We start from the raw sequence: 251,162 nt of genomic DNA on the forward strand, positions 1-251,162 counted from the left end.
ACGCTCCGAGCACCTCTCACCTGGAAAACTAATGATTATTGACTTCCCTCTAGCGAGCGTTGGGGACGTTCGCCTCAGGCCCTCGACCTGCTCCCCCGCGTTCCCTCAACACACAAACACCAATACACACACACACACACACATGCCCACATGCCCACATAAGCTACAGAACTACAGTTGACACCAGACACATGCAGCCTCAGAGGCAGAAGGCATCGGCCATTTAGCGTCGCTCTAACGGAAACCACGCACACACACATTTAACATTGAGAGGCAGGGGTTAGCGAGGAGAGGAGCGGGGGGGTCAAAGAAGAGTTAGAGAGTGGGGAGAGGGGGGGGAGCTTTGTTGTCTGTCTTTTTTTTTTTTACCCCCAGTAGCTGCAGCATTGCCTGGGGGGCTTCAGCCCTGCCACTCCCCGCCAGAGGAGAGAGGCTGTCACTATGCGTCTGTGTCATTGTGTGTGTGTGTGTTTATGTGAATGTGCATATCAGCATTGTACATGTGTCTGTGCTTTTCCATTTGTGTGTGTTTCAGTGTGCAAGTGTGTATTTATGTTTTAGTGTATAAGAGTGTGTGTGTGTGTGTGTGTGTGTGTGTGTGTCACTCCCGCTCTGTGTCAGCTGCTTAAAGCTGCCAGGCCACATTGTGTCCTCTCTCTCTCTCTCTCTCTTTCTCTCTCTCTCTCTCTCTCTCTCTCTCTCTCTCTCTCAGTTTCCCTCTCTCCCTCGCCTGGCTCTGATTGGTCAGTTTGTTGGTTTCCGGTGGTAACCGAGGCGTTAATAAGCCAAGAAGGAGGAGAGAGCAGCAGTGTAGCAGTTAACAGTGTTTTAACAGGAACTTCTTTCAACTGTTTCAAGAATTGTCTAAAGTGGATTTTTTTTTAGATTTCTGCAGATCCTTGAGGCGATTCAAAGACTGGCCCTGCTCAATATGAGCAATAGTAGTAGTAACTATAGTCATAATTTATTGCAGGAATAATTTGGGAAATATATATATTTGCTTTCTAGCTGAGATTTGATGAGACCATTGATACCACTCTCATGTCTGTGCAAGTATGGAGTTGGAGCAGGGAGGCAATTAGCTTAGTTTAGCATAAAGACTAAAGCAGGTGAGAACAGCTAGCCTGGCTCTGTCCAGAGGTAAAAATGTATATAACTAGCACCTCTAAACCTCTGAACAGCTGGGTGTAGTGGCCTCCTGAACTCTTGTTGTTGCACAAACAGACTTCAGCAATGTTGAATCGAAGTGCCGTTGTTGGTCAAGGAAATGTTACACCACTTAACTCCCTCTAAAATCACAAATTGTCATTTTTACATTTCCATTTTGTATGGATTAAACAAACAAATGAATTTGATTTAGAAGTGCTGGTTGGTGTATCTTTTAAATTTTGGACAGAGACAGGCTAGCTTTTCCCTCCTGCTTCCAGTCTTTATGCTAAGCTAAGCTAATTGCCTCACAGCTCTAGCTCTAGACATTATGATATCAATCTTCACATCTGAAGTTCAGCAAGGAAGAGAATAAGCATAATGCCCAAAATGTTGACGCATTCTTTTAATAAAAAAAATGCCAAATATTCCGTGGTTGCAGTTTTTCAAATGTGAAAATTAGCAACTTTTCTCTGTTTTATATCACTGTATATTTCATGTATTTGTGTGTTGAACTGTTGATTTGATAACACAAACAATAAGAGAGGCGAGACTTTGGGCTCCGTGAACTTGCCATGGGCATTTTCACTACTTTCTGTTGTTTTTGTTGAGATTAAAGCAAGTCTGTGTAATTTTCGATGAGCGACTGCAACCATGGCATTTTAGTTACACTAAAACATATTGTAAAGGTGTGTTCATACAGAATGCAAAGCAAATTCTTGCCTCACCTCATTCGCGCTGGACCGTTGGACCATGTTTATTCACCCCAAACAACCAAAATACCAACTGTACATTAGCCATAAGCTAGCTAGCAACAGCTACTCTAGCTGCATATATGGTCAATTCATCAGACCCACTGGAACCAACAAATTGCGCAACCTCGCCTCTGCCACTTTTCGCTCGTCGATATTGACGTGTCGACAGCAGCTGACAAGGACGCAGAGATATTTACATCACAGTGTCAATAAGGAATGGCCACTGCATGTGTTTCCCCATAAATATCCTTCTTCGCCCTCATATAAATAACTTCCAACCCCTGAACTCTAGTTGGTGTCTCTGTTGCTAGCTAGCTTACAGCTATTGTACATTTACATGTCTCAGCAATATCTATCTAGAGTTTTTGTAATAGTAGCTACATTGGTCACCATAAGCTACAGGTCATATCAGACGTAAACCTCTGTGTGTGTTGAATTGTGCCAGGGTGTGTTTTAATGAATTCATGTTGCTTTTCATTTGTAAAAGAAAGAATGTTTTATTTCTATTTAGTCTCACTTTAAATAATTAATCAGTTAATTGGAAAAATAATTAACAGAATTATCAACAATGAAAGTAATCATCGGTTGCAGCCTTAATCGAGTTCTCTTTTTCCAATTAGGGAAGGTGTGAAGATACCACTACTATCTGCACATGTACAGTACAGCCAGTTCTCCAAGTCAATAATAATTCAACACAAATGCACCGATATGCAAACTGAGGCTCTATGTGTTTATTTGGAGATTTGGATTTGGAGACACGAAAACATGAGAGAGCCTCTGCTCGGTTTGGACAGCTTGAATTAAAAATATCAGCAGACTGACAGACACTGGCCTGTTTTTATTGTCAGTAAAAGTATCAGTTGACTGATGTGAGGTTGCGGTTCTGTGTCTGCTGCCGTCTGTCTGGGATGTCTGGCTGGATTCAAAACGTCTGTGCAACGTGAGGAGGTTTCCCACAACTGACAGATGTGTTAAAGCCGAATCGCCCCCCCGAAACCCAGCCGCGTCACCTCCGACACGCCGCTGTCAGCTTCCCCCTGACAAGCTCTGGATGTGAAATGTCTCTCTTGCTTAACTCAAAAGAAAGCAGCAGTTTCTTAAGCATTTAAAAATGTTTTAGTTGCTAAAGTAATTAAGAGTACTGAAATTTCAACAACTCTCATATTTTGTTTCCAGCTGGAAGAATAATATATTTGATATGGTGTGTTATCAAAGAAGAAACGAAAATTGGGTCGAATTAATGAGACTGTTTTACCCAAAACATTCTCATGATACAATTTTAGATCCTTACAGCATTTGACTTGAAACTAGACAAACATTAATGACTCATTGCAACTCCAAACAGCATAATAAAAAACTTTCACACCCTTTAAATACATGTAAACCCAGCATTACACAGTGAATCATGCATACAGTTTTACTATTAAAAACACCTTCAGGTCAGTATATCAAAATATACTGTAGGGCAGTAAGGGACAGATGCTGAGTGAATGTGCATCTCCATCCTCCAAATACTGATTATTTTAATGATGAGAACAGTGATGAAATGATCTGTGAGTGATCGGGTGTATCTTACATTTCAAAGAGGATTCAAGGGCATAGATGTGATGACAAGATGCATCACAGAACTCTAATCATTTTTGCATTGCGGCCCAACAGGGATCCATGATACACTATCTGTCATTGTTCTTCACCTGTGTTGCATTTGCATTCGTTCACAACTTATCTCAGGTCTTGTCTCGGTGTAGATGTCACAGATATTTTCATGTCTGACTGTGAGAGGAGAGACAGCAGTGGGAACAATAGTTTAGAGGACAACAAGGGCAATGTCATAAATATATTGCATGTATTTCGGTTATTTGGGTTTTGAACTGTTGGTTGGACAAAACAAGTAATTATAGAGCTGTGACCTTGAGCTAGGGGTACTTACATGTCCATGTACACATTCAAAATATGAACATGAACACCACTGTTAGGTTTACAACTGTTAACTATTATTACTGTTAACTATTACTGACTACTTAACATAAGCGTATGTTTGTATTTTTCTTGGCTGTCTTTTTAGTGTCAAATGACCTCTTTCTGTTCCAATCCTTGTACTGCAGCTGAATGTCCATCACGACACAAAGAGGGATTTTTTTTTTACTAAAAAGACTTATCAACTATCAACTTTATTTGACTAACTCAGACTGCTGAAGCCTCATATAATCTTCAAGTAAACTTTTATTTTGCTCAGAACAAGGACTGTGGATTTCGTACCCCATCACTTACATCGTAAACCCGTTATGAAGAAATCTCAGAATGTCAGTATGATTACAGCAAGCAAAACCTGTTTCAATGTTCATATGAGCACCTGACTGTTCTAAGACAGGCTTGAAAATTGTGAACCTGTCCTTTAAGTACTACAATGTACTACATTATGTTAAACGCAGTAGGTTTTGACAGATGCTAATGCTGCTAATGTCTAGATTGCCGACAAAATATTAGTCACAGAGCAAAATAATTTCACATCCTATTCATGTCTGCACATCCTGTCAACAAATGTGACATTATCCTTGTCACTGATTTACCAGCCTACCAATGAACAGAGTAGAGAGGTGAGAATAAAGGGACATGTGGAAAGACAGGGCAGACTTTTAACTCTTTTAATTCTGCTGGAGGAAGCTGGTTAACCCTTAAGTGTTTTGCCCTGAGGACATCCATGAAAACTTAATCGACCCCACCTGGGACGGGCACCAATGACTGCACATGTATGTGTGTGTGTGTGCGTGCGTGCATGGAAAGGCTGCGAGCTGTGGTCAGTGAGGTATGCAGGTCTATGTCTTATTGATGAGTGGCTGGCGGTGGATGGGCGGAGTCTGTGGTGAGGTGGCAGCACCACAGAAGAAGAAGAAAAGAGCGAATCAGGAGATGAAGGCATCCGGAGGACCATATGCACCCGTTCAGATCGGTTAGCATGCCCAAAGGCATGAGAGCTTTAATCTGAATATGCCAACTTTGTACTGCATGCAAAACCGCCATAGTAGCTGCAGGTCAATGCGGTCTGTTCTGGTTTTCTGTGTGTCTGTGTGTGTGTGTGTGTGTGTGTGTGTCCCTGCAACAATGAGTGTGCCTGTCTGCAGACATTGATACATTCGGTGTCTGATGGTCTGCTGCTCATCAATAGCATTGATCACATCCTATCTTATCTATTCTGTATGGTAATGTATTGAAGCTAATGAGACACATACACACACACACACACACACACACACACACACACACACACACACACACACATCCAGAGCTCATCCCACCTGAGAGGTAATTTCTTTCTCTTGCTGAGAGGCACCAGAACAAAACATTCATTTATTATTCAGAAATATATTATTCATCTATTCAATTAGCTACTGTTCTCCTCAGCCAACCTAAAGAATCAATGTGGGCAATGGATATGATATGCACAGTCCATCGTCTGACATGCACACACACACGCACACACAGGGAGAGGTCAGTTAGACTGTGATCAGAATTCGTAATGGACTCTCCAACCGAAAACCACAGAAGAAAACTAACAGGCCAACAGCAACACTGATTCTTACACACACACACGCTAACAAACAGATACACATGAAGACGACACAGACAAGACATACAAAGAGGAGGAAAAGGTCAGACTGTGTAACTGATGAACCACAAGGACATTTCAGGAAGGGTTTCAGTATTTTTAATGTCTGTAATCTGTAGGTTATTTTCGCTGTCGACTATTTTCTTGATTAATCATTTTGTCTATAGAATGTCAGCTAATATAAAATGCCATCACTACTTCCCAGAGGCCATAGTGACGTCCGAAACCTAGAGACACTCACATCATAGAAGAACCAAGAAAACCAGAAAATATTGCCATTTGAGAAGCTGTAATGATTGAATTTCTCTGTTTTTTAAAAATGACTGAGACGATGAATCAATCATCAAATTTAGTTTTATATCAACTGACAAGTCAATAAATCATCTCATCTCTTGTCTGGTGCGATTTTAGAGAATTTCTAAACTGCTAAGAATAAAATTCTGTTTTGGTATGATCACGGTAAAATTTAACAAGATATTTGCTATCGACATCTTCAGCCCCGAAAAATACTGAATTCACGATCAGACTTCCACAACACATGTCAGCCAAACATCGGCTACGTTACAAGCTTTCAGAAAGAGAGTGTGGTTTTAGTGTCTTAAAAATAAAAAGATGATACAATGTTTCTCACACTGCCTGCAATTGTAGGAAGACAGAGAAAAAAAAATGAAGTGTATTGATCTGAGCAATTACCCTCTTCAACTCTGTCGTTTGTACATCGTACTCCTACACTGTGCATTGTAAATAACAAGTAGAAAGTCAAGAGGTTGTGATATGTAACACTGTAAACAGAACCACGTCTGGGGACTGAAAACGTGATCGCTCTTATTAGTCTTTGGAGCTTTTTCTTAACAAATAGGAATAAGATATATCAGGCTTTGGATACACACATAATACTTGTGAGTAGATCAATTCACTGTTAGTTCAGCTCTACACATGAGATTTGTTGACAATGAGATAAATACAGAAAATCGCCATGCTCTCTTGTATCACTCCAAAATTTAGAACATGAAAACAGCAGCTCAGAAGACAAAATGTAAGTAATATGAAATTATAGGAACTTCACATATGCTGTAGGTGTAATAATAAGTTGCTGTTTTGAACCAACAGGGACAAGGCCTACTTTCACTGTTTACATAGTGAAATGAAGGCTCAGCGGATGAATATGTAGTCGAAAAGCTGTGCCAAAATTAAACCTATACTGAGCTAATTTCATTTTTATACTGCAGCCAATGATCTATCAGGGACACATGAATGGATTCCTCAGACAACGAACGTAACAGTAGAACGATCTCCTAAAAACTGTATTTATTTGAGTTGATTCATTAACCAACAACTTTTAGAGCACAAACTGTTCATCAAAGACACACGCCCCCCACACTGTGACACTGACCTGTGTGTCAGCGTGTAACAGATGTCAGCCTCCACATCACTTTGGCATAAAGCCTTGACAAAGCAGAGTCGTTTCCGATAGGAATTAGCCAGAGGTTATATCCCCATTCGTCATATTTATCAAAAGAAAAAGAATCATCCATTTAATATCGTGCATTGCTCAGAGCCACCCATCATCAGACTAGATAATGTTGAAGAGATAAAGAAAGAGATGGGGAGTGACAGACAGAAAGAGAGAGATTGGAGATAGAAGAGAATAAAGAGAGAAAAGTGTATGTGTTCTTGTGTGTGAGCGTGCACAGCAGTAAGTACGCCTCTGATAGAGACATTGGGCCATTTTTTGTCCCTCCTCGGAGGGGATAATTATCTTTTGCATATTCATATATGCAAACACAACATGAATAATTTCCCTCTCCACCTTCCTCTCGCTCTCTCTAAAGGTTACCTCATTAATTACAGCCCAACAATTAGCAGGAAATATTTTTATAATTAATTATTTGGTGTTTCTTTGGCGCCAGTGTTCGTGCATAACTTACAGCGGGGTCAGAGCCCAGGACAGCTGTTGAGGGTGTCTGTAGCGAATGGCGTGCCCATGCTAATGCGATATATGTTTGTCGTGTGCAAGTGTGTGTGCCCAGAGAGAGAGAGAGAGAGAGAGAGAGAGTGAGAGTTGGGTGTATTACAAAATAAAAACACATCAGCATACTCGCCATCAAGGCAGAGGCAAACACGCTCACACAAATACAAGCAAATCAACGTGCATGTCAAGACAAAAACATGTGCACACACAGACCAAACACCCTCTCTTTCTCCCTCGTACTCACACACACACACACACACACACGCAAACACACACACATACACACAGCGGTCTGAGTGTTGGTTGTTGCCTGTGGGCCTGTGGTCTTTGAACTGCCTCTCAGACTCCAGTCTGTCCAAATTCACTATGAGAGATCCCGCTCTCTGCCTGCCTAAACTACTGCAACTCAAACACACACAAAGAAAGAAACACATGCACACACATACCCAAAGACAGGCAGAAAGGCAAACACTTGTACTGACACACACGCACGCACACACACACACACGTACACTGATGGAAAATACACTTCAAATCGCTGCACCTTAGCTTCTGCCTGTAGAAGTTCTTAGAAAGTTGGTCTTGGTTTTTACCTGAAGTCTTGTAGAAATAAAACATTCAACATTCTCACCAAAAACACCAGATAAGAAATTATTTAAAAGATCATTCACAAACCAGACATAAACTGGGGATTGCTTATAGCACCATAAAACGTTCAACTATTGTAAACACCTAAAGAAGCAATCACCCCAATATGCTTTTTTTTTCCCCTCAAAAAGGAACATTTTATGGTCATAAACCAGAGCTCCATATGTATCCAAATAACATTTCAGGCACCTGGCCTTCATCAAAATGAGATAATAGACTGAAGTAATATGATGTTTTCTGTTTTTCTACACTGTTTTTATGTTTTTTTTCACTTTCTCATTTTCACTACTTCCTTGGTGAGCGTTATTCCATTATGTGGACTTTGCCTTTGCTTTGTCTAGTTGAAAGAAAAAACTAACTACAGAGAATTTACAGTAATAAAAGAAACACTAAGATTATCTACAAATTTCAAAAACATTATTCAAGGTTTTCTCCATTCTGGCTTTGTAAATGTGACAAAGAGTCACACAACTAGATGTTGTTCACTGCATTAGTTGGAGCCTCTTCTGTGGTGTTGGTCATCGTGGCCGCTCTCCCCAGAAAACTAGAGATGCAAACTGGGAGGTGTAAAAGTAACTTTCATTTCCTGCATAGGCAATGTTATGTAACTGGTAGCTGGAGTACTTTCAATGTTTGGATAGGACAGTCTACAGGTTGAATCATTAATAAAAATAAAAGAAATGTTTAAAAAGCAGTTTTGTCAGAAAATATCTGGTTCTATGAGTAAGAACAAAAGTCAACTAAGACTCCACTCAAGGACCATTCCAATAAAAAAACATCCAATCACAGAGTTTAAAATTCTATTGAAGCTAAGATTACGCTTTGCAATAAACTAATATTATACAGTATTAATTAGATACATTTAAAATACAGTCAAACACAAAGATTGTCTCTGAAAAACCTCGGCTGTGTCCGAAATCACTCCCCTGCTCACTCATTCACTACTCCCTCTATGACACTCTAGTTTACTCAGTAGTGAGCAGCAAGTTGAGATTTAGACACTCAATAATCATCATTTTATTCCATTACTGACAGGTGTAGAGTTGCACAATGCTACTTTTCACATCTATAAATGTGATGCATTGCGATATGGGATTGTTTGGAGAAAGTAGTGCACATGCAATGAGCACTACTTTGCCATGACACTGAAATTGGGACACCCAAATAAAATGGTGGTCAGTAAATATAGTGTAGTGTAGTGTCATAGAGAGGGGTGAGACATGATATTGCTTTAATACATATATTTCCAAAGCTATTCGATCATCAGACAAGCACTTGTATACTGGTATACTGGCCCCCTAACCAGGAATTAAGAAACTCCTTTTTTCACTGAATGTAATTTATTTTCAGGAGGCCTGTAAAACACATAAAATTGCAATGCAACCATACAGACTACATGTTGAGACACTACGGGAAGCTGTTGTTTTTTTCATTATCATCGTTGATATATTGAGTCAACAGGTGTTTAGTGTGATGAAAGCTCCAGTTCTGCTCACAGAATTGAATGCAAAGTGAACAATATGACATGATCGTAACAGATTCCTCAGGTTAATATACAGTACGAAAGGCTATAATACTTTACTGTCACATTTCCCTTCTCTCGTGTGAAGGCCTGGCATCTTCTCACTTTGAGGCTGTTTACACTTGGCTTTAAAATGCGTTTCGGTGATCCGAGACATATCACTGTTCACGCCTGTGTCTATCATGTGTCTCCAAGGTGTCCAGCTGACCACTTGTGTGCAGATTTCCTTGCTGCCTACGTCACTTCCGCTAGAAGGTCAAATGGCTCCGCGCACAGTTATTATGTCAGACAAGCACCAGATTTCTTTAGCACAGGCTAGCTAAGAAAACAGAAATGTTTCAAGAACTGTATACATGTATGGACTATTCCAACTGTTGACACTGGCAGGACAAAGTCATTTGGTATTGGCGCGCTGTCACCGAAACAAACGCCACATCCTGCATTGATGACTTATTTTCCTGTTACGTCCTTGTTGGGGATGCATCAGGATGCATTAGCACTCACACTACAAAAGAAATGTGGTCAAATGCATCCCAGACCACCTCAGCAAGTGGTTTAAGTGATCAGATCACAATGCATCTTGGTGGTTGTTTACACTTGTATTTAGTGCTGTCCACTTGTGATCCGATTGCCCAAGACGCATTTTAAAACCAAGTGTAAACAGGGTCTTTGATCCAGAGTCTCTCCTCCGCTGGTGAGGAAAGAGTCTGGATGTGACTGCACCGCTGTACGCGTGTGTGTAGTTCATCTCCTGCCTTTAAAGAAGCTTGTTTCAGCACCGAGCGATCTGTCCTGTTCGCTTTCTCCTGAAGACTAATTTACTCACATTGCCTCTCATGTCGGCGCCAGTCTTACACCGCAGCAAAGGAGTTGTTGACTTCTACTGATGCAGGAAGGTGTGCATATGTATACTCATCAGTGCTAGTGTGTGTATTTGTGTGTGTGTGTGTGTGTGTGTTTGAAAGAGATAAATGGAGACAGGGATGACACGTGGGCGTTTGAAGAGTGAAAGGAAACATTCTCCCGCTCTCTCCTCCCATTAAATATATTTGTACATTTCATCGCCAATAAAAACAGCAAATCAATCTCATCCAGCACTCTTCAGAGGGCCCTTTGAAGTCTTCTTAGTAAATGACCTCCCACTTTCCCTATCAACTGCAACCCCACACCCCCGAAAAAAAGACTAGTGCAATATTTATCTCACTTCACAAAATTTTTAAGTTTTTTTCTTTCTTTTTTTTTTTAAGGAAAATCCTTGAAATTTTCATCAAAAGCATTCTAATCAGGCACTCCTCAGGTCAGCTAATGAGTTGGCAGGAGTGGGGCCCTCGCCAGGCGGTTCTCTTCAAAGGGCTAGCTCATTAGCGTTAGCGGCTCTGATTATGATACTCTCACATGCTCCCCTCACACACAGATTCATGCACACACACACACACTCGCTCGCTCACTGGCGCTCTCTCCTGCTTTCACACACACACAGACATAGAGAAAGAGAGAGCTGTCATTAGCCCAGTTAGCATGATTAGCATCATTAGCAGCCAAGGTCAGTGTTTGAAGCCAGAGACAGACGTGCGACCTCCATCTTTCTTCAACCAGCCGCTCAAAATGTCTCCTGGCTACTTCAACAGCTATAAAGTTACATCGCTACTGTTAGGCCAGAGGAAAGAGAGAGGAGAGAAATGGAGAAAAGAAAGGATGGAGAAAGAAGAGAGATGAGGACAAAAGAAAACCGAAACAATGTAGCTTGTTGAAAGAAAAAATAACAAATTTACGCTTTGCCCTCTCTGCCCTTTAGCTTTCCAGGATTTTAGAAGCGAGTGTTTCCCACCATTTTTCTTCCCCGGCAACGAGAGAACAGAGTTCACATGTGATTTGCCACAACTCCACTGAGAATTAATTAAAAAAGATGAAAAAAAAGATGTCACCCCTCTGTGGATTATTCAGCCTCCCATTTACCTCTTGATAACATCACGTCTCGGTCTATGTGGTGACTTTTTGGGGGAGTTTTTCATGTTTGCTGACATTCATTGGACCGTCATGGTTAAAGCATGATTAATGTGAATAACTGAGTAACTTTCAACTCATGTATCAAATCTGTAGTGCTGGTTCTCAGGTCTGAGTTACATTTGAGACAATAGTTACATTTCCATTGATTTGTTGCACAATCTTTAATCAAATTTCTGAGATTTCAGTGCATGCTTGTGCATCAAGATTATAATATATTCAAGAGGATGTGACAAGATTAACTGAGCACCAGTAACTCTGATACGTTATAGCATTTTGTTGCTGCCTTCCACCTAAAAAATCATCTGTGTTTCCTCATTTTTTAAATGAATTAATTTCCATGTTCACCTTGTGGTGTTTACATTAGCAGCTATGGTGATAGAAAGGGGAATGACTTGCAATAAGACCCTGTCTGGACTCAAATCAGATTACTAACAGGGCAAACATAACGTAACTGATCAGTCCCAAAAGCCCAGGTTTACTGCATATCAGGTCTACTAAAATGTATTTATTACAAATTTATTAAAAATGTACTATTTGACAATATCAATATGAAAGGTCCTCCATCCTCCATATTGTGGTCCTGGTCTTGAGGAGGGACTTTGTGTCAAAATGTAGTTTAAAACTTTAATTATTTTAGTTTATACAGTGTTCATTTATTTGTAAAGTTGGATTTTATCAAATTGCATAAGAGTACTGTTAGGCTGCAACTGCCTATTATTTTCTTTAATAATCAATCGATTATTTAGTGTATTAAATGTCAAAAAGTGCAGATCATTATTTCCTGAAGCCCAGGTTAAAATATTCACATCATTAGTTTTTTTTCTGACCAACAGTCAAAAACCCAAAGATGTTGAGTTAACTATCGAGGAAAACTGGAAAAACTAGCAAATATTCACTTTTGAAAGGAGCTGATATCAGAGAATTCTTTGCATTTTATGCTTAAAAAAATAAACGATTATTCAATTATAAAAATTACCAATTAATTTTCTGTCAATTGACTAATCAACCAATTATTTCAGCTGTAGTGTACTACCATATTTATTGGGGTGAATAGGGGCCCAACAACAAACTTTTCTTCAGGGACCCACAGGAGGTTAATCCGGCCATGCCACTGACACCTTCATTTATATTATTATTATTTTATTTATTTATTTCACCCTTTCTGCTACTGCTCTAAAGCATAAGCAGGTCCTGCAATGTCAAGGTGGATTAACAAATGTGTTTCCATCAGCCTTGATAGCATCTTCTCTTTTTTGATATGCCCTCTTTTCCATCTCAGCCAATCATATGAATGTTTTTGCACATTTTTTTCTCTTCATTTTCCCCCCAAACTTTTTATGTCACCTTTTGGTAGGTCAGTCCATATATCTGTATCTCAACAAACACTGGATGGAAAGCCATGAAATTTGCTACACTGTTCATGTCCCTCTCAAGATGAATCAGAATTGCTTTGGTGATCCCTCAACTGTTCATCTAGCGCCACCATCAGGTCAAAATTTCAATTTGTCCAATACTTTAATTCATGACCAAATTCCTTCTTATTTAATGGCATTCTCATCAGCCTCAGCTGAGGCTGATGAGCTTTGTGTTTTGTGCTAATAGGCAAATGTTAGCATGCTAACACACTAGACTAAGATGGTGAAAATGTTAAACATTAAACCTGCTTAACCTCGGCATGTTAGCATTGTCACTATGAGCATGTTAGCATGCTAACGTTGCACACTGCAGCACTGTGTCAATGTTCAGCCTCACAGTGAGCCTAACATGGTCTTTTAGTCATGTTAATGAACAAATTGAGAATGGACAAAATCTGGGTAACATACCTGGCAAAACCAGATTAACCAGATATTATTTTTACTCTTTTGTAATGTGTAACTGTTGTCTTATCCTGTTGATAAAACTACGCTGCCCTCTTGGCCAGGTCTCTCTTGAAAACTTTTTACCTGGTTGAATAAAAGAAAAACAGAAATTACACATCTCACCACTGACATTCTGGTAATATTTAGTCCAAAAAGGACGCCCCACTTACTGGTCAAAACATGATGTCATAGTATTCACTTACTGGCCCAGGAGGTGGAGTACATCCCTCATGAAGAATCACATACAGCCTTGATATTTATTAGTTTACATTTAGAAAAGAAAGATTTTTTAAAGATGTTTCTTCTGCAGACTTAAAAAGTAACCGCAGCAGTATAAACCCATCTTAGCTGTTCTAAAGCAAAGTGTCTCCTGGCTTAGTGCTGGATTAATAAATGGATATCAGAATGAAGTGATGGTGTTCGTTTAAAGAACCAAGCTTGAAACTAAAATTACTATTAGCGGAGACTTTTCTTTTTCTCCACCAGCCTCCCTCTCGTTTCTCGTTATCCGTCCGTTCCCCTCCTCCTTCCTCACTTGTTCTCTGTGGTCAGTGTGTGACAGAGGCCCCAGGCTGACTAATGGCTGTGGGCGAGATGTCTGGGAGATGGATGTGCCCCTCTAATTCACTGGTGGTGGACACACTGGATTTAACTCTGACTGACTGTGGATGTGTTTGAAAAACTGTGTAAATGTGTTTGAAAGCTGGAAACAGAGAGAGAGAGAATGAGTGCTACTGTGTGCACGCATGCATGTACATGTGTGTGTGTTCCCAGAGTGAGCCTATTGAAAAGCCTCTCTCCAGTCTATCAGATTAGCTCCATTAGTGGATTAGCCGGATTAGCCGGATTAGCGGGTTAATTGGAGTCTGCTGCTGCGTTGGTGCGCGGAGGCTAATGACGGCTAACGCTAGTTAATCACACACACAGCCGCGTTAGCCAGCTACTGCCACGTCTGGCAACATGGCACACACATCGGGGAAACCAGCACACACCAGCTTCCCATGAGGATTAGGAACAAGACATGTTTGGACCACACATCTCTTGTTAATCTCATGTTAATAATAGCATATTTTTTTGCAGGGTTATCTATTTTTCATTGACTGCTGTTGTGTATGTGTGTCTTTTGACATGTTCAAGACAAACACAAGGCGCTGAAGGCAGGATCACAACAGGACAGGAATCAACGAGCAGTGGGTATTCACATGTGACAGAAGTAAAAGGGTTGCAGGTTTGAAATTAGGAACAGGCTGGAAAATCAAAATGTATCCCTCCCTCCAACAACTATAATATACACTTGTGCAAGACACATGGTTCCTGTGGCTCTCATTGAGCACATTTACACCGGCATGCAGACAAAATAAGTTTCCCAAACACCATAATTCATAAAGAAGTCCATCTTAAAATTCACCTAAATTCTTGACAATAGTGCATGTGACAGTATAATCTCAAATTTAGGGTGTGATTAACTCCTACCCAAACAGGATGAATGATATAATAGAGGACAACACTTTTCCTTTTAATCCATCATTAACACCATATGGCTCCAGACTCCTTTATAATTTCTTCATAGAACAATAAGCTGTTCTCCAATTTTTAGGACAATTTTTTTGGCATTTTGATCCCTGACTGAAATTGAACCAGGGATGTGTAATTATGTTTGTCAAAATTTTTCAAGTCTTTCTTAAAGCAATAGTCAGGTGCTCAAATGAACATTGAAAGAGGTTTTGCTCGCTGTAATCATCCCTTATGTTCACTAAAAGATCACTTCTCAATGCTTTTACAATGTAAGTGATGGGGGATGAAATCCACAGTCCTTGTATAAGTTAATATAAAAGTTGTCTGAAGCTAATAGTGAGGCTTCGGCAGTCTGAATTAGTCAAATAATGTGGATATCTTCCAAAGTTTCTGCCTTTTAAGTATAAAATTCACTTTTTGCGTTTCCCTGCTAAGCTGCGGTGGAAGGATTGTAACAAAAAGAGGGAATTTTCCACTGAAAAGACAAAAAAAGTGAAAGATATTGGCCTGATTGAATAATTTAAACAACTGAAGCTTCATATGAGCTTCACATAAACTTTTAAATCCATTTTTGGATGGAAGGAGGGTTGAGGAGTTTGTTCCCCATCGCTTACATTGAAAACACATTAAGAATGGATCTCTCGATGGCCAGTATGAACAGAAGGAGTGATTACCTTTCAGTGCTCATATGGGCACCTGACTACTGTTTTAAGACTGTAGTCAGTCTGTCCTTTAGTGGTGACCTCTAGGTCACCAGGATGTCCCAATAAGACGGTGTCTGAACTGAAAAACCTCGCAGCACAGTCAACAATATCCATCACCACCAGTGCGCTGCATGAATTCATTTTCAGAGAATATACTACAACATGCTATTGCCATGGGCATGGCTTGAACTCATTTGCTTTACAACACTGTCTGCTTCCATCCTGCCTCAAATGGCCCCCTGCTTATTGTTTATTTTATCATAGACAACAAATCCAAATATAAATATGAATGCATGCATAGTTCAGCAGTGTTTGAAACAGCATGTGGCCACGGAAGAGTGAAACCTTTTGAAACAAATACAAATTAATATTTACATTCATGGGGCAGGCTAAAAATCTGATCTGGTCCAGTCACAGTGGTTCACCTCAAACATGAGAAAATTATATATTTATTGACAGAATATATAATATTGATTGATTCTCAGGCAACACTCTGCACTTTCACACAAATATGCATGTTATTTCATTTTGTTGGAGGGAGTGTTTGTAATAGTTGTACGAGTAATTGCAATATTCTGAGTAACAGTGGAGAGTTTTAGAAGTAAAGCAGTAAAAACTTTGGTATTAAAAGTAAAACAGCAATCATGAATTCTTTCCAGGTGCTGGATAGCAATTACATATTATGATTATAGACCATAGAAGTTAGAAGAAGAAGTTTTATGTGATATTTTTGTATTATTATGTGCTAATATTCAATATGTTACGATGAAAGATGGAAACTTTCTGCACAGTGCTGTTTCATTCCCAATAAGTCTTTTTACTTTATGTGGACATGACTGACATTGTTTCAACAGCTTCAGGTGTTCTTCAGGTGTTGTCAGAATGTCATCAGTAATTGTAAAAATGTGTATATCTGCACGCAATATTGGCTAATCCAAAAATATCAGCATCACATCAAACATCAAAAACACTTTTTAGTCCGTCATCTTAATTCAGACCGTGTCCTGGTGAAATTTTAACAAAGTCATCCACATGTGAAATGCAGTCCAGACCTGAGCTCGACTGGATCAACACCGGGGGGCGGATGTGTAAACAAAACCCAAATCAACCCCAATCACCACCGCTGCAGAAATGAAAAGAAAGAGCTGATCGGTCAAAGCGGCGGTACGTGTTATGTTGCTGGTAGGATGTGGTGTTGGGAGCTGAGTGAGTGCGGTGTTATTGATGCAGTAGCCAATGAGGTCTGACACATGGCTTCAGGACAGGAAACGCCAGGGGTTATGGGTAAAATGGGTGTTAGCGAGAGCGTGCAGAAAACCAGAAGCACACCCACACCTATGCACACCGCTCGCACGCAAAGACATTAGAAGCAGGAATGTGGGCGAGCACGGACACACACACACACACACACACACACACACACACACACACAGACTTTCCATATATTCTGTGGGCACCTCGGCCTCATTAAGGGGAAGTGAAGGGCTCCCTGCTCATCTTTTAAAGATAAAACAAAGTGCTGTGATGTCATAGCTCATCAGCCTTCGCCAAGGAGACGAGAAGCACTTTAGCAGAAAGAGCAGAGTGTGTGATCGCCTGAATGCACAGACCTCCCTCTGACACTCTCTCTCTCTTGCGCTCTTTCTCACACACACACACACACACAAGTATACACACACAATCGTGGCGGCAGTGGATGGTGAATGAGGGATGCATGTTGGTTTGGGGCTAAACATGATATCTCCTTTCCCCAGGGCCAGCCAATCAGAACAGCCTGCCAGGGAAAAACAGCAAAAGCACTCAAGACCGGACCAGAAGAAAACACACACACACAAACACAAACACACACTCATAAACACAGACATACACTAATAGTCACAGAAACCTACAAAACACACACTCCTGTGCTCCCCGCATGCACAAAAACTCCCTCCGAGCAACCATCCAACCAGACAAAGAAATGCTCCGGCAGACACACACTCAAAGTGCTGGTTGAATGCGTTACGACGTTATAGCAGGTCTTCATCATCATCATTATGACGTTCACCAATAGCCCAAATATCAGCGCTACATATGCAGAGCTACAGCAGCTATCAGCAGTACAAGCAAGTACAAAGCCGAGCCTCGTCTTCACCGCCAATGTTCTTAGAGTTGCACCAGTGCCTGCAGGGGGTGGGACCTTAGGGTGGGAGCTAGGGGGTATGGGGCACAGGAAGTAAGTACCTGGGGGGCAGCAGTCAGGGGAAGTGCCTAGAGGTCCAGGGCCCAGGGAAGACAGAGTCACCGCTATCGGCTCTGTTAAAGGGGGGAAGGATCGGGGCTAAGTGTTTCAAGGGGAAGTGTAATAGTAGAGGAAATGTTGTTAGGAGGATGAAACCATGAACACTAAGTTGGCATAAAGAAGAAAAAAAGATGACGGAGAGCCAAAAATAGAAATACAGCTGAGTGTTGGTGATATACTGTATCAGTGTAAGACTTTCAGTTTTTCTCACCAGGCATTTCTTTGTATATATTATATCTGTGTGGACATCGGTCGATACATACTGAAACTAAACTTTAAATGATAGTATACCATACATAAACACACACTAATAATAACTGGGTTAAAATTTTACCCAGTCTGGGTCAATATAGCATCCATACAACACTGGGTTAACTTTAGCAAGCTTTTTTTTGACCCACACGACAAGCTTTAGCTAAAAACTGTAACAAATTTATTGTTTTTTGTACAAAAGGATGTGCATATGACACTCAAAAGACACACAAGTTATAAGAAGCTGTGACATGTACGTTTAAAAAGAGTAGAGTAGATTATAACAAGCTTTAGTTTGGGTTAAGAACCCAACAGTAAAATAAAAAATAACACTAAAACTGGTTCTGTAGTTTTAGTGTTAAGACAAGACAAAACAACCTCTTGTCTTGAGTGATTTTCAGGGTAACATTAACCCAGTATTGTGTTGGTGCTATATTGATCCAAACTGAGTAAAATTTTAACGCAGGGATTTTTAGTGTGCAGCTAAACGCTCAAAGATATTTTCCACCACTTCACACTGCATGTTTAATTGTTTCCTGATCAATACCAGGCAAATTTTCTAGTACATACAGTACCTGAAGGAACTGCCTGGTCCAAGAATCCCAAATCTATAGTGGCCCACAAGGGACAGAAGTAACATTCAACTCATTGTAAATTTTGAACAGATTGAAAATTATATTTTTGTCATCACAATATCAGGATGGTCAGAACAGGTTAAGCAAAAACAATGATACAGTATTCCCTATTGTTTTAAACTCATAGGAGATACATGGGAAACAACAGAGAATGTGTTTGCTGAATGTACTTGTATTCAACTAATTATTTTCATCATCATTTTTCCTATTCTATTTCTTTTTCTATCTCTTTTATTTTCTATTTTATTGATTGGCTGATAAAGTGTTTAGTATATCAAAAAGTAGTGAAAAATGCCCATCACAAGTAAGCAAAACCCAAAGATTTTGAATTTACAGTAGTATAAAGCTAAAAGTTATTATCAAGACTGTCAATTACTTTTTAGTTGATCACATAATCAATTCATCATTTCAGCAGTAAAGACACACTCAGCTTATTTAAAGTTTTATTTATTAATACCATGTATAAAAACTTCACAGAATAGAATATCTGAGACATCAGTGCTGCATGCACAAGTGTAGACACAACATGTACAGCACGACTCCTCTTACATTAAAGGATTGGTCTTAAAGCAACAGTCAGGTGCCCGTATGAACATTGACATAGGTTTTTCTTGTCATAAACATTCCTCCTGTTCATACTGACCATTAGAAGATCTCCTCTAAATCTGCTTCCAATGTAAGTGATGGGGGGCAAAACAGTCCTAGTTTTGAGCAAAAACGTGTTTAGAAGTTTATCTGAAGATGATATGAGGCTTCAGTTGTCTGAGTTTGTCAGATGAAGTGAATATCTACCACAGTTAGTCTTTTTATTTTTTATTAAACTACAAATTCACATTTTTCTGTCGATCAACTACCTGATTAATCATCTAATCACTTCTTTACTATCCATTCTCAATATGTCAAACAAAAGGTGTTTTTTGCTTGTACCTGTGTGTACACCTTGTATTCTCACACACATACCCTCCTATAGAGTGTATACCATCACTGTCAAGCTGTTTATGGTAGAAATCCTGCACAACAAAAAGCGGAATGCAAACAACAGAAAGCAGAGTTTGACAGTAACAAGTCAAACCAAAAGTTGCAGCTTTGCTCTCTGCTGTGTGACTTTTTTTTTGAACCTCCCATATGTGTAAACTCAGAGACACCCTGAAAACTGCCCTGTGATGAAACGTCGCCTGTCACACGCACCAGAGAGAAGACTCGCTCTTTCATGGTCTAGTTATGCAATGAGAGGACCAGAGTTATGGTATGGAGCTCAAGCTACTTGGCCAGACTGGGAAAATGATCAAATTGTAACCACATGAGTCTGGGAAAGTGCAGATATGTGAATCTATGGGCGGCATCCGAGTCAAATCATCAAACCACAGCTCAGGTGTTGCTCGCTGACAGAGGATTAGAGAGAAGAGACTCTCGGGTTTGTCTGAGAAGTCGACTCCGGCGTTCTTCGGTTTGCCTGTGGGTCTCACTTGGTTGTTGACCCCTAGATCTTGACAAGAGTTTTCTCTCACTTTCTATTACATCATGTCAGCATGCGAAGATGCGAAGGAGCAAAAAAACATAAAGTTTCAGAGCATCAACAGAAAAATATCAGATAGATTTTCCTTTTTTTTTCTCCCTGCACAGAATCTTTTTACAACAATTACCGATAATTAGTCCTCACATCAAAAATAAAATGAATAAAACAGCAGTGACCCAAGAGAACATGGGGAACGAGGTGAGGAATGGGGGGTGTGGGGTGGGGGTGGTGGGGTTGAGGTGAGGGTATTTTGGTGATGGCAGGGTCATTATAGGGTGTAGAACAGTGTGGAAGAGGGGGCACCAGGGTAGGGAGGAGGGACGGTGTGGGGGTGATGGTTGAGGGGATTTGCGAGGGTTGATGGCTGGGTGTGATGAAGGGGGGGAGGTGGAGGAGGGTGCAGCTTGGAGGCTGGTGTGCGGTGGGGGTGAGGGTTGGTGGTGGTGGTGGGGGGGTATCAGTGGGGAATGGTGTCAGCTGCAGAGGCAGCAGGGAAAGCCGACATCTTAATAAAACAGCCTCGGGCTAAATCCCATTAAAGGCCTCAGAGCCTGTTACCACTGCTGGCCAGGTAGCACACACACACATAACACACATTACACACTACACACAAACACACACACACACACATCATATATTTGTGCCTGCGCGTACACACACTCTCTCTCACACACACACACACACACAAGAATATATTATATATGGATCCATGTGTCCGTCTCTCTGTCTGTCCATGTGTGGGGGTCTTTCTTTGTGCTCGCTTTGTGTATGTGTGTGTGTGTGTGTGTGTGGTTTCGCCATCTGACCATCATGCAATTATACCCTCCGAATTGCACAATGCTGCACACACGAACCACCAAACGTACCTATTGTTGTTGAAGGTGCAGAGTTCATTCACAAGCCAATACACTCAGTGTGAACCGGTGGCGTCAGCTTCGTTTTGACGCATCGTTTTGCCTCCGTATTCGCTTCCGACACCTCTCCTCTCATATGGCCAAGCTCACCGCTAGAAGAAATGTCGTGGCTGCAGCCATGGTTTCTTGGCTATATCACTATAGACTAAGCAACAAATATGATACAGATGACACAGGCTTAAAAACACAAGAAATGTGTCATTATATGAGTAGCTCATGACACAAGCTGAGATCCTAACATCATGTTAGTCTACCTAAACATTGAATATACGCTGTAAATCACTTCTACAGACTCAGTTGGTGCAGCAGTGCAGCCTAGCAGTATCTGGGAAGTCTCAGTCGATCCCTGCAGCAGCCATGCTCTGTCAAAGTGTCCTTGAACGCCTACCAGTTCACTCATTATAAATGGCTCTGGGAAACAGCATCAGTCAAATGACTAAAATGTAAAAAGTGAGACAGTTGGGAAAAGGGACAGGTAGTTGGATGAAAACTAGGATTTAAAATGTCAGAGGTGTAAAAGGACATCCTTGTGATTCTTTCAAATGTAACGTTTTAATTTCCCTCTGTTGATGGAGAGGTCTGATCAACACCCAGAGGTCATCTTTTAGGTCACACTTTTTCTTTCCCACTTTCTTGTCCTAAACAGGCCGACGGGAGCCTCCACCCTTCACCACCCCGTTCTACAGTTCCCCCTGGTGGATGCAGATCAGACCTGTCTGTCTTCAAGGGACAAGTGAGACATAAAGGCAACTTGAAGAGGAGTTACAAAAGGGTAAGCTCTAGTTGGAGGTATCTTTTGACATCCCTATCCATGTTTAGTACAATATATAGTTAAAATATGGGAGATTCTGTCCTTTACAAAGAGATCTCAAAGCTCAAAAATCTTTTTTTTTTTTGCCCTCTATTTCATCATCATCTCCTCATCATGACTGACACAAGTGTATTTGGCAATATTAATATTGGAGAAATCAGACAAAAGAAAGGAAAGAGGAGGTTCGTACAAGTAATGTGAGTTCATGTTACACACCAGTGTTTTGAGAGATGGAAAAACATATTTCTGCAACACAAAATGTTTTTCCTTCCTGGACTTTTTTGTGATTTTTTTTTCTGTAAAATATTGGATAGTTTCACCTCTTAAGCCTTTAAAATTCTTTAAAATGAAACAATTCCAGAAGGAAGCAAACACTCACAGCTGGTATGCATATGCAACTCGTGACTTTAAAAGGTTCGCTTTTGTACTCTGCACACCTGCATACAGCTGTCTTCAGCTACACTACTGAGTACAACACTGAAATGGGAAGTCATATTTTTAAAGAGGACAGTAGTATCTTTTATGCACGGCAGAGAAATCTTCACCGGTGCAGATTAGCTCTGGAGGAGATTTGTCAATGATGGCAATTTCTCCCTGGAGCACTACAGACGCTTGTATGATGAAGAGTATATAAACTGTCCTCTGAGTTTTTATCTGCACATACACTCTGATTCTGGGCTGGGATCCAAATACACTGGCCCAAATAAAACATGCTCACACACACACACACACATACACACACACAAAGTAGGGGGAGATCAATATGAAAGAGGAATCTATATGTCCCAAAGTTGAAGTTCAGCCTCTGTCTGACAGAACACACAAGTTCCTGTTGTAGTAAACTATTGTTTTGACAGGATGTCACTTCAGTTCTGTGGAGTGTGTGTGAGAGCGCCGAGCGCCGCGCGCCTCCTCTTTATCTCAGGCCTAAGGCTACTGTCACTGAGCCGGGGGGAGAGTGGGAGACCGAGGCAGACAGACAGAGGGAGAGAGAGAGAGAGAGAGGCAGGGAAGGAGAGAGAGCGAGGCAGGGAAATAGGGAGGAAAAAGGGAGAGATAATTCACTTGTCAGCTGCCTGATGAAATGCCATTTTAACTGAAGCTGCTAATAGGAGCATTACGGGGGTTCAGCAAGCCTGAGACAACTTGCTGATAGTGAAGTCTGTGTGTGAGTGCATCTGTATGTGTGTGTGTGTGTGTGTGTGTGTGTAATGCCAATACATCCACACTTTTTTCCTCTCTTTATATAAAATCTCTTGCTGCCAATAGTCAAATATATCATATCTCTGACTCCACGCTGACTGGGTCAATGAAGATTTTTTGTTTTCTTTCTCCACCCAGTCATGCAACCGGCTGCAACCAACCCACTTACTAATTACTCCACAAGACTCTCACTTGTCAATGCTCATGTTAAATCAAAGGGTTAAAGAAAACTTCACAGCTTCATCTAATTGGAGTGTGAGCCTCTCAGCGTGCTGTAGTCAAACTTTTTACTTTTTTTTTACCTTTTAAAAGTTTTAGAGGATAGATTTACGCCAGGTGAACATATTAAATGGTTAAACACTGAGTCATAATTCAAGTTGTGAGAGTCTTTACATAACGGTAAGAAAAACATGCTTAAATTTGAGATTAAGTAGTGTGAGTGGAGGTAGGTCTACCTTCTGATTTAAATGACAAAAAGTTTTTAGAAAATACACAGAATTTAAAAGTTTCTAAGTAAAATACCCACATAAAGACTGGCTTTGCACATTTTTGTGACACATGGTTTGAAAATGATGACACTATGTTTATATAGCAGGTTAAAGATATTCATTGAGGCTGAACTCCTTATAAGTTAAACATCATCAAATATTGCGGTTCATCTGTCTCATGAATACAAAAAACACGACAAAAGTACAACGTTTGTATAAATAATGAAAGAGCAGAAGAATATTTTCTGGGTCAATCTGCGTTTTTTTTAGTTGTATTTTCGGCTAAAACACATTAAAATGTGCTTTCTCTCTCACTAAAACGCACAATTCTGAGTCTAAAGAGGCAGGCTTTACAAACAAAACACCTTGGATAAAGTGTGTTTAAGTGAGCTTGTCCTCCACTACATCCCTTCTTAATTACATCATTTGAGTTTGAAGTAGACTTTATACTGTAGTTCTTAATGTTGTAATATTTTAAACACAATCTCAATTTTCTGCGCAAAAAAAAATGCGTTATCGATATTAACGTGGCATTTCACTAAAATAAGGAATTTCTCGACATAAATCATTTTTGTAAAACAAGTTCTGTATTTGTTGTTCTTCCCTCTGATGCTCATTCTTCATGTGTACTTTGGCTCTTTTCCCAGACAGTCTTGATGGCGCATTAGATTTCATGCAGATACAGTGGGAACCTTATATGCAGCATCATCACAGCAACCAGTTATACTGTCCACCAGCATTACCGTTTTTCAAAGGAACATCTAAGACACACACACACATCCATGCACACGCTCGCTCACACAGAGAAAGGGTTAAGAGAGCCCTGAGGCCAAGTGATTTACGCAAGAATGGGCTGAATAGTTACTGTCTCTTTCTGCATGTGTGCGTGCAAATGTGTGTGTGTGTGTGTGTGTGTGTGTGTGTGTGTGTGGGCACTCAAGTACTTAAATACTTCACCACAATACAGCAATACTCCTTTCCAGCCACATTTAAGAGATAGATTGAAAAGACCTTTTGTCAGACTAAAATAACACACACATACAGACAGATGCATTAACACAGGCCTACTGTGCATACTGGGTTAAACGGATAATGTAATTCACAGACATATGGTGCACACATTAAGAGCTGACCTTCAAGGCATTGTTGCCAAGCTTATAAATAACAAATCAATTATATTTTCAGAAAACAATCAATTTATGCTTTTTCTTTTAAATGAATCTATATCATTTAAATAAATTTGTGATTCCTAGTGTGACTCTCTGTCTTAAAGATACGTCTCAGTAAGTTTCCTCTGGGTTTTCCAACACAATGTATATTTGAATGCAGCATCATGAGCAAAAATCAACCATTTTCTGATAAAAACGATCAATTTTTTTTGCCCGAAGACTTATCCTCATGTAACCAACAAGAGTGTAATACCACTAACTACACAGAACTCATATTGAGCTCCTAAAGATATCGACTTGGTGGTATAAGCTGAGTAAATGGCAACTTCTGACAAATTAAAACACAATATCCAGATGATACAGACAAGCAGAGAGAGTCAGTCAGTTTGCTTTGGTTGGTTTCAGTGTGTAAAGAGCCTGAATGCCATCTAGTGGCTGCAGCAGGAGGCTGTGCTGCTCCCGTGGGTTGACTGCAGCAGCAGCAGCTGCAGGATCATAGATCACAAACAGAGTAACTTCCATGTCAACAGCACCCCCTGCAGGGGGAACCTCACACTCCTTTATCATGCAGAAGATCACTTGTATTGGTTCAGTTTGACTTGTCCATGATTGGAAATGTGTATTTTTTAAAAAAACAGGTTGGTTACATTGTTGTTGCACTCAGCAAACCTTGCAGGTGTGTTTGATGGTTGTGTGGAAAGTTAAATTACTACCTGCTGTAAAATCTAAAAAAAAAAACAACTTCATTATCAATTTATTACTTTCATCAAGTTTTTCTTTTTCTTTTCTATTTTTTTTTTTTGAGTCAGCAGCAGACAAATACTGCATCTGCTGAGCATGAGTCTGATACTCTTTCAACTGTAAATTGTAAATAAACAACAACAATATGCTCATTTTACAGCTGACATATGTAAAAGTGTTTAGCACTCAGCTTGCAACCAAGAAATGAATATATAAAGCTACATGTGTGAGGCAAACCAGCTGGAGGGGCCTGGTTCCTCCATGACACTGACACTGCTAAGCGGTTTCCTGCAAATTATTATTATTAATATTATTTTTGCCTTCGGTTTGGTTTCATTTCTCTTTCCTAAAATTTCGTGTTGATTAAGTGTGACCTTCTGTAGTTGGTATTCATTGTTTGTCAGTTAGATATTGCTGCTCGGGATGAAGCTTCCTGTGGGCACAAGGGAAAAAAAAATATTTATAATTATACCTAAATATGAAAAAGTTACTGTACCAACAGCCTAAGGATGGAGGCTGTCGTGCTGTACGCATTGTGAAGCCCTTTGAGGCTAAGTTGTGATTGGAGATTTTGGGCTAGCTTAATAAAATTGACTTTACTTGACTGTAGATAAAGTGGATACATGTATTGACGTCTACTAAAGAGACAGAAACAAAGTAAACTTTATCTATAAACTGACTTTTATGGCAATCAGGTCTCATCACCTGTCATCTCCTTTCCTTTATCAGTATTTCCAATAGAAATCATAATAGAATGATAGAAAAGAATATAGTAGAAATACAGTTGTGTGGTATCTCCAGCCATATTAATGTCCCAGTGGCCATCAACATTCAGCTGGTGAAGCGAAAACAGGGACATCGGATGGGCCTTCAGTGGCTGACTGAGGAGGAGCAGGGGACCATGGAGACTGACATGTGCACACACACACACACAGTCAAAATTGTGTGAGTTTGTGTGAATGTGCATTCTCTCAAGGTGTGTGTGTGTGTGTGTGTGTGTGGAGCTGTGGATCCCCTAATTTAGCCTCTAGAGAGCTGAGACGTCGGGGTGTCAATCTCACTGCGCCGCTTTTTTCCCCACTTAACTTTTTAACCGAGTTTCCTCCTCTTTGCAATCCTCTGTATTTATAGCTGCCAAGCCTGGAGCAGCCACGTATGTCTATGTGTGTGTGTGTGTGTGTGTGTGTCTGCGGTATTTACCAACATTAAACTCTTTGTGCTCTCTGTTTGTGCGTGTGTGTGTGTGTGTTGTGTGTATAGCTGCACAGCTGTTGATATTGTGGGGTTAGGGGTTTGGTATTTCAGTCAATTTCCACCGAGACGAAGATGAAGCGCAAAGCGAGAGAGACAGAGGAAGTGAGGAAATCGCTGGAGGAAAAAAAAGAGAGAGCAGAGGAAGAAAGAGAAGGAGGTGAAAGGGATGAGGAAGGAGGGATGCTGGTGGTGGTGGTGGTGGTGGTGGTGGAGGGGTTTGAAGGGGGTAGAGGGATGGATGGAGGGATGAGGCAGACTTCTGGCCGGGTGAGCTGCTCTGAGACTAATTAAGGTGAGGGCAGTGGCAGAGACAAGGTAATGATGAAGAAAAGGATTTACTCCCTCCATCCCTCCGTCTAAGACACACACCACCACCTCTCTACCCGTCACTCAGCCCCTCACTTCCCTTCCTTCACACCCCCCCCCCCTTCTTCTCATCCCTCATCCCCTGTCCATCCCCCCCTTTGCATTCCTCCTTGTCCTCCTATACTTCTCTTTCTCGTCTTGAACCAGTTTATATGACAACACACGATTGCATTTAGTGTCACTAAATAGTAGACTACATCAATCTGGCTATGAGCATCAGATGTGATAACATGGAGGAGGACAGGAAGTGTCACTTGTGTGATTTGGATGAGGTTGAGAATGATGGTTGTTTTCTGCAGTCAGTTTGATCTTAGAGTAAAGCTTTTCCTGAAAACGTCTGCTGGACCTCCGGCTCTGGTTGATGTGACAGATTAATGTAGATTACAGAACATGTTTAGTTACGAGGTGTTCTCAGTTTTTGTCGGACGTAGGAGAGCGTTGTATGTTTGACTTGTTAAGTTATATCTGATGAAATGTGTTTGACATACGTGTATACGCTACCGTGTGTCTTTTTCCTCTGTAGGTAATGTAAGTCTTGTAAGCTCATGAGGGCTGGGCACCTTCGGGTGGTTGACACTTGAATAAAATAATCAGAAAAAAGGGAGTTGTGAAATGCCAAAAAAGAAAAAAAGTGAGAGAATTTACAACAAGATATGTTCAATATGTGTACGAGTACAGGCACTAAATGACATGAAGAACACAGGAAAGACTATTCTGGAAAAGTCCTTCCTTCCTTTTTTTCTGAGTATTTCTACTGACCCGTTTGGGAATCCCTTTTCACTGTTTTCCATGGATACTTGAATAAATTATTCATTAATTTGTTCATTATTTGAAAGAATTATCAACTAGTTTGATTAATCAAAAGCAGCACTGAAAGTGTTGCATTTGTTCTGTCAGCCAGTCGAGAGGCTGTCACTCCAAACATCAGACTCGTTGTTTTAGATGGAAATATTCATAATTGTCAGACTAAAAAGAGATGGAAAAACTTCAAAAAGTCTAAATATTTTCATTGTATATCTCTTAATTTAAAGGTGTTTTCATTCTCTCAGTAACCAAATTTCCCAAGAGGTAAAACTTGTGTTCAGTAGTTGTTAAAATAGGCACTTTCTCTTAGAAATGATTTTTTATTACCTGTTAGATTTTTTTTGATTTTGCTAGACATTATGAATTAATCCAGCAATATTCAGCACATGTTGAAACAATGGTTCTTTGTGTTTTCTAGACTATTTTCTCCGTCTTTACAGTCTTATACTGCAGAACTGTTCATCTTTGTTTCCCTCCAATACACTCTACAGTACTACCACTGTCAGCTGAGAAATTCATATCTTACAAATGTCAACTTTTTTGAAGAACCTGAGAGAAAATGGTTTTGACCACCAAGCAGTTTTCTCAGCTTACAGGTTGATTTTTGTAAGAGCTTCATAAAACAAAGGGAGCTATATTTTTCTCAGTCAATAGGTTATTTTCACATCCCAACAAAAACATGTTAAGTATATATTGTCTGTAGTTTACTGCATGTCTTTTAACTTATGTTAAATTAGTGGTTATGAAGACAGTTTTATTTAAAATGAAATATCTGACATTTGGAGACAAAATGACACATGGTTTTAGAAGTTAATTGTAGGCAGTAGAGGGAAAATAATAACACTAAACTACAGGTGTGTTGAATTTAATAAACCGTGTTTTGCAACAGATCCCATCAACCTGTAAGGTTTATTTACTTGCATTGCACTTCGGCACCTTGAGGCCATTTGACCTGAAAAAGCTTTGGGTAATTAAAAAAGAATAGCATACTTTCTTTGCTCTTCACATTTAAACGTTTTAGAAGAAGAATATTCCTGTTCCTCTTTCATTTAGGAACATTATGTATTAAAAATGTACTGTGGCACAATTATTTTTGTCTGTTTGCATTTTTTTTTCTTTTGACATGTTACCTAATCTAATTTAGCACATATTAAATCACCTCAAAACTGGACAGATTCTGTTTATTCTCACTTATCTCTCCACACAATTATCATTATTTTTATTTCTTTGAAAACTATATTTTAGCAAAATTATCTAAATATAATTACTGTTATAGATTTATTTCAAATCTGTTGCAAATAAATATTTAATACAGATATTTCACATACTGTATTTAGTGATTTTACAAAGAGATTTTTTAAGAAACTTTTTTCAGATTGCAGATCCTAATATTTAAGCTGCTCTACTGCATGTGCAGGTTAAATATTCAAACAAAAATTAAAGGCTGAAGAGGAAAATATTAGAAATATACGTATACAGATAAGTTAAAAAAAAAACTTAGAATAAAATAGAAAAATGTAGACTTGCAGTTAAAGAAGCATAAATACAAATAAGTGAGAACTATGTAAACACTGCAACATTTTTTTTTAATTTAAAGATATTTGTTCTGTATGTATGTGCAGTAAGTACGTCTATGTACAGAGGTCAGCACAGTGCACATGCTCAGTGCAGGAATACACAGGTGACTGACAGTCTTCATGGTGGTTGTTTTCCATTTGACGCCCTTTTCCGGTCACAGCAGCTCACTAATCTTGCTGCTGTGTTTGCACATTGCTGTATTTCGCCCACAGATATGGAAGTTTTTTCTTATTAGCCATGTTTTCAAAGTCTTTTTGGGTGGTTGTAATCTGTGGGTAGTATATGTCTCTGATGTCTTGGCACAGTCGGCAGGTGGTTAAAAAGTGCAGCTCAGTTTCCACCTCCCGCTGTGTGCAGTGGCTGCACGGTCTGTCTTCTCTGGGGAGCCAGGTCTGCCTGTGGCGGCCTCTCTCCACAGCGAGGCTGTGCTCACCGAGTACATAGTCAAGGATTTCCTTAGTTTTGGATTGTTCACAGTGGTCAGGTGATCTAACACTGAGTATCCTCTGTTTAGGGCCAAATAGCGTTCCAGTTTGCTCTGGTTTTTGGTTGATTCTTTCCAATGTGTCAAATAGTTTTCTTTTTCTTTTCTTATAATTTGGTTTTAGTCAATTTGGTTTAGTCAGTTTCTTATAATTTGGTTTTAGTTAATGAGGTTTCTGTCTGGGGGCTCTGCTTGTGTTTGTGAACAGAGTCCCAGACCCAGCCAGCTGAGGGAGCTTCTCTCTAGGGTCTCTCTGTAGGTGAAGGTTTTGTTATGGAGCATGTCAGGGTCACTTTCTTTTAGGTGATTATATAATTTAAATGCTCTGTCTTTCATTTTTATAACTAGTGGTATTGTCCTAATTCTACTCTGCGTGTATTATTTGGAGTTTGCTGTTGGATGCAGAGAATGAATTTGCAGAATTCTGCATGCAAAGTCTCAATTTGGTGTTTGTCCCATTTTGTAAAATTTGGGTTGGCAAGTGGACCCCACACCTCACAACCATAAAAGGAAATAGGTTCTATAACGGAGTCCAATATTTTAAGCCAGATTTTAAATTGGGATGTCCAACTTGATGTTCCTTTTGATGGCGTAAAAAAATCCTTCTTACCTTGTCTCTCAGGTCGTTCACAGCTTTGTTGAAGTTACTTGTGGTGCTGTTGTTTAGGCCGAGGTAGATATTGTTTTTTTTCTATGTTCTAGAGCAATGATATCTAGAGAGAATTTATATTTGTGGTTTTGGAGGCTGGGTCTTTTTTGGAATATCATACTTTTTGTCTTGATTAGATTCACTGTCAAGGCCCAGGTCTGGGAGAATTGATGCAGAAGATCAAGGTGCTGTTGTAGCTTCTGTAGTTGGAGACAGGAGCACCACATCATCTGCAAACAGTAGACATTTGACTTCTGTGTCTGCTAGGCTGATGCCAGGTGCTGCAGACTGTTCTAGTGCCTTCACCAGTTCATTGATGTATATATTGAAGAGGGTCAGACTCAAGCTGCATCCTTGTCTGACCCCCTGGCTTTGGGGAAAGAAGTCTGTTTTTTGCCAATCTTGACAGCGCACTTGTTGTTTGTGTACATTGAGCTAATGATGTCATAGGTTTTTCCCCCAACACCACTTTCTAACAGTTTATACAGCAAATCCTCATGCCAAACTGAATCAAAGGCTTTTTTGAAACCAACAAAGCAGGAGAATGATTTGCTTTTGTTTTTGTTTATTTGGTTGTCAATTAGGGTGTTGAGGGTGGAGATATGGTCTGAGGTATGATAATTTGGTAAAAAAGCCAATAACCACCATCCCATGGTGTTTATTGGGGTCAGACTTGTCTCCACTTTTGTGGAGCGGCGTTATCAGTCCTTGGTTCCAAATACTGGTGAAGATCTCACAGCCAAGGAGGATGTTGAAGATATTTAGTAAAGCCAGTTGGTATTTGAGGTCTGTGGATTTTATCATTTCATTTAGGATGCCATCAACACCACAGGCCTTCTTGGTTGGTCAGGTGATTTTATTTAGTCTTTTATCTCTATCTTTGTCTTTTATGGTTGACTTTAAACTTTGTAGTTTATCTTGTATGTGTTTTTGCTGTTTATTCTTCTCTATTGGACCAAAGAGATTAGAGAAGTGATTTACCTATACATCTCTATTTTAGATGGGTGGGTCCTCATGTTTCTGTTTGTTGTGTTGTTGTGTTCCAATTTTCACAGAAATAGTTTTTTTTATGGATTCTTCAATAACATGTAGCTGGTTTCTAACCTGTTGGTCCCTTTTTTTCCTCACTGTATTTTTATACTGTTTTAATGTTTCACAATAGTGAAGAAGTATGTTCTGGTTTTCTGGATCTCTATGTTTTTTGTTTGATAAGTTCCTTAATTGCTTTCTGAGATTTTTACATCCATCGTCAAACCATTTGGCATTTCTATTTGAGGCCTTTAGGTTTTATAAAGAGGCTGAAATGCCAAATATATTATTATATTATTAAGGTTTGCTACTGCCCTGTTTACACCTTTGCTGTTGAATTGAATGGTTTTTTCCAGAAACTGGGAAAGTGATTAGACTTGTTGCTTAAAAGCATTCCGGTAGGTTTTCACACTACCTTCCTTCCAGTTGTAGCTTTCTTTAAGAGTCTGTAGTTTAGTTGGCTTTGATACTTCATGATTGCGTGTTAGTGGGCTGACAGTCTCTGAGAGACACCAGACTGAGGTCAATGATGGAGAAATCAACTGTACTGTTACCCAGAGACACTGTAGGTGTACCTGCTGTAGGAGTCCCCTCGAAGCTTACTGTTGTCTATGTACAGGCCCAGCGAACAACAGAGCTGTGACTCATGTTTGTTGTTACTTACTTCGTAGTTTTGAAGATGGGATGTTTCCACCTCCTAGTAGGTGTTTGTTTCCCTCTGTGCTGATTGTATCAGCTTCTCATCTTTTCCTAGCATTGAGGTCCCCATAGACTACAATGTGGCCATGAGACTGGAAATGGTTAATCTGCTCCTCCAGGATAGAGAACATGTTGTCTTTAAAATATGGGGATTTGATTGGGGGGATGTAGGTAGCACACAGTAGGATGTTTTTCTCGGTCTAGGTAAGTTCCTTATTTATTTCTAACCAGATGTAAAAAGCTCCTGTTTTAATTAGCTTAATGGAGTGGGTTAGTTCTGATTTGTACCATATTAACATGCCTCCCAAGTCTCTTCCCTGTTTGATCCCTGTTAGCTCAGTGGATGGTACTACCAGCTCTCTGTAGTTTACAGGACAGCCAGTGGTACCATCTCTTCTGTACATGTCTCCTGTAGGACAATGATGTCTGTGTTTGCATTGTCCTTGGTGAAGTCAGGGTTTCTGCTCTTAATTCCAAAGGCAGTCGACCTCAGACCTTGTATATTCCAGGATGAAATAGTGAAATATTTGTATTCCATGGTTTATGGGATTATTATTCTAGTGGTTTTAGGCCTGGACCATGATTGCATAGAGCTCGCTTAGCATCTGGTGTATGGTCAGGTCACAACATAGGTCACAGCAGGCTGGGGCTCTGCCAGGTGTAGGGTTGGGGCTTGCTCTGCTCACAGCCTGTGTATATGTGTTGTATGGGGTTGGCAGGAGGGGGATGGTCCTGGACTCTCTCTCTTTCTGTCATGCAGGTGTGTGTTTGCTCGCTCCTACCAGCTGTGCTCCTCCATTGGTTTTTCTCTTCATTATTCTTCCCCTTTTGCTCCTCAGGCATCTTTCTGTGGGCAAACAGGAAACTAAGGCAGCTTGTCATGAGGCCTCCTGTTCCAATCCCGCCAACTGTGTTCCTGTCAACCGACGGCAACGCTTCCCTTTTCCAAACGTTCACTTCCACCCACACGTATCCTACATCTGCTTCTCGCTGTGTTTTGGCGTCTTCTTGTTGCAAATTTGCATACAGTTTGCAGAAACACAGTCTTATCCTTCTGTACATCCTCTCCTGGTGTCTGTGTCTGTCACAGATGAAAGGTGAAATGTCTCCTCTCTTTAGTTTGATTACTTCACATGATCAAATACTCAAAGAAAAAGTTTGACGTCAAACATTTTAAGTTACATTTTTAATTAATTTTGTTTTACCTGCACTAAACTAAAGGTCTTAATGTTAGGTATATAATACTATCTCAACAAAATACATTTTTTGCTAGTAAAAAACACAAAAATAAATCTCTTTGGCATCAGGCCTGATAGCAGCAGAATTGAACTTCCATGAACTTTTTGGTCAGATATCACTTGTCAGCGTACTCTAGTATCCCCATGCAATGCCCCAAGCAAAGCTGCAGAAGTCTCTCTCAGTTCACCTCCTTCCATAGAAGCTGCTACATTCGTTTCTATGTTAAGTCTGAAATCAGTATTATAAGTCTGCTGGTACTCAGTACTGTAATCTTCTGTGAAGTTCAAAGGAAGCAGAATGTGAGAAGAAGGTCAGGGTTTTAAATCTCAAGAAAAAGTGGATGAAAAATTGATCTTATTATTAAATTAATAATTTTAATATTACTTCCCTTGCCTTTGAGCAAGACATTACAAATAGGGACTTGGAGTCTTGGAGGAGATCCTAATTTACTATTCCAAAAAAATAAATTAACAAAATGTGTCCAGACACCAAGACTTTAGATTAACATGGTTGAAGGCTTGAAGGTTTTTTATGTAATCTTTCCAAATTATATCTTCAATCTCATTTTCTTGTTTTGTGTAATGATCCTGTCATTATTATTTCAATTTTGTATTTCTTTTCTATCTTTTATATTTCCTGTTATTTAAGACAAGGCTTTTACTGATCTTTTCTTAATCTTATGATTTTGTGTTGTTGTTGTTTTACTCTCATTTGTTTCTTTATGCGTTTGGATTTATCAAACTGTCTACTGCTTAGAAAAACCCCTCCATAGATACAAGTTTCAAATGAAATAATGAAAACACTCATGCCACTGCCAGTATGTGTTATGGTGACTACAGGCTTGCTTAGACAATCATGTTAACACTCAGCAGAACAGTAGCAAGAACAGAAGAACAAGCTCGTGGGGAGAGAGAGAGAGAGAGAGAGGGAGAGAGAGAGAGAGAGAGAGAGAGAGAGAGAGAGAGAGAGAGAGCAGTACAGTGCTTAATGAACAAACGTCTGAGCAGCACACTTAGTGTTTCATGTTTAATGAAACATGTTGTCATTTTACTATTATAACACTAATACAGGTTCAGGTTTACAGAGTATGTTGATATTTGACATTGAAGCTCTGTCCCTGAAGCACACTAAGCTTAGGACAGCAGAGATTGGGGAGTGACGAGAGTAAACTTCACCCAAAAAATCTCTTAAAATCATCTTATGAAGTGTTCTGTAGTATTGATTAAGCAGCAGATATAGTTGGACATATAGATAGATATAACTATAAAAGCAAAAAACACTGTTTTGGGTGTGTCAAGTTTGAATATGCCACTTATCTGAAAATGGGGCAAGTTCACATACTGTAGTGGATGCTTGTTTAAAGACATTGAGAGCAGTGTCAGATTTTAATGAGGCTGTCAAGTGAACATAGAGAACAATGCAGTTAAAAAACAATCCTGCTCTTTGTTTTTTCTGTATTTGTGCCACTCAGATTGCATATAGTCAGATCCTTTGGGCTGAAACAAAAAAATAATATTTAAGTTGTCTTGTGCAAACATGTAATCAGCTTTTAGGTTACTTTGATGTGAAATTCAACTGGAAATCAGGCTGACTCTGCAGAGTATTCTTTTCAAATTTGATGTAATTGTGTATGTTTCTTGCAAGAAAATCTATACCATCTCAGTACATTTCAATAAGATGTTTGATATTTTCTGCTTCATAGTGCATAGGGCACAGTGTGGAATACTGCATCACTAATAGATAGCTTTTACTTCCTGGGGTTTCAATGAAAATATAAATCCCCCTCGCTTTACAACACTGGATGGTACACTTGCATGCATTCTTTTTCCTCGCTGATTTTCCTGAGGAAGTCAGTGAAATAACTAGACAGGAAAGAACAGCTTCTAAAAAAGTGCATCCTCTGTACTTTCACATATAATGATGGGAGGGAGCAGCATGAAGATGGCATGTTTGATCACTGAACACATCACATAAAGAAGAAAAACACCTCAGGAGAACTTTGGTGTCGGTTGTTCCTACAGACATCCTCTGTACACTCCTATAACCCAGCAAACTGTGTAAAAATGTGCAAGAATGCAGAAAATAACACTTGAGCACTCTTTCAGTTGCAGATGAGCTAAAATAATACATTACACAATGATTCTGAGAGATTGTGATAACAGGTTCTAGCATTGACAAAGTGTAATATATGTTTCTATCACACCAAATGTTACCATTAAATATCAGTAATCCATGATATCTGACTTACAGTAAGCAGGTTGTTTGGCAGCAATTTCAGGTGATTATCAAATAGAAGTTAGAAATTGTCATGTTTAACAATATGAAGATGGATTTGCGGTTGTAGGTGCATTTTGTCTGCATATTTAAACCCTTTACTTTCACTGACCTACCTGGCCAGTCACCACAAAACTCCAGATAAGTGTGGGTGAATTTTGGGGAAATTATTATAAAATTATGCACATCTAAATCTAAAATATTTCCAGTTTATGGATATAAAAACATGGAGTCTCTCTATTGAATATTTCACTCAATATAAACATGTAAAATCAAAGTTATTGGAATTGGATCAAGAATATACAGTATTTGACACTGTCAGAGTGGAGATGATTTTTCCAAACCTAAGGCTACTTAAGGGGGAAAAATGGGGGTAAAAAAGTCAAGACTTTAATTGATGCACCTTTTGACTTGTAGACCTGTAGTCTTAGTCTGATCAAAAACTTTGTTTGTTCAACAAAATGTTCTGATTGTCAGCTTTATACAGTGTGCAGGACCTTCTATATTGTTTTTCCAGCAGTTCTTGCTCTGATGCACCTGTCTCTCAAGACTTATACGCAAGCTTGCAGAAGGACAACTTTTTAAAGAGCTTTTTGCTGAACTTTTTTACACTGTCTTCTCTTCTTATGGACACTGGAAAAATAAACCTTGTTGATTTATGCATCACCTGTCAGAAAATCTGAAACTATTATAAAGGTTTTAAATAGATTTTGATGGGGTTTAATGGTTTATATGGGACTCTATAAGGATTTAAATTGATTCAGGGTGGATTAGATGAGTACGTTTCATGGTTCTATAGATTTTACAGGTGTTCAGTACATGACCAAATTAAATAATGCAAATTGAATCACCAGTGTCACTGACTGCATCAGTAGGTTTGTGCATCGGAGCCATTCTCACTAGTGAGTGAAAGTGCCTTGGTCAGCTCTGCTGTGATGCACAGTATGTTACATACAGGTTAAAAGCCAACTAAAAGACACCAAAAGCAACAGAAACAATTAATAGCTGTAGCAAAAGAAGTTAATAAACCTTTATATAAATAGTGTTTCTGCACAGACTTAGTTTTGTACTGAACTGAACAAAACAGTTTGAACCAGCAAGCATACATAGAATCTAAGACTGAACTAAAGACAGCCAGACCAGCCCCTTAATATCAAATCATTATGAACGGTGATGTAATCACTTAGCTTCAGAAGATAAAGAAATGTTAATCATTTGCATGGTGGCATCTCATTCATCTTGACTCTGAACAGGGACTCTTATGTCACAAGGTATTGCGCATCATTTAATGGCCCGATACAGTATTTTTGTATCATATTCTGTACACAGAACTGCCAAACTCCAGAAAACTTCCTTAAAGGACCTTAATGAGTCATGCACGGTCAGCAATCTGTCACGTCAGCTCCGTAATGCTGTCTGGTTCCGTGGTGACGGACATTTTCAGCGATGCAGGGACTTTCTCCATCATTTTTCAGTTTGTTTCACCTGATGATGGAATTTAAAATCACTGTCTAGGTGGTTGAAGCATGAAGTATGAGAATAGACAGAATACCCCACAAACTGTCTGATGAAGGGAAACACACACGCAAACACCGGAGTTTTCATCTTTATCTCAACTCTAACCTTCTAACTAAAATTTACCAAAAACAGAGACCAGACAAAAAGCTCATTTTGCAAAAATATCCTCATTGCAAGGATCAAAAACCTGAACAGGATAGAAGCACAAGGACACACACATCTAGAAATCAGGCCATGTTTCAGTAACTCCCCAAAATCTGTTGGGAACACCCTCTTCATGAGAGGAGGGGGTAAAAAACAAGCCCTTGACAAATGGAGTTTTTGTCTGCAAAAATGGCGAGACGACAACCTTTGACCCCCGTTTAGATTTCAACTCCTAAGAGGCGGGGCACCGGCACACAGTGGGCGCTCTCATTGGACAAGGTCATTGGACATTTCAGCCCTGTGGGGGGGACGGGGACGTGATTGGAGGGCGAGCCGTATGCAGAGCGCAGGATGCACGGCGAGAACAAGAGACACCGACACAGCATGAGACACATACATACAGAGAGAGAGAAGGAGGCTGAGATGAGAGAGAGATGGATGGATGGAGGGAGGGAGAGACGAGGAGGATGGTGTGTGCGTGTGTGTGTGTGTGTGTGTGCGCGCGTGTGTGTGTGTGCAACAGAAAAGCCCGGATAGCAGTGCGTCAAGAGTGCTGTCAGTCACTCATCCATCCAGCTGGCTAATTGGCTCCTTACCCTCTCCTCTGTCTCTCTTTCTCTCTCCCTCTCTCACTCTCTCTCTCTCTCCCTCCCTCCCTCCATCCCTCCCTCCCTCGCTTGCCCTCTCTCTCTCCCTCCATCAGGCGTTGCTCCTAACTGCGCGCCGGAGGCCAAAATGCAGATGAGCTCTGCCTCGCGTCAGGGGGAGCTTCTGCTCTGCTTAATTATCTGAGTGTGTGTGTGTGCGTGTGTGTATGTGTGTGTGTATGTGTGTGTGTGTGTGTAAGAGAGAGAGAGAGAGTTAGCTTATCAGCTTACCGGCCCACACACACACACACACACACACACATATACACACACACACACACACACACACTGTTCGTGCTGCTGCTGCTGTTGCTGTTGCTGCTATGCTAAACAGCAAGGCATCCTGGGAATTGCAGTGACAGCTCATTTTGGTTTTTTCGCAGTCTATGTATGAAAGCTGCTGAGAGACAACCCCCACCCTCCCTCCTCCCCTTCCCTTACAACACACACACATACACACATTGACATATACACACACACAAAACCCTCTCTCTTTCCCCAGTGCTCATGGGAACAGGTCCGGGGCCTGTCACTAACCCTCCCTCCCCCCCACCCCCCACCACCAGCACTCCACCCTCCCCTCATCGCCGCGGTGACAGGGCTTGTTGACAAACGCCAGCAGTCATCAGGGCACCATGGGAAATCTTCTGCCACCATTTTGTCAGCAGAATGACAGAAGTTGTTAATGTCTCGCCTCTCACCCTGACACGAGACGCCGGGGCTGACAGACTCTGACACGCGCCATACACACACAAACACACACACACACACACACTCAAATACACACTCAAATACACACTCACACATAAACATACTCCTTGACACGCACACACACACACACTGCGGTGCGCAGCTGTACACTGACACAAATGTCACGCTCGATACAGACACAAACACACACATGCTCGCACGTACACACACACACACACACGAACATGCTGCACACACACCATTCATGTCCACATTTTGTGCCCCCCATCCTTCACTCTCCCCCCATCTCACTCAACTAAATCAGTCAGTGTATGTTAGAGTGTGTGTGTGTGTGTGTTGTCTGACAACTAGATGTGTATGGATGTTTAGTGTGTATGACTAGGGAGTGTTAATGAGGATATGTCTATGAGTGTGTACGGCTCCTAATGAGTTGTACTCTAGTGTGTGTGTGTGTATGTGTGTGAGTGTGGGTGTGAGAAAACAGTGTCTCAGCTCTCGTTATGGATGCGGCGTATGCATCTGATACAGTCTATGGTCTGATCAATAACATTTACAATCCCGACAGGAGATCGAGCGTGGCAGACAACCCTAACTGACCGTTATGAGAACATGATGAACTCCGGACAGAGCGCATACACACACACACTCACACAAACACACACACACACACACACACAGATACATATGGCCAGCTTCTCTGGACAGCCAATTACCGTTCCTCATAATCCACTTGCTCCACACACAGCCCCTGCCATCCACCTGTGTACAGTCGGTGTACAACCGACAGACGTCGAGATGTATTTGTGAGTGTGTGTGTGTGTGTGTGCGTGTGTGTGTGTGTGGGTTGCTGAGGATGCCAAAGTTCCATCCAGAATCCACAAAGATTCACCGTCTTAAGCACACAGGCCCCTGATCAGATCAACATGGGTAGTTTACCACATTTCGCTGCACTAGCTGCCCTGTAAGGAACTGAACTATCTATTTAATGTCTCAGGTTTTTATTGAGTCCCACCTGTAGGGACATACGCTGTAGAATTTGTTGAGGATGGAGGAAGGTGTTTATATATTGTGCTTCATATCAGCTCGTGTGGAAAGCAACAGTAGAAACGTAAAAATGTGGCCACTTTCAGTGTATGGACAGAATGGACAATTACAAAATATCAAGAATATTTTCATTTTGGTGCTAAGTTTACACAGGGTTTTCAGTATCAGTTCAACATTAAAATTTTTGTTGGTTAGAAAAGGCAAATGATTTTCCACCCCGTGAACTTTGACTCACTGTGAGCTTTTAAACTTTTGAGTTGAGCCAATTAAATATAACATATACCAGACCAGGTGTACTCAAGAATTCATGTCACAAGCAATGGAATATAAGGAACGTAGTTATATGCACATCACATGTAAATGCAAAGTAACTGACACATACATTTAATGTCACTAATATCAGTCTGATAAGATTTTGTTCTAGCGTTTCTAGTGAGTTTGCTTGTCGTTGATTTGATCTCCAATTCATTGGCTATACTGTAAAACTACAATTGCAATAGTCATTCATGTGTTGCGTGAGTGTAATTACAGTGAATTACAGTAAAGCTCATCTTTCTGAGGACCCCTAGAGAGCCTCTCAACATGAGCACATAGATAAACAAAGACAAAGATAAATGTATCTTTTACTAATTTGGAAAATCTTTTGATACAATATAAATTGTATTGAAAAAAAAACATTACTTTTAATACAAATTAATGTCTAACATAAGCAAATTATAAACACATACACCTAGTATATTTACAGATAAAAAAAAATCATCTCACAACTATTACACTATTAAACCAGAATAAGCAGCTTAACAGCAGGGATGGTGGTTGGGTTGTCTTATTTCTCACACTTACTCTGATCATAGGTGCTTTATTACACATTTCTATGCTCTCCAAAGGTGTGAAAATATCCACATCTCAGACAGCGAGCACTGGACATTGGAACAGTTACCATAACAATTGAATGTGTAATATAAACTAAGGTAGGACACCCCCATAAGTTTAAGGGACTCTGGCTTTTAGTTTATTTGGTGTCGGGCTATTATCAAGGCATCACTAATGTTGTAACCTAGAAATAACAACAAAAAAAAAAGTTTAATCAAAGAAGGCTTTGAGGAAACTTGCATGTCATCTACTAATCAATGCATCTCAACTGCATTTGTAATGTGGTCCACATGAAATAAAATACAGAAATGCACAACTCAGATTTGAGATATTGGATAATAACAATGACTCAATCAAAGATAATCACAAGTCTGATCTGTGTATAATGAGCTGCATCACATCAAACATTTATTATCAGTAGCCTGCAACCACTTTAAAATCATCTGTCATCAAGGTGCATACCACCTTCTACTTCAAAATGTTTTTCGGAGATCAATACATATAAAACATTTAAACTAATGTTGCAGGTATCTCCCTGGGCCAACAAATAGTAAACGAAACTAACTAGTTTTCTCAAAGCTCTTTAGAGCCCTCCAGCCTTACTGTTGAGTTAGTCAACAAAAAGTGAGTCTTTTTTCATTGTGTGAGCTCGTCTGGTTCAAGGCTCCTACGTGATGATCATATGAGCCAGACTATCAATAGACTACAGTTCTGACTAGTGAAATCATATAAGCTTATTTAATACTATACACTCACACACACACACAGGTTGAGCTCTGACACTTCTGCAGTGTATTGAAACTCAAACACACACTCACACTCACATTGGCAGGGCTCTGACACTTGCACCGTAGACACCAAAACTTTTAACAATGCACACACCCACTCACACATATTCTGACACTTGTACAGTAAGATGGTTATATGGAAACCCCACATACACACAGAGAAAGAGATAAGATCTTATCACCAAATTAAGCTCAAATGTAGCCTAGTTATAACCTAAGTGTTTAAGTACATTTTTACACATCACTAACTTAAAACTACCAACCAACTGACTAAACTTACTAACCAAATGTTGCCTTGCTAATATCTGAGCTGTTAAATAGGCTAAGTAAGCCATAAAAGAGGTCACATGGAATATGGTCGACATATCTAACCTGAGACTTTACATTTCACACAAAAACCACAATATACCTCAAATTATGAAACATTATGCCAGTAACGTTGGACTAAATGACCAAATAATGTTGATTAGTTTAGCATTGTATGAATACTACTAAATCTAAAATGCACATATTTCTGCTGGTATGCAGATATAAATAAAACAAAGTCACACTTGCATTCACAAAGGATTGACAATTAAAGGATGGGCCCACAAGATTTCAAACCTGTCTTAAAGGTGCAGTGTGTAGATTTTAGTGGCATCTAGCAGAACAGACTTGGCAGAAATGGAATATAATCTTCAAGTATTTTTTCATGAGTGTTATTAAAGTAATTCTATATAGGCATGCTAGCATTTGATTGGTTGAAAGAGGAAAGGGAGACTATCTGAAGGCTCATGTCACATGCAAACATCAAGCTTACTGCCAGACACTGAGGAGGCGAGAACTGATCAGTGAGCTGACAACAGTAATCAGGGCTGTCAGTCCATACCTCAAGCATGGACAAAAATTTTGTCTTTCTCCCTTAAACTTACCCCCTTTCCTCTATTGCCTGCACTGCACAGCACACATAATGTAATTTTGTCCATGCCAACACATTTTGTACTTTATAGATATCATGCCAGATCGCACCAAAAAAGAGAGCGGATATCAGGACTTTTTCACCACACAAATAATAGGTAGTAAACTAGCCAGTAGCCACCTTGATCTAAAATGAAAACCTGTTAGCTACCAAATGTCACCAGCCTTTCCACTGTGGAACTGATGTTAGTTAACAATGTTAGCCGGCGTTAACTAGCAAGCTAACCCTGGCTTCTGTCATCTGTAAGCTAGCAGTCAGGTTTCTAGCAGGAGTAAACATAAAATGGGTGGATATATCAAAATATGATTTGAATTTCAGTCAAGGAATCCCATGAAAATGTCACCATTAATGAATTATTTTGTATGCAGGAAACGCAGCAGCAGACTAGACACATAGAGCAGGCTGATGAGGAAACAGGTTTATCTTCAGGGTTTTAGGTGAGGTCCTAATTATGAATTATAGTTTGCAATAACAGGGAGGCATCAGCGTTAAAGTTGGTCTTAGGATGTTCAGCAAATATAACCTTCTAAAGTCAACATGTTTGATCATGAGTTTATTTGGTTTCATAAGATCCTATTCACTCAGTATTTAAAAGTGCCCTCAAAGATAAATGGGACCCCAAGTTTAACCGCGTTTGTACGTATCTTATTCATTGATGCATCATTTCATTACACATAGGAAATTCAGAAATCAAGTAAAGATGCTGTAGGGCAGGTTGAGGGAGAAGCAGCTGACTCACTGTGAGCTTTTTAACTTTTGAGTTGAGCCAATTAAACATAACATATAGCAGGTGTACTCAAGAATTCATATCACACACACTAGAATATAAGGAGCGTAATTATATGCAGCTTCAGGGCTTCAGGTGAGGTCTTTTAATGATACTGTGATTAAACATATGCTATTATGGATTAATTGTAAATTACCAATTTACATGTAATGTAACCATAATCTGCCTATTTTGATGTTAACTTAGTTCTAAATTAGTATAGCACAGTTATTGTTGATTTGTTCTCTCTTTAGGCGACAGTCAGTGTGAATTAAGATGATCCTGAAGCAAGTCAGTGCAGCAGTGACATGGACATGAGGCATAAACATTACCAGCCTAATCCAAAATTCATAGAAGTACAGCAACTTCCAAACAAGATGTTGCAGTTTCAGGTGAACTGGTACAGCCAGCATCCATGGCTTCACTATAGTCCAACACTGAAAAACGTTCATTGTTTTGAGTGTGTCAAAGCATACATCATTAAAAAGACCACTTTGGAAAAAAAGAATGACCCTTCCTTCTGCACAAAGGGTTTCAATAATTGGAAGGTAGCTTTAGTTGCCATCGAGCCAGAAAAGCACACCATCATGCAGTTACAATCAATGCACAGGAGCAAACTCCAGTTCACACACAAATATCAAGTGCATGGGCTAAAACACAGGAAGAGGCGAAGCACTGTCTGGAGGAAATAATGGGTGTTGTAAGGCAGGGAGTAGCATTTCGAGGATATGAGGCAAATGAAGGGATTTTGTACCACCTTGTGAATTTACTTGCAAATGATGACCCATGGTTATGTCAGTGCCAAATGAATACGTAACCTGCTCGGTAACACAGTTGTCAGAGGCATTGCAGCAATAATCAGGTTCTCACCAGTGGTTCACTTTTCAGTCATAACGGATGGCACTCAAGGCATACTGGGAAAAGAGGAAATTTCTATGTTTTAGATATATGGACCAAGACCTGGTGCCACAGGAAGTCTTTGTGGGATTGCATGAGGTACCAGGGACAACTGGTGAGCAGATAGCCAAACTAGCTATGATGTGCTCTTGAGATTGAATATTCCAATTTCAGGCTTACGAGGTCAGACATATGATGGCGCTGCTAATATGGCAGGGAAGTGTTCAGGGGCACAGGCAGTGTTTAAAAGAGAACAGCCATTGGCTCCGTATGTGCACTGTGGTGCACATTGTGTAATAATGTGCTTGCAGTGCCTCTCCCCTAGTATGTGATGCATTGCAGTGAGTCCATGAACTTGAACCAATCAAGATAATTCAGGGGGCTATTGGCTGGACAGGCAATATCAGAGGGGCATACCAAAACAGTGAAATCTCTGTGTCCGACTAGGTGGACAGTGTGTGGACAAGCTGTTGATACAGTTCTTAGTCAGTATGAGGCTGTGTTGTCCAGTTTGGAGGAAATGGCCTCAGTTGATTCTGACTCTGGCACAAGAACCACTGTCTCCTAGATCACTTCCAGAAGGGAAAGACGGTTCTTGGACTGCTGGTAGCATCAGAGGTGTTGCAGTACCAAACAACTGAAGGCATGCAGGCTGCTATTGGGTATGTTAGCTCAACTCTTTAAAAAAAAGAGGAATGAGGAAAAGTTTGAAGAAATGTTTGAGGAGGCAGTGTCAATGACAGACTCCCTGGGTATTGAGCCAATTCAAATCCCTCACCAAAGAAATCTCCCCCCAAAAGAGGCACTGGTAGTGCTAGTCAGCATAAGCCAAAAACACCAGAGGAATACTATAGGAAAGAAATACTTGGTTAAGATCTACCATGTCTCAGCACTGCCTTAATAATGTAGTATGTATGCCATGTACATCAAGAGGCCCTTGACCAAGTAGAAGATCTTAAAGATATTTGCCAACAGTATGTATCTGTGAATGACCGACATAAGCATCTGTTTGGATTGTTTAATGTATACAGATCTTATATGTTAATAAACCCTTCGCTTGTTAGCATTAAACAGTCCTCTATTTTTTTTATTTTTTTATTATTTTTTTGCAGTGATCACACATCATTGGTTTTGCATTAGTATACAGCCTGGAGGGGTTGTTTTGTTCCTACCAATGATGAGACCAAACCTAGGAGGGATGATTACAACGAGGAAAACCTCTGTCAGTGTTCATTTAGGACTTTTAGGATTTAGGATATAATTTAAGAGAAGACTTAGTGAAAGATACAAACTTATTGATGGATTTACAGTTATCTGGTCCAGTTAAACATTCTGTTGCTACTAGTAACCGCTCAGTTCCATAGCAGTTTAGCGGACATTGTTCAAAGCAAATATTGACAAGTAATAGCTATAGGCTATTGACTCCCCAAATGCTCTTTTTGGAGCTTTATCTGTCAGTACTTTTTGTCATAATTCTTTTGTAAATGTTGATTTTTATTTAGTTTTTCTTTGTTTGTTTGCTTCTAGCCAAGCTAGCCATGTACAAGCTGTCTAGGTCTGCAACTAACATTTATTTTCATTATCGATTAATCTGTTGATTATTTTCTCAATTAATCGATTAATTGTTTGGTCTATAAAATTTTAGAAAATGGTGAAAAATAATGGTAACCATTCCCAAAGCCCAAGATGACACCCTCAAATGTCTTGTTTTGTCCACAACCCAAAGATATTCAGTTTACTATCATCAAACCAGAAAATATTTGCATTTCAGAAGCTGGAAACAAAGAGCTTCACACATATTGTAAAAACATGACAGTGCTATGTTGGCAATTAAGAAAGCAAATATTTCCCAAAAGTTGAACTATTGCTTTATTTATTTATTTTTACAATGTAGACAGTTAACCTATACTTTTGTAAATCTAATACCTTATGACTGTAATTCATTTTTACAATACCTTTAGTATCTTTATTTTGTGTCTGTGATCACAATAATTGAATTTGTTGTGTTTTATCCAAAGCTGTTTTATAGTTTTACAATTGCTTCCAGTAAAGACTTCAAAGGCCAACTGGTCTTCAACCTTTATTGGAGCTCACTGCATAGCTGTGCACCTACATGCAAGGGAAGGCAGGATGTGAAGTGAAATTCTTGATTGGGCCTTTAACTCATTAGAAGAGAGTCCATATTTTTTTTACTATTTGTGAATATATTCAAAAAATTGGGGAAATTATAAATAAGTGTTACAACTGACCCTGAACTGCCCCAAAAAGCAAATTATTCCATCATTTTGCACATGCCTGTATACACACAGATCTATGAAGAAAAGTAACTAAGTACATTTACTGAAGTACTGTACTTAAGTAAAATTTTGAGGTACTAATTTTCCATTTTATGCTACTTCATACTTCCACTCCACTACATTTCTTTCTACTCCACTACATTTATTTGACAGGTTTAGTTACTTTTCAGATGAAGATTTACTTTTACTTGAGTAAAGGACCTGAATACATCTTCCACCACTGACACATATACACATATACATACAGACATCCGAGGTTTGTACAGTGCACTGAATGAAACTTGTTTCAACACACACACACGCACACACTGTGCGCGCGGAGCAGGTGGAGAAAAGCGCGAGTCAAGTGCAGCTTTCAGCAGGTGCCGCCCCGCGTGAGCCGGCTAGGACGAGATGAAAGAGCCCGCGACACACCGACTCTCTCACCGACTCCCCCCACCACCGCCTCCCCGCGCGCTCGGTGAGGTAGATTTGTAGTGACAGCAGCGGGTGCATTCGCCAGTCATTCCCCATAAAAGGTTCCGTCTGATCAAAGCCCCGCTGAGGCAGGGAGGCGGCCCGCTATGTCGGCGTGTGTCTGCGTGTCTCCGGTGTCTCGCAGTGCTGAGGCGGTTTTGAAGCTTTAAAAACACAAAACCCTCTCTGTCTCTCTCCCTGCTATTTACATTTGAGCTCCGTTTTGCCTTGGCAGTAAAACATTGGTTTTATTCCCTCCGCCTGTAGCCCGTGTGACAGGCTCGGCTGCATTAATCAAGTCTTGCCGCTCAGAGTCAAGGATTTCTTAAACTGGAAGAATTTAATCTTTAAATACATTTTAAACGGAAGTGTCTGACTGAAGTTATGTTAACAAGCCCCCAACCTGAGGTGTGTGTGTGTGTGTGTGTGTGTGTGTGTGTGTGTGTGTGTGTGTGTGTTCCCCGGTGAGTGCTGAGGGGGGATCGTACACACCAAAGCAGAAAAGAGGCAATGTGTTGATATAAATATACCCATCCGCAGTCAATTAGACAAACACTTAACGCGGGTGTAAAAGTTCGGTTTATGAACACCCAGATATCAGGACGACACCGCTGCAACCTCAACTTTTAAGTCACCTGCCAGTCATATTCCCAATTTTCCATATTCATGTTTTAAATCACCAGGAACCCCCCCCTCCCTCCCTCTTCTTCTTCTTTTTTTTTTTTACCTCCTCATTAACATCTGTCGACTCGTCAGAAGCAGACAGCAATTTTCACCATCAATTAAGTGCAGTGGAATCCAAAGTCAGTCTAGATGTGCTGACACACATCTTGGTACAAGGCCTGGATACAAATAAATGCAAAGATAAAATCTGGCGATGCAAATGTTGAAATCTGTTTAGAGTATAGCCTACACCCCCCTCTCCCAAAAATCTGTCCCACAAAGCTTTCTATACATTGATCTTTTTTTTTGATTTCTTACTTCACTCTCCCTGCTGAATAAAACATGACCCAGCATCACTGCTTGAAGTGATCATTTCAAAAAGTGTAGATAAAATGCATTAAACTACTGGCAAAAACAGTCACTGAGCTGCGTATTTTTATATGCAGAGGATGAAAGTAACAAAGTACATTAAACTACTCTACTCAAGTAAAATTATCTGCATGAATAAATGTAAATGTCTTTGAATTGCTTGTTCCATCTATCAGTCCAAAACCCAAAATGTTTTCATTTTAAACTCATAGTTGATTAAGTAAAAGAAGCAAATAATCACATTTGAGAAGCTGGAACCAGTGAATTTCTGACACTTTTTCTTCAAAATGATGATTCAACAGTTATCAAAATTGTGAAAGATTAAATTGCTATTAATCCACTTATCAATTAATTGGCCAATCATTTCAGCTCTACAAAACTCAGTAATCCAGAAATTTTGCAGTATTTACAAAGTGAAGAAACTGGATTGGTGTGTAGGTGAGAGCAGTACAACTATTATAAGAATCCAAGTGAACTCAGGCGCAAAATGGAACAAACAAACACAGAAATACGTTCCAGTGTGGTCGTCATCACACCGTTTAATTTCAACAGTTTGTAAGAAAAAAATATTACAGCGTTTATAAACATCAGCATCACTGTAGCTGGTCTGAGTGCTTAAACTTTGCTATGTTACATTAGACTCAAAACGGCATCATGACGCGCTCCAAAGTCTATAAAATCAAATGCGGCATCCTTCAACATTATTCTGCTATAAATTAACAGCCTCTATGCAAAGTTGAATTTACGCAAAGTTCCTCACACACACACACACACAGTCACATTCTGAATCCGACTCCTGTCTGATCAAGGCAAAGTGGTGCTAGTATGTACACTCTGTTGTCTGGATGTTAGTCACTTGTGTAGCCGTCACGATGAAGCTGAAGATCAGGTTACAAATGATAATGCACATGTTTTAGTGGGGGTAGGCCTCGATCACCATGGCATGACCCTGGAAAACAAAAGATTACAAGCATGTCAGGAAAACTAATCAATAGAATGGAAAGATTCATTCGATCAGGTAAGTCATCTAAATTAATAAAGATGAACGACAGCGTTATTAAACATTCTTTTTAAAATACAAATAAGCTGCAACAGAAAATTGCAATTTGGAAATTTTTTAGTGTCATATGGTCTAGATCACCAACGTGTTATGTGGTGCACACTGTAGAAACATTCTGTATTACATTAAAATCTACATCTCCAGAAGTTTTAAAATGACAGGCAGTAGAACCAAACAATGTAACACTTTAAATTGTGAAGTGTAACTTTAATGAAGGGGGAAAAAAAGTCATAATTCTAAGGTTTCGTGTTTATCGGTCACCTGTCCTCCAGCAGCACAAGCCGCCACCAGTCCATACTGTCCTCCCTCCTTCTTCAGGCGGTGCGCAACTGTGGTTACCAGCCTGCAGCCTGTGGCTCCGAACGGGTGACCCAAAGACAGAGAGCCTCCCCACAGGTTGAACTTCTCCATGGGAGGAGTCCCCACCTAAACACACACACACACACACGGTAAGGACTGAATATTTCTTTGTTGGTTAAATCAGAACTTCTCTTAGACTGAAATGGAATATAAAAATAAAACATTAGCATGAACTCAAGGTGAGATATTAATGGTTTCCTAAAACCATTAACATGAAACTAAGTGCTGCTTTGCTCTTTAATAACTATTAGTTTTTAGATACAGAATATCAACAGCTTCATCCTTTAAACTACACTGTAAGTTTCGTTGTAATATCAACACAAACTAACAAAACAAGGTCTAAATTCTTTCACAACTATCATTTACAGAGATTTTGTATCATCAGACTGTCATATCAACACATATCAACATGATTCCAGCTAGATATGTGCTGATATGAAATTTTTTCATAATTATTGTAGCCATAATTCTCTCTGTACTTTATCTGGGTGCATGATACGGCTAACATTTGAATATGCAGTATGGTATGGATCTCCTCTGACAAAAAGCCAACAGCTGCAGCCGTCTTTACCTTTGATTTCCTGCCCATATACGTCTGGGCGAACCAATCTGAGTCCATAGCCTTCAGATTTGCCATTATCTGGCCCTGGAAGACACAAAAAAATATATATATCCGCATGTTACCATAGATACCAGACTGAAAAGACATTGATTTCTACTGATTCAAAAGTACTAAGTAGTGCAGGATGTGAAGCAAACCAATCAAATCTTACTCCACCTCTCCTCAAACATTGATGTCCATGAATAATGCAGGCCACAATTGGATTAAGGCAGACACAGAAATGGGATCAATAACTCTGGTTCAGTTATTTGAAAAATGCATATCTATCTTTCCCAGATGTGTTGTGATAACTTACTGCGAATGCCTCGTGGAACTCAAAGACGTCAATGTCACTCATGCTCAACCCGGCACGTTCCAGGACTTTGGGTGTACTGTATGTTGGCCTGAGAGAGTCAAATAGAGTAGAAAAATTCATATTGAGTCACCAGAAATAAAATTAAAATAAACTTTTTTCCCCTTCAACTCTTTTGTTGTTTTCAAATGAACAATTCTGCCCAAATATCAGTTAACTACACACAGGGTCAACTATCACGGTTCCATCTCAGCTCTTTCCTTAATAACTAGATGCTTAGGTTCTCTAGATTTGTCTCTGACAGACATATTCTGCTACTTTCTTTATATTTTAATATAAATATAAATGAACAGTAATATATGAACTGATCAACTAATACAGAGATAAGAAACTGAGGGACTCACCCCAAAAGCAGCTGATCTTTGGGGTCCTGAGACACGTAGACAAAGTCTCTGCCAGGATGAAACATAACATGATCAGCACATCAACTGAAATAACATCATCAGGGAAATTGAGGCTGCTCTACCAAACAGAGAGGAGTGCAGTTACCTGAGGTAGGCTTTAGGCTTGTAACCCATAGCCAAGGCTTTCTCTTCAGACATGATGAGCACAGCAGAGGCACCGTCAGTCTGAGAACACACATGAACAAGCAGTTTACAGTCAGGGTAATGCATGAGTGGTGACAGTGTGAGCTAAATCAGTTGTTAATGGAAAAAACACAAGATTGAGGGGAGGATAGTGTGGGAAGGACCATCAATAGTCCCAGAAATTCACCAGACAAATTCATTCTTTAGCAGCCAGAGTGTTAAAGCTAATGAACGAATCAAACCCAAACTAGCTAGCTTAACTGACAAGATCTGCCATCCTCAATCATGATTTAACAGTGTTTGGCTTGGGCCACTGGCTGGCTAGAGTTGAAGTGAGGTTTACACACACACACAAACACACACACTGTTTTAAACCAGTAAAGAGTAATTAAGAGCACTGAAAGTGCTGTAGGGCCTGGTGTGTGTGTGTGTGTGTGTGTTTGTGTTTGTGTGTTTACCAGGAAGGAGGAGTTGGCGGCAGTCACTGTGCCGTGAGGTTTAATGAAGGCTGGTTTCAGTTTGGCCATCTGCTCCATGGAGGACGGGCGGATGCCGTTGTCCTTGGAAACAATATCACGACCTAGGAAAGACAAAAATGAATCAAAAAAATCAAGACAAAATTATGTTTTTTATGAAGAAAAACTTAAACTTCAAAACATGGCAGCAGTAAACATGTCGCAACGGCAATCAATCACCTCAATCCATATATATGAGATTCAAGTCTGTTTTATACAATGTAATAATAATGATTTGTATTGTCTGTAGCCTTTTCTTGCAAAAAAAAAAGTTACAATACTGGCATGCAGTATAATGCCAAATGTTTTCATCTTGAGTCAAAATCCCATCAGTTGTATCTGAGGTGTTATGATTGCTGCATAATCAGGCAAACTGACAGAGCTTATCAGTATCAAAATGTACTTAAATGATGGGTTTGATGAGTAACGTCCTGTATTCTGGTTTCAAGGTGTGTTTACCTGGCACTTTGAAGGAGATGACATCCTCCAGCAGCCCTGCGTCCTGGGCTTTTTTGGCCAGACCGTGTGATCGCAGAGCGAACTCATCCTGCTCCACTCTGGAGACCCCGAATGCAGCTGCTAGACGGTCAGCACTGTGGCCCATTGTTTCAGCTGTAGAGAACTCAGCCACAGCAGGAAGCTACACACACAAAATACAAAGGTTACAATAGGGGATACTATACTGTACTTCAGATAAAACAGAAGAACTTTGATTTGATTTCTGATGTTTCAAGAGGCATTCCCATAAATTTAGAATCAAACCATTCAGGTACATCTGATAACAAAACTGATAGTGGTGCAACTCTCATAGAGCTTATGTGAATATATACCTCTGGGGAGAGGTGCGCCAGCCGGATGCTGCCAATCAAACTGAGCCTCTGGCCAAGGGTCTTTGCCTTGTTGAGGGACAACATGGTCTTCCTCATCTTGCGGCTGTGACGGATAGGAACATCGGACATGAACTCCACTCCCCCTGCCACAACGGCATCACACTGGCCTGCAGCAATCAGACCAACAGCTAGAGAGAAGGAAAGAGGAGAAAAAGACAAAGAAAAGGTCAAACGGGGAGGGAGGCAGCCAAAAAGAAAAGAAAAAAAACCAAAGGGGAGATTGGCTACTGTATTTTTTCTTGTGCATCCTTAAATGTAGGTGTCTGTGTGTAATGACAAAAAGACACATCTGATCATGGTCTCCTGCTGTGATTATTTTACACCAGCAGACATTTCATCCAGAATCAGCACTTCTTTCATTGTCATAAGATATCTGTATTGTCTTTGCTTTTGTTTGTCAGGATTCAAATAGTGCGTTACTTCACTACACAGCAGTAAACAATACATAACAAACAAAAGAACAATACCATCAAACAATGTCACTCTTTTTGCAGCTTCAGTGTGGGACTACATAGGCCTGGTGATAGGTTTGTTAAATCAGAACACAATATGTTTATATCAGGATACGATTCCAATTAAAGCTGCAAGCAGCGTTGGTCGGGACCTCGCACTCTAGCAATCATTTCGCTTTTTAAAAATGAGGGATATTTATTACAAGTGAGGTGTGCTTTTATTTTGAAAGATTGATTGGCAGGATGAGAATTTTCTGCAGGGTGAGACATGTCTGTCTTGCTCACACCTGTGTCATCAAAATCATGCAAGTTTTGGGCCCATTCACTTGAATTTCAATTAGTAAATTGAGAGTGTGAGCGAACCCAAACCTTTTTGAACATTTACTGCTTCCACATAGTTTTAGATACAGACTTCATTTGAACTTTAAATGAGTCACAAGACTTTAACCTACAAATCTTGAATTTACATGTGTTTTCTATCTCTTACTGTTTTTGAGATATTCGAGTGTGAGTTTTAAAGTCTTTTCTTGCTCCTCCTGTGATTTCATAATGAGTGTGTATTGCAGAATGTTTCACAGCACTGAGGGAGTGACATCACTAGGAGCAGTCAGAGAGGAGGATTTTAGAGAACAATTCTTGTGAAATCTCCTCATAAATCCCATGACTTTGGCCAAATCTTACATTAGAAATCATTTTTTTGTTTGAAATTTCGTGGCGAATCCATTGATACAGGTTTGAAAGTGGTCAGACTTATGGTTTAGATGTCAGAAGCCTCTGTTTGACACAAAGTTCATGCCCATATATTGCCTCCCCATTGGTTTACATTGTAAGGTGTGATGTGGCACTGCAACTTTCAGGGCTTATAAAATCCAAACCATTCGAGTTATTGCAAAGTTTTTAACAACTTTTTTTCAGCACAGTGTCATAAGTCATGTCATATCAAAGTTTGTTGAAGTCCCGTAATAATAAATAAATAAATAAAGAAAGAAACAAAGAAACACACACACGAAAAACAATAGAGTCCTCACCCTTAGGCGAAGACTACTGTTTTACAGGACTACTGTTTTACAGTAGTCCTCTGCCTTCTGGGCTTGGTCCCTAATTAAAGTAAATGATTTATAACATTATATAAATAACTATAATCATTGCCCAGCCCAAAATATACAAGTTACAAGGGGGTGAGGCTCGGGTGTGGAGATTTCAAACACCACAAAGTCAAAAGGAAGATGGAAAAGGATCACCTTCACTGACATACCTGAGGTCATAGCTTGGTTGGAGGAGATGCAGGCCATGGTGACGGTGTGAGCTGGGATCTTGTCGGAGAAGCCTGCACCCAGTGCTGCCTGAAATCACAGTCAAACAACACGGAGATACACGACTGAACAGTGGCTCTCTTTACAAATGTACACACAAAAGGTATAAAACATTCTTGCCAGTTTTAGATTCTCTTCCAAAAGTTGAACTGCTGTATGACATTATGATTTTTGCAATATTAGTCAATGAATTGCTTGTTCGATTGAAAGAAAGTAAATCAGCAACTTTGATATTTTCAAGCAAAAATGCCAAAAAATATGCAAAAAAAAAAAAAAAAAAAAAAAAAAAAAGACAGTAAACTGTAAATCCTTGGGTTTTGGAGTGTTGGTCTGAGAAAACAAGACATTTGAATACATTCCCTTGAGCTGTGTGCAGTGCTGGTGTGTAAGATCAAGGCTTAAAGAGAGTATACATATGAAACATATTCAAGGTGTGTGAAGGTCCAGATACTACAAACATTTTTGGGTGTACGTGTGTATGTGTATGTGTGTGTGTGTGTTGATACCTCTCTTGCTACATTGCTTGTCTTGACCTCCTGAATGACTGTTCCATAGATGATGTAGTCTACAGCGTCTTTGGGAAGAGCTGTCTTGTGCAGCAGACCCCTACAGAAATCCAAACAGTTTTTAAGTCACAGCAGCACTAAAAAAAAAAAACTGCCATGCATAAAGTGTCTTGTGAAAAGACTGAAAGGAGGAAGAGAAAAACAACATCCTGAATAGATTTATTATATTTATTACAGAGCAGTAACAGTGAAACTCTTGTTTTCAACAATTACAGAGGATCTTTTATTATGCAAGGTGCTTAATGCCACTGATCCTTGAAGGTTTCACTGGTTGTCTTCATAAAAAGTGTCATAATGGACTTTATAGTGTTATAACAGTTAATGCAACAAACACCACAGGACATAAATACACTTACTGTAGAGCTGCTCTGGCCAAGTCATGGGGCATCAGGTCAGCATACCTGTAAACACACAGCAGTAAAGTTTCACCTTCAAGCCACTGAGATCATCTCTCTCACTAAAAGTCACTGGACTACAGGTTGTAGTTTTGAGCAGCTTTCTTGTCAAAGTATAAGGATCATAAATGTATGCTTCCTTCAGGCTATAGCCAGCAAACTTCTAAGTAAAGAGTAGAGACGTACGTGGTTCCAGACAGAAGGAAAGGGGTTCGGACTCCTTCGACCAGTACTATGTTCTTCAGACCAGGTCGGGCCAGAGTCTTCTTGCTCTTTGTCTGAACTGAAAAAAATAAATAAATAACAGGTTCACAGATTTTGATAGTTGAGAGTTGACCTGAGCAATCCACGTGAGCATACATGATTGAAAGCTGATTTATTTTAGGTGCATGTAAATGAAATCAGTTAGAGTAATGACTTACCCTGAGCCTGCAGCTGTGCTGACGTACTGAGAGAGCGTGCAGCTGAAACACACACACACACACACACACACACACACACACACACACACACACACACACAGAAAGATGTTCCTCATCATCCTCCATTTAAAATCTTTTAAAACACGTCAACCCTTCAAACTTAAGCGGGCACCAACGTCTCACCTGATTAACAGTAATACACATTATATACATTACACTGTCAAGAGCACAAAACAATGTTTTAGCAGCTTAAATTCATAAAGCAGATGTCTGTATCAATTATACAACTTGGTGATTGAACCAAGTTGTGTAACGTGACAGCAGGGGCAGACAAATTATCAGACAAGTGATAGTGGCCATATATCACATCTGTATTATTAATATAAATGTTCATAATGTTGAAGTATATATTGCATTTCTGGCTTCCTGTTTGGGAGAAGATTTTGTATTATTCCTGTGATGTAATTTGAAGCCTTGATAACTGTTGAAGGTGTAGATGACTCACCAAACTGCACTGCCCAGGCAGGGCTGACTGGGCAGCTACGCATCGAGGTCAGCAGCATGGAAGCCATTATGTTCTACAAAGAAAGAAATTGTAATTGTGACTGCAAAGTTATCACCATAGCTCTGAAAACAGCTAATGAAAACATTTCTATATGCTAAAAAATGTGCTTATTTCCACTTTGTCTTCTTTTGCTCAAACAGTCTGATGATTTCCAGAAAAATTACGCTGAATGTGTGACAGCTTTCAAAATCTTCTGAGATCCCTTGACCACTTCAGGTAATTCTAAGCTTTCTTTGTCTGAATTGGCATTGACATTTTTATTCAATAATTCTGCATTGTTTGTGCTGTAATATTCTTTTATTTTCTGTAAAGCACTTTGTATTGCCCTGGGTATGAAATGACCTATATAAATAAAGCTGCCTTGCATAGTTCTATAGGCAAATCGTCAACTGTATCAACCTGAAGGAATGAATCACACTAGACATAAAAACACAGCATGAGTCTGTGTTTCTAATTACCTAACTCTGACCTATGACTATGCAGATTATGTGGTTTAATGTGACAATATGTGTTAGAAAATGTTAGCTTATTTACAGGAAGTTGAACACACCCCAATATTTCCAGCATAGAGAGAACAACAGCTAGTGTAGAGAGAGCTAACTCCATGTACAACTGTGCAAATGAAATGTTAAGTTGCTTATCAGTGCAGTAATTTCATTTTTAAAAATGTGTTGTATTTTAAAAGCTTGTTATATTATCTATTGTGCCAAATCTTCATCTGAAAAGTTACTAAAGCTGTCAAATAAATGTCGTGGAGTAGAAAGTACAATATTTCCCTCTGAAACGTCGTGGAGTGGAAGTATAAAGTAGCGTCAAATGGAAATACTCGAGTAAAGCATAAGTACCTCAAATTATACTTAAATACAGTACTTGAGTAAATGTACTTACTTACTTTCCACCACTGAACCTAAAACACCTTTAACGATGCGTTGAGGTCCTATTCTGTTCCGCATTTGCTCTTATTGAATATAAATTGTGTTGACTTTAACACAGCAGAATGAAAGATAATTTGACCAGCTTTAATAATGTTTCCTCTTATATGTTTTATTATGTGGGATAATATGACATATCATTGACGGGTGACCCAGCCCAACCCCCTATCTATCCCGGCTTTGACCCTTCACCTAGATTCCTCTCCTGGAGAATGACAGAGGCAGAAACCCGTAACCTCCAGACTCAAACAGGGTCACAACTGTCTACAGGTCAATTAAATATTTGACTATATAAAGTTAAGTTCACACCAATTAGTAAAATGCATTTATGACACAATTTTAATAGAAAAACAATGAAGCTGAAGGTTAGCTTCAAGCTAATAGCGCTAACTAACGTTACTTGCATACGTTTCCAGGGCGTTTTTGTATCTAGCCCGCTATTCCCAAGATGAACAAACATATTTGCAGGCTTTTTCCCTTTAACAGACTCATTATCAGGAATGATAACCGAGGTGAATCTTACCTGTATTTGAGTTGTGTGTGTACCGACGCTGCTCCCCAGTCAAACGCTTGGGCAGACTCTCCGTCAGCGCTACTGAACTACAAAACCTAAGGACCCACCAAGATAGTAGCTGACCTAAAATATGCCATAACGGACACATTGACAACCAATAAAAAGCCACATACCTGCTTGTGTTTTAGAGCTCTTTTAATTATAGTTTATTATACCGACATCGCAAAACATCGCTTTTACATCAAATGATATATAATGATTTCAATAATTTAATATTTTAGGCGACGGCGATACAACAGCGTATTGTGGGGTCCTTATTAGAAAACTTTTAGGCCTCCAACCAACAGCCTGAACGTTTTTGTAGGTATGTAGGGTGCAGGTTGGAGATGACAGTTTGACAGGTTTGCAAGCTGCAGATAACCTTCATTGTCAGGTATGTTTTATGAAATTAATAATTTAAGGTCTGTTTTATTGAAGACAGTTCCCACATCTCCAGTAGGTTTGGTTTTTAACTTTGGTAGGGACATTTTTTTAGTTGGGCCAAAATAGTTATAGCTCTCTTTTCTCTTTCATATGTTCCATATGTACACATAAGCATACATAAAGAGCCTGACTGCAAACATGTTCACTTTACTGAATATGTATTTGCTTGTCTGAAACCGGAATTGTAACATGTTGAATTTGTCTGATTGCTACAGTTTGTTTTATTGTTGGAAATCTGAGACCAAAATTAATATTTAAAACTGACATTTCATACAGTATAAAATGTATAATGACCTGCAGGTAGTATTCTACTCTGTTTGAACCAACTATCTGCTGTAAGGTTTTCAAACCTCACCTGAGATCCTGCAGATCTGTGCTTCTTTCAGTTTATTGATTGATATCTTTAAATCATCTCAGAAACTTCTACTTGTATTATTTATCATTCAACTCCCAAACTTATGGTTAAATATTTCACTGTGACATCAGCTCACCTGTGTGTGTGTCTCTCTCTGTGTGTGTGTGTGTGTGTGTGTGTGTGTGTGTGTCTGAAAAAATCAGTTGGACAAGCTGTGGCACATTTACCTTTCTTTAAAATAATGTTCATGTCTTAATGACATGTGCAATAATAACTCTGCTCCTGATCCGCTCATGGAAAAAACAAACAAACAAATAAAACTACCAGATGACCCGAGAGATTATTATTATTATTATTATTATTATTATTATTTGTGTGTGCATGTGTGTGTGTTTGATTTGGTGTTCATTTTAATTGTTGTATTTCTGTATTTTTAAACTTTTCTTTTAAATGATTTTATCATGTCAATCAATTGCTTTCATGCTGATTTTAAGCACCTTGAACTGCCATTGTGAATGAAAAGTACTATACAAATAAAATCGACTTGACTTGATGGAAAAGGAGAGTGGCATTAAATGGTTAATATTTCTCCCATTATTTAAAAAATAGGTTTGATGTTTGGATTGATTCCAGAACAATTTTATTAGCTAAGCTCAGTTGTCACTGACACCTTGTTTCTTCTTTAAAAAAAGCCCTATTTTCGCTTTGGGATTCTCTCCCACAGTAATAGAGTTGTTTAATTAAATGACATGTCTGAGCAAATATCAAAAATTAGCTAATAACACCAATGCCTGAAATTTAAATATAATATCAACTGATATTACTAATGTCCAGTGAAGTCATTTTCAACTCTGTGAGGTTTAAACGAAGAGTACTAACCGCTTCAGATGAACCCACTTTTTGCATAAAACACACAAACCTTTTCAACTCTGAAGATATTTATCTGCGCAGTTTCTTCCATGATACTGTCTGTCTCTCCGTTTCATTGATAAAAACCAAGGTGAACTTTCACCTAGATTGTGGCAACAATACTTAGCAAAGTCACTTGGTGGCAGTATAATCCCCAGACGTTAATGTGCAATGCTGCTTTAACATGAGTAAAGCACTTTTACAAGACTTCTAGGGACATAGAAAAAAACATATTCTACCCTAAAATGCCTGTGTCTCTTGATAGTCAAGGCAGCATTAAATTTCCATACATAAATTAAGTTAATGTTATAGGCTGCCACTCTTTTGATACCAGAATAGTAACTTTTTGTGTGTTTGCTTGCTGTGTGTTACTATTGCTGGTTTCTGATTGGCTGTAAAAACTCAAATTTAGCACATTAGCAGCAGTGGAAGAAGTATTCAGACCCTGTACTTATGTAAAAGTACCAATACAGCAATGTAAAAATACTCCATTACAAATAAAAGTCCTGCATAAAAAATTCTTCTCAAGTAAAAGTAATACTCAAGTAAAGTACAAGTACCTCAAAATTTTACTTAAATACAGTACTTGGCTACTTACAACCACTGCACATTAGACAGAAGATACAATTTTATGATAAAGGTTGTACTACACACAGTGGAAATGTCCTTTTTGCCAAGGTCAGCAACACTTCCATACAATCTGAATTTCTTCTTGTAACACTCACTCACAACACTCTGGTACTAATATGTATGCTGTGTATCTGTATCTATGTATACACTGCCTGGCTGGAGTAGAGCTGTGTTAACACTCTGCCACTCTGTGAGAATCCCAAAAGTAGATCAAGGGTCACACCTGTCTCTGCCTCATGTGATGGCAATCTGGGTCATAGTTAATGTTGCTGTGTTGCTCTGTGTCTTAGGTCATGTGAGCAGGTGTCTCTCAATGTCTTCATCACTGGCAGGTAAATATCAGCTCACTAATGGGGCCAGACTGATGATTTTTGGAAAAATACCAAGGTAATGTGAAATATTTTATTAAAAGTCAGATATTATCAAGTTGATGTGTTCCTTCTCTGATATGAAGGTTTCTCCCAGACCAGGAGGTGAATTACGCTGTCATAAAATGGCCAAAAACAAAAGTTTAATTATTTTGTTTTCCCTCTGTCACATTAAATATGACCATCAAAGCACTGACTTAAAAGGTAAGATTTTAGACTAAATTTTTAACTAAATTTGTGCTAATGTTCTCCAAGGACAGGTGTTAAACTAGCAGACATTTGAATAATACAATACTGGTAGCCCCATATCTGACGGTCTCTCATCTATTTTACTGTTTCCTCCATCAAGCTCAAACACACGTCAGCTACGAGCTCAAGGACGATGTGGCAGTTGTAAGATTCAACGATCCAACATCCCAGGTGCTTGTGTGTGTGTTCTGTGTGGGTGTTTGTTTATGGACGAGAGTATGAGGCAGTACATGCGTGTCAGAGAGAGATTATATTTGTGACAGTCTTGACGACCTGTCTCAGTCTCTCACTGACAGATGTGACATGATTAATCGGAGCATGTGTGTTTGTGTATATGCAGGTGAACGCGCTGTCGGTGCAGATGCAGTCTGAGCTGATGAAGGTGATGGGTGAGATCTGGTCCAACGGCTCTGTGAAAAGTGCCGTTCTCCGTCTCCAGCAAGCCCAGCTGCTTTATCACTGGCGTGGATATCAAGTAGGCTTTTTAAGACTTTAACAAGGATTTCCCTGCACTTGTATATGGTTTGAACTAGAGTGAAAAGGTTCATTTTGTTGCATTTTCACACTTTTCTAACAGCAAGCAATGATGATCTAGTCATGTAAGAGCAGTGACAAGGTAACCCATCTCTCTTTGGAAGGTCAGCAGATGTTCAAGAAGATCGAGAACTCTCCCATTCCCATTGTTGTAGCCATCAATGGCTCTGCCTGGGTGGAAGCGTTGAGGTACAAGGGTGTCTGTGTGTGTGACAGGTGTTAAAAATGCTGCTTGTGTGGACTAAAATGTGACTAATTCTTTGACTTCTCTGTAGTTTGCGATATTCTGCCAGTACTGAGTTACCACCAAAAGCCGAAAAACAATCCTGGGTGCAGCAGAGGTCATGCTAGGACTTGTGCCTGGAGCAGATGGCACTCAGAGACTGCCTAAAATGGTATAAATACACACACTCATATTAATCAGTAATTACTAATGGCTTGAAAGCACCGCCACAGTGTTGTGCTAGTGGCTACTGAGTTACACAAGAGTATTTTAAGGTCAAGTGTCTCACTTAGGAGCACATTAGCTCACAATATCTGCAATCCCCTTGTCCTGTGTGTGTGTGTGTGTGTACGTGTGTGTGTGTGTAGGTGGGTCTCCCCGGAGCATTTGACATGATGCTGACAGGCAGGAACATCAGGGCTGATAAAGCTAAGAAGATAGGTCTAGTGCACCAGCTTGTGGACCCTCTGGGTATGTTCTACGTGTGACATTTGTAGATTGCTTTGCTCACTAAGAAACATAGTATTGTTTTCCTGCTGTGATCTTCTGTGATTTGCTCCTCTAGACAAGGGTGGGAGAGGATTAAACTTTATTAAGAAGCTCAAAATTGTGAATTAACTGATGTAACTGATGCAAATTTTGCTTCTTATGTTCCAAAAAACATACATCCGTTGTTGTGGCAGGGACAAAATGTATACACCGCCGCTATGTTTTCAATGGTTAGTTTGTCCTTTGTGAAGGTTTACTCCAGGTCCTGGTTTTAGGCCTGAGGAGGAGAGGACTGTTGAGGAGGTGGCAGTAGGCGTGGCCAAAGGAATCGCTGACTAGAAGGTCTAGTTACAAAGGAGAAGGGTCTTTATGTCTTGCAGGAAGCTTGACAGCAAGCTTCGGGTTTTCCTGTCAGCTGTGCAATGCTGCTTGATGGTGTTGGCATTAAAATAGTTGCCTATTAATTTTCTGTCGATGGACTAATTGTTGAAGATCTAGTAGTCTGACTGTTGTTTACTGTGTGAGGCCGTCATGTTGTGGCCCATGTAGTTCAGTTCACTTGGAGCCCATATGAACTCATATAAGACTGAGAGAGCTGAATTCTTATTGTGGATTATCCCAATAAACTTTTGGGCAAATAACCCATATTATAAACTATTATTAACAACTAAGCAAATAGAAGGACACAATTAATAAATCTATAAAATGGAGATAATAAATCAGAGGATTTGTTTGTTGTCACTCTTTTTTTCTTAGTTCCGTTTTTTTCTTTTGTTTTCTACTTACTTTGGGATGTTGGGAAAATGAGGTGGAGTGGTATAATGAATAAAGAGTATTAAAAAAATGATCTCACTCTTAAAAAAAAAAAGATCATGTGTGTCTGTTGCAGCTCATCAGACTCTCACATCCAGCACCTGCCGATGTCTTGCTTTACAAATGAGGCAGTTCTATGTCTCCAGGAGTGAGTACTGACAAAGCCAGCAGAGGGAGACACTGGAACAGTGTTCGGACTTGACTTCCTTGCTTGGGCGGTATGTCTCTTAGTTGAACACACACATCCTGAACCATGTTTTAAATGGAAATTTTCCAACACTGATTTTCCCTGCTAAGTGCCAATTTGGTAGATTACAAATGATCATTTCAATCAAAATGTAATCCTTAAATCTTGTGTTATTTCAGCCCTTTGTATCTTGGACCCCCATCCATCAGGTCCATTCAGGTTTGTGGACTTGATCGGGGTGGAGCGTCTCGTCAGCATCACGATGCATTTCGAGAAAGTTTATGGAAACCAGTTCACACCCTGCCAGCAGCTGGTAGACCACACCAAAGACCTCAGTAAGAAGTTTTATACATGATCCAACATCCATTTTCTAAAATGAACCTCAGGGCTGAAACTGAGTAACTCATGTCAGGTCAAGTGTCCACAAGGCTGGTGTGAAAACGGGAATGATGGAAATGTAACCAGAGCCCAGTGGTTCTGGGTACAAGGAACTGCAGCATAATTTATCTAAAACCCAAAGTATATGACATTTGTTAGAGAAATGCACAATTTAGTGGCCTTCAACTTGTGGCCTTTACATTGTTCGAGTGTTTGTTTTTACGGTGCATAATTAATGCTGTTAAACAGTGACTTTGCCTAAGGTATTTTGTTTTTTTACAGGTGAGAGTGGGTTTAGGATAGTTTAATGATCTGAAACACTAACTTTATAGCAGGTCTCCTTTTGGTTATGGTATTACTGGGGGAGCAGGGTATGTACAGAGGCAAGAGGGAAGTCAGCTAATTTGTTGAAAATCTCAGTGTAACTCAGGTGATACAATTTGAAACGTGTTTGAAGTATGACCTTAACACGGTGACATACCTGGTTCTTGTGCTCTTGGTTTCCTCTAACAGAAACCAGCCTCCTCCCCATATAAAGACTCTCCTGTCAAACTGAATGTGGCTTGAATGAAGAGGAGGGAATGCACTGTTTTTTTTTTTCTTTTTTGTATTTACCTGTATACAACTCTTCTTGTACATACCGCTATTTAATGCATGGACAGATTTTGATTATAAAGGATTATTATTAAAGGATAGTCAGGTTCCCAAATGAACACCGACATGTTTTTCTTGCTGTAATCATTCCTCCTGTTCATACTGACCATTAGAATATCCCTTCATAATGCACTTGCAATGTAAGTGATGGGGGCCAAAATCCACAGTCCTCCTTCTGTGCAAAAATGGATTTAAAAGTTTATCTGAAGCTAATATGAAGCTTCAGCGTCCAAATGAGCCAAATAAAGTAGATATCGTTCAACGTTACAGTCTTTTTAGTGCCAAAGTTCCTCTTTATGTTACTAAACTTCCACCACAGCTCAATAGGGAAACACTGTCCGAGGAAACACAAAGAGGGAATTTATACTCCCGTTCTTTGTTCTCTTTCTTATCTATTCATGAATCTACAGTCAGAAGATTGTGATTCACCTTGTAGCCTGTTGGTTCAGTTCCAAGCTTTCAATTGTTCATATCAGTTTTTTAAAATGTTTTTATGAAGGATGATTTACCTCTGAAACCACAACCACTGCAGTTACAGTGGTATGTTTCAATTTTACTTGTAGATAGTTATATATACCTGAAATAAGATTCAAAGTTCATTACCTCTGGGTCTGCCTGTCATATCGTGTCCATGTATACTGACAGCGTTGTCCTTATGACTATTCGTGGCTATATATCAGTTTGTACTGCCCATGTCTCCGGTAACTGACCGAACTAGGATTTTATTTTCATTTTCTTTGAATGCAGTAATAACTGTAGTCCTGCATCTGGCCTGCAATAAACCTGCAATAAATCCTCCCTAATTCCTGCCTCCCTGCATGTCGTCACAATTCCAGCTCCCCACAACCACCAGGGAAAACAAAACAGGATAACTTGATTTTCAGAGGTCATTTAGTGTCTATTTATTGTGTTTTCTCTTATTTATTTCTTCATGGCTCTTCTTACAGTGGTCTTGCAGTTACATGATGACAGCGTACATCAGTGCTATGTGGGTGTGGTAGACCGAGGAGAAGCTGAAATGTCGAGAGGGGTCATGAACTTTCTGAAATGCTTTATCAGAAACTCAACATCAGCCTTTCGTCTGGCTGCTTTTTATCAAATTTGGGGAATATAATGGAATATAAAGACGTATGTCAGACATTATGCAAGAACAGCAGTGTGTATGGCAAAAAGAGAATCACAAAAATTAATAAACCAGTTTACTTTGACATTTACAACATAAATTGTATTTTCACAGTTATCTGGCTAACGTTGACATTCCTGCTTCTTGAAATAACCCTCCTTGTATAACTTTTTGTAACAGAAGTCATATAACATTATATCATCACCACCCGAATGAAGGTATGGTTTGTATTGTATTATATGTAGAATTCATAGAGCAGGCCCTCATTTAACTTGGATAGCAGTATGCAGCTGTATTCAACACTTGAGACACAAGACACATTTCCCCTCGGGGAAATTATTTTCTCGATTGGTCAATTAATAATTTAGTCAATGAAATTTAAGAAAATTGTGACAAATGCCAATCATAATTCCCTAGAGGCCAAGATGACATCTTCAAATTTCTTGCACAGTTGTAAACCAAAAGATATTAAATTTAGTATCATAGAGGACTAAGAAAACTGATTTTCTGGCATTTTTGCTTAAAATTTACATATGAATTGATTATCAAAATTGTTGCCAATTAATTTTCTGTTGATCAACTGTCAACTAATAGTTTCAGTTCTAGAAAAATGCAAACAAGAATAATGGAACAGATAAGAATGGTTAACACATCAGTTACACCGCCACAAATTTAGAGAATTATATAACTCACTTTGGAAATTCCTTTTTGTTATTTAATGACTGGACAATCACAACAGTTGTTTAATATCACATGCAACATTAACAACCCTCCAACAGTTTAGATTGGGCACTATGGACCTCTCATAATATTTTTGACAAATTTTGCTGTTTTTTTTAACTGGACCCAGTACTCCTGTCTCGTGGTGCTCGGTGATGACATGAAAAACGGATTTCTGTGTCAACATACAATTAAGCATAATTTCATTTATTATTACGCATGACTAAATCAAGCATCTCAAACAAGTGATCTGAGGTACATTTTAAGAACTCTATTTTTGAGGCAGCACATCTGTGTGTCTGACTACAGACTGAATGACATCTTGTGTTACAATTAAAGGGGATGTTAATAAAAATGTGTCACTGTCCCAAAACACAAAAAGCTGTAAATGCAGTGATGGTTCAGTGAATCATTAACTCAGGCATTACTTCATTGTATGCTAAGGTTTCTGACTTTCTGCATTGTTCTTTTCTTTTTTTTCTTTTTTCTTTTTATCAATTTGTTGTTTATACCAATTACAGGCCACAAAAGCTCAACAGGACAAATGAAGAAGACTGTGCAAGAGACTTGTGTAGAGGACAGGTTCAGTGATACATTTATGTTGTTACATCTCCTACTGTACTGGCCACCAATGAAGGCTGTGAATTCCTTTATGTCCCTCTTATATTGCAAAAACTCTCCTTAAAGAGTTGAACCATGTCTGTCTAAAGTTGTTGAGTTGAAATTTTTATATTGTCAAAATATATTTACGTCAAATGAAGGCAAGTTTTGTACTCATTTCATGTTTTAAACTGGATTTTTTAGCAATCAAAGGACCACAGCATGGAGGCTGTGTAGTAGTGTAGTAGTGCTGGAAATCTTTCTGTTGTCTTGTAGCATGAGAAGTGTTGTGGTTGACTCACCCCCAGTGACACATTAAAACAGGTCACCTTGTAGCCATTTGTTAGTAAACTAGTCCCAGTCTGTGATTCAGACAGGAAATATTCAGTCAGTCTGTCAGAGACTCCTGGCATGGGAACCAGTTAAGTGTCAGTTCCATAGTTTGGCCACAGGGAGGCGTGGTTTCCCACAGCAAAGTCTCAGCTTCAGTCATTGGGGCTCAGCAGCCAATTGGTCACAGTGGAAGGCACATTCAGTATGGCTCAGTAGCCAACAGGCACATTATCAGGACAGTGTGTGTGTGTGTGCTGTATGTGTGTGTGTGTGTGTGTTTGTTAGATCTTGGGCCTCCATCCCTGTATGAACTGTGTGATCTTGGTGACATGGAGTCGGCTCAGGTGGAAGTCATGTGACAGGATGTCCTCAGTCAGCTGCACCAGGAGGCTGCCGTCAATTCGCTCCCTCTGGAACACGGACACCGCTGCTTCTGATAGGCCGATGAACCGCAGACAGGCCGACACTTCCTCCAATGACAGCGCAGACAGATCAGCAGGAGGCCGCCAGGTGGGGTCAGTGGGTGGGGCCAACCCTTCAGTCACTCCTGTGGATGTCCCGCCCCCCTCTGCACCTCTGGAGGAATCTGTCGTGGGATTGGCAGTGGGCTCAGGTGAGGGGCAAGGCGATTGGCGGTTGAAAGGGTTCAAAGCCCCGAAAGGAGCGAAGCGACTCTGCGGGGGCGGCGGCCTCAGTCGAGGCCCGGAGGTGAAGGAATCCACCCATGGCTCTGCCCAGGTGGCCTGCGCTGGCTGAGGATTGGCTGCGTTGTCTGCAGGGAGGGCAGAGACCGGCTCAGGGCTGGCAGGGTTCGGGGCGGGGCAGTCAGCCCAGGAGCACGGGTAACAATAGAGAGAAGCATCTGGAGAGGGCGAGCAGCTGGGACAGAGTAGGAGAGAGTGACATTAGTGTCCAGCATCGGTCAGCAAGACTCAAAATACCAAAACATGTCATGTGAAAACTTCTAATGATCATACTGGGGAGCATTCTATAGTTTTGTATCATAGTTTAAGAGATCGATCCCCTGAAACCATTTATTCAGTAGTATGCAGGTCAAAAGCCACTAAAGGATGGAGGGCGTTACATACTGAATAGATTCTACAATCCTTTCAGCTTAATTTGCTTAATTTTGTTGTAAGGTGAAAGTTTTATAGTTATAAATAATCATTTCAATCACATCTAAATGATTATAATTCAATATGGAACAGGTCCTAACATGTTAAAACATAGTCATTAAAGTACAGTTGATACAACAGTTATATGTCATATGACTAAGAAATGTTCACTTTCACGCAAACCTCTTTTTAGCACTTTAAAGTCCCCTTCCACTCAAAATGTGTTTTTCTTCTTGTTCCTTCAGTTGGTTGTTTGAGCTTCACTGTACAGAATGATGTATGTACAGAGTTTGACACTAGAAGACTGTTTTCACATTTATCTACTGAAGGGGGAGAGTTACTCTGTGCTCACCTTAATTCTCAGTTTAACATGTGCACAGGTTAGGGTTAGGGTGATTTGTGACATCACAACTAGTTTTGAGCCAATCGTGGTCCAGCATGCAACTTACACAGTGTGTGATTAGGAAAGTAGGATCTTGTGTCCAGCACAAACCTTTAAAATGAAAAATATTTGCATATTCATATATTCTGGAATTTTTAATGAGGTAAAAGGACTAGATGTAATTTTAAGGATTTTAACGAGGTAATTGTCCTTTTTTTGTGGAAAAAACATATTAGACACAAATGATTATTCAAAGTACAGTATTTTTATGGATGTCTGGAGGGGATCTTTAAGGACTTCATTTCCATTTTGGCTTAAAAGCTGAAGTGTTACATTGCTTAGAAATTATGGAAACATCTTCACTTCTGTGACAACTGGGCAAATTCTATCTGCTGAAGAAGATCTCAGCTATTAAAAGAAGATGAAGATGAACTTTGAACCTCCAATTTAGTGTACATGTCTCAACATCTTTTGACCTGCAAATCACCAAATCAGTGCTTACTGGGTTTGGTTACATAACACGGTTTTCAGAATGCTTATTTTTGTCTCTATACTGAAACTTCTAAAACAACGAATAATATTAAAGATAAACATATTCATGCATCATTGTTTGTAATCTGATCAAAACTTGAAGCAAATTAGGTCTTTCTATAGGAAAATAGGTGTGTGTTGATAATTTATACAATTAATCAATTGAACTGTTCCATACTTTAAAAAAGTAGCTGAAATGGAAAATAACTCTCACTTAAAGGTTCTATATATAGCATTTTCCATATTTATTGTGAAATTTATACTGCTATCTTGATCTATGCTGACTTTACAACACATGCTGTATTGTTAGTGCCAACCTAATTATTCTAATTATTCTGTACTGAGTTAGTTGCAGCCTTTCAAATATCAGATTAGAAAACACTGGAAGCTTTAGCTCCATTTGGGGTGCAAGAACATGAAACCTCTCCCTCAATCCTCCCTCAGTAATTTTGCTAATGTCTGAATGATTTGTTAGTTAAAAAGTCTGATGTGTCGCGTGGTTTGAGTCATACTGTACCTGTCCTGCAGTCCGGAGGAGTAGAAGGAGAGGTTGGGTCTGGGGGAGGTGGAGGTTTTGGGGAAGCGAGGTGGGACAGGAGGACTGGGGGCCGGGCTGGAGATGGAGCCTCCTTTAGAACACCGAGGGGGGACCGGAGGGGCGATCAAGTAACGACACTCCTCTCTCACCTACACACACACACACACACACAACACAGAAATGACAGCCATAACAGCAAAAAAAAAAAGTTAACTCCTAAAACTTCTCAGGAGGTTTTATGGGAATATTTGTGTGTAAGTGTGTGCGTGTGCGTGTGCCTGCTTGTCTCTATGTTCTGGTTGGTAAATGTCACACTTGGTGACCTTTACACCTCAAACAAACCCCCCCCCCACCTCCCCACACACACACACACACACACACACATGCACACACAAGCTGACTTGGCAGGCTAAATATCAGGGAATGAAGAACACTGTGTGTGACAGGGTATAATCCAGCAGCATTGCAGACATCAACACCCACACAGCCTCTCTATACCGCTGCTAGCTGCCATCACTTTGAAAAAAAAAAGTTAATTAAAGAAAACAAGCCTGATAATTTCACCCTTACAAACACAGACTCCTTGTACACCATCATATGAACACTGATGTTATGGGGAAACTCTGAAATTTGAATGTTTCAGGAACTATGAAAAGCAGCCTTGTTTTCAGTTTAACACGCCATTTTCTTGCTTGAAAGAATTTGGTTTGAAGATGTTTTGATAAATCCAAGCATTAGACATCCTAAAGGAACATTAGACATAAGAGTCATGGTTTTTCCTTAACAGAAACAATATGCAAAAAGAGAATGAGACTTTACAAGGAGTAAATCAGGTAGAAAGGAAACAGTATAATTTAAACTGAAAAACTAGCCTCAACTATCTTATAATAAACAAATCTTAATACCACAGCATAAAAATACTCCACTACAAGTAAAAGTCCTTCAATCAAAATCCTACTAAAGTAAAAGTTCAGAGGTATTATCAGCAAAATGTACTTTAAGTATTAAAGTAAGTACTTGTAATGCAATAAAACATCCCCTGTGACTGATATATGATTATATGTGACAGTGTTAGATTGTTAATACTGATGCATGAATGTGTAAGCAGCATTTTACTGTTGTAGCTGCTTGAGGTGCAGCAAGTTTGAACTGGTCCCTCCAAAGGTCACAAGATAAGTCTGAGGGGTTGTGAGATGAATCATGGAAGATGAAACAAGTGAAAAACTAAGCTCTGATACACAAATTCATGTTCATTTTTAGACTACTTTTTAACTTCTCTTTGCTTTTTTGTGAAATAATATATTTAGGATTTTACCTTTTTTGAGCCTTAAATGGCTATTTAAATAAAACCATCTGAGAAGGTACAGTGAGTGGACTGCTGACAGCTCACAGACATCTGAAACATGCTGAGGGGAGGTAGACACTGCTTTTTTAAGGGGTCACAAGCCAAAGTGATTGGGAACAATTAGAGCTGCAACTAATGATTATTTTCATTACTAATTAATCTGTTGATTTTTGCTCAATTAATCGATTAGTTGTTTAGTCCATAAAATGTCAGAAAATGGTAAAAAAACAAAAAAGTCAACCACTGTTTCCCAAAGCCCAAGGTGAGGTCCTCAAATGTCTAGTTTTGTCTACAGACACAAAAGATATTCAGTTTACTACCACAGAAGATTAAAGAAACCAGAAAAAATATTTATATTTGAGAAGTTGGAATCAGAGAATTTGGAATTTCTTTTCTTAAAAAATAACTAAAAACGATTAATCAATTATCAAAATAGTGGGCAGTTATTTTAATAGTTGGGGACTAATTGATTAATCAACTAATCGTTGCAGTTATAGGAACAATGCATTGTATTTTATTTTTATTTTAAGCTTATCATATGTTGTGTATGCAAAATCTTAATCTGTAGCTGTAAAATAAATTTACTGGATGTGAAAAGTGTAATATTTCCCATTGAAATGTAGTGGAGTACAAGTTTAAAGTTGCATGAAATGGAAATACTCAAGTATTTACAAATACAAATGCCTTTAAATTTGTACAGTACTTGAGTAAAAGTTTTTCTTTTTACTTTCTCCACTGCAATATTACCCACTAGCAATTAACTTTATCTTGTACATGAAAACTTGTGCTTTGTGGTTCTAAACACAAAAGATTTATCCTAGAGAAAATATGTTATTGTACTGTCAGGAAGTCATGCATTTTATGCTTCCAGTTCATTTTCATACAAAAGAGTATGATGGTTAGCACATTTAGCAAGGGCAGCTGATTTAACAAAAGGGGCAGTGCATTGCTCTAACTAACTAACTCTCATCTAAAATGTAGAAGCTATTTTAAATTGTTTAATACTATTAATTTAAGTAGTCTAGATCAAGAGTAAATTGGTGCAAATTCCTGACCTTAAAGCTAAAGCCCCCCCTCTTTTAAAGAACACCTTCAGCTTATTAAGAAAGAAACCCTGATGAGAAAACTGCAGAACAACCCCCCTTTATGAGAAAGATGATGAATTACAGAAAATAGCAAAACAGAGGCTAGACAGGAGGGGGGCAGGGCTTCAGCTCACTAATAACCATCTCTATTCTAGTTTTGTCATAAAACCCTTACAGCCACTGAAAAAGAGTAGTTTTGCTTGTTTTGTCTGACCAACACTCCTAAAGAGATTTGGTTTACTGTCACATAAGACTAAGGAAAGCTTAGGAATGTTTGGCATTTTTTCTTGAAAATTGACTTTGAGAATTATTCTGAGCAGTTTCCAACTTCTTGAACGTGAGTATGCGCTATTTATCTGTTTTACACAATTATTCGGATAAAGCAAGCTATTTAGCACATTTATGGTTTCTGAGAACTTGCGATAGGCTTTTTTTTCACTTTTTTTCTGATATTTAATCAAAATGTAAAACATATTTAAATTTTAAAAAAAACTGACAAATGAATCAATAATAAAAAAGGAATCATGGCTCTAAACTCCATTAGTTCCTGTAATACATGCAAGGAATAAGTGGCACTGCCCCACCTGGACTAATATGGGATGAGATGACATTAGCAGTTATAGTCATTACGGCTGGTGCTGTGTTCACGTCATTTGGGATTAATAGGAAAGATTTTGAGTTAACAACATGTAAGCATTCATCAAGATGTTTACAGAGTTGGTCGAGTGAGGATAAAAATATTGTGCATTGACAATATAACAAATCAAATTTGGGTTTAATTACATTGAACGACAGTCTTTGGCTGATATGAGGCATCCATATTTGTTTTGCTTTCAGGCACTTGGTACTTTAATTATTAAGTGCCGAGTCTGATATATCAGAGCTTTCAAAAAAATCCAAGTTTCCCAGTCATAATTACGACTTGGATGTTGACGTGAAAGCTGTTTACAAGTGGATACCTCTGATATGACATGAACATCAGTGGACCAAAGAAAGAGTGTCGCTTACAGAAACTGCAGAAATGTTGTCATGTGTTGTGTATATATGGCAGCCTTTCCAGGAAGTTAATGTGCGTGTGTGTGTGTGTATGTGTGTGTGTGGTCAGTGAGGTTTAAAAGCTGTTATGTATGAATAATTGAAGCCTGGCCTCCTCACTTTTAACAACCGGATGCTGCCTTGGACAGAAGAATGAGAGACAGTGATATGAAAAGAAAGACAGGAGGAGGGGAGAGAAACTCACAGCATCAGATTTTGGAGGTACAGGTGGCGGGGTAGACACTCTTGTCACCACGGTACCAAGAGAACCGTCCAATGAGGAGGACGAATGAAAGGAGATGAGGTTTGGCTCCTTTCCTAAGCCCTCTGCGTTCTGATTGGTCCAAAGTTCCTCATAAGGGATCTCCTCACTGGTCCTCATTTCAGCCTCAGTCCACTCAGGAGTCATATACTCCCTCTCCTCACCTGGCCCCTCCCCCATTCGGTCTCCGAGAGAGTCCCTGCAGCGCTGTGATAGGCTGTCCGAAACCCCGCCCCCATACCCGCACATCGACAGCCTCTGCAGCGCCGGCGCCAAAGAGTCCTGACCCGACACACACACACGAGAGCGCCGCGGGCTCACACACTCCTCCGTCATACACTCCAGCTCTGGCCGGGTCTCCCGAACAGCACGAGAGTAGGCGTCCGGGTCAAACGCATGTCGCAGTAGCAGGCTCTCCAGTGCTGCCGTGTGGACGGAGGCCTCAGCCACGTTGAAGCGGGGCATGCAACGTAGCAGCAGGAAGTGGGAGGGGGAGACTTCCTGTCGGCGAAGTACCATGCAGAGCACCACTGTCTTGCTGACGATGTTGAGCAGTTTGTAGCGGTGGCCCTCTCGTACCGCATGGCGGTCGTAGGGGTTTCGCGGTGGCCGTGAAGGCACAGACACGTTGACAGGGAGGCGAACCCTCTCGATGATGCTGCGCACCGTATGCTCTCCTCCCAGCATGCCCTGCTCCAAAGGGGAGCGTGTGCAAAAGCGTCCACGGCAGGCAAAGGGCAGGCTGACGCTCTGATTGGTGCGATGGTTCATACAGACCAGGCAGGGAGTTTTACCTGAGGAGGAAGAGACAGCAAGAGGTCAAAGAGTTACCAGTTATCCTTAAGTTATCATCCCATGCAGTCCTGCCAGCGATGTCACATTTCCTTTTTCTAATTTTTTAATGAATGTCTGGAGGGTTGAAGTCCTAACATCAAAGATGGGCTTGCAGCTTCTATCACTCAGTGCAAACTCTCATGTGGTCCTGGGGTTTAATATCCATATTCTAATAGACTGCAAGTGAGTATTCTTTTTATGAGGAGTTGAACCCTTCCTGATTTTAAAAAGGAGAAAGTTAAACCACTATTAATTGGTTGGCACTCGAAAAATTAGTTTCCTTTTTCTTCTCTTACCTTTATCCCCTTTATTTGCAATGACCTTTATCATCTTTTCCAACTTATTAGATTTCTCTGCTGTTTAAAATAATGTTCAGCCCTCTCTGTCCATTCTAATAGCATGACACTCCACTAGCTTCAGTTTATCAGTCTGGTGACCTTTAATCTGTGACAATCTCGGGCTTGTGGGAAATGGTGTTTGTTAAATGCTGCTGAAAATAGAAATGTTAAATAAACAAGCAAATTGCATTTCCTTCAAAAATGTAAACATCTCTGTATGGAACCAGCATGAAATACTGTTGGGTACGTTTATGTTGTAGCACTTGATTTTTCTAGCAATTTGCATTATTACAAAATTTTGAATTAGGGTTCCTTATTTCTGAAACAGAACTCAGGAAATCCTCTTTCACTCTCTATAGCCACTGAAATAGGACTTCATAAATATCAAAGAGCTCAACACACTGAGTTTGGCCTTATGGCGCAGTGAGACCAAAATTCACTTCCCATTCATGTGTATGTGAAACGGGGCTTCCGATCATGAATTGACCCGCCTCATTCACTCTGGACAGAGTTCAATCAGACTGAACTTTGACCCCCCTTTGAAATGGAGAGGCTCGTTTGAGAGAGGGGGTGGGATTGACCACTCATTCAGGAAAATATTGTTTGTTTATAACTGCACGGCGAAATTTTAAAAAAAAACAAAACAGCTGCTATGGCGGGATGATATTATACACTGTATAATTCACAACTTTGTGGACTGTTGTTGTTGTGCGAGCTCCTGTAGTTTATGTTTATGTAGTTCATGTAGTTTATCACGCTATTTCCTGTCCTACCCACCCAACCCCCGTTGCTTTTGACCACAAACTGTGAGTAAATTTCACCAGGTGGATTTTGGTGTAACAGCAGCTTTACTTACTTCGGGGAGTCTTCCCCAAGCGTCTCAAGAGCGCGCTCAGTCCCGTCTTTTCCTTAGATGGCGTGGCACACAGAAGCTCTGCCTTCCCCATGAGTGACAGCTCATCTCCAGCCTGCAGAGTGAAGCTGTAGGGCTCACTGTCCTCGCTGAACTCCCCTGATACCACCTGCAGCGTACACATGCATGGATTTGAATTGGAATTGGAAACGCGCCATGTGTGCATCTATGCAGAAGTGAAAGAGGGCGAACCTTGACGCTGAAAGTGATCGTCTCCATGACAAAGACCCGGTCAGGGAAGACTCCAGCAACTTCCTCCACACTGGAGAAATACTGGACTGGATCCCTAATGTCCCGGTCTTCATCCAACAGCTTGAACTTTCCTGCAGGGAGGATATAAACAGGACGACAAGAAGGAGGGAGGAAAAGGAAGGGTGGAATTTATTGGCGGTATGAAGGACAGTGAATAAGTTGCAAGAAGACAAATAAAGTGAAGGGAGCACAGAGGGAAGAAGAAGATGAAGGAAAGGGGAGAGAAGGAGGAGAAGGAAGGAGGGAAAGAGGGGTATGATGGGAAGAGTAGATGAAGAGGAGGAAGGGAAGGAAAGGTAAGGAAAAGGAGAAGAGAAAAGTTGCTTTTGTACTTTACGTCTTTCTTTGACTGCCTACAGTCTTACTTCAAACACACATCCGCAGTAGACACTGTTTGGACGAGAAGAATACAAAGACACCTCCGTGACCTATGACCTGGCACCAGCTCTCGGCCAATCAACAGCCGACGGGGTTGGCATGGCAACCAATAAAGGACCCCCATTCTCACGCAGAGCAGAGACACATCACCATGGAGACACTCACACATACACACACAACTCTCTCCCCCTTTCACTCTTTCTTTCCTTTGCTCATCCCCTCTTCCGTCTGTAAATCTTTCACACTCATGCACTCCGGATATAGAAACCAGGCAGTGTTGAAGTCCACTGACTGTGTTTGTGTTCTTGAAACTGTAAGTTTTTTGTTTTGTGCCACTTTTTGATGTTGTAAAGAACCATTTCAATTACATTTTCACTTGTGCACACATTATTCGTTAGTCTTATTTACCAGTTACTCGGCCGGCTCTCTGAGTCATTATGGTTGTATTGAACAACTATAACCCTCGAAGGGTCCTCCTTTTTCTCACAGAGTCAAAGTGTTTGTGTGTGTGTGAGGCAAAGAGAGATGAGAAAGTTTTTTTGTCTGGGAGGCAGAGCAGAATACCAAACTCCACCACCATCCTCCTCCTCGCCAGCGCCTCCCTCCCTCCCTCTCTCTAACCCTTCTTTCCCCTCCAACCCCCCACCTACCAATTCAAACAGAGCCCCCAGGATAAAAAGCTTCCACCCACCGAACAATACCAGCAAGTGCTACTTTTCAACACAACCCACCACCCCTTTCCAGAAAAAAAAAAAAAAGAAAAAAGTGACAGGCTGAACAGGGATTTGAAATGAAACAGGGTTTACCACTATACCAAACAAAACTCCAGCTCCATCCTGGAAACCTTTACAAATAAGAGGATTATTCAGCTAGAAACGAGACCTCAAATGTTACCAAAAGAGCAGAGATTTGACACCATATTAACAAGTTACTATTAAAATGTTGTTCCTATAAATAAAGACAAAATCTCCACTCGTGTAGCTTTTCCTACACACAAGGCTTTGGCTCCACATTACAAGGCTGGCTGTGGCGCCACTTGCTTCCCTGAAATCCATTCATGACAAGGGATCATTCAGCTTTTCTGTCCTCTACACTTCAGTCATCCTTGCCTCTTACTATACAGAGGAGCAGGAGAGAGAGAGAGAGTGAGAGAGAGGAGGGAGCATCCTGTTGTCCATCCCCAGGGGGAAACCTATATTGCTCTCCTCCGAAGCTTATTTAGACTTCCTGTATGAAGTCATCACACAGACATTAGCTCATCATCAGAGATGATGGCCTCTGATTAAACAACAGCTCACCTGTCATACTTGAAGAGATACAAAGGTAGTCCTAAAAATAGTCATACATTTAAATTGGCTTTGCTGGCTGGCTTTTTCTTGTCTACCAGAATGCTTGTTAAAATGGTTCACAATTGAAAAGGATGTCAGGTTGATGTAATGCTACACGGTCCAGCAGCAGAAATACACACAATTCAGGCTTATCCCATATTTTGCCAAATCCCAAACTGAAGGCACTCTGTGGTGAACCTTATAAGGCTTTTGCTCAGACCTATTAGACTCCTAAAAAAGTCCCAGCCATGAACATTATAAATCAGCGAGAAAAAAATACAAACAAACACTGGTAATTGTTTGAAAGAAGGAAAAGAAATGACTGATTGAAGGAAATGTTATATGTAAAAAAATAAATAAATGGAGAAGCAAAAACCAAATAAATCGGAAATACTTTTATTTGTGGCTGGGTATCTTTTAAGATGGCAAACTTGGAATGAGAAAGGCTATCAAAAGTTTTCTTTGTGTTAAGCGCATGTGGCCATATATCACTCATCTATCACTCTGACTGTTGTGACGGGGTTATAAAAAGGTTATTATCTGAGATGATGTCCTAATCTGCCTTATCTTAACAGTTCTTGGGGTGAGGCAGGAAAGGAAAAACAATCATGTTCATATAACTTTTGGAGTTCCTGAACTTTTTATCACTTATAGTCCCCAGACGTTACAGTGATAAAGTGTCTTACAGGTACAATGTGGAGGTTTTCACTACTAGTAGCGCTGTGCACAGTGTATTTGTTATATGGCTAACTGCTTGTAATACTGGCAACACCGGCAGTCAGATGCTTCCCATGTGAAGTGCTGAAATGTCTAAAATGACAATGATCTCAACATACCCCCCTCTGACCCAAATGTTCTTTCATTCTTCTGAAAAGGAGCCTGAGTGGCGGCACTAGTATGAGGTGACATCAGCGCTCCATCAGTGGAGGAAGCAACGGAGAGGAGGCATTAAGATCCAGTTACACAGCGAATAATGTGACTGGTTGGTAGGTTGGAACAATGGGATTGTGGGGATAAGCTCCGGTGAGGTCATACTGACTAGAGTCATTCAGCAGGAAGACGACAACTCAATGGGCAGGAGCCAGGGAAGGTCACATCTACAGCAGCTGGTAGGTTATGTAAAGGTGGGCTGAAGTGAGTGTGTGTGTGGGGTTATGTACATGTCTATATATTGGGGTCTAAAGTTTAGGTCTTATTTTATGAACCAATATTCATTATCTTAAAATTTGACCCTTTCCATGCTGTAAAATAACAATTTGAATTTTAATATAAGAGTTATTCATCCAATTCACACTTCACACACATTTAGTATTTATTCGATTACAGTTAAGTTATTTTATTTACTCCAACATAAAGTTTCCCCTTTTTGTTTCCCCTTAAGTAGCTTCAAAGGAATAGTTTGATGTTTTGGTAAAAGACTTTTTCTCTTTCTTGCTGTGAATTAGATGAGAAAATCGATACCACTCTCGTGTCTGTACGGCAAATATGTAGCTGGACAAAGCAGCCGGTTAGCTTAGCTTAGCATAAAGACTGGAAACAGAGCCTGGATCTGTTAAAGGCTAACAAAATCGGCAAACCAGTACTTCTAAAGCTCACTAATTAACACATTTTACTTGTGTCAAAACAACAATTCACCGTTTTACAGAGGGGTTATGTGCCAGACTTTTTGCTGGCCAAGACCAGTTGCCAGGCAACCATCAAAGACTCCAGGCAGTAACTGGTCAAAGCTGAGAAACAGTCCAACACATAACCCCTGTTAAAGTGGTGAGAGGTTGTATATTTTTACTGAACAGGCGAGCGGTATCAGTCTTCCTATCCACCTCTCACCAAAAAAAACGAAGAACTGTATTTCTTTAAGATTGTTCTTACTACACACCTTCTGACAGTATAGTATATGTATTCTGTAGCAGCTTGTTCGAACTCTTATTTGAAGCCATAGACAGGCTTACAAGGAAATTAAAGTTACTACAAGGAACTTTTAACTGGTTATGAAACAGTCTCATGATGCCTCTGATGCCTCTATATGACCTATATAAGCTAACCAGACCATCAGTGAGAAGATTGGCGATTTCTATATAATTATTTTAAATGTCTGCCACTGGGTCGGATTCCCTGCAAAATCAGACTAAATGATTTATAGACCAGAAGAGCCTACATGCTACATTACATGTAGCACTGTAGCATGAGGGAGTACTTAGACATGACTAGGATGAGGGGGGAGGGGGACATTTGTCTTCATTTGATATTGTTAAAAGTAAATTTAGACTTGTTGTTGGATTCCCAACTCATTTCAAAAAAGATGAGAGAAAAAGAGAGTGAGAGAGAGAGAGAGCAGCGGTGGTTGAGCGAGCTACAGAGTGAATGAAGAGAGTGAGCAGTGGTGTAGTGAGAACAAAGGAGTGAATCTGAGAAATAAAACGTTATTTTCTGATTGTTTCACAGCGGTTACGTTCTAAAGCACAAATAAACACACCCACAACCCCGCACAACCTGGCGCCGCATTGCCGGATTTGGTGTGAATGCAGCCTTACATGTAACCTAGATGTATGAATGGTACTAAATCAGAGTTTACTTTGCTTCACCACCATCATATTACAATTATTAATCTTACATAGCCACAAATACATACATTACCTCATCGCTATGCATCCTGCAAACAGCTGTGTCTATAAAAGAAAAATAGTGTTAAAAATAAGTAGCGTCTTTCTTTCACTCCCTTCCAGAACAAATGCACACACTAGCCAAGATCTTTACGATACGAGGCGATGGTGCTTATGGGAAATGCAGTCTTCAAGCTGGGAATACGCTACTGCTTTTGTCCACAGCGGCCGCTACAATCAACACAACATGAAAGTTCCTTATAGTAACTTTAACATGAAGAGTTGCTTTTGTGCCTTAAACTGCATGAATTTGATATGGTTCTAAGTATTGGATGGTGGTGGACAGTTTTACACTGAAGCTGGTGAGGAAGAAAAAGCCCTTTTGATGTTTATACCGAAATATTAAAATATAAAAATTCCATATGGCAAAATTGCTATCTTTAGAGACCTTGGGATCTTTACTAGATTTTAAAATACACTTAAATGGGTATGAACAATTTCAAGCTACACAGTATGTGTTTTTAATGACTGGCTGTTGTTTGTTCGGGTTTCATCCTTTATTGTCATATGCAGAAATAAACAAGTAATCAATGCAATGAATTCTTAGTTTGCTATGTCTCTACCTGGTGCCATCAATTACTCTATTTAAAATATATTAGACACTAAGTTTTTGTTTTTTTTAAGTATTTGTAGGCAAATAAATACAGACACCCACACACACATTCATATCCACCCACCAGTCATGTACATCATGTACATGATGAATCACCAAATACTATTTAAGACCACTAAACTTCTATTGTGACTCTATTTTATTGCCCTGTACAGTTATTATTTGCTGTTCCAGTTCCCGTAGTCTATCTGAACTGCACTGAGTCAAATTCTTAGCAGCTTGGTTGACATGGGAATTAAGTATTGAACTTGAACTTTACATTTTATTTTTAGTACAGGGTGACCAACCCTACTCGAGAGCAGTGGTAATTCTAAGACTTGTCTTGCCATTAACCAAATAATCAAATAAAATCAAGTTTTACTGAACAAAAAGAAAGAAAACTGCTTAAATGTCATTGCAGGTTTTTGAAGGAAATATCAACACATCAGATAACATTACTTGCCACTATCAGTATATCAGTTTGATGCTAATGAGTCTACTATATGTTTGTTAGCAGCTTTGTTTGCTAACCCCTGATGAGACATGAATTCCCCACCAAAAATAAACGAGTGGAAAATTTTGACCTTGTGATAAAATTGTGTGTTTATTTTCCCTCTAGAGAAAATGGACATTTATGGGGAAATTGATATTTTTAGGTTTAGGATGAAACATTAAGGAATATCTGTAGAAAGCAGTTCCTGTGTGTGTGTGTGTGTGTGTGTGTGTGTGTGAGTGAGTGTGTGTGAGCGAGTGTGCGAGCGCTCACCCTGGTATTGCAGAGGGATGTCTATCTTGGGTCCAATGACGTAGTGTCCTTCCTCTAAGCTGTGGGCCGTCACTGTGGTCCACTGACGACAGGAGTGTAACAGCACCACATCCTCCTCCGACAGACCCTCCACACATTCACCTGGAACACACACACACACACACACACAAATGGATTAGCCACAAACAAATAGTCTACCTGCCTCAGGGCTGATGAAACAACAGGTTTTTATTTCTAAGGTCACACTAAGTAGCTTAGCAATAGAAAAACACTAAAACACCCCACTACACATACACACAAGCATTCAGGATTCAGTGTCCATAATTACCACCATCAGTGACGGTTCACCACCCCTAACCTACTCATCAGGACCCCGCTATGTAGCTGGCAACCCGCTATTACACAGCCCCCATACACACACACACACACACACACACACATAGCTTTCAGTAGAGCCATCAGCACAACAGCATTGATTTCTGCTGATAGCACAGTGGTACAATTCAATCACACACACACACACACACAGCTCCCTCTCACTCTCTCTCACACTCACAGACTCACACACCGATCACATGGATGGCCGTCCTTTTGGCTGGGTTGCTGATGGATAGCTGTTTCTCTCAAACCTTTTAGTCAAACAAGCATGTTGAAGGATGGCTGAATGCAGGACACACAGGACAGATGATGAGGGATCATAATCAGAAATATAAAAGGTTTCAACATATATGGACCTTGCTTCCTTTTTGGGAGTTTGGACACTTAGGATTCACATTATACTCGTGCCGGTGTGTCACAGATCAGTCCAGTTGGCTGCGCATGTTAAAGTTTTTGCTGTATGTTAAAGGCTCAGTTCACCCGAATCACAAAACATATTTTCCCATGTACCCCTAGTGTTTTGAATTTGTATCAAAGTTATATGTTGCAAGACTTCTGCTACCACTGGAGCTACTGTATATCCTGTGAAAAGTACAAAAAAAAAAATCATCCCCACGGAAGTGCATGCAGTAAATAGATTATCTTGATTGACTGAGGCGATCTTACAACAAAAAACCCTCTTGGGGTAATTGTTTTTATGTGATTTGGGTGAACTGACACTGTTTTGCCTAATATGTGAGTGTGTGTTTGTAGTGGTTATTCTGAAAAGAAAGCCCCTAGCACAATCAATTACAGCCCACCCACACACACACACTGCACAACTGAACCACCGTGTTTCCATAAAGATAAAACTGTTCCTCGTCATTGTTAATATGAAATGAAGGGGAAAAAAACTTGAACGAAGTGCTGACATCATGGGCTCTTGTGAATAACTAACCACCATCTGGGTTGGCAGGCTGTGCAAACAAGCAGGCATCTGTGGGGTAACTACAGTGCAGTTAATAAACACCTACGGGTGCTCTCTCTCCGCCTATAATGCACACGCGCGCCGTCACAAGTAAGGTGCGTAATTTTCGGGGATCATGATGACACGGGTCGGGTGCGCGCTTTTGTCCACGACTCAAACTTGGAGATTTTTCCTCCCCGTCGCTGCTCGTTAGTATTCACCACATTCACCGACAGATTACAGCATTTACATATGAAAAGAATTGAGCAGCACTTCAGCAGCACAACAGACACTTTGTGGCTTTTCGGGCAGCTCTGGACTGGAACAACTTTGGCCATGACACCCATCGCCCGTTCCCAAAGTGAAGACCCCAAATCTGGAGGAGCAGAGATTCACTTTGGCAGTAAAAACATAAGATGCATGAATGGAAAAATGGACACAAATGTCGGGCTACATGATGACTCTCTTATGCAAGGCAGTCGATTGGTGTTAACTAGGAAAAGTCGATGTCCGAGTATAAACCGTCGCGTCAAGGTAGCCAGATTTAACCAAAATACTAACGGAAGTACTGGTTTCAGAGTAAGAGCGTCAAACGTGCGGCTGGCATCTCTTCTCTCAATTAACTGTCATTTTAAAAAATGCTACAGTAATGTACAAGTTGATACTAATAGTGATTGGACTTCTCTAATGTTTTGTCAGATCAGATCAATGGTGACTTATATATCACATGTGATGAACAGAAGCATCATTTTCTTCTGGCGGTAATGTAACTGATTTATATGTTAAAATGTGCTGGTGAATATATATTTTCAAAAAAGTAAGGTGCAGCAGGCAGAGCACTGATATGTGATAGAATAGAGTAGTAAACAAGTTACAGTTGTGTGATATCTAGTGTAAGTATTTCTGATTTCTGACAGTAATATGCAGTGTGATGCTATTTTAATTCAAAGCAAATCTGAGCTGTATATCCTTATGAAACTTTGAAAGTGGAGCTATAAGAGCAAGGCACATCCCAGACTGAGATTTTGGTATTGAGATACTACAGGGTTACATGTGAAGGAGCAAAGAACTAATTAATTAACATTTAAAAGTGAAATACAATCTCATAAACAGCATAGAGACTTGCTCTTTTCTTTAGTAGCCTATTCTTTAGTATAAAACATCACAGACTGGCCATGGTAGTAAATAAAAGTGTACTGTATGTGCAGAGTGCGACATCAGAGGACAGGTTCTCAATTTCTCAAGTTTGTGTTAAAACAACAGTCAGGAGCCCAAATGAACACTGAAACATGTTTTTCTTGCTGTAATCATTCCTCCTGTTCATACTGAACATCAGAAGATCTCTTCATAATGCACTCACAATGTGATGGGGGACAAAATCCACAGTCCTTCTGTGCAAAAATGGATTTAAAAGTTTATCTGAAGCTAATATGAAGCTTCAGTCCAAATGAGTCAAATCAAGTAGATATTTTTCAACGTTACGTCTTTTCAGTGCCAAAGTTCCTCTTTTTGTTACTATGCTTCCACCACAGCTCAACAGGGAAACACAAAGAGGGAATTAGATGCTAAAAAGACATGTAAATGTGTCAGATATCCACTTGATATGACTAACTCAGACTGATGAAGCCTCATATAAGCTTCACATCAACTTTTAAATACATTTTTGCACAAAATGACTGTGTGGACACACTGTGAATTTTGGCCTCCATCACTTACACTTAAACAACCTCTTTCACTGTTCATATGGACACCTGACTGTTTTTTGAAAAATTGTGAATCTGTCCTTTAAATTCCAGGATTTGTGGGAGTTTATCAGTCACATGGAACCATTAACATGTGAAGATGTTGCCACGTCAAAGTTGGATAACAACTTGTAGATAGCTGGGCAAACGGACAGCCCTGCACTCATTTATCTTTTTATGCTGTATTAACACTTTACATTCATTACATTTTGTATTTATGCTTTACAAATAAACTTGCCTTTAAACTAGCTATTTATCCCCATTAAAATGTGTCTGCCTACATTATAGGGTGGTTTCTGTTTAACTTTGAGAAACGGTTTTTCTAAGTTTATGTGAGGTTACCCTTTAATAAGCCAGTAAAAATGAAACATTCCCACGGTGAATTGTTTTTTCCTTTTGAATAAAAAAAATGTAATAGTAAGGATTTATTTTTGAACGTGTCGACCGGAAGCTTGATAGATTTCTGGCAACCTGACAGTTGAAATACTCCACTGACTCCTCAGTACATTGCTACACTTGTTCCAACGTACCCGCGTCGTTATTCTCACATAAACCCCACAGAAACACACAGTCATCGATAAATGATTTTTTCTTTTTTTTTCCTGAGCGGACGACCTGATTAATCATTATTTCTCATTAATATTATCCCGGTTATCGTTACTCTGGTGGCGCTCTGAGGCGAAGAAGGAGCGTCAGAGTTAGATAACAGTTGTCAAAAGAAGCAAACAGCCCAGAATTGTTTTTAACGACCGTGCCGGTGGTCTGACTCTTACCGTGGGCCAGGCGGACCAGAGTGGGCAGACGGAACTTGCTGACCACCGCGTCCAATGGCAGCGCCAACGGGCTCCAAGTGATCTCCGACAGGCTCGCCGACAACTTCTCCATCCTCCCGGGTCATCACTGTACCGGAGATAATGGTGATGATGATGATGACAATGATGATGGTGGTGATAACGATGAAGAGGAGGAGGAGGAGGGTGATGGAGGTGGTATAATGGCAAAGAGTTTCGCCATGTTTGAATGTAGGAAAGAAGAGGGAGCGCAGTCACAGTCGGTGCGCACGAGCGGTGGGAGGGAGCGCGAGCCCTCTTTCTCTCTCTCTCTCTCTCTCTCTCTCTCTCTCTCTCTCTCTCTCTCTCTCTCTCTCTCTCTCTTTCTCCGTCACTCAGTGAGGTGGAAAGTAACTAAATACATTTACTCAAGTACTGAGTAACTGTGACCTAAGTACAATTTTGAAGTACTAGTGGCTACTTTACTCGAATATTTCCATTTGATGCTACTTTATACTTCCATTCCGCTACATTTCAGAGGGAAATATTGTACTTTTACTCCACTACATTTATTTGACAGCTTTAGTTACTATTCATACGAAGATTTGACACAATGCATAATAAAACAAGATTTTAAAATACAACACATTGTTAAAGATGAAACCAGTGGTTTCCAAACTTTTTGTCTTTTGACGTCTTACAAAAAGCAGTGTGTAGTCGGGGTCACATTTCAGATGTCTATGAGTTGTTAACAGCTTCACCAAATAGTGATTTTTTCCTCTAAACTTCTCACATGGTTTCATTTCAATAAATGCTCAAAGGATCCAATATTTCACCAAAATCAAAGATTAGAGTAAAAGTCCAAAAACTGAAAATAGATTTGTGTATCAGAACTTTGTTTTTTCTTCTTTTCTCTCCCATTAATCATCTCACAACCCCTCAGATTTAGCCTATCTGTTGGCCCTTTGGAGGGCCCTGACCCCTAGGTTGGAAACCACTGCACTAAACTAGCTAACTGTATATAAAGTAGTTGAAACTAGCTCCACCTCCAGCAGTTACAACAGTAACATGCTGCTCTAACACTGATGCTTCAGTATTAATAATCTAATTATGTCATATATAATAATATATCAGTCAGAGGCACCAAACCACAACTTTTACATAATACAGAGGTTTTCAAAGTGGGGGCTGGGTCTGCCCAGGGGGGCTCCAAACAGTTTTAGGGGAGGCTCAGTGAATGGAGGTGAAAAAATATTACATTAGTTATCAAAATGAGATCATGTAGAATAACCTTGTGTGTGATTTGGTCAAAGAGATAGTTCAGAGATACAGCAGTTTTGGAGAATTTTACTGTTTTTCCCACTTTTCCATAGTCAGAAACTAATTAATACCTTAGGACAGACTTATCATGTATTTGGTGTAGTCTGAAGTTATGTCAAACAGCAATATTAAGCTATCTTGGCTCAATTGTTGAGCTTTATCTGAGGGGAGGCCCACAGTCTCAGACTTTGAAAACCCCTGCTTTAATACGTTTTTCTGCTAATACTTATGTACTTTCACTAAAGTGGGAATTTTTATGCAGGACTTTTACTCGTAATGGAGTATTTTTACATTGCTGTATTAGTACTTTTGGATCTGAATACCTCTTCCACCACTGGTGTTTGTCCTGCCCTCACATACACACACACCAAATAGCAAAGTCAAACAAAAGATTTTGTGGTTTTTATAATTATACTGTAGATGAAAAAGTAGATGTCAAGAACTAGCATTCATTCCTTGTAATTTGTGAGTCTCCATCTTCATATTTAATTCACAACATTTAAGAGGCAAATATGTACTTTTTACTCCAGTACATTCATTTCAAAGTTATGGTTAGCCTCCTTGTCACTTTGCGGATTAAGATTTTATACACAAAATCAATGATGAGTGCTACAACATACAATGCGTTGCTGGTGACAGGTTCACAATTTTTCAAGCCTATCTTAAAGCAACAGTCAGGTGCCCAACAGCGAAAGATCCCCTTCAAATGTGCTTTCAATGTAAGTGATGATGGCCAAAATCTTATATGGGGCTTCAACAGTCTGAGTTAGTCATATCAAGTGGATATCTGTCACATTTACAGTCTTTAGCATCAAATTCCCTCTTTGTATTTCCTCAGACAGTGTTTCCCTGTTGAGCTGTGGTGGAAGTATAGTAACAAAAAGAGGAACTTTGGAACTAAAAAGACTGAAACGTTGAAAGATATCAACTTGCTTTGACTTATTTGGATGCTTCATATGAAGTAGCTAATATGAACATGAAGCTTCATATTAGCTACAGATAAACTTTTAAATACATTTTTGCACAGACGGAGGACTGTGAATTTTGTCCTCCATCACTTACATCGCAAGTGCATTATGAAAGGATCTTCTAATGTTCAGTATGAACAGGAGGAATGATTACAGCAAGAACAGTTTTACATTAGCTCATGCTGGTTACACAATAATGCATCAGTATAAATAATTCAGTAATATGATATATTGTATAACAATATAACACATGGGACATCTTCCTGCATAATGCATAATGAGTTTTGTACTGTTGGTTGAGAGAAAAGAAGACATTTGAGGATTTCACCATGGGCTTTGAAAAAAAGTAATTGACAATTTTCCTTATTTTCTGACATTTTATAGACCAAACAACTAATCAAGGAAATAATTATTAATAAATTAATAAAAGGAAAATAATCGTCAATTGCAGCCTTTAAGTAAATTTTGCTGGTAATACTACTAATGCACTATTTTCAGATTTGTAATCAGAGCTTATACTCCCAAAGGTGTAATTTTACTGTGTTGTATAATTAATTTTACTGAAGTAAAGGAGCTGAATATTACTTACCACTAGGTATACTGTCCTCAAACTTACTTGCAGAAAGTCTCTTTTGACCTAAGGAGCTATGGGGGATTTACTATCTATATTTGGGCATCTGTGACATAAGCTTGGCACCAGAACCAGGAAGCAGCCATGACAGCACCTCCAGACATTTATTTAATGAGGCAGTATTGTGGTTGAAGAAACGCCTACACACCAGACCAGTATCTCAATCCTACCGCAAAAAGAAATCAATTCATCTCAGTGGAGCAACTCTACAAAGAAACTCCTGCATCTGTTGCATCTGTTGCCTGTTGAGGTGGATTTTATGGTTTCAAACTTTAGTCTGCTCTGTTGTTTCTAACTAAACATATAATGTGTTCAAACACGACAACTTGTCCACAAGTTCAGGATATTGAGAGACTTGACTTTGATTTCAAACCCACTGTGCAGGTGTACAGTACTGACACATGTAAATATCAGTTTTATCACCAGCACATGTAGACAGTAGTGATGTTGCTGAAGTGGAATCGGTTTATCCAACTCTTCATCCAGCACTAAACTTCTGCCCCAGGCAGGATTCTGGTCAACTCACTCTCAGTTCAGTGAACCAAACTGTAAACAGAAACTGATTCATTTGATATTGATTCTTGCCAACACAGCAGTTGTGATGCTACAGTGCTTTGTGCCATAATCTAGAGTGACAGTTCAAAAGAATGACATAACTGATGCTAAACTACCATGGTAAATTAACCATTAGGGCCTAACTGTCAATTTTTTTTTAGAGGTACCATGTGGAATTTCTGACCTCTAGTAGCGCTATGGAGCAATTTTTATGAGTGGGTCCCCATTTAATTTATCGTGTGCACGTGCACAAGGGTGAACGTACAAGCAGGTGACGCGATTCATAGTTTCACACTATTCCAATGATCTACAGGTGGCTCTAACAGCCAAGAAATGCAGCAATGGCCCAGGAAAGGCAATGCTGCACTAGCGTTTAGCATTGCACTCCTAAAATATTGTTCAACCAAGATGGCCTTTCTCCATTTTCAAACTTGTAGGTTTTCAGCTCCAACTGACGCTTCCTCAAGTGACATCACATGAGGTAATTTATCGAACTATGCACAGCTCTCTGTTTCTGCTGACCTGCAAACACGCTTTGATGTGAAATCACTGGAGTTCCCCTTTAATAAAATAGGCTTTGCAAATGTTTTGCAGGGAAAGAATTGCATTCACCATGTTAGTTTGACCTCAAGGATACTCACGTGTATCGGTGAGTAAAACTCAAAAGTAAACATAACTTCTGTTTATTTACAAGAAAACTCCACCGGACAACAACACCCACTCAGCACCATATCTGGCAGTGCTGTAGTTTATTCACTTTTCAGTTAGTTAAAATATAAACCCAATCTGTGATTCACTGGCCATAAATAGTTCACTCATTAATTTTACTTCCACAACAGGATACAATAAACACTGAAACACTAGAGTATATAGTTGTCCACAGAACCATATAAACTGGACTGAACCACCCAAAGAGTGTTGATAAAAATGATATCTAGTTTTTGCTCCTCCCCCTAAAGGATGTAGCACTGGGCAAGACACCTAACTGAGATGCAGTAGTTCCTTAAACTCATGTTATTGGTTAATCTTTTCCATATGGGTGTTTGTGGTCAACACATAACTGCAAAATAAAGGAAATCATATATATAGTCAGTAGAGATTTATTAACAGTGTGTGTATAATGTGAACACATTGTCAGTGCTGAATGTAAACCAATACCCGTTGATGGTATAATGTGTTAGAAAGTTGAGAATATGCAGTGAGTCTTAACTGTACAACAGTAAGCATACCTGCAAAGGCAGTACTTTGATACAAAAGATAGTATTTGTCATGTGGAAATACATTATCAATACATATGAGTCAATTTGTTTGGAGACACAAACACAATCTGCTCAGTGTTTTTCAAAAAAGGGCCTGATGTTAATTCTCACACGTTCTTGTGATTCAAACATCTTTTAAAGCTTTTCTCTGTCTGCAGTCACTGCTGCATGAAAAATCTCATGTTGTTTAACTTTATGGGTATTATGATACAAAACTGACTCAACAAAATCCAACAACAACAAAATCTGGTTAACAACTTTATTTGTTCCATATTAACAAAAATTCAAATATGAAGCTGGACTTCTGAACAAGCTCTGGGACATTATTTAACAGCAGGTGGAGGGGATGGTCAGCATGATGGAAAACTCAATGGGCTGGTTCTGCAAAAAGAGAAGAGAAGAAAATGACATGTTTAATGACAATTTGATGTAATACATGCTGCCCAGCCAAGCATGAGCACCAAAAATCAACATTACTCAATCTGGATAAAAGACTAAGCTGTGGTTGATGATAAACAAAATGAAAACATAAAAGTTATCCTGTAAAGCAAGAGTTTATCTCTCAACTGAAAACTGGACAGACACATTTAATCCCTTTATTCTAGCTGTAAAATGTGTCTTAGAAAACTCAGACTGATTTCACAGTGATGACAGGATTAGCTGTTAGTCAGTGACATCTAGAGGAAACACATGTAACTGCACAACATCTAACGGCTCATGTTCACTGCTGCAACTCCTCTCCACTAAACAAATCTGTGACTGAAGAATCACATAAAAGATGAAGATAATGACTGATGGCTTACCTAACCACTCTAACACTTGTGTGTAAAATTTATATACTTATAATATATTTTCACCCTTCGACTAGACTAGATTGTAGACTGTACATAAACTATCTCAAAGTACACAAGAGTGAAGTGCACAAACTTTGGTCTCTTAAACTCATCCAAATCTAGAGTGAATTTTAATCACAAGCATATTGCAGTTTTTTTTTTTTTTTTTAAATGTTTATTACTCAAGTGCAGTTCATGGAATCTCAAAAAAGATCTTAACCTGACACAACTAGGAAAAAAGAAAAAAAAAAAAAAAGATTTCTCTGGTTCGCATAGGACAAGAACGATATGACTACACAGTCAAACATTCATTTTGTCTGTAATCCAGGTAGTAATAATAATAATTTTATTTGTATAGCACCTTTCATACAAGAAATGCAGCTCTAAGGGCTTTACAACAAAAATTACATGACAAGGATATAAAAGAATGTAATAGCATGTAGAAAAAAAAACATTGATGTAGCATAAGATGGAAAATAAAATTAAAAGTAAAATATTACATGTGCAATATTGATAATATTCTCTATCATAGTTTGAGTAATCTTATATTATCTGTATAGTAATAACTACAGTATATATATAATGACATAGTAAGGAATGCTTATTTAGCTAATCCAACAAATTAAATACCTAATAAATTGCCCACAATACACCCAGAGATCAGGGTCATTAAGGAGATACCACCATGGTATATGGAAAAATCTCTGATGTTTGACAAATTAATATAGTCTCACAGTATATATAATCATGATGCCCAACCCTAATTGTATAAAATTGAAATTGGATTACAAAATGTTAGACTACTTACTGTCCTTCACAGCTTTCTTGCCTGGAATGGGAAAAAACATAAATTATATTAATAATAATACATTTAATTTGTACCACATTTTTCAGTGCTACGGTGTTAATAACACAGAACACACCACATAAAGAAATTAATGAAAATTATTAGGCACATTAACCTCTACCATTGAGACACTGTGCATCAAAATATTTTTAAGTGACTCCAGCTGGAGCTGCTTACAGCTTCAGTGTTCAATGATGCAGAGTCATGGCATTTATTCAACGATATGATAGCCATTTTAATTCAAACCTGTATTCAACTTTAGTGTTCTTATATTGTAATATATTGTACAGACACTGACGAGAGATGTTTGCTATATTTATTGGTGATGTTTACAGATTTGTCCAACTCAGCCTGCACAAAGCTCAAAGAGTGATCGCTTTTCAATCTATTCAAATCACTAAAGGTAATGCAACTACAATACAGGATCAAGAAGATGTTATACTGTGCAAAACCAACTTGTAAGACCAACTACATTGCTCCACATTTAGTTTACATGCATATAGATTTTCAACATATTGTACAGATCAGTAAGACTTGAACTCACCTCCATAGGAAACTTTGTAGTACAGGTAGGTCATGATACCAAGACCCACCCACATCTCTTGGTATGCCTTGGTGTAGTAAGGGCCCATCTTGGCCCACCAACCTGCAAACGCACGTCCAGCCATCTGTGGGAGAAGTTGACAACAAAGTCAATCAAGAACTCATGTACTCTCAGTCAGAGCAATGACATAACTTTAGTTATGTCATTGTGCTGACTGTATATTTCAGTACAAACATGACTGAAACATCAGAAGACCTTGTCCAAAGGGCCATGCAAGATTACGCCAAACATCATTCACAAATGTACCAGTTTACTTATTTCTTGCTCCTGACAGAGCTACCTTGAGCTCGAATATTTAAGTAATGACAGTTCATACTTTTGGTGCTATGCATTTAATACGTTAGGATGCACTAATTTAGACTTGAGCTTAACTTAAGAAACGGGTTCTTTCATTCAGACAATTAACCATCAACTATTCAACAAGAACATAGCTTGGGTGCACCCAGAATGCTGCATTGACCCTCAGCTGTGTCAGGCCTAGCTAATGACTTTGGCTAGCGAGGAAATACTGATGAAAAGAGACGGTAACGTTGCTACACTTCTGTTTTTCTGAACTTTAAGTTTTAGTAGCATAAGAGACACTGCTTTTAATTGATGTGTGTTAAATTCGCCGATTTATCTTAAATGAAAATAGCGGCTGATGCTAACGGCTAATGTTGCTGCTAACATTACGAGCTCGAATCTACCTAAGTTAGCGTTAGCATGTCTAAGGGTCGGTTACACAATGGAGGAGAACATTTACAAGCAGTTATATATCTGATATCCACATTTCGTTCATTTAACTTATCTAGTTACTTATCTACTTATCTAGCATATTAGCAACCTCCTCTGCTTTACAAGGGAATGCTAACGTTAGACTAGCCGTAGCAAGAGGCCAGCTGGTGCACAAAACCACAGTAAGTATTAACTTAACTTTAACTACCCGTTGTGAAGAAACAATTACGTTTCTGTTATGATTACAAAGACTTTGCTAAATGAGTGCAAACACTTTAGCTTACCTTTTAGTTTGTCACGCTGCAGGAAGAAGGTCAACCTGGCCGCTGCTGCTAAACGTCAAAGTCGTGCGAGAGAAGCTTCTTCTGCTCTTCACTGTGTAGTTTTACTCTAATGTTGCTGTTCGTAGCGCCACCGAGTGGAGGTACACGGTTAACAAGCTGAATACTTATCTATCTCTATCTACTGGCTCCACCTCGAGGATTCAACTAGAATTACAATATAGTCGACTGTAATCTTTTCTCATCCAAATACATACAAAAATACTCATGTTCAGTAGTGGAACAAGTATTCAGATGCTTTACTCAAATAAAAATGTAAAATATACTTCATTGCAAGTAAAATTCCTGCATTGAAAATCCTACTTAAGTAAAAGTACAAAAGTATATCAGCTTGTTGTAGTTAAAGTATTGCAGTAAAAGTAGTGGTTTGGTGCCTCTGACTGATATATTATTATATATGACATCATTAGATTATTAAAACTGAAGCATCAGTGTTAGAGCAGCATGTTACTGTTGTAGCTGCTGGAGGTGGAGCTGGTTTGAACTACTTTATATACAGTTAGCTAGTTTAGTCCAGTGGTTCCCAACCTAGGGTTCAAGCTCCTCCAAAGGGTCACCAGATAAATCTGAGGGGTTGTGAGATGATTAATGGGAGAAAAAACAAAGTTCTGATACACAAATCTGTTTTCAGTTTTTGGACTTTTACTCTAATCTTTGATTTGTGGTGAAATATTGGATCATTTGAACATTTATTGAAATGAAACCATGTGAGAAGTTTAGAGGGAAAAATCACTATTTGGTGGAGCTGTTAACAACTCATAGACATCTGAAATGTGACCCCGACTACACACTGCTTTTTGTAAGACGTCAAAAGACAAAAAGTTTGGAAACCACTGGTTTCATCTTTAACAATGTGTTGTATTTTAAAAGCTTGTTATATTATTCATTGTGTCAAATCTTCATCTGAAAAGTAACTAAAGCTGTCAAATAAATGTAGTGGAGTAGAAACTGCAATATTTCCCTCTGAAATGTAGTAGAGTGAAAGTATAAAGTAACATCAAATACAATTCTTGAGTAAATGTATTCAGTTACTTTCCATCACTGCTCATTTTGGTTTTACATAAATACTGAAATCTGGGTTATTATGTAATATTGGCATATTAGAGGACTGTGACAGAGTTTGATGACTAACATACAGCACATGCTTGTGCTATCAAACCTGACAACAGTTTCCTTTAATTTGTGACTTTATAATCTGTGTTCTCTGAAATCAGCTGAGAAAATGTGAAACATGAGAACCACCGCCCTAACTCTAGCCTAACCCCCCCACCCCCCTCCCCAAATCACTTTCAATTTGAGTCACACACTGTTGACATGGTGAAATTTGGCTGCTTTTTAAACTTGATGTTACTTTATGTTACACAGTTTTAAACTTTCCAGAGGAACAGATGAACCATCTTTCACAGTATCTTGTTCTGCTTTAAGGTCCCATTGCCATGACGGAGGTGAGAATGTGAGGTGAGGCTGCAGCTGCTATTGTTTGTGGCAGACTGTAGACTGTCCACCAACTCACCATAGTGAATAAACAAATAAAACACTGGCACTGAACTCAAGGGTAAAAATGTCACTGTGTTACATGATCTACTGTTGGTTCACCCACTTTCTCCACATTATGAAACCTACTGAGAAAAATAAAAGCAGAATTACATTTTTATCATGTGCTGTCTATTGCAGAGTCATGAGCTGGGATTACCACAGTAGGAACCTGAAACAGTATCACATGGATGCATCAAACCAAAAGTCTTTCCTAGTTTTTCATGTCTCCCAACTTTATATTACTGCAGTAGTGTAAAAGCCAAACAAAGAAAAGGAAGCCAGACAGTTCCTAGACAGCCCAGTCATAATATTCTGCTCCTGCATACAAAGATATGATTACTTTTAAGCCAAAAGGTACAAAGTTCATATCAGAGCCTGCAGGAGTGATTTCATCCTGTAGCAGGCATGGGCGGGACTTTCCACTCTTATTTGACACTACACTCCAATAGAGAAGAGGCACCTTGTTTCAGTTATGAGGACCCAAAGGCCAAGTCCTATTTGAAGGGACTCGGTGAATCAACACTGCCAATATGAAAGGACACAGCTGAGGAGATTTACTGTACACTTTTAATACTCTATTCTTCATTGTAATATGCACTAAAGTAGCTGTCTTCTGTGACTACAGCTCAGCTACAGGTATGTTAGAGATTTGTGACCAAGCCATCTGTTTTTGCATATGTATCTACATTATGGCAGTGTGTTACCGGCTCTCTCCATACTGCACTGTCTTTGTTTGAGTGTTTGCATGTGCGTACTTGTATCTTTGTGTGTGTGTGTGTGTGTCTGTGTGTCTGTGTATCTGTAGTAATGTTAGGGTGTGGATGGGTATGACTAATCATACAGTGGAGGCAGCTAACATTAATGTTTTGGGAAAAGAAACTTTGACACTACAGAGTTCACTTGTTTTTCTTAATGGTGCTGTAGATTGCTCCTCAGTAGATCATTTACTATTCATGTCTCCTGGATTTTTATGAGGTTGATTTTGAGCTACGCGTGGAGACCATATGGCTTCAGGTGGAGCAGAGGATGACGATGGAGGCATTCCATTGGACATTGACAATGTGCACATGCTCCTTCAAGGTCAGTCTATTCCTGTACTTTTATGGATGTTGTGACATGTGATGTGTTGCAGTGGGGAATCACAGTGGTCGTCAGTCTTTGAATTGTGTTGAGGAGATATTTCAATGTGTCTTGTATCACTCTGATATGACATATAATGTGTAACATTCATTTATGACCTAAAGAAGTGGCTAGAAAATGAAAACGGAAAAACATTACTATTCAGACTTTTAAGAAGTTAAAGGCAGTTCAGACCCCAGAAAGCATACAGTTACATACTCACAAGTCCTCAAATCTAAGTGTTTGGTGAGAGTGGAGGTTGTATATGTTTGTTGGTGAGTCCAGTCTTCCTTACACATAATGCCTCCTCACTTTAACAATTTGTATTCTGCTGTCTGGTTCGTGTGTGCTTCAGTTTCATTGTGCATATAAGACAACTTGTGATAAGACAACAAGCTTGTTAACAGGTATACCCTCAATCACACACACACACACACACACACACACACACACACACACACACACACACACACACACTGTAAGAGGGCATCCTTGACATTGTAGTTCTTCAGATATTTAGATTTAGATAAAAGAGATTTTTGAAACTCTTTTTTATTTTCATTGCTTGTGAATTGTGTTACAATTACACAGTAGTATCATAAAATATTCCTTCAGAAGAGACAAAAATCTATTAATTGCTCCGCTTTATATTCTGAAATGGGAAACTCTTAAATTGTTTGGTCCACACCCCCAAGACTGCATGCAGTTCTGTCAGTTATTGACTGAATAATTTAATTTCCTGGTCAAATGGGGCTTTAATCACATGCATAATTGCAGTTATTGAATTGTTCTTGTTACTTCAGGAAGCATAATTAATGTATACTATATGTAATGATGGCCATAGTCATAAGAATTACCTTGAAATCCAGCATATTAATTGATTGGGCAAATATTTAGTCACTAAACATGCTGGTACTCCTAATTTTATCTCAAATATATCAGCTTTGAAAACTATGCATATCATGTCTTTATGAAAATGTACCTATTAATTTAAGTGTTGCACCTTTTTAAGCAGTGCACATTTTAGCAAGGAAGAAAAACTAATTTCATGTAACATTGTAAGTTGTAAGTAAATTTCATCTGTGATTAATGTCAGTTATGTCCTTACACATTTTTGGAGATAAGGATTGTATTGTGCAACAGGGATTATCCGACATAGGAAGTTTTGATTGTGCACCAAAAGAAACAAAGTGCCTGAACATGAAGGTACATGTAATTCACTTGGTAACCAAAGACTGATGACATTAAGCAAAGCATACAAAAAAAAGATTTTTTTGTGTACAAAACATCATCTCACAACATGAAGTCATGCTGGCATTTTGTTTGTTTGTTTGTTTGTGAACTTCTGAAAAAGCTCCACGCTTGTAAAATGATCTGAGAACTCTATCTCTATATCTATATATTTATCTTAGAATGTGCCTGAGAGCAGAAAGGTATTATTAATGTGATAAAGTCTCTCACTGCTGCACATGTTGGGTGGAGTCGAGTGATTAAAAAGCTCAGGAGTTTCCTGGCTTCGCAGGCTCTCAAACAAACAGCAGAGTCAGAGTCAGACTCACAGCCAAATCTGATATCAAGTGTGAGCTCATGAATCGGAAAGTGACTGGGTGCTTTTCTGACTGCCTCAGACCAACCTCTGAGGTCCTTTATTTATTAAACATTCAATAATAAAATAGTCTCAACACATTTTTTGTAATTATAGTTTTGTTTGGTGGCAGGAACAGACACTTAGATGTGTAATCTTGCAGCACAAACCCAGAATACTTATAGTGTAGAACAGCATTGCACACAGATACAGACAGTAGTGGTTCAGTGTTTATAAAAGCAACTTTTTTGTGTTGGACACTATCATTCATATATATATTATATATTCATATATATATATATATATATATATATATATATATATATATATATATATATATATATATATATATATATATATATATATATATATATATATATATATATATATATATATATATTTATAAACAATTACATTTCAGCCAGAGGACATTTCAGCCACTTATTTTTACAAGTGATAAGTATATACATTTGACGCCAGAATTATTCATGTGTTTCTAGGAAATCACTCTCTTCATTGCTCCATGCAAACACTTTACTGTATAAACTCTTTTACTGGAAACACTCTTTAAGCTAAATCTCAACAATCTGACTACATTTCCAAACTACTTGCACATTTCTATAAGCCTCCTGTCACTTCCATATTGACATGGAAAGTTGTTATAATGTTATATATAGTAAAAGATTCATGTTTTGGCAACAGAAGCTTAAGATCTGGTCCAGTACCTCTGGAGATCCATGTGCACCCCAAACCCGTCAGTGTACATGCGTATGTGTCTGTCTGGGAGTTCATTATGGCTGTGAATGTGTCTCTGTGTATATTTGCTGTGTGTGTGTGTGGGTGTGGGTGCTTCAGTATCTATGTCTGTCACTGTCTTGTAGCCAGATCCCAGCCGATAACCTTACTTTGCTTAAAGAGCAACCCATTCACTCTGAGGTCAGCCAGTGGGAGAGAAGGCACATATATGTTGTTTGAGTTATGTCTTTACTCCTTATACATGGGTTTATTGACTATTGTTTATAACCATGGAGTGTCGAGAACTTCTTCAGGCCTCTAATGTCGGTGAGTAGCTTTTGCTGTAGCTCAAATCTGAGTTCCCACTGCTATAATGACATTTTTGGATTATTATGGAATTAACAGATAAAGTATTCAACACAGAGACAGTCACACAATACACAGGTCACATTTTAGGAATATGCTGCTATATCTGATGAAGTGTTTGTGCATTGGCTCCATTAGTCAGTGGTTTGCAGTCCAGTTTGAAATGAAACCATACAGACTGGCACATTATAAGAAAAATTAAAGTTGTAGGTCAGATTCTTTGTCAATTTCCAAAAGAAAGTGAGTGGAACTTCTGTATAAATTATTCTCTATGTCTGCATCATATAGCATAATGGTGGTAAAAACTGTTTGCAAAACATAACTGCATCCAGGTGACCACACCAACATGAGAAGCAATAAATGGACTTTCACATAAAGAAAAACTGAGATGCAACTCACTAATTCATTACTGCATGTACCTACAGCACATGCTACTGTCAAACTGGGGGTTAGGCCTTTATTATAGGGACAGTGGAGAGATGACAGGAATTGAAGGGAGAGAGTGATGAGGGGTGACATGCAACAAAGGTCCGCAGGTGGATTCAAACTGTGGATGTTGTGGTTATATGGCATGCGTCTTAAGGCCACAGGGGCATGCCATGCTGTCACACTGTTTAACAGGAGCTTCCAAAATCCAAAGGAAATCATCAGTTTTTAATTCTAATTTGTGTTTTTGTGTTACAGCAATCAGTTTGATTGTCTAGTACTTCAATGCTGTATTGATTTCAGAGATCAGAAACCACTAAATTTACACATCTTGTATGTCTATAAATGACAATTCTTTCTGTTTCCCTAACAGTGGAGCAAGAACAGATTCAGAAGAGGACATTCACCAACTGGATAAATGCTCAACTCTCTAAGGTATGCTGGATTATCATATTTCTGTGCGGTGCTTATAGAATAAATGAACATGATCTTTGATGTATTTAGGGATGGAAACAAGAAACTACAGCCACCTCATTTCAAGGACAAACCGCATATAGCTATAAATTTGTAAAGATAAAACAGCTGCTGGAACAGTTGTAAAACTGAAATTTGTATTTCTACAATGGGTAGCATCAAACAAACAATTTAAATAATTAAGGACCTGCTCTGTCAAAGATAAGATAATTTATTGGAGAGTATAGTGGAGAGAAGCAGGAAAGGGACTGATGAGAAAACATGTAACTGTCTCTTGCGTGTATCACATGGCTTTCCTGTCATTTCAAATACTCTGCCTGCTGACCTTTTACTTTCATGTTTGAGGCTGAACATAATCTAAACCCACCTTTAATGCAGCAGATTGCTCAAGCAAAACCTGATCAGAAGTGCCGATTAATGGTTTGGTCAAACGGTTAATATCTCTCCCACTTCCTCTTTCTAGTAATATTTGGAATTAATGAAGATATAAAAAAACATTTTCAAGAACCCAGAGAGAAAAGTGACATGACGCCATGCTGTGATAGGGCTGTAAATGATATCAAACAAGCCGTACAGCGATTTGCTGACTCATTGGTTGGACAGTGAAGTGGAGTGAAACAGCTCACCCTGGATCTCGTTGGAAAGAGACCTTGAGCCGCTTGTGACACGGGCACAAGAATATAAATAGTGCTTCAGTGGCGCAGAACAGCACGTAATCTGAACCCGACCTCCTCTCCGTAACCGCATATCCATATGACTGCACTCCAAAATCACTCGTTCATAACTTGACATCTGTTACACCCAACTGAGCTCACTCACAATCCCCTACAAGAGATTCTTCCTTTATGAGGACAACACTTACCGTTGTGACACAAATACTTCTGAGTGGATCCATTACAGATTCATAGAAGTAGCCAAGAGCGTAGGTTCGGTTTTAACTTTGGTGGGGACATTTTTTGTTAGACGGCCAAAATAATTGTGTATGTGTACTTGCTCTCTATCACTCTTTCACTTTCATGTGCACACACACATATGCACACATAAAGAGCCTGATTCTGCAAAATGTTTACTTTACTGAATATGCATTCGCTGACTTGCCTGAAACTGGCTTTGTATCATGATTTTTCTCTCATTTTTACATTTTACTTTATTGATAGACTACTTAACTATAAATCTGAGACCAAAACATTTAAATATAACATATCATAGACTGTCATGATAAATGTTACATTAAAATAAATGTATAGAAACCTGTAGGTAATGTGCTGCTCTGTAACTCGCTGCTGGAAGGTTTTCAAACCTCACCTGAGATTCTGTCCTGCTTTCAGTTTGTGGACTGAAAGGCACATATATGATGTTTGAATTTGAGTCTCTTTAAATCATCTCAAAAACTTCTATTTGTATTATCTTTCATTCAACTCCTGAACTTATGGCTTTCACTATGACATCAGAGCTCACCTGTCTGTGTCTCTGTGACTCTGTGTGTGTGCTAACAACAGCTAATGCCTGAAATTAAATATAATATCAAATGATCTTAGTTTTGTTGAGTGAAGTTGTTTTCAATTCTTTGATGTTTGGAACATTTAAGCTATAAATACTAACAGCATCAGATTCTCCACCTCCCTGTCTCCACCACTACTGCTGTTGCTGCGGGCTGTTGCTAGTCAATAAGACTAGAGCTTGAAGTTGAGGGTTGCCAGATCATCAGGTTGACTATCCCCCATATCCTGCACTTGCCAACTCTGCCAACTCTGCAGGGATCTTCCTGTTGAAATTATGTGGAGTCAAAGCGACTAGATTGCTTGAGATTGGTAAAAATATTGGTAGGGACAATCCAACAACACCTTGATATTGGTAGGGAAAGTTGCCTACCAACCTCACCCAAATCTACACCCATCACAGTAGGTTTCAGATGTTTGGGTTGTTGCGTCACTTGTAAAAATCCTCTATGTAGAATTTAAAAAATAACTTTGTTTTCACAAGTTGATATACAAAGTTTTTACAGCATGACCCACAATATAGTTCACATGTCCCAGGACTTGTGTTGTTTCCTGTTGCACAGTAGATTGTTTTTCCCCTTTGGTTTACAGGAGGATAAGCATGAAAGAAATGATTTTTCCATCAGCATTTTCCCACTTAATCAAATGACACAACAAAACCTTGAATAACTTCCTGTTTTGTATAAAATGCAGCAAATTTCCTCTTCAAATATGACACTGTGACCCAGGGTTATTTACAGTTATTTATACACAATACTCTAATTTGGTATATGTTTAGTATTTTTTCTAAGGTCTCAAATGAATGTGGTGTGAAGATATATTGATCTAGATGTTTGTTGTTGCATGTAGCACATTTGACAATATGTTTGGACTCTTTCTGTTTCAGTAAGTGTTGCTTTAATGGCAAACATTCTCCAGCAGCTTAGATGCATTTGCAAGCTGCTACTGCTGCTTCTTGTTTTGACGTTTAAATGAAAATAAATGAGAATGTGAACATCTGCCTTCATCTGCTGAGATTCCTCAATTCACTCAGTCATTTTATGTGATGAATTGTGCTGCCAGACAGACTCAATAACACAAATTGACCTTGTTCATTGTTACAGAGAACACCTCCATCATTTGTGTCAGACCTGTTCTCTGACCTCAGAGATGGATCACGACTGCTTGACCTGTTGGAGGTGATGAGTAGCCAACGTTTGGTGAGTTACCATGATGTGCTTCAGACATCAGTGAATTGAACAGATTCCTACAAGTGTATTAAAAGACATGTACTTAACAACTAGAAAAATATTGGTTGAGGCAAAGAGCCAAAATGAGACATGCTAAATTTGCAGATATGTTGTCTTATCTTCACAGAAAAGACAAAGGGGCCGTGGGGTTTTCCAGCAGAGGGCCAACATTGAAACAGCACTGAACTTTCTCAAGAAAAAATCTGTAAGTTTCCACACACACACAAAAATAAAACCCCATCTGAATCTGTGGTGTGTTTTATTATTAACTTTTGTTATGGTTGGTTGGTGCAGGTCAGACTGGTGAACATAAACATCCCAGATATCATAGATGGAAAACCTTCCATCATTCTCGGCCTTGTATGGACCATCATTCTCCACTGTCATGTGAGTGCACATGGTGATAGTAGAATATGAATGGCGGCACATACTAACCAACTACTGCTTCTGCTATGAAGAAGAAACAGAGGCAACTGCAGTTCTGATGTAAATTGTAGAAAATGTAGAAATACAAATTGAACTCAAATGAAATCTTCACATATATGTTTAATATATAGAGTTGTCTGAACAGTTTGATGTCTAAAATCTTGTGTATGATAGTAGATTTAAAAAACATATTGATATGTGCTTTCCACCTTTACGATAGCCATGATATTAAAAAGGTATTTATTAAGAGATTTATCAATTCTAATCTGTTTTGATCAGTTTTAACCTGCACTGATTCTAAATTTTGATCAGATTTCACCCATTTATGAGCAAATTTGACGATACTGATAATTTGATTAATTATACTTCAATTTCTCTATCTCTATTTTAGATTGAGGAGCTGGCCAGCACTCTCTCCTTCAGCTCTCGTCATTCATCCCTCGACTCTCTGGCCAGTTTGGACTCCTGGTCCGGCAGCCCAATCCCAGCGAGTCCAGTTCCTCCAGGCCAGACATCGCCCCTCCACAGACGCTTCCGAATATCCGCCAAGAAAGCCCTGCTCATGTGGGTGAGGGACCAATGCCAAAAGTAAGTTTTTAAGCAAAAATACTGATGCGTTAAACAAAGGCACAACAGATTTGTTTATATTTTATATTTTATAAAAGAGTCCAATGCACTTGTAGTAAAGAGCAGAACAGACAAAGTAAAAAGTTTTATGGTGGCTCGGTGGTAAGAATGGTTCCTCACAGCCTCAGACCTTTGTTTGTGGGGTTTGCATGTTGCACATCTGTGTGCTTAGCTTTCCTCTTAGTGATCCCTTTTCCTCTCAAACAATATAAAACAGGTAGATGAGATAAATTGTTTATTTGTGTGAATATTTGTGTTAAAGCACTTGCTGATATGTTTGCTCTGTGATGGACTTGTTGCCTGTCCATGATATTTCAAAGTATTTAAAAAAAAAAAAATCAAATTCAGGTGTGGATATTCTCCACTCCTCTTTATTAAATCAAGAAGGGGTAAATAACAGTGACTGAAGTTTTGCTGCCTCTAGAGGACTAGCTTAGACCCTCTTTGTTTTGCCTTGTAATAATCACAAAAGTGTCATGAATGCTTTGAATCCCAAGTAAAACTCTCTTTTTTCTTTCTTCTCTCTTTTTTGCATCTGTTTTTGTCTTCTTCTCTCCAGGGTTGGTTGCTTTGTCAGTGTGAAGGACTTCAAGTCAAGTTGGAGAAGTGGAGAGGCCTTCTTGGCCATCTTGTGCTCTCTCAGACCACAGCTGGTCGATCTCTCTCTGGTCCAGTCCAGAAGTAACCTGGAGAACTTGGAAGAAGCGTTTCACCTGGCAGAGAGGAAGCTCCACATCGCCCGCCTACTGGAGCCCCAGGGTAAGGAAGATTAAATCATTCTAAATAGTGTTTTACAGTGATATTGTTAAGTTTCCAAATAATAACAACTGTCTTTTAACTTGAAATTACTGCTCTTAATATGCAATATTCTTGAGAAACAAATCTAATACTGGTTTTATTTAATGTAAATGGAAGTGAGTTGCTTCCACTCTGAACAACAATAAAGTCTTTCTCTGTATTTTCTTTCTCCTAAGATGTTGATGTTGACGACCCAGATGAGAAGTCCATCATGACTTATGTGGCCCAGTTTCTACAGTACTCCAGTGACATGCCAGCGCCTGATGAGCATCTGGAGGTTAGCAGTCAAACCATTCATTTTAATCACTGTGTCACACTGACTTCAAACCCACTAAATACACAGGTCTTATTTCCTGGAGTATTACATTCTTTGTGTGATGTTTCACGTGAAGAAGCCAGTGAATTAAATCCATAAAAATTCAAGATGCAGAGTTACAGAGTAATAGAATCGCTACTTCAGTTGGATGTTTAGTTCTCTTTCGCCCCCTGCTGCTTCTCTTCCCTGTCCTCAGCTGGTTTTCTCATACTCCTGCATGAAACTGATGGGTGTTAACCATCTTCTCTGTCCTCTTCTTCCAACTCTTTCCTTCATGCTTTCTACTGGTGGTGGTATAGCTGTTTCCTCTGGTTCAGCCCCCCTGTTTCTCACCTGTGAACTTGCCCTCTCACTTTACTCCAGCAATTGCTGTCTCACCGTTACGCCAGGTACCGTAACTATACACCAAGCGAAGAAGTCAGTATATGTTTGTCACTCTTTATATGTCTTTCAGTCACACGGTAATTTGCATTGACGGGGGCATATTTTTATTGCCCAACAATGTCCATCAGATGCATGGTTATGCCTGCAAGAGCAAAGTAAGACTGAGTCATATTTTCTGATCTGAAGTTGAAACATTTGTTTTTCTTCTGATGCATCCAGGATTCAAAAATCATTCTTCTCAAAGAGCAAAATGACCGTTTAGTTTAACTATTTGGTTCTGTGTTTCTTCTATTCGTGCACTGATTGTGCAGCTCACCTTGCTTATTCACCCCACTAAACACTTTTATGGTGTCTAAGTGTATTTGTTATCTGTTTCAATTGTGAAAATGTAGGCATCTCCAAGTGAGCGTGCACGAGAGGTGACTTGCTGGCTGCAGCAAGCCTATGACGAACTGTCAGAGACGTGGACGGCTGCAGAGAAATCAAGCTATGCAGAAAAATATCAGGTAAGGCAAAGCACAAGAAGTGAAGATTAATGTTTATTTTTTTTTATTTTTTTGCATCATAGTGGAGTGATTTGGCATTGTCACTGTGTGTGGTTCACCAGGTGTTCCAGAGCCTTGCTAGCTCCTTCACTGAGCAAAGGAGACCAGTGATGACCCTCTTCTCTGCTATAAGACGATGCCCCGAGCTGAGTCAGGAGCAGCATGCTCTCAGGACAGCATGGGATCGTCTGGAGGAGGAGGTGAGGAAATAAGGAGTAGGGTAACACTCTTCCCTCAGAAGAACAAAAAGTCATTCTTGTCTTCCTCTCATATTGCATCTTGTGCTTTAGATGTTATGAAAGTGGAAGGAAAACCTGCTCCTGTGGGTGCTTTTGGTCTAGAAAACAACTTCATATTCCTTATCTTAACTGACTCACCACTATTTTACCAACAGTAGTTTGCAGCAAACATTGTGGGCTGCAGGCTTCCCTCTCCAGATGAAAGTAAAACTTGATGGAAGAGAAATGACCACATTGTATTTTTCCATTGCTCAGGTGACCAGGTTTATACCAGGTTGTATATGTGTGTGTCATACTTCAGCTGCAGAGATGTAAAGCAGACCTGGATGTGAGTCTTCCTCCTCCTCTGGACTCAGTGGCTGTGTGGCTGAAGCGTGCGGAGGCAGCGCTAACAGAAGAGGGGGAAACAGTGAAAGAGCACACAGACGCTGCCAAAGAAGCAAGAGCACAACAAGACACTCTACAGGTTTGATTTAAAAAAAAGAAACTGTATTTTTAATAAAGAGCAAAACCATCTTGGTGATTTATTTGGATTCTAGAGTATGCAATCGATGGCTTTGAAAACTGATGTGATACAGATATTGATTATTTTGCTCAAAAACTGAGCTTCAAAATAAAGATATTTTACATCTGATCTTCCTTGTTCTCAAACATCCAAAACAAACAGATTTTTTTAGTGTTCTGAAACCCTGAAATAACAACAATATTTATACTATGTGACATGACCGGGTCAGATGTGAGTGCTGTATATATACAGTATGAACAGGCAGCATAACAACATCTTGATAAATCTGACTTTAAACTATTATCATTTAGTTTATGTGCTTATTTGTTGATTTAAGACTTTAACTAAGGAGATGAGCCACCACGTGAATATCATCGACACTTTCCACAACATGGATGACTCCAGGAACATAATAGTGCCCCTTGAAAAGTTTGATGAGATAAAAAGACGGTACGTGACTTAATTGTACAATTTCTGTAATCACTGTATTTTCTGGATTCATTACTCCCTTATAAATATTTAAAGCCATGGAATCTTAAACTCACTGGTATTAAAGTGATCTACAGTTGCGTGCCAATAAAATCATTAAATAATGTGTTCCTTTTTTTATTTGAAAAAAAAAAGATTAACCAATGTCAGAGTCACAGCCAAGTATCAAGGGATCAAGTTGGAATACAAGGAATCCCGTCACACCGTACTGGACCTCCTGGGCCGCATCAGTGCAAAGGTTCAGTCCTGGAAAGCTCCCTACAGATCCCAGGAGACAGTTATTCTGCTTCTCCAGGACTGGCATGTGAGTTCATATGAAAGAGGAGGATGTAAAATCTTCAAGTTTCAAAAATGTAGTGACGTGAGCAGCGGTAATGTAAGTTACTGTAACTACTGTCAAATAACACAGTTAATATGATTTAGTCATTTTAATGAACAAACGGTTTAAATGAAGATAACCTGTAGTGCATGCACTGTTTCAGTCCATCAGAATGACTCAGGATCTTATATTAATAAACTAACTTTGCATGGATCCAGGAAAAAACGTATCCTCTTGATTTTAGTTGTTCATGTGATTTTTTTTAAACTCTGGTAAGTAATCAAGTAAGTTATTCCTCTTGAATAACCAGCAACAGTAATGATTTTTATTGGTTGTCTAGGAAACAGTGGAGCGCCAAGGTCTGCTTTTGATTCTGATGGACGCTCTCCAAAAACTGAAGGAGAGGGCTAATGCTTACACTAGCAAAGCAGCACTAGGTATGGGCTTAATGCGTGTCTATGGTCAAATAAAATTATGATTTTTACATCACGAAACCAGACTTAAACTCCTTACTCTCTCCTCTCCCCGCGTCAAGATTCCCAGCTAGTTACTCGACAGGTGAAGGAAGCAGAAAGTGAAGCTGCGCTGGTCACACAGGCTGTGACGACTGTGAGAACAATGATGGAGAGAGTGGTGTCTGCGTGGGAGACGTATGATAAGTGCCTTACCTCTCTGCACACATGGCTGGCACAGAAAACACAATCTGCTGCTGAGGGGACGCAGGTAACCTTTATGACTCACTCTATCCAGTGTTTGCAATTGAGTTGTGTTGTGCAGGTCGAAGAGGAGGCAGAAAGTAAAGATGCCTCTGTCTGTTCGGTTGCGGTAGGATATGAATGAGTGGTCGTCATGTCAGGCTCGGGTGAACGAGGTGGGGAACTTGCTCATTGAAGTGACAGAATCTTCAACCAGCCTTGTTCTGGCCGAGCAACTCAGCAAGCTCAACAAGCAGTGGGCTGAATTCATGAAGAAGACCATGTTTGTAAGTATGCATGTTCTCACTGTGCTTTACCTTGTGGTGAGATTTTACATAAAGGGACAGTTTAGATGAAATTGATACAAAGGATTTTAACTGTTCATAATTTTCACAGAATGAATCTAAATATTTTTTTAGATGGGTTTATTCTACCCTTTTTCGTTGTAGTTTCATCCGGTGAAGGTTATAAGCTTTTCTTCCAGTGTATTTTTTAAATTTCATTTTAAATGTGACATAAAACAGGCATATGGATAACAAAACATACAGATATCAATGAGGGTTACGACTCAAGAAGCATGTCTTTCCTAGGAAGTGTCATCGGAGCCTGTTGTTGGTCCCCTCTGTCTTCAAATGGTGCATTCACTGTCTCATGAGGCCAGCTGGCTACTGAGACAACCGCTAGAGGTGGCATCAGTCCCACTGAAGGCTAACAGACAGAAACTACAGGTTGGCAAAGTTACAAATGAATGCATGGGTGTGAAATCAGCAGCAAAATAAAGATAAGATTTTCTTGTTTGTCTTTCTGTGCCTGAACTACTCTCTCTTTGGTGTTTCTTCATTTTTCTTTCTGTCAGCTACTCTGTAAAAAGTTAGTGGAGGTGGATGTGTCATCCGTCAGTCCATTTCCAGACAAAGACAGCCTCAAAACTCTCCCAGAGGTATTCTGTAAAAACTCACTAACTTACTGTGATGCAGTTCAAGATTGTCACATTATCCTGTCTCTGTGGTGCCGGTTTTATGTGTTATACAAAGTGACAAGCTGAGACAAAGGTTCAGTGCTAACTGCTTGTATATGTATGGTAGATGCTGGTAAAAGCAGAGAGGACCTGTGAGGAGCTGCAGCGGGCTGCATCCAGGCTGGAGGGCTGTTTGGCAGAGCTGGACCATTGGAGCTCAGAGGCTCTGGACTGTTACCAGCTCCTAAAGGAGAAAGAGCACAGAGGACACTCTGCACTGGAATCTGCAGCTAAAGTCAGTAAACTGAAACTGTGTGCACCTTCTAATTCAGCATTTCTTTTCTTGTTATGGATAAGTCAATACAAAAGAGTCTGATTTATAGTAATAATCTTTATGATTCTTGTGTTTTTTTAACTCTGTTTTGCCCCCAGACTTGGTCCTAGGTGCTCCTAGTGGTGTTTCCTAGTGAATACCTGTAATCAAATTGTGTGAGCTCTGTAGTAGAGTGACATCTTTTTTCATGAATTTTCAGTTGATATGTAAAAGTTGGGCTCATGGGACATGGAATCCCTCATGGATAGCAGATGGCTTGGGTGTATGATAAAATATAACCAATGTAACCAAAACTATGTTGGCTCACTCAAATGTGATGACTTTATGGCAAAAACAAACCATGACTGTGTCCTGTAAAGTTTTTAAAAGTATGCTAATGTTTGGTTTGGGTCCTTCTTTTGTTAGGGTTTGATCTCTCGAGGCCTGCAGCTGGAGAACCAAGTTGTGACTGAAGGACAGATGCTGCAGGACCTTGTGGGCCGAGTCCAGAAAACGTCTCCTCTGCAGCACCTCAGTACCTCTGGCATGCAGGACAGGATCTCAGAGACAGTCTCCAACTGCCAGGTGAGTTGAATTAATGTATGATAACTTTTTCAGTTCTTCAACAACTTGACCAACTTATCAGACCATGTGCTTTGTTTATTTTTGTTTTCTTAGGAGATTCTTGGAATGTTTAGCTCCCTTGGGTTTAGGCCACATGTTGGTGAAGCTCCTGAGAAGCAGCCACCTTTGGAAACAGCCCATCAGATGCAAAAACAAGCACAGGCAGGGTTACTTGTTGTGGCCAGAACTAAACATGTAGACCAGGTTGGGAACGTTAAGCTGCAAACCCAGGACCCAAAACAACATTCTTTTCAGATTTCATCGCCGACACCTCAACAGAGAACAAGAGGACTCCATGGTCAACCTAAAAATTACACCCATTCCCAGAGCACAAAACAATCAGTCATTGTCGTACCCCATGTCAAAATCCAAATGCTGCCTCAGTCTGTAAACAAAGTTGAATCAGAGGCCATGATCCGGTCACAATCATTCTTCAAATTCCCCGCCCAAGCTTCAAGTTCAAGTCAAAATGAACAACCTCTGACCCAAACTCCTGTTGGACCAAAGTCTCCGAAAAGTCCACTTCTGTCTAAACCCACACCAAGTACAGTCACAGAGGAAAAGACGGGCTCGTCCCCCTCACAAACTCACAAATTCCAGCCTAAATCCAGAACAAGAGAGCAACCAAACACTTCACAGAGTAGTAAAACGTCTTTACAGCCACCAGTTATGGTCCGCAGTGAAGTTCATTCAAAGGCCCAGTCAATGGCGAAGAGCAGGCTGGAGAAGGCCAGGTTTCGTTTGCAGGGACGCATCCAGCAAGCAATCAAATTATTTGGCGGCAAAGAGATTTCAGAGGCGCAAGCCAAGAAGAAACAGGTACAGTTTTAACATAAAGAGATATAGAATAATACAGACATTACTACATAGTATTTAGTTGTACAGGGAATTTGTTTGAAGTGCAGAAAAAAGTACATATTTTTGTCTTGAAACAAATCTCATAACATTTACACATTGTATCTTTAATTTAATGTTTTAAATATTTGAAATTCTAAAGTCTTCACCTTCAGAATTTTTTTCCACATTTGTCTTTTGCACTTGCTGATAAGTCAGTCATTTATATACTTGTTGCTTATTAAAGGCTTAAAACAGAGCTTGGTCTGGTTTAAGATTTGCTTTTCATGCTGCAACATCCAGACTGTGGAGAAAAAAAAATCAGAATTAAGACCCGTTTTTTAATGGTCTGTGGTGTTTTGCTTTGCATAGCTTCCAGTTTGTTTGTGCATGTTTGTCCAGCTCTATGTCTTTTTGTGCAGAGGGCTTTAAAGATTCTGCAGCCTGCCTTCCTTGAGGAGTTCCTGGTTGCAGTGGAGGGTTATGGGGCCTTCTGCTCGGGGCCACAGCTCCAGGACTTGATACTCCTCTCTGACTCAGTACGAAAGCAGTGGGAGGTATGACAGGGACTTGACATTGAGTCTATAAAAGACTGATGCACTCTCTAGCAGGGGTTGAGTCACTTCTGTCATATAGAAAGGCTTTATTGAGTTTTAAAAACAATCTAAAGGCTTTAACCATATATTAAAGAATTCAGAAACACACAAGCTTACATGTTTCTATTGTTTTCTCATCAATTGTTATCCAGTGCTATTGTGTCTCTCAACAGTTTCTTACAATCTCTAACTTCTTCTAAAATAATTTTTACTTTTTGTGTTGTCCCATTTGTAACACTATAACACATACTCACTTACAGAAAAGCAAACGAATTTAACAGTATTTAAAAGAGCTTTAAACCAGGACAATATGGCATAGTAACTAACATTTTTTTGACAAACTTAAAAATGTTCCCAAAGTAAGTTTCTGCCTGTTTTTGTCACACCCAGGATGTCCACAGAGAAATGGCCGCCTTTCTTCCTATATTATGGTCTAAAATAGGAGAAAAGCCGCCATTTTCTGTTGTCGCATGTGAAATGCATACTAACTACGTTCAGCATGAAACCGCTGACCAGACTGACCATGAGTCTTTGCAGCAGCAACAGGTACTTGTGTACTTCTGTAACATTAACATCTGATTGTGCTTTGTGGCCTGTTTGGCCTGTGGTCTGTTTCTGGAAGAAGTTCAGAAATTCAGAGAGAAAGATATTTGAGTTCATTTTCTCAGAAGTTCACATTCCTTCCAGGCCATCACTGAAGGAGCTCAAACCATTGAGGAACGTGCTGAATCACTCCAGAAGCTGTGTGAAACACTGGCACCGAGAGAATCCTCCTGCCTCGCAACAGACCAACTGAAGGAGTCAGATGAAGCGCTGGAAACAAAACCCAATGACACAGGGCTCCTGGATGACAGGTGAGATGTAGTACAAACATCATGAGGTGTAATGTATTTGACATAACATCAATTAAGGAAATAAAAAGATTATTAGATGTATTTCCACACATGTCTCCTCTGCTCTGAAGTAACATTTATGCTTATTATTCTTGAACAGTCATTTGTGTTTATGAGTGAATTTTAGTAGTAGCCAGGACACTTATAGGTAATGACATTTATTAAGAGTTTGTGAATTTGAGAAAAATACCCCAAAACAAATTGAAGGAGCTTATTTAATAACAATTGTCACTCTGTAATCCTTCAAGTCTGTTAATTCTAATGAGATGTTTGTTGAACTGAGTGGTTTTTAACTGACTGGCCCTCGACCTCCCCCACCAATGAACATTTCTTAACTCAGCAGGAGACGGCAGCTCTGGGAAAACACCCCGCTGAGAGCGACTGGTATGCCGGTCGGCCCACAGCTGAGCAACAACTTCCAACAGAAACCAAGCGTGGGCGGCTCACAGCAAGACCTCTCAGCTGTGGGTTATGCTGTGTCAGGGCAGCTTCACGGTGATATCATCAAACTGCGAGCTCGGGACGTTCCGACAGAGAATGAGCAACACCTGACACGAATTAAAGACCGTGCAAGATCTGGGCAAGAGCCTTCACTTCAAGACAAAGAGCAGCCGCTGAAAGCTCGTCTACTGAACATCACAGAGAGCAGTCAGCAAGTCCAAACTCATGTACAGGTATGAAGAAATCACATCAATGCCTTTCTTTAGATGGTCCTCTTTTTTTTTTTTTTTGCTTTTCTTACTTTTTCTTAGGTATTTTTAGACTTAGTGGACAGCTAGACACAATTGTTTGCACTTTTTTAAGTTTGAAAAATGTTTTTCTTAACCTGGAAATCAGGTAATATGGAGTACTGTCACTGTAATTTAAAGGAAATTTAGATTTCATATTTCAGAGTAAATTGTCACTTCCTGTAAGTGAAGATTTCATAAAGGTTTTGTTAAGATTGTTTTAATTTTCAATGTGAAATCAACTGTAGATCCTAATTTGGGCTTGCGAGGCAGATATGTGGCATCTTATTTATTGAGAATGATACATTATTCTCTGTTGCAACCAAATTAATAACTTATTTATTCATAATGTCTTATTAATAACAAGACACTTGACATGACATGACATGACATGTATTACTTACATCAAAGAAAGGACAGTAAAACTGACTGATATTGATTGATTGATTGATTGATTGATATAGATTGATATTTTGGTACATCCTGTGGAAAAAAGAGAGAAATGGAGTTTGGAGCATGTGGCTTTTCCTTCCTTGTTTAATGTTCACCTGTGAGCCAGAACCTCAGTAGAAAGTTTTATATCTGTTATTTACATTAAAATGTTGCCTGTGCAGCAATTCATTTTTATATCAGAGTTTGCATTGTGTCACCATACACATGTAAATATGATGTGACTTGTCATATATAAAAGTTATAGTGGAGTGTGTATGTTGCATATGTTAATTAGTTTATACGTTGCATTTAAAGTGGTCTTCCCTGAAGTCTTCCCAGTCAGAAATAAACACAGCCGTTTCATCAGCTGACTCTAACAAGCCACAGCACCAGCTGTAGTGCACTAATCCTCCATAATTGGATAGGCTCACTCCGCTCCATCTTTTCTTCACTGCTCTGTTACCATGCGACTCTTCCATCTCTCAGATGGTTGTCAGGGGCGACACTGTGGAGACCAAGCAGGAGGCAGAGTGGACCGTCATCCCAGAGACAGCCGTCCCACTACAGGAGGAGCTCTCCTCTGAACAGGAAGTACTAGAAAGGTATAGTTTAATATCTCATTTAGGATTTAATTCACATTTCTGCTGTTTTACAATCTGACCGCATGTGAAATAAACTTTTAACTAAAACCAGACAGACTAGCACAGTAGAACATGATCCAAAATTGAAATCTATTGGATGTCATTGTCACATGAATCAACAGCATCCTTTAAAAGTGACAGTTTTATACTTTTTTTTTTTACAATTAGTAAGAATTTAGTGTGAATTTACTGTTTGTTACTGCCTGTCTGAACGGTTTTGTTTCATTTAAACAATATAATTACCCCAAAGACACATCAGTCTGTACCTTGTTTTCAGTATAATGAAATGACAATAAAAAAGACACTGGTGAGATTAACTTGATTTTTCACAGATTTTGGAGCAGACTCTGTTCCCATGTAGCCTTTTAGTCTCAGGAACCGGCCCGGCTCCGTGTCAGGTGGTTTTTCACTGCCACGTCGTGCCTTAAAACCATTTAACGCACATCTACTTGTTGATTATCACATACATATATATATGTATGTATATATAAATATTCAAGTCGGGTAAATTTCTCTGCATGTGTATAGTTATGTATTTTGGCATTGTAAAGCACTTTGTAATCTGCTTTTTTAATAACATTTTAAAAAATGTTTATAGTTTATTATTATTATTACCTCAGTGCAGAGCAATGTAATCATAGGATTACTGGTTTTGATCAAAAACCTTATGAAATATATATTAATGTATTATATTACATTATTATGTACAGTATTATTTTTGACAAGGACTGACAATGTAAAATAAATTGAATTTCAAAGTTCATTCTTGTCTTTGGAAACAGCAGTTGACAAAACAATCTCATCTCATTGTTTCATTGTTTCAATCAGATGACATAATCTTCCTTAGCAGATGCTACATTGTAGTACTATACATAATAACAACTTATTCTGACAAGTAAAATCAGTTGCTTTTACTTTGATGTTTGTCTCAGGATGGGATCTCTAGAGAATTTTGCAGACCTCATGGAGTCAGCAGATAATCAGATGACACTGATCACAGAGAGACTGGACCGGATCATCAGAGACCCTGTGGACATCTCCTCCATGACCTTGGCTGATCCTCGACTCGTATCGGACTTAAGGGTACATCTCCAGTTTGTTCAAACAAATAATACTTTATTTCTGAGTAAAATATGTAAACATTAATCTCTGTTGAACTACACAGGAAATGGATGACAAACTGCAGTCTGAAATGAGAAAGCTATCAAAACAAAGTGCTGAAGAGGACAGACCAGGGCTGGAAACCACATCCTCTTCATCCCTCTGCCAGGCTTTCCACAGCAGTGTCCATCATCTCGAGCAGCTCAGACAGCGGCTAAAGAAGGTTCATTCAGCTGTCTGGTCCCTGGATCACTTCCTGGCCACAACAAGTGAAGTCGAGGCTGAGATCCCAACCCTGCGGGCTAACCAGGACCCCAGCAGGCAGCGAAATGAGGCAGACTGGGAACAGGAGAGAGTTTCTTGGCAGGCAGTAATGCAGCAGAGGTTGCAGACTGCTGTGGAACAATCTGATAGTGTTGACAGCATTTTAAAGGCCGTGGGAATGACTCTGACCATGGATGGTGCAACTGTGACGTGCCGAGATGTGGTGACATCATTTTCCCAGAAAGTTGTAGAAAAAGAGCTGATGAGAACCAGGGAGAGGGAGAGCAAAGAAGATAAAGACAACAAACTATTTCTTCAAGGAAAGGAGAAGATGCATGAGGAGGAGGAAAAGAATTCAGCAGAAATGTGTCAGACAGATATTAGGGATGATTCACCACTGCAGGGCCGAGCAGAAAAGCAGGAGCATCCCACTCCAGGTGTGATGGAAGAGGAGTCAGGATTGGAGGCAAAAAGGAGTAGGCTGGAAGGAGAGAATGACACAAAGACACAAGGGGAAGAAGAGCTCAAGGCTCAAACATGGATGTTTGAGGGTGAAGTCGTAAAAACCAAGGACCAGAGGAGGAGAAGAAGAAGCCAGGTGAAGACAGAGAAAGAGGAGAAGGAGAGTTTGGTCCAGAGGAGTATTGTCTTGTTAGGAGCCCTGAACGAGATACAAGGAGCAGCTGAACAGCTGGGGCTACAGGAGCCCACCCTGCCTGCTCTGCAGCAGAGGTATCACACTGATCCGGCTCCAAAAACAAATCATTTGTAGTGTTTGTGAATGGTGATTTTTCTCTTAAATTCTTCCATTACAGCTTTAAACTTAAGAAAGAATTAATTTTATACAGTAAATATCTTAAATGTGAAATATTAAAACCCAATCACCCCAACAACATCAGATGGAAATATTCCAATTATATTATACGTTATTTTACAATGTAAGTATTGCCCAATTGGTATTCCAAGTACGCTAAAACAGACAGTAATTACACTTGACAAATGGTTTGTCATAATAGTAGCCTCCATTCACACCTCTCCCTTGTCCACAGATGACTCTAATGATTGTATTATCCTCTGCAGGACACGTGCCTTGACAAGGCTGGAAAGCCAACTTGCTAGCCACCTCTCTGAGCTGCAGTACATGTGTGGTGCATCTTCACCATCTGACGACAGCCAAACCAGAGAGCTGGAAGATCTCTGGAAGGAGACGACAAAAGCTGTAACTGAACGGTAAAAAGAGTTTCTGATCCTTCATGATTTACTACAATGTCACTCTAGTCATATGTAGTACCTTGCTGAGTTTGGTGCCTGCGTGTGTGTGTTGTGTTTTGGATGAAATACAGGCTGGATCAGTGTTGTGTCCTAACAGAGCTGCTGAAGAGGTTTCAGAGCATTCGTGGTGAGCTGAGTGGGACACTGCAGAGGGCAGAAAACACTATCAGTGAACAAGCCTCTTACATGGGGAAAGACAACCTGCAGAGACGACACACTCAGGTATAAGACACTGTATGATTAAGATGATTAAGGAATACAGCTGTTGTGGAAGTTGAACGACTTGTCAGTAAAGTATAGAAAACAGACACCAAAATCATTTGTGTGTACCTTCATGATGTCACTTTCACAGCTTCACTGAATGTGTTTTTATATTAGTTGTTCATCTTTGTGTGAATGTATGATATTCCAGGTCCAGGAAACCAAAGCCGAGCTGAATGGCCTCGGAGATGGCATAGAGGAGGTACGCTGTATCTGCCGGCAGCTTCACACTCATCTACGTCAGATCCCAGAATGCACCATCATCCCATTTGAGAGTGAAGCCGATGCTCTAATGGACCGCTGGCTAGATGTGAGTTTAGTCACTTTGAACTCTTAACTCACCATTTTCCTTTATTTCCAAAACTTAATGAATCTGCTTTTATTATTTCCTGTGCATATCATATTGTAATGAACCAAAAGAAGAATTTTGTAAGGGTTTTTTAATTTTATTTTTTATTATTTTATTATTTTATTTTTTACAATGATCTAATTCAGTATTTTTATCTATTCTTTTTGTCTCACTTTTCTAAGAACTTGTAGGCTTTATTATGCTAAAATTCTTGTTTGTGGATGTATATCATTTCCCAGTAAGCTATATCTTTTGTTATTTCTTTGTAATATATTGCTAACCTACTGCTATACTTGTTTTGCCACTTCAAAAGTATGTATCATGGGAGAAATATTTTGTCAAACCTCTCATTTAAATTTTCAGAGTAATATTTTTTCATTTCTTTTCCGGTTTGCTTGTAGAGAGCACATTTTACTGCACAAATAGTACTTTTCCTTTTGTTTTATGTAAATAGTGAAATGAATTATCATTCAGGAGGTCATTACAAAATATTACAGTTCTAAGCTGAGTGCTGTAAGATGAGTGCCAGCCTTCATTGTAAGTACAATTCTTGCAGATATCAGAAAGAACAGATTCTCACCTTGAAAACCTACATCTTGGCCTGACTCTGTGGGACGGGGTCCTCCAGCTGGGGGCGGAGGTGGAGAGCTGGACTGCCAATAAACTAGCAGTGTTTGCTCAGTCTCCGTCATTTCAGACAGACGAGGACATCAGAGCCTTGAAGGTAAAACTGTCTTCCTGTTTATCGATTTGAAAATGTCTCTCGACCATCAGACTTAAATACTCTCCAGATTTCTACAGTTGCTTTGAACAATAATCGCCTCCCTTTCACTGTCTCCAGAATGAGATCATGACCCGGGAGGAGAGTATGGAGTGTTTCCACCGACGAGCCACTGAGATTCAAGTGCTGCTTCAAAGTACAGAACCCCCTCTGGAGCTGCAGGTACAACATGAGGCTCTGGTTTAGCTTTCTGTGAATGATGTGGGTGTTTCAGGTGGAAATAGAACTGCTGGAAGGACAGATACAGTAGATATGAAAAATATAGTTTTGGTTTCAGCTTTACAGTTGTATTTTCCTGTTTACTATGACAGTAGACCTTTTGTCTTGCCGGAAACGGTGATCCTTTTATTTTTGCAGGTTTTGGTGTCTTTCTACAGTACATTATAGCTGACTTTGTGAATTCTGAGACTCTTAGTTGGCACTTTGTTGGTCAGTTCACAATCTAAAGTGAAGACGATGCCACTATTTCACACTTTAAACCGCAATTTCTTGAGATTTTGACATATTTTGACATGCGAGCCACAATATTTTGTCAGTGGAGGTCTCTTGCTTGATTTTATTTTGTCTAGGTGGTGGAGACCCAGATGAAAAAGAAGATGGAGCAGCTGAAGGAGCTTGTTTCTGAAGCTGAGGATTTTTACAGGCAGATGGTGGCTACTAAGGTACAAATCACCGCCAGGATGGCCGAATGCTGCAGCTCCCTACAGAGGATTCAAGACTCCCTCCTCAATCTCAGTGGCTCAGATGCTTCAAAAGTCCTCGCAAAACTTAAGGTAAGTGCTCGAATGGGACAGATTTGTAGTTATAAATATACCTAAATCAGTATATGTTGATCAAGTTAAATCATGGGACTGTGCATTAGCTTTATATTTTCATATTTTCGTGTAAGGTAGGAAAACAGGTGGGAAATCTTTTGACAGGAAGTGAAGCCTGACTCACTAATGATGGCTGCTCCACCCACATCACCCACATAAGGGGAATTCATGTGTGCAGTGTTATGACTTCCCTTTTTCCTGATATCTTGGTAGTGAAATCCAACATTAAATACAATTTGGGACAGTGAATGTATGAAAATTGCTCACACATAGCTCTTGGTAACTTTGTACTTTCAGAGCGTTCAATAACTGCAGGAACAGGAAATTTCGATGGTTTGAAGCTAGATTTTAGCGGCAAGAAACTAAGACTAAGAATTTATTTCATAAACATGAAAGATAAAAAAAGTTACAGTAAGTCGCACAGCAGCATATGATCCTCTCGGCAACAGACACAGATAAAACTGTCAGTCTTTTATATCCTGCCATTGGCATTGACCCCACCACAATATAGAGTCTATTCTTATTCTTACCCTCAAACTTTCAAACCAAAAATACTTAAAAACTACATTCCGATTACAACATTACCTAAGAGATGTTGTACACACCAAACAGAAAAATAAGCATTGAAACATCTACTTTAAGTACACATAACAGCCCTCACTATTTGAACACTTGGTTCCTCCTGGAACTTTTAAATTGGTGTTGGACAATCTGGGGACTCTTTTTATGTGAACACCTTGGAGAGGAAAGATGAGAGAAAAAGTGAGTGAATGAACAAAGACATTGTACTCTTGCACACTACAAACAATCAGTCAGTCAAGTCTTTTTTGGTATGTGTTATGGAAAAAATGAAAAGCCCATCAGCTAAACTAATGTGTTTCTCTTAAAGACCAGGCCTTCAGTCAGTGCATGCTGAGAGGCTGCTGCAGTGTGCACAACACCACAAATATAAAATTGAATCAACCACAGCAGTTTGTGCTTTTATTTATTAGTTTTTTGTAAACTGGCATATAGTGCAAGTAAACCTGTGTAATGTCATACAATACAATGAGTTCCTAGTAACAAAATGCATTATGCAAACCTTGATGAGGTCATATAACGGTGGGGAAGAGTGTCAGTTTCTGTGTTCAAAAGACATCAATTAAGTACAATGGAGAGAACCTACGGCATGAGAGTATTTAATTTAATACTTTAATAGCCTAGTGTACTTTAAGCCACTGTGTTTTAGCTATAGTGGTAGTATCAAAACACTGTAGTAGACAGCAGTGCCCACTAGAGATGAATGAGTGGAAAGTAACACACGGACTGTACCAGATTTCACCAGGATTATTTTCTGTTTGTCCAAATTTATTTGAAAAAAGTTAAAATCACATAAAAATCCCAAACACAGGCAGTAAAATTACTGTGTATGTATTTTAAATGTTGTGTTTGAATTAGCCAAATTAGACAAAGTAGACATTAATAGTAGAGACTTTAAAATGCTAATCCCTTACTGTAACTTCTTTTCTTCTACAGGATCTATGTTTGGACCTCCAGAGTCAGGACGAGCAGGCGGAGAGCCTGATAGAGGATCTGCAGGTTATGGCCTCCATAGCTAGTCCAGAGAGCCTGCAGAGTCTGTCTGCAGATGGGATTCAGCTGCAGGAGAAAGTCAGAGCCACCCACCAGATCTTCTCTGAGGTGGAAGAACAGACTCAGAGAAATATCCGGGATCTTGACAGGTAACAAACATCATTCTTAGAGAATTTGAGTGCACATAATGGGAACAGATTGACACATCTGCTATGAACTGTTGATTTATGTTTCTTTCATTCAATGTGACACGCAACATTTACACGTTACAATAAGAGCAATGAGAGCTGCTGATCAGGTATTTCTTGAATCTCATTAGATGCTTCCTGTTTCTTTGTGGAGTAGCTGTTTGATCAGTTGACTGAGTTTCAAAGACTGTCATCAGGGGATCAGCAAAAAGAAACAAAGCAAGCAAGAATATAACCTGACTGAACTCAATTCATGAGTGTTAAGATGAGTGTAAGAAGGACCAGCTGTGTTTAGTAAAGCTTTCAGGATTCATTTTAGATTGCAGATCCTGTTCTCTACAAGAATGAACATATAATGTCAATAATTGTCATTTTATGTTGAAACAATTATAATTTGTCAGTTTAATCAATTTTACTTTAGAGGACATCAGATTTGGGACATCAGACTTTTCTGTATGTAATACACACAAGTTCTGAATCAGTCACTTTCTCACCATAATGTCACTACATTCTGCGATGTATTATGCATACAGTACGTGTGTGTGTGTGTGTGTGTATTTCTGCATGCTCATGCCTGCATTCATACTGTGTGTGTGTTATAGGCTGCAGAGGGAGAGTGAGCATTTGGAAGAATGGTTGCAAGCCACTGAGGAAAAAGCAGCAAAGGAGGAGGATCTTTGTCTCCTGCAAGAGGAAGCACTTCAACAAAGGTGAACTGTTTTCTGACAAAGGTCTATTATCAGGCAGTGTGCAGGGCAATATATTCTGTAGTTTATACTGCAGATGCAAAAGGCCATAGAAAGCACTAAACTTGCATTAATATCTAAAGTAGAGAAACCAAAAACAGTTTGATTAAGCACACTTGAACAACCTGCAGTCGATCGGTGCTGTGATTTTGAATAATGATGACTCAAGTGAAGGTTGTACAGTCTGTATTTGCCTTGAGGTGACTGACTCATGATTAACTACATGACTGTTGTTGTAGTTTTTTCATTTACCCCACTTGTTTTTAAAGTAATATGATATTTTTGAATGGATTACAACTCCTGTAAATCTGAGTAATCACATTGTTTGGAGGAATATGGTCTGGTGCACACCGTTACAGTCAAAGCTTTGAATAAAGTGCAGCACCTTATCACACACAGAACAGCTCCAATTTGTCTTTTGCCGACGCTCTCTCATCTTTAAATACATCATTTTTAATGTTAAACTTTGTTGATTATGTGTAGGTGATTTTTAAATTTTTTTTTTTTTGATTAAGCTGCAGTGTTATGAGATTTTTCCATTTGTACTTATTTACCACATGAGCACATTCTTGGTAACTGTGCCCTGATAAAGACAAAGCTCAGTTTTAGTTCCCTTGCTAACATGTCAATAAGCTGTAACTGAGCATCAACTCCTGGCTTATTTTTCTCCCCTGCAGGGTGAGAGCAGAGGCCCTCAGTGAACTTGTGTCATCCTTACAAAGCAGCACACTTCAGCAGTCTGCGCTTGTAAAGGAAAGCAGCAAACTGTTGGAACGATACTACAGCTTCCAAACCAACGTACTGGGTGGATGTGTGGAGAAGGACAGCTCACTGAGGAGGGACACAGAAGTGTTTCAGGCTTTTTTAAAGTCCAGTCAGTCCAGGGTCGAAGATCTGCGACAGAGTCCTGTAGAGCAGAAACATCACTGTGCTCAAGTAAGAAACACTTTCTCTACATATCTGGTAGATCATGTTCTGTACAAATCCGAATACGACCTCAAACACAACAGAGGTGTTTTCTAGGAGTGAATACTCCTCCACATGGAGTATCTATGTAAAACATTCTGCAGTAAAGCAACATTACTTGTAGTATTTTTAGTAAATATTTTTATTCTGTTTCATGTAGTTCTAAAGTGCGGATGCTTGCAGTAGTGAGTAATGTTATATAAGGGTGTGGTCACACTGATCTGTTATCTGTTTTTTTTTTTCTAGATTTGTTTCTACCTGTTTCTTTCCTAAGGAGTGTCCATTTGTTGTTGTTGAAAACAAAAAGTTCCTTTGTAACTATCCATGCTGCTGCATTCTTAAAAGGTTACACAGAGACAAAAAAGACAGTCAGCAACATACTCTGTCAGTCTGTGCAGTCACAGATTAGTGTGATTGCAGCGTTAAGGGCTAAATAACTAATCTGTAAAAGTATATTTCAGGCTGTGGAAAATGCAACGGTAGAGGGGAAAGCACACCATGAAGAAGTTGGAGTTACTGGAAGTAGTCTGAGCCCCAGACTGTGCGATGGAGACGATCTGAAACAGAAATTTCAGGAAAATGAGTCAGAGCTCTGCTCCTCTTACCTGCTCCGAAGACAGGAGGCCTGCTGCAGAGTGCAGGAGCTGCAGCACCGAACTGCTCAGCTCCCAACTTTATTCCCCTGGCCCGGCACCGCTGAGCGTCGACAAGTCTGCCTTCTAGCCCGTCAACTGCAGGATGAAATTGAATCCCTGCAATTAACTCTCATCAGCCTGGATGAACAGGGGCAAGACCAGACTGGGAAAACCAGTGACGCCATCTGGAAGGATTCCTCCCAGGTTGAGCTGGAGACCTGCCGCTCAACACTGATGGCAGAGCTGAATGTAAAGATTTCCGTGTGAATTTTCATGTATACAGTGATTTAGTGTAATCACTCTAAAAGCTCTCTAACTGTGGCTTGGTGTAACTGTCCACAGGGTGTGTGTTCCCGCCTCGAGGAAAGTGTGTGTAATGAGGAACATTTTGGCCAGTTGCTGCAGGACTGCCGCCACAAACTGACATCCCTGCAGGAAAGGATGTCAGCCTGTCAAGCCCGGAAAGAAGAAAGCTATGCCAGACAGATCACTGATGTAGCAGCTCTGGAGGTAAACTGCATTAGATTAACTGAGAATGTGAACTTATCATAGCTTTTTTTATTTCACGTTCCTTCTGTTTTAAACCCCTGAACACGGCATCTTTATGAAGGGGATGGAATTTTTTTAAATTAATCAACTAATGCCGTCTTTTGCGTATTAAAACACACAACATGCTTATCTGTCACTCTCTCCACCTCTGCAGGCTTTGCTGCAAGAAGTAACAGATGTAGAAAAAGACCTTCTGCAACTTGTAACACTCAAAGACTCCGTCGCAGCCAGTTCCACAGCCGAGGCCCAGGCCAGCCTCTGCCAGGAAGTCAGTAACCTCCAAAACCACAAGAGGGCGCTAGATAGTAGTGTCAGAGAAAATCTAGCACTGCTTGAAGAGAAGAGGAACCAGAGTATGCAAAAAGTGAAGGATGAAGCCTCCTGTGTACAGATAGCACTAAAAGACCTGGCTGAAAACTTAGGAAAACTTTCTGGGAATCATGAAGAGTTGCCTCACATTAGCCAGCTTAAACAACAGTGGTGTATAATACAGGTAATGTTGTAAGATCATATAAATTATTATGTTACTTTATCCCAGATTAAGAGTGTATAATTTATAAAGGAAGAACTGCTTCATGAATTAAAGTAGACAGCTGACGATACCATCGATCACTGAGGCTTTTTTTGGTCTCTCAGGACTGTGACAACAGGTTGACAGTGTTGGCTGCAAGAGTTGATGACCTGCAGAGGACTGGAGAGTCAAGCATCACACAAGAAATGCTTCCTGCAGATGTCATTTTGACTGTGGATGCAGCTGCTAAAGACCTTGACAGGTACTTCATCTCATTGCTGCTTTCAAAACAGGAAAGTTGAATTCCTCAGAATGATTAACCATCACGATGTTTACTCACAATACACAAGCAGGTTTTTGGATATGTTTGATTTAAAGGTACTATATATCAGGGCTGGGTGACAACTAACAATTTAATTTCATTATCATTTAATCCGCCATCAATTTTCTTGATTAATTGATGTATAACATTTCAGAAAACAGTGAAAGCGCCTGTTAATTTCCCAGAGTCAAAGATTAGATCTTTTAATATCTTATTTTGCCCGAATAACAATCTAAAACCCAAAGATATTCAGTTTAATATCATGTATAACAGAGAAAAGCACTAAATAATCACATTTGAGTAGCAAAATCTAGCATATTGTGGCATATTTGCTTAAAATTTCACTAAAATGAATATTTGATTATCAATATAGTTTAATCAACTAATTGTTGAAACTCAATTGGTCATTGGCACATTAGTGTTAGGACCATGGTGTAATTATAGTAAACAAATAACAGCATTGTACACCTAACTTGATATTTCTTTACATTTTAGACTTTTAGACTTTTCTTGAGGCTTTTTTTTATATGGACACGCATCCATTTCATTTGCTGTTTATGAGCTTATGGCAGGAAAGGCTGATAAAGCAGGAATCTCCAATATTTATTCTCTACAGTCAATAAATGAATACAATGAAACCCATTCAAAGTCATGCTCTGTTTGCAACATAAAGTAAAAGAGGTGATGAGATGAGGTGGTGAGAAATGTGGTTCAAAACTTGAAAACACAACTGCAACATGTAGCACTTGAAGTGTTCGAAATAACTTGAAGTCTATAACTGCCTGTTTGTTCACTCTTGTGTTCTCACTTTAGCCTCAGGTCAATTTTTCTGCAAAAGAAGAATGAGTGTGCAGAAAACACTGCCAACAAGGTGAAACAGGCCATCAGCCAGCTGAAGCAGTGGAGCCAAACAGTACAAGCTGAACCATCATCACCCAACCAGGTATACACACCAATGTGTCCATCCATTTTTCTACTAATGCATTAATTACATTCCTGCTAATTAATGTAGTGGCTATAAAATGCTACAGTAATCTCAGACAACAAACCTGTCAACAAATCCCGTAAAAAGACCAAAACCAACAATTTTTTAGTTCATATGTTCAAATGTTTTAGCTCTCAATGCTTTCTGACTTCCGTACCCTGTATGTGGCTCTCAGCCCCAAGCCCATTTGTTCCTACTCAAGACTAAAATTTTAAAACAGGTCACAAATATATGGCCTAATTTTTTTTTAAAAGGACTCAGTAATTTCCTGAAACAGCTGGGCACTGTAGTTTTTAGCAAACGTTCCTCAAACAGGAGTAAATAGTGCATTTGTTAGGGACTATTTTCAGCAGTGGATTAATACATATTTGGCGTGCTAGTGTGAATTCACAGCAGTAGGACGGTGTAGGTGGCATTGAGCCAAAATAAACTACAGCACTCATGTTTGTGGTGATGAAAGAACATGTCACCCACTCCAACACTGTGACTCATTTTATGTGTAATAGTTTTGTACAACAACGGAGGAATAAACTATATCAGGGTTTAGCTGCACAATCATATTTGTTTAAAGGATCAATTAATTGTTGAAATTTCTCTCTCCATGGGATTTGTTGACAATAAGAAAATGTAGAATATAGCCAGCCTTATTGTTTAATATGACATTTTATTATACAAAGTCCACTATAAACCAGTCAGCATATTCATATTCTATAAACACTGTGGGACAAGGGTGTTTCTCAACATTATTATTTTTCTGATGCATGTATAGTGAAATGAGGTAGCTCTGAGGTTCTGCAGGTTGTGATTGCCATTAAGATTCAAACTATTCTGAATAATATCCAAAAAGAAGTAAAGTAAACATTAGGTATTCTCTGATCTCGATACTGTTGCTTGTGGAACATAAGTTCAGGGTACTTCCATGAGCCTTTGTGTTAATACCAGGACCAATAACTTGAGCTTATCTGGCTTGGACATTTTTCTACACAGCAAGGTTTTTATGTCTTTTGCAGAGCTGTTCTCCAAATACCGCAGTTACATCCTCTAGTCTTGAATAATTCTACAAGGGACATACTTTCTCTTCTATGTGGTACATGGTGAATTTAATATAGCCTTCAATTGGGTGGAGGTGGCTAATTTTGTTAAAGGTTTGCTCTTTCCCATTACTAAAGATCATAAACGTGTTGGAACTTATTTTTCTATCAGCCTTACCATCTGCTCCTGCCAAAAATTCTGAAAGCCTAACTGTGACTTTGCTTTTCTTGTTTTGCCAGTCTCCTGAGTGATGGTGTATGTTTGTTTTAGTACAGTAATTATCCGGATGTCTCTGAATTTATGGGATAACTATTTATTCGTGGTAAAATCCAAAATAATGTGCCTTTTTAACCTGTAAAACTAAACATTTTACCAACTACAAATGATTCAGGCTCACTATTGAATCCTTTGAATGCTTTCTGAGTCAACTTGTCAAAAACCTTTTATCAGTTGGAGGTTTGAGTTTGTATATCTTTCTGTTTCTCAGGCAGCTCTGGATGAAGGTTCACAGCTCCAACAAGCCCTTCATGAAGTGTTATCAGAAGGAGATTTTCTTCTAAACTGTTTGGGTAAAAAATTCACAAAGAAACAAAAGAAACATGCTTCAGATGCCCTCAGTGAAAGCACGCATGCCCTTGAAACCTTAACTAAAAGCCTGGTGAGTTTCTCTTCAGTCACCAAATTGTACAATCCGCTGTAATAATGATATAGAATTGATTGTGTTGTTAACACTTTTGTTCAATTTCACAGGTTTCACAGGTCAGTCAGAGTCAAAGAGAAGGGGAATTGGAAGAGACTGTCAGAAGCGGAGGTGATACATTGCACTCAGCTTCACCTGATGAAAAGTTGACCATGTGTCCTCCTCCTTCAGCATCAGACTACAGGAAAAACTCTGATCTGAATGACAACAAAGTTCAAATCAAAGGCTCTTCCTACATTTCAGAAAGACATCATCCCTCAACAGAACCTGCCATGCACACATCAGGAGGATCACATGTGGATGCTAATGGTACAAAATTTGACCAAGCATGTATTTCTATGCAACAAACAGATAGCCTTACGCAAACAGAAGATGCCTTAGCTCCTTATCAAGTCCAATTTGCAGAAATCCCACATATTTCCATATCAAAAACTCAACAACAGTCACAAGAGTTAACATCAACTCCTCCAAAAACAGAGACAGATTTCTTTAAGACTGATCTCAGGCCAAAAGATATCAGCACAATAAATGTAAACGATACAGAGTGTTTAGTGTCAGAATCGCCTCTTATGCTCAACAAGAATTTAATGGCTCAGCAAGACAACACTGAGCCTTTGCAGAAATCCCCAGATATTGGTAATGGGGTAAAGCTAGAGGACATCCCATTACCAACTCATGAAAATCAATCTGGACATGTAGCAGCACAATCAGACACATTTAGGGGAATTAATGCTGCACAAGAACTAGAGAAACACTGTAAGGCCATTAGTGTGACCCCAAAGAGAGTGTTTACAGTTGTGTTGGACATGGAGCCAGATGAACTCTGGTATCATAAGGAAGCAGAGCTGGTTGATGCAAAGTACCAGAATTTCAACAGTTCAAGGCTCCCCAAGAGGAAATCTGGACTGTTTTCAACATCAGTCATTCCTGAATCAGATAAAACAGATTTCAAAAGCCCTTGTTTAGATAATCTTGAATCAAGCCCATCTCAAGTGACAGACTCAATGTCGGAAACCCCCCCTGCTTTAGTAGGTACAGAACTGAATGAGTTAAAATCTACAGGTGCCAAATCTAGATGCTTAGAAAACTTAGAAACCCATGACAAAACACACAATGAAGTGTCGAATTCCTCCATATCACGTGGCTCTGTTGCTGAATTTCATGTCAGTGGTTCAGATCCGGCAGGAACAACATTTCCGCATGTCAAACAAGAGGAGATGACAGATTTGTGCCACCCTGAGGAGCGAACAATGAGCCCAGTCTTGTGCACAGTGAAAGGTTCAGTGCAAACAGGAGAGTCTTTGACGGAAACCCAGATACAGCTGACGGCTGTTGACACCGCACAGAGCAAAGGTACGGGATATGCAGAGATGGCAGAGGGAGAAAAGACTGAAGAGGCAAGTGACCCTGACCGCACAGAGACCAAATATTTAAAAGTGCCAGAAAGATGTGAGTCTACAGTGCCAAATGTGGAAAGTGAGTCAAAGTTACCTGCATCGCTGGAGGCCAAAGAGATGACACAGGAGCAGGTAGGTTTCATATTAATGTTCTACTTTGACTTTCTTACTCACCCCTTCTTTTTCTCATAATTTTGCTTTTCTGATACAAAACTTGATTTGTTAGTGAGGCACGCTGGATGGGAAACACATAACACCTCTTGGTTATGAAACTGAAAAAAGAGACTCAGCTTGACTCTCTGTGCCTGTTGTAAAGGTTTATTTAGTGATTACAACAATCAATTATTTAAATTAAATCAGATATCAGCCGCTCTATGTCATCAACCTCCAATATGATGCAATTTGTTTGATGATATTAACACCTAGGTGATTAGATAATGATAATAGTAAACACACCACCAAATCCTCAGGAAAGAAACATAGAAAAAGCTTTAGTGTGGTCAGTTTTCTGTGGGTTAGCTGTTGCCTGTGTACTCAGAAGAATGATTACAAAAAAGATGAGGTAGAAATAAAGATCCATATGGTCTGCTGTGACATCCAGAAAAACTAAGGAACTACCCACATTCACTGCCAGTGCCTGAAAGAGAGGAAAGATAGACAGCCACACATGCATTATTACTTCACTACTACTACTACTCTTTGGCTTTTTTGCCTCTTTCACATTTTTTTGCCTCCTGTAAATGTGGTAACTGCCAGTATCTGCAGAGAAAGTGCACTCATTTGCCAGCTTATTATAAGCTTTTTTTTGACATTTATATTATCTGGAGACCACTCATCACCAGACCTGTTGCTGGTGAGTTTCTTCCAGTTTCTAGATTCCTTTTGACAGCGTAAGCTGTAGTGCTAAAAAATACTTGACATTTTTGGGGAATTTCTTCCTCAGTCAACCTGTCATTATTCTCAGTAATAACAGCGTGCCTTCTCTCTACAGCTGACATTTGTTTCCCATGATGACTGCTAAGTGTCTTAAAACGTTCCACCAAATACAAGATTTATTAGAGATTTATTTAAGGGTGCTGCAGTGGGGAAGTCAACAAGTTGTGTTTATAAAAGACAGTTTGATCATCAACTGTAAGTCAAACATACATTCTGTTTTTGCTTAAGCTGCACGATTAGAGTGATCATGATTCAGGGGACAGTTCCAATAAAATGAATTAAAAATTACAATATTTCTCTCATTTCTTTTTTAATATTCCAATTTTAGGTGAGTAAACACTTGAGATTTAACCAGAGATATTAAAGCATACACTAATATAGTGTTCAGAAACGTTTGAACAAAAGTGTACAGTTTATCCAAGCTGTGAAAAATACTTATATGACAGGTTTTTATTTTAAAACCCTAGATAAGGAATGCTGCTTTCATACTGTAGTAGAAAGTACACTCAGCTCCTGGAAAGAAATAAAGTTTACTCTCATCAACTGCCACTTAAGTTGGTCATATGCCCCTAACTTTCTGAAAACCTCTTTTTTAAGTCAAAATTGACTTAAAGGTGCAGTGTGTAGAATTTAGTAGCATCTAGCAGAACAGACATGGCAGAAATGGAATATAATATTCATAAGTATGTTTTAATTAGTTTATAATCACCTGAAAATAAGAATTGTTGTGTTTTCGTTACCTTAGAATGAGCCCTTTATATCTACATAGAGAGGCTGCAATCTGCAACCTCACCACCAGATGCCATTAAATCCTACACACTAGTCCCTTAAATAGTAAAAGATATTATTCTTTTTACTTTTTTCCCTACAGCAAGTCGGAAATGTGCCGTGTGTGTTCAAATTCTCTTCCCGCTCATTTATACCTTGCTCCAAGACACACCATAGTCATGCCCAAAATATTTCAAAAGGCACCCCCCCGTTTGCAGTCTAGTAGCTTGACAGTTCATGTCATGTTTTGGTGTTTGCCCTGACTAACCGCATTATAACAGATCAGTTGTTTCTTTAAAGAGGGTAGTAGGCAGTACTTTGTAGAATCCTTCTCCCTCAGGGCAGACTGCTCCCTTCTTAGGCACATTCCTGTTTTAACTGTACTGACTCGCCGGGCCACCGTCAACATAGTAATATTCACTGCTGTGAATCGAGGAAAGAACAGGAAGCTCTGTTATTATCTGTGGACAAACACAGGGAAGAAAGCTCAAATGTGACGCCACCCTTGTCGCCTGTGTTGATAGCCTCAGATCCAGCAGGACATGGAGCCTGAGAGGACGGCGCAGGAGTTGGCAGCTGATCCAGGAGCCGGAGAGGTGACAGGTGGATCACCTGGATCTGAGTCCAGCAAACACACGTCCACCATGCAGGACATTTTTTCCGAAATCCAGACCTTGGTGGAAAGAAGTAACATTATAAATGTAAGTATCAACTGTTTTTCTGTATCAATAGCTGAACTTGTTAATCTACAAAAATATGTTGTTATGAGTTTACTTAACTCTTACTTAACTCTTCTCAGAATTTGTGCACCAAAGGTTAAATACTTATTCAATTCATTCCTTTGATACTTATGATACATTATCTACAAACTGTCGTTGCAAACAGCATAGTAAGTAAATGAAACTCTAAACATTTGAGTTATCTCTATCTAAGGGCAAGAGGTCAATTATAAATGCATGGAACAGTGAGCAGATAAGGCCGGCAATTTTTGATTGATGTTTGTGTGTTTCCATGATGCCACTGAGAGGAATGTCCACAGGAAGCGACCTATGAGATGCAACGACTTCCTGCAGGGTCATTAGCAGAGTCTTATTTCCCTGAGTACACAGTGTGTGACTTGTACTGCCACAATTTGAACACTTTTTATACAAAATGTGATACTGCTTAAGTTTGGAATGATATATCATTTTTGTGCTCTTGTTGCCCACAGTCATTTTAGCCTGCAATGAGGCTACTATTTTTAGGTTTGTAGACAGAAAGAGCAAACTATAATCTGATGAGTTTGTTGGCTTTTCCTTTTTTTGGCTTGTGTTTCTCCTGCTTTTTACACTGTTGTCATTATTATCACTTATAGGGGCTCAGGCTTGTAGATAGTTCTAAAAAACTGTTTTATTTATACATATTTTTCCCACCATTTTTATTTTGTTTGTCATGTCACAGAGGACACCACACATTGATTTAAACTGGTACCTGAAGTCCTCTCCTGGTGAGCCAGAGATTCGATTGGTACGAACAGTCCAGAAGGTTCTGGCATGTCGATATCAACCAGCACAGCTGGATATCACAGCTATGGCCAAACAGCTGGAGGAGGCACAGGCATGTACTTGTATTTACTTATTTTCCTTAGTTAAGACCACTATACTTTGCACTATCTTCTGTTTCATAAGAAATTCATTTTGGTGTAATATTTTTTTAAATGAAATAAAATAAATAGATATTTAATGTAACACATGATCTATTATCAAAAAAGCAATAATGTAGAAAAATGTAAAGTCTGTTGTCTGCTCCGTCGGCTGTAGGACTACAACCGCTGCGTGCTGGAGCAAGTGGCTACAGTGAAAAACACAAGTTCTGCTGGGGTTGGTGACCCAGGCGTGTTGAAAAGCGTTGAAGGACAATGGAGTGCTGCACTGCTGGATGCATCTGCCACAGTGCAGGTCAAAGCTGCACAGCTAGATCAGGTCAAACAGTATCACAAACAAATGAATATCACTAGAGCTTTCCTGGATGTTCTGGCGGCTGAGAATGAAAAAAGGAGCTTGTGAGTAATCTCTTAATTTGAAGCCTATATTGTAGTAAACAGCATCATTTCTTGAGAGTATTTGTTTGTGTACTTGATATACTCATAGTCTTTTGTTGCTGGTTTTGTTAGAAATGCTTTAGGAAGTAGTGCTCTTCAAGCTGAAAAACTCCATGCCCTGCTGCAAACCATGGAACTGAAGAAAGACATGATGGAAGAGCTCCTCCGATTAAGTAGCCAGTTGTCGGTCCACTTGAGCAAGGCTGAAAGCTCAGGTGCTCTTCTTGCCCAGCTTGGAGATGTCCAGGAAGAATGGAGGCTTTTGAAAGGAAGTATCAAGAGAGCTCTGCAGCATGCCTCAAACTCTGCCTCTCAATCCGCTCTTCTCATAAAAGAGGCCGAACATCTTAAAGAAAAGCTTGAAGCTCTTCAGAAATCCAACATTTTCACACAATCTGCTGGGAAAATCCATGATAGCAAAAGCATGTTGGAACTGATTTGTTTGACCGCAGACCTAAAACTGTACAACCAGCTTTATCTGCACCTACAGTCCCAGTCAGACGCTCTTGTCCATTTCTCTCTGGGTCAGAAAGAGAAGATTGAGATCAAACATAATCTTCAGGAATTGTGGTCCTTGCTCAACGTCACCAAGAGCAAGCTGGACACTTCCACATGTAGTGCTGGTTACGTTTCTTCAGCTAAGATCAACAATCAATTACGGGACTTGATCATATGGGCGAAACAGGCAGAAAACCATATCTCAATTGGGAAAAAGTTGTCTCTTTTCCCCGAGGAGGCTCGTATTCAGATTGTTGAGATGAAGAAATGTCAGACTGATATTTTAACCAGACGTTCCAACATGCAGGTAGAAGTTAAAGAAATGAAAGCCTTAGCATCTGACATGGATAATGAGGAATGTGACCAAGTATTGAAGACAGTAGAAGACCTGTACAGAGGCATTGCTGAGAGCTTGAATCATGTTCTTGACACCATGAAGAAAAATCTACAGGAGAGGGAGAAACTATTAGGCCAGCTTGCCAGCATGGATGTCTGGCTAGCGGAAACACATGCTAATAGAGACCCCTGTGCTCACATTGAGAATGTTTCCAAAGCTGATACAGGAAAGCTGGAGAGTGAGCTAAAGATTCACAAGTTAACCACAGTTGAGATAGAGAGGCATCTACATCTGGTGGAGGTAATGGCAGAAAGTTGCAAGGAAGTAGCAGGAGGGCTGAGCCCAGGAGAGAGCCGCTACCTTGTCAATAGGCTTTCAGGCCTTTGGACAGAATTAGATGTATTGCTGGCTCATGAGAAAGCAACCAGCTGGGAATTAGAGGAGCTGATTCATGAGCGGGCCGCTTCAGATGAGGAGCTGTCTACCATCCAGGCTAGTTTAAAGCAAATCTCCACTGATTTAGAGCAGCTTCGGTTCCCCTTAGCACAGGAATCCTTTTCAACAATTGCACTAATGAAGCACATGCTAATGGAACATCAGTGTCAAGTACAAGACATTCAGCACTGCCAGGAGGCCAAGCGTAGCTCCCTGCTGTGCACCATTGGGGAACTGCAAGACAGGTGCAAAGCTCTTAGTATTCATGCCTTTGAGCAAGACAAATATCAGCACCTTAGGGGACAAATGGAGGAATCTAGGGACATTGCCAAAGAGCAAATCCAGCGTGCCAAAGACAAAACAATCAGAGTGGGTGAGAGGTTCAGACTATGCCAGTCACTCTTAGTTGAACTCCCTTTGGTGAAGACACAGTGTCAAGAAGCAGCAGACCAACTGGAGGCCATAGCTCAAGAATTGTATCCATCACAGCTTAATTCAGAGAGGCAGAGGATTCATCACACTGTGGAAACTTTAGTCTCCTGGGAGCATTCTGTCACAGATCATATCAAAAACCTGGAGGCCAAGCTTCTGCTAGGGCTGCGTCTTTCCTCTGAGCTTCCTGCCTTAATGGAGCTTTTCCAAAGTACAAGACTGGAGCGTCAGGAAGCCAAACCAATCAATCCAGATGAAAAAGCAATAGACATTGCACTACAAAGATGTTGGGTTATTTGGAGAAATATGGAGTCTGGAATGCGGGTGTTTGAAGCTTTGGGACAGAAAGAAAAAATTAACTTAAAGAAGAACTACAAGGAACTGTACTCGCTTAGAGATGCTGCAATGAAAGAGTGCCATTTACAAATGGTAAGCTTAAATATTTTCAGTTAATACAGCCTGCTTTTGAGTTTTTACACTGCACAATTCATATTTTTTGTTTCACTAAATTTTGCTTGATCATGTATTCAACAGGAGAGTTTATCCCAGGCTCGAGAATCCTTGAAAGATTATCAGTGGGCTGCTCAGGGAGCAATCGGCTTCCTTCATAATGCTGAAGCCACCTTCTTATCAGCTCCTGGAGGATTTCTGGACTGTACTGAGGAGCAAAGACAGACCCAGCAGGCTCTAGAAGCTCTTGAAGATGGATTTCAGGCTCATATCTGCCACCTTGAGGAACTGGTGCCCCAGCAGCCCTGCATGTTGCGCCCAAAGATTGAGCAGCTCCACATTAATATCCTCAGTCAGTTGTTGGTGGGAAGAGCTATACTGGAGGCCCAGGCCCAGCTCAGGCTGCAGTCCCTGCAGAGGTAATGAATAGCTTTCTAGATGTGTTTCTGCTGTTCTGTTTTGCTTGTTTATGATTTTAAAAAAGAAAGAACCCTTAAAGACAAATTTCTCACAGGTGTGAAAAAAGACAAAAAAGTCACAGGAGCTGTCATGAAGACATACGGCAGCGTCTTTCTGGATTTGGAGCCAAGATTTCAGACTGCGCTGCAGTACAAGTGACTTCATATGACAAATGTGTTGCCCAACATGAAAGAGTTAAGGTAGGTTAGATTAGCAGTAATTTGCTAGTGTCTAGCAACTGTTTCGCTATTCCATTTGAACCTTGCATGTCATTAATTTTGACAATAAACAACTCTTATATGTTTAGAGTCCCACATTTACCTCTAACTCTGAATGCTTTTAAGTGTTTGACCCATATATGGTACATAAAAGGAAATCTGCCTGATATAAATTTTAATTTGAACTTTTTAAAAATCTCTGCATGAAGCTTCTGATGGAGGATCTCCGCAGCCTTGCTGGGAAGATAGAAGATCTGAGAGCTGGATGTCCAATGCAGGGCTGTGGGGTTGGAAAGGGCAGCGAGCTTGGCGCTCTCTGGAGTCGCTGGGTATCATTACGACGTGGAGTCGGCCTCCTGATGGCACACACAGAACAGAGAGGAGAGGAATGGAGGGACATCACTACTACTGTGAGCTTTACTTAGCATAGAGGCTTTGAATGAATCAGACGAATGAATACTAAATTGAAATAACTGTTTTAATATGAAACTTTAAATGTGTGTGAAGTTGCAGAACTGAGGGATTATTGCCAGACAAATGTATTGAGGATTAAATTCTATTTTCTTTAGATGGAGCAGTGTTGCAGCTTTTTGGCCAGTCTTCAGGCTGATGTTCCCGACTCCTCCACTGTGAGCTTCACTCAAGAGGAACCCCAGGAGCTTCTGGCCCAGGCTGAGATGCATCAGGCTGGGCTGGAACAAGAGCAGCAGGCTTTAGCCTCCCTGGAGCATCAACTGGAGCACGCTCTGAGTTTATCCAGTTCCCAAGATCCCATCAGTCCTGGGCCTGTTGGCAAAACACTGGTGAAGATCCAAGAGAATGTCAGGAGGTAGGATTTGTTTGATATTCATGGGACAGTGATTATTCATTTATATCAGAGATGCCAAAATGAGCCTGTTCTCCACAGCTTGAAAGAGAGGAACCTGCTGGTGGTAGCTGCAGCTCAGGCAGAGGAGAAGGAGAGACAACAAGTTCAAGAGGAGATAGGAGAAGTGGAGCAACACATAGTTGCCATTCTTCCTGTGCTGGAAACCTGTTCGAATCTAAGAAAACAACAGGTCAGGCTCCTTTTTATGCTTTATAGTGAAAGTTTGGACATTTGACAATTTGTAGAAAAGCAGACACCGACTATTATGAAAGGAAAAAATATGACATTTTATATGGTTGGTGCCTGTTTATAAGTGAGAAACATAATCTGTGTGCATGTTTTTGTCAGTTGTAGCTACAGACCACGTGGAGCATCACTTATTAGATTTCAGACCTTAAGTGGTCTTTCAATGTGCTAATCAGTCTAAACTGTCTCATCTGTGAATACTTAGCAGTACAATAAATGCTCTATTGCCATCCCTCTGCTTTAAAGATAGATCATGTTAAACTTGTGAGGGGTTGTGAACTTACCTCAAACCTGTAACTGGATAACAAATACATTTAAGAGAAAAAACGAGTTTAGAGCTATGTTTTTACTGCCTTCTTTCAGTTTCTCTCTCTCTTCATTTTACCTGGTCTTCCCTCATTTTCTCTTGCATTTCCACACTTACAGGAGCTCAGAAAAGAATTGTCTTCCCAGAAGGCCAAACTAAAATATATCATGGACGGTGTACAGAGCCATTATGATGAGATTCCAGCTGATCTTGGCAAACGGATACAAGAAGTTCAACTGTCCCTACAGAGAGCTGAGGAGAAGGTAACAGACAACAGCGCTGAATCCATTCTCAATGACATACAGTATGATCTATCTTCCCGCCAAACCCTCTTTAATTACTGTGTGCATGTGTGTGTGTTATTGTTCTACAGGTCTTGGAGAGGAGCAGCCTGGTTCAGAAACTGGCTAGTCAAGTGGTGGAGTTGGTTTCTGGCCTGGAGAAAGTGAAAGCAATACTGGAGCAGAGAAGTACAACATTCAATGAGTCTCAAAATGTGCTCAAGGTGTGTGTGTATCTTTTGGCTTTTGTTTAGTTTGTGTCAGAGTCTGCGTGTTATCATATTTTTGATAATACTGTTTTTATTTATGTTAAAACAAATGAGATTATTAGTGTCTAAATGATCACTTTACAGTAAAAAGGGGGTAACCATGTCTGCTCTCTTCTGACAACTGAATTGAATCAAACAGCTACTATGTCCTAAAAGCAATCCAGGATTACATTGTTGCCTCAAAGCCCCACATATACTGTTGATCCTCTGTTCTGCAGCATGTGTGGGATGAGCTGGATGCATGGCACAGCCGCCTGATGCTCCTAGAGAATGAGGTGCAGGATCTTGCGGAGGAGCAGCCAAATCAAGCCCATCTACTCATGGACCAACTCACACAGCCACTGCAGCTCTACCAAAACGCAGCGCAGATGGCCGAGCAACGCACTGCCTTCCTCAGCAAGGTCAGGCACACTATGTTGTATTTTTTTAAAGCCCACAGTAAGGTAATGAATGCACATCACAGGTCAACATGTCGAGGTGAAAAGAGGCTTCTGAAAGTCTGGTAAAGCAACTTCCAGCTTTGAAATATTTTTTAATACTTTTTCCTCTGTTTCAGATCCCTGCCTGTCTCCAGGAGTTTGAAGATATTCTGTACAGTGCCATCTGCTGGTTGGATGAGGCCCAGTCATGGCTCAACACTCCCTGCTCATTCACAACAGCCAGAAGCCTCCAGAATCATGCAAAAGCCCTGCAGGTCAGAGACACGATGTAACTAGCGAAAAACGCATCAGATCATGTCCTTATTCTTTATTCTTTATTTAGATCCCACTTCCACAGAGCAGTCGCTTATCTTCCTGGGGTCTACAAAACATGAGCCACAATAAAACAAACAAAGATTGCATTCATCATTTAAATGAGAAAAAGCAAAACAAGCCAAATATAAAGATCAGAAAGTACGTGAAGTAACTCTTAAAGGGTAGACAATACAAACTCACCATAAAAACAAAAAGCAAAATTGTTAAGATAAAAACAAATGAAAAAAAACATATATGTAGGATTTATTGAGACATGATTCCGTTTTAGCCACAATATCCACAAGCTTTTTTACAGGTTTCATGTTAAAGATTAATCTAATTCTAAATCCTGAACTGCAGTTGGTCCTGGACGACTCTGTGAGGATCAGGGGCACCCTGCAGGACTTTAGATCAGTGCTGGCTGAGATCTCTGCTGTGTGTGACATCAGCACCCAGGAGGAGAGGCTGGACCAGAATGACCAACAAGTCCACACAATGCAACGCAACGTCCTAGAGCCACTGGAGCAGCTGCTGCAGGCTGTTGTGGTAAGAATTTTAAAAAGAGCACTTCCTGCAGACTGCAGACTTTCAGGTTGTTAGTTACCCCAAATGCTGGTGGCATTGCTGGAATGATTTTGTTGTTTTTTCCCAAATTCTGGTTGTCAGAGAAGATTTACCTTCTTTGACCAGATCTTACCACCTGCCTGAATGTCTGGGAACTTTCTGTGTGACTGGGGTTCTCCTCAGATTTATACAACACACATATACATACAGTATATGGACACTGGAAAGTGGCAGAAAACATGGGCAGAGAGAGATGTCATGCTACAAAATCAGAAATCAACCAGGGAAATTGTTGATATATGGCATACATCCCACATAACGGGGCCAATTTAAGTCCCTGTCAGATATATTTTAACATAATGTAAACTCAAGAGATATGCAATCAATAACATCATGAAATTACATTCCTTTTGATCACGAAGACAGTTTTTTGGGCTGTTACATTCTCCTGCCTTATACAAATACAAATCAAGCCTCTGAAAAAGTAGCTGACAATGTCCTTTTCAGGTGGTGGAGGCCATGGAAGCTGAGCTAAAGACGATGGAGAAGAATGTCCCGAAGATCAGAACGATTTTATCCTCAATGGACAACTCCAGCATCACTCTGACAGAGCATCTCCAAAACCTGCAGGTGAAGCATTACGATAATTATTTATCAGTTTCATGCAAACACAAACAAACATGCAAATTAATTGAAAAGAAAAGAGAACATGCAAGCAGTGGTATAATAGTAAAACAGCTTTTCATATGTTAATCTTCAGTGTAAAATTAGCACAGATGTATGACGTATAACACTTAAAATATCTGCTGCACTCTCAGGTAGAAAGGTAACAATTTGCAGTTTTGTTGAGTTTTGGTCAACTGATTTAGATCCACCAAGCATTAGTGGTTCATTGTAAACTGTACCGTTTACTCACATGTTGTTTGTTTTTTTCAAAATCAATCCAAAGGTGATCCTGGCCAATGTGCAATCGATGCAGAGGACACTGGAGGAGTTGGAGAAATGCAAACCAGAGCTTCACCTCCCACAGGGAGCAATGGAGAACCTGGTGGTCTTCTCCAGAGCTAGACTGCTCCTGCAGCCGCTCGTAGAGCTGGAACAACTCACTCAGCAACAAACCTCGCTGCTGGAGGTATAACAAAGCCTGAATGCCACTGCACGTAGAAAAAACCGTGTTTGATCCATTACTGTAGAGGAGTGAATGATTGGACTGCTTGTAGCTGCAGTCCTTAATTTGTTGCTACAATCATATCATATCACATCACCCTGACCCTAACTGTGAATGAAATAAAGAAAGAAAGTATGTTTTTTGTTAGCAACAGGGAACTAAACCCAAAGTTTGAATCTTTCCATAATGTTTCTTTTTCAATAAAACACTCCTGGTTGTTCTGTATCTCTGGTATTGGAAGTGGCCCTCGGCTTTGTTCCTCACAGCACAGTGGCGCCAATATTTGCAATATACTGCAGTACAACCTGGAATACATGTTTCATCAACTTTTGTCGCCTTTTTTCTGTTTCTCTCTTTCAAAGAACAAGATTAAGGAGGAGGAGGAAACCAGTAAAGATCTTGGCGTCACCACAACCTCCAACCCTCCTGAAGACATTCAGCAGCCAGATGGATCCACACAAAGAAACTTCACCCAGGTAATAATATGATTAGGTAACATTCACCTTTAAACACCGACTAAAAAAAATGCTAGGGTGATTTTTGATTTTAAGGCTTGGCAACTTCTTTGAATTAAACCAATTAAACGCCTTCTTTTATTATTTTGTGCTAACAATTAAGAGCAGTCTGCCACTTTTTAAACAAACTGTTTTGGGAAATAAAAATGATAGTCAACAAGTCCAGGTGTCTCACTGGTCACTGAATTTTGGAAGCTGTATTTTGAAAAGGAAATGTCAAGAAAAATTGATGAATTCTTCAAGGAAGCCCAGCTTGGTGACTATCATTTATTCCCTCTGTTCCCTTAAATAACATAATGTCTGTTCTGCTGTGCCTGTGCGGCAGGCTCAAGCAAATCCTCAAAACTGATCTATTCTACATACTACTGGCAAACTGCATATTGTACGTCTTTGCATGCAGTTGAAAGTAATTTTTAACAATTATCTGGGCCCAGTCTATCTTCATTAGCTCAGTTTTTGGATGTGTGTAGAATCACATTGAGATTACTGAATGCTGCACACAACAATTAAAAAAAAAAAGTTAAGAAGATAAATAATCTTCCTCAAAAAGCAAATACTTGTTCTCTTAATTAATGTGTATACCTCTATTAGACTCTGTTAGTCACCAGGGATGTTCAAGCCTTTTTTTGTACTTAAAATGTACTTGAAATCACATTTGTCAGCTTTCAATTAAAAAAAAAACTTCATTGCTTGAAGAATACATAGAGGAATCATCATATTTTAGTTAATAGAAGAATGAAAAGGGTCATTAGAAAGAAATTTTATTGTTCCATTTTCCTGCACAGTTTTAATCATATCATTCACCCTTATCACTAAAAGCAGGAGGATTTTGAGGTGTCTAATTCAGAGGAAGAAGAGGATGAGGAAGATGAGAGTTGTCACTCATCGTCCTCTGACACACTAACATGCAGTGTTCCAGAGGTAAATCTGATGAATATTCGCAGCTGAGGAGAGCATGTCTCTGGGTGCCTCTTTTCTTTTGGGTGTCACTACATTACTGAAAACCACTGAAGTTATTACTTATTCAAGACCTCACAAATAGTCACACTATCAACTAGTAATTCTATGTGTTTTGGAATGAAACTCAATATTTTATGGGTTCTGTCTTTCATTTCACAGCTTCACTGAAATTTTGCTTCACCTATTAATTTTCAACTGTACTATCGCTTCTCTTTCCTGTGGTGCGGAGGATTTTAGCAGATCTTTGCAAACTGGACAGCATGCTGACATGACACTGTGCGAGGCAGGCAGTCCTTTTCCAATTTAGTGCTGTCAGAAGCAGCTGCTTGAAATATGTTGCTCCTCAGGACCCTGTCCTTTCATACACACACATCGTATGCATGCGTTCGTGCATACTTTTCATTTGCTTTTGTGTATTTATACGACTCGTGTATTAGGACCCAGAGGACACGCTCAATGTTACTGACGTGCAAAGTGAAGATGCATCTGACATTAAGCCACTCGCTGATATTAAGGTAAGATATGTTTTCATTTCGGAGATGATATTTGTTTGATGACCGAACATTTCCTTCTGAAACTTAACCTTGAAATTATTTGGTATGTTTTGGTAAGTTTTTGATATTATTTTTTATTTCTTTATGGTTACTGTACATACTTAACTCCTCAAATTGATAAGTCATTTCTCTTGTGTCTTGTTTTAATATAGAAACGTATACATTTAAAGTAAAGTAATTAAGATTTTAATATGAAGTAAAATCTCTTGTCTTTTAGGCACTGGAGAGTCTGACGGGTCAGTTTTGTTCTGAAGTGGTGACGAGTTCAAGAAGTGCTGAAAGTTCCTCTGTTGAGGCTTGGCTTGATACCAAGTTTGGATCAGAAAATGTTGAAACTGGATTAAAAACAATGGAAAACAGACTAGATCCCAAAGCCGAATCTGGTGAAGTATCAAGACTCAAAACTGTGACAGAAACAACTGAGCCGCTAATCACTGCAGCTGCTTCACTGGACCAACACAGACCTCAAAATCATGAAACTATCGTCACTGAACCTCATGTACAGTCCCATCAGGCAGTGGAAGACACGAGACTCATTCCTGCAAGACCTATAACTCCGTTCACTGCCACAAGAGCATCAGTTGAGTTCGTAGAGGAGGAAGATGGAAATTTGTCTTCGTCCACAGCTCCCCGTCAAGGTCTGGTAAGTGGCTGAGGGAGAAAGGGAAAAGCTCTTTAAGTGAATTTCCCACAGTAAAAAGCAATTTTTAAAAGCTTATTTCTTAAAGTATGATATTAATCAGTAAGTTATGTTCATCTTTTATATATGAATGAATGAATACATTTTTTATTTTTCGTGTCATACCATTAAAGGTATACTATGCAGGATTTTCCTAAAAAACAATGTATAGACTCATACAACAGTAATCCATCTCAATCATCACTTATGACTCACTAGAAGTGTGTGGCGGTGTATTTATCTACAGAGACTCTGCCCTCTGCCTATATTTTCTTATTTTCCTATTATTTTGCTATGTTCACGATGCTTCTGGGCGTCAACGTTTGGACAGTGAGTGTGTAGCCCCCACCCAATAACAGCTCCCCAGGTGTGAGGTCAGGACTTGTAGCCTAGCGACCAGGTTACATCACTGTCTCCTTCTCTCTCCTCTGCTCCGCTCTGCTCTCTGTCTCTGTGTCATGGATGTATAAAGAGCTGCAGGTCTGTGTGTCTGCTTGACTGAGGGCGGGGCTAAGCTATACATACGCAGAGCAGAGAGGCCAGAGCGGACAGGATGTAGCTCTGCATTCACACAAAAGTTTGAATGCTGTTTATTTACAAACAAAAATCAACAAATCCTGCATAGTATACCTTTAAGTGGTCCATTCCACATGTAAATAACAATTTCCAGTGATTCATGTTCCAAAGAAAAACAACTCACTGCAGCAAACCTCATACTCTATGTAGTTTGGGGAAAAATACGTTTTTCACAAAAACAATACAAAAGCAGCCTATACCATTTTGTCACATTACTCACATTAAACATGAATGTTCATTTCACAAAGTGTTTTCATAATTTCAGCATCTTCCATAAGAAAGAATTATCTCTCTCTGTAGTTATCATACAAAATGCATTTCATTTTTTTACTTCATTTAACTCACATAACTGACAAAGCCAATCCTGTTCTTCAATACCAACAGAACGTTCTGTTTCCAAATGTAATGGTAAGATACCACATCCCAGCTGGGCACACAGAGATCTTTTCCTTTTAGTCAGATAAAATTTCAGGTCTAAACTTTTGATTAAACCATGTGTTATTAGTTTTGGACCATTTCAAACCACGTTAGCCCATTTCTCTTTAAATGGATGAAAAACAAAATCAGTAATCAAACCAATGTTAGCTTTTTCTTTTAAATGTACACTTCCTCACAACTTAATTTTTGAAATATAGTGTGCATATACTCTGCCCAAGGACCACATGTCTGTGAATCCCACATGAGGATTTAAGAGGAATGATGCAGTTTGAGTCATGACTTCAGTGTTGGATTAATCGGTCTTCCACTGATTAAAACCCTCAAACTGAATTATATCTAATGTGATGTTTCTGGAGTGACACTCAAATAGTACACAGTAGCAACAGCAAGAAACTCTTATTTAATTTATTTGTTTGCTTTCATTTTACTTTTCAGGATACTCTTAGTGGGCTGACGGAGCAAAGTGAAGTCAGCACCAGTCATTTCAGTTTAGTAGAAGAATCCCAACATGCCCAGGACTCCTCAGAGGTGCCAATCAGGTAAAAGGTCTATTACTGGGAGTGGACGAGGCTTATACCTTGCATGAATATTGTGTGTTGCTGCAAGCATACATCTCCATGTGCTCCCTTGGGTCTCTAGATTGGCCGGACACAAAAAAGATGACGAGGAGCAGCAAAAGTGGAGTCGACTTCATACCCAGATTTCTCAAAAACTGACCACTCTGAAAAAGGTTCAGGAGGAGCATCAAACTTCAATCAGCTCAGAGGATGGAGGCAATGAAAAGGTGACTAAAATGAAAATAGTTTCTGATTAATTGATGATTAAGACAAGCTGATTCTGATTTTTTTTTGTGAGACATAATGTGTGTGTGAATGGTGAGATGGGATCACCACAGTATGTATAGATGCAAAATGATTCCTATGCTACCAACTCCTCCATAACATCTGTTACCAGAGCAACCGTAGATTAAACCTGAATGCAGAAAGCAAAGGAGGAGAAAAAAGATTTTGTCTTCTATATTGACACTGCTGTCACTTTAACAGTTCATAGTTCCACATGATTAGAGGGACCAATATTAAGAACCTTAAAAATGTGTTATACTATTGATTGGAATTTGTATTTATGCTTGCTGGTAAGTGATAAAGCTGCCACTAAAATATTTAGTTTTACAGGACGCAAAATAAAACACCCAGCAAAATGTCTTTGCCCCCAAAGGAAAATGAATGACGACTGCAGTAACTGTAACTCCTTGTATCATGTTCAGTTATTCCTTCAATGCTTTCCTACTTATGTTCTTATATCCATTCTTTTTTCTTTCGCCCACAATGACTTAAACTACGAATATCTATTTCGGTTTAGGTTCCAGAAAGAGAGCTGGTGTCGACAGGATCTGCCTCTGCTGTCCTCCAGCGGGTGCATGAGGCCATCGTCATGCTAAGACAAATAGTAAGTACAGAGCTAACATCCCAGCATACAAGTGTGTTCCTAATCAAAAGGACCCATCCATAAAGTGTTGACTGATTTAAATAATACCATGAGTTTGAGAAACAGTACCACACATTCACAAGACAAATGATCAGCTAATATTGACGTTCCTTGTTTAACAAGTTAATTTAAACAAAATGCTATGATTGTTTGTCTCACTAACTAGAAACAGGAAAATGTGTGGACAGTATGTATTTTATGTGTTTTATTATTGTTGGTGGAAACTGAAAGCTAGACTAGCTAAATCTGGTACAGTACATCAAATGGTAACATTTATGTTTAACACGGTACATGGTCCCAATAAATACATAAATACAAAATTAAATTACTTCAGCAGGAACTTTCTTCATCAATGTAGCAGTGAGAAGCAAATGAATAGCACCTGCTGCCAGATCCTTTCAAACTGTTATTTCATAATGCGTTAAAGTTGCTTTCAAAAAGAGCTGAGATGCTCCTAAATATCAGACTTTTAACCCTGGAAAACACTGCGTAAAGTGAGAGTGATGACTGTGTGTTATTTCACAGGCGAGGTCTGCAGATGGTTCACATCCAGATGTAAAGGAGGAGTTTTATGAGGCTGTACGGAGGGTCCTCCTCTGTCTGGATGCTTTGACTGACCTACTGCTGACTCCTGGAGGAGCTGGTGAAGATGACGCCCAGCTGAGGCTGCTACAGCAGGAGGTGACTGACCATAATGCAGCTCAAGCATGTAACAGCATATTTTGGTGGCTGTGCATAGTGTAAAATTCACTGTAATGTGTTTTAAAAAAGTATTTTCTTTGGATGTACAGCTCATATTAATTTCTAAAAGCAGGGTTTTCTTTTTGCTGTTGTTTAGTGTGTATCAAGTGAGCTGGTGACTCTGGCTGGTCTGCTGAGAAATGTGGAGTCAGACACCAGGCCTGCGCTTTTGGGGGAAGAACCAGACGCTCTCCTCTGTTTGACCTCAGTCCAGCAATGTCTACAAACTGTCCAGCTGGTCTTCACCTCATCCCAGAATCAGCTCATTGAACATCTGGGCCTCAAAAACCAACATCAGGTTGGAAATACGACTCATTCACAAACCTCTATGTATTCCAGGAGGACATTATATTAATTCTATTATATAGTCCAAAAACAGTTGGTTCTGTAAGACAGTGAAGATGCAGATGAAATCCTTGTGATTAAACTATGTGTCACTAAAATGTCAACTTGTAAGGAAGGATGTTCAAGGGCTGTATAATTTTTCTAAACCTATAAAAGTAATTCAAAAAGACAATCTACAATGTCTGTTTCTCACCTAGGAGCTCTTCTCTAACCAGCCGTGTATTTTGGACGAGTTTGAACTGGGACAGAGTGAGATGTTTCCCACTCTAAAGGAAGCTCCCAGTTTGGAGGTAACTAGTGTGTGACTGTGTTTTAGTGTATGTTTGCATGTACTGGTATCCAGGATTTTGTAAATATGTGTCAAGGAATTATAAGTAACTTATATACAATGAAGTTCTGTCATCAAAAAACAAAACGCCATACCTGTTACATTACAATTTCTGATTTTAATGACACCTGGAGAGTGATGAATTTTTGTTACCATGTTCTGTTGTTTTCCTAAGAGGATGACGTGTTTTTTAACCTAAACAATACCAGCTAAAGTGTTACTCCAACTACACCCTTAGCATAAAAGAAACCCGCAATTTACTGTAGTCCTAATTCAAAAAAAGGAGTAATACATACAGGATCTGTGTTTCAAAAGTAGTGATATTCTCCTCAAACTTTGTGTTTCTCCTGTATCTCTCAGCAGTGTGTGCTGGGCAGACATCTGAGAGAGAAACCAGGGGAAAAAGCCAAGCTACAGCAAGCTTCCCAGTCCTTGCTTCAGGGGATAACTCGCCTCCTGGAACTGGGTGAAGAATGCATAACAGAAGGGCAGAAAAGCCGGGTTCACAACCGCAGCCAACTTCAGGCCGTTCTCTGCAGACACAAGGTATCTTGCTGTGCTTTCAGAAAATTCCTCAACAGGCAGGAAAAACTCAGATTTAAGTCAGGCACTTTCCTAAGAGTGTGTTAGAAGCCTCTTTCTTGCTCCTGTTGCTGTGTTTCTCAGGCCTACTTTGTAATTATTTCACTTCGTTTCTGTCTTAAATCTGGTCTCTTGGTGATCCAGAAGCTCCTGCAGGTCCTCGGGTCTCAGTTGGCTTTTGTGCAGCATCTATTCCAACGTGAGCCAGAAGCACTCAAGTGTCAAGAGGATGAGCGGGTACAGCTGGAAGTCAGGGCCAAAGCTTTGCAGCAACAGGCTCTGGAACAGGAAGTGGCTTCTCAAAGGAGGCTCCAGGTTTGTAGTTTGCATTCACTGAAGGTCATATAAATTCATACATACACAAATGCGTATTCTGTTTTGGAATATCTGAGAAAATATCTATTGGGATGTTTGTGTCCACAAATCAAATGTTAAAACTACTGTGTGGGTCTATGTGGGATCTGCAGGAGTGGATCCGGTGGGAGGATAGTTGTGTTGGACTGGGCAGGATGCTGGATGAGCTTGAAGCCTTCATCAGCAGCGGGGAACCACAGGGAGAAGATGATGAGGAGGTTGTAGTACAGCACAGACTGGATGCTTGCCAGGTAAACTCTGTCACACTGCACACAAATGTATTCTCTTATTTTCTCATCCTTATTTTCTTTTCTCACTTCCTCTCTCAATCTCTTTTTTACTTACTCCATCTCCTCGAATTTATTTGCACTCTTGTTACTTCAGTACACTCATATAACCTATACTTTAAAGGCCTTTTCTTCTGTTACTCGACTTCCTTTTTGCATTTTAATGTTGCAAAAATTTGCAATTTAATACTGTTTTTGCAACCAGTATGCAGAAATTAAAAGAGGCATTTTGAGATAAATGGCTTTTTGAAATTTACTGTATGTCAGCCTGCTTCCTCTGCTCATATTTCTCCTTGTGATTTCCTACATTTCCCTGCATGTGTCTCAAAAGCCTTCAGAGAACATGAGTTTCATCAGTAGCTGAACAGCACAATCATAATAGCATTAGTCGCAGTTGGAGGAAGCAGGAGAGTTTTTCCAGCTGAAAAACAGCAGCTGTGACACTTTTGCAAAACTCGACATACTGTTGCTATTGAGTCATTTGTGTAGAAATTGGTATCCCTGCCTCTTCTATGATTAGGTTTATTTTGAACATTTGAGTGAAGTAATTGCCCTAACTTTGATTTCATTGCTGATGTTTTAAATACTGTGCTTAAAAAACACCTGCAATCAAACTGAATTGTTGTTACACTGGAAACATCTCAGTGTTTTGTTAGTTTTGGCCAGTTATTCATGGGAAGAAAATATATGTATAAAACAAATACCAACATGGTATCAAAATTTGAAGGTGCCATTAGCCAGTTTTAGTGTTGAAGTGTTTTGGTGCAGGTTTCTTTTGGGAAAGATTGAAAAGGATGATTGACAGGTATATATTGTCTCAACAAGTAAGAAGACCACACTGAGGACCCTGCTAGTGGGTGTTGTGCTTCAGCCTTCAGAGGATGACAGATTATTGATGTCCTGGTCATGAATCCATCTCTAGACATCAGAGAATCTTATGTTCTTTTAGCCTCTTGTAAACTCCTTTCTTTCCTTTGATAGTATTTATAGTTCTCTCAGATGGCATTGGATGAGACAAAGACATGTGTGTGTGTGTGTGTGTGTCAAGAGACAAAAAGAGCCGTTGCCATAGCAGTGGATGAGTCTGCTTGAGTGGCAGGAATAAATTATAGGTCAGGGTGATACATTTCTTCTTTTTTCCTATTTTTTTATTATTTACACATAATTCACTTTGTCGCCTTCTCACTTTTTCTGTCATCCCCCTGCCACATTTATGTGACATTTTAAACAGCCTTTTTAACCCACCATCTTCTCCACAGTACATCACAGTTGGTCCAGTCTGTCTTTTCAAAATGTTAGCATGGATGCTGCCTGCCAAAAGAGTCTCACTGAGTTTGACACAAATTCAACACAAGCTCTGTTGATTCCCCTTTTTTTTTACCAAGCAAACCCTGGTCCAGCTGGATGAGAGCAGAGCTGCTGTAGGACTGCTGCTGGATCAGGGGAATATGATGCAGACAGAGCCAGTGTTTGCTGCCTCAGTCAGCCAGGCAGGAGGCGCTCTGGAGCTGCGATGGCGGAGTGCCTACAGACGGACGGAGCAAGAGATTCAACGCTGCAGAGATGTCCAGGACAGCAGGGCCAGGTGGGACAGGTATCAAGCATACCAACTTCATTATATAACAAAAGCCAGATTATAACCTTCTTTAGAGGATTTTATTGTCTACCAATTGGGGGCCAAACAGTTTTAATTATTGCCTGAATCATTTTAACAAATGTTATTGTCAGGAACAACTATGTCAGTAATCCTACTTATGGATAGGGAGTAAAAATACCATTCCAACTTTTCTCTTTACTCCAGAATAAGTTATTAAAGGGGATAAAACAACTATGCAAACACTTGATCCCAGAGTTCCTAATATGTGTCTTACTTGGAGGCTGAGATGAAAACACGTATTGAGTCGCCACAGCTCTAGTATTACCTGAAGACCTCATTTGATTTGTTATAATTGCAGAGCTCATCAGTGTTTTTTAGTCTCGCATGAAGGGTTTGTTGCTTTTAACACAGTTTTTTTCTCTTCCCTCATCTGGGTGGAGAATTATGAAGGCTGCAGTGGAAATTATTAAGAGCTTTGTTTTGTATTTTGAGTGAAAATTCTGGAGGCGCGTCTAATTATTTAGCACCGAGGCTCATTTTTAGAAAGAGCAACTTTATGAATCCAAATCCATTAGGAATGACATGTCAAATGTCACATCTGGAGGTATTTGGTAATTATACTTTTCCACAGGGCCAATACAGACTTTTTGGGGATACTACTGTGCTACAGTACCATTCGAAAGTTTGGACACACTTTCTATATATTCTCTGGATTTATTCAGTAAATTTAAGTGAAATGCAGTGCTATATGAAAGACATGGGGCATAAAGTCCTAAATTTAATGAGATCTGTGGGTTATACTAGTCCCAGATCAATGAGGCTGAAATCAGCCTTGTGACAGATAAGACTTGCCTTTCTATGTTGCTCACTCACTCTTAATATCGTTATATCACGTGTACTTTGCTGGCACATCAGAACAAATAAAACATATCCATTTATCAGTATTGGACTCATGCCTCAGTCCATACCTCACTCTGTCAGAAGGAGCAGTCGCGTTCTGCCTCACTGGATGAGATATCATGTAAGCCTTGTCCTCCCCACAGATTCCAGACAGACTTTGCCTCAGTCAGTGATTGGCTGGTTGGTGCCAACAAACACCTGAAGTCTTGGTCAGAACTGGCCAATACCTCTGACCTGAACCAGGAGTGTGTTCACAGTAGTCTGATCAAGCTGCTGGTAAGGCTTTCCTCTCTGCACAGCACATTTCTATATCACAAACACTGAATGATTATTCTAAATAAGGCCTCTCAGAGAAAAACAAACATGCTTTCTTAGCTTGTTACTGTAGGTTTATAGTATGTAGTCCCAGCTACTATGTTAAAGCAGAGGGAAATATAATCTGTCTGAAAAAAAGCAGCAACAGGTTATTTTTCAGTTAGATTTCAGTTCTAGTGCCATGTTTACTGTATATCATGTTAAACATTTTGACTATAACAATACTGCTAACCAGCTCTCCTGTCTTTATTAGCTGTTGTATTTTGATAAACCACAAGAAAATGACACAGCCGGACCAGAGACCCAGGCTCCTTGTCTGTCTAGCTCTATTCTGGCTGTGGCTTGCTTGCCAGTGTGCAGGAATTTTTGGTTCTTTCACAACTATTAACACACAATAAAAAATCAGAACATGGAGAGAATTTTAGAGAAGGAGACACTGAGCTGCATTTAAAGTCAACTGTCCTAAACCTTAAACGACCAATATGCTTTTGTTTGTGGTGTTTTTAGTGTTTTTGATGTGACATTTGTGGAGTAAAGTTGTTCAGTTTGATTAAATCCAAGACGATCATTTGTCTGAAGTATGTTTACAATATAATAGTATTTCAGAAATATTTAACATAATATTTTTTGGCCACAATAATCGCAGCATGACGATTTGATACTGGCATATCCCTAGTTTGGAATAACCAAATTTGGTGCATGAGCACTGATGGCCAAAGTGACTGACTTCGTCTCCAAAAGTGAATCACTTACACTAACTCAAACTTCAGTAACATAAAATCAAAGTAAAATGACAAAACACTTGACACACTCAACACTCATGTTAGAGAGGGTTCAGGATTTATATGTTGAAAACATTTAAACAAAGTTGTGATGGACTTGATGCTGAAATTAAAGCTCTATAAGCAGTTCAAAATTTATAAATCTCATGATAGACATGTTTTCTGACAGTTGTTAATCTTGTTCCCCAGGATTTCTACATAGAGATGGAAGCCATGTCGGTCCAGCGGGCGGCTGTATCAAAGGATGCCACTCAGCTGCGCCACCTGAGGGAAGCTGATTGCCCGAGGCTGAGAGCTCAGCTCGCCCAGCTGGAGGTCAGCTGGAGCCAGCTGACCTCTGACCTGTCGAAGATACAAGACCGGCTGCAGCAGGTATATACAGGTTTTTATCTTCATCTTCATGGACAAAAGTACTGCACATAACAGTCACAAAAATACTATTAATGCACTGTAATGACTAGTACATGATGCAATGATCAAGATGATCTCTAGCCTTAAATTTTGGACCACATGTCCTATAAATTTTGAACATCACTACTTTCCTGTCCTGCAGTGAATGAAAGTGTAATTTCTCAAATTCCATGTAAGTGCTGCTGGTTTTCAAAATAATTAGGCACTGAGAAATCTCCCTCGGTGAAGGGAGTGAAAATTTAACCCTGTTTAAATCAGTTTTGAGTTGATTGAAGATAGAGAATTTGGGAGGATCTTAAGAGGACCACTTAATTTTCCTCACCATTTATCACCAGTGAATAGAAACAGATATTCTATATTACAGTAATTAGGTTTGGCATGTGGTTCTTTTTGATGTCTTACATTTTGATGTCTTACACTACCCATAAGTCAAACTGTAATAGCAAAAGTGTATGATGTTTATGAACAGATTTTTTATGACAACTACTTAGCTGGACAAATACAATCAAATAAAAAAAGCAGTAAAATAAGAAAAAGTACAAGAATTAATGTAATATTCTTGTGTCCATTAGCATCTGCTGTCTGCGTGGCCACCGGTGCAGCTGCTATCTGACCTGGAGGACTGGCTGAAGAAGCTGGAGGCCCGACTGAGCCGGGAGAAGGAAACAGTCGTCAAGGCCAAAAATGCTGCTCAGATCACAGAGAGCCAGCAGCACTACCAGGCATGCATATCTCAAACATCCACTCTGACTTTTACCTGTTTATCTCTTTCATGAGCAGTCAATACTTCTATTTTAAATCAACATTACCCATTTACCAAAATTAGCTAAATTTGCTTGATATTCAGTGAATAAACATTGAAGAATGTCAGATTTCTTCAACTTGAACAACACTATGGTGTTCCAGCATCCTCTCCCCATTACAAATTTAATATTTTCTGCAGTTTCATTATGTAAATGCCATGCAATACAAACACTTCTAACGATTTACAGCGATGAAGAACAGTAAGGAGATAAAAACAAAACAAATTCTTTAGAACAACAGAGGAACCTCCATCATTCTGTTGACTGGTGCCATCTAGAAACTTCTTTTTTATGTGGGTGTTTGTGTTGATTTCTCAGGAGTTGAAGGCAGGCATGGTCAGTGGGCAGCTGCTCCTCGATTTCCTGTCCCAGTCTGGACCTCGGGTGGTGGGAGCAGATGCTCTCTGCTCCAAACGCACAGTGTTTGCAGAGCAACTTGGTGCCCTCAGACTGCAGTGGTTCCACCTGCATAGAGAGCTGGAGAGCCAGGTTTGTTTTTCAGCAACTCAAATGCAACAAATAGACTGCCAGTACACTTAGATCGAGCTAGAAAAGTAGTTTTATGCAAACAGATATGTGTTTTTTCTGTCTGGACAGTGCTAACAAGCTAATATGTGAAATATGTGATATAGACAGTGAAAGACAGCTGATTTAAGAAAGAAAATCCGTACAGTAGAGTGTTCAGTGTTTCTTTCCATACAAACGAATAAAATAATCCAAATTAAGTCTTTTTCTTATTAAGCTCTTGAGTTTTGTAATTTTATGGTAGTTTATTGTTTGAATATGCTTGTATATTTTGTATTGGCACAAATATTGGCTAAAAGTTTACTGGCCATCAAAAATCCATTTCAGTCAAACCGTAAATACAATTCCATTTATGCCAATAACAATGGAAAAGCTTGCATGACTCTCCAAATGCACTAAGGCAATATAACTTTCCAATTCTGATTTTTACATTTTTATTTCTACTCATAAATCAACCACTGTTTGGCTTTTTCCCCTTCAGATTTATGGAGCTGAAGAGATTCATCACACTTGTGCAGCCAAAGAGAGACAGTTGCAGCGTCTTAATAAAACTATAGAGCAGCAGAAAAAGCAGCTGAATCAGTGGAAACAGCCCACCAGTCAAACTCTGGCTCATAAGGCTCTGCTGGAGTGGGAGGTACAGTAACAGGATGCAAGTACTGTAGGTGTGTGTTTGTACTGTATACTCTCCTGCTGTCGTCAGATCTGACACTGCTCTGTTTCTCTTCTAGGCTGTTGCGGGGAGAGTGAAGGAGGTGGCTGCAGCTTTGCAGGACTTGAAAGCCACATGTGTGCATGTTGAAAAGGAAGAGGAGCACGCATGTGATGTCACCTTCTCTGGCCAGGCAGAGAGCCTTAGCCATGCTTGTCAGGATCTTAGTAAACAGGTAAAGATAAATGTGTTACTGCGATCAGAGATGTGAGAAAATAGTGAATTAAAGATGCCTTTTAAGATAAATTACAAACATGGCTCCTTAATTGTTAGATCATGAAAATCCAAAATCATCCACCTGCCTCTCCAGTAGATCACATGATAATCACCTCATGCTTGTATACAGTAGCAATTATATACAAATACAGTATATAGCATAACATTAAAGCTACTCATTTATTCATATTTAAGCTTATTTGTGACCATGGGAAACATGTACACAAAATTGTAGGGCTGCAACTAACAATTCTTTTACTTATCAATTAATCAGCCAGTTATTAGCTTGATTAATTGACTCATTGTTTTGTCTATAAAATGTCAGAAAATAGTGAAAAATGCCCAAGGTGATTTCATTAAATGTCTTGTTTTGTCTGAATATCTTGTTCTTATTGTTTTAGACTGTTGATCAGTTTTCTCTCATGTATGACACATAAAAGCTTCAAATCCTCACATTTGAAAAGCTACAACCAGAAAATGTTTGGCATTTTTCCTTTTAAAAATGACTAAAACAACTATTGGATCATCAAAATAGTTGGCAATTAATTTTCTGTTGATTAACAAATTGATTAATTGACAATAGTTGCAGCTGCACAAAACTGAAAACAAATGAAAAGTATTATACCATTATTATGTTTTGGATGTGTAAAGCTAAAATCCAATTAAATAACCTTCAATGCAACAAAAGATAGATAATATGTCATTGGTAAAATGTATGTTTCTCCATGCCATTACAAACCACTAATATCCTCTTACTTACCTATCATGTAGCATAATGCACAATATTAATTAATCAGCTATATTAATAAGGTATACCTGCATGATTTTGTTGCCAGTATTCTTATAACTTAATATTAAAGCAAACCAACAAGACAGTGCATTTCTTTAAAAAATGCACGTGTCCGCAGATAATATTTCTGACTGCCAGAGGATGCTGCGTTATCAGTCTTCATCTTGTTGTCCTGTGTGGTAATTTACAGATGGAAGCTTTGAGACCAGCTCTACATCAGACTATGGAGGAGTGGGGTTGTTTTGAGAGAAATTTGAGAGAGGTTTCTCTACACACCACTAGGGTGCGCTGTTCTCTGCAGCATCACCAAGCTCCTTTGCTCTCACTGAAGCAGACACAGGCATACATGGACCTCCTTCAGGTGAGCAGAGGCCATCACATCATGTACACGCACACATAAAGACTTACAGATGGCATCACGATGCTGCGTTACTTATAACACAATAATTCTCTAATTAATTGAAGTAATTTAAAAGATTGTGCCACTTCAACCCTTCAAGAAAGGTGAGTCAAAGTCTGGAGGGCTTGATGGCTTTTAAGTTGCAAGTCAGAGAAACCAAAAAGAGGTTTTTTTTGTAATCCTGCACCCTGAAACAGCCAGTCGGAGCTGTATGAAGTTAAAAGCCCCTCCATCTAGTTGACAGACTTGGTTAACGTGTGAGTGTTCATAGATGTCAAAGCCTGAGTTTTGTCAGTCTCTGTACTTAGGTTTTTTGTAAGTAAATGTACCCCTAAAGTGAAAATATGAAAGGTGTTTTTCTCTGCACAGCAACACCAGGAGAAGGCTAGACGAGGGGAAGAGCTTTGGGTGGCTGTGGACAAATCCTACCAGAGTCTCATGAAGACTCTTGATCTTGGAAGAGCACAGTCACTGCGTGATAAAATGGAAGGAGAGCGAAAACGGTCAGTGACATATTCAATAGTGCAAACTCACATTCAAAGCAACAAAAAAAAAACAGGTTGGTTTGCAAAACTGTGATTCACAAATATAACAATGTCAACAGATGTTACAAGCTATTATATGATAGCTCATAATGCCATGTCTGATACGTTTTATCTCCTCATGAACTTTGGGGTACATGTACACCAAAATGTAACTGTATTATTATTAAAAACACCAAAATATGATTACGACAGTGCCACTATGCTTTTATTTATAGTAGAGTTGTCAAATCCAGCCAATTTTATTTGTATAGCACCTTCATACAATGGTAGTTCAAGGTTCTTATCATCAGCATAAAAGTAATTGATCATCATGATGAAATAATTATTTTACACCAAAGTTTAAAAATACAGAAATTAACAACAATTAAAAATTATGCTGCTGAATTCTGGCTACAGTTAGAAAACAGCTACCAGATGACCTGAGGGATCTAGTTGGACTGTAGTCAGTGAGCAGGTCAGTAATATACCAGGGAGCCAAACCACTGAGTGCTTCATAGACAATTAGCAGAATTTTGAAGTTGATTCTGTGCTGTACTGGGTGAAGAGATTTACATTACACAATTACATTACACACTTATCTCCACTGTAAACACTGAGTTTAAGTTTTCAGTCACACAAACCTTCAGAGCAGGCGACATGCCAAACACACACACAGAAAATAACTTGTTCAAAAGTGAATATAAAATCATGACAGGAGCTTAATCAGGCAATTGTTTGTAGTAATTCTTAGTTTCATAAGTGAATGGAAGGGTGAGCTAATATAAGTTGTGGTTGTGTCAGGTGGAAGGACATGCTGCAGAAAATTAAAGATGAACACAAGAAGACTGGAGAGACACTTTCCCTCTGGCAGGAGTACACACGTGTCTCTGATAACTGCTCCCTTAACCTGCAACGCCTGTGGCATCAGTGGGAGGAGCTGCTGAGTTCCTTGCTTTCACCGCAACAGGACACACAGGCCATGGTTCACTCAGTGCAGGTAGGTTTCAAGCAAACACACTTGATAGCAGAAAGTGGTTCGCTTAGTCCTGATGCAGTGCCAACACGGAAATGTAATTGAAATGTATTTTAAAATGAAATTAAGTAATTCAGCTATACATCAATGAAATGGTAGAGAACTTTGTGTGTGCAGGGAAAAGACCTTTATTCAACCAGGCAAAATTATATGCAGCAAAAGAGGAGGGTGGGCTCTCTCTATCTCACATTGGCTGGTATCACCGGGTTTGCCAAAATGAATTTTCCTCAAGATAAAGTCCCTTCTTGAGTTAAAATTGAACAGCAATTGAAACACCCTCCTCCCTGGAGGCCTTCCTGACTCAACAAGGTAGACCAGTTCTGTTTCAAAACCCTGTGTTGGCCTTCACTCAAGAAACATAGAGGGTGGTCCATCAAATACTAAGGCCCAATCTGTATGCCACACCAAGAACCTCTGTATGGTACAACAAGAAGCTATTAATAGACAAGAAATCTCTCATTTTGGGAAAGATTGTTGAACTCAGGCATGTAGATTCTTGATGACCTTGTGGAGGATGGAGGAGTTGGATCTTAAAAATAAACATAATCTGCCTCCCTCAGACTTTTGGAGATTCTTACAAATTAGACATTGTATACTTTTTGATAACAAAAATGAAACTTGTGGTATCACTGGAATTCAGGAGCTCTTCCTAAAAAGGAAACATCTATAGTTTGAGGCACCAAAATTTTACAACTATATTAGAGGCACTGAGTCTCCACGGTTGGCAGGGTTAAAAATTGGTTGGGAAAAAGATAACAGTCAAAGGATCCCAGATGACACTTGGAAGAGCTTCTTGGCATACTTATTCACACGAAGCGCAATCTCAGCTAATACTTTATAAAATAATTAGTAGAAGTTACTGGAAATTGGTAAAATTAAAAAACTTACTACTAAACTAAAAACTAAAAAAAGAGAAACTGTTTGGTGGTTGTATGTGTCTGTCAAAAATATCAATAAAAAAGAAAGAAAGATGATGGAAAAACAGGAAATTCTGGCGCACCCCGGTCAACCCCATCATCCCGTCATCTCTCCACTGTCCCTATAATGAAAGCATAAAATGCCCCAAAAATATATATATATTAAAAAAAAACAAAAAACAGACTCTATGTAATTCCAATTAGATGTGCTCCACCAACCCAGTTAACAGTAAATAAACCTACATGGATGTTTGTATCTTCTCATTCCTTTATCTAACTGATAACTCCAAATTTTTTTCATTAATGCAAGAAATTGCAGGATGCTGCTGAGGACTTGCAAAGCAGTGTGGGAGATGTGCTGGCATCTTCCAAGCCTCTTATTGGACATCTAGAACCACTGGCTGCAAATTTAATCCAATCAGAGACCAGGCTGCTTTCACGTGACGTCCTGCTGCTGAACCAGGCAATGTCAGGCAAAAAGAAAAGTCTCCAGGTGAGGAAATGAATTGAATTTTTATTACAATATTATTATAAATCTGTTTTAACTCTACAGATTTTTTAGATAGTGTTGACTCAGCCCAACTTCTCATAGTTCAGAAATTGGTGAAAGATGACTAACACATAAAATGATCTGTTATCTTTACATTGAATTCGTTAAGTGTCTCATAAAGGGAGGCAGTTTGCCTGAAGTTTTAGTGTGAACATTACCTAACCAGAGATTACAGTCCATTACTTAATGTAATGTTCAAATTTCATAAACCCAGGTTGACATTTAATCTGTCACATTTCTCTCTGTGTGCAGGAGGATTTGGGGCAACAGAAACTATTTAATTCTCAACTGGAGGCTCTTGAAAAGCAGACACAGAATATATTGCACAAGCAGAACGTCACCATAAATAACATAGACTCTGTAAAGGTTGGTCCAAGTCCTTGTTATTTCCCATGAGTCATCTCTTCTATACAATACTTATCTATTTAAATTCAAAGCCACTGGACTATACAAGACTTGTTGATTGTGGGCTCTTGCTGAAAGACTACTTTATTTCTTGGACGTATAGCAGGATCTCTTGGCACTCAGTGAATCACTGGTTGACGTCAGGGAGATGAGTCGCTGTATGAGCCTCAGCAAAGAGCAGACAGAGAGACTGCACATGCTCAGCAGGCAATGGATCGACAGTGTGACTCGAACGTCTGACATGAACAGGTGAGAAAGTTTAGCTTTAAAATGTTTTGGGAAAACTGTAACAAAAGTGCTCACAAAACATTTGCCAACAATTGGAGAGCTGTGATCAATATTTCTTTGTAGAAGCTCATAAAACATTTCTGCCTTCATACAGAAATTCATACAGTTAAGTTACGTGATGTGCAATGTCGTGATAACTTGAACAGTTTTAACACAAATAAAAGTTTCTGCAAGGCAATGTGTAGTTTTGTTTTCTATTGCTATTCCAGAGAAAAATCTATTATAATAAGATTGTGTTTTAGTTTCTGAGGGAATACAGGAGATGGATGCATTTTGAAATAAGCTTCTAGTCTAAAAGAAGACTGCTGTTTTCTGTGTGAATGCCATAGAGAGCTGCAGGCTGAAAGTCAGCGTTCCCAGGACTTTCAGCAGAAATGTAAGAACCTGACATCTATCCAGGAGAAGTTGGAGCAAGAGTCAGTACCCAGAAAACTTCAAAGTTACTCCAACCTGAAAGAGATGCTGACTGTACATCAGGTACTATACACTTAGCATATTGATTTTGTTCAAACTGAAACCCGCCTCTAAGTTGTTTCAGGACTCCACTTTTAAAAATGTCCGTTTAGTACAACACAGGGATGTAAACATGCATCTTGGCAGCCACAAATGGCAGTGACAAATAACTCAAATTACTCCGATTTTAGTGAGTTTATCTTGTTAAGCCAAGAATCTACTCACCAGCTAGCTTTTTAAAAGTAGTGTTAAAATCTTTGTTGATAAATTGTTGATAAAGTCATTCCCACCCATACATCTGCAGATTAGTTTGAGCTCTAAATACAGAGTTCATCTGTTTAGTGCCCATGTGTTACTAGATGCCAAGTATGCTGGCATACTGAGATACTGTATATGGTAATTAGGATGTGAGGTAGCTGAATGAATGACCTCATCAGCACAAACACTTGGTTAATATACAGTATCTCTGTGATTCTGGCAGGACAATAGGGAGCTTGAGTGCCATTTATTTTAAATGGTGGACATGAGTATCGATGCCATTTACAAATCCTAACGATTTGTCTAAAGTTGTACAACTATGAGTCAAATCAGATGAAATAGAGATTTGATCTATGACTTTTACTGTGCTCTCTCTTTCTATTCTCTCATTCTTACAGAGGCTTCAGGCTGAAATGATAATTGGACACCAGCTCCTACAGGGTCTTCTCTGTGATGCAGTAGAGTGCATGGAAAAAGAAACAGGACAGAAAAGGTAAGTGATGGAAATACTCCCTAAATGACAGTTTGTTGCTGCTGCAGTAGATAACAAGCCTAAGAAGCTCATAGTTTGAGTCCTGTATGGCTAAAGACTGGAAATCGTACTCACATTTGTTTTTACATAATCAAAGTAAAAGCCTTTTAAGTGCTAGTTTTCCCTGTTCCACCCTTCATCTATGACTCCTGTTGAGGATTCAAGTTCAAGTTGATGAAAGGATCATGGCGTTCCCTGTGTCTTTCTTCAGTCTTTTCAACTATATTGGCACTAAATTAATACTAAATAGCCACATTCCTGTGGAAAAAGAAACTGGGGAAGATACTGCACATATTAGGTGCACATTTTTCACTGAATATAATGGTCAGTGTACACAGTATTGTATACAGTGTAGGTATGAAGGCCTAGAGCTGGATGTCAAACCTTATTATGTTTTCAGTATCTACAGTTTGAGATATATTCAGTTTGGTCCCACGCTAGAGAGAAACCCTGCAGGAGTTATCAGAGTGGGCTGGCTTGTAGTCTGCTATTTTTTCAGACCCTGTCGCCAATTAAATAATTAAAATGTGAGCTTTTCCAGCTGCATTCATTTCCTCACTTGAAATAATCACACACATTGGGTGCACACACACAAAAAAAATGCAGGTGTTTCCTGCTTTGGAACAGCTACATGTCTCTCTCCTTGATATTTCCTTAAATTTTGCGGTTTTTGGAAAGCTTGGGAAGCTCTTACATTTTTATGAGACTGAAAGGAAAGTTTTCTCTTCTCCCTGCTGGGACCATCAAAGGATAAAAGACGGTCTTAAAATCCTGCTGATTTTTTTATTGATTTAGCAATTGTCTGTGAATGAACCATGACAGACCATCTTCTGATTTTGTTTTATTACTTTTACTATTTCATGTATTCTTTTTGTTTAATATCCTCAATTCTTTTGTAACTGCAAATACCTAAGATCCCTGTGGAAATCAGTGAATTAGTCTCCCATTCCATATTATATTCATTATGTTTTAATTCTTGATTAGATGCCTACACGTATGTTCATATGTTCTTCTCCAAATGAAACACTGAACGTTGCATTGTTCCTGCACAGATCTGAGCTCATGACACAAGTGGCCTGTGTGAAGGAGAGATGGTTCAGCACCGTCGCTCTGGCTGTTCAGCGCAGGACCCTGACAAAAGAACAACTCAGCCAGTGGAGGATCTACCATAGCGGCTTGAAACTTCTGTGGAAGCTGCTGAGCGATGTTGACCCTCTGCTGCCTCCTGCTGGCCACGCTCTGTGTACGCTGCAGCAGCTCCTGAGCTGCACGGATGATTACCAGGTTAGCGTATGCGGATAAGCAGATATGCAGTAAGATTTATCTTACTGTTGTAAAAACAAAGCTTTAACAAATTGAATGTTTTATTGATGTATAAATGCTGCACATCACGCTACACATCACACTTTTAAAGACCATCATTTCTCCTCATATTTGTTTAAGTGTGTTGAAGAGGCTCTGGATCTGCGCTCTACCGTGTACAACCAGACTTTGGATGCTGGCAGACATTTATGTGGAACTATGACAGAGTCTGAGTGTCGGAGTCAACTGCAGTCACAGCTCCAGGCCATAGAGGAGGCCTGGAAACATACCGGCTCACTGCTGGCAAAAAGAAGAGCCCTGATCAACACCACTGTTCAGGTAACAGCAATATTTCCAACACTCTTATTTATTATTTTTACCCTAGGTTAATATTTTACAATGAACAACATTTTCTCAATTTTACATTATAAAAAATGTATTTATTCATTTTTTTGACAAATGGTCCATATAAGTTCCAAAAGTTCCTAAACAACAACTAAATATGAGCTCAATAAAGTAGTATATAAAAATAAAGTGTTTATTGATCAATAAAAATCAAACAAACTGGGTAGTCCTACCAATATATCTTGAATGCATTTAACTGAAATCAAAGGACAGTAGGATACAAATTCACTGCACTGTTCAATCTATGATAACTACAACCAAGCAACCTTGTTGATTTCTAGAAATGTCCACAGAGTCAACTTTGGCTTCTTAGTGCTTTTTGATTTTCTGTTATTTTTATGCTGTTATGATGTTGGATGTCTTATTAAACATGGTCAAAGTTCCAAAACTTGAGTTGAACATGTAAAAATGCTCTCTGCAGAGTTAAAAGCCAGGGCTTCAGTCTGTTCTGAACGCTTTGTTTACAATGTTACCTCTACTTCCCTAACCCTTTCAGATCAGATTCTGGTTTAAACGTATACGGATGTATTTTGAGAAGTTTCTATTTAACGAGAAAAAGAAGTAAAATCCTACTACTATAGTTTGTTTACGGAGCCTCCGGAGACGCCAGCAGCTGGCCAATCAGAGCAGAGTGGGCTCATCGGGAGGGGGGCCTTAAAGAGACAGGAGCTAAAACGGCCTGTTTCATACAGAGGCTGAACTGAGGGACTGCATAAACTGCCAGTATAAGATAAATAAGGAGTTTTTTAAACTGTAAATCATGCAAAGATATTCCAGTATAGCCCCAGAATATAAATATAGACCTAGAAATGTGCATCATACATCCCCTTTAACTAAATGACTTAAAAAAAGAAAAAATGCAATTTATCAGCGTATAGAAGAGTACAGCTCTGAACTGACAAAATCCAAAAGAAGAGCATGTGTTACAGTATTAACTTGGGAGTAGGGGGGTCAGCTTTGCATGACCCATATCCAGGACCTGATGCCACAAACACACACACACACACACACACACACACACACACACACACACACACACACACAAACACACACACACACACACAAACACACACACACACAGGGGACCTGGTGTGTTGCCCTGGCACAGAGCTCCTACCAAGAGGGATGAAAGAGCAGCTCAAATCTAGCTATGATCCACATCCAGAGACAGCTGGTTACCAGTGTCTGTCCCTGTCATTCCATCACTGCACAGTTCAGTGCACATATATTGTACAGTAAGACACTGAAAGACAGAGAATCTAATAAAATATAAAAATAAAATTAAAGGAGCACACCGCTTGTCCACACAGAGATTGTTCATTGTTTTCCTGTAGAGAAAAAGGAGAAATCGACATCATATTCAAGGCTGACAAACACCGATTTGTTAATACTTTGAGTGACACGGCTGATATTTTGAGTGAATCTTTGTAGCTTCTTTTGGCTCCAAGCTATGACTGATCACCATTGTCCCACTGCTCCCCGGCTTCATGAGCTGTGTTCATTAAAACAATGGATTGTTTGGGCACCCAGCAAGGTCAGGAAAAGTTGTGTTAACCCCTTTAAGCTCAACAGGATCCACACAGGGAAAAGGAAATCCCTCCGAGCATCGTGTCAAAAATCACACAGAGAGTAGCGTTCACGCACGCAGTGGGACTGATAACAAGAGACTGACCTCAGAGTAAATACTGGTCAAGTGAATGAAGATTTGTAGGAATAGATTGTTGGTTTTGCTTATTTAATTTTTGACGTATTAAGCTACCTTCTGCTTTGATGGACTTCAATCACAAAGGCCTACCTTATTAAATGCAGATAGAATGTTAAATATATTTCTGTGTGGAAATTCATGAGTTTCTGAGAATGTTAAAAAATGAAGAACTATGATGGCATGCACAATTCTGCCTCATGGAGTTTTACAAATACATTTTTAGCAAGCACATTTGTTTGTTACTCATCCCTTTATTGTAAATGCAACAGAGAAATCAACAACACAATTTATTATTGATGTTTTTCCTATTTAATCTGATATAATTCAGAGGTTGTTATAGTACCCCAGGTGTTTACAGTTAAACAATGCTGGTTATAATGTGTCAGATGTTTGTTAGACTTTAGAGATCCTCTTTTAATGTATTCTGTCGTTTATGTAGAAGTGGACACAATGTCAAGATGAGATAACCAACATCATGTCTGAACTGGATGAGTTGAAGACCAGGCTGAAGAAGCAGCTGCCTAAAAGGCCGGAGGACTCTGAGGAAGAGACGTTCATTCAGGTGATCAGAACGTTTGTGCAGGTGTTTAAATACAGGGCTGAAAAATTAGTATTTCTACCCACTACTTATTCATTATGGGGTGCAAATAAGTTTCATAACCTACTTTTTAAAGACACACACAACATTTTTTTAGGAACTTACCAACTTGCCCTTCACCAAAATTATCCATGTGTTGACAGTAGATTGGTGACTCTGTTGCTGTATGACAACACCACTGTATATTGAGTGGTAGTAGACCATTTACAGTATCCAAAGTAAAGAAACTGATCTGTCAGTAATGAATAGTGACTTTTTTTAATTGCTGTTACTTTTACTCTTAAAGTTTAAACATGATATGGCCTGCTGATTTTTATTTTAGGCATTCTTCCACTAACTTTACTGCATTATATTGAAACAAGAAAAGTTGTTGTAAATTATGTAAAAATCAGCTTTTACAAGTATCAAGAGTGCCCACCAGTTTTATCACTTTTCTTTATCACTTTTAACAGCAGTGAGGTGCTATAACTGTAATTTACAGTATTGTTGTGCTAACTGTTGCCTGAAGCACCAGAGCAAATCATTTAACAGGAAAACAATCAGACAGTCTCTTTATATTACCAGAGCAGGACCCAAGTGAGGACAAACTTTCTTCAAAAATGCAAAATTTGCATCCGAAGCCTAAATCTTTGTATTCATGTATTATTTTGCAGGAAAGCAATGATTAAGCTTTGTGACAACCTATAATAATGACACCTTACGGTACTTGTCATGAAAAAAATAAATCCACCATTCTGCAAGAGGGAAATTGCAGTGGAAGCATGGAAGATAATAGTTTAGTAGATGTTAAAATAGATCACCAGCATTAATCTGTTGGAAGAAAACCGAGCTGGTCGGAAAGCTGGCCAAAGTTTCCCCCACCCCTCAACTCCATCAGTATCTACCCCCCATCCCACTAGTGCGCCTCTGAGTTTACCCCCCTTTCCCTTATTTAATACCCCCATGCTTTCACTCCCCTCCCCCTTTCTACCCCTTCTACCCTCCCCCTGTCCTGTCCACAGCCCTTTAATCTGGACAGTCAGAGCGAACGAGAGCAAGAAACAGTCAGAAGAGAAGCGTGTGCACACAGCTCGTTCATGGCTGTCTGACCGAGTGTTTAAGTGTGTGTGTTTGTGTGTGTGTGTGTGTTATGCAGAAGACGGACCTCTCTCTGCAGCATTTGGCCAGTGAATTGAGGGAACTGGCCACCATGAAGACGGACATGTCCCAGTATGTCGTGGCCGGTGACTCTGCTCTGCTGGAGCAGCAGCTGGAGCAACTCCACGGGCAATGGGAAGAGCTGTGTACCAAGGTGAGAACTGAAAAAAAAGAAGGAAACAGAGAGAGAGGAAGAGAGAGAGAGGCCATAAAACAAACCAGAGAAAGTGGAAAGATTTCAGATGGTGCAGGTGGAGAGAGAGAGAGAGAGAGGATTGGGGGGGGAGTAGGAGGGATAAGTTGCCACCAGTGGTTTCTTGGCGGTGACCAGCAGCACAAAGCCTCTGCACCACTGGGACTGAACACACACTCACACACACACACACACACATATACACACACTCATTTGTTTGATAAAAGAGCCAGCATGTGTAGGTTCATGGAGGGAAAACTACAACACATTGTCCTGTTGTTAATACTTGAGCAACTTGTTTCCCTACAAGACAAATTCATTCTTCTTAACATTTCTACTGCAAAAGTGAAGTCTTTTTCTAATTGAGTTTTTAAAGTGGTCTTTTCTCTGGTTTTATCAGAATACAAAGAAATCTGAAGCCTTTTTTGCTGTTTATTCAAATGTTTTGAAACAGTCGGTTGACTGCTTACAGGTTGTCATGAGCTCCTGACTAGACTCAGACTCACTGTGCTGGCTGAGCAATCACATGAAACTCTGAAAAGAACAGACTGTTAATTCTGTATCTGCATTATTGGTGAAAGTAGCTCTGCTGTATACGCACGCAGGCTCAAATTCCTACAGTTAAGTCTTTTGGCTTAAACACAAACGCACTCTTGTTCTTGAGAAACCAACGGTTATGACATGCTTGGGACATTTCTGTCAGTTATTACGGTTAAGTGATAATTTGCACTCATGCTAATTGGGTCCTCAGTTCAACTGGATGCTTCCACCCGCTCCTGTCTTGGCAGGAGTTACTGGGATTCATAGAATGCCACTATGTACAATCATCAGGGTTTTTTGTTGATGTTTTGGGTTCTGTACATAGCACTCTTTTTGTTATCTGTACAACCACAACAGCTGCTCATCCCAACCACTCAATTCCTCTTAAATTTGTCCGAAAACAAATCTGAAACATTAACTTTGTGTAGGCCAGAGGATTTCTTCTAGGAAAGACCTACCAGACACTGAGTATTAATAATAATATTAATAATATTACCAAATAAAACAGCCTACATGCATACAGTATAAATTAATTGTTTTATATAAGTTTGATATGACACATTATATACTGTGTCTATTATAAAATGGACTTTTTATGACAAGCTTTTACCAAATTGTGAAATTGGGAGGGAAAAAATATTAAGTGAGGTTATTGAGAAGGCACAAACCAACTAAGCACACAAGATTTTTCATTTGTATTCATTCCTAACATGGCCAGGGGCCATGGATCTGAGCCACAACAGCTTCCTCTGCACGCCAGTTAACAGGTTGTAGGTGGGGGGGAAGCCACTGGAATGGGTCCGATGAGCAGATGGCCTGGCTGGGCTAAAGGGATTCAGGGGACAGGCTCCATTGTTCCTAGGGAAGCACAAAGTCCTCACAGGGTGACAGCAGCTCACAATGCACCCTAAATACTCCAGAGTCCAAAAGGCCCAGCAGTGTTAGTACATTAAAACCAAAGCAGGGCTAATTTAAATCAAATAAATGCCACTGAACAGTAAAATATAGCCGGTTCAAACAGGCCCCTTTGAACCTCAAAAAGATCATCAGCCCCCTCCTCGGCTGTGTAATGGGATGTTAAGCTGTCATTAGGAAAATGGACCTTGTTAATTTTATCAAACAGCCAGAATCTCTTGAGGATATCTCTCAATTCAGTTGATTACTGCGATTAATGTGAGAGATTAAATGACCCTACTGCTTCCATTCAGTTCATCTGACTTTATTTTACTCACTTATATATGAAATTTTGTGTAAAAAAAAAAAATGTTATACTTAGGGCATTTTGAAATTTATGTCAACTTTTCTTACATGTATTTTACCAGTTTATTTGCCCCCGTGCACCACACTCATATCTACAAAACATACTGTTGTGTATTAAAATTAGTTCTCAGAGTTTCCTGTATATATATCAGGAAGTACCTTATCAAAGAACCATCATTCAGACTTGACTGGAATTTCAAGTCAAAATCTACTGGCATTACTGTTACTCTCTGCTTACCTGCCTGCAGCATGTTTGAGGCTTAACAGTAAACAGTACATTTCCAGAATCCGCAAAACTCTTTGAACCATCTGGTTAAAGTTTGTATTTGTGCACTGACCAATGAGCACCTGCACTATAATGATCTTTATTCCTTTTAAAGTGAAGCATGCTAACGGCTCTTAAAATTACACCTGAACACAATTGTTCATGTGTAAGGGTACCTATCTGCTCAACATGAAATCATTGTACTGATATTTTACACTCTACACCCGCATTTTATAAAGATTTCTCTCCCGGGCCTCATGTGTGCAAAGTTGCTTAATGCCAATTTTACCTCTTTGACTATTCCCAGGTATCCTTGCGCAGGCAGGAAATCGCAGATCGCCTCAATGCCTGGACCATTTTCAACGACAAGAACAAAGAGTTCTGTGATTGGCTGACTCAGATGGAGAACAAGGTGTGCTACAGTGGCGATCTGAGCATCGAGGAAATGGTGGAGAAGCTGAAGAAGGTACGAGATCTAAGGAATATTAATATCTTCCCACCCAAATACAGGAACACATTTTTGTATAGTTGTACGCAGGTATTATGTCATTCATATCACAGTGTATTCACACTTTTATGAGTGATACTACAGTATTTTCACACTACTCCCAATGATAACACAATGTACATTCTGTGTAATTCCACAATCAATCAGGGCATAGATACCATTTGTGTAGGTATGATTAAAATCCATACATACACTTTGCTATTTATAACAGATGGTGGCCAGGAATGAAAGGGCTGATTGCCCTTTGTTCATACACAACAGTTGTCCTTTCAGTGACTGAAAGCCTTTTGTACCTTCCTGTCTCATCATGAAGCATGCTCATTTAGTCAACAAGATAATAATTGGTTTGAACGTTGCAGGATTTTCTGCAGGATCTGTTTTGGGGCTGTTAGATGAGAAAATTAGCAGCACTTTATAGTAGCTTAATGATTTTAATATCTGAAGTCACTTCCTGCTGATAACTGACTGCTGTTAACAGGTGCATTCTCGAGACTGTGAAGCATCCCTGTTTAGTTTGAACTAAAATCCACATTTTTAAAGCTGCAATAGACAGGATTATGTAAAAAAAAACAAAAAAAAACATGCAGATTGGCCAGCTCAGTAAACCTACAGCCTGCTGTTTACTAATTTAATGCTTAACAATAACTGGATGTAAATGATGAAATATTTCTAGCAATTACGTCTCACTGCCATTTGAAAGTGCAGTTGCAATGTGTCCATGTTATACAGGGATTAAATCATATATTGTATGTAATAAGATTGCTGAAAATCTGCATATGAAATCCACACACTATGTTAACTTTAATACTTAATGTTATTTTTGAAGTTTCCCTGCCTGTTGTTGCTCAGGACATGATGTGTGAAACAGCATAATCTTATCATGTCATGCCTCTTTAGGACTGCATGGAGGAAATTAATTTGTTCAGTGAGAATAAGAGCCACTTGAAGCAGCTGGGAGAACAGCTACTGTTAGCCAGTGATGAGGCCAAGCAGACCCAGGTTCACGGCTCACTGCAGGAGGTCAACCAGCGTTGGCACAACCTCTTCAACCACATCGAGGCCAGGTGAGTAAACCTACAGATGAGGCTGTACAGAGGAGTTTGGTCTCCCACTTACTGTAGATTTGTGTGTGTATTTGTATCATATAGGCACTTTCCAAAAGACACAGAAACATATCATGTAATGTATATATCAACAGTGAAAATGTGTGTTGATGTTAGTTAGAGCGCACATTTCAAAGGCAAATGGTAAGAGTCCCACTCTACATTAAAAAGCATCATTAAGCACTGAATGGCTTTAACTGGGAGCCTGTAATTAAACAATAGTCCTAATGTGGATCCATCCACCTGCTGTTGTGTTCGCCGTGCTCTGCAGCTGTCAGGAATACATGGCTTCTAAAGTACAACACAGACTGTAGGTTAAGCCTCTGCGATGATGAACTGTTACTGCCCCCGACCCCCCTCTGACAGATGGACAGTCCTGTGGAAGAGCAGGAGATACAGACTTCACCCCAAACCCACCCCCAACACCACCAAGAAAAGCTAAATCTCAGACAGTACCATATGTCTCCATGTCCACACTGACTCCCCCCGTGTTTTCAAGTCTGTTAGAGTGGGATGATGTTGGGGAGGGGGGCTGGGAGGAGGAGGGGAGTAGTCTGTCGGCATGCATTAAATCAGTGATTATTAAAAGTGGGGTCCCCTTAACAATTCCATGAGCAGGTTTTAGGGGACACACATGGCAAGATAGGGAATAGCTGTATTATAGAGCTAAATTAATGGACTTTTGGCCATAAGGGAGAAGAAGACCACCAGACTTACACGTCCAGCAGACACAGAGGAACATTATCATCACATTGGAATGATTGATGATTGTAGCCACCTAAGTCCAATATTTGCACTGAGATAAATATCTGTTTCTTAAGCTGCTAAATATTCAACTTTCTTCACCGGCTTCTTGCTAGCTTTGTCTTTCTGTCTTTTGGTTCTGGGCAGGTAGCCAACTGTGGGTTTATCTGGGATTTTTTTATTACTACAGCTTCCTGCCGTTGCTACTGTAGAAATGGGGTGCTTGAAAGCAATGACACTGAGCTACACAGTAAATTTGCGGCCTTTAAAACCACAACAATGAGCTAAAGTGGGCTAAGAAGCTCAACTGGACTAAAGGGTTGGGTGGTAGCATTGTCACTGAAAAGAAGCCCTTTCACATTACACTTTATTTGATTCAGTCTTAGAATAAAAATAGTGATAAATGTATAGGCTCAAAGTTCTTTAAACCTGAAATAACACCACGTGGGGGAGCAGAAATGAGCTGTAAACACAACATTGACATACTGTAGTTGATATGGTGAACTTGTTAGCAAACAGTTTCCTATGTACACATCCAGCAGACATGGAGCAGCATTACATTCATTTGGAGTAATTTTTCTGGCCACCTGGTCAATGTAATTCCAATATTAACTCTCCTTTTTAGCTCAATTTTTGTTTCCACCAACTCTTGGGGGAAATATCTGTCTGTTTAGCTGCTGAATGCTCCCCTGTGTTCACCAGCTTGTTGCTAACTCTGTCTGCCATTTGATGCTGGGCAGGTATAGTGTACAGTGAGTTTATCAGAGTTTTTACCGAAAACAATGCAGACCACAACAATGATCTTAAAGAAGCTAAAAAGCTCTCTTGAGCCAAGGGTAACTGCATATTTGGGTGTTAATTCTCTGTGAGCTTGTCACTACAGCTTTAAAAAGTAGAAATAATTAGGAAACTAGAAATTTTTCCAAGTGGAGAAAGTTCAATTTGATAAATCTGTAATGGAGTAGGATACCCAAAAAACATGCACTCTGTAATAGATGATTGATTTATAAGACAATCATCCATTGTCTTATAAAGACAATGGTAAGTCAGACCATAATTATGTTAAAGTAAATGACAGCATCCCAGAAATACTCAAAAACCAAATGTACAATAAAGTGCTATATAATTATAGTGACAAGAGTAAATGTCAGTAGTTAAGTCTCTGAGAAACTTTAAGCCCTCCTGCAGCTGGCTGTACTTTGTTAACTTGTTCTCCAACCATATATCCTCACTTATCCTCCAGCTCTCTTTTCCCCCGTTTTCTCCATCCATTCTCCTCTTGTCCTTTTTCCTCAGTGTGGACCCCTGACCGGGTTTTGTGTCTTTGTTGGGCCTCCACATGAGGCTGCTGGCCTTTGTTAGGCTGTCAGAGGTAGAGAGGGGGTGAAAGAGAGAAAGAGACAATTTAGTTGACTAGGATGGTTGTATCTGCAGAGAGGAAGAGTATTTTCTGGACATAATTTACACTGACTGTACTTTGTCTTTATTACACAACCATAAACACAAAGCCTGAAACATGAACATGAATTACAAACAGAAACTTCCACTGCACACATTATGTGCAAACTTTGACTCCAAGAGCTGGGAATCGTATGAAATTTGATACTGGTGCCAATACAACACACAAGTTCTAGTAGTAGTAGCAATAGCAAAAAAAAGTTCTATACCTTTATTTTTGAATGCTTTTTTCCCCTACAACCTCCTTTTTGTGTTGTTTAAAGTTTAATGTCTTGACTTAAATTAGTAAAGTTACAGTATGATTTAGATTAGGAAATATGTGATCAAAGAAAACAGACTCAGACCAACCAGTTGATACCAATTTTGACGCTTGACTGTTTTAGACACTCTGTGTTACAGTTAGGCAGTCAGTACTCACTCAGTATTTGCTACAAAAGTCATGGTCCTCTGGCAATGACTCCTAATAACTTTGGTGATTCCCTGACATTTCATCTAGCCCTCATCAGGTCAAAATTTCAAACTGTCCAGAACTGTGGTGTATGAGTGGCTGTAGACTCTTAGTCTTGTATATTTAACTAAAGAGGCCGAACTCAAATGTTTAAGGTGGTTTAGCACAAGAGGCCATACAAGAACTTTATCTAAATAAAGTCCAGCCTAAAAGTAGCAAAACCATAATTTTAATTAGAAACTGTTGAATCAAACTGTTAGTAAAGATGAATATTCCTATGAGCAAATTTGATACCAATTTGCGATACTTGACGGTTTTAATACTTTAATTCATATTAATGACATATTTTGGTTGGTAGTGAAAATTTTTTGAGGCCCCAATACTTATCACTACCCTACTGTACAACATAACCTTCTATAATACCGTTCATGGATTCTAACTCTGAAGTCTAAAACTCAAAGTGGACCTCATAAGAACAGATCTAAAAGGACACTCACTCATCCACACACTCACTTATCTTCAATCGCCCAATGTCCTGCATCTGTTGGGCCTCTTTCATACATTCATCGGTCTGCCACTTACACTCAGAGCTGTTTTTAGAGCTTATTATTTTGGTAGAGAGCGTCTCCCTCTCAGCCCTGACAGGCCCTGCTGGACCTCAACAGGAGAGGAAGGATCAAATGGGGAAATTGACTCAAACTCCCAAATGGGGCACACTTCAGGCTTTTAAGCCCCAGAAGAGAGCTTTTATTATGCCATGCGTTGCTATGACACCAGTCAGTGTGGCGGTGTGTGTGTGTGTGTTCACGAGAGGGTTCGTTGCCATGGTGACTTTGGAAGTTCTAGTGTGAGACACCTGAGAGAAAAAAAGAAAATAAAGAAACTATAACTGACTTTCTTTCTTTGTGTCTTTTATCTTTTTTCTCTCTTTCTGCATTCTTTCTTATATCATCTTTTTCTTTTTTATTTCTTTCTGTCTTTTTCCTTTCTTTGTGTTTTTCTTTTATCTATTTCTTTTTTCTTTGTTTTTTCTGTCTTTTTGTCTTTTTTTTCTTTCTTTGTCTTTCTTTTATAATTATATTTTTTCATTCTTACATCTCTTTTGGAAAGGACTGTCAGTCTCTCTTTTTTGTCTTCTTTTTTAAATCTTTTTCTTTTCCTTTTTTGTCTTATTCTTTCTCTTTTTTTGTCTTTTCTGTTAAATTAAGTCTTATATTATATATATTATATATATATATATATATATATATATATATATATATATATATATATATATATATATATATAATAAACATCACAAAGACTTAGATCAGTGGGTCTCAACCCCACAAGGGGTCATAATATAAATCTGAGGGGCACAAGACAATTAACAGTGCAGGGAAGCAGAAGTCAAAGCACATTTATTTGTGTTGCACATTTCAACAACAAGGCAATTTAAAGTGATTTACATCTAACTATAAAGGAAGGAGCCTCAGTCTGTCTGTTCTTCGTTTTTCTTGACAACCATTCATCTGATCTACTTCACACTTGGCAGGTGTATTGCTGAGGACCCAAGGAAGTGCAGTGTCGCGTGTAAGCTCATTATAACCAATAAATTATTGAGAATTAGTAAATTTTGACAGAGTGTTGCTATTTTAACCAGCGCAGCTTTTCTAGTCTTTACGGCGCAATGGATGTATAAAGAGAGCTGGATACAGCGTTGGACACAGGGCTCCGTTCAGTCCTATCAAAGTTGCTCAGTGGCATATGAAGCCAAAAAAGCCACTTCCCGCTGTGAAGAAATTATCCAGAGGGGCCCCATACACCCATAGAACGTGCTCACAGAGACTTCCACCGGCTGAGACAGCTAACATCTGGTTTAGCCCTCCGGCTAACTTGAATGGGGATAAAACAATTCAATCGTGCAGCTCCTCTAGACTTTCCAGACGTTATCGGACCGAATGGATCAAATTCTGATGGTGAAACGAGTCATTTCACGGGGCTTGTAAGGCTCAAAAAAATGCATCTACCATTTTATAGCCACTCCTTTTCCAATGATTATGTGCGTGGGCCCTTGTTGGACCCAGGAATTGTAATTCCACGGTTTGGCCACTATGTTAAATTGGCTTCAAAGCCCATCGCACTTCCTGGGGGCTTGTACGGCACTGGTTTAGCAGTCCAGGAAACTCACAGACCAATTGCATGCATTGTAAATCATCTCACATGATGCTACTCAGCCAATCAAATCTGTGCATTCTGATAAGCGCGTGGGAGAAACGAGACAAGAGAATACAGTCGCAGAAATAAGCTGGTAAGAGAAGTAATTTCACATGGTGTGCTCTGAAAATAAAAGTAGACAGTGAAAACAGAGCTTTTAATCAAGAATGGAGATTATGTTCATTTTTCTCACAGACAGTTCAAAACCAGTATGTCTCATGTGTTCTGAGACGGTGGCGATTGTGAAGCGCCACTATCACACAAGAACATACCCACTACAATCCAAACTGAAGGCACAGAAAATAAATGATCTAAGAGCCCAGTTATGATTGATCCACTTTATTTTAAGATGCACATTTTTTCAAAAACTCTCTGCTTTGCATTTTATTTTTAAATGCAGCCCTTATTTGACTTGACATGAGAAAAAAACATTTATTTACTATTAGAGTACTTATTATTTATAACACCTGTGTATAATAGAATGTTGGTTTCTTTCATGTTGTTGGTGTATATAGTCATTCACACCTCACATCAACAATATTCATTATTCTGTGCGTCGAAGCAGCAACACTGGAGGCCAAGCAATCGGCCCGTTCTGAACAGGCATGTTTTGAACGGGCACTGCACTGGAAAAACATAAAAAGCATCAAGACAAAATGAAAAAGTAACACATTATAAAAAGACACATTTTAATACAATTTAAAAAGACTTAAATAGAAAATAAAAAAGCTAAATTAGAATAAGAGATAAAACATCATAAATATCTTAAAGCCTTTCAAGCTTTTTTTCAATATTAGTTAATCACTTTTCAGTTGATTTGATCACAACTCCTAGACATATGTAATCTCTGATGATGGGTTGCAGGTAGACATTACTTCATATTAATGAGTCACAAGCTAAAATGTTGATCATGTTGATTTGTTTGCTTCATTATGAGTTGCTGAGTATGAAATTCAGACAGTTTTATACATCAGCCTGTGTGTGTTTGTGTGTTTGTGTGTGTGTTTAGGGTGAGGAAGCTGAAGGAGACTCTGGTGACGATGCAGCAGCTGGATAAAAACATGAGTAACCTCCGCTCGTGGCTTTCCCGCATCGAGGCCGAGCTGTCCAGACCAATCACCTACAGCGTCTGTCACCACCAGGAGATCCAGAGGAGGCTGGCCGAGCAGCAGGTATTGGTTCAGTCTTTTTGTTAGATTTTTTTTATTTGTTTGTCTTTATTTTATTTGTTTATTTGTTTCATTCTTCTTTCTATATCTGATTTTTTTTTTTCCAGTTGTGTTGTCTCCTCCTTCTTTCATCTATATAGCTAGTTTGTTTTTTTCTATTGTTACATTTAATTATGTATATCCTCACCCACTTTTTTTGTTTTCCTGGTTCCCTCTCATTCTCTATGTCTCTTTATGATTAATAATTCATATTGATTTGTCCTTTGTTTAATTTTGGGAGTGGTGGTCTCATGCAGTGCCCCGTGCTCGGTGGACTGATGTTTAGCAGATGATCTCACTGGTGTGCACTGATGCAATGTCTGTCCTCGTGTCTGTCCAGGAGCTGCAGAGAGACATTGAGCAGCATACAGAAGGCGTTGCGTCGGTGCTCAGCCTGTGCGACGTTCTGCTGCGGGATGAAGATGCTGCTGGCGGCATCGAGGCGGAGAGCGACTCCCTGCAGGAGACCAGCCGCAGCTTGGACCAGCGCTGGAGGACCATCTGTGCCATGGCTCTGGACAGGAGGCTCAGGTGGGAATAAAACAGACACACACTGTTCAACACATTTAAATCAGTCAGATAAGTGCATACCCTTATCCTTGCATGCAAACAGGTTTTGAAGATGTCAAACAATAGGAGAACTTAAGATTCTTTGGCTATCACTATTATTACTGCTATTACTATATATTGTGATATACTGTACATCATTTTTCACATCTGATCAATCTGCAGTCAAGAATCTCAGTCCATTTTGTTGATTTCTAACCAAATTAGTCACTCATTTTGATTAAGATCAGAATCATCACTCAGATGACTGTAGATGATAAATAAATAGCAAAAAAAATGACAGAATAACCTCCTCAGTGGACTTCAACTCCAGTATGATGTCATCTTGTAGGATCGAGGAGACGTGGAGACTCTGGAACAAGTTCCTCGATGACTACTCACGGTTTGAGGATTGGCTCAAGATGGCAGAGCGAACTGCAGCCAACCCCAACTCCGGAGACGTCCTTTACACTGTCGCCAAGGAGGAGCTCAAGAAATTTGAGGTCAGTTGTGAAGCTGGCAGAGACATAATATATAACAAATAGCTTTGTTTTGTTTGCTTGTTTGTTTCGCAAATAAAAATGTGTGACTGAATTATTTATGGCTTTAAGTCTTCTAAGTCTCAAAAGACAAAAACTCTCCTCAGAGTTTCCAGAAATCAGTCTCCACTTCTTAAAAGATTGATTAATCATTGTCATGGATCTCTTTTACATTTTTTCCTCAATCTGCTTTCTGGCGTCTGTTCAGTTAGACAAAAGAAAAATAATCATTTCATGCCATTACATGAAAAACATTTAATGGCATTAAAACTGACTTTGTTTATAGACTTGTTATTTGGAGCCATGATCTTTCCTCTCTAATGCTTCATCCCTTCTTTTTTCTTTCCTCTTTAGGGTTTCCAAAGGCAGGTTCATGAGCGTCTGACCCAGCTAGAACTCGTCAACAACCAGTACCGCCGCCTGGCCAGGGAGAACCGCACTGACCGCGCCAGCCAGCTCAGAGCCATGGTCCATGAAGGCAACCGGCGCTGGGACACGCTGCACCGCAGAGTAGCCGCCATCCTCCGCAGGCTCAAGGTACATTACAGGACAGAGGAGATGACTCACCACAGCTCTTTAAAATGTATGAGACTAGTAATGAAAGGATAATAAGTCATCACCACAACCTCCTGTTTATACTTACTTAAAAATAGCATCATGCATGTGACAGAGCAACAGATTGTCAGGTGAATTAGTGCTAATATGTGTCATCTATAGTGTGCACTTACATATTTTAAGCAAAAAGTGATGTATGTGTTCGCTCAAGGACTTCTTTGCATCATATCTAATTAATGAATGAACCTGTTTGCCATTATGAAAATTAAAAAAAAATTGGTTAAACTGGCTCTCTTATAAGATTAATTATTATTCTTTAAAAACAAGAAAATTAATGTTGGAGGATTATTTGAAAGCAGCATTTTTTTTTAGAAAAATCTTTTGTTTAGTGTGTGAAATTTACAGAGTATGAATGCCATTTGAAGAATTGATAAGAAATCAGAATCAACCAGCTTATTTTCCAAAGTCTTGATTCTCTGTCACACTGTTTATATCATTCCCTTTTGTTTTTATGTTTTATTTTCAACCAATTATCCACTGAGGAAAACATTTTAATGTTACAGTCTAAAGGGGATGAACTTCTCTGTTACATTAAGTTAATTTAAAACATGCCGGTGTTATCTTTTTGCTCTATTCAACCTCTTTATCTCATCTTTCTTCCAGTATTTTACCAACCAGAGGGAGGAATTCGAAGGCACCAGGGAGAGCATGCTGGTGTGGCTGACAGAGCTGGACCTGCAGCTCACCAACGTCGAACACTTTTCAGAGAGCGACGTCCATCATAAGATACAGCAGCTCAATGTGAGAACACAGCTCACACCTGTTTCATATCCACCACACGAAGCACAAACTTGCGAGTCATGCTCATTGTGTGAGGAAAAAGCTCTCCTCACTTCATTTCTCATTTTCAGTCTTCTGAACATTCTTCTTTTGAAGCCTTAATATCTTCTTGAGGAGAAATAATCTATTAAGACCATGATGTCTTGTGGAAAAATATATTTTTTCAGACAGTTTTTCTTGGTGTTCACATCTTGCAGCCATTAGAAGAACTGCATGTTAAGATGATGAAGGCACTGGCTTCAGTTTGGGTAATTGGGTTTTTTTTTAGAAGGTTTATCTTCCACTTTATTGACTAGAGCCGTGTCTACTAATACTTTTAGGAGCTGTGTCTGGTTTGTTTTGATTTTGAAACACTCTTTTCTTTTCTCTCCATCCAACCCTGCAGAGTTTCCAGAAGGAGATCACCCTGAACACTGAGCGGATTGACGGGCTGATTGTGTTTGGAGAGGGTCTGATCCAGAAGAGCTCACCACAGGATGCTGCTCTGATAGAGGACGAGCTGGAGGAGCTGCACTCCTACTGCCAGGAGGTTTTCAGCAGACTGGTCCGCTTCCACCAGCGTCTCAGCCAGCCCCCGGTGAGCCGGAGCATCCGTTCTACCATTTAGAACTTGATTCATGCAAATTTTTCAAACAGGAAAATCTGTTTTTCACTTCTCCTTTCCTGATTTTATACAAAGTGCAGATGTACACTCAGTTCAGTTCATACCAGTTTCCATTTGCTATTTTAAACTAGCTTTGCAGATCTAGTGAATTGCATGATGATAGTTGGGTTTGTTTCACTTCACATTTTAACCTGACTATAATCCTAATTGTGATGTTGACGTCATACTGTCTTTAGTTTTTAATCCAAAAGCCATTTAAAGTGAGGAAATGTCTTCACTTTGGGGGGAAAAAAACTCTCAAAATCAAATCAAACCAAACTTCATCAACAGAAAAATACATTAAAGTTACCCCGTGGAGTTTCTGACCACTAGTAGCTATGGAGCAAAGTTTTTATGAGTGGGTCCCTAGTTTGTTTGTATCAGTGCAAGCATGTGGACAGCACAATTCACATTAAGGCTTCAACTAACAATTATTTTCATTATTGATTAATCTGTCAATTATTTTCTCAATGAGTCAATTGGTTGTTTGGTCTATAAAATGGTGAAAAATGTTCATCACTGTTTCCCAAAGCCCAAGATGCAACTAAAATGTCTTTTGTCCTGACCAACGTTCTAAAACCCAGAAACTTTCAGTTTCTTATCACAGATGACTAAAGAAGACAGAAAATAGTCACATTTAAGAAGCTAGAACCAGCAAAGTTTGACCTTTTTTTCCCTTAATAATGGCTCAAAATGATAAATCAATTATCAAAATAGTAATTCTCATCCCGCTGTTGCTACTTGCTACTTATGCTACTCCGCTGATTGACACTTGGTGGTGGTAACACGCCCACAAATATAGTAATACACCAACAAAGTCAAGATGAATGAATGAATGTGAATAATACACTATTAACAATATTAAAACATCTGCTGCAAATGCTTTATGAGGAAGGAAATCCAGTTTACATGTTTCTTAGTCCTCAAGAACACACATAATGTGTTTTGGTGAGAAACACTGAATGTAAACACAAACTTTTGTTTGTTTACAAAGAAAACACCACAGGCTGACCACACTGTTGGCTTTCATAGGTGATAACTGTTTGTTACTATTTCTTCATTTCTTAGGCGATTGCAGAAGAACCCGAGCTCTCCAGCACCACCTTTTCCTTGGAGTCAAGCTTGGAGCTGATTGGCCGGCCGTGGCTCGGGCGGAGCCAAGGAAGCCTCCCGGCCACACCCACCCACCTGCTGACCTCTCCCCTGGAGCGATCGGGGCGGGAGACACCGGTGAGCGTGGACTCCCTGCCGCTTGAGTGGGACCACACCGGAGACGTCGGAGGGTCATCATCACATGAGGATGATGAGGAGGAGGAAGGACAAGAGGAAGAAGGAGCTTACTTCAGTGCATCAGGTAGAGTTTCTGATCTCATGGAAAAACATATAGAAAACAGCAAAGGTTCACACACTCTTACATTTCCTAGTTTTTATTGATGTAAGAGTTTCAAATGTTAAAAAGTCAAAAAGCCAATGATGACTGTTGGTCTAATGGACCTTCTAAATCAACTCACTGTAGTGAATCACTCTTCATCAGAAATGACTGCAGCCTATTTTCAACCAAAATATATTAGGAACTAAATCAAGAGCTCTTTGTTCCTTTTGTGCATTCCTGTTTATGTTATTCACCGCATCTGAGAAACCTCAATAATAAGTCAAATGTACTGATAGTTGATTAAAAAACAACTTTGTATGAGATGCAACTTTTGTGCATGACGAAACAATAACATAAAAATGTTGTTCTGTGTAGTTTACTGCTGCATTATTGTCATGTTTAAATGGATGTTGCAAAGGAGACATGCAAAATGTTTCTCGTTATAACAAGAAAATGTATTTCATTATTATGAAATACCTCTATCGGGTTAAAATTTCTTTTTATATTTTTTTATTCTTGTAGCCATACCAAAATGAAAGCAACACCTGTCTGATTTAATAGAAAATTCAGAGATGTTGAAGCTAAAACACACACACACTCACAGACATCCAAACACCTCTGGTCTGACCCCTCTCTCCTCCCAGAGGTGGAGTTGACTGAGAGCCAGGAGGAACTTGTTGAAGCCTCAGAGGCCCTACGAGCTTCCTCATTGGGTATGCACAAGTACATCTTCATCCACTGCATAATAAATCCGCTCACCGCTTCATCACGGCAAAATAAGTTTCCAGCAAATATCTTTCAGCAGCTCACGTATCACTTGCACCTAATTGCCTGTCGGACCGCTGCTGCTCTGATATTTTGTTTCCTGTAGCGTTGTGTGGTTTGGAAAATCCAGCATTTTTCTTTTGTTTTGACACATTTTTGTAAAGCAAGCTTGCTTCATTTTAGACACGATGTCGTCTAAAATGTACAAAACACACAGGCTCAAGGGCAGGAATGTAATTAAAGGTAGAAAGTCTCTGAGCTTTAAAGCGTTGGTGGGATTTTTATTAGACTTCATACCTCCCACCACAAAAAGGAATTTAAACAGCACTGTGCTTTCACTAACGACTGCTCTGGTTTTGACAGTTTGGATCTTTGTCTTATTATCAGCCTTTGTGTGTCTTTTTCCACATATACATTTTTGTGTGTCTAACCCCCCCAAACCTCCTATTTTTCCACCAGTCCAATCTATTTTGTTACCGTCAGCCCTTTTCTTCTTCATCTTTCTTCCTCCGCCAACATCCTCTCTTTTATCCTCCCCCCTCTTTCGTTCTACTCTTAATTTGCTCGTCGTCTCACTCTATCGGTATTTTTCTTTCTCCCTCTCTTTGCTTCACCTTCCTGCTCCTTTACTACACTCCTCCACTTGTTTGTAGTCATGATTGTAAGAACCATAAATGAAAAAACTGGCCACCTTTACCAGCCCCTACGATGAATTTATGTGTGACAGCAGACAGCGTTTTGAGGGAAATCTGATTTATTGCTTTACAACACAAAACAAGAAGCAGTTGGCCTTTATTTTCTTTCCTGTGGTCTAATTTGTCCACAGTAATATTACAAATGTATGAAAACATTGCTCTGTTTATTCTGCCCTGCTTGGGTCTTGCTGCCACAATGTCTCTTTCCTTCTGATCAAAACACCACCGCACGCATCACAAGCTTTTCAGTTTCCTCAGGGCAGGTCATTTTTTTGCTTTGATGGTATCATTACCTGGTTTGATTTCTACCGGCTTTGGGCTGGAATTCAGTCTGCAGAAAGGTGAAATTTTGCATGTTGCAATGCAATGTTTGCAGTGTTTTTTTCAACACCTGCATGTTTTCCTCGGAGACATTAAGTGAGTTTATATTCTATATCCTGGCGATTGGTGAAAGAGTTTTTATGATCCAAAATCAAGCAGAAAATGGCAAAAATCTGCAGTACTTGTCCCAGAATCTAAAAACTTCCACCAAGAAACATTCAGAACCAACAATTTCTAAGCTGAGAGCCTGATGACCTGCATCATGCCATCACGTAATGATTTATTATCAGTCAATATATTTAGGAGATATCATATAAGCAGCAAACTGGAAGTTTTTGGTAAGAAACAGTGTTAGATGAAGGGACCTTGTCATAGCTCAGGGTGTTGTTCATTGAAGCCTGTGTGTGTTTGTTCTTCAGGTGCTTCTCCAAGATGGCGTACACCAGGAGATCCAGAAACTGAGAGCCATCCTGAGGCTCCACCCACCCACACCAGCACCCCTCAGAAGGGCTATGTACGTTTCACAAAAGATCTATCTAAAAAAAAAAAAAAAAAGAATAACTGTGATCTTTGAAGTATTTAATTGACCTGAATTAATTCTTCAAATCTGTGTGCAGCCTGTTTGCCGCTCCCACTGTCAGTACTAACTGTGTTTATTTTGTCTCCAGCTGCGTCTCATGTCTCAGTGCAGCGACAGCATTGAAGACATTAAAAGAGTCTCACTGATACTGGATGACGAGGAGCAGCCGGAGGAGTTCGGTCTGACAGGGCTGTCTGTCTCAGACAAACAGTCAGGTGAGAGAGGCATGTGTGCGCAAACATGATTTACTCAATTGGCCGCCTCAAGCAAATTTGAAGAGAGTGTTAACAGATTTGCAGATTGGCTGTATTAACTGAACAAAGATGAATGGAAACCAAAGGACAGATTAGCTTGTATTTAATCTCTATGTACTGGTGGTGCTGTGAGTTATAGTGATGCAGATCCTGTGGACAGACTAATTCTAGCTTGTCAGAAAGATTAAAAGCAGCAAATGAGACCAGAAAAATAAAATCATTTTAAACCATGACACAGAATTCAAAAGTAAACTATCTAAGAGGAGAATCAAGCATCATAAATACACTACAGATGTAATCTTTTGAGTTTTATGTTTTGGTTTAAAAAATCATCTGTCAACTGGCCACATTTGCTGTTCTTCATTTCTATCTGACAAACTGTCGGCTTGGAAATGGTTAATCCTAATGTCCATTGGTCAGTGATTATGAATGGTGAGTTTCCTGCACACTGAAGCGTCTGTCAGATAACATAGACAGTAAATGATTGTACATTAATGGTTGTTACTGGTACTCAGGTGTGATTGAACGCTGGGAGCTGCATCAGGCTCAGCCCAGGAGAGACCAGCACGCCGGTCCTCAGGAGCCTCAGAAACTCACACGTGACCTTGATGACATAATTTCCTGGTTAGAAAACGTGATCCTGGAGCTAGACCGCCTCCAGCGGTCGGACCCGGCGGGCAGTATTGACGACATGGCAGCCAGAGCTAAAGAGCTTAAGGTAACAATTAAGAGCAAAAACAGCAGTTCTGATGATAAGTCTTCAGTTTGTTTACATACAGAATATTCACAGCTATATTATTGATGACCGTCTCTCTTGCAGGAGATGCATAAGATGTTTACTCGCTACAAGTCTGTCATGCTGTCTGTCAACCTGCGGGCTGTGGAAGTCCCAGAGCAACAGGAGAGACTGGCTGGTATGAATCGAGACTGGAGCCGAGCGTGTACGGGCCTCCAGCAGTGGGACACCAGTCTGAGAAAGACTCTGATGTGCTGCCAGGTGAGAAGAAACAGCAAGGATCCTATTAAACATCTCAAATATATAATACAGCCCCAAGCCTTGTGGTGTTTTGAGTTAGGAGTTACTTTCTCAGTTGAAAAAGCTTTTGCTCTTGCTATGCTACCTGCTGCTATACCAATTTTAATTAGTCTACTATAAAATAAAGTCCTTCAACTGTCCAGATAATGACTCATAAGTGTAATTATGTCTGTAGTGGCCCCAGTTATATTCTGCTCATTTTTGCTCATTTTAGCAAAGTGACTCATACTGTGATTTAAATTTTTCTGTTGGTTGTGGTAGTTCATACGTTACCTTTTTTTAAAAAAATTCAGACTTCCTTAAAAATTGAAAAAAATCTCTGCATATCTGAATATATGCGCCAGGTGTGTTGGAGGAAAGTACAACTTGAGAACAATGAGAAAAACTTTCCCAAGCTGTCTCGCTTACTGCTGGAATATTTATTAGTTCACAATGTCTGACTGATGGAAAGACCAGAAAAATAGAAAATGGGCAAAAATACCAAGAAATCTCACAATATTGTCATACATAAAATATTATATTATAGCAACATCCATATTACCCCAAACTCTCAAAGGCAACAAAGGAAAATGTACTGCATCCGATTTTTAAGCCTTGGATAAAGTTTAGAAGATAATCAGAAATATTTTTAGAGTGTTGAATATAATTCCTGTGGTCATTATCACAATTAACTTATCCAGTCACATTAATAAGGTTGGTATAGTTTTGGTAAAGTCATGTTGTTCGCTGTACCGAGACAGATTCCCACTGTAGTCATCATACAGTAAAATACCGTTTAATCTTCATCATACAGGAGTTCCATGAAACCCTCCACTCTCTGCTGCTGTGGCTGGCCCACGCAGAGAGCAGACGATACGCAGTGGACATCAATCATCCGGAAACACCCGTCAGAGCCCTCCAACAACACATCAGCACACTCACTGTAAGCAGATACACTTGCTTTGTTATTCCTACACTATAGGCTAAATAAGTATTATTTGAGTAGAACGTACTTGATACCAGGATGATATTCAGCACTGTCTCTGATGTTTGTGGTCTGCAGGATCTGCAGGAGGAGCTGCGGGGCAGGCAGGCTCAGCAGGCCTCCCTCCAGGCTCTGTGGTCTCAGCTCCAGCCTGAGGAGGGGGCGGAGGAGAGCGACGAGGCCCGGGAGAAGCTCCATGTGACGGGCAGCAAACTGAAGCTACTCCTGAGACAAGTGGCCCGGGACCTGAGCAGCCTGCAACAACGTCTGGTAAACATCAAACCATAACATTTGAAAGATTTCCTTAAGCGAGATCCAACATTGTGGATTAAGTATTTTATAGACTTTTAACTTGTACTGCACATCACTGTCATGTATGACTTCACACTTGAGTCAGGTGGAACATGAACTGAGTGTGAAGGCATCTCTTCTCCAAGGCTTCCCCTTGATCTACTGTAGCTTGGATTGTACCTCATTTGCATGTTGCTTTGGACAAAAGTGTCTGTCGCATGAATACATGTAAATGAAAAATCATTACGTTCAATTTTTGACATTTGATTTTAATGTAGACAAAAGATAAGAAGATTGGAGGGTTTTTTTCTTTTGGCAAGCACAAAAATATGTTTTTTTTGTCTTTAATTCAGGATTGTGAATCTGCATCAGCTGTCCAAGGTCAAAGTGCCTCTGCAGATCCCTCTCAAGAGGCCACACACTCAAAGAAAGATCCCTCCACTGAAAGGTATGTACTGTAGAAAGACATCAATATTTGTTTAATTGGGTTTTAAATCTCGATTGCTAGTTGAAAAGTTGTTGTTTGTTGCCTAAAAAAAGTAGATGTTGCAAACTCTACTGTCATGTATTATACAATAAAAATTTTTAATGTTCATCAGTGATTGGTTTTGAAAACTTACCACACAATAACACACTTACCGTTGTGGTATATTTTGTGTATTCCTGTAATAAACTTCTTGCATCTGTCCTGTGTGTCATGCAGAGAAGGGAGGGACTCGCCATCTCCGCCTCGGTCCTTCTTCTACCGGGTCCTTCGTGCTGCCTTCCCTCTTCACCTCCTCCTGCTCCTCCTCCTGCTCATCCCCTGCCTGATTCCCATGTCAGAGAGTGACCCCGGCTGCACTGTGACCAATAACTTCGCCTGGTCCTTCTACCCCATGCTACGCTACACTAACGGCCCGCCGCCCACCTGATAGTAATGTACTTGGGGGATTTTTTTTATTTTTTTTTATAGAACACATGCCACCTTTTTGTCACATTGAAACACATGAATAAACTATATAACATGTAAAATTAATATGTTAAGCTTATGAAGCGACTGTCTTCTAAAACATGAAAAAGTCCAAAGTCCAGAAATTGTATTTAAGTGTCTTTTTTTTTTTTAAAGATTTGATCTTAATCTTAGAAGAGATTGTATTTATTTCATGAACAAAACCACCCATTTCACTGCCTTTTTAATCAAAACCCCACACGTGAACAAAAATTTTAGGTTAATAATGCAAAGATCTCCATCGCCATCCAAGAAATCAATCAAGGCAGTCATTTGAAAGATCCCAAGATCAAAGATGGGGTCTTGACACTGTTGGAAGGATGAGGTGGCGATAAAACTTCAGTGGCGGCAAAGAGATGTATAATAACTGGTATTATAGTTTTAATATCCTTCAGCTAGGATGAGCAATGCTTGACAGAGAAGCTAGCGACAAATTCAGAATATTTTTCTTGCTTGAATTTGTGCTAAAAGCTTCATTTGATGGAAACTAAACAAACTACTGCTTCGTTTCTACTCAACAAATTTACACATAATCACTGATGAAATCTGTGTGTCCTTGTCATTTACATTTTTATATTCATATATCACTCCTGCCAAGGTCCTAATTGTATGTTATTTTATGAACTGTTGACATTTCATTTTGTCTAACTTGATCTGTTTTTATGTTAGACTGAATTCTAAAGAAAGTTTATTTTTTACGACAGAAGACACTGGTTTAATTTGAATGTAATTTGTAACAAGTGCAAAATTATGGCAGTTTTATATATAAACTTGTACATCCATATTTTTGTAGACATGTTTTGCCTAAAGTAGACATTTCCATGCCTCCTGGTGCACTGTTGAAACACTGTAGATTTAGCAGGATTCCTTGTATGTACAGACTGTGATAATATAATGGTTATTTATGACATCAAAAAGTGGATTTATGCTTCTGATTTTCTGGTAGTAAACACGGATTGTCTTAAACTCCATTTGGTAAGAGCATTTTCTTTCATTCTGCCTCATATCACAGCAACAAATTGGGTGAAATTACCTTTTTTTCTTATCTTTTTTTGGAATTTTTTGAAATATTTTGTTTTCTTTCTGAGAGTTAGAAACTCAAAACTCAAAAGTACACTTAGCAGTATCTCTAAAGCTCACCAATTGACATGTTGAGTTTGTTTTTATCTGTACACAAAACTCTAGAGAAAGTTACATGGTTTAACTATTTCTTGATAACCCCCCCCCGTTAATCCATCCACCCAGTTCTTCTGTGATGTGCCTCACCTGGCCGTTGTTTGCCAAGAAACAGTTAAAGAACACAATTCTCCGTAAACCCACAATTAGTTGTATTTTTCTCATTGGTGGTAGGAAGACTTTAACTTTTGAGAGGCCGCTGGGCTTTTTTTTATGTTGAAAACAAGTGTACTGGAAGATTCAGGCAACTAGAAAGATACATAAAGGTGAGAGCACTCTTGTTTACTATCCACACATTTCCCAATACTCCCAATCTTATGTTAGTGTCCAAAATGAATGCATATTATGCTTAAGCCATAATCATATTAGGTTTTAGTATATCAGGCACAGGTTACCTACATAAATGCTGGTTTCCTGTCAAGTTGGGGATTTTAATGGATGAGTAAAGAGAGGAGAACTTCACATGATTTTAAAAATGACATTTACAAACCGCAATTAAATTTGTCACCCATATCTGTACAATAATTTTTGCTTTATTTTATGATGTAAACCAGAGAGAGCAGGTAAATATGACAAAAACAAATGATAATGCCTGAAACTGCACTGGCTCTTCCACTTGCTATATCTTAAAATGATGAAGAGCTGACATCAAGATTCCTCTGTTCTTGATGGTCACTTAAAATTTTACTCTTTTTTACACATCATTGTTAAAGTAATTACCAGAAAATGAACCAGGTATGACTCTTAGGAACGTAAAGGCCACTGTAGGCACATGTACACAGTGATAATACAGTATGTGATGGAGAGTGTGACTGGAGGAAAAGCATGCGGCAGACAGAAGGACTGACCTGGTGCAGAAGTTCAGACAGGATATTTTCAAAGTCAACATATGGTGCACAACCATAAATCTTGATCCTGATTGTCAAAGCAAAGTACAACTATACACACATTAGCTACTAGGGATGTGCACCATCACTGACACTGATGTGATAAGCATCTCGGTGCATTGCCAACAATCCGACACATTAAAAGATACATATGAAGCAACTATTGATGCAATAAGAAAGATACGATTTACCAATATTGCAATGTAGTGCGATTCAACACAATTTGGTTCAACACAAAGCGATTCAATGTGATATGATATGATTTGATGCGATGCAAAAGAATGATGCTATGCAATTCAATATGGTATGGTTTGATTTTATCTCTTAAGCATAAAGCATAAAGCAAAATGGCATTTTTACTTTACATATTTGTGTCTATAGTACTGCATCTCATTTATGCTGTTTCTTTTTGACCTCTAAAAAACCACTTGGACCTTTCACTAACAGGCCTTTTCACAAGTGTTCTGTGTCTCCAGTTTACATGCATACGTTCCGTGGCCCAAACAACTACTAATAAAAGCATACGCCCTCTATTAATAATTAGATAAAGATAAATCGGATTTTACAGATGCAAAGATGATCGAGGCAATGGCATCGTGAACATTTATGCCGGTACGCCGATTCAAATCGGTGGATCTTCCCATCCCTAATAGCTACTGTAGCAAGTGCTACAATACAAAAATAGTCTTTTCTTTTTCCTCAAGATAAACTTGACAGGTATAAGTGCAAAAGCAATAGTGGTTATGATACTTCACAGAAAACAAGTAAGATATCCTTAACAAAGTCAAGACAAGACAGTGACAGTCATGTAGAGAAGTCCAACAGGTATAAAGTAGGTGATGTAAAGTGTCCTCTAGTGGTCAACTGGAGATCTGCCATGATGCAACAACAGTTGTAAATAGCTGACAACATTTTTTAAAATCCAAGTTAGCTAACTCAACACAATTCAGTAGATGTGTTTAATTTCTGACCGACTGGTTGCAACAGTGACGAGATGTTTCCAATTTTCTGTTTTGATATTACAGAAGAAAATTATACAGTGTTCCTAGTCAACTTCCAGGTTAGCTCAATAACTTTTCCCACAGAGACATAAAACTGGGCTTTTATGTCCATTTTTTAAACTGAATTGTATCTACTACTGTAGTAATTGATCATCTTGTCATTCTAGATAAGATAAATAACAATATTGTTAGCATATATAAATGTTATTTAAATGTCAATGTAAAATAGTTGCCAATTAATTTTCTGTCCATCAACTAATTGTTGCAGGTCCACATTTAGCAACTAGCAACTGCTCCCATATCGTAGCCATGGATACAGTCTTCTGTCATGGTTTATGTCATTATTGTATTCATATAGTTCAACAAAAGTTTCACATTTTGGGCATATACTTATTTGCTTTCTTGCTGAGAATTAAATGAAAAGATTACACTCATGTCTGTACGGTAAATATGAAGCTATAACCAGCACTGATTTCTACTGGTTAGTACTGGTTTTCTATTACTCTTTGCTAATAAAAGAAAGAGGAAAGAGAGAAAGTATGATAAGAGATTCAGAGCTTAATGAATCCAGCTATTTTGCCAAAATCAAACTTGTTACTGAAATCCATCCCTAATTAAACCTCCAGGATGGTAGGTTCAGCGGGACATTTTTGGCACAACTGCAAGAACTGTGATCAGATACTAAGAAAAGCTGTTGTTTATGTAATTATGCGTTGTTGTTACTTGCTGTTATTATGTAGTTCTCATTTTATCATCTCTGGTAGCAACATCTCAGGTTCCGTAACCAGTCGCCTGCCATGATTACTGAAACTGTTTTTGTGTTTTCATGATATGAAATTGGCTGCCAATTCCCAAGAAAAATCATAGCAGTAACATATTACATGTAGATGTAAGCAAGTACTGATGCAACTGCCTAAATTAAGGAAACAATTTGTTCACTCTGCTGTTTCAATATGTGGCGTTAAGGCGATGAATACTGCAAGTTTGGACAGTCTGCAGAGTTTTAACTTTAACTTAAAACATTTGAAAACTTCACCAATTGTGCACAGTGATTGAAAGTTTAAGATTCACCAATGAGAGATCACAGAGTTCAGCGTCCTGCAGGTTGTTCCAGTAAAACACCTCATCAGTCTTTTGACCTAGTTTTGTGTAAAGCGGTAAAAATTCATTGTATGTGGATTCATGTGAAAGCAAAGAGGTGACCTGCTGACTACTGGAGTTCACCTCCTGTGCTGCTGGGAGTCCAGGTATTTGAGGGGCCGCTACCAGAGCTGTGAGGCCGAGCGGGAACCTTCTGGTCCACAGGCTCGGGAGCATGGCCAGGCAGACGAGAGCTGTGCATGATGTGGGCATCCAACATCTCCAGCAACAGGTCGTACAAAGGCACCATGTTCCTCATTTTCATGCAGTGGAGATGGTCCATGCCCTTGTTACTGCATATTGAGAGGAAAGAATAACAGATGAGGCTGGTTTCTGTGGCACAGCAGTGAGCATAATGAGGTCAGTCATGTGTCCCATATGAGCATATTTGTATAATAATGGGGCTACAAAATCAGTATATTTCCAACATATTCATGTTCCAAGTGAACATTTAAACACATTTTCTCTTACCTGGCATGGCGGATGTGTGACAGCAGCATGAGCAGGTGGGCGAGCCGGGTGTACTGTTGGCGGAAAGTGAGGCCAGTTTTGGCGATGGCCAACACCAGAGCGTCCGTTACAGCGTCCAGAAGACGCAGTAACTTGGAGCGACTCTGCAGCTCCTCGCTGCCCTCTGAAAAGCTGAGGCACATGCCTGGTAAAACACACACAGAGACAAACACATTCTGTCACACAAAGAGGCAATCTGCTCTGTGTCCTACTGTTATGTTTCCTGCATTTTCACTTTTTTTTACTTTTACTTAACTTTTGACATTGCGAGATATGCATTTGCTATTTTCCACCTTGCACTGGTTTGGTTTTTAAAGGAATAAATATATTGATATTACAAGTTTCTCCAACGTAACAGGATGGCACCAAATTTAAACCACATTTTAGTTTCTGTATTGCTGGTGAGGGTATCTTGCCTTTGACTGTGACATGACAGGCTGTGAATAAAGAAAGACTCCCAACATTACTGCAGAGAATTGTAGCTATTCCTTGAAACATTCATGTTAAACGGTAATTTAACATTGTGTCTACAAGCAGTGACAAAATATCAAAAGGAGGTGCAGATGTTCTTGGAAAATCTTGATGAAAGTCTGCAAAATGCAATTACTGGATTCATTTTACAGTGAAGTGAGTTTCCAGTTAGAACAGCATCAGAGTTACTGAACACTCAGAGGAAAGGCTGTTATTGAGTTTTGATGCCAACAAAGAATCAGAAATGTCACTACCTCTCAATTTTGTGTGGACAAACAAAAGAACATTTCAGTTTAACAGACTAAACACTCTGCCTGAACTTGCCTCTTCGGTCTGTTGTTATAAAAGAGTTATATCCCTCTCTATGTGAACCTTTGGCTAAATTTGTGTGAAACTAAAGGACTACTAGAAATGGGCAGGTTGATGAGTACAGTTGAAACTTAAAATTTCATTTATTTTGAATATCAATACTAGCAAAAATAGGATCGATATAAAAAAAGATCTGTCTCACGTAAGAACACATTCTGGCTTCATCAACACTTATGAGCATTTTTGTCTTCGTGCAGAAGCTCTTTACCTCAGTGCTGCTAGCAAAGCACACAATAAATATTAATTTATCCCTAAAAAGTGACTTAATATGTAAGAGAACAGTAAACAGAAATTCTTGAAGACCCTCTCCAGACATGTTTTAAGACATGTTATAAAAATATGCTGCATAGAATAATACCGTCTGATTTAGTTTTTCCACAAAAAAGGTAAATTTAACTAATTAAAAATTCTTAAAATTACATCTACTCCTCCTCCCTGATTAACAAAATTCAGAATCTATGAATATTTGTAGTTTTCAGCAGTTTAACAGTTGGACACAAGATATATAGAATAATGCATTTAACTCGAGCATACGTCTCCCCTACATGAAAGTACATAAGCTGCTTTTATTAAAATGTTTCGGTATTAATATTGATCAAACTTTGTGGTGTCTTATTCAGTCAATGGCTACTAGATGCTCCAAATAAGACTACAGTCAGTCCTTTAAAAACACAAAATTACATTATTTTTCTTCAAGAGATAATTTAGGTCTGAGTGGCCAATTTTTCATGAATGTGTCTAATTTTTACATTCTGGGTGTGAAAATTTAAACAGCTCCAACCTTTCAAATCCATTTTTGCATCCTGCTTCTACACAAAACAGACAAAAGCTGAGGAGGAAGAGATGGTGTGAAAACCATGGCCCTTGTTTTTAATTGCCTCCACCAGCACAGTCAAAGAAAACAGAAACATTAGTGAGACATTAATAACTACCCGGTGAAACTGCTCGCCAGAGAGGCTCCGACTCTGTTTGTCTTAAACAGGTACAGCCTGTTACTCAGAGCATTCAGCAGAACCAATGAGAGCACGGCCTCAAACTATACACAGTGTTCCCATTAGGGGTTTTCACCGGTAAGTTATTTAGCCGGTCCCCTTGCCAACCCTGTGCAGACTCACATGGAGATAGGATTACATGCTGAGACACCAATCAAACACCAGAGCATCACACACATACATACACTCTCTCACCAACACACACACACACACACATAGAGGACACAGGATGAACACACAGAGCAAATAAAAGTGTATGAGCATGTGTGTGTGTGTGTGTTTGGGTGGGTGGGTGGGTGTGTATGTGTGGGGAGTGGGTGGGTGTACACTCACTGGAGTTAAGGAGGATCATGGCCTTGAGGCAGACGTACTCCTCCCTCTGCAGCTTGAGCTCTCTCACCCTGGACGTGGCAGCTAACAGCATATCAAAGATCTCCAAGAAGCCCTGAACAGTGCACCCCTCTTCTCTACCATACAAAGACACAAACACTACCAGTTATTTATACCTCCTGCTTATTTAATAGCCCAACTGAGCAGAAGTCATGACTCTAACTCTGCATGGTGAGTTATCTTACTGGCAGGTTTGATTGGAAAAAAAAAAGCTCGTAAATTCAAAGCATTCTCTTTCCGAAGTGAACAATGCGCTGCAACAGAGAGATTTCACAGCCGGAGATAAGTGTGATTTTACATAATGTTCAGGAATCCGCTCTGGTCATGTCCTCGCTGGGGTGTCCTGGCCTCAGTACAGACAGGACTCCTTGTTTCAATGTTTGAAGCAGCTGATTCAGCCCCTATCTTTTGTTGTAACCATGTAAGTGGAGATTTGGGCAGTTATATTCAGTTTGGTGTGGAGGAGATACCTTTGTCTCTCTTTTTCTCTGTGATTAAAATACTGCAGGTGAAGGCCTCTACATTCTAAAGGAGAAACTGTACAAAAAAACCCCAAAAGAAAACTAATGAATATTGTTCAAGTGTTATTTTTCTGAAGGTTAGTTGAAGATATTTTATATTCAACGAGAAATTTATACTTACAGTACTAAGGCAATAAATCATGGACAGGATTAACTGAAGAACTGAAGCTACATCTTTGTTATTTAATACCAGCGTCGTCCAAATCAGGTTGTGTGGGCCTTGCACAGTGCAGCACATGGGATAGATTGTTTTATACATTGGAGCTGGAGTTATTTTAAGAGTCTGGGATCCTAAAAAGATTGTACACAGTTAGAATTTCAATTCAAATCTAATAACAATAATACTACATTTTATTTATATAGCGCCTTTAAAAAAGGCACTCAAAGACACTTTACATAAATAAATGAATTGGCAAAAAGTTACAATAAGTGGAAAGACAGACTCATAACAGACTAAGAGCTGAGTGTTTGTTGAAAGCAGCTTTATAGAGGTGAGTTTTGAAAGTTTTTTTAAAAGTGGGGAGGGTCGCCCCATGTTTAGTGTCTGGTCCTCTGGGGGAAGGAAAGGAGGTTAGGATCGGCTGAACGGAGGTTCCATGCAGGGATGTAATAATGGAGGAGGTCCTGTTGTGGAGGGCTTTGTGTAAGTTATGAGGATTTTGAATTGGATGCGTTGTGGGAGGGGGAGACAGTGAAGGTCATGTAGAATTGTTGCAATGCGGTCACAAGAGCGAGACAGAGTGAGGAGGAGTTTTGGACATGTTGGAGTTTATTGAGAGGCTTCTGAGGGTGTGCCGAAGAGGATCTAAAAGAAAAGCTTCATTTTTGTTTGCACTAGAGGAAAATGTCAACCTCAATAATGCCAAGCCCCCATGTGAGGGTCCAGACTTTTGTGTTATAACAAGAAACTTTTCTCATTATAACACAAGAGAGATGAGAACTCCAACAACACTTGTAGTATGAAGAACGACTTTATTAGTTAACCGTCGCGTTTCAGCTTGTGGCCTTCATCAGGGTCATCATGACACAATCCTATTCAGGTTATTGTGAGATTGCTTTCACATTATAACAAGATAGTTTATGTTATAATGATATACTTTTCTCATTATTACTAGATACTAAATTATTCCTTTTTAACAAGAAATGTTTCTTGTTACAGTATAACAACATACTACTTTATCTTGTATATCACAAAAATTATTTCACAAAATCAACGCATCAAAACTAGTGTATTTTCACTTTTTTCTGGCTGATGTAGGCCACAATATCGTCTCTTTATGCACTGAGTGGATCTTTTTCTTATTTAAACAAAATATGGAAGTTTCTTGTTATAAAACTTACCAACTTTTCATGTTATAATGGGAAAAGTTTGTTTTAATGAGATAAATAATGAGAGAGTTTTGCAATACAAGAAGATAAAGTGATATGATTGTAGTTTGTAGCGTGTGATAGCAAAGCAAGCATCACACCATTAGTGTGAGAGGTGGTCCATGGTTGGTAAAAGTGACTTGTGTTTTTAGATCTCTGAACACAACATTCACAAAAAAATGCTGTGTATGATAGGACTGCTGGAAAAAAAAGTTTTATTCTACTTGAACCACAAAAGCATCATTTTGTATATGAAATGGTTTTTCTTCTATAAATGTAAGTAACATTCAAGATTGACAAGCAAAATAATACTTGCAAACTGTTCCTTTAATTACGCAGGTGATACAGAGGTGTGAGAGTTGGGTGGTGGTACCTGCTCAGACTGAGGTCAGGGGAGAAGATGAGTTTCCCCGGATGGTCCACTGATCTCCACATCAGTCCGATCATCAGCACCTCCAGCCAGCAGCACTCCAGCAGGTGCACCTGGTCCATGAGACTGAGCTCTATAAACCCTGAGGAAATCAGACACATACTGTAATGATGAGCTGCCTGTAATACTGAGCAGGCACAACAACAACCTGAAAGGAGCAAGGTAATAAGTTCAGTTCAGTCCTTAATAAAATCCCAAAGGGCAATTAGGCTGCAGCAGAAGATCACAATGCAGAACAAGTAGTAAACAGCAGCAGCAGCAGCAGCAGCAGCAGCATAGAGACACGCTCATACAAGGAGAAAAATAAAGATCATTAAACAATACTAAAACCCCTAGAAATCTCTATAGAGGTTCCTTAGAAATGTGTATTTTGGTACTGGATTAATGTGGCTTCCATTTGAGACTGAGATAAGCAAGGCTACATGTTGTGGAAAAAACACAGCACTGGCTTAATGGATGACTACAAAACAAGTCCAGGAAAGTGCTGTCAGCTGCTGAACATTACTGCACAGTATGTCTATATTTTACTCAAACAGCAGGTTGTGATCAGTGGCTGCCAGGCAGCTTATTCTGACAGTGAGGATATGAAGTCAGATTATTTGAACAAGTGCTGCCTGGACTTGCAGGATGTTTAATAACTTAATAATCAATTAATCATTCCTCAAATACTTTATCATGCAAAATGCTGTAAAATTTGTTGCTTCCAGCTTCTCAAAATGTGACAAGTTGCTGCTTTTAAAATGATTGATCTGACAAAACAATCAATATGAAGACGTAACTTGTGATGGGCACACTTTTCAGACTAAATTATTCATTTAAAAAAAATAATTGATGATGAACATGACAATCATTAGTTGCAGACCTAATTCTAACCCACTTATAATGTTGTTTGTTGTTCAGAAGCAGGTTACAACAGGTTAAGAACAGAATTATCTGTGTGTGTACTGTAGATGTAGTAGTGTGTATTAGGAGACTTCTATTTGAAGAACACAGATAAGCACTTGTGGTGTTATATGTCCCACTTTTCTTTCTTTACATTTCCTGAAGTGCAGGAAGTATATTTTATGGGAGTAATTTATTCTACTGTAATACATACATTTTCCTACAAAGTTAACAACTGTTTTATTTTGCACTTCACTGAGCTTCACTTCCTCTTTTATACATTTCTTCATATTCTTTTGGTGTTTTTGATAAACTTGTTTAAAGTAACTCAACGTCACAAGTGTAACCGTAGTGATATGTCTACATTTTGTAGAGTTTTATTCATTTCATGCATAAATCTGATAATTAGAGGTGAAGTTTTTTGAGGTATGTGAGTGGCAGTGTAGCTTGCAATACTAGTGTCCTGTTGAAAACATGTTGACTGGTGCAGGACATTTTTTGACTTTGCTCTTGATGTTACACAGGCACAGGGGGCATTTGTACTGGAGAGATCCTGTGCATGTTTTGTTTGTGTTAGACCCACTACACAGACGCTGTCACTGACAAGTATAGTCTGACTTGTAATCTGATGTTAACCTGGCTACGAATGACAAACATGTAACTTTAGGGTTAGGTAAAAGGGTCTGTGTCATAACGTCTGTCTAAAGCAGAAGAGGGTGGGCTTCAGTTTTTCAGGCCACAACTTTAATTGGTGTAAATGTAGGCAGGAGTCACTCTGCCACATTTGTTCAAAGCTTTCATATTGTGCAGAGAAGCAGTCTGAATCAATCAGCATGTCTCATAAACACAGACATGCTCTAATAATAGTTACGTAACAGATAATTGTCCACTTCCAATTCCTACACTTCTACTCAGTTGTGCAATATTGAGGCTCATATGCTAAATAAAGCATATGAGCAGCTGTCTGGTCAATATAAACCATTAACTCAAGTGCTTAGAAGATTGAGCTGCTCTGCAGGAATGTGCAAAACATTATAATATAAAAGCAATTTTATCTTGATGCATTTTTAAAAGTGTTGTGTGTCACCAATGAAATATGTTTTTTTTATGTTTTCTTTTCCACCATTAAGCTTTTCTCTGTGACTTGAATGTAATTATCAAAGCAAAAAAACTCAAAAGGAATAGTTGAACACTTTGAGAAATACCCTTATTTGCTTTCTTGCCCAGAGTTAGACTTGAAGATCCATACTACTCTCATGTCCACAGTTAATACACCTATCAGCACCTCTAATGTTTGGTAATTTACACATTGTTTATTTAATGCCTGTGCAAACAAATGTAAAAATGACAAGTTGTGGTTTTACAGGAAGTAACGTGTTGTAACTATTTCATCAGATCCACTGATCTCTGTGCCCTGCCGTTCCCTGTAAAACCACAATTAGTTGTTTCTAGATTTCTGTTTGCATACGAGTTAAATAAACAACATACAACATGTTAATTAACGAGGATTAGAGGTGTTGGTAGGCGTATTTCTTAACTTTTTTAACTTTAACTTCAGCTCTAGCTCCATATTTAGCATACAAATGTGAGTTGTATCAATCAACATGACCAGACGCCAGTCTCAGTAGTAAGCAAATTTGCTTTTATCCCAAAATGTCAAATTATTCCTTTAAAATCATTATTTTAAAGGCACAAAGTAATCATGTGAGAGTTGAGAATTGAGGAGAAACCAATAAAAAGATTGGTGTTCAAAAACAATCAATTACTGGAGGACTTAATGAGAGAAGGAGACACAACAGTTAACTATACTCACTACTCAACACATTGTTGCTGTATTAAAGATGTGAAACTCAAACCACTGAATGAATTGACAGCGTAAGAACGAGAACAGCGGATGTCTAGACTTTGTAAGGCACAAAGGTTGAAAATCATGTTATGTAAATATCACAACTTGTTAAAAAGTTGTCTGAAGCCCTGTGACGCATGAAGCATAAAAAAGGTGTCACTGAAATGAAGTCTTACACCATAAATACAAATAATTTTCTTTCAAGCATTAAAAGGATCAATGAAAACCACAACACACACACACCAGGAATCTTCTTGGCCCAGCTGATCATGTGAACCAGCTCCTTATCAGCCAGGTTGGTGAGAGACATCATGACGTCAGCTTCGGTCAGTGGCCTCTTCATGTCACTCATGAGGTAGATCTCTGGTGGCTCCGCCTCCATTATTCGCTCAATCAGCTGCTCTGGGGTCAATGCAACAGGTTGGGGCTCAATTAACAACCCTGCTGCTGGTCTGGTTGACGCCTTTGGTCCGTTTGCTCTGCCCTGTGAGGACAAGCGGGTCACTTGCCTCATCTGTTGGTTCCTGTTTCCACGCTCTTTACGCATACCTGAAACAAAGAAAACGAGACGTGAACTGAAAAAACATACATTTGCCTCTAAATTTTTTGTGAAATATGGCTGTTGTTTTGTTATCAATGTTTTAAGTTCTTTTCACACATGATCACAGGCAAATACTACACATTTTAAATTAATTATCATACTAAAATACAATTTGAAAAATAAAACAAATGCAGTATGTGTCACCTAAAATCCTTCAAACAGCTGTTGAACAGATTTTTTTAGAGAATAACAACCACGCATAGCTGTTAAAATGGGATCAAATGGGATCATATTGCTCTGGGTATAAAAAGTAGGAAAAATACCAGAGAAACTACAGTAGTGACCAAAACCTGATTTATGCGAGTTTTTTATTAAAAACAATCTCTTCATGACCAAAATCATATTCAGATTCACAGTTTCTTCCAAAATGTGTGTCTTCTCAGGATGGAATCGCATTTAGCATTTAGAAAAGTGCAGGAAAATGAAAACCTAGAGCAATTATTAGTTTCTTTAAATAATACATGAATTATTCTAAGTGTTCCATGAGGCAGGGTTACCCAACTGCATATACAGTAGTCAGTGGGACAGGAACCTCTGCCATACATTAGACATTTAATCGAAATATTGCAAAAAATGTATACATATTTTGATTAAATAGACTATAATGCGCAAGAAATTTAAAAATCATGATGGGAAATACTATGTTTGGCTGTAGTATAAAAGAAAACAAACCATACTGACTAAAAAATTTTTAAAATCATGTCAGTAAAGGAGATATGTTGTCTGGTTACAGTTGGGAGCAGAAGGAAAAGCAAAAGCATCAGATGGGAAGAGAAGAATATAAATAGGACAATAAAACAACACTAACCACACTTGGTCATGCCAACTTCGTAGCACTTGCGAAGGCGGCACGCCTGGCAGCTCTTACGACGGTTCTTGTCTATAGTGCACTGATTTGTTGCTGGGCAGATGTAGTCATTGTGTCCTGAAATAAAGAAGAAAAGAATTGAATAATGAAAGAAAAGAAGAAGAATTAGTGGGAAACTGACAGAGAAAATGGAAGAAAACTTTGTAATACACAAATGAAGAAAGGCTGAGGATCCAACAGATTTGTAATATTTTTATTGAACTTTTCCAACATATGCATTTACCCGTCACAACATGACACAAATCATAACAATCAATATCACAGTTCGACAAAACACACCAAGCCCAACGCGCAAATACCACATTGGCTCCCTGAAAGATGGGATTTGAAGGGAGGGGACACATATGTGACTAGTATTAATAAGTTAAACTGTAACTGCAACTTCTTAAATTGAAACATTTAAATCTTGTTAGCGTTCCCATTGCCCTTCTCAGTGATCCGTACACTATAGGCAGTTCACAGTAGTTAGGACCCCTTCAAAACTCAAAACATATTAAGACTATCATTAAGAAATCTGAAATACCGACCGACATGCACCGGACCAAACCAAAAGCTCTAGAACCACCTTTATGTTGATACAGATGATTTTTACTTGTAGTGTAGAAATTGAAGTATGTAAGGTCCATTATAGTCGACCTATTGTCCGCCTTGCTCTGTGTAAATGGCTAATTTCAGCGTCCCAGAAATTGGGTCATATTTTTTGTTCAGGACCCATAATCTTGCTATGTCTGTGGTGTCCAGTTCTTCTCCACAAACATCTTGGCTAGTTTAGGGTCTCTGAAATTCCATCTCAGTCCATCTTTCATTTTAATCCTCAACTCTGCCGGGTAGAACAATCCTTATTGTATCCCTTCCCAGCGTCTAAGCATCCCTCATACTTCAATGAACACAGTCTGCTGCCAGCTGACTTTCTGGGTGAAGTCAGGTTGGATGTGGATCTTGTCTTCATCAGGAGAGACAATGTCTTTCTTCTGTATAGCCTTTTTCATCAGTAGCTCTCAATCTTGGAAGTAGTGGCATGTCACCACAAATGCTCCACAAAGTGTCTCTTGGCCTCTCCCTCAGAGTACAGAGTGCCTAGACTAATACTAGTCTAATACCAGTCCAAGCAACTCTTTCAGTAACTGCGCCACGTATGCTGGGATATTTTTTCCATCCTCCCCTCTCTTCTTCACACCCATTATGTGCAGATTATATCGTCGAGACCTCACTTCCAAATCCTTGTTCTTCTATTACAAATGAGCAACATCTCGTTTCAGCTGGGTTTACCTCTTGTTGCAGGGTGGTAGTGACATTGGTATGACTGCTTTCTGCCTCTTCCAAAGAGGCCACACAAACCTCCAAAGTGGTAACCTTGGTGCCTAATTGCTCCACTGCATTTTTGAATCCCTCCTTCAGCTGTTCTCCTTCTTTTTCTGATTTCAATGGCATGGGTTTCTGCTTTCTCGTCAATTTTCAAAGGAAGCTCTGTTTTCAATCCTCTTATTTCGCGGAGAGTAGCCCCTTCACCAGTCTCTGCTAGCTTGTTTCAGTAGTGTCCATGCTACATGTTGTTGCGCTAGCATCCTATGTTTTGCTACATGTGTAAGGCATATTAGGATTATTGTGTTGTAGTGTCATTCCCAAAATTATTTCAGATATCCTCACTCAGATGGAAATTGTGAATAAATGGCTGTAGAGCGGTTACATGTAAAAAAATGTTCTGGAAACACCTGGCCTTTCACAAGTCTTCACATGGCGCTGCCTCAACCAGAAGTCCAACAGATGTGTAGATTGTGAGACATGTTCCTCCTAAAACTAGAGCTTACCGCTGACTTACTGCAAAATAAGCACCTGCTAAAGGGCACTGATGACAAGCTCATATTTTTTTTTCTTTTGGGACCATTTCAATTCCTCCCCACCTCTTACTGTGCTGAAAATGCTAGTAACACTGTCTGTGAAGGTTTACACATCTGACGAAACTACAGTTCAAACGACTGGCATTTAGCTACAGTAAATGTCACGCAAAAGAAATAATAATAATAAAAAAAAATTCAAACACATGTTAAAATGTCACCAGAAAAGTGTTTCAGACTATCCTAGTTTGAGAATCTATGTTAGCAGTTTTGTTAGGCTGCACTTTGAGCTAAATGCTAACATGCTAACAATGACAATGCTACAATGGTGATATTTACGAGATATGTTTACCATATTCACCATCTTAGTTTAGCATGTTAGCATGCTAACATATGTTAATTAGCACTAACCACAAAGTACAGCTGAGGCTAATGGCAATGTCATGGTTTTGCAGGCATTTGGTCAAAAACCAATGTATTGGAGAAGTTGAAATTCTGATCTAACTATGGCGATAGATAAAAAGTTCAGGGATCTCTAAAGTCATTACATTTCATTCTGAGGGGAACATCAGTGTTTGTACCAAATTTCATGGTAATCCATTCAATAGCTGTTGACACATTTCACTGAAAACCAAACATGTCAGCTTCATGGTGTCACTACAGGAAAAGTCAGGGGAGCACCAACATCAGTAGGATTCATCCTCTGGGAATCATGAATGTCTTCACAAAATTTCCAGGCAACCCATGCAGTGGTTGAGATATTTCAGTCTGAACCAAAGATATGGGCTGACTGACAGACCAACATTGCCATCTCAAAACTCAAAAAGACACTGACATTTATTGGGAAAAAGCACTACGGCCTTAAAGTAAGTTTAATCAACACCTCTGGGGGTTGACAAAAAACCAACGTGAAGAGCTTCACCATACTGTAAAGTACATATTGTGTTTCTGTGTCTCACCTTGAATGCTCCTCTTGAAGAAGGCCTTACAACCCTCACATGACCAGACGCCATAATGGTAGCCCGAAGCGTAGTCGTGACACACAGCACAGAAGTGGAGGTCTGCCTTCCCACCTGACGACACCACGCCCTCCTCGCTCTCCTGGGAACGCCTCCTCACACTCTTGCTATCAGATAAGGAAAGTCAGTAAGTGTAAGTGTAATGTGTGTGGCATTATTATTATTAAATTATTACCACACCAGTATGATTACAGACTATTTTGGCCTACTTGCAGCCTTTGTTAAGAAGGTACAAAACTAGAGAGACAGCAAAAGACTGATTATGAAGTCATGACAAGACAAAAGCAATTCTTCATGATTAATATCATATCATTAATATCAGATTTCAAATTTTAAAAAATGCTATGGTGCCGACTGACTTGTGAGTTTACATAATGAACTGTTAAAACAGTATATCAGGGCCAGGAATGGATGCACTGTCCCACCTGGTTGTTAAGAAACTGTCCCGTGGCGACAGCTCCATCCACGGACTCTGGATTGGCTGACCATGCTGAGGGCGAGCCGGGGAGTGGTGCAGGGGTATGGGTGGGCCCACATGGCCAGGGCCGGACCAGAATAATGAAGGTCTTAGTGACTGATGCACGGAGGGGCAGTCTGAAATGCCCGGACCAGCATAGCTGAAGATAGCTGGACTGTAGAAAGGTATGGTGGTAAAGTCGTGGCCGAGTTCAGTGTAAGGGGAGGGAATGCAGATGGGCTGGCTGGGTTCAAGGGACAGGCCGGGAGAGGAGGAGCTGAGGATGGGGGAGAGGACACGACTGCCAACCCGACTAGAGTCCACCTCCTGGAGCTGCAAGAGGGGCTGATCCGTCTCTGGAGAGGAGGCAGCAGCCATCACAACTACAGACGGTCTCACTATCACTAGATTTACTACATCACTGACAGAGAATAAAGGAGATATATGTTTTCCCTTTGTATCAAGTTCACTATTTTAATGTCATTATCTGCAAGCACTGGATTTTGATTTTATTTTACTTTTTTTTAAAACTGGCCTAGAATATAATAAACACCAGCAGATGTACCTACGCAGGCCAGGATAGTTTAACGTTACTCATGAGCTCACATGGTAAATTCTCAGACTGATGGATGCCTCCCTCTGTTTTGACCCTGCTCACTATGAAATGCCAGTGTTGGCACGTATCACATAGCATGATGAGAAGAAGGGGTCGATTTTGTGAAAAAAGCCAGAGGGCAGTGATCACAAGACAGCAGTCCGTCTACGGCAGAGAAGAGAAGATGTTCAGTGCACAGTCTCGGCCCGGCCATGAGTCTCACATCTTTAGGTGGCAGCACATGGACCCAGTCAGAGATGTGTGGTTGACCTTTTCCCTGGAACATCAAGAAATGCATGAATTTAAGGAAAAAAAACTGAAGGAAAATATTTATTTGTAAGGGACTGTGTGCAGAATTAAACATAAATGTCGCAATTAATTGTTGCTGATGTGACGTGTAATTTCAATTCAGATTTTTGTGCCTTTGATACTTTCATCAAATGTGTTCTGCTATCTCGATGAGACTGTCCTTTTCTCTGTCCAAATGCAACATCTCAGGTAATGTCTTTGTCAATAATTTAGACGAAACTTCAAACTTTAACAAAAATGACTCTGATTGGCCAAATGAGGGTGCTGTGGATGAATGTCCAAAGTTTGATTCTGTCATGAAATTACCAGTGATGTCAGTGAGTCACTAAAAGTAATTTAATTTTTTAAAAATCTGATTTTGAACTATATATTAGTAAATAGTATTTTCTTTATTATTTACAGTTAAAAATCAAAATTAACATAAAAGTATTTGTTCATGCACTGTAAGAATTTTTATTCTTCACTCAATTCTTCCACCATTTTCTATATTCTTCTTTATAATTCTTTTGCTCAAGTCTTCTCCATACAACATATCAGGAAACTCACATTCATGACCATCAGCGATCCTCAGCTAAAAGCTAAAATAAGTTTCTGGCACACTAGTTTTTACAAATACAGTTGACTATTTTGTTGAGGTCACTGTAATCAAAGGTCAAAAACCTTTAGAAATTTTCAGGTCTAATAGTGAACACTTTCCCTGTTATATTTTGCATAATGATTATTTTCCATGCAATTTAATGATATGGATTCAAACTGATTGAGGTAATAATTCAGGTATGTGAACTAGAGAAGCTGAATGTGAAAATCCAGGCTTGAGTTTGACTAAATTATTATCACTGCAAGGTGGGATTTCACATGCATTATCTAAAAACAATGACATGAGGAAATAGGATTGATAATGTACTATAAACAGAGACAGCAGGTAGATCAATAAATACAACACACACACACACAGACCAACCCAGTACAGTCCAAAGACATGTTAGTTTACTTTTACAACATCTGATATAGCAAATCTGGCAGAGTTAATGATTCCTGGGTGGCAGGAGTCTGTCTTCAGTTAGAGTTGGTACACATTCTCCGTCCCTTTCTGGCATAAAGCTCACTTCTGGAAGTCATTACTTTAGCCAAAGAAAAAACTGAGTAATCTTAATTAACCTTGCCAAATTGCTGAGAGAATCTTGGTTTGGCTGGCCAACAAAACTCAGTAATCCGTAGCAGCAGTTTAAGTCTTGTGCTATAAGCGTAAAATGAGCACTGCTGAGAACAGTGAGTAATTAAACTCACAAAGCTGTAAATAGTACAGGTGAAAATTCATTATTTTGGATATTGCGCAAGGTGCCAAGGGAATGTTTTCTTTTTAATGGTATCAAATTAAAGATGAGTGGAGAAATCACTCTCACAGCTATGAAACTCTGGGAAATAGAACCATCTAAGCATGCTGAAAATTACTTTTACTCACCATTTAACATCACCAATCATCCTGCTATTTTATTGTTGCCTGCAGCTCCTGCAGAAGTTACTTCATGTGAGCATTATGACAATCTCTGGTACATTTTTTAATGACTCTTGTTTTTTTTTTAACGTTGAACTAAAGCCTACAGTCAGGACTGGATCTCAGACATGACCTGTTTAAAGAAGGAATTTAATGAACCAAGCAGAGCTGCAAAGTCTTGTTGACAGACAGTTAATTAATTGTTTGAGTAATTTTTTTTTAAAGCAAAATGACAATTCAATTTTTCATATCATTGTAGACTGCATATATTTGGGATTTAGATTCTTGAAAATTGTGATGGATATTTTTCAGCATTTCCTGACATTTTATAGATGAAAATGATTATTCGGTTAATTGAGAAGATAAACTGTAGATTAATCGATAATAAAAAATACAGATTATTTGCAGTCCTAGAACAAAACTGACTGCTGTCTTGGCTTCATGGGTAAGATAAAGAGATACAGAGTCATTATGGGCAGGTAATGCTTAATTATCTGATGAAAATGTAGTGATTGGACTCCCTGTGCGGGCATTCTTTTTTCTTCAGATTGTTTTTGCTTTTTTGCCTACACACCTGATATCATGTTAAGATGTGCATACACCATATTGAGGCATTGATTTACATCTGAGTGGCAACAAAAACTGATTGAAATGGTTTCCTAATATGTTGTCCACCCCAATATTAGTAACATATTTCAACATAATGCACTCCAGTACACCATCACCACCCACAACAACCTCAATAACAAAAATAAAGTAGAATTAATAGAGAGAAAATGCTTCATAAAAGCATTAGATGGATAGCATTAGATTGCACAGGTGCTCCTAATAAAGTGTTTGGTGGGTGTATATTGGGCAGCAAGGTAAATGGAAGAACATCAGGTGTGATGCAACAGTTGACTGCACTAACATGTCTCCCAGTAAAGAAGATGATACTCTTTGGACCCAACTGTTTCAACAATGAGAATGTTAAGATTATTAAGAGACAGATTATATGGATTAGTATCAATGGAACAAGCAACCACAGCTCCTGAACTGAATAGTCATCACAGGTAATCTCTGAATACATTACATACAGTCATTTAGATGTTCACTTTTGTAGTCCGTATTGAATTTATCTGTAAGAATCTATATCTACATTGTCTGCAGTTTGATACAATGAAATACAAATCTGAACAAGATACTTCTTTGTATGTGAGCCTGTTGATGGTTTTTTGGTGTAAAAGGGTACTACTCTACAGTCTCTGCTCCTGGGATGGTGGGCGTATTGGGAACCTTAACTATCATGGCGGGATCTGTTGGGTTGCTACTGCTAAATAGTCCTCCACCTCCTCCCTCCCCTGCCCTTTGTTGGTTGTCGAGAGTTTTAAAAAATCTGATAACATATAAGCCAATGTTAATTAACATAAATACAAATGTGCCATAAATAAACATTAGTGATCAGAATCCATACATAAACCATGAAATCTTTCCTATACTAATTGTTTTTAAGGATTTCATGAAGATAAAAGACACTTAATAGGTTTTAAGATGCTATATTTGCTGTTTTTCATTTTGTGTATTGTGTAATAATAAGGGTATAATTTCACATTAAGGTTTAAAACTATTCTAAATTAGCCTACTGCTATTACAAATGATTAGTACTTCTGTGATGGTACGGATACCGTAGCCTTCACACACACGTACACACACAACATTTGCTTTAACAAACGATCCATTTCTGGCTGATAATACTGAGTGTGTGCTGGCAGTGGGAGGATGGATGTACCTCTGTCATCTCTGTTTATCAATTCTTACCTGACATCTAGACTGATGGAATACCAGGAAATCAAGGAGTTTGGGGTATTCTCTGAAGTTTAATTACACTGCTTGCCAGCTCATCTGTTTCTGCTTGAATCATGGAGAATGATTGATGATAAAAAAAAAAAAAGAATACGCTGGCTCACTGAAACTTGAGATGCAACTAATGCAGCCCCACTCTCAACATTACACAATCACAAGTGCAATAAATTGAACAGAAGTTAGAGTTTAATCCCACTTAAAGTGCTGCTGTAAGTACAAGAAATATTGCGCTGTCTTGTTCAATAAGGGATTTATTTTCACCAAATTTCCAATGACATTGTGTTAAAAGCCAATGAACTGACTTCTAAAACAGATGAGTCACTCTAAGAGAATAGAAAAAAATTTGTGGTTTGCTTTTGTAATTTCCATTTGGAGGTAAAAGCAGATGTGGAAGAGTTTTTGTTCCCTTTGAAGCTTTGACCTTGCCTTCAACGCTGACTCCTTGCTGTCATACTGTCCAGCAGCAGGCTGATCATTGTGGGAGAAAACCTCCCAGCTCCTCCACAATGCTGCTCATCCTAACGCCAGCCCACACAGACAGATAAGCTAAGAAATATAAACCTAAATTCTTTTTTAGAAATGTATTTTTAAAGTGTAAGGTTAAACTGTGTTTTAAATGCCCTGCTCAAGAGCTCTAAAACAGTTAAAAAATATTACTCAAGGACCTCAACAACCAGCTCCATGGCTCACTTTAACTGTTACTTCCTTATAAAAGGCAGAGAGCAGTAACTACGGTGAAGTGAAAAAAGCCACTTCACTAAGCCAAACTGTGAAACAGATATTTCATTTCATCACACTAATGAACTCATTTAATAAATGTATCTTTAATTAAATATAATAATAATATATATATATATATATATATATATATATATATATATATATATATGTGTGTGTGTGTGTGTGTGTGTGTGTGTGTGTAGCTTAACCACATCAAATCATGTACATTTCACTCAAGTCAGAGGTTGCAGAGATATCAGTTATTACTACTCTGCTAAGCTAGGTTAGCTACCTTTTAGTAGGACTAGTTTATGTGGTGTTAACTTTTATTGTCCAGTATGATTATATTTAGTTACTTTACCTGGTATAACAAACTCATTTACTGAGATGTTGGAGCATCAAAATAGATTTTTCAATTTCAGGAATTAGGAAAAAGTGGGTATGTTAGCTTCAGCTAAAGCTAGCTCAACAGCTAAATTTTACATGCTTTCCCCCCAAAAAACTAATTTTTATGGCATTATATTTTTTGTTTGGTACAGTAAAACATATGTCAAAAAGTCAGATTCTGGTCTCAATTCTGACTAAGTTTTGACCAAATATGTAATTGCAGTTTATTAATTTAGTGCTCTGGAATGCCCAGTAGTGCTGTATGAAATGGCGCCACCTTTATCTCTTCTGATTACCTGGTAGACTGACTTATGAAAACCTACAAGCTACAACGCTAATGTTGCTAGCAGCAGATCGCTACGTTTCAGAGACTCAGTGTCTTTGTATCAAATCACTACATCTGCACACTGATATTTTACCAAATGATATCTTTTTGGTTTGGTCTCCATATGAGGCCAGTTTGTTGTACAATTCTGGAAATTCAGAAATGCAAGTAACTCATTTTTTGTCCATCTTTCAGTTCACGCTGTGGTCAACAGTGATTATCTGCACCCAGTGAGGTCAGCACAACTAGGGTGAAAGTTCAACAAATTTGAACTTTCACTGCAGTACTGCTCTGCTCAGTGCACCATAGACGTCCACACAGACCTGTCACAACACACCACATACACAAAAATGAGGAGGCAAACGCAAAAGCTGTTTTTCCACAATAATCTGCATACATTTTTAGGTAGATTAGACACCTGGGGAGCTGCACTATTCATACAGTTTTCAAGCATCTTATACACACATGCATACACACACACACAAACACACACTGTATACACAACATCCCCCAAAAAAGAAAAAAAGAAAAAAAGAAAACTGTACACAAAGGTCAAAGCCAAATAAAGCAAAATTCTGAAGTGACAGTGCTGTTCCTGGCCATTGGCCAGAAGTGCATGCCTTTTACACAAAAGCTCAAGGCCAAAGTCGTTTTCCCATCCTAAAACCAAACTGCCCCCTTAATACCAGGCGGAAATGGATATGAGACATCTCTGCAGAAAGAAGCCGTACCTTACTATATACAGTAAGGGAGTGTGAGTGTGAATGTGAGTTCTGGTTTGTGCCAAACAATGTGAAAAATCTCACTGAAATGTTTGCCCTGCTGAGGAAAAAACCTCAAGCTTACACAGAAAGATTTGTGCATTCAACTTATGGTTTAGTCATAACAATTACAAGACAAATTAAATTCTGTATTTGGCAAAAACAAACAAAAAAAAAACATTTGAAGCTGCTACTAGCTGCGCAACAGCAAAAATTCCAGTTTATTAGGTACCCCTGTTCATTTGAAAGCAATGAAATACATCAGCCCTCATATACTGATATCTAATACAAAACCACCAAACTACAGTCTACAAAATGTCCACAGAGTTCAGGCAACACCTCTCTGGGTGTCTAAACAAAACTTGAACATTAAAATCTCATTCTATGATTCAGCCTATATTGTTGAGATTATTTGGTTTAGTTGGTAAATTTACTAGGAAAGTAGCTGCCTTGAACTAGGACTGGTGATGTTTGATTGTTTGAGAGCAAGAGTACAGAACAAAAGTTTTAAACAGAGAAACAATGTTAGTTAACTGAAAAACTTTATCTATCGTTTTATTTTTAAAATCTATCAGGAATGTGGGCAGATAAGATGTATTTTAAGTAGGATACATGTTTTTAATCTTGCAAATTCCTGCCGTGATGAAATCTTTAATTTCATGAATAAATACATTCTGAGAGAACAGGGCACCACTTCAGCAGCTCATTACTAATGAAAGAACAAATCTCCCTAAATCAATGCAACAAGAACTTTCTTTCATTTCCTAATATTAAGCACAAAAACACTGATACGCAGTACTACTATTCAATACACATTTAAATCATCCATATAGAAAACAACCTCTAAAGAAATGACAAAATGCTTCTACAAGGCCTCTGCAACTAATGATCATTTTAATTATCAATTTATCTTCTGATTATTTTCCTCATTTAATCACTTGGTTTCTAAAATGTAAGAAAACTGTAATAAATGCCCATCTGTAGCTTTCTGAAACCAAAGCCAACACTTTCAATTTGCTTTTGACTGACCAACAGTCCAAAACCTAAAAAGGAACACAGATTAAACATATGAGAAAGAAAAGCTGCAAATCTTCACAATTGAGAATCTAAAACAAGAGAATGAAAAATGACTAATTCAATCATCAAAATTGTTGCTGATAAACTTTCTGTCAACTGACTGATCGATTAATCGACTAATCATTGCAGCTCTACTCAAAATATGAATGCATTATTTTAAAACACGTCTATCAAGTCTGAATGAATGCAATGCCAGCTCTATCAGCTGTTCTGGATAAATTACACATAAATAAACTGAATCGACGTGTTGATCAGGCGGACGTGGTAATAATCCATCACATACTCAGTTCAAACAGGGGAAAAAAAAGGAAATTCTTCCTGTGAGCTTGTCTGTATCATAGCAGCTGGCTGATAGGAGCCACTTGTTTACACAGTGATAAGTGCTTTTTGAAGTGGGCTTATGTTCACATCAGTCTTGTTTAAATTTAAAACTCTCATTTTAAAACCACATTAGAAACCCACAATAACACTCAGAATACAGCTTACTGTCCCAGTGATCCAAAATATACATATGGATATATAAGATTTTTATTGCAGACAATCAGATTACACAAGTATAGTGTAGAAGATGTTTAAGGAGAAATATATGATTAGACTAAGCATGAATTATCTGTTATAGCTATATGTTCCTCATGCAAATATCCTTTTTATCATTAAGAAGCTGTTAAAATCTAGAAATTATTATTTAAAAAGCATCAAAAAAGAGCCTCCTATAATACATAAGCTCTCCATTAAACGCCTCACAGCCTCTAGGTAATAATTTCTTGCTTCTATCACCTGTTAACCAACCTGAGTAAGATGCGTCTACTTCTTTTGACGCAGTTACAGATCTTCAACTTGTTGTTTGAGCTTTAAATATCTGCCCTGTAGTTATAAATCAGTGGGACATTTGGAACTTCAGCCCAGCGCTGTTGTCGCACGTACGTCGCCTGTTGTAACGCAAATTATGAATTTATGAACGTGGAATTATTCTCACCTGCTCTTCCAGATGCGGCAGCTGCAGAGAAAGTTTGGACTGTTCAGTCTGGCGTGTGTGTAGAGTCCCGCTGCGTTGTCATGTGCTGCTGAAGTGAGAATAAAGTGGTGACGGGGCTGAAGACAGGCTGACTGCTCACAGTGCGTTGATTTAACACACTGCTGTCGCTCTTAGCCCGGAGGCGAACTACCAGCTGGCGTTTTTCAGGAAATGGTGTTAAATAAGACAAAATAAGATGCACTAGATCCGGTGAGTGCCTTCAAAATAAAAGTTAAATGTGTCTCTTTTCCTCTTTGAACTCGTCATCATGAAATATGAAGAACATGAGCAAAGAGATAAACACACCAAATCAATACAGGGACGTTTAAAAACAGAAATATATATATATATATGTATCAAGCAGATTTCAGATAAACTGGTTGTATGAGAGCAAAGCAATCAAATAAATCTTTTTACTGATGTTGATTGTGATGCAAGCTGACCACAACTTTCTACTTTTGTGCAACAAAGGTGGACAATAAAGTTGTTTTGATTAGATAAACTACACATAAAAGTCTCAATACTGTGGCCGCAGTTTGCTGTTTGATGTCTTGTACTGATGTTTCAGCAGACAACCCTTCACCAAAGCAAGGGCAAAGTTATATTAAATTATGCCTGTCTGAAGACTGTCTGAAGAACGTTTTCTGTTCTGTAACCTGTCTTTTCATCTTAAAGAGCACTTAAAGTTTCCAGAGCTTACTGCATGTAAAACTGAGTAGCACTCTGTGTAAGCCTCCTCAGTTTTCTTTGCAGGAGATATTTTTGTTTGATATTGTTAGTGGCTATGGCTTAAAGATCCCCTCCAGACACGTAAGAATACTCTGCTTGGAACAATCGGATGTGATTATTCCACAAAAAAAAAAGTATAGTTACCATTTTTAAATCCCTAAAATGACATCTACTCCTTCTCCACTTCTTAAAAATTCCACGATAGATGAATACGCAAATCTATTTAATCCCAAAAGTTTAACTGCTGGACACAAGATGTCTCCAACTTCACTATAAAATCCATTCGCAGTGTTATCGCACTGGAGGCTTCAAGTTTCCACATCTCTCTTTCAATCGTGGTCCAAGTTGAATATTGGACCACGATTGGCTTCCAATCTAGTTGTGATGTGATAAATCATGCTCGTAGGCCCGCCACTTAAAATCAGATTTTCAATGAACAAGCTTTCCACTTTCAGCAGATGAATGTGAAAACAGCCTTCAAGTGTCAAACTCTGCACATACAACATTCTACACAGTGAAGGGAAAAACATTAAATTGTAGGAAAAAGAAGAAAAACATATTTTTGAGTGGAGGACTAACCATGAACCACAACGTCCTCAGTTTGCATCCAGCCTGGGGACTTTTTGTTGCATGTGATTTTCATCTCTCTCTGCCTTCAATTGCTGTCATCTCTCTACTGCTGAGTTTCCCCAAAAGATCCATAAGTTTGTCTACTCTAACATGTAGTTTAATGTCCACAAACGCCTTCCTTTCAAGCTTGGACGTGACATCCATTGAGAATCAGCATGTAAAAGTCAGGAGCAACACACTGTAGAAAATATAGCAACAAGCAGCAATTTGTGGGTTCAAACCTTTTCTCGGTCGACAGACGGAAGCAGATCGATCAGCCAAAATTAAAGCCACAAGCAGCAACGAGCAGGTTTCAGGTTTCACAAAGCCGAGCAAAGTCACTTCTGCTACTTTAACTCTGATTAAAGAAGGAGCGAGACCAGTCAAACACTTGTTTCATCATCACAATGTATGCAGATAAAAAATCATCTAAATTCATTAATGTAATTTATTTGTAATACCTTTTAGGGATTCAAAATAATTTACAAAATCCATCATAAACAAAGTTTATTAGGGGGGTTTGGAGCATTTCCCCTTTGATGTATGAATATGGCATTTGCCTAAAATTATAGATTAACCAAATCAGATAGAAGATTGATAAAAGAATCACAAAAGGCAGTCTTCAACTTGATGTGACCTTCAGAAGAATTTGAAAACATGCCACATCCATTTATTACCACACGGTTGGCAAGTTTGAATTGGACACCCTGAGATTTGAACCCTGGACCTCTGTAGATGATTTATTGAGTCTCTGAGGAGACATGGTTTCTGCACACCTTCTTACAACATGAGACAATGACATCACAAAATGTTTACAACAGTCAAAATGCTGGTGAGAAAATTCTGGAAAAAAAAAAAAAATCATTCACACTCTACTGGTTTCGGGTGTATTGTCAAATATTTTGGTGACATTTGATCCAACGCTGAGCAAAAAAGAAATGTTGTGCATATAGTACAAATTATAGCAAGAGATAGAGATTGAGATAGAGATAAAGGAGACATAGATGTTAATTGATTTTGCATATTTTGAAAAATACAGTGAAGGACTTCTAAATTGACTACAGGTTGCAGAGGCAAACTTTTGTCAAAATTCAGTGGATGTGCTGAAAAAGCTCTGTAGGACATACAGCTGATTCTTTTGTGTGTGTGTGTGTGTGTGTGTGTGTGTGTGTGTGTGTTTGTTTGTTTTTCTGGGTTTTTTGTATTTTGTTTGTTTGTTTCTTTGTTTTTTGAAGTTTAGAATGTGATTGTCTAGGATTTTAGGTTTGTTGTAATAAGCAATGCCCACTTAATCAATCGTCACCAAATGTTATGCATCGACTGATGTGCTCAGTGAACACTCAACATGTAAAGTTTCATGTTGACTCAATAAAAAATGAATGAGTTATGGCCAATTTCTTGCTAAATCCCGCCCTTTGCAAAGCTTTTTGATCGGTGACGGCCATGTTTTTGGACCAATATTGCTCATTTAAAGAGGAATTGTCTATCTGAGTGCCCTAAGGCAGTATGCCAAATTTGGTGACAATTTCTCAAAAGTTGTAGGAGGAGCAGTGAAAATCTATCTTGATGCAAATGGGAGTGGCTTATATGGATAAATTCTTCTGGTCTCACAGAATCCAGGAAAAAAGATTTTCGTTTGAAAGACTTACGGTTCAAAAGTATTAGTCCAAAACGTAAAGTTCATCGTTACAGCGCCACCACCTGGCCGATATAGGTGATTATTGGTGCCTGAGTAGCGGAGGGCCATAGGAACCCACTTACCAAATTTGGTTGGTTTTGGACTCATGATTTCTGAGCCTCAGACACTTTTAGCGGAGAAAACAATCATAATAATTGGAACAAAAACAATAGGTTTTACCCCTTCAGGATTTGAATCCAATTATTAGGTCAAGAGAGGCAAACTTTATGCTGTCATTATGAAAGAAACAGCTTTAACTCTGTTTGTCTTATTTTGTGAACTTGATGCTGATCAGGGAAAACCCAGAATCAAACCACACCTTCCTGTTTGGTGTCTTATCATCTCAATCTAAACCTAATCGAGGCCATTCAGCCAACTTTACCACTCACAATACAGGCACACAGGCAGGTATTTTTATTTTTAGACTAATGTTTTGCACTCTGCCGCACATTTTGGAAGCTCTCGGTAACAAAGTAGATACTGTCACTCAGACAGTGACAACTGAAAGAAAGAAAAAAAATTCCTCTCTGAGTGAACGTCAGTCAGCTGAGAAGAGTTTTGAGAGTTCTGTCAACATTTAAGTATCATTTCTTATCTGATCTCCTTCAACTTTTCAACCGTTCTCTTTGGTCTCCTATATCTCCATTGTAAATAATCCAACAAAAAAATACTTGAATGAATAAATTATCAGTGGTTTCAATTCAATAAATATTGAAATAAGTGTCAACCCTTCAAAACCCCATGTCATCACTTCATACATGTAAAATGCCTCCACTGTGCAACGTCCACAAAAACTAGGACTTCCAATCATGTGCACGTTTATACGTAAACTGTACCTATGAGTTTCATACTGTTTGTACAAGTATTTCAGTGTGTAAATAGTAAATTCTCATCTTCATCACAAGGCTGAAATATTCAAAGTCAGTGCAACAGTAAATTTAATATCATGAATGAATGATATGCCATGAACATGGCATCAGACTGTTTTAGATGATATTCACAGAGCATCAGCAACATGGAGGCAACAATCTATCATCAGATTTTATTATACGAGACGGCAGAGCGTCAGAATATTGGAAACTGAAGAAAACAGCAAGTGAAAGGAATCTTCTCTCAGACACTGTAAAGAGTCATCAGCCTAGACTATTCATTACATTCAAGACAATTACGTGCTTACCCTTTTGTTGTACACAGTTTCCTGAAGACCTGAACTTGTTGCACGTGAAAAGCCCAAATACATCCTTCGTCAAATTACACAAGGTGAGATGCATCTTGTGCCAAATAAAATGGACTCGATGTGCATTGTGATTTACTGAGGCTCTTGCTGGTGGAGAAACTAGTATCTCTTCTGACTGCAGACAGAAATCCTTGATCTTTGATTTTGAGTGGCTGTTGTCTACTTTTTTGGAGTTATGCACAAAAACAAACTTTATTAGTAAATAATTGTTCATGGGTTGAGTTGTCTTACAATGAATTGCTATTTTAATTATTCTAAATTGGGTGTTAAATGACTTTTTATCCTGTTTTTATGCACAAGTGACAGCATTAATGGATTATCCATCAGGACATTTTGGGCCATTTAATCAGAGGCCTGCATTATGTGTCTGCACTCACTGAGCAGCAGAGCGGAAGTCTGACCTCTACTTTCCTCCGAGCTCATTAGCACAGAGTTCAGAGAGGAAACTGCTTATAATTCTGCAGCCAAGGCTGCAAACAAGCTGCACAGAGGTGCAGAAAACAAACAATGTTTTGAAACCTATGAATCAGTGTCAGTTTATTCAGTTAACACCACTTGATAATCAGGGTTCTACTGGAGGGTAAATCCACTTGAAGGATAGTTTCACAATTATTCAAGTCTGTCCTAAAACAACAGTCAGGAGCCCAAATGAACATTGGCACATGTTTTTCTTGCTGTAATCAAACCTCCTGTTCATACTGAACATTAGAAGATCTCTTCATGATGTACTTTCCTCCTTCTGAGCAAAAATGTTTATCTGAAGCTAATATGAAGCTTCAGCCGTCCAAATTAGTCAAATTAAGTCCATATCTTTCAAAGTTAGTCTTTTTAGTGCCAAATTCCTTCTTTTTGTTACAATCTTTCCATCTCAACTGAACAGGAAAACACTGTCCGTCGAGACACAGAAGGAATTTTTTACTAAAAAGACTGTAGAAGTGGAAGATATCAACTTTATTTGACTGACAGCTGAAGCCTGATATTATCTTCAGATAAACTTACACTGTCAGTTCTTCTCTTCAGTATGAACAGGAGGAATGAAGCAAGAAAAACCTGTTTCAAGATTCAGTTGGACACCTGACTTGTTTTAAGACAGACTTGGATAATTGTCAACCTGTCCTTTAAAGTCAGCTCCTCCACTGGCAGCATCATTGCAAATAATATCAAAACATATTGAAGTAATACATTATGATTGTACTAGTTTAAAGACTCCAGTTAAGTGTAATTTTTTGTTTTCTCCTTTCTTTCTAAGTGTACATGAAGATTGAATGAATGACCACAAGTATACCTTTTTCAGAAATTTCAAAAATTGCACAGAGCTTTGATAGAGATTTGCAAATTGGTGTGTATCATTGTGCAAAACCAGCGGATATGAAACAAATTTACACATATAAGTGCAATTAATTATAAATAGCATATTATATAAAATATCCAAAAATAATGACAAATGCCCGAGAGCTAAAAGTAACATCTTCAAATAAAACTTCATCCAACAAAAAGACCAAAAACCCCAAAACATTCACTATATAAACCAGAGAGAAGCAGCAAATCCTCACATTTAAGAATTACAGTAAGATGGAAACAGATCATCTTTGCTGCTTATGCTTGATGAATGATCTAAACAATTAGCATGTTTACAGCTTGTATTTAATACTGATGTTCATTAATGTGCTCTGTCCCTATCAAATAAATAAATAGATAATTTGTCTCTCCACCCCACTGGGATAAACAAAAACTGCCGCTACGCTAAGTGCACCATCGCTCTTCTTCATCATCATGTCGATTTGGTTTTGCTGATTAGCCATTCTGCTAATTGTAGGGCCTCTATTGTTGATGCACCAGCTCCCTGCAAACTTTGACGCTACAATGACGTCAATCTCTGGTTCATCAGTCTTGCAGATCAATGCAAGAAAAGTAATAACTGTTGCAATAAAAGAAGTAATATAGGACATAATGTACCATTTGTTAACTCTAGTACCTGGAATATTTTCTCCAGATTCAATCCCCTCTACACAGCTGCTCTCCCAGGAGTCAGAAGGACAGAGTATGTCTGTGTATGTGTGTCTAAAAGTGCATTTTCATTAAAAAAAAAAAAAAAAAAATCTTTTCCCAGACATGGACCACCACCACCACACCTGCCGAGATAATCATTCAAAATTGCGATGCGCTCATTTCTCACCTCTCAAAATCCAATTTACAGTGATTACATTTTGTGGCTGCAGTCTATCAGTGCTTCAGAAGCTCATTTGACATCACCAGGTAATGGACTACAGTCTTTACATTATGACCAAACCTACATGAGTGCACCGCAGGTTACAAAGGGCAAATTGTGCCTGAAGATGCAGCTATGGCTTTGCTTGTCTGTCATTTGGGTTTATGGGGAGCTGAAGGGGCAATTTGCCCTTAAATTTGAGCTTTTAACCCTTGGTTGTCATGATGGCATATAACCAATGAGCATTACCGAGATTTGGCTCCAGTCATTTCATAACCTCGCCACTTTGCTGCTGTAGCAGAAATATACCTGTCAGCACAAATCATTTTTATACCTGTGGTGTATTATTTATACTCAGATCTTTCTTGATAATCTATTACACCGATGATGGCTCAAGAACTAACCTCAGTCTACCCTGCCGTCTGGGTGATGAGCTACATATTGCTTGTTTTTCACATTAGCGTGCAAACAGGTGTAAATGGGTAGAAATCACATAGCTTTCTGTTGTAAAAAAGTTGTGACTATAAAGAAATTCAAAGTGAGAGGAGGGCGTCAAGAAAAACACATTTTTGAGTGGAGGGGGACATTAAAATTATAACAGTAAGCCCATCTTTAAACATGCATGTTGTGCACATGTGTAACTTAAACTTTTTCCTACAATCCTGTAATGTGGCCTATGCTTCCTTTCCACTATCAAATAACATGATAAACTAGAAACCCAGACAATTTACTCAGAAAATAATCTAAAGTGGATTTGTAAATCTAAATCTGTATTTTTTTTATATAAATGTAAATTACAGGTATATACATGTACAAAACTGATTATTTGTTTGTACTCTACTGTTGTATTTTTTGTGTTTCTCCATTTTAGGTAATAAAAATGCTTTATTTATAGCTGCATTTGCAAACATTACTGATGTAAGCAAGTTTTCACGGCATCAGAACACATTAATAAAGGTCCATTGAGCAGCTATTCTGGAGCTCTCAGCCATATCACATGATCTTTATCAGCAGATGGAACTTGCTCAGTTGACAAGGAATTGTAGATATTGTTGTTAAAATTTTCATTTTTGAGCTCTGAAAACTTCCCCTCCATTAAAAAGGTAAGGCTGAAAGTTGTCAAGTCAAGAATTGAACTTTGAACCTTTTAAGGCGCCACAGACAAGAGGTTCTGAAAGAGCTCAAACATCTGAAAATTTGGACATCCGCAATTCCATCACAACTGAGCAAACTAACTTGTATTAGTTTGTGTATCACAACATGATGGTGAACCTTTGTTTACATTTTGATCAGCCTTTAACTGGCACTCATTAATGCAAATTTGGAGTACTTCCAAATTATGTCTCTGCAGTTTTGCAGTTTAAAGTTCTTAGTTTCACCGGGAGCAAAATTGCATCTATCTGTTATACACATGGTCCACTGCTGACACGGACACTTGTATGATTGCAGTAATTATATCATAAACACAGTGTTGTTGTGAATATGATGGTGAGAAGACTCTTTTTTTTTTTTTAAGAGATTGTTTTCAGTGCGGAAACAGCTGGCACAGAGAAAGGAGAAGTCCTGTGTGCCCAGGGAGAGATGGACCCATCTGTAAGAGGAACACAGAAGGTTATGCCCCCTCTCAAATTTGTTACCCCAAAGAACTGCCCTCCACGCTGGTTTCTCTGCAGCTTAGATGTTACATAAACTGGGTTACAGCTTGTAAACACTTGTAAAGCTAGACTGATCTACTATACACTTCAGTTCACGTGATCACAAATATCAGCACCGTATTCTATGCAAAATCAATCTCAGCGCCTCAACTGTACATACATTACATACCTACAATCTGACAATCATTAATAAACAAACATGTTTTCCTAAAAACGCTGAGCATCAGAACAAGGAATCAAAACTGCTTGACCACCAGGCTGGCAGGATCTGCTGAAGGTCAGAGGTTCATGTTGACCTCTGCCGCACCACACAGGGCAGGCATCACATGCTGGCAGCTTTATAGAAGTGAGAGTGGGAAGTTGTTGTTCTTATTGTGGCAACCTGGCACATGAGGTGACTCTGAGGGCACTGCTATGCATTTTGGGTAGCTGGCTTCACACGCTTGAAGCAGTGTGGGAAATATTTGTTTGCTGTCATTTAATGGTGGCGGAGAGGAGTCAGGGGGAGTAAATTGATTCAGCTGGTTTTGGTAAAATGATGGTTTTAGATGAGTGATGCTGAGTGATGCATCAGAGAGGACTAAAAATGCTTTTAGCTCATCTCACCTTCACCTCTTAAAAGGCCTATTTGTCTACTTTAACAAAGAACTAGAGTACTTCCACTTTGCCCAAAAAAGATTAATACTTAAATACTTAAAAAATAATAATAATAAACAATAATAGAGTAATAGGATTATCGATCCTAGTTGAAAGTTTTTGGCTTAAATTACCTTTCTAAAGATTTTTTTTAAGCTTGCATCAGCCTTGATTGTCAACCAGGTCCTCTCTGATTGTTCCTGTGTTCAGGCTAAAGGTTGAAGATGATTAGAGCTGCAACGATTAGTCGATTAATCGATCGACGGAAAATGTATCAACTATTAAATAATTTAATCAGCAACCATTTTGATAATCAAATTCTCATTTTAGTCAGTTTAGCCATTTGTTTTCAATGGTTTAAATGGTATTTATTCTTTTTTAGTCACTTGGAGGCAGCAGAACAAGCTGGAGCAACATGATCATACATGTGGAGTTGTTTTTCTGGCCATTTAACTCACTCTCCTTTTAGCTGTGTGTTGGTCTCCACTAACTCCTGAAGAAAATCTCTGATTCTTTAGCGGCTAAATGCTCCACTATGTTCACCAGCTTGTCGCTAACTTTGTCTTTCTGCCATTTAGTGCTGGTGGCGTAGCGTACAGTAGGTTTATCAGAGCTTTTTCATTAAAAGTAGCTACCTGCTGCAGCTAGAAACGGAGTTCATTAGAGCTGCAAGAGTGAACGGAAACAGCAATGTTGCAAGTCGTAAAGCCAAAACAATGAGCTGAAAGACACTAAAACCCTTCACAGGGCTGATTATTCTCTGTGGGTTCGTCACTACGAGCAACAAATCAAGTCATCTTCATATAAAAGTAATGATTAGTGCAGCGTTCACATTCTGCACATTGTGGAATAATGAGTCAAACAGCACCAGTCAGCATTAAAAAAACAGTCATGAGGGAAAAACTTTGCTAAGTAGAATGAAAATTTACACTGGGCTGCAAGCTGTTACACATTGAAAAGTAATTATACACACAAAAACAAAAACAAAAAACAACAGAGGATACATAAATCTGGTGGAGACAGAGCAACAGATGAAGCAAAGAGGGAGGGAAGAAGAGACAGGAAGAATTCTTTCAATCTGAGGAGTCAAGGCCAGACAAGGCTGGAATCTAGAGATTTATTTGTATCTGTATACTTACAGCTAGTTCATGACTGAATCTATCAATCTTTTATGTTTAGTTGTTTATGTTTGAATTCAAAGGATAAAGTACACAAAACATAAGAACAATTTAGCAAGTTAGATGAAATAGTGAAACAATATGAATATGAAAAGGTTAAAGTGCCAAGTTATTTTTTCCTCAAACCAATATTTATCCACAGAGGCCAAATACTTGATGAACTTACCAGTTTTCTGTCCATCCTTTGGATTTGCATTAATATCAATACAGATTGTAGCTGTTTTCAATGAGATTTAGAAAAAAAAACAATCAATAATGGGTGGATCAGTGAAGCCCTGGCTGCTTCAAGTTGTTGGCCTGTGTTATGCACTAGACATTGCAGTGTTACTGCAGAGGTGCACTGTGAGATGACAGATACAGTTATATCATCATATTCAGTATCTCGTCATTGAACTATAACTAACTAACAAAGCCCCATCACGCTTATCAACGAGCCACTGATCTAGGTGTTATACTACTTTACTTGTAAATAAAAGGTCAACATGTCCTCGTTTTATTTTAAATGTAAGAAGACAATTATTCTCCAGCATTCAAAAACAAGTGGATGTTGTAGGCTGAGAGCTCCTAACAAGCTCCTAGTTTCAAGTTGACTGATCACACCTGCAACAGCGTTCGGCAGCAGCAGTTTCTTTCTTCATGGCACAGTGCCGCAGCGGCAGAATGAGGAGGAGAAAATTCACGACAGGTACGTCTTTGTATTAAAGGGAATATGTCATGTTTTGTGATTTTCTGTTATTTTTATGCTGTCATGATGTCGGATGTCTGTGTTAACCAGGGTCAAAGTTCCAAAACATGAGATGGACATATGTCAAAATGCTCTTGTCAAAAGCCAGGGCTTCAGATTCTCTTACCTCCACTTACTCCTCGTAATGACATTAGATTGTTTGCACATGCCCACAAAAGGCCATACATGCCATAGCCTTTGATGCTAAGGTTGTTTCATGGGTTGTTCATTTTGTCCACATGTATATATTTCAGATCGGATTTGGGCTGGAACATGTACGGATGTATTTGAGGGGTTTCCATTCTGAGTAAAGAAGAAGAAAACAATGAGAAGAACTCCCACACACTGTCTCACTCACTGCTGGAATATTTATTACATCACAACAGTCTGATGCTGATGATGGTCAGACAGACTGAAACGTTGTGATGTAATAAATATTCCAGCAGTAAGTGAGACAGCATGTGGGAGTTCTTCTCATTGATTCCATGTTGTACCTTCCTCCGACGCACCTGTCACCTGGGCCGAGATTTTTTTCAATGTTTTGAGTAAAGAACGAGAAAAAGAAGCATAATCTGACTACTATTGCTTGTTTACGTAGCCTCTGGAACCGCTGGCAGTCTGCTGAGGTGCGGCTGGCCAATCAGAACAGAGTGGGCTCATCGGGAGGGGGCCGGGCTTAAAGAGACAGGAGCTAAAACAGCCTGTTGTAGACAGAGGCTGAACTGAGGGGCTGCATTAAGAGTGCCCTGAATTTAATTATAGACCTGGAAATGAACATGATACGGCAAATGTATTAAAGGATCAGTTCTCCAAAAACTCAAACTCCCAATTTCCCCAAAACTTAATACACAACTTTACCTTTTCAGTTTAATTTTTTAAATTATTTTTAGTTCTCAATATCCCAAATATGTTAAGTCAAACAACAGGCATTTAGTAGTAACTATACAGTTCGGCTACTTGCAGATGGACTTAACAATTTCCTTATAATCTACTGAAACCTTCTTTTGGGAGCAGTGTCGGGCAGACTGTGTGACTGGACTGAAGGGTTCTTATGTAGAGATACAGAATAACGCACGAAAATGTCAAAGAAAGTAATAATAGAGCAAGAACATGAGAGACTGCTCTGAAAGAAAAGGCTGAAGAGCGTGTGCGAGAAACTGCAGGTGTGTGTGTGTGTGTGATAAAGTGAGACAGAGCAGAGAGGAGGGTTGTACTGTGTGTCAGTTCTTTGGGATTTTTTTTTTTTTTTTTTGCTGCTGGTTTCCTGTAACAAGGCTGAAGAGGTTATTTATTGCTGGAGAGCGCCGTGCCTCGCATTCTCTCTCGGTACACGATGTGATGTGGGAGTAATGCTGCTCTACCGAAAAGCAATTAAAACCATCCTGGGGAAAAAAAAGCCTACATCATTATTCAAGTTTGAATTCAGGAAAATGTTTATGGGTTTTTAAGTTCATGAGTACAGGCTCGGATGGATTTGTGAGATAACTCTGGCTTGAAAATAAATGACGTTATTTCATGTTAATTTTCTATGCGGTTCTTTTTCCATTGTTTGTTTTTTGGGTGCATGTTCAAAATACGGCCACATACGAGGAACGTCTCTTCTCTGGTAAAGCCGCATCTGTCCATCGTCTTCTTTCCATTTCCAATGAAAGATTTTAATGAGACTTCGTACCTCATCTTGGTTCAAATCAGATTCACCTGAACCAGAGATGTATTTCTCTCTTTTTCACAAGCTGTCACAAGCTGAATCCATAAAATGTTTCATCCTGAGTTAGTTTATGAGATTTTGTTTTCGTTGCATGATTTGTTGGTCTGTTTCATACTCTGATTAACACAAGACACAATTCCCCAAAAATAGCTCAAAAAAAAAAAGAAAAAAAAAAAGCAAGTGATAGTGATTTGTAGAGCCAAAATCTCTTGAGTGCAACATTCAAAATGCCTAAGGATCGTCTGAGACAGAGCTGAAACCCCCCAGTTTCTTCCTACACCATACCTCCGTCAAATATGAACGAGCTGCTGGGTGAGTTGTGTCATAACGTCATTAAATTCATGACAAGTATACAGAGGAGACAGAGAGATGCAGCTGTTAGTGATGGAAAAGACCACTCAGCTTTCAGATGCACTGTTAAAAACTGGATTAGTGCCTGCTAACCCGCCTCTGTGAGAGGATAATTCTCTACTGGTTAAATCTTTATTTGTAAAATATAAACTTGTATAACAATAATGAGTAATATACAGTTGTTTTTTTCAACCCAAATAACAACAAATAGCAACAGAAAGCAGCTAGGAAAAGTTTGTGTGGCTATTTTTTTTTTTCCAAGCTTGGGGTCGATTCACAATTTGAAAGTTTTTTGTAGCAGCTAGCATCTACATTACTTTTTGATTTAAAATAACCTTTTGCATATATTGTAATAACTCGCTTTTACGATTTAGATATTTTACACATCGTGCAAAAACAAAAATTTGAATTGATCAAATTAATTTGAGATTATCACACAGCTCTACAGCTGATACAATTGATTTTAATCATAAGCACACAACATAACCAAACATTTATTTATATATAAGGATCCCTTAAAATTTGGTTATTAAAGAATTGTGACCAAGATATGTACTAAGCAAAACATTTTAGAGTTAAAAATAAATAAACTTGCTTTAATTGATTGGTCAGATCTGGACTCAGAGCCACTACACAATATGAAGAAGACTTTCTATTTATTGATGTTATGTAACAGTATTGCATTGTTTTGGTGATGAAGTCCTAAAAGCAGTGCCCTCCTGATTTTGTGGTTGCATTGCCTTAACAAGTCAGTCTTGTTTTTTTATTGATTAGCATCCTCTGTGTCATTTCTGATTGGTAAAACAAGAACTAGTCGAGGTACTTCTCTGTGAGGAAGTAGAGCAGAGTGAAAGGACAAACTGAAGACGTTAAATAGTGCCCGCCAAAGAACTTTACTCTCAGAGAGAAATGGCAGGAAAATAAGTACTATGAAATAAACAATTGATGATGCCTTCACTCTTTATCCGTTTACTATTCCACAAGAGCTTTTATCAGTTCCAAGGAATAAAGTGTGTCTGTGAATGTATTTTTAGTCTGTCAGAGTGACCGACTACCTGAAAAATCTGCCAAACAGGTGTTGAGATTTCTGCAGCAATTGTGTGGCAAAATGTGAAGGACAGGGGAAGTTGTTTTTTTTTTCTTTCTTTCTTTTTTCCTTTTTTTTTCGTCCACTCAGAGCTGACATGGCTCTGACACAGCAAGCCAAAACAGGAAAATAAATTTACTCTGAACGGTGTGGACCACTAGTACATGGCTTTTTATGCTCCTATTCCTGAATGATTGGTGATGATTTTAACAATTTATTTAGTTTATTAATTTAGTTATTGTCATTATGATGAGTGCAAGTGTAGTGACAGTCTTTTTCTATGAATATAGATTATATAATTTACTATTTGTGCTGAAAATCTTTATCTTTATAAGTATGTGATACAGTATGAGATGTTGAAGTTGACGTAGGAGGCCTGTCATATTGTGGTATGTTGTAGAATATGGATGCTAAAGGCTTGTTGCAGATGTAGCTTTACTTTCAGAATTGTTTTTTCAGCAGCGTTACTTCCTATAAACCTTTCACAAAGATTGTAGTTTGAAAATCATCTCTTGCTTGACTTCTTTCACTGATTCAGACACAATCAGTGACAAAATCAGTGTAAGAAATACCTGTGATGTTCCTGTAACAAATAAGAAACTGATAGCTTACTGCACCATACTTGTGTCACATTTAATTATGTTTATTTTAACACATTTTAAAGCATATTTTAGATCCTAAATACATACATCATGGCCCTATTGAATGGACTCCGTTATGCTGGTCTCTGACTTGCCATAGAAAAACATTATTTCTTCTTTTTTCATTAATGTGTTTGAAACATTTTTCTCCTTTCACATGATCATAAGCTTTAGAGAGGTGTATAAATGCGATATGATATTTAATTTTCTCCCTCACACAGTAATCAATAAGAATGTGTTTAATGGGCTGAGGGTTTGTACCAGAATATAAGCCTATCATTTAAAATGAAATCATATCATTTTGCCGTGCTGTTAATCCCACTTATGCCATGAGAGTTATTACATGTTTTCATGTAGAATGACAGTGCGCCCTAGTGGTACGTTTCCTCACTAACACCAAATAGGGACTTCAGTAATAATGATGAGGTCGCCTTTCCAAGTACTGTACTTTATCTCATCATTTTACAGCCATTATTATAAGTTACAAACCACAATGATTGACTAGTTGATTTTGAGAAGACTCTTACTGGGAATAGACCAGTGCAGGTTTTTGAAGGCTGAAAAATGTAGGTATGAAACTCAAATTTTACAGATTTGATGTGTCTACATGTGTATTTACATGTCAAAAGTGTGTTTTTGTCTAAGTGGAAGGACATTTTTCACTGCTGGTAAAGGATATTTCTCTCTGTGTTAGAGCAGCCAGAAAGTGACTGAATGTTAGTTTTATGACACATTTTATGTATCTTATAAATGTAAAATTGTATTACAGTAGAAAAAGCCATAATACACTGAAAAACTTCCATTCAAACTTCAGTTTTGCTGAATTGACCTACTCTTCATCACACTACACCACTCACCATTGCTTTTAATTCACTACTACAACTTTAAAGGCAGGAAACTGCTGCACCAGCTTTCTTCTGGATTAACTCTTCAGTCACCTTCTTATTTTGCAATGAGACGATCCCTAGTTTCAGTTTGCCAACACCTTTCAGATGATGCAAAAATACAATAGAGACATTTTTACTAGTAGCCTGCAGTTCCAGCCCTGCAGTTTGAATGTTAATCTTGACAATAACAAACTAACTTTGACAATACCTACTGTTTTGAGAAATCAAATGGTGAAGGTGGTTGACCGTAAAACTACTCTGACAGTAAAAAACACTTTTTCATTTAAACAGAATTCAAAAGGGAAATGTTGCCTGGTTCCAGACCTCTGAATTGCTGCCAAATTCTCTATTTTTTTTCAGCAATTCAAATAAAATGAATGAATAACGAAGTGAAATGAAATGGCAGTTCAGTCTGATCAGGCTGTCAGTCAGAGGGAATATTGGTTCTGAAGTAGACTCGCAGTTTTACTTCATTGTTACACACGGCTTCCAAATAGAACGGTGCTCGATCTTTGTTGTTAAATTTAAAAGACATCTGGGACACTTAATATGTGACGATCAAAGAGTCTTATAAAGAATCTCCTGGTTGAATTATCTTGATTGTGTACCAAAGTTGTTTTTTTTTTGCAAAACACCAAACTATGCTGCTTTACTGTATAAGGAAGAATTTTACTGCCGGATGTAAAATGAACGCTTAAAACTAAAACAGGACTATTCAAAACGAGTTGTTTCATGATTTTTCATCTGCATGTGGTGGGCGCACACACATACACACACACACACACACACATACACACACACGTGCACACACACACACGTACACATGCAAGATGTTGATACAAAGGGAGGAGTTCAGTGAACTGTAAAAACACTAATGGGATCCCTGACAATATAATTAACTAATGAGGCTGATGGAAATGACAGCTCTCTGTCACCAGACACCCACACTCCCTGTCCCTTAATTATCCCCTCCGCCCCCTCTTTCCCCCACTGGATGCTCTCTCCTCACATCTGCTGCTGCTCTCCTCCATTTTCAGCTGCAGTCCTCAACGATCCTCTCATATGCTGATTCAGTATTTTATCACTTGAGAATCTGCCAGAGTTGAACTGAAAGTGGATCGATTTCATTTTTATTGCATAAACCAGCACAGCTTTTCTGATGGTTTTGATTGTCCGTTCACTTTGGTCCCCAGGCGGTGTACCCGTTTCTGGGTTGCATGTGGCCACATACAATTGCGGGAACACGCTTGTTGTTTTTAGGACGTTTATGTTGCAAGAATAACTATAAAAATGTAGGCCTATAAAAGTTTTTTTTCTTCCTAAGCATGTCCCTGAATGACTGCGACTAATGTTTTTAATTTAATTAATTAATCGTTTGTTCTGAAAACATCAGAGAACAGTGAAAACTGCCCACATAACACAAATTTATATCTTCAAATTGTTGATTTTTTCAGTCTGAACCCAACATTTCTATAAAATAACAAAGAAAAACAGCAAGTTCTCACATTTGAGAAGCAGAATCCAAGAGAATATTTAACATTTTTACTGATAAAAGGCTTAAATACCTAATTTTGATTAATTTAGTGCTGATTAACTTATTAATCACTTCATAGTTTCAGCTTTGACGTGAGCCATAACACATGTCAAAGTCTGATGGTTGCTCCAGACCAAACATTGAATACATACAACATGGTTTGCATCCATTGAAATATATCAGACGGATTTCTTTCAGCCGTTTGACCAGCTAGGAAATAAATCTCTCACTCTCACCTGTTTGATATGCTGCTTTTACCACCTGCTCGTTCCCATTACAACCTGCACTCAGTGGGACAACACATTTGGCACAAAGACCGGCCTGCTGTGAGTGCATGCGCGTGCCTGAGTGCGCTTGATACCCCTCTGAGGCTTAAACTGCGGGTGCACAACTTAATGGAAACCTAATTAAATATCTCTTCTGTTCAGTAAACAACTGAGCTTAAAATAATTCAGGGGACCTCACCTGTCTCTAGTTTTCAGATTTATATAGACCCAAGTATACAAAACAGCTTATGTAAAACACAATTTCCCCAGCAGACACTACTATTACAGCTTAATTTGATGTTTAATGGTACAACCTTAAAAAACGGTGCACTCAGGAGGTCAGAAATGTGCGATGCAGGAGTCGCCGCTGTGGCTGTGACCACCACAGAAACATCACTGTTACATTGTGTTGAAGTGTCACTGACTGACTACAACCACTGATTTATTGCTGAGCCACAAAGAGGCTTCCTTTGTATCCCGGCATTAAAGCCAGGAATGTTGGACGCTCCATTAATTAGGCAGTTTGTTGTGCTTTTGCATAGGGACACTGGTAATGATTAAGCAACTCTGTAGCCACACAAACACACACACACACACAAAAACAAATTAACTTTAACTTAGTGTGTTGTGGAGCTGCCATGATTACTCTATTAACTGATCCAACAGATAAGTTATCTGCAACTATTTTGATAATCACATAATCATTTCTGTCATTTTTCAAGATAAAAGGCCAAATATTCTCTGGTTTCAGCTTCTCAGTTGTGAGGATTTGCTCCTTTTCTTTGTCATATGTGAAAGTAAATTAAAAGTCTTTATGTTTTGGACGATTGGTTGAAAAAATATTGCAAGTTGAAGACATTATTAAAGGTACAGTGTGTAGAATTTAGTGGCATCTGGCAGACTTGGCCTGGACTGTAGGAACAATAGTTCAACAGTAGGGTTCAGTGTAATCATGTGCAGCTGCAACAAATTCTAACACAGAGCCAAGTGCATGTCCTGTAAATGAAATGCCTCTTAACACACTGTCTATGACACACACACACACACACACACACACATTCATCAGTACCATGACTATACGGTGACAGTGATCTCAATCCTCACATTAGTGTTTTGTCTACACAGCTGTTTCCTCCTCTGTCTGTCTGATGATTAGCAGCAGTAGTACTGGCGGCCCGCCATTATCTGGCATTTGCTGGAGAATCGAGGTACACTCTACTGTAAACTGGTTCAAACCAGATGTGATAGTGAGCACATATACTAATCTGATACATTAAGTAATGTCCACAACAGTCAGGTGCCCAAATGATCATTGAAACAGGTTTTGCTCACTGTAATAATTCTTCCTGGTTCCTCTCATTCACCAACAAACACACACACACACACACACACCAATGGCAGTGGAGCTACCATGCAAGTCACTGGCCTAAGCATCAGGAGCAGTTGGGGTTCACCGTCTTGCTAAGGGACGCTTTGACACGTGAACAGGAGGGGCCAGGAATCAAACCGCTAACCCTACGATTAATGGACGACCCACTCCCCTTCCTGAGCCATTATTAAAGTATGTAGATATTATGGTAGCATCTTATTCACACACTCTCCCAGTTGAAAGCATTGCTTAATGTTGGAGCTGTTAAAGGAGGGAACTCATGGAAGCGTTGAGTGCAGCTTCAACAATTAGTCGATTAATAATCGAATAATCATTTTAGTCACTTTTTTAAGAATAAATGCCAGAAATTCTCTGGCTTCAGGTTCTCAAATATGAAGGCTTGCTGCTCGTCTTTAAACTGAATATTTTGGCCTTTGGACTGTTAGTTGGACAAAACAAGACATTTGAAGACATCACCTTGCACTCTGGGAAATGATATGACATCTTTGTACAGCTAATCAATGAATCGAGAAAATAATTGGCAGATTAATTGATAATAAAATTAATTGTTAGTTGCAGCCCTAGTATTGGGGGAATGAGTGAAGACAGTCACATTATTGTGCTACAATACAGCTAACTGAAACTACAACGCCTGCTCGCTTACTTAAAAATTGAACTTTGTGGCAGATCTACGGCCTACATAGGTCTGGCAGTCTTGTGTCAAGGGTTTAGAAATGAAACATGAATGAAACACAGTTGCATGTGTTGAGTGATGAAAGGTTTAAACATTCCTCACATTATGTTTCATTATTTGTACCAGCTTTGTAAATGCTCTGTTACTGTATCACTTTAACATATTGTTGTGTGACTGCATGTGTTCTGTGGCATGGACCATTGTATCTTCTAGTGATGGATTGGTACTCTGATTGGCTAAACTGCCACAGACTATGTTAAACATAACTTTGCATGCTCATTTTCTTTGTACACCAGTTACTGATCCACTGCTGGTATGCAAAAGCCTCTTATCTGTTTTTTAGCCACGTTAGTGACTCTGAGTTTGAGTGAAATGTCTCAACACGTATTGGATGGATTGCCATAAAATTTGAACATTCATGTTCCCGTCATTGTAATAACTTAAGTGACCCTTTAACTCTTCATTTAGTGTTATTATCGGGTCAAAATCTTAATGCTAAATGCTATTAAAATAGCATTTTATCACGTGGACGTTAGCATTAAGCTCAAAGCACCCCTCTAATCACCATAATGAGAGAATCCAATAGCCAGGATGCCTTTTCAACCATATTTTCTGCATTTGATAATGAGAGCAAACTCATGTCACCAAAGTCACATACTATACCAAACACTCATACATGAAATTACATTCATTTCTTCACTACAGCCCAAAACACAGATATTACAATATTTTAAAGTGTTATCCCAGGCCACTGTTTAAAAATAAACAAGCTTCTGATGAGAGAGACCCTTGCTTCTTGCCTCCTCTTCCCTTTCTTTTCTCCTCTGTGCGTAGTAGAAATCCCTCCCTTTGGCTGTAAACTTACTGACCCTCTTTGCTGCAGCGGTAGTGCTCATCTCTGCATTGACTCCTTCTGTGGAGAAAAATCAATAAGCAAGGGTCAAAACAGGCACTGAAGGAGGAAGGAGTATTGGTAACACTATAAAACCATCAGCACAGGATTTATTGAGAATGCAACCGTGGTCTCAGCACAAAGTATTGTGCATCGTGTTTGTGTGTTAACTGCTGTATAAGAAAACTTATTAGCTTGATCCAAATAATAATAATACTGATTCTAATGTCAAATATTAAAAAGCTTGAATAAAACAGATAAATGTTGAGAAAATATGATGCATAAAGACTTGAACTGCAGTTAGATTCATTAACATTTTGAATATACTAAATTCAAACACACACACACACACACATACACAAGAAACCTCTGATAGGCCTAATGTGAAGACATAAGCCTTTCCCCTTTCCACACATGCATCTCACCTCTCAGCACTCTCAGCCCTCATCATGAATGTGCCGCCACGGAGTATCTTTGGCTCCACGCCTGCTGGTGTCCATGCCGCGCTCAAGCTCCTTATCAGGTGTCAGATGCGGGTTTGATGTCACTGAGGGCCTGTTCATTTCCCTTCACACTCTGCTTTTTGAGCTTTATTACATGGAACAAGTAACAAATGAAAGTATGGCACTCATCACTAATCGCCGGAGGAAGTGTATCACTTTTGTTATTAGAGTATATAGATCAAAGAAAAAATGGTTTAAAATTCATTTGGATTTTAAAAAAAAGGGGGGTTTATTTTAATTAGTTTTCCCAGTTCCTGTTTTTTTTTTTTTTTTTTTTTTTACTTTTTCTACACTTCGTTTGCAGTGTTACCTCTACTTTCTCCTCATAATGACATCAGATTGTTTACACATGCCCACAAACAGCCGTCTGTTCCATAGTCTTTGTTGCTTAGGTTCTGCCTTGGGTTGTTTGTGTTGTCCACTTGCATAATTCAGATTGGAATCGAGCTCAATCATGTACGGATGTGTTTGAGAAGTTTCCATTTCGAGTAATGTTTGTTTACGTGGCCTCCAGGTCACGAGTCAGAACTGAGGGGCTGCATAAAGGAAAAGTAGAAGATAAATAAGGAGTAAATTCTGCAAAGATACACCAGTAGAGACTCAGAGTAAAAATATAGACCTAGATTTGTGCATGATACATCCCCTTTAAGCAGTGTAATGCTGGTAGATGGGCAGCAGCGACGCTTTGCTTTTGAGGCTAATGCTAGTGTAGTTTAGCTGAAAATGCACGGTCCTGAACTGTCTGCAGAGCTTGGAAAGTCCCATAGCCAACCGTGGGAACATAGGACATGAAAGCCAGGATAAGTGAATGAACAGTTCAGATGCAAAGTTGCCTCCTCGACATTATTGGCAATTAGCGGCTGATAAGTGGGCAGGAAAGGCAGCAGACAGTGTGTGAATGTCACCAGAGAGCATGGAGATAAACAGACATTTGCGCAGTGGTCTGAGAACATGAGAATGAAGAGCTGATGCTGTCACCGTAAAGTTAATCCAGGAGGCAGCGGATAAGCAGGGTTTTAACATATACAGTTAATAAATGTGTAGCTACTGCTATCAAACATATACCACCTGAGATTCAATCAGTCAAACTGAGTCATATTCAACAATATAACCAGCATGTGAGACTTTACACTATATCAGACAGAATGCAAAGTGACTCGTCCTGTAGATATTTCCCAAGACATGTCACCAAGCACTCAGGAAGTGATGCATTTCTGCAGTTTGGTATAAATAGAAGAACTGGGCACTTAGCATGAATGAACAAAGCTACTGTAAGAGCTTTTATTAACAGTTACAGTCCATTATCTTGCTTGTCAGTTTGGTAAGATTAGAAAGGAAACATATCATTTCCTTTGACATAAATCCTGAGATAAACTTCTGCCTTTGTGTGCTCCAAATATTGTGTCTTAACTAATGTACTGGCCACACTTTGATTTTTAAACTGATCTCAGAGCAGTGTAATGCAAAAAAAACATCAGCGACTGCTTAATACCAGCTAAAGCTTAAAATATTTCCTGCACTCTATATACTTTAGTTCTTCACAGCAACTCAAAGGGCCTCCAGAAAATGAAGCCTAAGGAACCATTTCATTTTCTGGTACTGAAAGAACCAATAGCTACCTTCACTGGATGCATCTTGAAGCTACAGAAAGACCATCGTGGACTCAAAAATTTATGAAATACGAGTTGTGCTGCAAACATAAACGGTTACAGTCTTTGATACAAGGAACTGAATGATTGACAAAGAGATTAAATTCTACAAATTGATTATTACTATAGCCAACTATCCAGCTAGCTAAAACACAGATAAAATTGGAGAATAACCAGTAGAGTTGCAGATGACTGATGCAGCTCAAATATCTGGGACTTACTTGAAACATCTAAGGGTTTCTTGGACCCAAAAGTTCTCACAATGTCACTGCCTATCAGCTCATAACTGAGAAGCGCTGCTTGATAGCTATTTAAAAATCATCAAATATGTTCTATATGGCACAAATGCAGAGAGAAACATACAATAAGGACACACATATAGTGGATGTAAAATATATTGTGACTGAAAATAATGGAAGAAAAACTACTCTTTGATTTTGGAACTGTACAGAAGCCTGCCTGTGGAGGGCAACAGAGCCTCAAGTTTAAACCCATATTTTACCCCCTTCTATTGAACCATTTTTGTTAAGAATGTATGAGTAATACAAAATTGGATCTATGACAGCTATGTCTTTCGTCCAACTGAATGCATGACGTCTTATGGCCGTAAGATGAATGGAGTGCGCTTTTGCAAGAACGGATCTGTGAATGACAAATCCTCACTTCCTCTGAGGATTTGTCAAGGTGTTTGGACCACATGCCAATGTGGCTTACAGTATATAGATGACAGAGTTAGTGGTCACATTGTCCAGAAGTTGTTTTTCTGTAGTGATAATGGTCTTACTAACAGATTTGGAGGGTATGTCGAGCTATTTTCATTAGGAACAGATTAGTTTTGAATAACAGGTTAGATATACACTCATAAACCTCATTCAGGCTGGCAATCGTGATCATCGGGTGGAATTTTCTCCCTCCCTTTGATGTTTCTCCAAGGGTGACTATTTATACAGCCACCACCACTTGTTGTCTGGAAAGTGCAAGCCTCTGCTTCTACGTAGATTCCCGCTGTACACAAGCATATAAACACGGCCGGGCTCAGAACGCTGCCCTCCTTATCGACAGGAACCCAAAGTTCCTCCAGTGGAAATGTCTTTGTTCCCCCTCGGCTGCCACACAATGAGCGCGACTCTCTGGAGTCGGCTGAAGGCACTGCGAGCGAAGGCCTTTACTCATTCCACACATAGCAAAGCGAAGGCGCTGACCTTGGCAAGAAGCTATTAAAATTGTTCTCCCCCGAACACGCATATGAAAAGTCACCTTGGCAGTGGCACACAAAAACACACTGTTGTATGCAACAAAACACGTTTCAGGAATAGCTTCAAGCTAAAAAAAAAAACAAAACAAAAGGAAAGATACAAATTAGAAAGACCAGAGGTACTTACAATGTCTATGTATCTATCGATCTATGTGTCTGCCTATCCATCTATCTACAGTATGTTTTCTTCTGCTGCTGACCATATCGTTTGGCATCCACCTATGATATCAAATAGTATATATTTAACATTTCATATCAACCCATCTATCTCCCTCTCCATGGTTTCTACCTATTCATCATACAGTAACTGACCACAGTATTTGCCTCTTTATCGACTAGAAATGCACCAATTACAATTGCTGGTTTCTGCTCTCAGTTGCATTCATTCAGTCCTGACAGGTTGCTGAGTCAGTTTTTTAATGCCACAGCAATCCCTGGTCTCATGTTACAAAATGATTCTAATGAATTCCAAGCAGTGGGGAATACTGATTTATAAGGCTGCAACTAACGATTATTTTCATTATTGATCAATCTGTCCATTATTTTCACGATCAATTGATTGATTGTTTGGTCCGTAAAATGTCTGTAAATGGTGAAAAATGTCGATCACCGTTTCCCAAAGCCCAAGATGATGTCCTCAAATGTCTTCTTTTGTCCTGACCAACAGTTCACAACCCAAAGACATTTAGTTTACTGTCATAGAAGACTAAAGAAACTAAAGAAGAATTTGAGAGGCTGGAATCAGAGAATTTGGACATTTCCATCTTAAAAAAAGACTCAAAATGATTAATCGATTATGAAAATAGTTGGCGATTAATTTGATACTTGTTCTGACATGTATGACCCTCTGCCAAGTACAAGGCGGCACAGCTGCATGACAGATTCAGCAACTCAGGCCCTGGAGAATGTTTAACCTCCTACATACAGTACAGTATCAGCAGAGTCAGACAAACACACGCACATGGATTTTCCCTAATGACTTGCCTCACGGCAGCAGTCAGTCGGGGCTCCACAGAGGATGAAATCCTGTTACAGCTGGCTTTTCATGATGCCTTTAACCGCATTACACTCCCCTCTCAAGTCTAGATCCAATTTCCCTATCAAACGAGCTAGCACACACAGCTACACTGTGACAAGGCTGCCTGCCTTTAATGTCATAAAAAAACAAAGTATGTTTTTCTTCTTTCTGGTTCTCCAGTGGCCGGACTCTCTGGGTAGATGGGGACAGGAACTCTGTCAGACAGATGAGGGAGGAGGAGGAGGGAGCGGTGGGTGAGTGGATAACTCACTTGTCTCTGGTGTATGTTTGTGTGTGTTTGTTCTCATAATAATAGTAAAATGATGAGGAAAATCCTCTTGAGTGAGAACATTTTGTCACCTCACCTGTTCAATTATGTTGTTTAGGAACAGGGCTTAGGTTAAGGGTAACAGTAAGGATGTGAATAAGAAAAACAATATGTTGAGGGTGAAGATGTCCTGTTATGAAGGGGTTAAAGGAAAAAACACTTGAATCTGGCTTTAAATACATAAACTAATATCATTGTCTTACAATTTATCTTGCCAAGTTTTCTTACATGAAATGCAGATGCTTCCAGCTTCTCAAACATGAGCCATTTTTCGCTGTGTGTTTTTTCCTGAAGTGCTTTGCCACAATCATGGAATGAAAGTCATGATTTTCAACACACTGCAAATCCACAGTTTATTCTCTGAAAACATTAAATGCATTTCTTGTTGCTTGACCCAGTGGTGCATTGACTTTGCATTGGTAACCAAATGGATTACACTGCTTTTTTAATGGTTTGCATTACTCTGAAGCACTTTTACCAGCATGCTCATTGTGAAAATCCTCACATGCAAAATAGTGTACCCAATTATCATAACCATCCAAACATAAATGATTCATATTGTCAATAATCCGCCATTGTAGTAATGTCACAAGAACTTATAACAGGTGAATCTTTAGACTCAGTGAGTTTAAAGATTGAGTGAGTTAGTTCACAGATTAAGTGATGATGGTAATCGTTGGTTGCAGATCTACAGTATTTCTAGAAACTCAGACATATTTTCAGATTCAAGATCAAAGGTAAACCTTACATTCAAGGAGCAGGGGCTTCTGTCAAGACTCCCAATTTTGCACCAAAGGTCAATAATCATTCAGGAAGAAAGTGATCATACATGGGTAGGACTGCAACTAACAATTATTTTCATTATCGATTAATCTGCCAATTATTTTCTTGATTAATTGATCATTGGTTTTTTTCTATAAAAAGGTCAGAAAATCATGAAAAATGTCCAACATGATTTCTCATAGTCAGAAGTGAGACCTTCAAATGTTGTTATTTCATCCAACCAACAGTCCCAGACCCAAAGATATTGAGTTAAAATAGTATTGGAAGTATTAAATCAACACATTTGAGGAGCTGAAACCTGGCATTTTTGTTTGAATAATTACTTAAACCATTATGCGATTATCAAAATAGTTGCCAAGTAATTTTCTGTCGACTAATCTTTGAATTGACTCATTTTTGCAGTTCTTATACAGGGGCATTCATGTCTGGTCAGGGACCTCTGTTGCATGTCATTCCCTATCTACTCCTCTATACCTCTACACCGATAAGACAATTTGATCATATCACAACGAGATTCCTCTGAAAATCATTAGATAATAATGCTGAATCATAAGGGCCCAACAAAGGTTTTACTGTTGCTGTTTATAAATAATAAATAATAAACTGAGGAACTGGTTACATGGGATGAGCGGTGAAGAGATCCCTGAGATTCTTTTGATTCTACCAATTCTATACTGTTTATCATTAATGAACCTACAACAGAAAGCTATTTACCAAGCTTCCAATCAAGCTTCCAGTGATGAAAAGCTTGATTATCTGTAGTTAGATGCGTTTTTCTTTCGCAACCCCCCTGCATATAATAATTATCAAGTAAAATTGACATAAAGACCTATAAAATAGCAAAATCAGCTTTACTGAGAGCCAGTGATCTTTCAGGGAAGGTGGGTCCATGGCAGGTCATATTACCCCTCCCCCCTGGTCCCAGCAGCAGAGAAACTGTCTGTCTATTGGAGAGGATGCTGCAGCATCGGCCACATGTTCGTCTGCAGGATAAAAGGCCTTCCTTATCAAGTCAGCTGTCACATCGGGCACCTTGCCAAGCAGTAACATCCATCCACTCGCTATTCCCAGCTGTGTCCTTATTGCTCAATGCCAACGCAGAGTCCTCTCATGACCTCGTACAACCTCAATTTAGAGATTTCCTCCACAATCTGATGGCTACCAACACAAATACACAAAATTTAGACTAATCAGTTTGAACAAAGGTGAAATTATTGAGCATCTCTGGTGGGTCCTTACATGAAGGGATGAAAATAGTTGCAACCAAATGCAACGAAGGCCCATGATCCCATAGAGCCTTAATGGATGAAAGGGATTATTGGACCTAAAGAAGGTAATCAATAGTCTTTACGTGGGACTTTCCCTGTAACTTTCCATTATCCTTTCATTTAGTCATTGTAATTGAACTGATTGACTACAGATGGAGTTGACCCCTGATCAGGTGTCAAAGGTCACGCCTGTCAAGTGTCAAGTTGAGAGAATTGATTAAAGGATCGAATGGATTTCTGATTAATTGATTCTCTCCACCTCCCCTCAAACACAGAAAGAAGAAACATTCAAACATTAATCAGCTGGAGAATGCATTGCTTTTTGAAATCAGGACCTTGATATTTCTGATATCAGCTCGGAAAAGTTTAAAATAAAATGGTTTTCTTTTTAAAAATTTAGGCAGAGCAAGGCCAGTTTGCATAGCACATTTTAACAACAAGGCAATTCAAAATGCTTTACATAAAACATAAAAGGCATCAAGCAACACAAGGCAATATAAAAAGACATTTAAATACCATTAAAAAGAGTTAAATTGGAATTTAAAATAAGCTAAAATAGAACAAGACATAAAACAGGAGAGTAAAAGTTACAGTGCAGTGTAAGATATAAATCAAAAGCCTCAAATTTGATTTAAAAAAAGGCAGCAGCAAACAGAAAAGTCTTCAGCTGTGATTTAAAAGAACTGAGAGTTGCAGCAGACATGCAGTTTTCTGTGAGTTCGTTCCAGATATGTGGAGCATAAAAACTGAACACTGCTTCTCAATGTTTAGTTTTGACTCTGGGGACAGAAAGCAGACCTGTCCCAGACAACCTGAGAGGTCTGTATGGTTCATAACGTAGCAGCAGATCAGAAATATATTTTGGCCCTAAACCATTCAGTACTTTATAAACCAAAAGCAGTGTTTTAACATCAATTCTTTGACAGACAGAAATCCAGTGTAAAGATCTGATGGAGCAGCAGCGTTCTGATCGGTTTTTTAAGGAGACCTGTAAAGACACTGTTACAGTAATTGAGTCTACTTAAGATATATACATGGACAAGATTTTCAAAATCTTGCTGAGACAGAAGTCCTTTAATCTTTGATATATTCCTTAGGTGATAGTAGGTTGACATTGTAATTGTCTGAATGTGGCTTTTGAAATTCAGATCTGAGTCCATGACTATACCAAGATTTCTGGCTTGGTTTGTGGTTTTCAGCATTATCAATTGAAGCTCGTTCTTCCCTGGCTCCAAAAACAATTACAGTTTTATCTTTAAATGAATGATGAAATGAAGAAAATTCTGGGACATCTAATCATTGATTTGTTCAATGCACTTACTCAGTGTTTGTATTGGACCATAGTCCCCTGGTGATATGGTTATGTAAATTTGTGTGTTGTCTGCATAATTATTGTAACATATTTTGTTGTTTTCCATAATCTGAGCCAGTGGAAGCATGTAGATGTTGAACAGAAGAGGCCCCAGAATGGAGCCTTGGGGAACTCTGCATGTCATTTTTGTCTGCTCAGAAAAAAATTACCTATAGACACAAAGTAGTCTTTGTCCTTTAAGTAGGATTCAAACCAGTTTGGTACTGTGCCAGAGAGTCCCACCCAGTTTTCCACTCGGTCTATTAGTATGTTGTGGTCGACCGTGTCCAATGCAGCACTGAGATCCAATAATACTAGGGCTTGGCGATAATTGAATTTTATTTTCAATTACGATTACGGCTTCCAACGATTATGGAAACAAGATCATCAAGATAAAACGATTACTGTGCCGCATTCCGTTTCGCATGATGTTCTCGTTTTGTCTTATGTTATAATCCCAGCACATCATGTGTCAGAGCAGTCGGACAGTGCAGTGAGAGACAGACAGAGCAGAGCTCTTCCTCACGGAGCAAATATGTCTGAATTTAACAGTCAAATTTTCAGTGGTGGAAACTGACTTATTTAGATATTTACAGGCTATTTTGTTTTAGTTTCAGTCAGACTTTGGATGCTATTATTTTAGAAACTAGGACACTTCGCTCCATGTCATTTCATCTCCTTTCATCCAGCCACTTGGTACTGTACTTTCTCTGTCTGTAGTTTGTTGTTGTGCACATGCTTACTTGTAAAAAGCTGATTAGTAACCTGGTTACGTGTTTACATGGCAGAGAAAATCGGTGTTCTCCAGGGAGTAAAATCTACCTGTGGGAACCAGGTTTCTCTAATCCCATACTCGGATTACAGAAAGCAGGTTTCTCATTCACATGACAGTTAAGAAATCAGCTTTCTAGAGAAAACCAACTGTAACCTGGTTACTAAAGTGCATGTAAACACATTGCAGGATAATACAAGTCAATGATTTCTGTCAAACCTCTTGTATTTCTCAGAGTACCATGATGAATGATCATTTTAGTATCGATCACTCTCCACACAACATGCATCTTAACAATCACTACAATAGTATGATCTCAATGATTTTGGTCTAATTTGTTTTATATATTCTATGTTTAGTAGTTTTCAGTAGGTTGTGGAAGTACACTACAACATGGTTAATCTTATTTTGATCTAATTTATTATTGATCTACTTATTATTTTTATATTATTTGTTTAAATGTGTGTGTTTATACATTGCAGTGCATTTATTTTATGTATTTATCTCATTTTTTATCATTTATTTTTTATTTGTTTTTCAGTTGAAATTGTATTTAAAGTTCAAGGAAATCCACTATTAAAGAGACAAATTTTATTAAAAAGTTCAATTAATAGGCCTACATGATGTTTCCAAAGTCAATGAGTAATTGTGTTAACTAATTGTGATCTCAATATTGACCAAAGTAATCGTGATTATGATTTTTGCCATCATCCAGCAGCCCTAAATAATACTAAGACTGAGTTTCTGCCACTGTCTGTGTTTATGTGGAAGTCTCAGTGCTGTGGTGTGGTCAAAATTCTGACTGGAAAACATCACAACAGTTCATTAACAGTCTTATTAATTAACATTTAATAAGAATAATTTCAGTTTATTTGGGTTGTGCATTCATCAAATAGGAATGCAACCAACAATTACCTTTTCTTGAAATGTCAGATAGGGGACTAATTGTAAAAAAATAATAATAATAAAAATGCCTGTTATAATTCTCCACAATCCAATAAGATGTATGTCTTTCTCTGTTCGATGAATAGTCCAAAATCTAAATGTATTCCATCTATTATCAAATACAATCCAAAAAAGCTTCAAATCTTCACATTTGAGAAGCTGCAATCAGCAAATTTTTGGCATAATTTCTTACTTTTTTTATTATTTATTATTTAATTTATTTATTATTTATTCAATTATCAAATGTAGCATACTATACTAAATACTTATTCATTCAAATTGTTAAATGTGAAGATTACTTAATTCAGAGCTGAACTGAGAACATTTAAGAAATATACTGTAAGGCTGTTTAAGAGGAATGCTGGAAGTTCATGCAAGCGTTTTGCTACCAATAAAATGCCCTTGAGCAAGGCATCAAGCCCGTGCACGCTGCAGTTGAGCTGCTCATAAAAAGAGAATTCTGGGCATGACTGCAATAAACCGTTAACATGTGAACAAAAGCTACTGCTGGAAAACATTTCTTCCATTCTCTCTATTTTGTGGAATAAAGTCTCAGTAACTGTGTGGATCAGAGCGATAGAAGAGACATGAGCAAAGTTAAAGTAGGATTATGCTAATATGCTCAATCATTTTCTCTCCAGCATTAGTTTTTGAACATAATGGCTCACCTACACTTGACATGGCTCAAGGCAACAAACATATTTCTGTGACAAGCCCAAACCAATACCGGAATGTATGACTTTACAAAATCACTCATTCATTATTTGCTAATTCATTATGAATCAAGTGAGTCAAGGCTGAGTCACACAGTAGGGGAAAAAAATCAGCTCAATGGCTCACTTAAAAAAATAAAAATCTGTGTTTGTAAACCTCACTAGCATTTACACTGCTATGGATGATTACAAAATAATCTCCACTGAAGGTTGCTTGCTTTGGAGCTTTTGATCGTATCACATGTTCTTCAACAGTAGATGAAATTTCCATCAGATTACCATATTTTCTGAGTACTATGCTAACAGTCCGTCAGCTGTGTGACTGGTCTGTAAATGTGTGTTTTTATAAATTAACCTATAAACCGACATGCGTAACAGGTCAAAAATATTCTGGGTGGTTACCTGATTAACGGTTAACCGTTGACATCCCTATTCTTGACCTTTCGATCATATTGCATGATCTTTGCATGAGCTTTCAACCAACATGAACAAGAAGCCCTTAATGTGTTCATCTGTGATTTCCAACAAGTCTTCCAAATTAAACGGCAAAATAAGTTGTTGGCCCATGACCTCCAAAACAACACTGTAAGTGTTTTCTGATCTGACACGCTGATCAACAGGATGTTGCTTGTTTAAAAACTGCCAAAATAAAACTGTCGTCTCTTATCTTACACAATTAAGGTTTGGTTAGGTTCACGCACAAAACCAAGTTGGTTAGGGTTAGAGAAACATTGTGGTTTGGGTTATGATTGATACTTTGTTAGGGTTAGTGGACCTTCTTTGCCATGGTTACAATAACAACAACTTGGTTAAGGAAAAATCATGGTCACGATTAAAAGAAACCAACGTTGACTGTCGGAAGGAAACAGGAAACAAACAGCAGTCTACAATGGTAAAGTCTGATGTTTGTTTAACCATCTGTCCATTTACATGTTTACAGGCACATTAAATCTGTAGTATACACACTTTTTTTTATGACATTATGGTTACATGGTATGTGGCTTACTGTAAAGCACTAAGCCATTGCTTCTGTGGAAGACTGGCCAAATGTACACAAAGTAATGTCCCATTGATAATACCACCAAAAATACAATGAAGGTAAAGAGCGAAGAAAAAAAATTAGGCTAAGTTTCAGTGATCTAACACATAACTAAAATATTAACATTAGACATCAGGTTTTCATCACAGTCTGTTTACATCAAATAGCAACCAATTATGTGTTCATTGCTGTCGCTATGACTGTCCGCCTACATGTCAACTACAAAACAAGATGCAGCAAGTTGTCTGTTCTCTATGGAATATTGAAAGGTGAGTAGAAACACATCAACTGACTGTGCACAAAAAAAGTAGATTAAGGGTATAATGTTTCTTTTAAACATCCTATCATGTGCTCTTTTCCATGGTAACTTTCAGAGTATTCTGATAACTTACATTTCTTATATATAGGTCTGTTTTGGTTGGGGATGACCAATTCACCCAATAAAAAAATAATACTTATGTCCATAACAAGGATGAGTGTACATCTAGAATACTCTATGTATGTAACAAAACCAGTGGCCTGTGATAAATACATAAATGTCAAGCAGCAAATACTGTACAATGTCAATACAATGTTAGAAAGCTGGTTTACAGCATGCCATTAGAAAAAACCCCAAAACAAGAGCAACAACTTGGGGGAAAAATGCTACAAAATCAAAATAACGCTGTGAATCAGCAGCATGAAAACAATATAATGCACCTGCCAAATAACAACCAGAGGAGAAATAAACTCAGCCAGTGCTAAATTTGCATTGGCATCACAATCAATATAAAATGCAAATGCTGCCCATGAAATGGCAGCAATAAAACTGCTAAAATAAGCAGCAAAGACAGAAGCACAACTGCCAGAGAACAACTAGACAGTCATTGTTAGCTAACAGACATTAGCTCACTGATATTTCCAAGCCCATAAATACGACTGAGCAGAGCCAGGACATTGACTTTGACATTGAATTCAGCACAAGCAGCGTGTACTTACACTTGGTGAAGTTGGTGAAGTGAAGTGAAGCATCTCAGCAGAAAGTAAATCCAGCAGAACAGGCAACTAAACGAGTAGTAAGCTAGCTAGCAGCATATCATCATAAATGTGATGCTGCGGTGGTCGCAGCATATATTTAGTAAATATTATTTACAGTAATGTTACAGAATAGTTAGGAAGCAGTCAGCCTAGCAAAGAAAAGAAATGACAGCACTCTGACAGCTTAAATAGGCCGCTCTTTAGCAAAGGGTGCGTTTGTTTATTTGTTGCAGGAATACAGTATGTCACGTGGCCTGGCTCACAACCCTAGCTACAAAACATTTAACAAAAAGATTACACTTTCACAAACAGTGTCCTGTTAGCCAGACAGATAAAGTTTCAGTGTTGTTGGCAAAGAATGAGTTTGTGTTTTTAAAAGTTATGAATGTAGAGCTGCAACGATTAGTTGATAACTCAATTAGTTGTCAAATATATTAAATTAATTTGCAACTACTTTGATAATCGATTATTCGTTTGGAGATATTCTGTGAGAAAAAAATCTCCAAATTCTCTGGTTCCAGCTTTTCCAATGTGACTATTTTCTGGTTTCTATGACAGTAAACTGAAAATCTTGTTGTTGGACTGTTGGTCGGGACAAAAGAAGACATCTGAGGACGTCTTCTTGGGCTTTGGCAAAGAGTGATCGACATTTTTCACATTTTTCTAAACCAAACAACTAATCGATTAATCAAGAATAATTGACAGATTAATTGATAATGAAAATAATCAGTTGCATCCCTATATGAATGCAATATTTACCTCCATACTTCAGATAACGCTACTCTCTCAGAGCCACTACACACTGTCACTTTGCACAAATTCTCAAGCTTTTAGTTGTTTTTTTTGTACTATGCATACTGTAACATGTTTCAGTGTAGCTCTTGAGGGTATTTTACACTCCCTAATGTCACTCAGGCTGGGAGAGGTGCAAATTGACCTTGCATATCACTGCGCAGGGTGTTGGGTTGCACTGCACACTGTCACTTGAGCGTGTACAAACAGACATGCATGGAATATGTAGCAGCAAACATAGCAAGGAAAACTACACGATAAGATCTCGAAAAGGCACAGTTTCATGCACACCATCTTTCCATCTGTCTGAATGTCAACGTGCTATATGTGTGTGTCATATATATGCAGGATATACAGTGTGAGCTTCATGAATATGTACTGTATGCGTACAAGCATGCATGCATGGACAAGGACTCCTGGTAGATGTATGGAAATAGATGCAAATTCATAGTTTGTTTACCATCCTTTGCACTTTGACCTTTCCTTGTGTTTTGCAAAATCCAACATGTGTGTTTTTAAAAGACTCCCATCCCATTCCCCCATCCCTGCGTTATAGCAAGAAGGGTACAAAATCCAAGTCCATTAAAGGTGACATTTATAGCATTTTTTTAAAACATCAATATGTAATTTTCAGATTAATAGTTATTCTTTGGTTCTAACATCATGATAGAAATTATTTGTGGTGTCTATATCAGAAGCAATATTGTTACTGTTCCATGTATCAAGTTAATGTCATATATGTCTGATACAAGAAAATAGATAATAAATTGCACTTAATATAGAATTTAAAGCTTTAGATTTTTCTTAGGGAACCCAAAACCCCAAAGTTTTATGAAAAATAAAGTAGCCACCGCACTTGCTACTACTGTAGGTATGATAATTACTATTTTTATGGTTACATTCACACAAAAGACAGAGAAGAAGAGCATATGTTCTGATGATAACTATTAAAATAACATTAATTCATGTGCCACTTTTATACATCGTCACTTTTCCTGTAAACACAATGCCATCTGCACCATCTCCTCACATTATCTGCAGATATAAATGTAATACATTTCTACATTTATCTCTCTTAAGTTTTCTGAGCTGTATCCAGTTACCCTTTGTAGTGCAACATCTCAGTTTATCCTCACAGATCATGTAAGTCACATTTGTTTATCTAGACACACACGCGCGCACTCGCTCACTGACTCACTAAGCAGTTGTCCCAGAAAACCTGCCATGACACTATTGCACTCCCCCCTGCACCAGCCATCAACCATACCCTCCCCTCTGCCAAGTTAGTGCCCACCCCTGCAGTGCCAGCCAACACTCCACTCCTCCACCACACACACACACACACACACAGACACACACCCAAACACACACAGCCAGTACACCGTGGCTTGTTCCACTGCCTTAGTCACCCCACAGTGCCAGCTGCAGCCCGCTGTCCACCAGCACGTGCAAGCCTGATGTCCCATAAGGGGCATGTTTTGTGAGTGTGTGTGTGTGTGTGTTTAAAGGGACGGAGGGCTTAGCCTAAAATCCTGTCGCCCAGCTGCTTCCACTGTCAGATGGTCCCAAAGACCCACATCAACAGATGTACAGAGCAGCCACAGAGAGCAGGGGCACACACAAAATACCATCTCACATTCAGTCAGTCTACTGCAGTCTGTGTGTGTGCAGGAAATGCACATGTGTATAAAAGAGACTGCAGCCTTCTCTGCTTTTATCAAATAAATGAAGCCATCACGTCTATGTTTTACCTGTTTACTTTCCTTGTGAATGCTTTCAGCCATTTTGAGCTCTGGGTAGTAGTACTACGTGTTTACATGCAGTGTACTTAGATGTCCTTGGCTGTTGTGAGGAGCCACTTCTGGAATCTGGTATCAGTTTACTGATGCAGTCTGGGATCAGTGGTGGGGTATTGATGCTGACAGGCACAAAGGCAACTTGGCATCACACCCCGACTACCTAACCAAGAAATATATGAAATTAATGGTTTTATCTTTTGTGAGTAGATGTAGCAGAGGAATTGAAACAAAACCTAAATGTTAACTTAAGATACATGGTTGATGGGATTTAAAACAAAAGTTGGTTAAATTTAGGTCAAGTCAAATCAAAAAACATTTCAAATGTTTCTATTTGGTGTTTAGAATGTTTGAAGGAGGAAATGCAAGCTCCATATATAGAAGCTAAAATTTAAATATCATGCTTGACAAACATAGATTTCATTATAAGTTCTTAAGCTCTTGTCTGAGGCATTTTGCGAAATGAATGAAAATCAAAAATCTGACACTTACATTAATAGTCCTCGTGTTGTAAACCCCACTTTCGTGTCATCTCTTAGCAAGTTTAACTCACAGCCACTTGAAATTGACCGAAAATACCTGTAACTCTTGATCCAGGGCTCCAACCTATATGGCCAAAAGTATGTGGACACCCGAACATTTCACCTCCAGTCTTCTGTGAAGGTTTCCCATCAGATTTTGGAACCTGGCTACAGGGATTTGCTCCAATTCAACTACAAGCACAATAATGAGGTCAGCCACTAACGTTGGTTGATAAGGCCTGACTTGCATTCAGCATTTCAGTTAATCCCAAAGGTGTTGGATGTGGTTGAGGTCAGGATTCTATGTAGGCCAGTGAAGTCCTTCTATACCAAACTGGGAAAACCATTTTTTATGGACTTTGAAACAAAAAGACGAGATCTTCAAACTTTTGCCAAAGATAAATAAACACACTGTTGTCTAAAACATCATTGTATACTATAGTATATTTCTTCTATTGGAACTAGGGGCCCAGCCCAAATTATAAAAAATAGCCCAAGACAAAAGGAACACAAAAACTTTGGCCATATTGTACAGAATATCACAATAATTGGGTTCAGAATTAGAATCAGCATCACATTTAACTTTATTTCTCAGTAGTGTAGCCTTAGCTTGGTGGTGCCACAATCTGACCAGTTAAGTCGCCAATAAATGCTGGACATTTAATATTATCACTGTTACTAGTCAGGGACTGGACCTCCATCCTATGTTAGCATGGATACCTGCATAATGTTATATTAATGCTGATGTGAGCACCAGACCAGAAGCATTTCTGCAGGGACAAAAGATAATATTCTGATATCCAAGTAGTTCATTTTCATCACATCTCTATCAGTATCAAATGATGCTATATATAATGACTATACGACCAAAACCTTTTACTGTAAATGATTTTGCAGTCATCCATATACAGCTAATATACAACATTATCAGCTCCTCTCATCTCCACCACTTCGACAAAGCTGCGTAAGTCGATCCGGCCTTTCCGACAGAGGAAGGTCCCATTAGCACCAGTCAGGGGTACCCATGGGATTCAGTGGGAAAAGTGTCCCTCCCCACCCCACCCGGCATCATAACATTACTCATGAAACATTCACATCTTTATGTGGCCAGGATGATCACGCCAGCCTCCCATTGGCGGAGACCGGATCGGCCCAGAACAGGAGATGAGGTTCTTATTGGTGTGGCGAGAGTGATGGCAGGACGGCGAGGAGGCTGGTGAGGATATTGGATCGATCCATCCAGCCTGTCCTCAGCTCACATAGACGAGGGCAAGGGCAAGTGCTGCAGGCGTTCACAGGTTTGTAATTCTTGAAGAGGTAGAGAGTTCAACTTTGATTTGCTGTGTGCACAAATATAAGACACAACAAAGAAATTTACAGTTGAACTATTAAGCTGAGCAGAGCTACATTTCACTCCCAGCTCACTTTTATTGTGTAGGCAAAGTGTTTAAAGGGTCAGTTCACTCAACTTCCCAATATATTTTTTCACTTAGCCTTGGTGGTTTCCAGCCATGCAGATAGTTTTGCTTTTATTTGCTCAAGTTTTGAAATATCTGTCTCAGATTTCTGCCCTCACCCCAATACACTCCCATTTTGTTATCTCTTCACTAGTTACCAGTCAGGTTTAGAGTTGATTTTTAAAGGGGATGTATCATGCACATTTCGAGGTCTATATTTTTATTCTGGAGCTCTACTGAAATATCTTTCCATGATTTACAGTTCAAAAACTCCTTATTTATCTTTTACTGACTCTTTATGCAGCTCCTCAGTTCAGCCTCTGTTTGAAACAGACCATTTTAGCTCCTGTCTCTTTCAGGCCTCTCTCTTGATGAGCCAGCTCTGTTTTGATTGGCCACCTGCCCCTCGGCAGACATCTGGAGGCTCAGGAGGCTACGTAAACAAACAATAAATGTTATTATTCAATTCAAAGATCCAATTGAAATATGAAGATGGACAGCCCATGGAACAACCTTAGCAACAAAGGCTGCAGAACAGACGGCTGTTTGTGGGCATGTGCGAACAATGTGACATCATCACGGAGAGGAAGTAGCAGTGACTTTGCAAATTGAAGGTTGAAGCCCTGGCTTTTGACTTGTAGGGAGCATTTTTACATATGTTCACCTCAAGTTTTAGAACTTGACAAAGACATCCAACAACATAACAGTATAAAAGTAACAGAAAAAGCATGATATGCCCCTTTTAAGATTTTACTGATTACAATTTATGCACTTCATGGACTAGTTATATTGCTGAATTATTGCTCCCCTATGAGAACGCAGCCTCAGATCTTCAGGCAGAAGTCCTCTGGCTGTTTATGTCCTGGCTCAAGGCTTTTGCAGTCAGGGACTCTCAGCTATAGAAAGATGTGAGGTTTGCAGAATCAGTGACATCTTTTAAATCACTTCTTAAAACTTACCTTTTTAAAGAAGACTTTTATTAACCGTAGCCCAAAGTTTTATGTTTCCAGTTCCACATTGTTTTATGTGTTCTATTTTTACTGTTTTTCTATTATTTTATTGTATTCTCTATTCCTTTAATTGCTGGATTTCATGAAAATATAGTGCTGAATTTCTTAACTTTTGCTTTTTCCAATGTAAAACACTTTATAATGCTGTTTTGACAGGTGTTGTATAAAGTTTATTATTAACATTATTATTCCAATAGAGGTGAATGGAGTTTTATTTTTGAAAAGCACCGAATAGAAACATTTGAAACTTGCTGCGGCTTCCATGGTCAAGAGTGAACTGTCAATCTATAACTGTAACCCTTACATACTATTCATATTCTGACCCTTCACAGTACCCACTCATAATTAGTCTCTATACCATACTTCTGAACCACAAATCTGTTTTTCATTCATTAATACCTCACCACTAAAAAACGGGTGATTAATCCTTAATTAAGCTTTCAGAGAGCAGAGACAAGTGTATTCTTTTACCTCTTACACGGTTTATGAAGAATAAAAACACTGACACACTATATTATGGTCTTATGCTACATAAAATAGGAGAACATAACAGCCATAATGATGATAATTAATGTTAATGAATGCGACAACAGTTTTGAATGGTGATTTTTGAATATAGGTCAAATTTAGCCTGGAACATCCTTGATGTACAAGAATGTGTATCAACTGCACAAAAACAGAGGAGCTGAAATATTTCCAGTTTTGTTTATTTTGGTTATACAATTTCAGGCTAAAATAATGGTGTTTGGGCTGTTTATACAACTCTCAAATGTAAAAAATGGGTCAAATTTGACCTGAGTAGTATGCAAGTTTGTAAGGGTTAGGCAAATATGGAGGAAAGGTACTAAAAGTGTTTAAAATAATGGTTAATTAGTTTGTACATGTATTATTCCATGAAATCTGAGCAAGTTCCATCTGCTTATGAAGGCTGTGTGACATGGTCGAAAGCTCCAGAACAACTGAGTTAGTGGAACTTGAGTTAAAATTCTTGTGAGTCAAGATTTCTTCTCATAACGTGGTTTGGTGTGGATGTCCAGCACAGCAGTCTCCCATTGGCTGATGCTTCTTGTACATTAACATGTCAGCAGTGAGGATGCTTTTCCAGTGTTACTGTATTGTAAACCAAATATTACAAGCATGATCAAGATGTGTCAAAACTGCTTTAATAAATAACTGGGATGATTATTTAGAACAATGAAACATCCACTAAAAGAATGAAAACCTTTTCTCTTTGTACAAAATGAACTTATGTCCCTTGTAGAATAAAATGTATACAATATGCGTATTCAGCTTTTAACACCAGCAGTGATGCATCTTTAATTCTTTATTTTGCTGCGTCCCATTTACAGAAAATATGATGGTGTAAAATTGTGAGACAAGTCATTTTGAACTGAGTTGGTAACTTAAAAAAAACAAAACAAAAACAAAACACACCTGCATGAGGCACCTGAAACAAAAGGGTTTGTGACAGGTTTAGAAATGGTTGCGGGGGAAAAACTTTTTAAGGCTCTAATGTTGGCAGCTTTGCAACGCCACCCCAAAAAGCTACTGTTGAAACTTTAACTGAATCATGATTGACCGACCAAAACTGATGCTTCTACTAGAAAGAAAGTAAGTTAAAAAGGATTAAAGAATAAAAGGGTAACTAATAACTCCATCAAATAAGGTAGAAGAAGACAGCTGCTCCACTCTCTATGGACAAAACACCCCAATTAGTTACATGACAGAAGGTGGCAAACCACCTGCTGTGACATCACTAATGGGGGAGTGGCCATAACAGCAAAATGATTGAAAGTCTCAGCATATAAAGAGCAATGCAGCAGCAGTCTGACTTTATTTTGTAGTATATTTATGAAACCTATTTATCTACCTGTTTTCTTTACAACAAAAAAAATGAGTACTCAAGATGGATTTATTTGCACCCAAAAAAAACACACAGATTTTGCTGTCCAGCTGCTGCTGATTGAGACTAACGTGCTTAAGTTAATCAAGCTGATAGAAGAAATACAAAATTAAAGCGTGAAGAGAGCTGAAGAGTGAGATCAGATCTATTAATGATGACTGTTTAATCATTAAAATTGCAAGTGAAAGTAGCAATATTTTAGCCTAAGGGCATAATCGTGCATCACAGATTTACTTTGCGTAACTAAAAAGCACTAAAGAAACAGTCACAACTGTTGACGTGACTGGGAAAGGAAATGCTTCCCTGTGACAAACCATTTATAAACCCTTCAGAAATTCCTTCATAGGTGGTACCTCATTGTAAAGGTTCTTAACCGTGGAACTTTGGATATGAAGTGTTATAAAACCTGCCTATTTCGACTGGCATAAATAAAAGGAATGGCATTGTAAAAAAAATAAAAATAATATTAATCATAATAATAATAATAACAATAATAATAATAATAATAATAATAATAATAAAAAAATGTGTGACTTGTCTTTAAGTTACTTATTTCAAATATACACAGCGACTCCTTTAGTATTTACACATATGTACAGAGTATTCATTTCTGTTTTGATCAAATACCTTGAATGGCGTTGCTGTGAAATTGAACTCTTTAAATGTACATTTATATCCCTTTGAGATTTGAGAACAAGGAGGTCAAACTGGGCAGCGCGACTTGGAGCCTCCACAGGGCTCTTAGAAAGGCACTTGCTACCAACTCAAATACTGCAAAAAATCCTCAAACAGAGCTTTCAGCCAAGACAACTGAGAGACAGGAGAAAAAAAATGGAAGGCCACATAGTAGGCACTGGGGTCTCTGTCCCCTCTCCCCTCCAGGCCAAGTGTTTTGGTAAGGCTGGCGCATGACGGCCACAGGTATCGGTGGGCAAATCTGGAAAGAGCTGAAGAGAGAGTAACGGGAGGGTTTTCTCTGTTACTGTGGCTGCAACAGTCCATTTCCCTCAAAACCCTTCCTCTACTGTCCCTTTATTTTGTATCTGCCCCCCGCCCTCCCCCCCCCCCCCACAGACAC

General features: G+C 39.0%; 5 protein-coding genes and 1 long non-coding RNA gene across 18 annotated transcripts; 2 read left to right on the forward strand and 4 right to left on the reverse strand.

Annotated features, from left to right (window-relative positions):
* Positions 1 to 48,771: 48,771 nt before the first annotated feature.
* On the reverse strand, positions 48,772 to 57,817 carry hadhb (hydroxyacyl-CoA dehydrogenase trifunctional multienzyme complex subunit beta). The gene is made up of 16 exons (XM_044377039.1): positions 57,747 to 57,817; positions 56,232 to 56,304; positions 55,727 to 55,768; positions 55,491 to 55,587; positions 55,266 to 55,310; positions 54,850 to 54,949; positions 54,286 to 54,373; positions 52,519 to 52,706; positions 52,148 to 52,328; positions 51,632 to 51,753; positions 51,136 to 51,215; positions 50,991 to 51,038; positions 50,590 to 50,677; positions 50,244 to 50,318; positions 49,574 to 49,738; positions 48,772 to 49,201 (listed from the first exon to the last, which is right to left on the reverse strand). Exons 2-16 carry the CDS (start codon positions 56,296 to 56,298, stop codon positions 49,166 to 49,168), a joined length of 1,422 nt encoding a protein of 473 aa, XP_044232974.1. The 5' UTR covers positions 56,299 to 56,304; positions 57,747 to 57,817; the 3' UTR covers positions 48,772 to 49,165.
* Positions 56,311 to 79,463, forward strand: LOC122999796. 5 transcript variants are annotated; one of them, XR_006407828.1, is made up of 10 exons: positions 56,311 to 56,507; positions 60,405 to 60,501; positions 60,832 to 60,902; positions 61,072 to 61,206; positions 61,370 to 61,454; positions 61,541 to 61,660; positions 61,857 to 61,959; positions 62,867 to 63,008; positions 63,157 to 63,312; positions 63,869 to 64,148. It is a non-coding gene; the product is annotated as an uncharacterized LOC122999796 (long non-coding RNA). The 5 variants fall into 5 exon arrangements; XR_006407829.1 differs by lacking the exons at positions 56,311 to 56,507; positions 63,869 to 64,148 and adding exons at positions 57,950 to 58,170; positions 77,997 to 79,463; XR_006407830.1 differs by lacking the exon at positions 56,311 to 56,507 and adding an exon at positions 57,950 to 58,170 and having other exon boundaries at positions 61,309 to 61,454.
* On the reverse strand, positions 64,887 to 85,273 carry gareml (GRB2 associated, regulator of MAPK1-like). Its single transcript, XM_044377038.1, has 7 exons — positions 84,979 to 85,273; positions 81,140 to 81,280; positions 75,356 to 75,486; positions 75,107 to 75,272; positions 73,022 to 73,872; positions 69,331 to 69,500; positions 64,887 to 67,664 (listed from the first exon to the last, which is right to left on the reverse strand). The coding sequence occupies exons 1-7, from the start codon at positions 85,088 to 85,090 to the stop codon at positions 67,067 to 67,069; spliced, it is 2,169 nt and encodes a 722-aa protein (XP_044232973.1). The 5' UTR covers positions 85,091 to 85,273; the 3' UTR covers positions 64,887 to 67,066.
* Positions 85,274 to 89,953: 4,680 nt separating this feature from the next.
* On the reverse strand, positions 89,954 to 93,145 carry atp5mj (ATP synthase membrane subunit j). The gene is made up of 4 exons (XM_044330000.1): positions 92,991 to 93,145; positions 91,933 to 92,056; positions 91,350 to 91,370; positions 89,954 to 90,089 (listed from the first exon to the last, which is right to left on the reverse strand). Exons 2-4 carry the CDS (start codon positions 92,054 to 92,056, stop codon positions 90,076 to 90,078), a joined length of 159 nt encoding a protein of 52 aa, XP_044185935.1. The 5' UTR covers positions 92,991 to 93,145; the 3' UTR covers positions 89,954 to 90,075.
* Positions 93,146 to 95,016: 1,871 nt separating this feature from the next.
* Positions 95,017 to 185,818, forward strand: LOC122999752 (nesprin-2-like). Of its 8 annotated transcripts, none has more exons than XM_044376958.1 (111): positions 95,017 to 95,219; positions 95,559 to 95,663; positions 99,188 to 99,249; positions 101,891 to 101,986; positions 102,144 to 102,221; positions 102,311 to 102,403; positions 102,834 to 103,030; positions 103,629 to 103,828; positions 104,044 to 104,144; positions 104,483 to 104,572; positions 104,960 to 105,073; positions 105,175 to 105,312; positions 105,653 to 105,817; positions 106,194 to 106,306; positions 106,481 to 106,649; positions 107,005 to 107,101; positions 107,200 to 107,387; positions 107,494 to 107,646; positions 107,950 to 108,087; positions 108,216 to 108,299; positions 108,445 to 108,612; positions 109,057 to 109,215; positions 109,309 to 110,073; positions 110,511 to 110,645; positions 111,372 to 111,538; positions 111,918 to 112,251; positions 113,224 to 113,339; positions 114,311 to 114,461; positions 114,544 to 115,475; positions 115,824 to 115,973; positions 116,087 to 116,237; positions 116,428 to 116,586; positions 117,182 to 117,349; positions 117,467 to 117,568; positions 117,976 to 118,179; positions 119,737 to 119,942; positions 120,584 to 120,691; positions 121,405 to 121,663; positions 122,155 to 122,577; positions 122,671 to 122,838; positions 123,032 to 123,370; positions 123,514 to 123,650; positions 124,524 to 124,653; positions 126,215 to 126,385; positions 126,478 to 127,956; positions 130,053 to 130,229; positions 130,969 to 131,124; positions 131,328 to 131,569; positions 131,681 to 133,739; positions 133,845 to 134,179; positions 134,275 to 134,419; positions 134,647 to 134,847; positions 135,007 to 135,266; positions 135,345 to 135,495; positions 135,978 to 136,121; positions 136,232 to 136,363; positions 136,627 to 136,809; positions 136,965 to 137,102; positions 137,503 to 137,688; positions 138,214 to 138,336; positions 138,656 to 138,838; positions 139,237 to 139,350; positions 140,209 to 140,310; positions 140,787 to 140,864; positions 141,121 to 141,546; positions 143,032 to 143,135; positions 143,236 to 143,380; positions 143,956 to 144,042; positions 144,607 to 144,762; positions 144,920 to 145,120; positions 145,365 to 145,457; positions 145,856 to 146,041; positions 146,222 to 146,392; positions 146,545 to 146,682; positions 148,104 to 148,312; positions 149,359 to 149,491; positions 150,502 to 150,684; positions 151,296 to 151,445; positions 151,845 to 152,015; positions 152,533 to 152,688; positions 152,783 to 152,938; positions 153,960 to 154,130; positions 154,539 to 154,672; positions 155,495 to 155,690; positions 156,954 to 157,136; positions 157,446 to 157,559; positions 157,705 to 157,847; positions 158,216 to 158,363; positions 158,996 to 159,090; positions 160,182 to 160,413; positions 160,573 to 160,770; positions 162,981 to 163,103; positions 164,275 to 164,430; positions 166,842 to 167,000; positions 167,940 to 168,106; positions 174,001 to 174,163; positions 174,540 to 174,730; positions 175,098 to 175,248; positions 175,639 to 175,821; positions 176,503 to 176,640; positions 177,065 to 177,256; positions 178,391 to 178,676; positions 179,339 to 179,407; positions 180,895 to 180,989; positions 181,144 to 181,270; positions 181,825 to 182,027; positions 182,130 to 182,306; positions 183,139 to 183,267; positions 183,388 to 183,579; positions 183,954 to 184,048; positions 184,304 to 185,818. In XM_044376958.1, exons 2-111 carry the CDS (start codon positions 95,588 to 95,590, stop codon positions 184,512 to 184,514), a joined length of 22,428 nt encoding a protein of 7,475 aa, XP_044232893.1. In that variant the 5' UTR covers positions 95,017 to 95,219; positions 95,559 to 95,587; the 3' UTR covers positions 184,515 to 185,818. The 8 variants fall into 8 exon arrangements, with proteins under 8 accessions (XP_044232893.1, XP_044232892.1, XP_044232895.1 ...); XM_044376957.1 differs by having other exon boundaries at positions 145,859 to 146,041; positions 157,702 to 157,847; XM_044376955.1 differs by having other exon boundaries at positions 95,018 to 95,219; positions 157,702 to 157,847.
* Positions 185,819 to 186,281: 463 nt separating this feature from the next.
* esr2a (estrogen receptor 2a) lies at positions 186,282 to 242,814 on the reverse strand. 2 transcript variants are annotated; one of them, XM_044376964.1, is made up of 9 exons: positions 242,567 to 242,814; positions 201,323 to 202,226; positions 200,838 to 201,004; positions 197,984 to 198,100; positions 196,818 to 197,123; positions 193,790 to 193,928; positions 191,471 to 191,604; positions 189,267 to 189,450; positions 186,282 to 189,088 (listed from the first exon to the last, which is right to left on the reverse strand). In XM_044376964.1, the coding sequence occupies exons 2-9, from the start codon at positions 201,730 to 201,732 to the stop codon at positions 188,866 to 188,868; spliced, it is 1,680 nt and encodes a 559-aa protein (XP_044232899.1). In that variant the 5' UTR covers positions 201,733 to 202,226; positions 242,567 to 242,814; the 3' UTR covers positions 186,282 to 188,865. The 2 variants fall into 2 exon arrangements, with proteins under 2 accessions (XP_044232899.1, XP_044232898.1); XM_044376963.1 differs by lacking the exon at positions 242,567 to 242,814 and adding an exon at positions 209,842 to 210,035.
* Between the last annotated feature and the right edge of the window lie 8,348 nt (positions 242,815 to 251,162).

This window comes from Thunnus albacares, chromosome 16, assembly GCF_914725855.1.
Source record: "Thunnus albacares chromosome 16, fThuAlb1.1, whole genome shotgun sequence".
In the NCBI taxonomy this organism is placed as follows: domain Eukaryota; kingdom Metazoa; phylum Chordata; class Actinopteri; order Scombriformes; family Scombridae; genus Thunnus; species Thunnus albacares.

What these genes read in the sequence shown, in the direction of transcription:
- LOC122999752 (XM_044376955.1), top strand. Translation starts at nt 95,588, where the DNA reads ATGGCTTCAGGTGGAGCAGAGGATGACGATGGAGGCATTCCATTGGAC. An exon ending in TCATGAAGAAGACCATGTTT is followed by an intron (nt 107,647 to 107,949) that starts GTAAGTATGCAT and finishes TGTCTTTCCTAG; the next exon opens with GAAGTGTCATCGGAGCCTGT. An exon ending in ACAAAAGCTGTAACTGAACG is followed by an intron (nt 115,974 to 116,086) that starts GTAAAAAGAGTT and finishes GATGAAATACAG; the next exon opens with GCTGGATCAGTGTTGTGTCC.
- hadhb (XM_044377039.1), bottom strand. Translation starts at nt 56,298, where the DNA reads ATGGCTTCCATGCTGCTGACCTCGATGCGTAGCTGCCCAGTCAGCCCT. An exon ending in TTCCTTCTGTCTGGAACCAC is followed by an intron (nt 55,311 to 55,490) that starts GTACGTCTCTAC and finishes GTGTGTTTACAG; the next exon opens with GTATGCTGACCTGATGCCCC. An exon ending in AGTTCCACGAGGCATTCGCA is followed by an intron (nt 50,319 to 50,589) that starts GTAAGTTATCAC and finishes TGTGTCTTCCAG; the next exon opens with GGCCAGATAATGGCAAATCT.
- gareml (XM_044377038.1), bottom strand. Translation starts at nt 85,090, where the DNA reads ATGGAGAAGTTGTCGGCGAGCCTGTCGGAGATCACTTGGAGCCCGTTG. An exon ending in CGATCACTTTCAGCGTCAAG is followed by an intron (nt 75,273 to 75,355) that starts GTTCGCCCTCTT and finishes TGTACGCTGCAG; the next exon opens with GTGGTATCAGGGGAGTTCAG. An exon ending in TACCTCCAAAATCTGATGCT is followed by an intron (nt 69,501 to 73,021) that starts GTGAGTTTCTCT and finishes GTGTGTGTGTAG; the next exon opens with GTGAGAGAGGAGTGTCGTTA.
- esr2a (XM_044376964.1), bottom strand. Translation starts at nt 201,732, where the DNA reads ATGGCTGCTGCCTCCTCTCCAGAGACGGATCAGCCCCTCTTGCAGCTC. An exon ending in CTTCAAGAGGAGCATTCAAG is followed by an intron (nt 198,101 to 200,837) that starts GTGAGACACAGA and finishes TCTTTATTTCAG; the next exon opens with GACACAATGACTACATCTGC. An exon ending in CCTGACCTCAGTCTGAGCAG is followed by an intron (nt 191,605 to 193,789) that starts GTACCACCACCC and finishes TTTGTATGGTAG; the next exon opens with AGAAGAGGGGTGCACTGTTC.
- atp5mj (XM_044330000.1), bottom strand. Translation starts at nt 92,056, where the DNA reads ATGGCTGGACGTGCGTTTGCAGGTTGGTGGGCCAAGATGGGCCCTTAC. An exon ending in CTACAAAGTTTCCTATGGAG is followed by an intron (nt 91,371 to 91,932) that starts GTGAGTTCAAGT and finishes TTCCCATTCCAG; the next exon opens with GCAAGAAAGCTGTGAAGGAC.